Raw genomic sequence first — 251,976 nt, forward strand, 5'->3', positions numbered from 1 at the left:
GCTAAAGACTGACCAAAGGTGTGGACAGAGACATCACACATGTAGAATAAAGAGGCTGCATTTTAGAGCATAGTGCCCCCTACTGGCCCGGAGGAATGGATTTAGAGGAGGTAAGGGGATACCACCACCAAGGATTATGGAAAGGACAGGAAATCATCCACGCCCCATGTTTTTTACAGCAGTCATCCTGAAAGTGATAAAATAAATAAGGAAACACACTGCCAGTCAGCCCCTACTGTCATTTCCGTTTGTGATTAAATTAGCAGCATGTAAGTGCACATGCATTCCAAGGAATGTGTTTCCCAGGAGAGGAAGTACAGCTGACAGAAACTACCACCTCATGTCAGATTTCCCACTAATTCCCTACAGAAAAGAACAGGATAGAATTCCTTGACTGATAAGGCAGACACTGTGGCAAAGGAATTGTGTACGTGGTTTTCCTAGGTGGGGACCAGAGACCGGGACAAAACCTGCTCTACGACTAAGAGGTGAGCGGCGCCGTGCATATCAGGGCCACGCAGACTCATGGGCACGTTGGAGGCAGTCTGTGCCATCAGTACTAGGTCTTACCTGAGGATGTGCAGCACAGCCGAGCTGCTGTGTCCTGCCTCATTCAGACAGGTGCGTCCCACGCGTCGCTCTGCATCGCATCGGGAAGACGTCCATTACAGAGCGGGATTAAGCAGATGGGCATAGACAGAGGTCTGAGGCAGAGAGGGCCGTTCCCGAGAAATTCCTGAAAGGGAACACAGCCCAACCTCAAGGTCCGCTATCATGCAGAATGTCTTAAATATGACTCTTAAAAATGGGAAAAGTTAACCATAAGCCATTTGAGATTGTACCAAATTAACAGCCACAGATAACATCCGTACAGAAAGTTTATTTTTATATAGCGCCTTTCACAACAGTCTCCCCAAGGTGCCTTACATGGGTGCACTGCGATACATTATGACATCGTTAAGACAGCATCATGTGAAACATGATAGAAAGTCCCATTCTCCTAAACCAGGGGTCACTAACATGGTGCCCGCGGGCACCAGGACGCCCCCAAGCACCACACGAGTCACCCGCGGACCTGTTCTAAAAATAGCACAACTCACCAGTGAGCAACATCTAAAATTTAATTTTATCCTGCTGCTATTCTTCTTTAATCACATTTGCATTTATATAGATTTGAAAATGACAATATCTAAAAAAAAATATTTAATACATGTTTATCATACATGAAGATTAGGGTGTTTCAAACTGCCTCAGTACCTGTGAATAACTCTCAGTTTCAAAAAGGTTGGTGACCCCTGACCTAAACGCCTGCAGATATCTCGAGCCTTGGAGCCTGTCCCAGCGGCAGGGGGCATACAGTAAGGTCAGTGCTGCCAACCCCCCCCCCCCACTCGTATGGCATCCACACTTTCACAGGCATAGAGCAAACAGTGTCCCTGAAGCATGTGTTTTTGCTGCTGAAGGAAAGACCCGGAGCCCAGAAAGAATTTAAGACACTGATGCCTTCAGTTAGCTGCTATTGCACCCTCATTGGACCGATTATTATTTATACAGTGCCCCCTAAAGGCAGATGAAAGAACCTTTCATCTAGATGTAAAGTAAGACCATCAATAATCCTAGATTTCCTTAGCTGAGTCATGGCATAGTATCTCATGTGGAAATTAATTTTTATACTAATCAACTGAAAAGACTGAATAGTCCAGCGTTATCAGTGTATATACCTTAAGGAGGACCTTGAAGGAGGTCTCCAACTCTGGTCCTGGAAAGCTCAGGTAGATACCAGGAACAGGTGTGGCTCATCAGATGCTAGGTACAATAGAAACCCTACTGGATAGTACAGTTGGAGACCCCTGGAGTAGAGGCTTTACTCAAAATCACTGTAGGGCGCATTATAGACCAGAGTGCCAGGCATCTATCTCCTGGCGAGGAAGGGCTTACAACTTCTCGCTGAAGGTCCACTGGGAAGAAGAGACTCATAGTTAATGAACACATTCAGCTGGATCGCCACTCACCTACCCCAGGGGTCTGTTAGTGAGGCAGGGCTACGCAGGTGCATATACTCAACAAGCAGGCTCCAACCTCATCTTCACAATCAGTAAAAAATAGCATGTTGCTGTGACAAACACTGATAAAGAGGAGGAGAATATAGCTGCTTGCTGGAATATTAAATCATCCTTTAGAGTGAAAGAGAGGCAACATAAGAAAATGACTCCAACCAGCTGTCATCTTTCCAGGCGAGGTCTGCATAGGCCTCAGCCGGCCTTAGCGCTCACCGAGAGCTCTATGTAGGCCTCAGCCGGTCTTAGCGCTCACCGAGAGCTCTACGTAGGCCTCAGCTAGCTTTAGCGCACACTAAGAGGTCTGCATAGGCCTCAGCCGGCCTTAGCGCTCACTACGAGGTCTGCGTAGGCCTCAGCTGGCCTTAGCGCTCACCGAGAGCTCTACGTAGGCCTCAGCTAGCTTTAGCGCGCACTAAGAGGTCTGCGTAGGCCTCAGCCGGCCTTAGCGCTCACCGAGAGCTCTATGTAGGCCTCAGCCAGCTTTAGCGCTCACCAAGAGCTCTATGTAGGCCTCAGCTGGCCTTAGCGCTCACCAAGAGGTCTGCGTAGGCCTCAGCTGGCTTTAGCGCTCACCGAGAGCTCTATGTAGGCTTCAGCTAGCTTTAGCGCGCACTAAGAGGTCTGCGTAGGCCTCAGCCGGCTTTAGCGCTCACCGAGAGCTCTACGTAGGCCTCAGCTAGCTTTAGCGCACACCAAGAGCTCTATATAGGCCTCAGCCAGCCTTAGCGCACACCAAGAGCTCTATATAGGCCTCAGCCAGCCTTAGCGCTCACTACAAGGTCTGCATAGGCCTCAGCCAGCTTTAGCGCTCAGCAAGAGCTCTATGTAGGCCTCAGCCGGCCTTAGCGCTCACTAAGAAGTCTGCATAGGCCTCAGCCGGCCTTAGTGCTCACTAAGAGGTGTTTTTTTTTTTTTTTGGGGGGGGGGGGGGGAGGGGGCGGAGATATCAGCAGTTTGTTAAGTCAGTGTCCCCTGAGAATGTGGTGCCCTGAGCAGCTGTCAATGTCACCTAATTGATTGGCCAGCACTGCCCAGCCCCTATGCATGCAGTTAGAGGCAGATAATCCTTTAATCCGCCTCTCCCATGTTCTGTGGGGAAATCCTTTCATTTGCCGATAGCCTCGAATTTGTGCTGTACTTCAACATGGTCAATGCAGCTCTTCGTCAAAATAAAAACTGATTGTAAAGTCACTCCATTCCAGCGCTAGATGGGTCTGTGTAAAAATAATCTGCATTAATCTCTCAGGGTGTTTTTGGGGCGGTTTGGAGTGTCCAGGAAGCTTCACCAGCTCCTTATAGTCACTGGAATTTCGCTGCACTGGTCCGCACTGCACAGGTCAGTGTAGGGGTCACGGCCCGGGAAACAAGGTCGTCACAACTCCCCCCACCTCCCCATGACCTGATGCCTGCACTTTAATATTGCTTACATAAATAAAATGATTTTTAAGGAATATTTTTTGTTATTGACAGGGGAACTACTTTCAGATTCGGCCATGTAATTGTTTTTAGAGGGTTTAATCTGACTCATTTATTAATGATGTGCATTTTAAACATAAACGCGTGAATTCGTCACATAACTGACGTCCTTCAGTGGTACATTATGGGATAGTGGTGTTTACAAGGCAACAAGTCCCACAGCGTCTGCATTAATCTAACAGCCATCAAAGCGCTCGGCAAACACCCACACGTCTCTGTGGTTGCGTGTCTAATTTGTCATCTTATAACTTTCCCCTCACACTTTTAACCTTTATCTTTCTCTCAGTTGAAACCCTGAGGTCGGAAAATTTACATAAAATTTTATATTTTAGGTAAAATACAGACTAAACCCGTGTAGAGTTGTGTGAATGTTATATTTAGCGAAACTGACAAAGTACAGACTTAGGTGATGCCCCAGTGAATGATGCCCAACTGCACACAACTACAGAGCTTTCATGTCTAATCAGGCGAGTTAATGGACCTCAAGATCACAAGAAGTGGTTCTCTCTCTGTATCCTCCAAACCCCCCCCACCCCCCCCCCCCCCCCCACACACACACACACACACACTTTCAGTTCTCACAGCCTTATCGCCCTCTTCCTGACTCATTCCCTCACCCATTCCTGCCTCTTGTGTTATCTGCGTATCCAAGCCAGCCTCACGGGGTTTCGCTCCCGTTTTCAAGCCTCTCATCAGGACCCCGAATTGGCCCGTACCGCGCCCGCTCCTGGTGCCCCCTGCCCAGATCGAGGGCACCTGTCGGAAGGACAAGCCGCCCAGTCGACTGTGACCGCTGCCCTCTGCTCTACATGACTCATCTGGTACTTAATAATGGAAGGTCCCTCCACCAGCTGGAGGTGCTGCCCCCCTCATCCGGAGGACCACACAGACCACGCGCTGCTCTCCATCACCATCAGAGTTCTCATCACTGAACCTGCTCCCACCGCTCTCAAAATTCCAGGAGAGCCACGTTCTGGGGGGGTTTTCCACCTACTGACACTGTGCCACATTCGTGCAATATCCTTCCATATTTGGACCTCGGGTGGGTGTCACCATTTTATTGGCCGTAGATAGTATGCAGCTGCCTGAGGGGGTGGGAGATTATTGGTGAAACAGAATATGTGCAGAATAAAGGAATGTGTAACGGATGAAGGTTGGATGTAAGAGAGAGGAGAAAGAATATCCTCACTGCAAATAAGCCCAGGAAGTAAATATTTACATGTGTGGGTTGTATTTTAACTAGTCGAGCTCAACAGTCCACAAATATAAAAATGCATAATTAGTTGCTTACCTGTTTGGCTAAAACACTCAAATCACAGGTGGAACAGATCTGCCTCACTGTATCACGTCTAACAGCTCGGGTCACTTTACCATTGATTTACAAAGTTAATATTTTCTACACGGCTGCTGGGGATAAAAATAGAGAAGTTGACACATTTCTCCTGAATGAGGCGTCACTACAGTGATGTTTAAAGGGGAGTGGCTGTGTGTTTCGGGTTGGTTCAGGATACACCAATCGGGGTGAAGCCCTCCACAGTCCAGGGGCCGGCGGCGTGTGATGTCACACGATGAGTGATGGCTTCCATCGGACAGCTGCCTTAGAGGAAATGGCTTCCTCAGACCGACGGCACGTCAGATGTTATCTGTGAGGGGCAGAGAGGAGGAGCAGAGCGGCCGGCTGGGCAGCGTGTCGGCTTCTCCTTTCTCTGCCTTCTGGATCTTTCTGCATTATTCAGCACAGGAGGCAGAAAACCTACAGCCTTCAGTGGGACCTCACTCTTACTGGGTCTCACAGGGAATTTCACTGCAGTTCCCAGCAGACTGGCCACTGCAGTAATGTGTAAAGATCATTCGTAATGCCTCCATCTATTGGCCACACATGCAGCCGCCCAGAAAGCACCAGTCTTTTATTGGTTTCCTGTATTCGTATGAAATGCTACTGCATTAATATTAACACTCCAGCTTGCTCTCCGTGACACACATGTAGGTGAGAGCGAGCTTGGCAGCGAAGGCCAGCCACCAGCGGCAGTGCCCAGGAAGCTGGGGGGTTAAGGCCCTCGCTCAATGGCCCTTGAACATGACTGCTTCACTGACACTGCGCGCAAACCTGCGACCTTCCGGTCACGGGCACAGAGGCGTCACCTGCTGAGCCACGTGTTGTACTGCAAGGCCTCGGCGTGGACTCACATGCAAAACCCCCCTCAGTTCAGCTTGATTACCCTCATGGAAAGGTTACCGAATCGTGATGAATTCTTCATAATGTATTACTGTTTAATAATAACTGGACAGTCCCTGTTGACCTTCACTGCAGAGCACAACTGCAAAACTTCCTGGGGTTCGGGTCCCGTTCTGTGCCCCTCTCACATCTCAACACGCCCCCCCCAAACCTCCCCAAAAGCACGGCAATAACATGGCCGAGGCCCACAAACATCAGCCAGCTCCACCCCTAGGAAACGTTACCCGAAATATTCATGAAGTTCACTGTCTTGCCTCTCTTTCAAAAGCACCACTCCAGGTCCAACGCACGTTTTGCCAGCTTTCCTTTAATAAATTGTTTATTTGACTTTGCTGTGAGTAAACATGAATTACTGTAAGCGTAAGTGCCGAAGCCTCCTGTAACACGGGCCACTCTGGAACATTCCGTGAGCCAAAGCCGCTCACACTCTCAATACGCCACTCCTGTGGGCTCTTTCTGATGTTTACCCCACAGCCTCGAGCTTCTCTGTTCCAGCCTTGCATGGTGTCTCCGGCCACAAAAGACCCCCACTCCCCAGAAAAGAATTAAAATAGTAATGAACGTAGTTAACGATTACAATGCAGCCCTGACTTCCGAATTGATTTTATGGAAAGATGACTCTTTGGCTGATCATTTTCCCACATGAACAGGGGAGAAGATAATTAGAAAAGGCAGCTGGGGGCCACCTTGTCGGGGGCTGCCCAGGATCAGTTAGGAATCCACATTGCGCGTAAATGGGGCTACGGCCAGCTGCATTCATTAGGATTGAATTAAAATTAAGGCCAGCGCTGTAATCTCTGATTACACTTTAATCTATAATTACCACGGCAGCAGTCGGGGTGTGAGAAGGTTTGATGACATCGCTGGCTCTTCTGTGTCCTCGCCAAGGCACCTGTATCTCACCACAGCAGAGCCTGGTTTTACCACACCAGGAACCACCCAACAAGCAGACATTTCTCCCAGCTCCCCGCGGGAAATTACTACTGTGTGAATCACAGGGTAGTGGCCCCAAGTGAGCCCCGGGGGGGTGCTGCTCGAGATTTTGGGCCCCATGAGAGCACGTCACACTGGGCCCCAACCCAGACCAATCCAATTCGGGAGGAGAGACAATAAACATCAGGTGATGACATAGTATGAATGGAAATGGAGATGAATGCGTTGGGGCCCTGCTTACAGGCGTACAGGCAGGGCCTGAAAATACTACAGAGACCAGAACCCAAGGCCCTGGAAACGAGCTTTTTTAACCCATTTCACTGTTTACATCGCCTGTCATTTCATGCGCAAAATATAAGTAAGAAAATGATTAACTGGAAACTCCCAGGACTTGGGAAACCTGCAGGAGAGAATAAAACACACAGAGTGTTTTAATGTCTGCAGCACGAGTTTTAATAAGAATGGCGAGGAAGCGTGGAAGTGAGCGATCGGTCGGCCCTGGTGCCGGAGCCTCGTCGAAGCGCGGATCGAATTAGACGCCAAGTAATGCCGTATCGTCATGTAAGGGTCCTCGTCCGGCCGCTCCTCTGCTCTGCGTTAGAATAAGAGAATTAAACGGCGTTAGCAGTAACCACCGTTCGGGGCCTTTATTAGGATAATTGGATTTATATAGGAAACAGCAAGTGACTGTAATGAGGACAATTAGTCCAAAGGTCTGCTGGCGATGTATAATCAGAGAGGCTGTGCCTCCATCGCCGGAGGCCTGATTCCCGCCCAGCGGTACAGCTCCCGCTCGCCAGGCCTTAGTGATCCGCCCGTTACCCCGTCACGTTCCTGGTCCGGCCCCAGCTTCTCATTTATCTGTTAAAACAATTTACTGCTATTTAAGGAACGGCGAGGCGGCACCCACACCTCCGAGGGGCGCCATGGAAACGACCCACTTCATCAGGCATAACAGCAGCGGGGGGGGGGGGGGGGGGGGTAACTCTGTGTGAGCACGGTTCACACGCAGACGCAAGCCAGATCCCGTGCGCTCCGGCGACGCCGAAGACCGTCGCTGCAGAGCTGACATGCGTGTCCAGCAACTCCGCTGCGAATGATTCTGTAATTAATTTCATGTTTGCAGATTGCAGATATTTCGCTGATATATTCAGTTTCGGTGTCTCTTGATGAGACCACAGATCCCTGTTACAGCTTCACCTGTAAAGCATCCTGTCATATGAAAGTCCAGATGTCCACAGTGTCTGGAACCTCATTCATTGCCGAACTGACAGTCAATTTTAGGCTTTTGCTTTTTGCCTTATTTAAGTATTTCCTCACATTCTGTGCAAATCAAAATCAAAAGCTCTTCAAAATAAAAACTTAAAATAACTTTCACTCTGAGACATCATCTTCTACTCTTTTTATACATTTCTGTACACGTCAAATACATCTTTCAAGTGCGAATACATTTTTTTCAACACTTCCCCAATAACTCCTGCCAAGGAAGATTCTTCGCCTGCTGCCAGTTGGATGCTTGTCAGTCTCTGCTCACACATGTTGTTCATGCTCCTCTCAGGAGCTCAGAAGATGGTCTGAGGCTGGTGGCACTTTCTCACTGCGTGGAGATGATGTCGGATCTGCACACAACCGCAAAGGAGATGTGGTCGGATCTGCACACAACCGCAAAGGAGATGTGGTCGGACTCGACCCGTCATTCGAGGGACTTCAGGCCTGCAGTTTCTGATCGCGGGATAAACAAGTAATTATACACATCGGTGGCGCGATGGATCATTTTTCAGACTTGAAAATATTTAAGAAGCTCAGTTGACTTTGAAATGAAGATGGACCTCGTAAAATGAGCAGTGTTCGTCGTACGACATCATGCAGTTGAGATGTTTGTTCGTGTGCAAACCCTGCATCCCCACAGTGGCCAGATGAGCCGAGTCACAGCAAGCAGCACTTCGGCTGGAATGCAGATTAGCGCACGATATGGGGGCGGAGGTGAAGGGGCAGCCTTAGGAGAAGGGTTCAGGCCGGAGTCACGGAAACACGCATGTCAGTGTGAAAGGGACCAGTGACACCTCAAACGAAACGGGCGGCCGTGTGCACAGCCGTGCTGCCGTCTGTGCCGGTCCGAGGGTGCAGAGCGTGCACAAACAGTCCGGCGTCCTGTTTCAAGCCACTGTCTCTGCATGAATCAGCTAGATGTTAACAGGCTACCGGCCCTTTAAGACTGACTGATAAAACATAATTACAGGAAGCGGAAAGTCCCCATCTTCAGGAGCGTAAACACCAGTGCTGTTCTGGCTGAAAAACCTCTCTGCCTCAACAACAGCTTTCGCTCAAAATGAAAAGTAATAAAATATTAATAAATACATGGCTTATTTCCACAAAATATCCACATTTATTTGTGGGAAAAAAAATTGACGTTGACTTAAATAACACGCAGTTTGGACCCTGCTGCATCCATCCATCCATCCATCTCTGACTATGAATATAAAAGTAGTGATTCAAAGGCCTTATTCTGCCTGGTTGCTGAAAGGTTTTTAATTAATCTGTTAGTGGTCTTTATTCTGTGGGCCTTGAGCTGCTCACTGATCCAGCCCCACATGACCCTGCCAGGGCACGCCGGAGGTAACACTGCATGTCGCTCCTGCAGATGGTCTGGCCCTGGGCTTCTGGGTCAGGCAGAGTGCACCCAGCATTAAAGAACCTGGCTTTGATGGTCAGAGCGACACCCGGCTCATCACCCTAACCCTAACCCTAACCCTAACCCTAACCCTAACCCAAACCCGAATTACACTTGGGCCGGTTCTATCTGTAAGCAGCTGCATGCGGCCCCTGAATCAGCTGCTGAAATGATCCGCGGTTTTCTTGGTAGGGGGGCCGCCCAAGTAAAGCCTAGGGGCCCTGAAAAGGTAGGACTGGCCCTGCATGCACCTTTGTGTGACGCCTCATTAATTATTACGGCCAATTACAGTCCGTAGCCCTTCACTGTGCCTAATTGCTTCATTACTTTTAGAAATTGATATCGAGGAGGGCAGTCATGTCACCTGTGACATTTACAGACAGCTTTATTACACAGACAGCCAGCCAATCAGCAGACGCTATAGTCCAGCCAATCAGCAGGCTCTGTTGTGTTTGGCCCTCCCCAGTATAGTTACCCAAGCCAGCAGAACCCCATGCCACTGTGTGGTTTTAGGGGTGGCAAAGAACGCACCAGCAGACATTCCCCGCCTCTCTGTAGATGTAGCACCTCGTCCAAAATGCCTTTTGCTTGGATTTATTCTAGCAGCTGGATCGACCCGTTCAAAATCAGAGATCAGTAGACTTCTGGTTAAGAATCCCGGGTCTTAATCGCCATGGTACTTGAGGGTAAAGGGGCCCACAGGTCCATCAGCACCACACAAGGGGCAGCATTTGGCTTAGTGGGCTAAACTTCTGGGTTGGTAATCAGAATGTTGTGGGGTTGAGCCCCACCTCAGCAGGTTTGCAGGTCCTTGAGCAGGGCCCTTAACCCCTAGATCCCTGGGTGGCTGCCCTTCACAGCCAGCTTGCTCTCACCTACAGAAAGCAAGTGGGTGGAGGCACAGAGAGAATTTCCCCGCAGGGATCAATAAAGTATCATTTATTAGACTTATTCGATAACAAGCCAAAACCCATGAATCTTCATCTCTAGACCATGTCTGTGGTTCCAAGAATTCTCCCGTAAACAACTAATGTTATTTACAGCACCAACTTGCTGCATAAATTAAATACACTTTAAATTATCTTGTATCCCACTGGAATGAAAATAAATTCAAACTAAGGTTAGGCGAAGGGAGGCGCATCTAAATGACATGGATCAAAGAAACTCCAACCTCTAAAAGCCCAGACTAGATAAAGTAAAACCCACAGGATGAAACCGAAGTTTTATCTACACAAAGAAGGGAAAACAGACATAAATATCATATGAGCTTTCCATTTCTCATCGTTAGCCATGTTCACCACAGAGGTATCGGTGACACCCTTCGACGGCACGCCATATTCCCCAGAGCACCGCTTCGGTAAAATTAGCCGTCCGGAGCAGCCTGCGTGCCACTAGCAAGGATTTTACATTTTTCCAGATTGAACTTGTAGACCGGATCTCATTTGTAAGTTAGATAAATCAAATACTACCCAATAACATACACACAGAAAACAGAGCGCCTCACACTTATCAATGCCACTAAAACAATAAAGCAATACTGACAAAAATATCTCACTGTGTAGCTGTTAACAGAAGAACATTCTGGAATTCTAACTAGTCTGTCTGGTTAGCAATAAAATGTAGGTCTTATGATTAGAAAGTAAATAACACTGGGAGCGACTGAAGGATTGAGGTTAGCATGATGGTTATGGTCAGCTGAATGTGGTCCCTGTTTTGCTGGGAAGACCATCGTCGAGACAACCTGGTGGTTCCAGTGGTTCGCCTCAAATGATGTATCCCACTCCAGTCAGGCCTGAGGATTTCAGAGGTCTTGGGCTCACCTTGCACAGCTTGAACGACATACCTGCTGCTAACAGGGACAGTGCCTTTCAGCCATTGTGGCTTTCTGTTCTCCATTCTGCTCCCCTTTCCGCTCCTCTTTATGCTCCCCTTTCTGCTCTCCTTTCTGCTCCCAATTCCACTTCCCTTTCCACTCCCCTTTCCGCTTCCCTTTCTACTCCCCTTTCTACTCCACTATATGCTCCCCTTTCTGCTCCCCTTTCCACTCCCCTTTCTGCTCCCCTTTCCACTCCCCTTTCTGCTCCCCTTTCCGCACCTCTTTATGCTCCCCTTTCCGCTCCCATTTCCACTTCCCTTTCCACTCCCCTTTCCACTCCCCTTTCTACTCCACTATATGCTCCCCTTTCTGCTCCCCTTTCTGCTCTTCTTTCTGCACCTCTTTATGCTCCCCTTTCCGCTCCCATTTCCACTTCCCTTTCCACTCCCCTTTCCGCTTCCCTTTCTACTCCCCTTTCTACTCCACTATATGCTCCCCTTTCTGCTCCCCTTTCCACTCCCCTTTCCGCACCTCTTTATGCTCCCCTTTCCGCTCCCATTTCCACTTCCCTTTCCACTCCCAATTCCACTTCCCTTTCCACTCCCCTTTCTACTCCACTATATGCTCCCCTTTCTGCTCCCCTTTCCGCACCTCTTTATGCTCCCCTTTCCGCTCCCATTTCCACTTCCCTTTCCACTCCCCTTTCCGCTTCCCTTTCTACTCCCTTTTCTGCTCCCCTTTCAGCCTTTTATTTTCTCTGCCCCTGCTACTTGCACCGATATTCACATTTACACTGAGTTTTACAGATGTTTTTTTCCGCAGCTATATACAAGTGAGACAAAAGGCAAATTACAAACATACACTATATGGACAAAACTATTGGGACACACCTCTTAGTCACTGAGTTCAGGTGTTTTATGATATTATTGGTATTATTGCAAAGGGGAAATATTTAGGAACAACAGAAGCTCATGAAATAACAGACCACGTAAAGTAACGGAGCGAAGTCATCGAGTACTGATTAATGGAGATGGCTACCTGTCTATTGATGGACCTGTGAGGGTCAATAGGAAGCCAGTGGAGAGTGTCTCGGAGCTGGTCCATGTGCCCTCTGCCTACTACATTTTATTTGTTTAGCAGATGCAAATGCTGATTAAATAAAACAAAGCAGGCAGGGTCAGGCAGTCTCTAGAACAGCTGGGGATCAAGGGCCTTGCTCAGGGGCCCAATGGTCACTCTAGGATTTGAACTGATGACTTTTTGATCAGAGGCACAGTATCCTAACACTCTGAGCACTCGCCACCCCTCACATAAAATGTAACACTTGCTATAGATGCCTGTGAAATCTTTTCATACCAGTCCAGACCTTAAGGATTTGTATTTTCATCATATCTGGATGAAGTTTATTAAACCATCTAGCTGGATATATAAAGGCAAAAAAATGAATCAAAATCTATCTTCCAAACAGCAGAAACTGTACAACTTCATTCTCTAACTGCCCAATAGTGAACTTTCGGACAGAAAATGCTTCCTGGTATCTGATAGCAAAACTCCACATGAAGCAGACGCACAGATCCTTGAGGAAGCTCTTTCTGCAGGACAAAGAAAATGCACATTGATCTGCTCAAAGAGAAGCAGTGAGGGGCAGCGGGTTTAGAAGGGCAGGTCTGACCCAACTCGCCACATTTAACTGACAAAAACCGTGAACATGAATTCATGAGACCACAGAATATATGAACAATTTAGGATTATACCTAAAGTTGTATTTTCTTTTTGAATGGACCGTGGTAGCAGAAAATGCCCCAGCTTAGTGGGAGATGCTTTCCTGCAGAAGGTCTCCATGACCCTTTCATCTTACGGGTAGCACGTTTCACCATATACACAGCCAAGCCTCTTCCTGTCTGTTCAACTTCATTCAACCTAGAATGCTCATTCTGCATCTCTGCACCATCAGTGGGAATCCATCCCAGTACATGTTAGGGGTCCACCAGTCAGCTAGAGGGCAGCATCAACATTTTCTGTAATCTTCCAGAAAATCCGATTTAGCATTTGGTGGTCTTCCAGGATGTATTTAACTGCATGAGTAAGCTAATACTGTGTTCAGTCTTGAATTACACACCTTGAAGAACTGAGAATGGAGAAATTTAAAAATAATACATTTATCAGCTCTGGTACTGTATCCCAAAAGGTCAAGCGGGTGGCTGGACCCGGCACCTGCCAGAAGAATATGCAGTCACAATTTAGCAAAAAAATTTTTATCAACCCTTTTACTTGCCAATGTTATATATCACCCAGAAATAGAAGACTGCCCCCTATAGGCTGGAGGCTGTTCAACACTACAAGCAATGTGGGGAACAGACACTCTATCTGTTACATTATCTCCTGCAGCTGTCTGCAACATACCTCATGTCTGCCTGGATGCCTGGATCTGCAAGAGCTTTTACAACACCCCCGCTAGCCCCGCCCCCCCCGGTCCACCCCCTCACACCGTGGACGGTGCAGAGTCACACAGCTCGGATTGCCAGAGGAAATCTAGCATTTTCCCCAGATCGATGAAACCCTCTTTCCTCTGATGGGGGCATAAAGACATTTATGTTACATTAAAATCGCTCCGGGCTGAGATATGGGCTGCAAGGCTCTGAGCGGGCTTAGCATCTTGGGGGTTAGCATCTTTGGGGTTAGCATCTTGGGGATTAGCATGTTGGCATTAGCATCTTGGGGTTAGCATCTTGGGGATTAGCATGTTGGGATTAGCATTTTGGGATTAGCATCTTGGGGGTAACCATCTTTGGGGTTAGCATCTTGGGGATTAGCATGTTGGGATTAGCATTTTGGGGTTAGCATCTTGGGGGTAACCATCTTTGGGGTTAGCATCTTGGGGATTAGCATGTTGGGATTAGCATCTTGGGGTTAGCATCTTGGGGGTTACCATCTTTGGGGTTAGCATCTTGGGGATTAGCATGTTGGGATTAGCATCTTGGGGTTAGCATCTTGGGGGTTACCATCTTTGGGGTTAGCATCTTGGGGATTAGCATGTTGGGATTAGCATTTTGGGATTAGCATCTTGGGGTTAGCATCTTGGGGATTAGCATGTTGGGATTAGCATCTTGGGGTTAGCATCTTGGGGATTAGCATCTTGGGATTAGCATCTTGGGGTTACCATCTTTGAGGTTAGCATCTGGGGGATTAGTATCTCGACTAAGGAGCAAACAAGCAGGCGTTGGATGCAGGACAAAAGACATGGCTGATAAATTCGGCCTGCTAAGGTACCGAGAACATGCAGCCTGCTAGCCGCTAAACCACAAAGTAGCCTGACTCACCATAAACGAAAACAGTACAGGAGCCACGTGAATGAGATTTGCCTCATCCGCAGCTTTTTTATCTCCGACAAATGCATTTTGTGTTGTTTTTTATGTAGGCTTTGGTCAGTTACTTATTTATTTCTGCAAATGCTAGGAAATAAATGATTGTGGGCATAGGATTTGAGTTCTAAAAGCAATTTACTTTTATTTTTGGCTGTGACATACATTTTTCCTACAAAAACATCCAAATCAATGATGCTAAAACCAATGCAGACATCGTTACGTAATACGAGTCAAGCAATCAGCTACCAGGAGATATGGGCACAGAACAGAGCTGGATCAAGTTTTATTGTGACAATTGATCAACAGCCAGTTCAGAGTAATGAATGCCAACTGACCCTGATTATATCCGTCATCCTGCTGGGTTAAAATGGGGTCAGCTGGTTAGATTTAGCACAGATTGCATTTGGGGTGTTTACTCAGAGTAGCGTCTTTCTTTGGGATGCTTGTTATTTCCTTTACAAGGGCCAGAAATATGCTCTCCTGTGTTGCTGTATCTCCCGTGTAACAGCGGGTGTCAGGGCACCAGGCTCCTGTACTCGGACCGGGCTCCAGCTCTCAGACGCCCCACAGGATTCACCAGAAGTACCGGTTGGGGTGCGTGTGTGAGAGTTCAACGAGTTAGTCCTTAAAAAGATCAGTTGCTTACTTCCTGTTTACAATAATCAAATTGTTCTGCGATTGGTTGGCATTGGCCCAGCATTTGGGGTAGACTGAGCTTGTGATTTGGTGAGCCACACCCATGCCTCTGAACCAGCCAATGACGTGCTCAGGAAAGCTTAGTCGTTTACATACATTTAAATGTATTCTAGATATTGAGAATATTGTACAACATATTGCTCTACAAATACTATCATTACTATATTAAATAGTCACATTACCAGCCACTGAAACAGATCCCTTTGGTGAAGCGCCCAGTGGCTGTTTGAGTGGTCAGTAGAGGGATCATTTGAAAACTACACCAGTGTTTTTATTCTACAGGGAGTGCCGAGTTTCCCTGCTTGCCCTGTGGATGGAAATTCCGCAGAGGATCCTTTGAGCCCCCCCCCCCCCCCAAGAGTGGGAGCAGAACTGTCTAGAACTAAACTTTTACCAACTTTGGTCCTTTTGACTGAGTCCCACTGAAGGCAATGCTTGAGTACATGAGTTATATAATTCCAATTGCCGTAAGTGTTTCATACCTTTTGATTTATTAGATGAAAAACTTATTAAACAACTTAAATCTAGAAAATTCATATATGTGTTTTTGAACATGTTTCTAATTGTTCCGGTGCGTCTCTTACTGACTGACGCTCGTCTTGATCCTCCGCTTCTTCTTTCTTTTCTTTTTTTAAAACAGAAGTAACTTTCTCAGGAGCAAAATCAACAAACCGTGACTTAATATCATCCAGCCAGACACGTCTGGAGGTGAGGAAGCACCAGGAGATGAATGAGCGCACGGTGGAAAAGGAATCAGTTAGGAAGAGCGAGTTCCGCCAGTAACTCCGGCAGAAAGCCCAGGGCTGAGGACCTGCACCTGTATGGAAGACAAATAGAAAAACTGTGAGAAAAAGATTAGCTATAACTTTTTATATCAGAACAAGAATATAAGCAACACAAATTATTCTCATGCCTGGTGACGTGGTACTGAAGACGTGCAATTAATACTTAAAGGCAGAATATTCATCACTGATCAACTCGTGCTCCAAAAATCCTTGACTTCTGCTAATAAAATCACGCAGGCATGGTTTGGCTTGTTAGTGTCTTCCAGGGCCCAGGGTGGGAGTGTCGCTCGGCAGCAGGTGACAGGCGTCAGCATCGGTGCTGAGGACCTGGGAGTTTTGCCACACATTGACATTAGACTGACAAGGAAGCTCATCACCACAAGACAGTCAGCTGTCAGCACGTGTACCCATCTCCCGCATAATTAAACAAAGCATTTCTGTTTGAAAAGCTCATGCAACTGAGAAAAAAGCACATTTTGGACTTATACAAATTCACTTCTAAAAATAAGTTACCTTCAACCCTATAAACAATAAACTTCCTTAGATGCAAATTCATTCAAGAAGGCAAATATTTTTGAGTTTTATAAATATAGTTCTGGCTACCATTTTCTCTGGATCTACTGTCCTACATTTCAGAGTTTTACTACATTATTCCAGCCAACCAGCAAGCTTTTCAAGTAAATTATATTTATCTGTGTTCCACTCTTCCGAACAAAGGACTGAAAAGTACCGTTTGAGTGGGATAATTAATCATTATAACTTTGTGCTCTGCATCAAATGACTCTGGAGACACTCAAGCACCTACAATGAAAGTCTCTTTTGGAGCCTGTCTTACCTTTAGGAAGCCGTTTGGAAATGATTAATCACACATTACAGAGATACGGGAAATTGCAGTTTTGCGGGCGTCTCCCATAATGAACGCCCAGGTGCTCTGGCAGTGGAGAGGTTGTGTGAAGCTCAGCGCGGTTTCTGCCAGACAGTCAGTGGTCAGGGCAGCTAACGTTGGCTCAGAATGAGCAAGGAAGCTCTCCTGTAGACACACGAGGACTGAGCAGGTCACAGGGCAGCTACAGGCAGAATAGGGGTATGACGTCCCTCTACAAACCGCGAGCTCACAGTTACAGAGTAAATGGAATCTCTAAATATGAAGAGATCCCAGTGACCGAAACTCATGGATGAAACCTGCGGGAGCACCGTCCTGCTGGCAAATCTCACCCAGCACAACTCAGGAAGCTGGTGATCCAGTACAGGAAAGGTTAGCTGGGTTAGCTGGGTTAACTGTCTCAGCTTCATTAACTTTGTCAACAGGGACAGTGCTACTGATCATTCACCATTACTGCACCCCCCTCCCCCGGGATGCACAGTAGCAGAAAATCTGGTCAAATTTGGCCAATTATACTTACATTATGGAAATGACTTACAAATCACACAAGTTTAATTGCTACTACATATTGCCCCACTGAAAAGTAAGGCTGTATCAGATAGAGTGAGAGGCCCGTGGAGGAGCACAAAGGCAATTTTAAAATTCAGAAGAGGCTGCGGATGCGCAGAATGGAAATAACAGCATATAACGCTAATGGTTTATTGTGATATTTGCAAAATCTTCTGAAAGCCCTAAACAGTGAACTGAAACATTAAACATTTTCCACTTTTCGAATCTGATTGAAAAAATCAGGGCCAATCCCAAATTCCATTTTTCTGCTCTTGATAAATTGCTCACCCCCACATATCTCATCTGAGCTTCTTACCGCTGATAAATGCAGCTTTCTTCAGTGATAACACTGGGCTGTACGAGGAAGCACAGGGCGCAGTGGGAGGAACCTGAACGCTGGGCCACCACACTGTGTTGTTCAAAGCATCTGTCTGTTTTCTCCTGCCGACCTTAATTCACTAATCAAAGTTATATCACTTATAAAGGGAGGGGAGAAATGAAGGGGGAGAGAATGAGGGAGGGGAGAAATGAAGGGGGAGGAATGAGGGAGGGGAGAAATGAAGGGGGAGAGAATGAGGGAGGGCAGAAATGAAGGGGGAGAGAATGAGGGAGGGGAGAAATGAAGGGGGAGAGAATGAGGGAGGGCAGAAATGAAGGGGGAGAGAATGAGGGAGGGGAGAAATGAAGGGGGAGAGAATGAGGGAGGGGAGAAATGAAGGGGGAGAGAATGAGGGAGGGGAGAAATGAAGGGGGAGAGAATGAGGGAGGGCAGAAATGAAGGGGGAGAGAATGAGGGAGGGGAGAAATGAAGGGGGAGAGAATGAGGGAGGGGAGAAATGAAGGGGGAGAGAATGAGGGAGGGGAGAAATGAAGGGGGAGAGAATGAGGGAGGGGAGAAATGAAGGGGGAGAGAATGAGGGAGGGCAGAAATGAAGGGGGAGAGAATGAGGGAGGGGGGAGAAATGAAGGGGGAGAGAATGAGGGAGGGGAGAAATGAAGGGGGAGAGAATGAGGGAGGGGAGAAATGAAGGGGGAGAGAATGAGGGAGGGGAGAAATGAAGGGGGAGAGAATGAGGGAGGGCAGAAATGAAGGGGGAGAGAATGAGGGAGGGGAGAAATGAAGGGGGAGAGAATGAGGGAGGGGAGAAATGAAGGGGGAGAGAATGAGGGAGGGCAGAAATGAAGGGGGAGAGAATGAGGGAGGGGAGAAATGAAGGGGGAGAGAATGAGGGAGGGGAGAAATGAAGGGGGAGAGAATGAGGGAGGGGAGAAATGAAGGGGGAGAGAATGAGGGAGGGCAGAAATGAAGGGGGAGAGAATGAGGGAGGGCAGAAATGAAGGGGGAGAGAATGAGGGAGGGGGGAGAAATGAAGGGGGAGAGAATGAGGGAGGGGAGAAATGAAGGGGGAGAGAATGAGGGAGGGGAGAAATGAAGGGGGAGAGAATGAGGGAGGGGAGAAATGAAGGGGGAGAGAATGAGGGAGGGCAGAAATGAAGGGGGAGAGAATGAGGGAGGGGAGAAATGAAGGGGGAGAGAATGAGGGAGGGCAGAAATGAAGGGGGAGAGAATGAGGGAGGGGAGAAATGAAGGGGGAGAGAATGAGGGAGGGCAGAAATGAAGGGGGAGAGAATGAGGGAGGGGAGAAATGAAGGGGGAGAGAATGAGGGAGGGGAGAAATGAAGGGGGAGAGAATGAGGGAGGGGAGAAATGAAGGGGGAGAGAATGAGGGAGGGGGGAGAAATGAAGGGGGAGAGAATGAGGGAGGGGAGAAATGAAGGGGGAGAGAATGAGGGAGGGGAGAAATGAAGGGGGAGAGAATGAGGGAGGGGAGAAATGAAGGGGAGAGAATGAGGGAGGGCAGAAATGAAGGGGGAGAGAATGAGGGAGGGGAGAAATGAAGGGGGAGAGAATGAGGGAGGGCAGAAATGAAGGGGGAGAGAATGAGGGAGGGCAGAAATGAAGGGGGAGAGAATGAGGGAGGGGAGAAATGAAGGGGGAGAGAATGAGGGAGGGCAGAAATGAAGGGGGAGAGAATGAGGGAGGGCAGAAATGAAGGGGGAGAGAATGAGGGAGGGGGGAGAAATTAAGGGGGAGAGAATGAGGGAGGGGAGAAATGAAGGGGGAGAGAATGAGGGAGGGGAGAAATGAAGGGGGAGAGAATGAGGGAGGAGAGAAATGAAGGGGGAGAGAATGAGGGAGGGGAGAAATGAAGGGGGAGAGAATGAGGGAGGGCAGAAATGAAGGGGGAGAGAATGAGGGAGGGGAGAAATGAAGGGGGAGAGAATGAGGGAGGAGAGAAATGAAGGGGGAGAGAATGAGGGAGGGGAGAAATGAAGGGGGAGAGAATGAGGGAGGGGAGAAATGAAGGGGGAGAGAATGAGGGAGGGGAGAAATGAAGGGGGAGAGAATGAGGGAGGGGAGAAATGAAGGGGGAGAGAATGAGGGAGGGGAGAAATGAAGGGGGAGAGAATGAGGGAGGGGAGAAATGAAGGGGGAGAGAATGAGGGAGGGGAGAAATGAAGGGGGAGAGAATGAGGGAGGGGAGAAATGAAGGGGGAGAGAATGAGGGAGGGGAGAAATGAAGGGGAGAGAATGAGGGAGGGGGGAGAAATGAAGGGGGAGAGAATGAGGGAGGGGAGAAATGAAGGGGGAGAGAATGAGGGAGGGGAGAAATGAAGGGGGAGAGAATGAGGGAGGGCAGAAATGAAGGGGGAGAGAATGAGGGAGGGCAGAAATGAAGGGGGAGAGAATGAGGGAGGGCAGAAATGAAGGGGGAGAGAATGAGGGAGGGGAGAAATGAAGGGGGAGAGAATGAGGGAGGGCAGAAATGAAGGGGGAGAGAATGAGGGAGGGCAGAAATGAAGGGGGAGAGAATGAGGGAGGGGGGAGAAATGAAGGGGGAGAGAATGAGGGAGGGGAGAAATGAAGGGGGAGAGAATGAGGGAGGGCAGAAATGAAGGGGGAGAGAATGAGGGAGGGCAGAAATGAAGGGGGAGAGAATGAGGGAGGGGAGAAATGAAGGGGGAGAGAATGAGGGAGGGGAGAAATGAAGGGGGAGAGAATGAGGGAGGGCAGAAATGAAGGGGGAGTGAATGAGGGAGGGGAGAAATGAAGGGGGAGAGAATGAGGGAGGGCAGAAATGAAGGGGGAGAGAATGAGGGAGGGGAGAAATGAAGGGGGAGAGAATGAGGGAGGGGAGAAATGAAGGGGGAGAGAATGAGGGAGGGGAGAAATGAAGGGGGAGAGAATGAGGGAGGGGAGAAATGAAGGGGGAGAGAATGAGGGAGGGCAGAAATGAAGGGGGAGAGAATGAGGGAGGGGAGAAATGAAGGGGGAGAGAATGAGGGAGGGGAGAAATGAAGGGGGAGAGAATGAGGGAGGGGAGAAATGAAGGGGGAGAGAATGAGGGAGGGGGGAGAAATGAAGGGGGAGAGAATGAGGGAGGGGAGAAATGAAGGGGGAGAGAATGAGGGAGGGCAGAAATGAAGGGGGAGAGAATGAGGGAGGGGAGAAATGAAGGGGGAGAGAATGAGGGAGGGGAGAAATGAAGGGGGAGAGAATGAGGGAGGGCAGAAATGAAGGGGGAGAGAATGAGGGAGGGGGGAGAAATGAAGGGGGAGAGAATGAGGGAGGGGAGAAATGAAGGGGGAGAGAATGAGGGAGGGGAGAAATGAAGGGGGAGAGAATGAGGGAGGGGAGAAATGAAGGGGGAGAGAATGAGGGAGGGCAGAAATGAAGGGGGAGAGAATGAGGGAGGGGGGAGAAATGAAGGGGGAGAGAATGAGGGAGGGCAGAAATGAAGGGGGAGAGAATGAGGGAGGGGAGAAATGAAGGGGGAGAGAATGAGGGAGGGCAGAAATGAAGGGGGAGAGAATGAAGGTGAAAAAAAACATTGGGCCAGTGCAGCTGCACTAATGTGAATAAATGTATTAAATTATAACAGAATATCACCCACCCCATTCATTTCTCCCCTACTACGTTCTCTTCACCTATCCCATTCTCTTCACCTGCATTCCCCATTCCCATTGCTCACCTACCCCATCTTCCACAGCAGAGCACAGTGTCACTCAGCCCACTGAGCCACTCACCGGCCACACAGACTAAGGTCGGATCCTGGAACATAACTGGTTGGCAGTCAGTGTGGACAAAATGAGTTTGAGCCACATTTAACAAATATACTTTATTTGCACAACTACAGGCAAACTGGAACACTTCACTGCCTCCAATCACTGGGTCTAGGGCTTGAACCTACAGACATTCTGAGTAACTAACAAACAAACTTGCGTGTGTGTGTGGGGGGGGGGGGGGGGGGGTGTTACAACACAGGCAGCGCCACCCACTAAGAGCGGGGCTTGAACCAGTAACCATCAGCTTACAAGCACAGAAACTTCAACAAGCTCAGAAAACCCAGTGAGTCACACTGACACACAGGTTTGGACTCTATGTGGATTGTTACCGTACAGCAGTGGTTCTCAAACCCGGTCCTGGGGACCCACTGCCCTGCTTGTTTTCCTGCTATCTCTGCCCCACACACAAGTCCCAGCTGTCTTTCAGCTTCTGATTTACTGAACACACTTGATGCAGGTAATCGACAGTGTGTAGGACAGGGACAGCTGGAGAACAAGGGTGGTGGGCCTGAGGACCGAGTTTGAGAACCACTGCCGTAGAGCATGAGACTCTGCTGAACCGGCTGCACATCTCGGTTGGCTTCTCTTGCGCCATCTTGGGCTGGTTCAAATCACACCTAAGTGGGCGTGAATACTGTGCTGCATTTGATCATCTGGGATTGTCGGGCTGTTACATGCCGAGGCCCCTACGGCTCAGTTTTAGGCCCTAAATTATTAACTACATGCTACCACTGTCAAGTACAATAAATAAAGATAAAATTTGCTTTCATCAGAATGCAGACGAATCACAGCACTATCTGTCTCTATATCTATAGCTCAGACTCCACAGAATATACATGTAAGAGACAGAGAACAGTGCAAATGAGCTGAGAAGTATTTTAAATACAGTGTCAGTAAGTGCTAACAGCTTTTTGGTTAGGAGCACAATACAAAATAAGATTGTTTTGTGCAATATGATATCTGTGCAAATACAGTATAAATACAGTTTGATATCAGTATAATATCGGAGGGCGCAGCAACAGAGTCAGTTTAAAATGTAAAAAAAAACAGAAAGCATTGTAAAAAAAAGCAAAAGAAAAACATTGTAGGTCAGGTGGGTTAAGAGAGGGTTGAGGTAGATTGGAGGACCCTGGGGGGCAGCATGGTGTTGAGAAGCCTGACAGCCTGGGGATAAAAGCTGTCATGCAGCCTGGCCGATCTGGCTGTGATGCTGCAGAATCTCCTCCTGGATGGCAGCAGGGTAAACAGTTCCTGTGAGGGGTGTGAGGGGTCCTGCTCAATGCTGCAGGCTTTTCAAACTGTCCTTGGGGTGAATGTGTCTTGTAGTGATGGGAGAGGCACCCCGATGATATTCTCGCCTGTTCTAACTATCCTCTGCAGGTGCTTGCGATCGGAAATGTTGCTGTTTCCGTACCAGACGGTGATGCAGCTGGCTAGAACGCTCTCAATGGTGCCTCTATAGAACGTGGTGAGGATAGGAGGCTCGTTTCAGCCTCCGCAGGAAATGTAGTCTCTGCCGGGCTTTCTTGGTTAGGGAGGTGGTGTTGGTCGTCCATGTTAGTTCCTTGGTGATGTGCACCCCAAGGAACTTGGTGCTCTCTATGATCTCCACAGCTGAGCCACTGATGTTGAGTAGAGAATGTGCAGGATGTGTCTTCCTAAAGTTGTCAATCATCCCCTTTCTCTTGTCGACGTTTAGGGACAGATTGTTGTGCCTGAACCATTCGGTCAGCCGTTCCACCTCCTCTCTGTAGGCAAACTCATCATCCCTGCTTATCAGTCCCAGCACAGTCGTATCATCTGCAAGCTTGATGATGTGGTTAGTGTTCTGTGCGGCTGTGCAGTCATGAGGCAGCAGGGTGAATAGCAAAGGACTGAGTACCCTGCGGAGCTCCTGTACTCAGTGTGATGGCGTTAGAGGTGTTGCATCCCATCCGAACTGACTGGGGCCTCTCTGTCAGGAAATCCAAGATCTAGTTACAGAGACTGGTGTTCATGCCTAGCCCACCCATCTTCACAATCAGCTTTTGAGGGATGATTGTATTTAAGGCGGAGCTAAAGTCTATAAGCAGCATCCTGACATAGGTGTCCCTTTTGTGCAGATGTGCCAGGGAGACATGGAAGGCAGTTGAAATGGCATCATCAGTGGACCTGTTGGAACAGTATGCAAACTGAAGGGGGATTTGAAACCTGCTAGGACAGACGACTGGCACAATGTGTTGAAGATGTCCGTGAGGACACCAGCCAGTTGGACGGCGCATTCCCTGAGCATGTGACAGGGTATGTTATCTCCTCCTGCAGCCTTGTTTGGATTGACTCTAGACAGAGTCCTCCTCCTATCAGCTGTGGAGAGACAGAGTACCAGGTCGTCGGAGGGAGGTGTCGTTTTTCCGTAGTCCCGCTTGGCGTAGTCTCGCTTGGCGTAGTCTTGCTTGGCGTAGTCCTGCTTGCCGTAGTCCTGCTTGGTGTAGTCCTGCTTGGCATCGTCCTGCTTGCCGTAGTCCTGCTTGGCATAGTCCCGCTTGGCGTAGTCTTGCTTGGCGTAGTCCTGCTTGGCGTAGTCTTGCTTGGCGTAGTCTTGCTTGGCATCTTCCTGCTTGGCGTAGTCCTGCTTGGCATCGTCCTGCTTGCCATAGTCCCGCTTGGCGTAGTCCAGCTTGGCGTAGTCTTGCTTGGCATCTTCCTGCTTGGCGTAGTCCTGCTTGGCATCGTCCTGCTTGCCGTAGGCCCTCCTCACTGCATGAGACAGGTTAGCTCTGGCCGCCCTGAGAGCAGCCTTGTCTCCAGGTCTGAAGGCTGCCTTTCTGGTGTTGAGCAGTGTGTTCACTTCTCTCGTCATACAGGGCTTTTGGTCGGCTTCTGTGGTGATTCCCTTGGAGACAGTAACATCCTCTATGCACTTACAGATGTAACCAGTCACAGAGCCTGTATCCTCCTCCAGGTTGATGGAGTCACCATTCATTGCAGCTTCGCGAAAAAAGTCCCAGTTGGTCTTGGAAGGCCGAGATAGCAGCAGCCGGCCACACTCTGATGCTTCTCTGGGCCGGTTTGAAGCGTTTCAGCAGCGACTTGTATGCAGGAACCATGAACACACTGATATGGTCTATCAGCAGTCAAGGTAGGGGTGGGGGAAGGCCTTGTAGGCCTTCCTGCACCTGAACAAGGAAAAAACAGAGATTCTTGTTACTGTGAATGAAGTACAGAGGAAGGACTTACTGATGTACTAAGAATCAATGTCTCCAGAGGCCAAGCAACAAGTTAAAAATTCTGGAGTCTATTATGATGCTGATCTTATCTTAAACAGCCATATCAGGAACGCCTGCAAAACAGCAACCGATCACCTCAGCAATATCACCAAAGTCCGGGGTATGCTGTCTGTGAAAAACTAATGCATGCTTTTGTTTCAAGTAGAATAGATTACTGCTATGCACTCCTGCCTGGTCTAGCTAAGAAATCAATTTCAAATCAAGAACTGGTCCAAAATGACACTGCCAGAGTGTTAACATGGACCAGTCCCTGGAATCACATCACAGCTCTTAAATCCCTTCACTGGCTTCCTGTGGCTTGCAGGGCTGGTTTTAAAGAGCTCTTGCTAAGTTTTAAAGGTTTACATGGTCTTACTGCGTCCTGCCTCTGTGACATGACTGTGGAGTCTGACACGGGCAGATCGCTCAGATCGCTCACTGATTATTCCTAAAACCCGGCTGAGGAGGGAGCAGCTTTTAATCACTGTGGTCCCAAACTCTGGAAAACTCTCCCAGAAAACTTGAGAGCTACTGAATGTCTTAGTACTTGACTTAGTACATATTATATCGATTAATTATAAATTATTTTAGAATTTACCCAGTGAGGTAAGGTTTACAGTCCAAGGCGAGGTAGGGATTAGAGGTCCCTGTGAGGTAAGGTTTAGAGTCCCCAGTGAGGTAGGGATTAGAGGCCCTGTGAGGTAAGGTTTAGAGTCCCCAGTGAGGTAGGGATTAGAGGCCCTGTGAGGTAAGGTTTAGAGTCCCCATTGAGGTAGGGATTAGAGGCCCTTTGAGGTAAGGTTTAGAGTCCCCATTGAGGTAGGGATTAGAGGCCCCTGTGAGGTAAGGTTTACAGTCCAAGGCGAGGTAGGGATTAGAGGTCCCTGTGAGGTAAGGTTTAGAGTCCCCATTGAGGTAGGGATTAGAGGCCCTGTGAGGTAAGGTTTAGAGTCCCCAGTGAGGTAGGGATTAGAGGCCCTGTGAGGTAAGGTTTAGAGTCCCCAGTGAGGTAGGGATTAGAGGCCCTGTGAGGTAAGGTTTAGAGTCCCCATTGAGGTAGGGATTAGAGGCCCTGTGAGGTAAGGTTTAGAGTCCCCATTGAGGTAGGGATTAGAGGCCCTTTGAGGTAAGGTTTAGAGTCCCCATTGAGGTAGGGATTAGAGGCCCCTGTGAGGTAAGGTTTACAGTCCAAGGCGAGGTAGGGATTAGAGGTCCCTGTGAGGTAAGGTTTAGAGTCCCCAGTGAGGTAGGGATTAGAGGCCCTGTGAGGTAAGGTTTAGAGTCCCCAGTGAGGTAGGGATTAGAGGCCCTGTGAGGTAAGGTTTAGAGTCCCCATTGAGGTAGGGATTAGAGGTCCCTGTGAGGTAAGGTTTAGAGTCCCCAGTGAGGTAGGGATTAGAGGCCCTGTGAGGTAAGGTTTAGAGTCCCCAGTGAGGTAGGGATTAGAGGCCCTGTGAGGTAAGGTTTAGAGTCCCCAGTGAGGTAGGGATTAGAGGCCCTGTGAGGTAAGGTTTAGAGTCCCCAGTGAGGTAGGGATTAGAGGCCCTGTGAGGTAAGGTTTAGAGTCCCCAGTGAGGTAGGGATTAGAGGCCCCTGTGAGGTAAGGTTTAGAGTCCCCAGTGAGGTAGGGATTAGAGGCCCTGTGAGGTAAGGTTTAGAGTCCCCATTGAGGTAGGGATTAGAGGTCCCTGTGAGGTAAGGTTTAGAGTTCCCAGTGAGGTAGGGATTAGAGGCCCTGTGAGGTAAGGTTTAGAGTCCCCATTGAGGTAGGGATTAGAGGTCCCTGTGAGGTAAGGTTTAGAGTCCCCAGTGAGGTAGGGATTAGAGGCCCTGTGAGGTAAGGTTTAGAGTCCCCATTGAGGTAGGGATTAGAGGTCCCTGTGAGGTAAGGTTTAGAGTTCCCATTGAGGTAGGGATTAGAGGCCCCTGTGAGGTAAGGTTTAGAGTCCCCATTGAGGTAGGGATTAGAGGCCCCTGTGATGTAAGCTTTAGAGTATTTATGAATACCTTTTTCATTGATTCTATTTTTTCTGTGTTTACTGTTATTTCTTGTATGTATATTTTAATTCCTTTCTTTTAAATGTCTGTAAAGCACTTTGTGAACCCTGTGGTTAAAACAGTGATAAATATAAAAATGACTGATTGATGTAACAAAAGCCAGGTCCATTCATTTATTCATTTACAGTACAAAGTACGTTTTGCTAATGGTATTGTGTTGCTGGGATTTTATTTTATTACCCTGCATCTTGGATTTCAAAAATCAATGAAATACAAGACAAAAAAATGAAAAATATTAATCTGGTATAGTTATTTATCCAGGAAGTCTTAGATAAGGTGGTTTGAGAGACAGACTTGAGAGGCAGGTGTAATTAACAGATCAAAGAGGGAGAAAACGGGATGGTCAGCAGTGACCTCTGCTGGCCAAATGGGACCATGACGGACAGATCCTGACACTTATGTTACCGCGAAAGCTGACACAGGGAGCACGGACTTTCCGCACATCCATGACGAATTATCAGATTATCAGATACAATTATACAGCACAATTGAAAGATATATATATATTTTTTTTTTTTATTTAAATCGCTATACCGTGACATGCTGTAACCACACTTGTCCTTAAAATCCCCTGGCTAATCTTGGTCTTAGTGATCATAGCCGTGGGTGGGAATGAGAAGAACGGGCCACTCATGCCGAAAGGAAAGCGGTGCATTAGCACCGTCTAATTGCTGCAGGCGCTACTCACGTGAAGATCCAGTCCTGAAAACGTTCGGAAAAATTCGAGAGGGGTTCAAACTCGTTATTTTACTGTCTTGCTACGTCTCTGTTCGGGGACAAACAAATGTCGGGGGCGGGGTTCACACCTGTAATTTGGCTAGGTGGATACGTGCCTGAGTCAAAGTGCCACTGTTAAGCATTTAATCACCCGAATGCAGGTAAGAAAGTTAATGCATCCTTTGCACAGTTTTCTCGAGAAAAAAAACTGTCTGAACCCACCCTCGCAACTTGCCATGCAATGTGATTTCAGTCAGACCTGTGGGCGTGTAAAGGGGTCACTAGCCTGACTGCACCGAGCGTGATCGAAGCCCAGTATTTATTTAGATGGAAAAATGAAGTCGCGAGCGATGGGAATAAAAATAGAGATTGTATGTTAATAAAATAAATTATTTAAAAATATTATAACTCAACAAATAGCATAATGGATCCATCGGGCAGAGTGGCATATTGGATCGGGCCAGCCACGTACATAATGTAAAGAGTCGCGTGCAGCAAGCGTCTGTTGTGCCATTGTTGTGTGTGTATACCTTACCTTATGGGGACACAATGTCCCCACAACGTGATGAATACCAGTTTCCTGGTCCCCAGTAAGGAAAACTCAATTGAATACAAGTCTGTGACTGCAATGCAAAAACTAAAAATGCAAAAACCCTCCTATTTTGCTTGATTACTTATGGTTGTGGTTAGGACTGGGTAGGGGTTAAGGTCGTCATGTTGGGATTAGAGTTTCCCCCATAAAAATGAATGGAGAAACCCCATAAACATATAATTACAAACCTGTGTGTGTGTGTGTGTCTGTGTGTGTGTGCGTGCGTGTGTGTGTGTGTGTGTGTGTGTGTGCGTGTGTGTGTGTGTGGTACGAGTGCAATAAAACCACCTGCTGATTAAAATTATTCATTCATGTGCCAAACAACATGGCCCATCTGTCCTTTACAATAATTATAAACATCACTATATAATAAACATTTAATAAATACCACTTCTTCATCGTCATCCTCATCAAGAACATCATCATCATGCATGTGTTTTGCATATATACATGCACAGCCCCAGTGGCCTAATGGATAAGGCATTGGCCTCCTAAGCCAGGGATTGTGGGTTCGAGTCCCATCTGGGGTGACAAACTTTAAGGTCCCTGACCACCCAAAATGCTCCAGGGCTGCTGGATGGATGGATAACTGACCTTGTGCTTAGAGCCCAAACTTCACTCCTGTCTGTACATACACTAGATGTACAAAAGTATTGGGGCACACCTCTTAATCACTGAATTAAGGTTGATAAATGATAGTTATCACGTTATGAGGACGTTGTGTCCCTGGTTTCAGTCTATCTAATCATACATTTTCAGACTGTGGAAGCAAATCAGAGCACCTAGAGAAAAGTGGCTCACTGGGAGAACACGAAGCTACAGAATAAACCGTGTCTCACTGTGCAGTTTCTTACAGGAACAACAAATAACTAAAAGCATCTGCAGTCCAATCTTTTATTTAACGTGCACATCTATTTCTACCAGTAGATGGCAGTAAAACTCCATCAATCCGGTTATACAGACACCGACTGCAGGAGAGTCTTTGTAATCGAATTGAGCGGAAGGTTGTATCAAATGAAACCAAACTAGAGTGGTGCAGGTCTGAGATATGCTTTTAAAGTTTACTAGACAACCCAGGTAGTCAAAGAAGACTAACTTAATATGGACAGGAGTGTGAATTGCTGCATACAGCAGCACAGATATTTGGACCAACTGTAACCGCTGACATGACAACCATGACATTTGGGTAATGAATTGGCGGTCACGCATTCATCATAGCCAAGAACTACACGCAGCTCATAAAGAAATTTTGAAAATGAATATCTTTTTGTGAATCATGAATTACACAATATTCTAATGCAAAAAGTGTTTAATATATAAAAACCTGTAGCATTTGCAAGAATACTTATAAGCCAGTTACTGACTTATTGGGTTGTGCTGTTGTATGAGCCGCCGAGAGGTCTATGAATAGCGGACACGGTATTTGCGGAACGTTTCCTCTCCTTTGAGTCAGTGCAGGATTTTAACACATTTCCGCCTTTTATGCGCAGTAGGCTTATGGCAGTACCGGACTATGGCTGATTTACAGGAATCCGTACATCAGGGCATACGGCTGTCAGACAGTGATAAATGATGTAACGTGGAAAAGCCTGCGTGGAACAGGGTGGCCGCGTCGGGGTGGCAGACGCGCCGTTTTGCGGGGAGCGGCCAGGTGAGGCTCTCCGCTCCGCCCGGCATGGGCACCGGCAGGGCCGCTGCCCAGGGCCCCCAGACGCTGCAGGGGGGCACGTCTCCTCCTTTTCAGTCATTATTCACCCCCATGCAGGTACTTTGACGTCAATCATAACATAAAGGTTGAGATGGTATTATTTTAGGGGTCCGTTTCAAACTTTGAAGGCAGACCTCGGTTTGCATTCGTTGCTATTTATGTATCACTTTGTTTGTTAATTCACTTCCCCATCTTCCGTATTCGTCAAATATTTTGCAAATATTGCTGTACTATGCCGTATTATGTGGATACTGGCGCTGGGGATTAGTTTTTCCCTTTTTTCCTTAATCGAGGGAGGGAAGGAATCTCCCTCGAAAATAAGCGTTTTAAGTCACCGATCCTACAGGAAGCCACCCCGGGTAACGTGGTGAATGATTAAACACACTGCGGTGCATCTGTGCTTCGCTGTCTAGGCGTCCAGACCGGCGATATGTGCATCCCGGCAGAACAGGGGCGCCATGCCGGCAGCGTGGGTGTGTCTTTAGGACCCCGCAGATGCCGTTCTTCCCCGCCGCTTACCCGGCAATCCGGCTCGACTGACTGCGCTGCCAGGCTGGGAGCTCCGGCGATCCGCTCCTCCTGCTAGTCTCTTGCAGCCCTGGGCATAGATTCACCTGGACCTTGCATTTCTACGAGGGGAAAAATACAACAAAGAAAGAATATGCTGCGGGAATGGTGTGCCTTGGCTGAGGCTGCTGCATTCGCGGCTTAAGCAGCTGTCAGTCAATATGCGCAGCTCCTCTTTCCAAAAAAATACCTGAAGAGGCTGGAGACGATATTTAATGCGTCCGATGACGGCTGCAGCTTTTCCCGACTGATATATTAATTGTGAATTTTGAATTTGCCTCTTTTTGCAGTTTGGAGGGCTGTACTGAGGAATTTATGTTTTTTTTTTTTGTAGTTTAGGTATGAACAGGCTTCACGCTGCTCTACGCCCGGTGGATGCGTTGTATCATTAGCATGACTGGAGCATCATTCCGGCTGTTATTACCGAGGAGTAAGATGTGCATTGACGTGTGAGCGCCGATCTCCTAATGCGACGCCGTTACCCCCGATCCCGGTGATCCGTCCTTCAGACTGGACTGGTTAAGGGGGCTGTACCCACATAGCTGGGAGAAACCATTAATCAAATACTGCTCTCCCCAGTAAGCAATAATGTCAACCATAGAACTGGAGCACTTTGACGAGCGGGACAAGGCGCAGCGGGCTTCACGCCGGTCCGGCTCGGGCTCGCAGGCTGGATCCAGGGGCAGCAGCCTGGTTCCGAGTCCGGCGCACAGCGCCAACTGCAGCTTCTACCGCACACGCACCCTGCAGGCGCTCAGCTCGGAGAAAAAGGCCAAGAAAGTGCGCTTTTACCGCAATGGGGACAGGTACTTCAAGGGTCTGCCGTACGCGGTGTCCGGCGACCGCTTCAGGTCCTTCAGCGCATTGCTCATGGAGCTCACCAAGTCCCTGTCGGACAGCAGCAGCCTGCCCCAGGGCGTCCGCTGCATCTACACGCTGGACGGCACAAGCAAGATAACCAGCCTGGACGATTTCGTAGAAGGTATGAGCGCAGCCCGGCCCTCTAAGCGCATGGTCCTGATCGCACGCTCCTGTATGCATGGTCCTAAGCGGCCTGCCTGTCACTAACCCCCCCGGCTCCGTGCCTGGTGAGGGTGATGGGTCACCGTGTGCCGGTCCCATCGCTGTGACCTCCCGGCGGCGGCTTTGACTTGCCTCTCCGCTGCTCTCACATTCCTCATGTGTAACAGTCCTGCCTTTTGTGTTGCATCTGTTGGCTCATCGCATAATTTTGGCACATTTCATTTAAATGGTCCGACCCCGGTTGCGACCGTAATTAATTGTGCATTACATTAGGTTAATGTAAATTAAGCAGAATAATGGAGACGAATTTTCAGTGTGATATCTGCCATGGAAATTGTGCCAAGGGGCGGGGATAGCTGGCGATACCGCCATCGCCCTGCCTGGCCATTTCCTAATGAGGCTGCGGGTAGCTTATGCCGATTCGCCTCTCAGCACCGCTGCTCCGCTCCGTGGGATTTGTCATTCATGTCTTGTCACATGGGGGGGTGGGGTGGGGGGGGAACCTCCCTCGGAGCCTTAAATAATGAACTAACCCAAAGCCGGTGAATGAAAACCACGGTGGAGATCTTTCCTAAACCTAGAGGCGTCAGACACATGCGGAGTTTCACGCGCCCCCCCCCGCCCCTCCTGCCTTCGGGGGCTGCACAAGGGCACGTGTACAGACTGTGACTCTTCGATGGGGTGTCTTACTGCATGATGCAAATGGGACAGTTGATTACAGAAGGCTTTGTCTTGGTGTTTTTCTGCTGGCATTGACAAGGGACACTTATAAAGGAGAAAATATCAGGTACTGAAATGCCAGGAGTCCTTCAAGCAGAAAGAGTAGGATATTTTTTCATTTATTTCATTTATTATGATTATTTTTTATGTCAGATTTATTTCCCATTCTTTGTAGTTTGCAGCGTTTCATGAAAACTTAAAATGTTGTGCATATTTTGTGCTGTTCAGTGGACAAAATAAGAATTAAACTCAGCAGCAGTTAGTATAAATAATATCTGCATGTATTTATGGGGGGGATAAAATGCCGCATGGAAAAGGAGTTTAATCAGAAGTGAGTAAATCGGATTTACAGACGCAGCTATTGAGGTCTTACATCAGGGTGGGGGTCGGCTGCTGGGGGATGGAGCTTCGATATGCGGCTTTTCAGAGCAACTAGAGGCCGCAGACATTAAGTGGCAGAATCGTAGGTGCGTCTGTTACAAAAGCTGCGTGATTATTTGCCGTGTGAAGGGGACCGTTCTGAAAACCGCGTCCCCACACGCCTAAGCCGCGAGTTAGGGGTACGAAGCGGGGCCCCCAGGCAGCGGAAAGCGCTATCGAGGTTGCCGCCCTTTCTCCTGTATCTGGGTGGGTTTACATTGGGCCTGAAGGCTTCCTTGCCCTATGTCTGCTGATATTGTCAACCAGCCTCCGGAAGCCATTGAGTCTGATGGTTGCTCTCCATGGTCATATAACAGCTAAGGAATAGGAGATGTTTTCCATTGAGGCCTGATGCCCCCTGTCGTGTAGGACCCCGCGCCCTCGTCACAATGCCCCCATACTCACTGCTAAACAGATTCCGAGGGAGTTTCACCAGTCGGCCAGTCGGACATCTTCCGTGGTCTTTCCAGACGCCGGCTCCAAACAGCATTAATCCTTTATGGGAAGTTCTGAGTGCGGAGCAGATCTCCAACTTCTCCACCCGTCCTTGAACTGTAGGCTTCTCTTTTTGAAGGACGGTCCAGTGCCCCACTGCACAGGACTCTCTCCAAGAAGGACTTGTCTGAAGGCAGAGGGTGGCCCTCTCCTTTCCATGTCCTGCCAGGTGTTTTGCACATTCCCCCCCCGTATGCATTAAGTCCTCCTGTGTTCATCACGTGTTTCACAGCAACAAAAAGTTGTTCCAGTGTTTGTTCATTTCAGTCATTACCGATTGAGGCTGTCTGGATTAATTACAGTTTTACCACGATGCAGATGTTCTCGTTAGACAGCCCCCCACATGTGGTCTTCCTCACTCGCCAGATCAGGTCCTGCTCCTTCCTCTTGGAGACAGTGAGGTGTCACGTCTGTGGAATGCCTTTCTTTACTTTTATCCACTTCCCCGTGACACACCTGTTTTGAGTTGAAGCCAGGCCATTTCTCTGGAAGCTTCCGCTGCTATCTTCAGCAAGAGCTTATAAGGCAGCGTGCAGGTTCGTCCTGTGACCCTCGCAGTCCCACAGCTCTCCTTTCAGGGAGCCTGCATGCCTCTGAGATCTGTGAATCCTTCCCTCTGTGTCCAGTTAATCCTTAAACAGTTTCTTGGTGTCTCTGAGATCCGTGGGTCGTTCTCTCTGTGTCACATTAATACCTAAAAAGTCAGTTTCTTCACGGTAATGAGATGGATTAAATTGTGTATTTTAAAGCTTGCAAACTGTGAGAGACTTTGCTTTTTAATGCATTATTAAATAGACGATGAATTGAGATGTTGTTATGTGAAGGAGGAAGGGATCTGTAGAATATCATTAAATAAAATTATGCGCTTTATTCTTATTGGCTGCTTTTTCCTTGTATCATATTGGCTTTAAACTTGTGATGCGGTTCCATGAATGTGACAGAGTTAGAGTATCTATCAGTTAGAATATCTGTATTGGGCGATGTTCGTTAAAAATCGGGGCATTGGCATCGGTCCGATGAGTCAATCTCGGTCGATCTTGCTTGTCGATATTTAGACTTTAGTCAATATTCAGAGTCAGCAGCACCAGAGCTAAAGACGTAACGACTGAAATAACGGAGATGATGCCATTGGACGATCGGCCATTTTCTGCAGCGAAGGATGAAGGATCCTGTTGGCTTATTTGCTGCTCAGAAGAGGGTTACGAAGTACCAGCCCACAGGTCAGTTTCATGTGGCTCATGACGTGTTTTTAATCGATTAATAATTCTGGTCAGCGGATCGATCTTTCGTTTTTCCACCAAATAAAAAAAGATGTAACGTCATTCTGCTAATCCGCACCGGCAAGCTCGACAATTTTCATTGCTGATTATCGGTAGTATGAGACAGAAATATATCGGTTATTGGTAGCCGTCAAAATTTCCACAGCGGTGTACCGCTAGATATAGTCCGTATACTGCGGGTACACCTGTGGGTATTCAGTGCTATCAGGTTCTGAGAGTTTGCACTGAGGTGACATGGCAGCTTACATGCTTATGTTTATAGTGGTGGTTGTGCTGCTCCTCCCTCTCTCCGCAGGTGAGAGCTACGTCTGCGCCTCCAGTGAGCCATATCGCAAGGTGGAGTACACCCAGAACACCAACCCCAACTGGTCGGTGAATGTGAAGGCAGGGGGGGCAAAGCCCCGCCCCACCCCGGGCTCGCCCCGCAGCAAGCCGCGCGACACCAAGGACTTCATCAAGCCCAAGCTGGTGACAGTGATCCGCGGCGGCGTCAAGCCCCGCAAGGCCGTGCGCGTGCTGCTCAACAAGAAGACCGCCCACTCCTTCGAGCAGGTCCTGGCTGACATCACGGAGGCCATCAAGCTGGACTCGGGGCCTGTCAAGCGACTCTACACCCTGGATGGCAAACAGGTAAAAGTTGAATCTGCCTGACTGCCATGGCGATTCGACCCCTTGGTGCAATTCAAGCTTCTGCCCTAAAGGGGTCTTAAGTTAGTGATGGAAGCATCTGCAGCCAGGCAACCACGACTGCTTCCTATTGGGTGAAACGGGGCTGTGATTGATAGCTCAGCGTGGTCCCACCTACAGTGGGTCATAAACAGAGGTGGGTAGTTCAGGTCCGGAGAGTAAGAGTCCAGAGCAAAATTTTATTTCAACCAACTAGTTGAGTAGTGTGTGACTGTATACTCAGCTGGTTGGTTCAAGCAAAATCTTCGTCTAGACCTTTATTCTCTGGACCTGAAATACCCACCTCTGTTCATGAAGCTCGACTTCACTGGAGCAAAAAAATTAATGTAAGCATGAAAAAAAAACGCTGTCACTGCTGGCACCGCTGTCATTGCTGTCACCACTGTCACTGCTGGCACCGCTGTCATTGCTGTCACCACTGCCATTGCTGTCATTGCTGTCACCGCTGTCATTGCTGTCACTGCTGGCACCGCTGTCATTGCTGTCACTGCTGTCACCGCTGTCATTGCTGTCACTGCTGGCACCGCTGTCATTGCTGTCACTGCTGTCATTGCTGTCATTGCTGTCACCACTGTCACTGCTGGCACCGCTGTCACCGCTGTCACTGCTGGCACCGCTGTCATTGCTGTCACTGCTGGCACCGTTGTCATTGCTGTCACTGCTGGCACTGCTGTCATTGCTGTCACCACTGTCACTGCTGGCACCGCTGTCATTGCTGTCACCACTGTCACTGCTGGCACCGCTGTCATTGCTGTCACTGCTGGCACCGTTGTCATTGCTGTCACCGCTGTCATTGCTGGCACTGTTGTCATTGCTGTCACCGCTGTCATTGCTGTCACTGCTGGCACCGCTGTCATTGCTGTCACTGCTGTCACCGCTGTCATTGCTGTCACTGCTGGCACCACTGTCATTGCTGTCACTGCTGTCATTGCTGTCACCACTGTCACTGCTGGCACCGCTGTCATTGCTGTCACTGCTGGCACCGTTGTCATTGCTGTCACTGCTGGCACTGCTGTCATTGCTGTCACCACTGTCACTGCTGGCACCGCTGTCATTGCTGTCACCACTGTCACTGCTGGCACCGCTGTCATTGCTGTCACTGCTGGCACCGTTGTCATTGCTGTCACCGCTGTCATTGCTGGCACTGTTGTCATTGCTGTCACTGCTGTCATTGCTGTCACTGCTGTCACCGCTGTCATTGCTGTCACTGCTGTCATTGCTGTCACTGCTGTCACCACTATCACTGCTGTCATGCGTCGAGGCCGTAGCTGGATTCAGATAAACGTCCCTCCTCAGCTCCCGCAGTGTAAACGAAGGCTGCCGACATATTTTAGCTGGGTAACGTAATGCACTCTTTTGGATTGTTACCATTTCTCTGTTTAATATTAGCTTTTTTGAACGAGTTCTGCCTGATGTCTAAAGCTCACGCTAATGAGCTCTGACTCTTAAAAATCCAGACAACCCAGCGTGATCTCTGACGGCCAGAAGCGGTTCTTCAGAATCGTTCCCAGAAGCCACCAGAAGCGGTGACTCGGCACAGTGTCCCATGCGGGCTCCGGGTGTCACCTTTCCCGTTGTGACTGTGCGATTTCAGCTCATTCTCAGACACACCGCTGCTGATGGTTGCAACCTGTCAGGCCTGCGCCGTAAGTTAGAGGCGTTTTAACGGCTGACGCCCTTCGCTTGTCCGATGTCTGAGAGGCAGCCTGATGGGACCCTTAGTGATGGGGTGATGGGGCCCTTAGTGATGGGGTGATGGGGCCCTTAGTGATGGGGTGATGGGCATTTGGGGCCCTCGCTGTCCAAACAGCTGTACACTCATATAACTGCCTGCCTGTCACCTTGGTGACATTAGTGTCACCTGCCATGATCTGAGCAGGTTGCCATGTCATTGTTCCATAATTACTTTTGTCACATGGACAATGGTTAAAATGACTCTTAACTGTGCTCGTCTCGACGTGGGAGACGTTTTCTGAGCCTCTTCTGGTTCGGCTTTTTTTCAAACAGTCTAAACCGTATAGCGGTCCTGCTAGTACCTTCAGAACACAGTACATTCAGAAAACCCGTAAAACAGCGTAGCCCTGGCTGGGAGGGGGGGCCGTCATTACCCATCTGCCGGTAAGCCAGCTTTAGGCTGTGAAATCACCTTATTTCTGACTGACTGGTCCTGGGCTTTGTTCAGAGGCTGTGTGTTTGTGTGAGGACCTGTGTGAGCATGCTCTGTCTTAACCTGGCTCGCTGTATCATCTCATCCGCTTTTATTAAATTACCAGAGATTCCACATCTCAATTAGCATGAGCCCAGAGCAGGGACAGGAAATGACATCGGAGGAGATGAAGGTCACGACCTCATGTATTGTCATTTCATGGAAATGGAAGCCGCCTCTCAGGGTTAGTGTACCTTCCTGACCGGTCCAGCTTCACAGTGTCAGGCATTCTTTGTGTGATGCCGAGCCAGCCGGGGTTGTGGTGCTGTGTTAAGCTTCACTGTGTCCTCCAGGACGTCTGTGTGCTTGGGGCGGGTGGGGGGCTCAAATCTGCAGGTGGTGTTGAAACCAGCACCGCCTGTATAAGTACATCTGCAACAGATAGTTAGCAGATTTCATGTGAGTATTTAGGTGTATCTAGGAAAAAACACTAAGTGCTCATTACAAAATTATATATTTAAACAATGTTTTACTCACTCTGTCTTTGTCAGTCTTTATTCAGTCCGTTGTAGTGGGTTGGTCTTTACTCAGTCCGTTGTAGTGGGTCGGTCTTTGCTCAGTCTATCGTAGCGGGTCGGCCTTTGCTTGTCAGTCTTTATTCAGTCTGTCATAGCAGTCGGTCTGATTGAGGTTTCAGTGTGATTTTTATCAGAATGAGGCTAATTCATTGTTAATTCACACTCACGTCTCTCTACTAGCCCAGGTTGCCAGGGTAATAATTAGCAGTGAGACCCGTAATGCTGATGATAATCACACGGCTTGGTCTGTATCACTGCCCCCCCCACCCTGCCAACACACCCCCAGAACACACTCTAATTTCATGCACAGGACACCTGCGGTGCTTGTGCTGGCCTGACGAGGTTCCGGCGCAGACTGAGAGTCACACAGAGAACATGGCTGGCCGTTTCTGTCTGGCATCTCCTGACTGCGTCGAGTCAAAAGGGCTTAGTTACAATTTTTGTTTCAGGAACCATCACCATTTCCAGTTTTTCCTGGTTCTAGTCCGACATGCACGACTTTTTGTACTGAGCACAGAGACTCCTCCGCGCCTCCCTCTCTGTGCCGGACACAGAGACTCCTCCGCGCCTCCCTCTCTGTGCCGGACACAGAGACTCCTCCGCGCCTCCCTCTCTGTGCCGGGCACAGAGACTCCTCCGCGCCTCCCTCTCTGTGCCGGACACAGAGACTCCTCCGCGCCTCCCTCTCTGTGCCGGACACAGAGACTCCTCTGTGCCCCACTTCCTGTGGTGCTGTGAGAACTGAGAACTGGCCCAGCATTGACGTCCCACTGAACCTTCTGGCCCCATCCTTCTGCAGTGCAGCGGCTGCAGTGTCATTCATGCAGTGGGGTTTAATCAGCACTCGCAGGATCAGGCCACAGTCTCATGTATTAATCTGAGCTTGTGTCACTCCCATCTGGCACTTAAGACCCGTCTCATGGCCCTGAAATTGCCTTTTACTGCCCAAAGCCTCTGAAATGTGAAGTGTTCAGTGAATTGAACAGGCTGTTTCCAGCATAAGGCTTGTTCTGCAGTGACACCATGACACGGCATTGAGGTGAAAAGAAACATCAAGCGCTAGAAGAAACAAGCTCTGATCTCACTGAGGGTTTAATGACAATGGAAAAAGCACTAAATATATTTTTAAAGCCAGTGTAATCTACAGACATTTTCAGCTAGAGGACTAAGCTGGGCTGCCTGTGACAGGAATAATCATTAGGGTCTGTGGTCTGCAGCTGAACACATGTGTGTTCAGCCCTCTTCAGTCTTATCAGGAGTGCGTCCTGCGATCGGTGGCTGGCCTACAGTCTGCTCGCCTTTGAGTCCCCTCAGGTTACTGGTGGACTCTAACGCAGCGATCAAGCGACCCCTGTTTAGCTTGTAAATTGTTGTGCTGTGTAATTTTCATGAAGTGATGCGTAACAGGTGGATATGACTGAAGCCTCACACCTCCAGGACTGTAGGTTCGATTCCTGCCCTGAACGTGTTTATCTGGGATAACCCTGGATGGTCCTGCAATCCGAAAGGTACACTGCTGCGTCCAAACGGGCCCTAGGCTCTTCTTACACATAGGTCCCAACCTGTACCCCCCCCACCCCACCCCACTGCGACCCAGTACGGATTACGGCTTTAAATAAAAAGTTTTGGAAGAGTCTGACAGCCTCCCCTCGATGATTGAGCGTGATAACACACAGTCATGGGGGGAGGGGGGCACCAGGCCTACGTCCCTCCCCTCAGGAAAGCGAGCGTTGCTGTGACGATACTCCAATTTAGGAGTGCCTCTGCATGGGTAATTATCGTGACCCTCCCCCCCCCCCCCCCCCCCCGCTTACTGGCGGTTTTGCGGAGCACTGCCTGGCACCCTGCTACCATGGCAACGCCACCGCCTGCACGCATCCCCCTAAACGATCACGCAGAGAAGCGTGGCTTCATTTGTATTCCTCGTGGCTCGTACCAGAGGAAGCTCTCCCTGCCCCCCTCCCAAAAGAGGGATTTGCTCTCAGAGAAAAGAACCCCCGCCCCCCCCCCCCCCCTTTGTACATGCTGCCTGGCAGTATTTTTGGCTATTAGAGTTCCGGGTTAACCTCGCACTCTCTCTCGGCATCAGTGGTAATTGGTCAGCCCTGAAGGAACGTTCCAGGTGCCTGGTTTCAGTCTTGCTGGGGTTTCGTCCTTCAGCTCTGGTTCTTCTCAGTCTCTCCCTGGAGACACTGACCAGGATGCGCGTGACCATGCCATTCCCCGTTCCTCTAAACCAAAGCTGACCAGATCTCCGCTGCGTTCACCGGCAGAAAGTGCTGCGTTGGGGTATCTTTGCATTTAAGGACGATAGATGCATCTTCTGCCCGCATGGCGGCAGTTCTGAGGATAGCAGGTAGAGCTGCATGAAACACATCACACACAATGCTCCCAGAGTTCCCTGCAAGATGCTGATTGGTTGGGACGGTACCCCTGTGTTTAAATGGATTTGCGGGGCTGTGCAGCAGCCTCCCCTCGGTTACGATGCGTCTAATTGACTCTGCATCTGCATCACGCAGCCAATGAGTTTATAACACCGGGTATGTGACAAAAATGCCCAGAGCGGCATGTAGGGGGTGGGGTTTACACATGCTGACTAAGTGTGGCACGGTGAGAAGAGGATTATGGGTAATGTGTATGATTCCCGGCTTTCTGGGATTTAACTAGGCTAACAGCCCCCGCCCTGCGGTGGACTCGCGTCCCCTCCAGGGCGTCCCCCACCCCTGTGCCCTGCGGTGGACTCGCATCCCCTCCAGGGCGTCCCCAGCCCCGTGCCCTGTGGTGGACTCGCGTCCCCTCCAGGGCGTCCCCCAGCCCCGCGCCCTGTGGTGGACTCGCGTCCCCTCCAGGGCGTCCCCCACCCCCGTGCCCTGTGGTGGACTCGCGTCCCCTCCAGGGCGTCCCCCACCCCCGCGCCCTGTGGTGGACTCGCGTCCCCTCCAGGGCGTCCCCCACCCCCGTGCCCTGTGGTGGACTCGCGTCCCCTCCAGGGCGTCCCCCAGCCCCGCGCCCTGCGGTGGACTCGCGTCCCCTCCAGGGCGTCCCCCACCCCCGTGCCCTGTGGTGGACTCGCGTCCCCTCCAGGGCGTCCCCCACCCCCGCGCCCTGTGGTGGACTCGCGTCCCCTCCAGGGCGTCCCCCACCCCCGTGCCCTGTGGTGGACTCGCGTCCCCTCCAGGGCGTCCCCCACCCCCGTGCCCTGTGGCGGACTCGCATCCCCTCCAGGGCGTCCCCCAGCCCCGCGCCCTGTGGTGGACTCGCGTCCCCTCCAGGGCGTCCCCCACCCCCGTGCCCTGTGGCGGACTCGCATCCCCTCCAGGGCGTCCCCCAGCCCCGCGCCCTGCGGTGGACTCGCATCTCCTTCAGGTTGTACCCTAGCCCTGTGTGCCCTGTGCTACATGGGATACCATCTTGGTTTAAGTAGAGATTAGTGAGATTCTCTTCTGCTGTTACAGTTCAGATTATTCCTCTCTGCCCTCTATTTTCCAGATCACCTGTCTGCAGGACTTCTTTGGAGATGACGATGTCTTCATTGCCTGTGGTCCTGAGAAATATCGCTACGCTCAAGATGATTTCGGACTCGATCTCAGTGGCAAGGCCTCTGCTAGCTTTGTGAGCGGTACGTCTGCCGTTACTCCATCTGCATACTTCTGCATTCTCAGGTCCTGGCAAATGGCTGCCTGCTCTGTTAAAAGACTTTTGGTTGGAGGACCAAGTTCCATGCATGTTTGTTTTTCCTCAGAGCATCTTGTCCATCCATGAATTCCTCTCTCCATAACTATCCATTCATACTTTGCACTACTCTTCCTCAAAGTCCCCACCCCTCCAGTATCACTGCACCTCCCCTTCTTAAAGTCCCCACCCATCCAGTGTACTTGCACCACTTTTCCAGTGTCACTGCATTTACCCCTCCAGTGTATCGTCTGACACTTCCTATACACAAGCAGCATGTGGTATGGCAGGCAGGTGTGGATACATGGCGCCCCCCTGAGGGCGGGGCAGGTGGCTGCATTTACGTGTTCCAGTTGGGGTTGCAGCTGGTTTAGGATGTGGTCTCTGGGCAGGCCCTAGTATTCTCCAGCTCCTAAGGGGTCAATGTTAGGGTCCAGGTTCACTCTCCGCTTACGCCTTCATTCTTTATTTATCTCCATCCTTTTTGTTGGGCAAACGCCACCTGCGTGCCTAGAAGCATTTGTCCGGGTGTCAGCGGGCTGAACCGTCAGCAAGGCCCCCTGCCGTGACGAGCAGGTGAAATACCTCTTTTAAAGCCAGCTGTCAGTAACTGAAGGCCTCAGCAAGCAGGAAGGTGGTGAAGCTGCCAGCTTCCTGTGGCGTGTTTATGTTTCTGAAGACAGTCAGTTAGAAAGCTGCCATTGGATGGAGGAGTGCACAGGTGACGAGCCAATCCTGCGTCGCACCAGCAATCTGGAGTATTTACGCTGTTTACTTTTGTCAGTTTTCCTGACTGGACGAGGCTGCTGAGAGCTAAGCTGCATCTATGGCTCCACCCTTACGCTCTTTCTAGGTGCCGTAGGAACTGCTGGCTGTCATCCCATCTGCAAGGCCGCTCCGCTCTTCCTCTTCATTCTCAGTCTTCCTCCGGTGCTTTTTCTCCCTTCTTCTGGCTCCTCTCTCTCAGACCCCGTCCTGGCGTCTTTCCTCAGCTCGGTCCGGAAGCCATTCAAATGCAGAAAGCAACTCTACTGTCCGTCAAAAGCTGGGGGCTTGTCGGGCGGGCCAAAAGGAGAGTTCAGGCTGTGGGGGGAGAGAGGGGGGGTGTCAGGGGGCACAGTGAGCACGAGGTGAGCCTGGGCTTCAGGGGGAACGTGCTAGAACATGGTGCAGAGGAGACACTTCCCAGCTGGTTTGCCGGGGCTCGTATCTGCCTTGATTCTCGTCTTGCTCTTTTCCGCAGAGTGCCGAGGGCTGAAGTCTTCATCTTCTCAGGCTCCAAGGCCTTCCGGGTCCAAAAGCCCAGGTCTGCAGCGTCGTAGCAAACCCTCGGCCACAGGTACGGACCATGTGAGGAGTCGCGTTTCCTAACCTTCAATTGTCGTTTTATTTACATCACATTCCCATAAGATGCCACACTCAGACCTTCAGAGCCCTGTGCTGAGGAGCCTGAGCTGTGAGTCTGGGCTGCCTCATTCACACAAACGTCCCTCACATCTGCCACCCGCCATTCTGTTATTTTTCCTGAAAGAGGAAGATTTGTTGAGCCCAGAAGGAACACTGTTCTTCATGATGAGGTCTTGGCCAGGAGCTGGGAGATGTTCTGCTGAGACCGAACCCGAAACGAGCTCTGTTTGTTTCTCAGACGTCCTGATAAACAACTGATGGCTGAGGGAACCCTAAACCCCGAGGCGGGAGGCTGGGATATGCAGACAGTGCTTGCTAATTATGTTAAGCTTGTTTAAGGGTGAGACTTCGCAGTGTAATGGTGAGACGCTTCTCTCCTACCATAAGCGGAGGGAATGAGAGCCCAGTGGCAGGTGAAGGCGGTCGTCTCGCCTCTCCATCTTCAGCGCCGCCGAAAATAACATGCCGATCCCATGCAGACGCTGGCAGTCTTCCAGGCTTTCTCCAATCCGTTCTTTGACTTTTCCCACACAGTCTGTTAGGTCCATAAGTGCTCATGCACCGTCAGTAATTAATAGAGAAAGCTTTTATTAAGAGAGCAGATAAGTGAGTGTGATTCCTCATCCGTGCTTCATTATGTGGACAGTTTTAGGCAAACTCCTCACTGCCATGTTACCGCATCCAACTGTGCCCAGTGCTTTGCCAGAGCGAGCCAGCAGGGGGCACTGTCAAGCCGTACAAAGTACAGCCTTGTCCCTGTGGAGATGGGCGAACCTCACTGTGACCCATTAGTAACGCTCTGTTTGCTGCCCTACACACTCCCAGATGCCTGAAAACCACACAGCGCCTCCCGAAGGTTAAAACAGAAAATGTGTGGCCTGACGTGTGACAGTTGTACTCCTCTCCTAGGTTGGTGATTGGAAAGACTGAGCATGACCTCATTTCCTGCATATAGACAGACTGAACTTGACTTCGTTTCCTGTGTTCCTGTGTACAGACAGGCTGAACACGACCTCGTTTCCTGCGTTCCTGTGTACAGACAGGCTGAACACGACCTCGTTTCCTGCGTTCCTGTGTACAGACAGGCTGAACACGACCTCGTTTCCTGTGTTCCTGTGTACAGACAGGCTGAACACGACCTCGTTTCCTGCGTTCCTGTGTACAGACAGGCTGAACACGACCTCGTTTCCTGCGTTCCTGTGTACAGACAGGCTGAACACGACCTCGTTTCCTGCGTTCCTGTGTACAGACAGGCTGAACACGACCTCGTTTCCTGCGTTCCTGTGTACAGACAGGCTGAACATGACCTCGTTTCCTGCGTTCCTGTGTACAGACAGGCTGAACACGACCTCGTTTCCTGCGTTCCTGTGTACAGACAGGCTGAACACGACCTCGTTTCCTGCGTTCCTGTGTACAGACAGGCTGAACACGACCTCGTTTCCTGTGTTCCTGTGTACAGACAGGCCGAACACGACCTCGTTTCCTGTGTCCCTGCGTACAGACAGGCTGAACACGACCTGGTTTCCTGTGTTCCTGTGTACAGACAGGCTGAACACGACCTCGTTTCCTGTGTACTGAAGTGTTTTCAGGTTTCAGGGTTTCAGAGTTTACAGGGAAACAGAAACACTTCAGCATTATGATCCCTAAATTTTACGTTTTGTGTTAAGTTCCCATATAACAGTGAAATATCCTCCTTTAATTAAAATGTAACACAGCTGCTGTTCTAAAATAATTTATTCTTTTAAGAGCTATTGAGATATTGACCTACTGCCCCCCGCTCCAGCTGCCAGTCAGAGGTCTCCAACCAGGCCGACCAACTCCCCCAGCCCCAGCAGCAGCGCGCTGAGCTGCAGGGTAAGCTGGCCACCACTAGGTGGCGATTCCGTAGGTAGGAGGGTCAGGGATTGTCCAGCTCATTTGTCATTGAATGTATTGATTCAGCATCCGGACTGTTTTAGGTAAAAATGTGTTCAGATGAAACCAACAAGAGGGATTTAATGCGTCTGCTTATGGATGTGGGCACATAAATAATGTCTGCAGTACTATATTGGTGAGATACTCCATGTGGTGCCTTTTAGTGTGAGCTGCTTACAGCTGTGTCGTGCTCAGCAGTCACTCGCCCTCAGCATCATCCCTGCCTAGATCCCTCACCTTGCTTGGTCACCATGACTCAGATTCCGGCTCTGTCCATCCGGAGGTTTGCTTTCGCATCCGTCTCTCTCTTCCCAGCTCTCCCCGCATCGCGTCTCCGCCTCCAGCGTGAACAGGGCTGAGGATGAGACTGAAGACTCAAGCCCAGAAGGTAATGTCACATGACCCAGGAGCTCGGCAGACCCTGCCCATGGTCCGACTCTCACCCAGTCAGACCTGGCCTGGCCCAGGAGGCCCCCAGACCAACGGGGGCAATAAGAAAACCCCTCTGCCATGAGATGCATTTGCAAATGTAAGGGAGGGGGGCAGTCAACTGTGAGTGGCTGTATATGCATATGCCCGGCTGAGTGGCAGTGGCGAACCATGTTCTCTCGTCAGCAGTGAACGGAAACACTGTGCAGGCCTCCTCGGCCATCCTGGACAAGTACAAGGTTGGGAAGGTCATCGGAGATGGCAACTTCGCCGTGGTGAAGGAGTGCGTAGAGCGGTAGGTCCGGCGGTCACGCTGAGGTCGCGCTGAGGTCGCGCTGAGGTCGCGCTGGTCCTGCTGACGTGCGTGAGTCGTTGGCAGTGTTTGCCTGGTGATGCTCGTCTCCGGTGCCCCGCAGGCCCAACATTTTCAATCCACGTGGCCACATCAGTGCCAGCAGGAGACGTGACAGTGAAGCAGTTTGATATTTTTAACATTTCAAAGCTGTATAGAAATATTATTATGAGTCTGCAGACAGAAACACCCTTGCAGCACGTGTCTCATGCTGAGCGGAGGGCCGGCTCACGCTCAACCCTCCCCCTCCTTCCCACACGGCGTTCGGCTGACGGCCCCCCCTCCCAGCACGCAACACTCATTCATTTCTTTTTCCTGTGCTTCTTCTTTGACAGGGCCACCGGGATGGAGTTTGCCCTGAAAATCATTGACAAGGCCAAGTGCAGCGGAAAGGTGGGTGAGGTCACCCCTGGAACATGCCGGAAGCCGCGTGTGACCCGGGTGCCTGACATTGTCGATTGACAGGAGCACCTGATCGAGAACGAGGTGGCCATCCTTCGGAGGGTCAAGCATCCCAACATCATCATGCTGATCGAGGAAGTCGACACACCTGCAGAGCTCTACCTGGTCATGGAGCTGGTCAAAGTAGGGTCAGCCCCGCAGCTCACAGCCGTCCTCAGTCTCTAACGGGGGCCCTGATACACAGTGCACACGCCCCATGACATTGAGAGGGACCCTCAGTGCATGTAAAAAGGCATATTAGACAAGTGATTTAAGAGCATGACTGCCACCTGGCTTTGGGAGGGTGTACTACACTCCAAACTTCTGATGGTACCTCCCTGAGTGGCATAATGTGTGCTTTTCGTGACATGTGTGGAGTCAATAGATAGGATAACAGGGTCTAAACTAGCCATCGTACTAAATCAAGGTAAGGTCACTCCAGCAGGTCATGTAGTTATAAGGTTACAGTCTACCTGGTCGCTGGACTGACTTATGTAGGGTTTGTAGTGCTGTTGGTAGGTGGTATCGTAAGACTAGTATGGATAACGGTGTATCGTGTATCTGCACAGGGTGGAGACCTGTTTGATGCCATAACCTCCTCTACCAAGTACACAGAGCAGGATGCGAGTGCTATGGTCTACAACCTGGCCAGTGTCCTCAAGTACCTGCACAGTCTGAACATCGTGCACAGGGACATCAAGCCGGAGAACCTGCTGGTAGGCAGCGGGTCGTCACGTGCCGCTCCGGGGTCAGAGTCAGGGCCGTGCGAGAGCACATGCCAGTCTGATCGCGACTAAATGGCCTTTAGATGACAGGCGGGATTATTTGTCTGGACTCCAGCTTTTCAGTACCAAGTGGACATTTACTTAAGGCCACAGTTTGGTAAGCAGATCAGTAATGTGCATCAAATTATAATGAGATGCATATTCTGACGCCCAGAAGTTAGTCATCTGCATAAATTTGGTGTACGCTGATGGTTATTAGATTCGGCTAACGGAGCATGCAACATACGACTGCTTTGGTGAAACGCGGAAGCGATAGACACTGAAGTGGCGGTGAAGAAAGGGACAGACCAGCAGCCACAGCGTCTTTTAAAGGAGGAGGTATCGTGGGTAAACGAGGTAAAAACATGTCAGTGGTGCGGTGGCACTTTTTGCAGATCAAAGTCTAACGTTTGCTGAACATGAGGATGCGGCAAATTTATACATATTACCAACTTCTGGGCCTCACAATATGTATCTCATTAATTTCAGGCACGACTAACCTGCGTACCAAATTGTCGTTGTAAGTAAACGCCTGTATAGTACCGAAAAGTCCGCAACTGGACAGATATTTACACCCATCACTGCACATGCGCCATAGAGTCGCGGTGTGATATTGTGTGACCCTGGCCAGAGATCGCGAGGAGGATCTCCGTGTGGTTATCTGCTGGTCTGCTGAAGGCTGCCAGTAATCAGTGCCACGGCTGCTCAGGTTCCTGGTCCGGTTCTGCCTTCACTGGCTCCGTCGATCCCACAGGTCTGCGAGTACTGCGACGGCACCAAGTCTCTGAAGCTGGGAGACTTTGGCCTGGCCACCGTCGTCGAGGGGCCTCTGCACACCGTGTGTGGGACGCCCACCTATGTCGCCCCGGAAATCATTGCTGAGACTGGGTAAGGATAGGAGGGAATTGGGGGGGGGGGTTCCCTGTGATCCTGAAGCTGTGATATTTGTGTTGTAATGGAGGGGTCCTCACTCCGCCGTGTGTGGCCACAGGTATGGGCTGAAGGTGGACATCTGGGCGGCCGGTGTCATTACCTACATCCTGCTATGCGGCTTCCCCCCGTTCCGCAGGTCAGTGTCTGTGTGTCGACACGTTTCACCCGCTTACCCGCGGAGGAAATGCCATTGTTATATCTTCATTGCACATATATCATCTCCTAATTTATTATTATTACCTGTTTTAAAATATATATTATTCCTTCATCCATCCATCCATCCATCCATCCATCCATCCATCCATCCATCCATCCAGTTTCCAAACTGCTTATCCAACTGGGTCATGGGGGGTCCAGAGCCTATCCCGGAAGCAATTGGCACGAGGCAGGGAACAACCCAGGATGGGGGGCCAGCCCATCGCAGGGCACACTCACACACCATTCACTCACACATGCACACCTATGGGCAATTCAGCAACTCCAATTAGCCTCAGCATGTTTTTGGACTGTGGGGGGAAACCGGAGTACCCGGAGGAAATCCCACGACGTGGGGAGAACATGCAAACTCCTATTATTCCTTCATTTCCATAATATTTTTTGGTCTTTTGTTTGTGTGTTGTTTGCATGATTTAATCTGTACTGTCTTTGCACTGTGTCCATTTACTCTGTTTTACCCTACATGCCGATCAGTGACGTTTATCTAACCTCATTTGTCTTGTGCCTCAGTGAGAACAACCTGCAGAAGGACCTGTTTGAGCAGATCCTGGTGGGCAAGCTGGAGTTCCCGTCTCCCTACTGGGACAGCATCTCAGACTCAGCCAAAGTGAGCACACGAACCCCGTAACATGTATAATTCCCACCCAAAGTGAGCACACGAGCCCCGTAACATGTATAATTCCCAGCCAAAGTGAGCACACGAGCCCCGTAACATGTATAATTCCCAGCCAAAGTGAGCACACGAACCCCGTAACATGTATAATTCCCAACCAAAGTGAGCACACAGGCCCAGTAACATGTATAATTCCCAGCCAAAGTGAGCACACAGGCCCAGTAACATGTATAATTCCCAGCCAAAGTGAGCACACGAGCCCCGTAACATGTATAATTCCCAACCAAAGTGAGCACACAGGCCCAGTAACATGTATAATTCCCAGCCAAAGTGAGCACACGAGCCCCGTAACATGTATAATTCCCAGCCAAAGTGAGCACACAGGCCCAGTAACATGTATAATTCCCAGCCAAAGTGAGCACTGGGAGGCCAGTCCTTCACAGACAGTGTTGCATTGAGCCTGGTGCCAGTCCGGCACCCTGGGGGGGGATGCCAGTCCTTCACAGACAGTGTGGCATTGAGCCTGGTGCCAGTCCGGCACCCTGGGGGGGATGCCAGTCCTTCACAGACAGTGTTGCATTGAGCCTGGTGCCAGTTCGGCACCCTGGGGGGGATGCCAGTCCTTCACAGACAGTGTGGCATTGAGCCTGGTGCCAGTCCGGCACCCTGGGGGGGATGCCAGTCCTTCACAGACAGTGTTGCATTGAGCCTGGTGCCAGTTCGGCACCCTGGGGGGGATGCCAGTCCTTCACAGACAGTGTGGCATTGAGCCTGGTGCCAGTCCGGCACCCTGGGGGGGATGCCAGTCCTTCACAGACAGTGTTGCATTGAGCCTGGTGCCAGTCCGGCACCCTGGGGGGGGATGCCAGTCCTTCACAGACTGTGTGGCATTGAGCCTGGTGCCAGTCCTGCACCCTGGGGGGGATGCCAGTCCTTCAGAGATGAAGGTCACCCTGGTCCATCCTAACTGAGAATTCGCTGCAGGATGAGGAGGGGGGGGGGGAGTGCAGCTTGTACTCCCTTTCAGGGATTGGCTGACACTGTCTCACACCTGCAGGTACCCCTCTAAAAAGTGGGTGGGGCTGTAACTGACCATGGGGCATTTTTTGTTTCTGTTTAAGGAGCTGATTGGCCAGATGCTGCAGGTGAATGTGGAAGCCCGCTACACTGCCGAAGACGTCCTCGCCCATCCATGGGTGACGGTAAGCAGGGGTCACTGCTTTTCCATGGCGTCCTTCCTCATGCCGGCGGTCCATATCCACGGCAACTGGTTGCACTGGCATCCATGAAGTAGCATGAGCATATTAAGTAGGATCATGCAGCGTGGTGAGAAAGTCAGATGGTCTGAACTGCCGCAAGGTGAGCAGCGAGAAGTATGGGCTCGTCCCACATTGGAAAGCCCACGGTCGCGTGAAAACGATGCTTTAAATGACAATGGTAAAGTGCATCTGGAGGTAACACCTGTGTGGACAAGCAGCACTCATACCTCCTGCTGGACGGATTATCCCTCGAGTGTCATGAGGCCATGCCCTTCCTCACCAGCGGCATGGGGTGGCATCTGCTTGTCTTCCAGGATGATGTCATGGTGGAAGGCAGTGTGAGGGTGGAGTCTGCAGAGCCCAATGAAGCAGGAGAGGAGGACGAGAGCCCTGTGGGAGCATCTGTCGCCATGGTGAGGCGCTACTCTTACACTCGGACAGGACAGTGCATTCAGGGGTAACGCAAATGGGATGGAAACTCAGGGTGATTCAGGCCACCAAGATGTGGCCCCTGAACATGCCAGAAGGGTGGTGGTCGGGGGGGGGGGGTGTTTCTGTCCTCGCCACTTGAATTCACTATATTCTATAAATACCTTTTTCATTCCAACATATAGTTACTCAGAGAAACAATATTAATAATCTAATTTCACGGCACTGGATTGGTGCCCGAGTGAGAAGCCTGTTTGAATGCAGTGCAGTCAGCAGAGCAGGAAGCTCTAGGAATCTTGCATACTGGAATGCTGCCTGCGGAATATAAAACGGAATATTCCGGGCTGTGACACGGAGCGCATCGTCTGCAGGGGCCGGGGTCTGTGGCTGTCCGTCACTGGGAGTGAGCTCGCCGACTGACGGAGGCTGCCTGGACTTTCACTGTAATGCGCTGTCGGTGCTGGGCCTGAGGCAGTTTAGGGCAGCTGCAGGGAAGGACAGTGCAAACCGCCGCCTGCTGCTCTCTGCAGTTTTTTGTCCTGTAGATGGAGGGCTCGAGTCCCCAGGGAGGTGTGACTTTGTCGTACATGGCAGCGGCGACCGGCTGGTCTCCGATCCCTGTGAGTGGGCTACTCCCCGAGTGCGTGGCTGTGAGTGCCACGCTCCCCTCGGCTCCAGGGCCCCCCGAGCATGTGACTGTAGACCCCAGGGAGGCCCCTTGCTGCTCTAGCTATCGAGCTGCGCTCAGCAGACTCGTCTGATGTCCCTTTCCGTTCGGCTGCACGTGCCGCTCGCAGGAGCTCAGGACCATTCCTCCTGATGTCCTCTGCCGCTGAGCGCAGCTCTCCTACGGCGTGGCGCCTCTCAGGCACGTCTGAAACGAAGCGCTGAGGACTTGCTGTCCGCGGAGCTGCTCTTCTCATTCAGTCTCGCTTCATATGTTCAGCACCGAAACCTGGATGGCTGATGCTGCTGCTTGGTGTGGGAGATGCTCCTTTTTCATGCAGCGCCTTGTCGCTTTCGGCAGCTGCTTTTATGTAGGGGAACGAGCTGTTTTAACATTACAAATACACGCCTTTATAGTCAGCCATGTATTCACTGGACATTCTGCAGTCGTGCATCATTTTGCATATGGTGATTATTTAAATATCTATTTTTATTTAAATGTAGGTTTTAGAGTTATGCTGCAGGCCTAATTATGAATATTAATTGTATATTTTATACAAAGACAATTGAATGGAAACCTAAACACATTTGTTAGAGTTCCAGTACCATCTAGTGCTGGGAAGTGGTAAGGCTACTTTCACTGCTATGCTGCAGTATCTCGGCAAATGTAGAGAAACATGTTGCCTTATATAAACTAACCTGACCCAGTGGTCATAATGTGCCAGTAAAGCTTACTAACGTAGCCTCTAGACGTCTGCTTGAATGCTGTGCTACATTAACTGCTTTTATCCCTCTGCTCTTTTACGCCTGCCTGGTCACTCTGCTTAGCTCCAAGATGACGGTATGTACTGCCACCTGCTGGTGCCTTTAGTCAATTCACATAAGCTGAGATTTAAAACAAAAGTTCAATAATAAAGAACATCAGTTACAAATGGTAAAAGACAATCCAAGAATTGATTTTAAAAGGGAATTTTATTTTCAAAGCATGTTAACATGCCTGACTCTGACGTGTCATGTAGGAAATGTACCGTGACCTGCTCACTTGTGTATCCGTCCATCCCGGTCCCTTCCATCCCTCCATCTCATGAGCTCGCTTGTGTACCCCCCTGTCCCGGTCGCTTGCCTGTCTCCATCCTGCTCACTTGTCTCATTGTCCTTTTCTGTCCTGTCTTCCTCTGCCAGAGTGACACTTTGTCAAATGTGTTGCTGTTGTTTCTGTCATTGTGATTCAATGCGTAAAAATTCTTCTGGCCTGGTGTGCTGATGGGGGGGGGGCAGTGTCCTGTCCCCGCTTTGTGGGGGCAGTGGGCCGGGCCGGGTACCATATGACTAATAGCTGTTTCCTGCTTCTGTCCAGACGAGCACAGCTCCAGGTAAACAGCACCCTGTCCTGTCCAGAGGCCCATGGTGGGACACCTTCCAAATCCCCTCACTGCCTGTCACCCTCCTCCCAGTGCCAGTGGGGAGTTTCAGCAGGGGCCTGGCAGACCCTGGTCTGTCTCCCATGCAGGGTCTGCCGCGGCCCGTTTATACCGTGCGCCATTCTCCGCCTCCCTTCACCGGGTCAGGAGCAGGCTGTTCTCCATCTGTCCGTGATTCCGCATCCTTCTGTGTTGTAGCAAGACACCCTTAGTTTCCATTATATCGCTGAAGTCATTAGCTGTTACTATGCTTCGTATCGCTGTTCTTTTCTAGAAATCACGCCTGATCATGAAGGGATCTGTGTTTGCGTGCTCATGGCTGTGAACGTGAGCATCGGCCCCTTTAAGAAGGGGGGGCGCGTTTGACGTTTTGTTACTTGTGAGCACGTTTCTGATGAGGAGGGTATGACTTGTTTGTAGACAATTTTAGCCAAACAGGCAATAAGCGTTTAACGCTAAAGAGAAAAAAAAACCTTTTTTAATAATACAAAGATGAACGAATGGATGATGGAGATGCATGTTTATGCAGCGCATTCAGAGGAGGAAGTTAGCTAAAGCTAACAATGAAGGGATGTGGTCAGAAAAAAAAACCTCCATAAATGTGAGTAAAAGTGTTATTAATTGTACAGGAACTGGTGTTGGTGGCGTGTCTGTCTGTCTCTCTCTGTCTGTCTGTCTCTCTCTCTCTCTCTCTCCTTCTCTGGCGGGATCAGGAGTGAGGTGTCCTGCCCGCACAGATCTTGCCAGAATACGCCATTGGTTTAGGTTTTCACATCTGTAGGTCTGAGACAGTTTCAGTGTCATTTTGTAATGAAATAATAAAACATGAATGGGGCCGATGATCCCCCCCCCCCCTCCCCCCGGTCCCAGCTCTTTCTGTAAAGCTGCGTGTTTCTCCATAAAGCACAGCACATGCATGAGGTGACATGCTGCAGTTAAGGGGACATGATGGGGGTGACGTACTGTGGTTAAGGAAACACGCTTCAGTATTATGGACAAACCAAGGTCGGGGAATCAGTCCATTTCAAGGTTCCTGGAACGTGTAATAAAACCATATTCCCAAAACAGGGCGAGATTAAGACAACTTTCTATAATCCTCAGCACGACTTCAAATATATTAAAGCTAAAACCGTTTTTCTTTCAGATCATATAAAAAACTGTGTTTTTATACAATTCAACAGGATCTACAAAATACAAAATATGAGCAGTGCCTTTTAAAAGCTTGCCCCCCCCAGGTGTCCGTCAGTTAACACTCCCCACATGTTCCTGGCAGGGGGGCATCTCGCTGGCCCTTGCTGCAGCCCGCTCTGGCCTCCTGCTGAAGTCGCTGTAGAAGATCACCATACTCCCTGATGCCATTCCGGCGATGACGCACCTGGGGGGTAGGTTTGGGGCAGGGGATGCGGTCCGGTTAGTGTTTGAGGCACAGTTACTGTTTTCACTTTGTTAGTACGGTAAGCAGTGCTGCGTAAATAGCCCTGATTAGGTCATGTGACTGCGTTCTCATGGTGCCGTTCTGTATTCTCGCATTTCCCTGCCCCAAACAACCACCACTGTGATGTCATTTCCAAATGTGCTGCAGTTATGGGGCCTGAATGGTAATAGCCCAGAAACTGGGATAGCTACAGTAAACTTCAGACATCAGGATTTGTTTTAAAGCACCTTCCGCTGGTTGTATATATAAACTTACGCGGCTGACGGCCCTCAGCTCCCGGCTGCTTGTTTAAGCTCTTGTGTAAACCTGCCGTTCACTGATCTCTTTGGTGTTTATTTGAAGAACATCCATCTGCCTTTAAAGGGTTTTCAAACACGCTAATTAAAAGGCTCATGAACATGGGGTGAGGGGACCCCCAACTGAGGAGGAAGCAGGTGGGGCACTCCTCTGACATGGCAGGAGAGCCAGGCCAGCAGCAGGCTGGGGGTTGGGCTTACCTCTGGTCATGTGACATGGCCAGGGAGCAGATGCCTGCATCACAGCCAGGGTAGATGAAGAGCTGCTGGAGGTTTTGGGCTCGCCAGACCCTCAGCACACCTCCATCACCCCCAGAGAACACGCACTGCCCATCAGGGCTCAGCAGGATGGCCTGTGGGGGTCAGAGGAGGAACTGGTCAGGGGAGATCAACAGGACCTTGGCAGGGTGGACAGAGTCTGGATCTTTAGGACCATGGCGAGACAGGCGGAGTCTGGGTCTACAGGACCACGGCTGGACAAGCAGAGTCCCAGGATTACATAATCATGGCAGACCCTGCTCAGCTCCGGGGACAGAGGTTCCAGTGACGGCCCACATTTACATAATGTGAAGCAGGTGTGAATCACTGATTAGCATGGGGTCCTTTCCTAGGCCTGTCCGGCTGCTTCCCGGGAACACTGTGTCAGCACTGTGTGATTTTCCAACCCTGCCTTTGACACATGGCAAGTTAATCAAAGAGCTGGGCCCCTAGGGCCCCCCCTGACCTTTCAGGGCTGGGCTCCATCGCCTCTGGCAGGTAGGGACCCGCTTACATGCCGGCCTTTAATCAGACAGCTGCTGGTTGCGGTGATGAAGTACAGAGGTGCTCCAGGAAGCCAACTCACTTACTCACTCACTGACACACGCACATACGGGGGGGGGGTTACATCAAAAAGAGGTTCCGTAAGACCTACAAGCATCTGAGCTTCCATAACTTCACTCACAAGTACAGGAGGACCTTGACAGAAAGACAAGCTGGAAGAAGAGGTGCCAGGAGCGACATTACTACGGTCACGTCCTCTGACCCCAGCCCTCTGACCTTTGACCCCAGCCGGCTCTCCGCTCACCCTGACATCCTCGTCCAGCTCGCATCGGGCCAGCAGCTTGCCATTGATGCTGAAGGTGCAGATCTGACCCTGCTGGTAGCAGACCACGCACAGACCCTCGCCGGACAGCCGCGCTAGCAGGGGATGCTGGCAGCCTGCCGGACTCTCCAGCGTCCGCAGGAGGTCCCCAGTTATGGAGTGAATGAGGCATGGACCATCTGTGGAGCAGGGTGAGGCGTGGTCAGTGATGACGGAGGAGGTACGGGGCCCGCAGACGGAGGCCACTGGACACTCACCTGCGGAGCCACTGAGGACGAGGCCCAGCTCTGCACACACGCTGACACACGTCACCTGCTGGCCATGGCCGGTCATCATCGCCATGGGTGTTTCCCGCTCTGCCCACATATGGTTAGAATGTCAGCCGGACATATTTTGTGTCGTTTTTTTCCATTAAACTGGTAGAGTGACATATTTGAACACCTGCCTGAATTACACAGATTTCCACACCCACATGCCCTGACCTGGGATGCTGCTGCGATACTGACCCCTAGTGGCGGGGGTTAGGGTGGAGGCAGGGCAAGTTTACTTCCCTCCATCCATTTTCCAAACCGCTTATCCTACTGGAGTACCCGGAAGAAACCCCACGACGATATGGGGAGAACATGCACTCGAACCCGGGTCCCAGAGGTGTGAGGCAACAGTGCTAACCACTGCACCACCATGCCCCCCCCACCCTAACCACTGCACCACCATGCCGCCCCGCAAGTTTACTTGTGTACCATATTTCAGACACAATGGTAATTCACGGTACTTTAGGAAAACATATTAAATGAACGTGAAAGAAAAAAATCTGTGATACAACGGAATTATAATGCATTTATAGATACAAAATAATGAATTAAAAGTGGGCAGTGTTTCTGTGGGGTGACATTTGCTGGGGGTCTTGAGGAGTTTGGGGAATCTGCTGTTGCCCCTCCGCCCCCACCACCGTGGGCTGATACCATGTGACCAATCAGCAGCGCGGGCTGATACCATGTGACCAATCAGCAGCGCGGGCTGATACCATGTGACCAATCAGCAGCGCGGGCTGATACCGCGCCAGAGGAAAAACAAAGGCAGACATGCTGACACCAAGCTGTGTGTTTACAATAATGGCACTTGGATCTGGAGGCTGCGGCTGAACAGCCATGAGAGCCACGATCGACAACAAGGGCCCATGCAGTGTGTGTCAGGGCCCCCGCGTGCGGCTCGTGTCGGGGCCCCCGCGTGCAGCTCGTGTCAGACCTCTAATGTGAGGCCCTGACTGATTTCAGCTACCTAACACACAAAGGCCGCTGTTAGCCTGCTATTTAACGATCGCAAACTCACCAGCCTGAACTCACACATGTATAAATGACCGCTTCATAAACCGCTTCTCATAACATTAAACATGAAATGCACATACAGCATTCAGGATCAAGCCAGAGAAGGACAAATCCATTGCTTTGATTTCACAGAGAAGCGGACAGATGGTTACCAGCCCCTTTTTATTTTCTCTCGGGGGCAGGGGGGGACTATGAGTCTTTAAGATTCGGGGCATTTTGTTAATAGCTTATGGCCACTGGGGGTCAGTGTAGAGGCAATCACACTGCTAAACGGGCAGCTGCACTGGAACCCCTGGAAGCAGAGGGAGGGGCTGGAATCAGCCCGAGAGTGAGTTCATTAACAGTTTGTCAGAAGCCAGAGCTGCTGAGGGGGTGTCACGGCCCGAGGAGTTGGGAAAGACAGACACCAAAGAATGAAGGCTGCTGAGGGGCGGATGGCTGAGAGAAGGGGATTGGTCCTGCCCCCAAGATAGGGGTCGGCTCTCAGCAATAACAGGGCTGTGCATCAATAAGATATGCAGCTTAAACGAAACACTATACATGCAGCGGCAAGGAGACAAAGTAACTCTGTCCAAAAATGGAGCCGAAAGACCCAACCAGTGTTCTGTACAGCCATATCGCTGCTAAAGGCTGATTTATAGCGAACAACTCCTGGGATTAAAGAATGAAGACTAATTTCTTTACAAAGACACCAGTAAACTTGATATATTAGAGGATCATTTAACCTTTAGTCAGTCGCAAACATGTGGTTTTTATTAAAGCTACATCTGATCACAGTTAAGTCCAGATAATCCCCAGGAACCAAGGAAGTAAGGAATAAGAATGAGTAGGGAGAGAGAGGACTGTGTGTGTGTGACTCCCTCAGGAGGGAGAGAGGAGCGTCATTCACACAGAGGGAGAAGACTGTGTGTGTGTGTGTGACTCCCTCAGGAGGGAGAGAGGAGCGTCATTCACACAGAGGGAGAGGACTGTGTGTGTGTGTGTATGTGTGACTCCCTCAGGAGGGAGAGAGGAGCGTCATTCACGTAGAGGGAGAGGACTGTGTGTGTGTGTATGTGTGACTCCCTCAGGAGGGAGAGAGGAGCGTCATTCACAGAGAGGGAGAAGACTGTGTGTGTGTGTGTGACTCCCTCAGGAGGAAGAGAGGAGCGTCATTCACACAGAGGGAGAGGACTGTGTGTGTGTGTATGTGTGACTCCCTCAGGAGGGAGAGAGGAGCGTCATTCACAGAGAGGGAGAAGACTGTGTGTGTGTGTGTGACACCCTCAGGAGGGAGAGAGGAGCGTCATTCACAGAGAGGGAGAAGACTGTGTGTGTGTGTGTATGTGTGACTCCCTCAGGAGGGAGAGAGGAGCGTCATTCACACAGAGGGAGAAGACTGTGTGTGTGTGTGTGTGTATGTGTGACTCCCTCAGGAGGGAGAGAGGAGCGTCATTCACACAGAGGGAGAAGACTGTGTGTGTGTGTGACTCCCTCAGGAGGGAGAGAGGAGCGTCATTCACAGAGAGGGAGAGGTTTCCCACTTGAAGAACAATTAAGCATGCAGTCCTCTATTCCAACCACCAGATGGCAGTGCAGCCTTTGCAAACACTGGTTGTGGGGGCCAAGAGCAGGGCACGAGCAGGACCGGGGAGTGCTGAGAGGACAGGCACATACGCAGCCCGAGTGGGCATGGGGGGGGGAGTTAGTGGGATTGAGGCTAATCAAAGGCAGCAGGCAAGGAAAACAAACGCTAATGCTGGCTTCATCAGGATTCCTCTCGTTTGGGAAGTCATCTGTTTGAGGTCTAATAAGCACCCGGGACGTGGGCCTTGCAGTGAGCAGCTGAGCAAAGGGGTCGCTTGGAACCTGAAGAAAGGATGGGGGCCCATCTGTGGGGCCCTGCTGCGGCCCAGGGGCCTGCGGTTCATGGCAGCGCAGCAGCACCACAAGGCCCGGCTGATTAGAGTCACACCGCAGACCGGACCGGCCTGCCTTCTTCTAATCAACAAGCTGGCTGCGGCTCCTTCACTTGGTGACTTCACATATCTGTTGTGAGTCGTTTTGAGTCTTGCCTCATGATAGACTAGCATCCCATCCAAGGTGTACCCCAGTCCCCCGCCCTGTAATGGACCGGCATCCCGTCCAGGGTGTACCCCAGCCCCGTGCCCCGTGTTGGACCGGCATCCCGTCCAGGGTGTACCCCAGCCCCGTGCCCCGTGTTGGACCGGCATCCCATCCAGGGTGTACCCCAGCCCCGTGCCCCGTGTTGGACCGGCATACCATCTAGGGTGTACCCCGGCCCCGTGCCCTGTGATGGGCCGGCATCCTGTCCAGGGTGTACCCCGGCCCCGTGCCCTGTGATGGACCAAGATCCCGTCCAGGGTGTACCCCGGCCCCGTGCCCTGTGATGGGCTAGCATCCCGTCCAGGGTGTAACCAGGCCCGGTGCCCTGTGATGGACTGGTATCCCGTCCAGGGTGTGACCAGGCCCGGTGCCCTGTGATGTACTGGTATCCCGTCCAGGGTGTGACCAGGCCCGGTGCCCTGTGATGGACTGGTATCCCGTCCAGGGTGTGACCAGGCCCGGTGCCCTGTGATGGACTGGTATCCCGTCCAGGGTGTGACCAGGCCCGGTGCCCTGTGATGGACTGGTATCCCGTCCAGGGTGTGACCAGGCCCGGTGCCCTGTGATGGACTGGTATCCCATACTCATACCCCAGCCCTGTGATGACTATTGTATTAAGCTTTGAAGTATTATAACCGTTTTCAGATGCATATAAGTGTTATATGACAAAATGGTCATGTTTAAATGAATATAAATTGAATCCCCTGATGAGATCACATGTTCCACACTTACATCACCACATGGGAAGGCGTGTGCATCACTTACTGCGCTTTGGCATGAAACAGAATACAATGCAAATGCAGTGTGTCGTTAAGGACACACAGATGACCCTAACCCTGACCTCCCCACTGTCACTGCCCCTGCATATATCCCGCCTGGGCAAGGTCATAATTTGGGGAATGTTGTTTTTCTTTGTGAAGTCCCCACGTAATGGGAGATGGGATGGTACTCACGGCCGCCGTTCTTTCCGATGCCACCAGTCCTTCCGTTCCAGTACCAGAGCAGCAGAGCCGCGTCCCGGGACCCCGAGACAATGTAGCAGTCGCCATTCATGTAGGACTCAGAGCGGGTCAGACATGTGACCACATCACGATGCCCAAACACAACCTGGGACAGCTTCCCTGCAAGGGCCGATGCGGTCAGCATTCATGTGTGTTCATACACATGCAGTGCAGACTGTACACAAAACACAGCATTCATGTGTGTTCACACACATGCAGTGCAGACTGTACACAAAACACAGCATTCATGTGTGTTCATACACATGCAGTGCAGACTGTACACAAAACACAGCATTCATGTGTGTTCATACACATGCAGTGCAGACTGTACACAAAACAGCATTCATGTGTGTTCATACACATGCAGTGCAGACTGTACACAAAACACAGCGTTCCTGCATGTTCATACACATTGCAGACTGTACAGTGAATACTGTGAAAACACAGCATTCATGTGTGTTCATACACATGCAGTGCAGACTGTACACAAAACACAGCATTCATGTGTGTTCATACACATGCAGTGCAGACTGTACACAAAACACAGCATTCATGTGTGTTCATACACATGCAGTGCAGACTGTACACAAAACACAGCATTCACGTGTGTTCATACACATACAGACTGTACAGTGAATACTGTGAAAACACAGCATTCATGTGTGTTCATACACATGCAGTGCAGACTGTACACAAAACAGCATTCATGTGTGTTCATATACATGCAGTGCAGACTGTACACAAAACACAGCATTCATGCGTGTTCATACACATGCAGTGCAGACTGTATACAAAACACAGCATTCATGTGTGTTCATACACATGCAGTGCAGACTGTACACAAAACACAGCGTTGCTGCGTGTTCATACATATGCAGTGCAGAATGTACACAAAACACAGCGTTCACGTGTGTTCATACACATGCAGTGCAGACTGTACACAAAACACAGCGTTCACGTGTGTTCATACACATGCAATGCAGACTGTACACAAAACACAGCGTTCACGTGTGTTCATACACATGCAATGCAGACTGTACACAAAACACAGCGTTCACGTGTGTTCACACACATGCAGTGCAGACTGTACACAAAACACAGCATTCATGTGTGTTCATACACATGCAGTGCAGACTGTACACAAAACAGCATTCATGTGTGTTCATACACATATAGACTGTACAGTGAATACTATCAACAATTCACCAAATAGCATAAACTAGAGAAATTGCTATTAGCAATACTGCATACAACTTATATTGGAGCCGAATTATTTCTAAAAAAATAACGCTTTGGCTGCAGGCTGTTTAATATCTCTGACTAAAATGCGGAGTAAAGAATGAAGAGTGTGAATTTAATTTTACAGCAACATAAAACACATAATAAACTTCTTAAAATAAAACTGCAGAATTTCCAAACAATAAACTTGACAGCCAGCAGCTTGCTCAAGACAATAAAGAAACGACTTGAGCTCAAAGGGAATCTGTTGAAACGCACAGGCAGGAGTAAAACTGGGGTGACGAAGTTCTCCTGCTTTTCTGACATTTGCCCGCTGGCGGGACGAGTGCATAATGACACATGTGGAAAACATCAGATATATCGCACAAATAGGGGCATGTTTATAGCGCATGCGTGACGGCGGGCTGGATGTGGGTAGTTTCTCTCCGTTAGAGCAGCGAGTCGTATGGGGGGAACAGTGATTCTCAGGCTTTGCAGGGAAAAGGAAGCTAACACCTCAACCACTCTTAGGCCGCAACCCAGTCCTCAAGGACCCGCACACAGCCCCTCCCTGTCCCACCTCCACCAGGTATGTTATGTTCTGGACTGTTTTACAGATGAGGAGTAATTACAGTCAGACCGCCGGAAACAGTGCAGAACAGGTTGACTTGTGACACGACGCATGACACCGGTGATCAGACAGTCATTGTTACTGCGGGGGATGAAAGTGACGTCATGTGCGTCAGGGCAGCGGAGATCCCAAGCTCTACGGAAGCCTGTCACACATGCAGCTCACCGCAGCAGTAAGACAGACAGCAAGCAGAGGATCAGCGTGTCAATAAACACGCCATTAGGAATCTAAACAAACATGCGACACATTACCAGCCAATTTAGTGCTCAGTCTGTACAAATAACTATGTTGAGTACAGAGCTTCAGTAATGAAAACACACAGAATACACACATACATACACATACATACACACACACATACGCATACACACACGCACAGACATACACACATGCACAGAAATACATGCACAGAATACACACACACATATGCAGACATACACACACTCATGCACAGACACACACACTCATACGCACAGATATACACACACTCATATGCACAGACATACACACTGACACACACTCATACGCACAGACAGACACACTGACACACACTCATACGCACAGACAGACACACACAGACACATTCGTTTAGTGTCTGGTTGCAGGCCGGACTGCAGAGAACCTCTCTGTCTCTTCTCTGGACGGCGTATTATGGACATTTTAACAGCATGACAGGTGTTGACATTATGTCACATTTAACAGAAAGCCGCCCGGTGTCGGGGGTCTGTGGATCTCGGGACCCTGGTTGACAGGCCTGAAAGCAACCCCCCCCCCCCACCCCAACCCTTACCTGAGTCTGCGGAGTAAATGCGGAAACTGCCGTCCCAGAAGCCGCAGGCCAGGATGAAACGTGCGTCCGCCGTTACCACAACGCTGTGGGCGTGAAGGCAGACACTGCGGTCCAGCGGGTCAGCAATCTGCCGCCGGGGTGGGGGAGGGCCACTGGCTGGGAGGGAGGGGGGCGGCGCTGTCACACAAGCAAGGAGCCAGAGAGCCACTGGCGTGTATAAAGACAAACATGATCTGTGTACTGCATGATGGAGACAGCCCTGGCCATCAGTGACGCTAGACGCCCACGTGAAAATGTTTGTAGAAGTACCTTATAAAGGCACGGAATAATCAGGTCAACCGTCAGAGCAGCAACAGCTCAAGAGTAACTGAGCAGGAGGGGCATAAACTGACGGGTGATCGCCCAGTACACCTGCCCTGCCCCCCCCTCTGGATTAAGGCAGTCCTGACCCGATGGGGGACAGGATTGTAGGTGAGGGGTGTCACTGATGCCAGTGCGGCTGCAGCCTTTTGCTTTCCAAACTGCATGCCGTCAATTTACGAAGTGGTGAGGCCCCTGGAGCAGGGCGTGACGGATTACACACCGAGGAGGGGGTCCATTTCCACTGGCGGGTGGCACATCTGCCCTGGGAAGGATGTGCCAGGAGTATCTGGAGAATAGAGAGATGGAGGGAAGAAAGAGAGGTGGGCAGAAGGAGGGAAAGACACCACCATCAGCGGAAGAGAGCTACACTTCCTGGCAGACCAGAGCTACACCCCTGGTGGACTGGCTCTATACCCCCATGGTGGACCAGGGCTACACCCCCATGGTGGACCAAAGCTACACCCCAGTGGACTGGCTCTATACCCCCTGGTGGACCAGAGCTACACCCCCATGGTGGACCGGCTCTATACCCCCTAGTGGACCAAAGCTACACCCCAGTGGACTGGCTCTATACCCCCTGGTGGAACACAGGTACAACCCCCAATGGACCGGCTGTATGCCCCCTCCACCCTCCCCAAAATGCCCCAGTGCTCGCTCACTCACCTGCCACGCAGTGCCACTTGTTGATGCCAAAGATCCGGCTGGCGGTAACGGTGACGAGAGCGCCCCCTGGCGACCCCGGCTGGGTATGGGCAGACACATGGGTCACCGGCGAGTTGGTGGGAAACTTCAGCACCATGATCACGCCACTCTGCGTTTGCTTGCAGGACATCGACGGGGGCTGTGGAGAGATGGAGGAGGGGGGGGGTGTGAATGATGGACAACAGGAAGGGGAGGTGAGAGAGTGAGAGGATGAAGACATGGAGGAAGAGGATGAAGAGGGACAGAGTGAGGATGAGGATGGAACTGGTGGGAGCAGGCAGTACAGGCCGCTGGGATGGAAGCCCCTCAGGGTCTGAACCCCCTTTCAGCGGCATGACCAAGGTGGGTTAGTGCTGCTTGGTGCCCCAGTAACCCGAGTCCTCACCCCAAGCCCCCCACCGCCCAAGGGGGAGGAAGTCATTAACATTCCAGGTCGGGGGGAGGCGGGGGGGGTGGGGGGGCAGGAGAAAGCAGCAGGGGAAAGGAGACATCAGCGGGCATGCGGGCGAGGGGGGCACTGACAGGGCTGACAGTAATTACACATAATCAGGTAAACAAAGTCCCCCCGCCAGATGCAGGCCCCTGCACACACGAGGGATGGGTGGATAGGGGACAGGCTGGAGAACAGAAGCCTCTGGAATGGCATGAGATGCAGAAAAGCAGGAGCAGAGCAACTGAGGGAAGCTACAGAGATGGGTGGGTGAAGCTCTGTGAGGGGCGGGTCCCTTGCAAAGCCCCACCCACTGCACATAATGAAGCCTGGGCGCTCTCCTGGGCACAGAAAGACTGATGTGAAAGGTGTGCTGCCTGTGACCCCGTCGGAGGACATGCCTGATCCTCAAGCAGAGTCCATACCGTCAGATAAACGCTGCCACATGCTGGGCAGGCCAGCTCCTTAGCTACTATTAACCAGAGCGGAGCTGCCCGAGGACGCTCACGTCCGCTGCAAAGAAATCCCAGCCCTCCATCCCCCATCCCGCCTTTCCCAATCCCCACTGCATCGCGTCTCGAACCCATGCCCGGCCGTGCTTAATGTCAGAGGCACGTCCCCCAAATCCCTGCAGCTGACAGGTTACTAGGCACCCTGACGCTATGTCATCACCAGCAGCCCAGGAAGGGGGGGGTGGGGGTCTCATCTGCTTCTTGTTTGCGGGGGCCGCTGCAGGCCCCCCCCGGAACCCGCCTGAGACATCACACCTGGCAGAGCTGCAAAGGATACGCAATTAAAGCGTCAGGCACCTCAGCGGCCACCTTGTGGGGCCCAGCCGGACCCTGGCATCCCGCTACGAGACGCGTCCCTTAACGATCTAATGCTGATCTCGCGCCAGCCCTCAGCACCCCTCCTGTCATGTCTCTGCTGGTCTTCTTTTTTTTTTCTGTCCACCACCACCCCCCCTCCTCGGAGGACAACTTTATTTTAAATAAAAGTTAAAGTGTAAAGAGAATCAATTCCAGGGTGGCCACTCCGAACTCTCCCGCCCTACTACCGTGATTATACAAAAAATTAAGATATTTTTTAAATTAAGATTGTTTAAATTAACAACAACAACAACAATAATAATAATAATAATAATATCAGAAATAGGTATTATATATATGTAGCATACACACATGTGATCACACAAATATACACGCATAGTTAAATTCCTATATCTAGTTACTTTAAAAAGCAGTAATGATACTGATTGCTCAACCTCGTATGCGGCCATTCTTGTATGTGCAAGTGTAGGTGTGAACTGATTTGTCATTGGATGTGACGGTAATTGATGCCCCCCCCCGGGGCCAAGGCCACCCTGCTGCCCCCACGGTATGTGGGTCCACAGGCATACGTCCCCGAGACAACCACCCACCCAACCCGAGAGGAGGCCTGCAGGGACTAAGCGGGTGCCACCCCCCATACAAGGAGGCCCACAGAGGGGAAACGGGCAGCGAGCCCCCCAGTTCTGCCCGCGACCTCCCCACCGAGGTAAGCGGGTCCAGGTCCGAAGGGCCCCGCCAACCGGGAGCTCACCGCCCCCCGGCGGAGGACCCCCCAGACTTTGTTGGTCAAGTTCTCTACAGATATTTACTAGCAAAAGTAATTGATGGAATGAAATAAAAGAGTTTACAAAAGCGCACCCCTGTAAGTAAATATACAGTGAGAATATGGGATTTTGACAAATGTGTTCAGTTATTTACTTCTTCACTACTAAATTTTTGGCTTCTGTGTTTTTTACTCTAAGATGTCCTGCAGGGATGAGAGGAAGAGCAGAGTGAGAGAGCAGTTACTGTCTGGGTGCCGTGCATCGTTTGGGGGGGGGGGGGGGGGTGGAGCCCTCGAATATGATGTAGCTGTAGTCCAGAACTTACCACGGCCACAGCAGCGCCCCTCAGAGGGTGGGGCTCACTCAGCAGCTGGCTGGGCGTCTGTCCAAAGCTACGGATCTGGGCCTCAACCGCCTGGAAGCAAAGGAGACCAGCAGGAGGTATAAGGAGGAGATAAGCGGACCTGCAAAACCACAGGGGCGGGGCTAACGTGTGACAGTCCGCAAGCTCTCAGCCAAAGCTGTATGGGCCATGTGGTCGTCACAGAGCATGAGATACTGCACAGAGACGGCCTGGCGTCCCGCACACCCTGCTGCCATCTGAGACCCCATGAATGACAAGTTCAACCCTAACAAGCTCCATAAAAATGAGGTTCACTTCTCAAAGACCCACAGAAACCAGAGGCATCAGTCACAGGCCCTACAGAAAGGCCCCTCACCTAAAGAGGTCATCGTCAACAGATCCCATAAAAACCTGCTTAATCTCCCAGTCATATTTCTCTGGCAGACAGAAGGGCCAGCGAGTGATGGACACACACGGGACATGGCATGGGGCGTCCGACTGGCATGGGGTGTCCGACTGGCAGGGGGCCTCAGACTGGTCTGGAATCGCATTAATCAGCCGATCTTCAGTCCCAGTTATGAAGCGGACTGCGTTTCTTCCCTTTGATGATAAAGGGCCCCATAGCAAATATGGACGTCAGTGTCCACATTTCAGGGTGAGTCTCTAAGCACGTGGTGTCCATCTCCAATGTCATGTACTCTGCCCAGACTCCACCCCTCATACGCCATATGAGGAAGGGGAACGTCCCCTGCAGAAACAGAGAACCACTCCTGCCTGTCAACTCAGCATCATCAAGGCCCAAATCAAGGTCATGGTGATTTGCTGTTTCATTTCTTTTGGGTCAGTTTGGTTAAGCAGCCAGGGGGTAAATAACTCCTGATTAAATTTGGAGTGTTTACTGGCCATATATATGTAAATACATTATAAATGGAGCGAGTGAGAGCTGCGCCCTGGCCAGCGTGCGGCGGTGTTCTGGCGGCGCCAGTGAGAGCTCTGCCCTGACCAGTGTACGGCGGTGTTCTGGCCGCGCCAGTGAGAGCTCCGCCCTGGCCAGTGTGCGGCGGTGTTCTGGCGGCGCCAGTGAGAGCTCCGCCCTGGCCAGCGTGCGGCGGTGTTCTGGCCGCGCCAGTGAGAGCTCCGCCCTGGCCAGCGTGCGGCGGTGTTCCGGCGGCGCCAGTGAGAGCTCCGCCCTGGCCAGCGTGCGGCGGTGTTCCGGCGGCGCCAGTGAGAGCTCCGCCCTGGCCAGCATGCGGCGGTGTTCCGGCGGCGCCAGTGAGAGCTCCGCCCTGGCCAGCGTGTGGCGGTGTTCTGGCGGCGCCAGTGAGAGCTCCGCCCTGGCCAGCATGCGGCGGTGTTCTGGCCGCGCCAGTGAGAGCTGCGCCCTGACCAGCGTGCGGCGGTGTTCTGGCGGCGCCAGTGAGAGCTCCGCCCTGGCCAGCGCGTGGCGGTGTTCTGGCGGCGCCAGTGAGAGCTCCGCCCTGGCCAGCGTTCGGCGGTGTTCCAGCGGCGCCAGTGAGAGCTGCACACATCATCGTCATACGACGGCAAAGCCCACCTCTCTGACCCGTGGCTCCGTAATGGTGCTCAGGTTGACAGCGCCTTCGTAGGTCAGGTAGTAGAAGACATTGAGGGCCTTGGCTGCCTCCGGGCCCTGCTGCTTGAAGCCAAAGATGAGGTCTATCCACTGGTGGAGCTGCCTGGAGACCATCTCACTCTCCAGGGCCTGAGGAGCAAGAAGGAAAGATGGAGAGATGGGGAGGGAGAATAAAAGTAAAAAGAGGGAGAGATAGGAAGGGAGAGAAGGAAAAAATGGAAAAAGTGAAGGAGAGACCGAGGGAGAGAGGAAAGAGCAAGGAAGAGAGGGAAATGGAGGAAGAGAAGGAGAGAAAGAGAGTGAAAGAGAAGGGGAGAGAGAGGGGGCGAGAGAAAGAGAGTGAGGGAAAGAGGGGAGGGAGAGAAAGAGGGAGAAAGAGAAGGAGAGAGGGAGCAAAAGAGGAAGAAGAAGAGAGAAGGAAAGGGAGAAAGGGAAAGATGGAAAAAGAGGAGAGAAGGAGAGAGGGAGAGAAGGAGAGAGAGACAGGGAGATAGGGAGAGAGAGGGAGGGAGAGGAGGAGAAAGCATCTGCCAGTGAGGCTGAGAAACAAAGAAACAAACATTTAACACTAAATAGCTACATTTAGGAGATACAGAGCGAGTGACAAGGAGGCGCAGGGAGACGCATGTTAAATGCTACCCGGAGCAGCTGTCATGTTAATGTTGCCTCGTGTCTTTCTAATGCCATTACATTAAGTCCCGCCCCCCCCAGCTGACAGAGGTGAGAAACATTTCTACAAGAGGGACATTTGTGTTAATTAGCGCAGAGCTGCTGGCATGAAGAGGGTAAATGACTTCAAATTAAAGTCAAACACTTCATTGGCATTGTGGCCGCTTGTCACACGAGTGTATGACAAACATCAGTGCGCTTAAATGGCAATTCATATCAGTCCAATGTGTGCCGCGGCAGCCATCACTCACCTAAATGCATGTGTCTGACAGGCGATCTCAGGACGAGCCGCTTAATTAGAGGCCTCAATCGCCACGCGGCACCCCGACGGCGATGGACCCCAGCGGGAAATCAGAGAAGCTCCTTAACGAGTTTCTGAGATGAAACGGGACAACGGCGAGTTTGCAGGCCCCGGACAAAAATGCCGGGGGGAGGGGGGGGGGCGCCCTCTGTAATGCCCTCCTGTTTGATTGATGTGTGTGTGGGGGGGGAGGCTGTCTTACATAGACAGCATGTTATTAAATCAAAGTGGAATTTGTATTATATAAACGCTGAGAAAGGTGAGGCAGCCTGCAGCATGGCCCATCCTCGATGGAGCTCCGACCTCCTCAAACAGACCCTTAATGTTACTGTGCTGGAAGTGCCAAAGCAGGGCAGGCCAATGGGCTGTCTCCGGGGGCGGGGCCAATGCGGCAGGGCGAATCCCCAGCGAGATTAGCTCAATATGACAATATGAAGCAAGGCTGACCTTTGCCGGGCCGCGCTCTCAGGTATTCACACGACGGCGCACTCTGGTGAGCAGGCCCCGATGGCTGTGTCAGTCAGCCGCAGCGTGCCCTTACGCCTGGCGGCCCCCAGGGGGCGACGCAGTGGTGATCGCAATTGATAGTGGGCTGACCCTCTATACAGGGGGAGCAGGGAAGGCCATGAATCAAAGCCGTGGCTGTTCTAAGCCCAGTGGATCTGCTTAGAAGGGGGTCATTTGCATTTCTATAAGTGCCGTGTGCTCCTGTCAAAAACAAAGCAGGCTGGGAAATGGAGTCATCGGCTTGGCCCTGGAAGGCACATGAAGGGGAGGTGTTGGGGGTAGAGTTTCAGCCCTGAAAAAAGAGTGAGGGCCGAGGGTGCACCATCCTCACGGTGAGGGAGAAGGTGACACGGCCCGTGCACAGCTCACCCAGCATACTCTCCCAGAAAGGCTCACTCTGGCCCCAAAAAGAGAATCGCCATATCAGCACATGCCGTGATTATTCTCCTTTATCTCACAATCATGTCCCCCTCTCGTTGTCATAGTTAATGTTTCAGCCACGTTCCTCCGTTACCCCACGGCTCATCTTCATGCCTCCCCAGGGGTGGCGATCCTCCCCCAAACAAGTGGACATCACTGACATGGTGGAGGCCTGACACCACCAACTACTGGCCTGCGGAGGCCGACACCACCAGCCTCTGGCCTTAAATAGGCCCGACACCCCCCAGCCTCTGGCCCGAGGAAGCCTAACACCACCAGCCTCTGGCCTTAAATAGGCCCGACACCCCCCAGCCTCTGGCCCGAGGAAGCCTGACACCACCATCGACTCCACCAGCCACTGGCCTATTGGACCTCTCGGGACTGATCCACCAACTGTGTCTCCAAATCATTGCAGGCCATCTCTTCCCCATAAGACCTTTTCCATCTCACGGACACATATGGCAGGCAGCACCAATGGATTCAAACAGGCACTAAGGAGCACAGAAAACTGCGAGACGGTTACACAGGAACACGTACCCCTTCACTGGTCCCTCCGTTACCAGACAGACTGAATGAGCCGGCATTCAGCATCCGTAAATCCACATATTTGCTGTTTCCAAAATGATTGATTGATCAACCAGAAAAAAAGAGATGTCTTTGAAAGACGATACAGTCCCCACTAATGGTGAGGGATTTGTCTAATCAGCAGCCCACTGCTTAATTAGCTGTTAATCATCTCTGTGAAATCAGAACATAACAGACTTTGTGTTGGTGAGAAGCTCATGGCCCATTACCCACAGATGTAGGGTAGTGGATAGCCCATTAACTCCATACGGGAACGGCTCCAGTGTGGGGGCCAGCATCTCATCAGAAATTCCCGTTTCTCATCAGCAGCCGGCAGAACGCCTCGTAATGTCAGCTATCAGTCATCATGAGGCATCCAGTCATCAGTGACCCCCTCCAGTGCGGCACAGAGACAGTCACACGCACATGCATGCACACATGCACACCGTAGGTACGGGAATGGCAAACCCCTAAAGCAAGTACCTGAAGCACAGAGCGTAAAAAGGATGTAAAAGGATGAAAACGTGGACAGAGATGTCAACATCGCGTTCTCGAGGTGGACCCAGATCTCGTCCCTGGGCCGCCCCATGTTAGGGGTCCTCTTCATGATACATCCAAATGTTACAGCATCTTGAGCTGCTTCTGATTCAGAATAACCGCTAGTCTTCATCATCATCGCCACCGTCATCATCATAGGTTTGCATGTTGGCATTTATGCGTCTGTCTCTGTGCCCCACTGGACAAGGTAACTGATGACTGGATGCCTCATGATGACTGATAGTCATCACCAAACTGTTCCCAACAGTATGACTCGGAGATGGATGGGGAGCTGTGACAGCAGTACTGCTGTTTACTCCAATATCGCATATAGGCGCCCCCCCCCATTGTTCTCAGCGGGTTCTAGGTGTTCTGGAACCATCAGGTGCAAAGCAATGAAAAAGAGAAGCTCGGTATTCAGGCAGACGGCACATGATGGGAGATTCCTCCTGAGTTACGTCTCCTTGTCAGGCTGTATTAATGAGGAGCCGATGGTCCGGAGCCGGGGGGCGGGGGGGGGGTGGAGGGTCCACCGTATGCAAGCACCGCAGTGTAGCAGCCCTTTGATGTCTCCATTCCTTAATCTTTCCTGGAACGTTTCAAGTCTCATAACAGTCTGCGCCACTTTCAGATCATACAGCAGGAAAAAAAACACCAAAGGCGAGGAATATTGATTTAAAAACTGAAAGTGGTGCATGCAAACCTGCCTGTTATTGTTAGGTACGAGCTGGAGAATTTATATTATAAATTATATTATAACTGCACCACACAAAAAAATTTTTAAAAAACAAAAAATGAACATACTGCTCGGATTATATTAGGCAGCTGAACATTCGGGCCCAAAGCGGCAGAGGTCGGTGCATCGTATTTGCGCGCGTTGGACAAAAGGCCGGGGTTTTGATTTTTGGGGTAATATCGATATGGAGATGGCTTACACTGGAAGTAATTGAAAATGAATGGGTCACCACCATCTGGAAGTCATTCCGGCAGCCAGCAATGACAGCGGAGCTTCGGCGGCCATTCATAGTCATCCCCGAGGCAGAGGGCAAGCCGCAGCTTCTGACCTGAAACTATGGGAGGCGCTAGTCACACAAACTCGACTTACCAGCCGGTTTATGCGCACAAAGTCCTCAGGAGATTTGGCCCACGGCGGAAGCTGGACGTCCGAGACCACTGTACCATCATCCATCACGCCCAGGTTGAAGTCATTCGCATTGTAAAACATCTCTGGGAGATAATAAAACTCCGGGATCAATTCCTAAGGAACAGAGGAGAGAGCGGAGCTTTTCAGGTGAGGAAGAGGACGAACGAGTAGGAAACATCTGCTGGGGTCCGTGTGATTAGGCTGCAAGAGAATCGGAACTCCAACCAATCAGAACCAAATAGAAGCATTCTAACACGAACACGTTAGCGACACACAGCTTACAGTGAGTATACAGAGTATTACAGTGAGTATACAGAGAAAGTAAGGCAATATACTGTAACAGAGAAACCCTAACTCACCCCTCGCTGTAACAAGTGTGAAACGCCAAGGGCACTTGGTGAAGAGAACTAAACCAACCCGCCCTGCCCCTAATGAGGAAGGGAGTAATAACCCTTCAGGACTAACCAGCCTGCCCTGCCCCTAATGAGGAGGGGGACTAACCAGGCTGACCTACTGGAACACTTTTCTTTATACTGGTTCCACGGCTCTGGAAATAAGAAATTCATATATGGGGGAGGGGGTAATATCCATATATGGGGGAGGGGGTAATGGCTTTTTGTCTATAGGCATTGCTTTTTCCCCATGTCAGCCTTTTAAGAGTGAGGGCCTGCAAAGCGACTGCGTGGAGCGGGGGGCAGCCGTAACACTGATGTCATAAAGACGGGCTTTTCCACAGATTGTGTAGCTCTGCCTGTCTGCTCTCCCAGACAGCACCAATCAATCAGTGTGGCGACAACACCACAAGGCACACGTAATCCATCCACTTACAGACACAGCCCAAAGTTTCACTTACGTCTACTTGCTCCTGCCCTCTTACTCACGACAAAAACGAAAAACGAAATCCCAAGCCAGGATGTGGCCATACTCCCCACTGGACGGTACAGATCCCGGGCAGCAAAGACCTACTGCTGGCACTGTGCAGCCAAGATGGCACTTTGTCACCAGGTCAGCTGGTTTTTGACTGGGAAACAGCGATGTGGACTTTACAGTACGGTCGAGTATAGCGCAGTATACTGCAGTATAGCAATGCAAACAATGTTAATCACACTGAGTTGTATACAATTTTATCAATAACCACCAGGCACTGCCAGCCTGTTTACAGTCGTCCAGTTAGGCTTATTTGCTGTGATGGACCCGACTAGGGCCTGACTGGGACCAGAGAAGCTTCCAGTCAAGTGTTACTGGTAATTCCTGCCATATGTTTCATATTCTACAAAAAAGCAATCAGCAATATCAGTGTTAAAAAAAATCCCCGGGGCCAAATGGACCCGCTCGAGTCACTAAATATTTCAGGGGGACAAGCGGCTCTTTGAAGGGAGTAGTGGAGCGCGCCTCACTGCCATTTCCGTGGCTATCCGTGGGCTAGAGCGGGTTCACGTGCAGGCTAGGCCTCGCCGGCGGCGGGGCGCACACCAGCGTGCTGCTTTGATCAGGGCGCCGCGTGCCATCCCTGCTGCTGCGTGACGACGATTGGCTCTGACTGCACATGCGCTTCGCATTTCGGGATTTCGGACCTGTGGTGTGCTGCTCGGCGAGGCACGGCGTCCTGGCGGCTTGATGCGGCGATGGCGGTTCAACCGCACCTTCTGGATCATTCTTAGCCACGAGGAAGAGCAACCCCAGAGAAAGTGCTTACAGGTGTTTTAAATGTAGGGCAGAAGCAGAGGTACTGTTACTCTGATGTTATTCTCATGTTACTCCGTCATAATTCTGATGTCACTCTGATGTTATTCTCATGTTACTCCGTCATAATTCTGATGTTACTCTGATGTTATTCTCATGTTACTCTGTCATAATTCTGATGTTACTCTCATGTTACTCTCATGTTACCCTTTCATAATTCTCATGTTACTCTGATGTTGTTCTCATGTTACTCTGTCAAAATTCTGATGTTACTCTTATGTTATTCTCATGTTACTCTGTCATAATTCTGATGTGACTCTGATGTTATTCTCATGTTACTTTGCTGTTTCCCACTTGTCCACATAGTCTACATATTACACACCTGTCGTTGTGTGTTATCCAGAGCCTACCCACACGCTACACCCATGTACCTACTTTCACGTCAGACGTATCCTCTTGGCAGTTCCTCCAGGCCCGCCACACAGAGGAGAAGCTCCGATCGGCATGATCGAATTTCCCTCCTTGGAAGTTCAGAAAGAATGTAGTGAAGGGTTCCTGTAAACGACAGCCGAAGGGGATGAGGGAAGGAAAGAGAGAGAAGAAGACATGGAGAGTGAGGAATGAGGGTTAGGGTTAGGGTCAGGGTTAGCGCGAGAGCGGCAGAGGAGCCTGCTGAGCAGCTCACGCTGGTACTCACACTGGATGATGCTGCCTGAGGTTCTGCAGACTCACGCTAACGCTCAGGGTGTGAAATGGGAGACGCAGGAGGCTCATTACCGAGAGGAGAGAGGGAGACTCACCAGGCGGAGCAGCCACATGAGGGTGAAGCTGCAGGTGGAGTAGTGAGTGCCGTAGTGAAAGCGGGGAACCTGCTCGTCCTCCCAGGTGTCGAAGCGCTCAGAGAAGAGGGCCGCCCTCTTTGGGTTGAGGGCGCCCATGGGCTGGGGAGGCGGAGTCAGAGATCAGCTAATCACACGATGCATCAATCGTGCACTGCACACCACCCAGGGGGACAGCTGGGCGGGTGATATCCATGAATGTACCACAGCAGCACCCCACAGAGCGCAGAGAAAGCTAAGCTGGCGAATATTACAGCATCTCGGAAGACGAGCGGCCATTCAGTCAATGCTGGTGGTATTTATTTGCTCATTTAGAGAAAGTCTCTTCAGCCCATCGGATTGCTCCGCACTGGAAGCCCCGCAGCCGGCTTTGTGCTGAGTGTGGTCCTGACCCAAGGTCCCAACAGCGGGACACTGAAATATACTCGTAAATATACTCCAAATATACTTCTGGATTCATCCATCGCACTGTCCCACGGTGCCAGAGCACCAACACCGTCCGCCAACAAGAAACCAAGTAAAACAGACAAACTAAACAAACCCAAGACTGCGTTACTGAAGAATAAACACTTTACACAGTTTACACTCTGATGATCAGCACATTTTAATTGCCCTTCACACAAAACAACACTGATTAGCAGTGACATGCAGTAAACGAGGATGTTTCTGTGTGTTTACACCACTGAATGTAACATTTTACATAATGTCCCGTTTACACCATGGAAATAAGATGAAAAGACAGCAAATTGTGTGGGAGCTCTAGAGACATCAGGAACAGCCGGTGATTTTTCTAACGTTTTAAACAAACAACGCTAAACACTGTCAATAAGTGTGGTGCAGACAGATATAGCAGCACTTCCTGTCACATGTTTACCATGGACACGGCGCAGTGCTGCTCCCTCCTGCTTCACTGATCCCTGAAAAGTGTGTCACCTTCCTGGGATGTGCTGTCATTCTTGGGTGGAAGGGCATGGTGACGAGGGGTTGTACGATCGGATGTTACCATGGCAGTGACCTCGGCGGCTGTCATCATGAGCTATTACTATAGAAACAATCCGCTGAGGCGATGGTGCTGCACTGTACACCTGCGCAGACACACTCACGGTGACAGCGGACGGAGTGACTCTCGGTGATATGGGGAAGACCAGCCAACCTTAAGCGGTCTGTCAGGGAGCAGGGTCACCCCCTGCGTCTTCCTGAAGAGGTGTTATAGTCAGATGTCGCACTTACTGCTGGGCCTGTTAGTGTTTAAAGAGCACCGCTGAGGAGCTAATGTACCTGCACCATTAAACACTCCTCAACCAAGAACGTGAAGATTTTTAGCTATGAATGTCTGGGCCAGGTACCATCAATCTGCACCTCCGGCTCGGCACGGGGTCTGAGGACCACCCTGCAGGAAGGAGAGCGACGCCATTCACGCCGCTGCGAGCTGGTCCCGACCCGAAGCCCAGAGGGAGAAGCGGACACGGCCGGGACCGTCTCCGAGGGCTCTCCCCACGCCATTCACGCCGCTGCGAGCTGGCCTCGACCCGAAGCCCGGAGGGAGCAGCGGACACGGCCGGGACCGTCTCTGAGGGCTCTCCCCACGCCATTCACGCCACTGCGAGCTGGTCCCGACCCGAAGTCCGGAGGGAGCAGCGGACACGGCCGGGACCGTCTCCGAGGGCTCTCCCCACGCCATTCACGCCACTGCGAGCTGGTCCCGACCCGAAGTCCGGAGGGAGCAGCGGACACGGCCGGGTCCAGCTCCGAAGGTTCTTCCCTCCGGCTTGGTAGGGGCAACCCCTTTAGGCTGGTGATGGCCCTGTCAGATGACCCTTCCCTAGCCTCCTCCCTCACAGAGCGGCTGGGGTCGCCCCAGCCCTGCACTACGGAGGCTCCATGGCCAGATGTGGTGGTGGTGGTGGGGGGGGGGGGGGTTTACCTTGGACAGGTCCCTGAAGTTGCTAGGCAGCTCCAGGTCCAGCTCCTCACTCTCGTAATTAGCGATGACCCAGGGGAACACGGGGTACTGGTTCAGGTCATTGTACGTCCGGCCTGAAATACAAAGACCAAGTTGAAGACCATCCCCAGAGGAGGGGGGAATTACAGAATCCCAAGGCCATTGAAATGCTGGTTTCAGTGCACAGAGATCTACAAAAAAACAAGAAGTTAGAGCAAAAGTAAAAGTAAGTCTACAGTTAATGTAAGATCATATGAAATGGGTAACAAAAAAAGGTTCTGATGTATCCTGACTCTGTCGATGGAGGTTCCTGGGCCGGAGTGGGCTGGTGTACCTGAGATGGTGTTGAGGAACATGAGGTACTCGAAGTTGGAGATCTCCCCACGCTGCCAGCGCTGGGCCATGTTGGACGTCCGGAAGAGCTGCCTGGGGCTGGCCAGTGACATCCGCCTGAGGAAGCAACGGGAAGGGAACAATAACCCAGAGTGCCGAGCCCCCTTGTGGCCTGGAGGCCAAAGCTCCACAGAGGATGCCAGAGCAGGACAGAGCTCTCCAAGACATGCAGAGGTGAGGCCCTACTGTCCAATTTAGCAAATAACAATGTGCATTAAATCAGTCAAATAACTAACCAGTACACCAAACCACACCCAGTCTGCTTTAAAATTCAGAATAACATTTTCAGTAGAAAAGCAGCCTTCCAAACGGTGAACTGCCAAAATTCTGTCAACAAACAAGCAACAGTTTGGATTTAACAGAGCGACACAGGTAAGCCTAGAAGGAAAAGCCTACAATCGAATTAAAACGATGGCAAATTAAAGCATTAATCACTGTTACAGTGCACCAAACACTGCTCTCTGAAGAATAACCGTGTACCAGAAAGTCAGAATCAGAAGGAAAGAAAAGACAGGGAGAGAGAAACGACTGCAGCCCGAAAAGAGGAGTGTGACAGCTTGATGTAGTCAGATAATCACATTTCAGTCAGGATGGTTCCGATTCTCTGCTGCCAGGCCAATATGACCAAGGCTGTTATAGTCCATGGTCACACAAATAAGCATAATTAAAATTAACCGTAGGCTTGTTGTTCTGGAAGTTAAAGGTAAATAAGTCGACCAGTCTTTCTGTGAAGGCAATTAAGGACAGGAAGCTGGACATGTGCCCCCCCCCCCCCCCCCCCAGATCGTACAAACCAAACAGTGCGCCCCCTACTGTGACCCGTGACAGTGGGAGGTGTGGCTGGGGGGGTGGAATTTATAAATATAAGAGAAGTGTGAGAGAACGAGGGGCTCACGACCCAGAATGCAATGCTTCATCACCTCTATCGATGGGGTTCTAGCGTAGGACTTTCCCCATAAAAGGCTAAGCCATTGTACTCTACTGTCCTCCTTATTAAAGATCTTTTACCACGAAACTCACACCTGCACGCACTAGTGTTTAAGGGTCCAACAGCGGGGCCCTTGGCGGGGCCCGCCTGACACCCTGCCGACATTACCTGCTCTGAGGGTGTCCGTAGGTGTTGCCCACACCCACACAGGGCAGATGGCGGACAATCTTCTTCACAGTGGCTGCATCCGGGAAGTTGAACATGACGGCAGCTGTGTGAACATGGGAGTTCAAACACCTAGAGTTCCAACACTCAAACTGAAACAAAGGTGCATAACATACAAGAGCACGGAGCTGAAAGAGCTTAGGAGAGAGGTGGCATTGCAGGGCGGGAGCAAAGCATGCTGGGAAGCCACTGGCATGAGCACAGCATGGCGAGTCGATGCTCACTCTTGCAGGCCAGGAAGACCTCCAGGGCAGTGTCCTGCAGCAAGTAGCGCCTGGAAAACACGGCCCGGATCTCGGAGAAGAGCCATTTCCCGTGAAGGCCGTCTGTGTAAGCCAGGATCTGCGGGGGACGAGAACTTCATGAGGCACTAAGGAACACATGGGGGTGCAGAGGGAGACCAGCCAAACGAAAGGCACTTTGTTAGAAGCAGAGAGTCTCAGGAAAGAAGAGAGACTGTCAGATAGGGGCCTGGCAGAGCCAGCAGCGCCCCCCCCCAGCCAGGGACAGAGTGTACAAAGCTGCGCCACATCGGAGAGGCCTTGCACCGTGGTACAGAAACACCCACAGAGAGGCCAGGCTTAACAAGAGGCTTCATACCACACAGGGCAAGTGGGCTGAGGTCCAATTTGTACTGTGGAATTAACCATTTCCGCATGACTGCCTGACTCAAAGGATCAGAGGCGGGTTTTACTGTTACGACTGTGCAGCTGTGGGGGGGGTGGGGGGGGGGACCACCTCATCTACGAAATTAATGAGCATAAGAGAGAGCCAATCGATGCGGCCCAGCAGCAGATCTGAGAACTTGATGTAATTCATTGTGAAAAGCAGTGATCGTATCTGTGCCCCCACCTGACCTCAATTCTCTATCTGACGACCCCCCCCCTCCCCTCCTGAGGACTAGGTGCACATGCTCTATCTCCTACCAGCTTAGGCCCAGAATTCAAGAATAGAATTTCAGAATAGTTAGACAAGGGATGAAGAAAACAGGAAACATAACTGCAAAAAACAATCAAAACAGCACTGAAAAATCAGAGGCATGGGATGGACAAGACAGGAAACAGCACTGCGAAAACTAACAAAACGGCACTTTAAAATCAAACACAGGACTACAAAAACAAAAAGGTACTGCAGAATCAAACAAAAACGGTACTGCAGAATCAAACAAAAACGGTACTGCAGAATCAAACAAAAACGGTACTGCAGAATCAAACAAAAAAGGTACTGCAGAATCAAACAAAAACAGTATTGAAAAACAAAGCAGCATTGCAAAAACAAAAACATATTACAAAAGGAAAAAACTGCAAAAGACCGTAAAACTGCGAGTGCCATTTTAGAACATAGAGGAACTAAACACAAGAACCAGACAGAAGATCAGTGTGTGGTGAGGTGTGTGTAGTTAGGATGAGTTCCCCCCACACCCATCCACACACACCTGCACACCCATTCTCCACTTACCACTGTCTTCCCACTACTCTCCCCTGACCTTTCATCCTCCATCAATAAACAAGATCATCAGATGAATGTGGACCCAGACCAAGGTGAAGCCTAATGAGAGCTGCCATAGCAGCTAATGAGAGAGTGCAGCCCCACCCAGAGACTCAGCCCTGCCAAGATAATGCCTAGGCTCCGCCCGGAGAGACTCAGCCCTGCCCATAGAGAGTCTCAGCCCCACCCAAATAGAGCCTGAGCTCTGCCCAGAGACTCAGCCACACCCATAGAGAGTCTCAGCCCCACCCAGATAGTGCCTGATCTCCACCCAGAGACTCACCCACACCCATAGAGTCTCAGCCCCACCTAGATAGTGCCTGAGCTCCACCCAGAGACTCACCCACACCCATAGAGTCTCAGCCCCACCCAGATAGTGCCTGATCTCCACCCAGAGACTCACCCACACCCATAGAGAGTCTCAGCCCCACCCAGATAGTGCCTGATCTCCACCCAGAGACTCACCCACACCCATAGAGTCTCAGCCCCACCCAGATAGTGCCTGAGCTCCGCCCATAGAGAGTCTCAGCCCCACCCAGATAGAGCCTGAGCTCTGCCCAGAGACTCAGCCACACCCATAGAGAGTCTCAGCCCCACCCAGATAGTGCCTGATCTCCGCCCAGAGAGACTCGGCTCTGCCGGAAGCATTAGGAGGACCTGTCAGACTTATGCTAAATACAAGGAACCAAGAAAGGCCATTTTAGAAGCACAAACTCGATCCTCCCAGCTGAAAATAAATAAGTAGATCCACTGGAGAGATGGCCTACCCACACAAGGGCTGGATAATGGATCACAGTTTAATGGAAGGGTTATATCATGGGCAGTTAGAATGGCCAGCCAGCTGGGAAGGGTTAGCCCAGTTAGAAGGGTTAGCCAGCTGGGCAGGGGTGGCAGGGCTTGCTGGGTGATCAGAGGGTCATGACCCAACGCAGCTGCTAACATGAAAACAAAGTGGTACCAAAACAAGCAGAGAAGGATACGCCTGTGGATCCATCAGCATTGAGATGCAGAGGACCCTGGACCCCTGGGCTGGCCTCCTGTGGGCCCGCCATAGGCCAAAGAGACGACTGGTGGTGGGAAGAAAAGGTAACAGTAAGGAAATGGATGCCTAGGAAGGCTAGCTGGGCACGGCCAGCGTGGAGGGCATGGGGGCCAAGCTGCCTGGTGAGGGGGCTCCAGGAACCAGCCGGCAGCGAGCCCAGAGCGTCTGTGTCCAGGGAGATGGGGGGACATCTGTCACCATTAGCAGGGGCTCTGACACCAGTCTATAGCAGATCCCTGTGATGACATTAAGACCCCCCCCCATCCCCAAAGAGCCGCCCAGCTTGTCAGTGCTGATTAAGGCGGCATTTCATGTAAATACAATCTGCAGGCTTCCTAACCCATTTTACATTTCTGCCATAACAAATCACACACACACACTCACAATCACACACACACATACAATAACACACACACACACAGAGGCCTATACTCATATCGTTGTGGGGACTGTCCATTCAGTTCTATGGGGAAAACTCTAATCCCAACATGTCAGCTTTAACCTGTACCCAGACTTAACCTTAACCATAAGTAACCAAATAAAATACATGACTTTTGGCATTTTCTAGTTGTTTTTACTGGATTCATGTTTATAAAACAGAGTTTAACCTTGTGGGGACCGAGAAAATGATCCCACAAGGTTAAAAGGAACAGGTGTTTATCACATTTGGTCCCCACAATGCAAGATATGCATACCCCCCCCCAACACACACACACACACACACACACACACACAATATTTTGTGTTCTGCATAAATAAGTGTACAAAAACATATTGAAGATTAATCCTAAACTTGAACTGGACTGGACTGGAATGGACTGGGCGAATTCTATGCAGATTTAAAAAACAGGAACAGGTCCAGGATTTTGAAATACTGCAAAATTTCACATCGGATATGAACCCCCCAAAAAAAATCAATATCTGCAATGATAATGAGTCAGTCATCAGGCAAAACTCAAATTTGCCAATTTGAGACTTGAAATTTGCTCAAATTGGACGGGGGGAGAGAAGTGCCCTGTCCCCAGCACCGTGCCATGGAACTTTTTAGAATGCTCTCCTGCTGTGATGCACTGCTTCAGGCCAAGCTCCAGGTGCCCCCCGCCAGCCCCCCCGGTGATGCACTGCTTCAGGCCAAGCTCCAGGTGCCCCCCGCCAGCCCCCCCGGTGATGCACTGCTTCAGGCCAAGCTCCAGGTGCCCCCCGCCAGCTCCCCCGGTGATGCACTGCTTCAGGCCAAGCTCCAGGTGCCCCCCGCCAGCCCCCCCGGTGATGCACTGCTTCAGGCCAAGCTCCAGGTGCCCCCCGCCAGCCCCCCCCGGTGATGCACTGCTTCAGCCCAAGCTCCAGGTGCCCCCCGCCAGCCCCCCCCCCGGTGATGCACTGCTTCAGGCCAAGCTCCAGGTGCCCCCCGCCAGCCCCCCCGGTGATGCACTGCTTCAGGCCAAGCTCCAGGTGCCCCCCGCCAGCCCCCCCCCCGGTGATGCACTGCTTCAGGCCAAGCTCCAGGTGCCCCCCGCCAGCCCCCCCGGTGATGCACTGCTTCAGCCCAAGCTCCAGGTGCCCCCCGCCAGCCCCCCCCCGGTTATGCACTGCTTCAGGCCAAGCTCCAGGTGCCCCCCGCCAGCCCCCCCCCCGGTGATGCACTGCTTCAGGCCAAGCTCCAGGTGCCCCCCGCCAGCCCCCCCCCCCCGGTGATGCACTGTTCCAGAGTAAGTCGATAATTAATGTTTCTCGCAGGAACTTCCGCAAGAAGTAAGACATAGTTACAGATCAGGCCCAGCAGGAGGCAAGCAGCTTCACAGCCCCCTCCCTCCAGTACATGGTACCAGCTCATTGGGGCCATGCAGAGCCCCCCCCCCCACCGCAAAGGAGCAGACTGCCCCTGCGCGACGGGGGCAGGTGACCGAGTGTTTGTAACCGCTGAACATTTGGGTTGCTTGTCTGTGTGTGTATGGGGGGGTAGGGGGTTGGGTAAGGTGGCAGGTTGGCACGGTGAGCCCCCGTGTTTCTCCCCGGTCAGGTGTGGCGGCTCCTTATCCTCACAAAAACCAGACGCGAGATTGAAACCCTCAGCCATAGAAACCCCAGCAGCCCAGCACACTGCTGCCTGTGTCGGTGAGCCGCGGGACTCATTCCCTCTCGCTGTGAGGTATTAACCATGCAGTAATCATTTCTGCCCCGATTATTCTGTGTATGACTGACACGTTGGTGGCACGGACGCCCTTGTTAACAAGACACTTTTCAGTTTTCGTAATAATTATATTTTTAAAAATCAAACATGTTTCAACGAAACTCCTGAAAGTCAATCTCATGCACATTTCAAACCCTGTAAATTCTGCGAATTCTGCGTATTTAATTGTCAGCAATCAGACGATGAGTGAGGTTTCCCTGCACGTATCATTTATAAATCCACGGTGACCAGCGAAAGAAAATTACAAGAATAATGAACGGGGCTGTTTTTCTTTTAAACGCAGACACGGCTGGATTTTCCAAACCCTACGAAACTAGGAACCCTTTTAACTATAATTTGGATGGAAACAGAGGAAAAGCGCGCGCGCCCAGCAAATCGCTGCGCCGCAGTTACTCGGAGCTCGAGATTCATCACCGGAGCAGGAATGTATGGAAATGACAAGCAGGAACACGAGACATTTTCCCATACTACACTTCTATAAAAGGAAACTTTTTTTCCTCACTCCTCTCCTCCCTCCTGCTCTGCCCCCCTCCCCCACTTGTTCATCCACTGATCCTGAACTCTATTCAGAAATAAGGGATATAGTATTAACTGCCTTCTTACAGATAATGAGAATTTCAAAGAAAACTGAGCCCCAAGGTGATACACGAACAAGCACACATACACAGCTCGTATTTAAACCAGAAATATATCGGTTGTTCGTATTCAGGTGGCTGAAATCACCATTTTTAGATGCAAACTCAGCAACAATTACAGCTTTGGGTTTTTCCCGAGTGCAACTATACAGTATGAACTCGGTGCTATTTTCGTCCTGCCAGATTTGCTGCAGGTCTCAGGCATGAAGCTCTCTTAAGGGCTTCCTTTATTCAGCGGGATCGGAGCCAGGACTGTGACCCGAAGCGCCCCCGAGGACGCGCGCTGAATCCGGCGACGCAGAGCCGGGCTGGGGCGGCCGAAGCTGCTGTTTAGCCATAGAGCGATTCCTACTTAAAAACACGATTTGCTCTAAATAACAAACTACGACAATATGGAAAAACAGCAATAAGGGGCAAGCAGGCCTACCGGCGTTTACCAGGCACACGATAGTGCGCATTAAAGTTCGCTGAAAGACACCGCGTCTCAATAAGCATCAGGACAGTACGGTCCGTACGGAAAAGGCTCGCTTAAACCTCTGTTTAATCTAGTCCCTGAACAGTCATTATAAGGTCGTTCAGATTGGCTTCTCATTCCAGCGTAATAGTATTTTATCACAATAAGATTAATTTTCATTCAAACACCATGTTTTAGACTATGTGATAACCATTCCAGACATCCATCTGCGTTATTCACGCCTTTGAAACTGAAATGTGTCCGCTTTCGTTTGCACACATAGGGCTACCCGCGCGAAGTGTTACCATCGGTTATTTTCCCTCTCAGGGTAATAAACCCAATAAAGGCGACGCCCAAATGAACCACTAACTTTGGCTAAAATACTGAGATCCCAAAGAGAATATTAACATCGAAAAGCCATATAAACCTGATGGGCCAGAGATTAGCCATGATTACTATAATTAATTTGCAAATGAAGTTCTATAAAATACGCACATGGGTGCGTTTAGAAAAACAATATTGTTTATTTTAGTCTAATTAAGCGTCTGCAATATAAACGAAGAAAAAACAATGAACGCAGAAAAAATATTTTCGCTGTAATTACAAATGATTTTCATGGGAATATTATTTAAAGAACATTTTCTTGGTGTGCCTAAGTGTATTGAGACATTTTAATAAAAACGTTGAAACTGTACAAACGCGAAAATGGCGCATTGAAAACAATGCAAATGCGGAGGGTACGACGCAGCTAAATTGATTCAACCTTTACCCTATAATATGCATATATTTAATATATTTTTATATAAAGACTCGACATTGTAGTTAAACGAAGGTCGTATAAAATGTCGCATTCGAACAAAACTAATCCATTTTCAAAAAACATAAACGTAAAATGCATGAAAACGTTTAAGCCGAAATGTTTCCGTGGGGTAATTTCGTAAAATACTACAGAGTTCGATATGGGTCGTTTAAATATACACATGGTTAACCACAAAAAAAAGTATCAGATTAATAAAATAATACTTGTATTATTTTAATGTTTAATAATAAACAGAATAAAAATAAATGAGAGAAAATATTCAGTGCAGATTCTAACACAAAACACGAACAGAGGATTAACCACGGCACCTGAAATAGAGACGATTACAATAATCTCTTAGGCAATTTACTGCTCCAGTAATCAACAGTTTGTGCTTCGAGTTTAAGCAAGGATAATTTCTCACATAGGCTTTGCATTTCGTCGCAAATAATGAATAGAAAGGAATCAACCAAATTTTACTTACAAACGATATCTTGTCTTATCTTTGTTTCTAAAGCCACAGTTCAATTCAGAAACTCGATTATATATTAAATCGCGTCACAGAAGTACGTTTTAACATTAATTTAATACGCATCTATTAATTGTATGTTAAAGTAATATTTTTCATAAATTGTATTTGTAACCTATATTCAAAGATTCGAGTTATCAGACTTAAAGCACAGTTATGTCAATATTTGAGATTAATGGTATATATTATTCTAATAAAACGGGGGGGGGGGAGAGGGGCTATTATATATAGAATATATTTTTAATGTGGAAGGCGCATTAAAATTAAATTAATTTAAAGATTTCAAGGCAGATTGCGTAAAGTCACTTGCGAGCGGCTCTCCAAACCAGCCGCCCGCCCGACGCGGGTTCGCTTGGTCCCCGGAGCGCCGCGCTGATTGGACGCGGCGCCTTGACAGCTCTGCCTGCGATTGTAGCGCCAAAAGCCCGACCCCTTCGGCCCAGCTGGGGGGAGCGCTCATAAACCAAGTCACTCAAACGCTCCCAGCTGAGTCTGGCCATCACGGCAGACGGGGTTAAAAAAATGGGGGTGTCCTGTTAAACAGGTTGAAGATCTGAGGAATGACTGATCACCACTGGCTGTGCGTATTTCAGCGCATGCATCAGTAGAGAAAGCGAAAGATGCAGCCTCGCCTCGCAGACCTGCTTTCTGTCATTTACCACCGTCTACAGTCCAGCCGGCCGTTTTTTCTTCAGATTTCTATAATGCACTAACTTCCACCGTTTTTTTCGGAACTTTATTTACAATTAACGCAAGATTCTTTTCCCTTTTCTTTCAACACTGTGGAGCGCCTGCCTCTGGCTTAACCGTGAGCATTGGATCCGTCGGCGTATTGTGAGACCCCGGTGTACAGCCCGGACATCTGCCCCAACATGATAGCCGCGCAGGCGAAGCTTGTTTATCAGCTGAACAAATACTACAATGAAAGGTGTCAAACTCGCAAGGCAGCTATCGCCAAGACCATCAGAGAGGTCTGCAAGGTGGTGTCGGACGTCCTGAAAGAAGTCGAAGTGCAGGAGCCGAGGTTCATTAGCTCATTGAGCGAGATCGACGCTCGCTACGAGGGAATGGAGGTCATCGCTCCCACGGAGTTTGAAGTCGTACTTTATCTAAATCAAATGGGCGTTTTCAACTTCGTGGACGACGGATCATTGCCGGGGTGCGCAGTTCTGAAGCTCAGCGACGGGCGGAAGAGGAGCATGTCACTGTGGGTCGAGTTCATCACCGCTTCGGGGTACCTCTCCGCCCGAAAAATCAGATCAAGGTTTCAGACGCTGGTGGCACAAGCTGTGGACAAATGCAGCTACCGGGACGTGGTGAAGATGGTCGCCGACACCAGCGAGGTGAAGCTTAGGATCCGGGAAAGATATGTCGTTAAGATCACCCCCGCTTTCAAATGCACCGGCATCTGGCCTAGGAGCGCGGCGCAGTGGCCCATGCCTCATATTCCGTGGCCCGGTCCTAATCGGGTGGCAGAAGTCAAAGCCGAAGGATTCAACCTCCTTTCTAAAGAGTGCTACTCGTTAACCGGCAAACAGAGCTCCGCCGAGAGCGACGCCTGGGTCCTGCAGTTCAGCGAAGCCGAAAACAGGCTGCTGATGGGAGGCTGCAGGAAGAAATGCCTCTCCATCCTAAAGACTCTGCGGGACCGGCACCTGGAGCTGCCCGGACAGCCGCTGGACAACTACCACATGAAGACGCTTCTCCTGTACGAGTGTGAGAAGCACCCGCGCGAGTCCGACTGGGACGAGGCGTGCCTCGGCGACCGGCTCAACGGGATCCTGCTGCAGCTCATCTCCTGTTTGCAGTGCCGGAGGTGCCCCCATTATTTCTTACCCAACCTGGACCTGTTTCAGGGGAAACCTCACTCAGCCCTGGAAGCTGCCGCAAAGCAGACGTGGAGACTGGCACGGGAAATCCTGACGAATGCGAAAAGTCTAGACAAATTATAGACACGTTTCAATATATGCACACTAATCTGTCGTTTTTTTGTCTCGGAGATTTATGAAGAAACGGCAAATGGGATATTACGAGAAAGAAAGGTACATTTCCAAATAACGTAAAATGTTTTTGAATGTTTTCACTAAGAGTAGAAATTTGCGCATAGATCACAAACTTTGTTGAAAAATACGATGCAACGTGCCACGGTCGATTTTCTATTATGTGCCCTGAAATTTAAAGTAGCCTAACAAAAATACATCCAGATTTATCGTTTTCATTGCTCGGTGTCAGGCCTTATAGCTAGAACTTTTACTGCAAAAATTTAAGGAAACACTTTGAAAATAGCTTCAATGTTAAATAGACGGAATAAGGCTCAATAAAAAGCGTGCCCTGTTTAAAGAAAACTTTTGCGTACGTTTACATTTAGAGTAGAAATGCCAGCTAACAAAAAAAAACAAAACAAACAAAAAAATAGGCCATCTTTAAACCGCCCAGTCTGCATAAACGCAGACAACTTGCTGTAACGAGCAAGAGAGGCCAGAATTATGGAAACACGTTTATAAAATGATGCTGTGTTTTAGAATTATGTTTCACGCACATCTATGATATTGTCACGTAAATTTAGGCTTAACGTAATAAGCTACTACGTCTGTTATTGTTACGGTAATAATTCATAATTTTATTATTACCATGAGCATCATTATTGTCCGTTTATTATCACGCCAGCCCCGTGAGTGTTACCAGCTTCAGTTCACTGCAAGAACAGTGACATTTAATGATCACGCTAATTGAAAAATAAATATGCAAACACAAATGCGGTCTTGTTGCATCAGGAACATCTTCCAAAATCTTCATACCTTCTCCAGACCGCCAAAACCAAATGTTGCCATCAATGCACAACTACTGACTGATAATTACGAGCACTTCAGTCGTTTGCTGAACATAGGCCTATACACACAACCTAAACGACACTAAATCAAATTCAGTTGTTGAACGTCAAACATCACAAACAGGAACAGTATTCAGAGAAGACGGGGCCTAACCGTAAGAATCATTTTAAGGACTGTCGCCAATTCGATGTGCATTAGGCATATTTTTTCTTGTATTGCGTGGACAAAACGCTTCTGAATAATAATAATGATAATAATAATAATAATAATAATAATAATAATACATCCGGCATGTGTATTGCGTAATACATGACATATTGACATTCATTGAAGTAAAACGTAAAAGTTAAACATTTTACATCTTTTTAAGGTTATTTAAAAATGAAGCGAATCTAATATAATTAATAGAGATACGAATAACATTTATAAATAAATCTTTTGTTAATTCACACACATGGTGCACGTATTTGACACATTTACTTACATTATTTTTATTTATTTATTATGCAAAAAATGTAACGTTACATGTGCGATGAAAATAATTTTTCTTACGTTCAGATTTAAAAGTTTGAATTAGACTAACAAAAAACAAATACAAAATGATACAAAATTTACCAAAAAAAGCGCAAATATTTGTGTTGCCTATCCTTTTCAGTCAGGATTAAGGAATTTGTGTGTACGTAGGCTACAGTACGTATTATCCCATAAATATTTACTTCATCGTAATGTTAAAATAAACACTAATAAATTAAACGCATCCCTGTAATAACAAATGATCGGACGAATTAACTCTGCGTCGGTAAACTGCGGTGTTTTAGGCCCGCACGACCTGGGGTCCTTCTGACTGTGCGAGCCCACGTGAGGGGGAGGCGTTTAAAATAAGCGCAGCGATTTTTACGTCGCTTGAGGACAAATCAGCATTCATGCCGACTGAGGGAAGTTCAGGTCTGCTATTCGGGCTTAGATGTGGGGTCTGTTTTTTAATCATTTCCACGTTTTTTCTAAATACCTAACTTTTTGTTCTGCATTGAATAAATGGATTTTAACAACCTCTTACCTTTGGATCGGTTTTCTTGAAACTAGGCTCTTCTTCATCCACTTCAAAGTAGAGTTCTGAGGCCGTGACTGACAGGGTGCCTTGAAATACTCCCGCGGGGCAGACCAGCTGAGCGTCCGCGCTAAAGAGCACCGTGCCTGGTAGAGAGAGCACGAGTACCACCGGTCAGCAGCGAGCCCGGCTGCCGCATCGCAGAACTGCGCAGAGGTGACAGTGAAGAGCTCGCCGGGATCAGGCTTTCACATTTACACAGTCCCCTTCCGCAGTCTTATTTCACATTTGTAAATATAAATCTGGCCGTTTGTCTAGCAGACTATCGGTGTAAAATTCCTATGTATGTTCCCCTAAAAAATAATAGGCCTATTATTATTATGAAGAAGAAGAAGAAGAAGAGGGAGGAGATAGATAGATAGATAGATAGATAGATAGATAGATAGATAGATAGATAGATAGATAGATAGATAGATAGACAGACAGACAGACAGACAGACAGACAGAGCTGGGCTAGTAGTAGTGATAGTATTTTTATTACTGTGGAAAAGGAAGTAACGGTACGCTGCCGTTTTATTAGCACTACTGCAAAGAGGAAGTGAACTGACTTGTAGGACTAAAAAGACATCAAGCTGTCTGTCGGGAGCAGCAGGGCACGCGCACGCAGTGCTCCGTGCGTCGGCTTCTACCTCAATCAATGCGCAGGATCAGGCGCGCTCTCATTTGCATTGATTGCGGTACGAGGCTCCGCCGCTTAATCTCTCATCAATCTTGATGTGTCCCGGAGTGACAAAGACAGGCCGCTGTGGACCCCGCGACCGCCTTTGTTGTCATACCCAAATGCACGGCTACATTGTACTGCCAGATGGTTATCACGGTGGTATGGAAGCGATCTGATTTCCCCAAGCACTCGCGAATCTGTACCCAGCAAATGACCGTATTTATTTGTTCACTCTCACATTAACCTCCTGTGCATTAGCCTGGGGTCCGTAGGTGATTTCCTCTCCTTTCCCCCAGTTTCTTGCAGACATTCAATTACGTTACGCAGGCACCGTCAAATCGCTGGAACACTGCGGTCCCGCTAGACGCCCCAGGGCAATTTCCCGGACTTCGGAGGCCACGGCGCCGCATCGTTCCTTATGTCTTTGTAATCCTGGTCTTAGAAGGGCCGTCCACGCGTCTCATTACAGAGTTTATACAGGCGTGTATGTGTGTCAAAAATTAGATTATCATTCAACACAAAGACAAAATACATATGCAAAAAAATAGCGAAGTTGATTTCAAATACAGTGCTTTGCTTCAGCCAAGCAAGGCAAAAGTAAACAGCTTTTCGATTTTTTAAACGTACAAACTAAGTCTGTTCATTCAGAATCGAGAGAGCCGTCGATGGGAAAAAAACCTTAATTCGCCAACAGCAGGTTCAAGGCCGATTTCATTTAAATCCTGCACAAGCCACTATGGGAATAACTCGGAAAAGCTGGGAGGACTGTTATTAAACACGAGTAACCATGAAGAGCGTGTGCGTGTTTATACAAAAAATTACCATTATTTAACTTAAGGTTTTTCATTGTAAGTTTTCTGCATTAATTTACAGTTAAATTTACGAGCATTTTTACACTAATCTATGGGATTATTATTATTAGTAGTATTGTTAGTATTATTATTACTTCTACTATTACCAGAAACGGTTTGGAAATAATGCTTATACAATTTAAAAGTAAAAAAATACAGAAGTGTACATAGTTAAATAGGGTGAAATTATACCTACAAACTCGCCCTTCCAATGACATAATCTTAAATACGCTTAAAATACTAATGTTTTATGTAGGCCTAGAGTTGCAGCACTTTTTACAATTGTCCACAGAAAAACATTAACTGTAGGCCTATAAATGAATGATGTGAACACACGTGTATAAACATAAATAGGTACAATTATAAAAGAGAAGCAAAGAAGAAATGCGTGCAAACTGAAAGGTTAGATCCACGGATTTAGATTAATATCCTTTACATTAGTGCTACTCCAGGCGGCCGTATGAAGCTCACTCAAGTATTTAAAATTAGAAATTACCATACATGATGTGACCTTCTCCATAAACAGGCAGGGCGTGGCCGAATCGGCCCAAACCCGCCATTTCGAGCATAAGAGGCCAATCTGGTGTAGCGCATCAATAAAATAAAGTGACTTGCTCGCGCCTGGAAAATGAAGGTTTAACGAGGAATTAACATACAAATAAGCGATGTTAGGACCGCGACCCTGCGCTGATTTGGGGCTTGGAAGACGCATGGATGGATGGATGTTACCTGTTAGGCTTGCCGGGTCCTTCTCCTCCAGAGATGACAGGGCATCTTCGCCTCCGTCTCCCACCCCGTCAGTCGGCCTGCTGTGTTGTCTTACGGTTTGTCTCCTTATAGACTCTCCGCCTTTCAGAGCATCTTCCTCTGCAGATAGTAAATCATTGTATCGTGTCTGTCTCTTCGCTACCTTTTACTTTACGGTATTCTATTGTTTGCAAACACATCGCAAAACGAAAGAATCGAAGCCTAATACCTAAAAAGCAATATCGTGTCAACCAAATGCGAGACAATTAGTCTATTTAACAAATCTCCGCTATTTGTGGAAAATGCAAATAATGAATATAGTCAGTAACTGAATAAGGAACAGAAATTGTCTCTTTTTGAATTTAATGTGAACATTTTTGCGGCACCTCCGTTGCAGAGCCGATTTCCTGTGAGATCTATCATGTTACCTTTCGCTGATGAAAACACGCCGGGAGCAGCGCAAAGGGTTAAGCTTACAATCAAATTACACAGCTAATTTCAGGGAAATTCACTCTGTAACAAGCAGGATGTCCATCAATACCTCTTCAAAAGGGCGGATAAAGTGCAGACGATGAACAAAGTCGCGGCGCCTAGTGCGAACAATCAGAGAGGCTCATTATTAATCAACAGTTTAACTCCAGCAACTTTGTACCGGCATGTGAACGTAAAAAGCATCTCGAAAACGAAACTCCAGTTCGAAGCAAAGAGAGGCTTTAGTACCTTTCAAATATGAAAATAAATTTCATTCAATAAACTCTGGCGTCAACGCCCTGGGACAAACGTCAAACAAATCACAGCAACACGGGATTAATTAATAACATTTTTATTTTTCAGCTGTTCCGTACAAAATTTGATCTATCAAAGGGATTATTTTAAAAGAGTCCTAATCCATAAACATTTATATAATTTGCCGTCACTACTGGGACACAGGGGGATATAAAAGCAGCAAGCGGCTTTTTCCCATTTTAAATAATTTTTGTATTTAAATAAGGCGCGGGGGGAAGAAGTAGGGGGACAAAGGCACGGTTCTGCTCCAGCATGGAAAGCGCCGCGGACACCGACACGGCGGAAAAGCCGAGTCTGGGAAATACACTGTCCACTTATATTTAGACGGGTCTTCCTGTAATTAAGTCTCCCCCGAGGATTTTTTTGTTACTGGTGATGAAATTACTACCAGCTTCCCGGTGCCACCCGCACGCCTCGGTATTCTCATGCGGCAGAAAACGCACTGACTTTACTCACACGGCGTCATTAATGAACATGTAGTTAATTAAGATACGAAAGGCACAGCCCGACTGTACGCTCTGCGATAACGCGATGCGGTGTGTTCTAATCATATTTGCTGGGTATTCTGTTTAGAGATTACAAGGTAAATCATTAGATCAATGCGATGATCATTTTTACTCATCGGTGATTTTATTTGGCCGCGTACGTTCAAATTTAGAGATGGTCAAAGTACCTCAGCCAGGGACAGAACCTTACATTTGATCATAACCTATATTTTCACAGTCATCATAGGTAGATGAACAATCCTTCAGTGTTTCACTGCTACCCGGAAGACACTTTGCACAGCGGCTTTCTGTGGTGTTCCTGTTGAGGTCTGATCGAGACTGACACTAAGTCAGCGCTAATATGTCTCACAGAGTCACCAGCCTACTACAGAGAAATGGTTTGGACTGTAACGAGTGCGACTACACAGCATTATGGGTAATGAGTAACTTCACCTAAGTCAGGAGTATGTTACATTGTTTATGATAAAGTATCACAAATTCACATATCATTACCAAAAATATATCATGACGATCTTTGTGTGTGTGCCTGCGTGTGTGTGAAATTACCCACTACTATAATCTTGGGGTTTTTTAATATAAACAAAACTGACAGGACATTCTGACGGTATATTTTACATGAAATAGTCCCAAAAAGCGAAGCAGATTTCAGGATTCCTGCAAACTGAATATCCATATCAGAAGTCCAGAGTAAAGAGCAAGAGGGCGCGGGTCCACTGCAGCGGGCAGCTTGAAGCCATTTACATTCTGCTACAGGCCGGCTCCGCCGCCCAATTAAACTGTCAGAATTAACAGATTTGTTCTGGGAGGGAGTGCAGCCGTCAGTGAGGGCAGGGGGCGACACTGCTGACCCAGGCAGCTCCCGGGTATTAATCTCCAGGCATTTAGCCCAGACCCTAACTCCACGAATCCCCGCAGAGGGCTGAGACGTGCGGCCATGTAAGTACCCCATACCTTAACTCCGCGAATCCCCGCAGAGGGCTGAGACGTGCGGCCATGAATGTACCCCATACCCTAACTCCACGAATCCCCGCAGAGGGCTGAGACGTGCGGCCATGTAAGTACCCCATACCTTAACTCCGCGAATCCCCGCAGAGGGCTGAGATGTGCGGCCATGAATGTACCCCATACCCTAACTCCACGAATCCCCGCAGAGGGCTGAGACGTGCGGCCATGTATGTACCCCATACCCTAACTCCATGAGCCCCCGCAGAGGGCTGAGACGTGCGGCCATGAATGTACCCCACAACCTAACTCCGCGAATCCCCGCAGAGGGCTGAGACGTGCGGCCATGAATGTACCCCATACCTTAACTCCGCGAACCCCCACAGAGGGCTGAGATGCGCGGCCGGGTATTTGCCCCATACCCTAACTCCGCTACCCCCCACGCGGGCCTGAGATGCGCGGCCATGTATTTACCCCAGACCCTAACTCAGCGAACCCCCACGCAGGCCTGAGATGCGCGGCCGGGTATTGACCCCATACCCTAACTCCGTGAACCCCCACGCAGGCCTGAGATGCGCGGCCATGTATTTACCCCAGACCCTAACTCAGCGAACCCCCACGCAGGCCTGAGATGCGCGGCCGGGTATTTACCCCATACCCTAACTCCGCTACCCCCCACGCGGGCCTGAGATGCGTGGCCGGGTATTTACTCCAGACCCTAACTCCGCGAGCCCCCACGGAGGCCTGAGATGCGCGGCCGGGTATTTACCCCATACCCTAACTCCGCGAGCCCCCACGGAGGCCTGAGATGCGTGGCCGGGTATTTACCCCAGACCCTAACTCTGCGAGCCCCCACGGAGGCCTGAGATGCGCGGCCGGGTATTTACCCCAGACCCTAACTCCGCGAGCCGCCACGCAGTCCTGAGATGCGCAGCCGGGTATTTACCCCATACCCTAACTCCGCAACCCCCCGCGCGGGCCTGAGATGCGCGGCCGGGTATTTACCCCAGACCCTAACTCCGCGAGCCCCCACAGAGGCCTGAGATGCGCGGCCGGGTATTTACCCCAGACCCTAACTCCGCTACCCCCCACGCGGGCCTGAGATGCGCGGCCGGGTATTTACCCCAGACCCTAACTCCGCGAGCCGCCACGGAGGCCTGAGATGCGCGGCCGGGTATTTACCCCATACCCTAACTCCGCGAGCCCCCACGGAGGCCTGAGATGCGCGGCCGGGTATTTACCCCATACCCTAACTCAGCGAACCCCCACGCAGGCCTGAGAAGCGCGGCCGGGTATTTACCCCATACCCTAACTCCGCTACCCCCCACGCGGGCCTGAGATGCGCGGCCGGGTATTTACTCCAGACCAGGCCGGGGGCTCTAGATATTCCTGAGCATGACCTCCTGTCGTGGACCCTCACGCCGTCACCCCAGGAGCTCGGTCGCTATTGTTCGCATCTCCCCATGTCCCCATTGTCCCTGTGTCCTCATCTCGGAATTGTCCCCATCTCCCCATTGTCCCTGTGTCCCCATCTTCCCATTGTCTGCGTGTCCTAATTGTCCCCATCATCCCATTGTCCCCGTGTCCCCATCTCCCCATTGTCCCCGTGTCCCCATCTTCCCATTGTCTGCGTGTCCTAATTGTCCCCATCATCCCATTGTCCCCGTGTCCCCATCTCCCCATTGTCCCCGTGTCCCCATCTCCCCATTGTCCCCGTGTCTTCATCTCGGAATTGTCCCCATCTCCCCATTGTCCCTGTGTCCCCATCTTCCCATTGTCTGCGTGTCCTAATTGTCCCCATCATCCCATTGTCCCCGTGTCCCCATTGTCCCCGTGTCCCCATCTCCCCATTGTCTGCGTGTCCCCATCTTCCCATTGTCCCCGTGTCCAGACCTCCCCTCCCTGCCACCTGGAGGTGCTTTTGTCCCTAAGCATTTTTTTTGGCCACATTCTTATTGATCTCCTGCACGCTGGTCACTGATCGGGATGTTTGGAGTGACGTTTGTGGCTCGTCTGGCGTCAGGCTTCTCCGATTGAGCAGAAAATGGAAACAAAACCCAGGACTTACAAGTGAGACTTTCAGAAAAGTCCCAGTAGGACTGAAGCTGGTGAAGCTCATACTTATTTTAGGGTGACCAGCCATGCGGCCCCCGTCTAAAGGCACCGTCTAAAATGCTCTTTCAGGAAAACCTAAGAAACAAAGATGAGATTTCCTGTGTTTGTCTGTATAAACTACCCACAACAAACTGATAAAGAAAAAAATAAAACAATCTAGTGAAATTTCTGCGAAATTTATTTTATGATGGCATTTAAGGCAGGAATTAAATGGTGAGGTTCTCGAGTAAATGAAAAATGCCCATTTGAAAGAAACAGATGTAAAAATACATGTTTATGGTATCAATCCAACCTTCTTTCCCAAATTTTAATCAAGAAATATAATATACTATAATATAATAATACAGCAGGGGCAGATACTTCGGAAACGAATCTAACAAACGCCATGGCAGTAAAGGGAACAGCGGTTCTCTGCTTGTACTTTGCAATAATGAAATATTTCTTTAAGAAATACATCAGAAAAATGTAATGCGGCCGACTTTCCCGAGGTCAAAGGTTACAGGGAATTCGAAAGACTCCTGTAAGAGCGAGATTCCCAGGCCGGGTTCTATTGGCGGGACGCACCATCGAGGACTGGAGGCAACGGCGGGGGAATGTTAAACACTGGAGCCGCGCCCCGTCGGCAAACTCCAGATTCCCCTGAAGCAGGAAGCCTGCCATTCCGCTGGCTGTGCATCACGCTGTTCACATTAAAATAGCTATTCCAATAACGGAATAATACCTGGAGTGAAAAACACATTTTTTATGTTTTCCGTCGAAATGTGCTTTGTCATCCGCCCTTAATAGTGAAGCACTTGATCCCCTTTAAAGCCGTTTGCCTGTGTGTGACTGGTGTGCAACTGGGGCTACGAGGAAATACCATATTGACATTATCATCTGGGTGAAAGGCAGCACACAGCCTATGGAGCGAGAGAGAGAGAGCAACAGGCTGCCTGGAATGGGGAATCAAGAGAGACCATGGAGAGACCATGGAGAGACCATGGAGAGACCATGGAGAGACTCAGGGGTTTAAAGCTGCAGGACAGCAGCAGAGTCAGTAATCGAACGGCCCTCTGACGTTGAGTCACTGAGTCTGAGCAGTCGCTAATCGAAAGGCCCACAGACATCTGGAGTCACTGATATCTGACTCCGGCCATGTTTCCCCAGATTCCATATGAATCCAAATGCGGAGGTGGGGTGGAGGGTTTATAAACATTCACAGGCTCAGAAAGCCCCCCCGCACAGGCCAGCAGCACGTCATTAACACTCTGCGTGGAAAGCAGGATTCCTGCCTTGTGAAAAGGAGGACCTGCTAAGGCTGAGACTCTCTAAAGGACTGCAGACGACACTCATATTCACTCTCGCTTCCTGAATGACCTTTAACCTCACAGACGCAGCGCTGACCCTAAAGGGAAGAGAGCTGGCTGGCCTGGTGACACGCGGGACGTGGCGATGCTTATCCAGAGCCCCCAGCGGAGCTACACCAGGAGAGCTGATGGGGGTAATGACTTTCTGCTGGCGGAGCAAGCGGAGTAAACGGAGATGGCCGCGGAGATGGCCCTATCAGCTCGGCCGCAGGGTCTGACCTGGGAGCCCCTGGCACCTAGAGGTTTGCTTCTCTGCTACTAGAAAATGTTTTATGGCTGCTGTAGTGGGGGTGTTTACCGTCGCCCCCCACAAAGGGACTCACCGTCCTCGGCGGTGGCCTTGAGCACCGCCTCAGGGTGCGTCGATCCCAGGGGGTTCCACACCAGGCGTCTCCTACGCCGCAGGTCGTCCTCCCAGGGGTCTAGGCGCCAGAAGTGGCGGGATTGGCTGCGGGGAGATGGGGTGACCCACGTGTTAGCCGTTAGTGAGCGGCTCATCAACTGCACTAGCCAGCTCCACATAAAGCCGCCCTTGTTAAAGTCCTGCAGAAATCCCCGGTTTCACCCCCGGCCCCCGGTTGAGGTAAAATGGGTGCTTAATGAATCACCGTAAAAGCATCTGCTGACAGAGATCAGACACCCCCCCCCCCACCCCGGTTCTGTAGGCCACTGGTGCTCTGGTGCCGTTCCCTTAGCCCGGGAAGCGGCCGTTAAATCTGACAGAACAGCGTGGCCTGGTTCCTCCGGATTGGGGGCTTTCCCAGCGTCATCCACCAATCAGATGCTGTGCAGAAAGAGGCAGCACAGAGTCAGCGGGAAACGCAGACATACGCAGAGGACTTCAATCTCACGTATCGAGGCTTCATCTCCGGAAACATTCGCTATATTTAGCATAAATCAGTGAGCTGCCCCCCCCCCCCCCCCGGGTAGGAATGCAGCGATCAGACTCCCGTCGCAGACGGCGTTGACGTTCCGGCCTTCGTGCCGTCGCCGTTGCACGGCGGGAAGCAGAGAGGCCTGCGAGACGCTTCCTGACACATGTTTACGTATCGTTCCCAAATGGCCCGGCTCCGAGATCGAGCCCCTCGGCCCTCGGACACACGATCCCACATCCCGGGGACACGGGCCCCGAACCTGCTGTACACAGGGCCCCCGCAGGGCATCGGTGAGCCTCTCTGATGGAACATTACAGCCCGAATGGCTTTAGCAGGCTGCCCGCACGCTGATTAATAAACGCCTGCAGAGACCCCCCCCCCCGTGGGCCCTGCTCGTCCCCTTAGCACAAGGTTTACAGTGAACAGCTCTAAACTCTCAAAATATATAAATCACCATAATGGGCCTTTAAGCGCCATTCGAGAACTGCCCTCCCGTTTTTACGCCTGCATATTTCATACAACATCCAGAGAGTATCAGCCCTGCAGTTAAAAACAGTGAAAAGGCACCAGGTTTCTGAGGCCAGCAGCCCAGCGATATTCACCAGCACCACGAGGAACCGAAAGTTACACCACATGGGCGATCTTGCTACTCGAGGTCAGAGGTCAGGGCCTGAGGGAGGGAATTAGCGTAACGGACGTCAGCAGAAGGTGCTGCAGATTAATCATCAATTTAATTAGGCAAAATTTATGCACAGTACAGCTCACTGTGGTCGGAAATCAAGGAGTGATTCACCGTAACTTCAAAGAGACATGGAAATGCAACTGTTGCAAATTGCAACTGAGTATCCACCAGTCTGCATGTTGGAAAGTGCAGTGTGACAGCTGCGAGTTGCCCCTCTGCCCCACACAGCCCCAAGTTGCCCCCCTGCCCCACACAGTTGCGAGCTGTCCCAGTGCCCCACACAGCCCCGAGTTGCCCCCCTGCCCCACACAGTTGCGAGCTGTCCCAGTGCCCCACACAGCCCCGAGTTGCCCCCCTGCCCCACACAGTTACGAGCTGTCCCAGTGCCCCACACAGCCCCGAGTTGCCCCCCTGCCCCACACAGTTACGAGCTGTCCCAGTGCCCCACACAGCCCCGAGTTGCCCCCCTGCCCCACACAGTTACGAGCTGTCCCAGTGCCCCACACAGCCCCGAGTTGCCCCCCTGCCCCACACAGTTGCGAGCTGTACCAGTGCCCCACACAGCCCCGAGTTGCCCCCCTGCCCCACACAGTTACGAGCTGTCCCAGTGCCCCACACAGCCCCGAGTTGCCCCCCTGCCCCACACAGTTACGAGCTGTCCCAGTGCCCCACACAGCCCCGAGTTGGCCCCCTGCCCCACACAGTTGTGAGCTGTACCAGTGCCCCATACAGCCCCGAGTTGCCCCCCTGCCCCACACAGTTGTGAACTGTCCCAGTGCCCCACACAGCCCCGAGTTGCCCCCCTGCCCCACATAGTTGCAAGCTGTCCCAGTGCCCCACACAGCCCTGAGTTGCCCCCCTGCCCCACACAGTTGTGAACTGTCCCAGTGCCCCACACAGCCCCGAGTTACCCCCCTGCCCCAAATAGTTGCGAACTGTCCCAGTGCCCCACACAGCCCCGAGTTACCCCCCTGCCCCAAATAGTTGCGAACTGTCCCAGTGCCCCACACAGCCCCGAGATGCCCCCCTGCCCCACACAGTTGCGAGTTGCCCCCCTGCCCCACACAGTTGTGAACTGTCCCAGTGCCCCACACAGCCCCGAGATGCCCCCCTGCCCCACACAGTTGCGAGTTGCCCCCCTGCCCCACACAGTTGTGAACTGTCCCAGTGCCCCACACAGCCCCGAGTTGCCCCCCTGCCCCACACAGTTGCGAGCTGTTCCAGTGCCCCACACAGCCCCGAGTTGGCCCCCTGCCCCACACAGTTGTGAGCTGTCCCAGTGCCCCACACAGCCGCGAGTTGCCCCCCTGCCCCACACAGTTGTGAGCTGTCCCAGTGCCCCACACAGCCCCGAGTTGGCCCCCTGCCCCACACAGTTGTGAGCTGTCCCAGTGCCCCACACAGCCGCGAGTTGCCCCCCTGCCCCACACAGTTGCGAGCTGTCCCAGTGCCCCACACAGTTGCGAGTTGCCCCCCTGCCCCACACAGTTGTGAGCTGTCCCAGTGCCCCACACAGCCCCGAGATGCCCCCCTGCCCCACACAGTTGCGAGCTGTCCCAGTGCCCCACACAGTTGCGAGTTGCCCCCCTGCCCCACACAGTTACGAGCTGTCCCAGTGCCCCACACAGCCCCGAGTTGCCCCCCTGCCCCACACAGTTGCGAGCTGTTCCAGTGCCCCACACAGCCCCGAGTTGGCCCCCTGCCCCACACAGTTGTGAGCTGTCCCAGTGCCCCACACAGCCGCGAGTTGCCCCCCTGCCCCACACAGTTGCGAGCTGTCCCAGGGCCCCACACAGCCCTGAGATGCCCCCCTGCCCCACACAATTGCGAGTTGCCCCAGTGCCCCACACAGTCGTGACCAGTGCTTTTCAAAGGGAGAAAAGAATATATATATATATATAGATTATAAGGACAGTTTTAGGCGTCTATATTATCATTTCAAAAGAAGGCTCTCGAAGCAGAAGAAAGCAGCTACCTTGTAAATAATAACATACAGGCTTCACTAGACCCTTGTTCTGATGTTGTGCTGCTGCTACTTCCACACAGCTAACAGTCACGAAATAACTAATACTTTGTAATAATATATCGGAAATTAACACCGGTCATTTCTGCAGATTAATACATATTTAAAGAAGTGCTTGATGTGATTATTTTTTGTACATAGTTATTAAAATTATTATATTCCTTATTAGTTTTCCCAGATTCCAGGACAAATGAATGTGATTAATGAATACTAATCAAGAATGATCATACAAAACAAAAAAATAATCAGACAGTGAATATAAAAAAAAAACTCGCTCGCTCGTTCCTTTCATGTTCCTTCAAAAATCCAGATTTAAAATGTCCATCCTTAATATTTTGAAAAGAGCAATTTACAGGTTTCTGCAAATACTGAATCCCGTTGTACTTGTGCAGTGATAATATATTCTATTCTAAACATCCATTCATCAATCCATCCACCCAGAACTGCTCATCTAGCACAGGGTCCCAGAAAGACTGAAGTTCACAAATATTTTTTTTTCCTTTTTCTGTCCTGTTAATTCATTCATCCTTTGTTTTTTCAGGTAAGTACCGTCGAGGATAATGAAAGCGCAGTCCAAACGATCCAGTAACTTTACAGTACAGACAAGCTCGTTCGTGTCGTAAAAAGCGCGGAACTGCAGTTTAGGCGAGTAACGCTCACATACGGGAGCACAGATGGCCTTAAGTCAATTATTTCAACTTCATGCGTTTAACTCTAATTTATATGCGAGAACGAATTATTCCATTCATCACAGACCACAGGGGACTGGTTTGGTTTTTCATTTTTATTTTTCTCTTATTTGTGGAGCTGCTAGTCGTTCTTTTTTCCAGACACAGGCCTATCTGTAAGTTAGAAAGGGTCGTTTAATGTACACGTTAATCTAACGAAAAAATAATTAATGTGTTAATATGTCCGATATACGGGAGGTACCGCCAGACCGTTCATTTTCCCCTTGAAAAATATATAAATGGAGCTGCGTAACCTTCGTTATTATATGGGGGGCATGCAGCCTGCGCGCGGCTTCATACGTCACGGTCAGGTAAAGACATTCATAACGCGGCGGCGGCTGATAGATGCGGGTTATATTCCTCTTATCACTCTTTTTTAAATGCCACAGTTAGTACTCGGATTCTTGCGGATTTTTATAAAGCATAAAGGCCAACTAAGCGAACGTAGCATTTTTCACCGCAGATGCAGTAGTCGCTTTCTCCGAAATGAAAATCACCATATTTAATTTCATTCAATCCGACCGAAATGAAACGTTAGTATTATATTGGTAATATTAGAGTGGCATTAGGTGATATGCTTTAAACAGCTCAAACTCCTAAGTCCATTTAACTTAAAATGCAGTCCGTTTAACGTGTTTTAAAGAAAACAGTAATTTTCATGTGATTCTGAAATAGGCCCATAATAATGTTTTTTTTTTTTTTTTTTTTAATAAAATAAAATGCGGTCTTCACATAATGTATTTGAATTGTTTTCGTGTCCTTTACGTAGAACCGTATTCCATTTGTTTTCTTATAACATTTTTTTAAATCCACCTTTCAGACCCCGTGACCCGAGAAGCGCCACTAAAATCGCTCCGGTTTGAAGCTGACACCGCAGTTCGATGGCAGACGGTTATACGTCTCCCTGAGCCGGGTTAGGTGGCGTCTAGCGTTCGCCAGACCTGTTTTTAAGAGAAAAACGCTCCGTAAACCCTGCTGTCAAAACGCAGGCTTCCGACCTGAATTTAATCTGAATATACATATACAGCTTTGATCATATCAGGACTTAACTTTGAAATCATCTTCAAAGGCGCGGTGCTCTGAAAAACACACAATTTATACCTAATGGCTGTCTAATGGCTAATGTCAAAGTCAAGGGCGCAGACTTAATGCGTGACGCTCTGTAAACACAGTTTATTACCAGGGATCTCGCCTGGACACGCTAAAGCCCGAGGCCCGGAGCCAGGGTGCAGGCCAGCCGCTGGCAAGTGTAAATGACCTGCTTACAAGAAGCAGACGCGTGTGACCTGGCCTGCTGCAGCTTTGATCCAAGCCCAGTTCTGTGCGGGATCACCGGGAGCTGCGTTACGCGCCAAGGGCGCGTTCTGTTTCGGTCCGGTTCTGTGCTGGATCACAGGAAGGGGCAGTTCACAGCAAGGGCGTGTTCCGTTTAGGTCCGGTTCTGTGCTGGATCACAGGAAGGGGCAGTTCACAGCGAGGGCGCGTTCTGTTTCGGTCCGGTTCTGTGCTGGATCACAGGAAGGGGCAGTTCACGGCGAGGGCGTGTTCCGTTTCGGTCCGGTTCTGTGCTGGATCACAGGACGGGGTAGTACACGACGAGGGCGTGTTCTGTTTCGGTCCGGTTCTGTGCTGGATCACAGGAAGGGGCAGTTCACAGCGAGGGCGCGTTCTGTTTCGGTCCGGTTCTGTGCTGGATCACAGGAAGGGGCAGTTCACAGCGAGGGCGCGTTCTGTTTCGGTCCGGTTCTGTGCTGGATCACAGGAAGGGGCAGTTCACAGCAAGGGCGTGTTCCGTTTCGGTCTGGTTCTGTGCTGGATCACAGGAAGGGGCAGTTCACAGCAAGGGCGTGTTCCGTTTCGGTCTGGTTCTGTGCTGGATCACAGGAAGGGGCAGTTCACAGCGAGGGCGCGTTCTGTTTCGGTCCGGTTCTGTGCTGGATCACAGGAAGGGGCAGTACATGGCGAGGGCGTGTTCCGTTTCGGTCCGGTTCTGTGCTGGATCACAGGAAGGGGCAGTTCACGGCGAGGGCGTGTTCTGTTTCGATCCGGTTCTGTGCTGGATCATAGGTCAGTTTGTTACACACTGAGGGCAGATTCCATTTCAGTCGGCTTCAGTGTAGGATTATAGGGTTCTGTTCCATTGGTCGGGATCGCTGCCTCAAAAGGAGCTTGTTCTGTTATGGCATCAGCTTGCAGACACTGTGCTGTGAATTACGGAACGTTCCAGAATACCTTCCCGGGATACTCTGGAGAAATCCCGAGTGTGCCAGTGAGCCAGCGGAAGCTCGGAGCCTGCCGACCATGGGTGGCTTTGATGGATCATGCACTGACATAACCGCTGCTTTTCCAGTGTCTCACCATTGTTTTTGCACATGATGTAAATGTTTTTATTTATATTACAATGCCCCCCTGCAGCCCCCAGCGCAGCACAGGGAGGGCAGGAGCCTCACTCTGCACATAAGTTGTCAGTGTCTCAGTGATGCTAACACGGTGCCCCCCTCCCCCGCCGTCTACATATCCGTCGCTGTTTAGGAGACACCGCGGATGAAGGATAGCATAGAAAATCCCAGTGACACGGCACTTGAAATTCCCGCAATAATGCAGAGTCATTTACAAAGATGACGTGCAGTGAAAAAGCCCTGAAATGATGAGACGTTTAGATAAGGAGGGCCAGCGTGTGCCCCCCCTGTAACCAGGGTCTCCGGCGATTAATTCCCTTCAGAATGGCAGAACTGGTGGGCGGGAGTGCTGGGGCTGGGCCCGATGGGGCCGACGGTGCCGGTTCTGGGATAGTGCGGCCCATCTGTGGATTTATGGGGAAAGCGAAGGTACTGAGCACTCTGCAAGTCTGAAGATCCAAGCAGACCCGGGGAAAGTGGAATAAAAGCACAGCTTTGCTATTAAACAAGCCAGAGCTTTTAAAGGAACCCTTGGAAATGTTAGGAAACGTGAGGCAAGCAGCCAGGCAAACGCAGAGCACTTCCTATAGTCATATTTATCCATCATTATTCATTTAAACTATAGAAAATATCAGAAAATACTCTGTACGCGACTGATAAATCAAACCGAAATCAAGGCAGTTATGCATGCTTACCGTTACTGTGTGTGGAGCATTGCTCCTTTGCAGAGTATGAACAGTAATCTCTGCTTGGGGCAGTTATGCATGCTTCCCGTTACTGTGTGTGAAGCATTGCTCCTTTGCAGAGTATGAACAGTAATCTCTGCTTGGGGCAGTTATGCATGCTTCCCGTTACTGTGTGTGAAGCATTGCTCCTTTGCAGAGTATGAACAGTAATCTCTGCTTAGGGCAGTTATGCATGCTTACCATTACTGTGTGTGGAGCATTGCTCCTTTGCAGAGTATGAACAGTAATCTCTGCTTAGGGCAGTTATGCATGCTTACCATTACTGTGTGTGGAGCATTGCTCCTTTGCAGAGTATGAACAGTAATCTCTGCTTGGGGCAGTTATGCATGCTTCATATATGCATGCATTGCTTCACAGAAGGTGACATTTTTGGAGCCATGCAGCAGCCTGTCATCACAGGCATGACCTCCCGATTCTCCCTGAGGCATGCCCTCCCGATTCTCCCTGAGGCATGCCCTCCCGATTCTCCCTGAGGCATGCCCTCCCGATTCTCCCTGAGGCATGCCCTCCCGATTCTCCCTGAGGCATGCCCTCCCGATTCTCCCTGAGGCATGCCCTCCCGAATTCACTGAGGCATACCCTCCCGATTCTCCCATTATTGATCCTTTGTTTATAACCACCCTCAGCCTTCCTTCTCTGTGAGAGCGAAGATTTGATGTCCTGACTAAAAACTGAGGAGAATATCACAAAGATTCTTGCTATTTCAAGCACAGCTGAGATCCAAGAAAGAAGATGAATGACTCTGCAGACCCACCAGCCCAGGGGGAAGTCCATTACAGCAAAGGGGTGGGGGGGTAGCAGAGCACTTAAAGGCAGGGGCCCCCAGCTCCGGCAGCAGGACCGAGAGCTCAGAGCAGAGTGTCTGAGGCCTGTCTGATGATGCTCTCCATTACACTGGCAGTCTGGGGGTCTCCACAGCATGTCAATCAGCCGACTGGATGGAGGCCCCCTCAGAAACCTCTGACAGTAGCGTCCCTAATCCTGTTCTCAGACTGTCCCACACCCAATGCTGGTCCATCAGTGGAGTGAAAATGACGCCCCCTCCAGGCTACTTACACAGAAACATCTCCTTCGTTGGAGGAATAAGCTCATGACCCTTCAAAGCCAAGTGTGATCTCTCTGGGGGATACCCACCTCTCAGAAATATCTATCTGGGGGATACCCGCCTCTCAGAAATACCTGTATCTGGGGGATACCCGCCTCTCAGAAATACCTGTATCTGGGGGATACCCGCCTCTCAGAAATACCTGTATCTGGGGGATACCCGCCTCTCAGAAATACCTGTATCTGGGGGATACCCGCCTCTCAGAAATATCCGTCTCTGGGGGATACCCGCCTCTCAGAAATATCCGTCTCTGGGGGATACCTGCCTCTGAGCAGTACCTGCCTCTCAGAAATACCTGTATCTGGGGGATACCCGCCTCTTACAAATATCCGTCTCTGGGGGAAACCCACCTCTGAGCAGTACCCGCCTCTCAGGGATACTTGCCTATCAGCGGTACCTGCCTTTGAGAGATACCAGTCTCTGAGGGATATCTGTCTGTGGGGGATACCCGCCTCGGGGGGTACCCACTGTGAAGCTGCAAATTTCATCAGCAGTTGAAGAATATTAAAAATTCTTTTAAGCAACAGAGATATTTCCTGTTACTGAGAAAACACTTTGGGGACATTTTCCCAATAAATCTGACACCAGCAGTTGGTCTTCTGTGTGTCTGTGTGTGTCTGTGTGTGTGTGTCTGAGTGCATGCGTGTATATGTGAGCGTGTGTATGTACATGCCCACATTCCCAGCCCCCCCTCCCATCCATCCAGATGTTTCTAATGACACACACAGGGGCGCTGCAGTGCTGCACCTCACCATCCCGCTAGCAGACGCCGAGCCTGTGGCACTGCAGCTGATGAAAATGATGCCCCCCCACACCCAGAGACGTTAGGAAAGCTGCCCCCCTTCCAGGGCCATCAATATGAAAATCTAACAGACACACTCATATAATGAGCTCATACTTCAGGCCTACAGCTCCATTTCCAAGCTTAATGATCCAACCTGATACCAGCGCATATGCATACAGACTGGGGGGGGTTGTGGGGAGCCGCAGCTTGCGCGTGTGGGTCTCTGGGGGCATTACTCAGAATAACAGGAACACGGTGCCGGAGGGCGCCCTCCCCCATACATCTTGGACACCTGGCCAGAGCCCTGAGCAGATCCATCAAAGCGTCCATTCTGCACCTCTGCCTCAGAGCTCTTAATGTTCCTGTAATTAAAAGCTAATTACAGCTTTCGTTCGCTGACGTTTTGAAGAGTGACGCATGTCGTACCCGCGTCCGTCACAGTGGGAGCTGGGGCACCGGGGCGGACACTCCAGCAGACGAGTCGAGAGAGGGTACAGAGCACCAGCTGACGGGACGCGGGTTTAACGCGAGACTGACGTGGGCAAAGTGATCCGGGTGACATAGGAGCGCGTGACAGTGGTAAGAGCTAGGCGGGGGCAGCAGCGAGCCGAGCCGGGACCCCCCTTCCCGGTCAGGACGGCACGTCCCACCTGAGCGAGGAGCCACTCCGGGCCGAGCTCTGCTCCGTCAAGACGCGTGTGATCTTCTGGACCAGCTGTGCGGCCAAGGCTTGGTCCCGGTGCCTTGCTGCTGCGATCAGGCCATGGCGTGCGCTTGCCTCAGCGCGCCTCTCCGCGGAGTGCTGTGCACACTGTGCCTGCAGGGGGCGACAGAGATCAGCATGGTATTAGCTGCCCGGCTGGCATTGTGTCACAGTGCATGTGTAAAGAAAATCACAGGGTAAAGGCGACTCCAGGCTGGGGGGGGGTTGTAATGTAAATGAATGTCAGAATTAAAATACATCAACGTCTAAGGTGAGACCTTATTATAAACTGCTGTTTCCGATGACCCAATAAGGGGAGGAAATCGATTCTGCTCATTACTACAGACTGCAGACCGTATCAAACGTACCTAGATCACCAATCAGACCATATTAAACGTACCTAGATCACCAATCAGACCATATCAAACGTACCCAGATCACCAAACAGACCATATCAAACGTACCTAGATCACCAATCAGACCATATCAAACGTACCTAGATCACCAAGCAGACCATATCAAACGTACCCAGATCACCAATCAGACCATATGAAACGTACCTAGATCACCAATCAGACCATATCAAACCTACCTGGATCACCAAGCAGACCATATCAAACCTACCTAGATCACCACGCTCTCAGCACCATTGTGAAAACACGTACAGTTCTGCCTCTTGTGCAGAAATTCGAGCAAGCGTAACTGCGGGGTCAGTGCTGTCCTGCAACCAGGGTGATTAATCACTGCGGACGCATAGCTGCCACAGCCCCCAGGCCAAAATGAGAGCCTAGCAGCATGTGGTCCTTTTTCTCTGTGCTGCAGCCCCCAGGCCAAAATGAGAGCCTAGCAGCATGCGGTCCTTTTTCTCTGTGCTGCAGCCCCCAGGCCAAAATGAGAGCCTAGCCGCATGCGGACCCTGTTTCTCTCTGCTGCAGCCCCCAGGCCAAAATGAGAGCCTAGCCGCATGCGGACCCTGTTTCTCTCTGCTGCAGCCCCCAGGCCAAAATGAGAGCCTAGCCGCATGCGGACCCTGTTTCTCTCTGCTGCAGCCCCCAGGCCAAAATGAGAGCCTAGCCGCATGCGGACCCTGTTTCTCTCTGCTGCAGCCCCCAGGCCAAAATGAGAGCCTAGCCGCATGCGGACCCTGTTTCTCTCTGCTGCAGCCCCCAGGTCAAAATGAGAGCCTAGCCGCATGCGGACCCTGTTTCTCTCTGCTGCAGCCCCCAGGCCAAAATGAGAGCCTAGCCGCATGCGGACCCTGTTTCTCTCTGCTGCAGCCCCCAGGTCAAAATGAGAGCCTAGCCGCATGCGGACCCTGTTTCTCTCTGCTGCAGCCCCCAGGCCAAAATGAGAGCCTAGCCGCATGCGGACCCTGTTTCTCTCTGCTGCAGCCCCCAGGCCAAAATGAGAGCCTAGCCGCATGCGGACCCTGTTTCTCTCTGCTGCAGCCCCCAGGCCAAAATGAGAGCCTAGCCGCATGCGGACCCTGTTTCTCTCTGCTGCAGCCCCCAGGTCAAAATGAGAGCCTAGCCGCATGCGGACCCTGTTTCTCTCTGCTGCAGCCCCCAGGCCAAAATGAGAGCCTAGCAGCATGCAGTCCTTTTTCTCTGTGCTGCAGACCCCAGGTCAAAATGACCCACTTTAGATAAATGTGTCAGGTAAATAAATAAAATTGGTGTAAAGATCTCTGTCCCTGCTCTTGTGTTTACGAGGATGCAGACTCCATTTCTGCTCTGCACAAACCGTGAATAAATGTGAGCCAGAGGCCTGAATAGCAAACCCTGTCCTAAGAACGGCACAAAGGATACCTGTCCAGCTCCAAGCAGTAAACACTGCAAAGTGCTTTATAATGGACCTGTCTCCCCGATGCGAGCTGCTGATCTTTAAGTCCGACGGGAAAAATCAATACACATAACTCGCCTTAGAAGGCGACGACCCATTTATAAAACTAGTTGTGGAGCTTTAGAGCCAAATCTGGTTTAAAAGCATGACCCAGCAGCTATAAACAGAACGATACTGTAAGGCAGGGGAGGGCAATCCACAAAGGGCCGGTGTGTGTGCAGGTTTCTGGGTAACCTTTAAGTCAGCTGTTCAAACCCAGGTGTGAGGACTCTTCAGCCCATCAATCCTCTGATTAGTGATCTAATTAGGGAGTTGCAGTGGACACCCGCACACACAGCGACCCTTTTGGTGTAAGACTGCCCACCCCTGCTGTAAGGAAATGGACCAGGAAGCCTGTAACCCCAGGCACAGCTATTATAAGGATTACGGCACCACGACTCCTCACTGGTGAAATCTAGTGCCTTTAAGCAGGTGGATGGGGAGGGACATTCAGGAGTAGCAGTGGCTCCTGAGGGTTTTAAAGTACTCTGATATGTTTGTTCACTGTTGGTCAAGCATTATTAAACAATTTCTGATATAAATGTTGTTCATATTTCTTTCATTCCATTGATGTTCACCAGAGGGGCGGCATGGTGGTGCAGTGGTTAGCACTGTTGCCTCACACCTCTGGGACCCGGGTTCGAGTCTCCGCCTGGGTCACATGTGTGTGGAGTTTGCATGTTCTCCCCATGTCGTCGTGGGGTTTCCTCCGGATACTCCGGTTTCCCCCCACAGTCCAAAAACACGCTGGGGTTAATTGGACTTGCTAAATTGCCCACAGGAGTGTGTGTGAGAGTGAATGGTTTGTGAGTGTGCCCTGGCCTCCCTCCTGGGTTGTTCCTTGCCTCGTGCCCATTGCTTCCGGGATAGGCTCCAGACCCCCCGCTACCCAATATGATAAGCGATGTTCACCAGTGCAATGGCAGGTTCAGTCATATTCAATGGTGCCTATTTTCCCAGTGAAGACACTCCACTTTATCACCCTCTGAAGTCACTCAATCTCATTTTAAAATGTCAAACCCTTTTTAATGTGTATGTAAAAAGCTTCAATCAAGTAGCAGGCATCGTGTGACTAGGCACCCTGTGATTGGAAGGTTGTTGGTTTGAATCCCAGAGTTATTTCACTGTAGCGTCCATGAGCAACTACAGTTCCTAATTTCTCTAAAATGTACATTTCTTAAAAAAGGTAATACTCTGAGAGACACACAGACTTTCCTGTAGACAGTATGATCTGTCAGACAAGACCCTGTGTGTGAGCTGAAAGGCTGTTTGCGTGGGACTACTTACATATATACAATATATATAGGGAAACAGCCATTAAAAGACACGTTAATTGAAATTTCGGAAAAGCCGTTCGATGAGGCTTTCAGACGAATCCATTAATAATGCAAATCGATGTGTTGAGACTTCCCACCAGCCCGGAGATGCAGATCGATTACTGTCAATACAGAAGCCAAACGTGTCAGGCCGTGACACGTTTCCACACGTCAGCTTGCCCCAATGCAGCCCTAATGCAGGCTAATGCCAAAGCCAGACGCGACAGGCCGTGCCACGCTTCCACATGCCAATCTGCACCAATGCAGCCCTAATGCAGGCTAACGCCAAAGCCAGAGTTGGTGACAAACGTCTGGCTTTAAGTGAACTCCAGCCTGGTCTTCCTCACCACGATAACGGTGACGCCTTAGTGTGTGGACAAGGGAGGTGCATCTCCTTAAATCATCCTTATCAGGCCTCCTTACCGACATCTGCTCTGTCAGAGATGAAGCATAAACACACGTCTTATCTATTTAATAATTCATCTTCTGAAACCTCCCGTTTGTTGAAGGGTCCTTACAGTCGAGACCCCGTTTCCGCATTTTCAGTGAGAATGAGTGCAGGAAGGCAGGGCTAAGATCAATTATCCCGGATTACCAAGGGCAAATGATTCCCCTGACTGAACACCTCCCCCCTCCCCTGGAGGGGCTATTAAAAAAACATGCTCCCAACACAGCCTCAGGGGGAAGCTGCACATGCGCCCCCCCCCGAAGGCGAAGCTACACTTCACACTCCCTGCGTGCAGCGTGACACCCGGAGCGAGAGCCACACTCCACACTCCCTGCGTGCAGCGTGACGCCCGGAGCGAGAGCCACACTCCACACTCCCTGCGTGCAGCGTGACGCCCGGAGCGAGAGCCACACTCCACACTCCCTGCGTGCAGCGTGACGCCCGGAGCGAGAGCCACACTCCACACTCCCTGCGTGCAGCGTGACGCCCGGAGCGAGAGCCACACTCCACACTCCCTGCGTGCAGCGTGACGCCCGGAGCGAGAGCCACACTCCACACTCCCTGCGTGCAGCGTGACGCCCGGAGCGAGAGCCACACTCCACACTCCCTGCGTGCAGCGTGACGCCCGGAGCGAGAGCCACACTCCACACTCCCTGCGTGCAGCGTGACGCCCGGAGCGAGAGCCACACTCCACACTCCCTGCGTGCAGCGTGACGCCCGGAGCGAGAGCCACACTCCACACTCCCTGCGTGCAGCGTGACGCCCGGAGCGAGAGCCACACTCCACACTCCCTGCGTGCAGCGTGACACCCGGAGCGAGAGCCACACTCCACACTCCCTGCGTGCAGCGTGACACCCGGAGCGAGAGCCACACTCCACACTCCCTGCGTGCAGCGTGACACCCGGAGCGAGAGCCACACTCCACACTCCCTGCGTGCAGCGTGACACCCGGCGCGAGAGCCACACTCCACACTCCCTGCGTGCAGCGTGACACCCGGAGCGAGAGCCACACTCCATACTCCATGCGTGCAGCGTGACACCCGGAGCGAGAGCCACACTCCACACTCCCTGCGTGCAGCGTGACACCCGGAACGAGAGCCACACTCCACACTCCCTGCGTGCAGCGTGACACTGAGAAGGGATGTGAAACCCCCTGTTATCAGCCTGTAGTAGCTCTCACCTCGAAGTCAGCATGCTTGCGAACGTCGTTGTCCTGCTGGTGGCTCAAGATGACCTCAGCCTCGCTGGCCACCCGCAGGAGGTGCTCGTTAATGGTGTCGTTTAGCAGTCTAGGGTGTGGGGTGGGAGGGGCAATCAGATATCACGATATTAAGAGATTTTGAAATACTTATTAACCAAGTGCCCCAAAATGCAGACCAGTTAAAACCATCAATCGATTCCAGCAAGCAGGGGAAAGCTGCAGGTTCACTAAAGCAACATCCAAAGAAAACCACTGGTGGCTGTGGGAGCATTAGCTGGCCTGTGACAGAGCAGAAAGGGGGTTCAGTACCACGGTACCACGGGAGCATTAGCTGGCCTGTTATGGAGCAGAAAGGGGGTTCAGTACCACGGTACCACGGGAGCATTAGCTGGCCTGTTATGGAGCAGAAAGGGGGTTCAGTACCACGGTACCACGGGAGCATTAGCTGGCCTGTTATAGAGCAGAAAGGGGGTTCAGTGCCACGGTACCACTGGAGCATTAGCTGGCCTGTTATGGGGCAGAAAGGGGGTTCAGTACCATGGTACCACGGGAGCATTAGCTGGCCTGTTATGGAGCAGAAAGGGGGTTCAGTACCACGGTACCACGGGAGCATTAGCTGGCCTGTTATGGAGCAGAAAGGGGGTTCAGTGCCACGGTACCACTGGAGCATTAGCTGGCCTGTTATGGGGCAGAAAGGGGGTTCAGTACCATGGTACCACGGGAGCATTAGCTGGCCTGTGACAGAGCAGAAAGGGGGTTCAGTACCACGGTACCACGGGAGCATTAGCTGGCCTGTTATGGAGCAGAAAGGGGGTTCAGTACCACGGTACCACGGGAGCATTAGCTGGCCTGTTATGGAGCAGAAAGGGGGTTCAGTACCACGGTACCACTGGAGCATTAGCTGGCCTGTTATGGGGCAGAAAGGGGGTTCAGTACCACGGTACCACGGGAACATTAGCTGGTCTGTTATGGAGCAGAAAGGGGGTTCAGTGCCACGGTACCACTGGAGCATTAGCTGGCCTGTTATGGGGCAGAAAGGGGGTTCAGTACCATGGTACCACGGGAGCATTAGCTGGCCTGTGACAGAGCAGAAAGGGGGTTCAGTACCACGGTACCACGGGAGCATTAGCTGGCCTGTTATGGAGCAGAAAGTGGGTTCAGTACCACGGTACCACGGGAGCATTAGCTGGCCTGTGACAGAGCAGAAAGGGGGTTCAGTACCACGGTACCACGGGAGCATTAGCTGGCCTGTGACAGAGCAAGTCACAGAGGAGTAAGGTCACATGGAGCCTGATTGTTCATCACCTGACCTAAAGCTGAGTCATTAAGGGCTAAACCTCCCACCACATTATTTACATACAAGTACAGAACCTATTGACAAAATGATAAATCCTGGGAATTACAGTAAATATGTGAGCGTGAAGAACCAGCGGGCTGTCAGCAGGAGTGACAGATCGTGGGCCTGTCATTTGGCCCAAGTCCCAGACTGGTCTAATACAGGTGCACATCCAGAACCCAGAACGGACCGGCACTGGGAGGTGGCCGGGGCTTAATAAAGGTGACAGCGACAGCAGAATTCAGAACCCAGAACGGACCGGCACCGGGAGGTGGCCGGGGCTTAATAAAGGTGACAGCGACAGCAGAATTCAGAACCCAGAACGGATCGGCACCGGGAGGTGGCCGGGGATTAATAAAGGTGACAGCGACAGCAGAATTCAGAACGGGCCGGCACCAGCAGGTGGCCGGGGCTTAATAAAGGTGATAGCGATAGCAGAATTCAGAAGCCAGAACGGACCGGCACCGGGAGGTGGCCGGGGCTTAATAAAGGTGACAGCGACAGCAGAATTCAGAACCCAGAACGGGCCGGCACCAGCAGGTGGCCGGGGCTTAATAAAGGTGATAGCGACAGCAGAATTCAGAAGCCAGAACGGACCGGCACCAGGAGGTGACCGGGGCTTAATTTAGGTGACAGCGACAGCAGAATTCAGAACCCAGAACGGGCCGGCACCAGGAGGTGGCCGGGGATTAATAAAGGTGACAGCGACAGCAGAATTCAGACCCCAGAACGGACCGGCGCCGGGAGGTGGCCGGGGCTTAATTAAGGTGACAGCGACAGCAGAACCCAGAACGGGCCGGCACCAGCAGGTGGCCGGGGCTTAATTAAGGTGACAGCGACAGCAGAACCCAGAACGGGCCGGCACCAGCAGGTGGCCGGGGCTTAATAAAGGTGATAGCGACAGCAGAATTCAGAAGCCAGAACGGACCGGCACCAGGAGGTGGCTGGGGCTTAATAAAGGTGACAGCAACAGCAGAATTCAGACCCCAGAACGGACCGGCACCAGGAGGTGGCCGGGGATTAATAAAGGTGACAGCGACAGCAGAATTCAGACCCCAGAACGGGCCGGCGCCGGGAGGTGGCCGGGGCTTAATAAAGGTGACAGCGACAGCAGAATTCAGACCCCAGAACGGACCGGCGCCGGGAGGTGGCCGGGGCTTAATAAAGGTGACAGCGACAGCAGAATTCAGACCCCAGAACGGACCGGCACTGGGAGGTGGCCGGGGCTTAATAAAGGTGACAGCGACAGCAGAATTCAGACCCCAGAACGGACCGGCACCGGGAGGTGGCCGGGGCTTAATAAAGGTGATAGCGACAGCAGAATTCAGAAGCCAGAACGGACCGGCACCAGGAGGTGACCGGGGCTTAATTTAGGTGACAGCGACAGCAGAATTCAGACCCCAGAACGGACCGGCACCGGGAGGTGGCCGGGGCTTAATAAAGGTGACAGCGACAGCAGAATTCAGACCCCAGAACGGACCGGCACCGGGAGGTGGCCGGGGCTTAATAAAGGTGACAGCGACAGCAGAATTCAGACCCCAGAACGGACCGGCACCGGGAGGTGGCCGGGGCTTAATAAAGGTGACAGCGACAGCAGAATTCAGACCCCAGAACGGACCGGCACCGGGAGGTGGCCGGGGCTTAATAAAGGTGACAGCGACAGCAGAATTCAGACCCCAGAACGGACCGGCACCGGGAGGTGGCCGGGGCTTAATAAAGGTGACAGCGACAGCAGAATTCAGACCCCAGAACGGACCGGCGCCGGGAGGTGGCCGGGGCTTAATAAAGGTGACAGCGACAGCAGAATTCAGACCCCAGAACGGACCGGCGCCGGGAGGTGGCCGGGGCTTAATAAAGGTGACAGCGACAGCAGAATTCAGACCCCAGAACGGACCGGCACCGGGAGGTGGCCGGGCTTAATAAAGGTGATGTGGTGAGCTGACATCGGGGCTCCGTGTCACAGCTACCTGCCCTCGCTGACAAGCTCGGCGAAAGCAGGCCCGGCGTTCCTCTCGATGGATGTCTGCCATTCCTGAAATACACACAGCACACAGCTCCATGTCGGAGGTTCGGGAACATCAGCGACCATATGGGGGGAGTCGGCTAAGGGGGTTGGGGAGAGCAGGCCTGTAACATTACCGGCAAGCAAAAAGAGCAGGGAAAAAAAGACACACTGCGAATGCCTGAAGGAGGTCAGTGACCCAGTGTGACCCGGTACAGAGTCCTACCCGTCTCCTCCCTAAGGTGAAACAGCAAAAAAAGAAAATAATAATAAAAGCATAAAAGTTTAAAAACTTCATGTCAGATTTAATGCAAGTTGAGTAAAAAGAGGCATTACACATAATTAGCAGCAGGGGGCAGGACCACAGAAAACAGAACAAGCAGGAAGAGTCAATCATTTCGTAAGTGGAGTGACTGCAGTTACTCTGGGCCATCGGGGGGGGGGGGAGCGGGGGGCTGCAGAAAGCCAAGGCTAAATGTCTCACGTAACCCTGATGGAGATGTTTGACATGGATTTCAGGCTTGGGGGCCGGGGGGGGGCAAAGCAGGGAACGTAAACCAAAATAAATACGGGCCGACTTCTGCTGACATGAGACACAGTGGGAACATAGCAGTCCTGCTAGTGGGGGGGGGGGGGCAGTGGGGAACCACAACCAATCAAAAGATGGTGTTTAGGCAGGGTGGGGGAGTTGGCCCCACCCCCACAGCGGGGCAGGGGGTGTAACTGTGATGCAATTACATGCTTTATTATATTATTTTGTATTAATTTAAAAAATTATAATTTCAATTTAACCAGTTAAAAAGTCACCATGGAAACGTCAATAACCTCTTGCTGATATTATGTGGTAAATAACTAAAAGACAAATGTGAAACTAATATGCTCTTTCAGTAGGTCACAGCCTCACAAACAAGATGGGACCCTGTTATTGTCACATGTCAAAAGTACTGAGTAGCTCTTATTTGACATTGTTTGGTAATTTTTTATGTTTAAGTTTGGGGTCAGGATTTCATAACTAAATTCCCCAAGAAGCTGGTCCTTGAATGTAATTGTGTTACAATGTATAATTGCTCATTCTGGCAGTACACGCGAAATCAGATTGCAGGAAGTGAGGCTGAGAGAACCTCATCTCACAAGGAGGTCATGTTGAATTTGGCCTCATTGGTGCTGACTGTGTTTACCTCACAATCAGCGGATGGGCACACAGGAGGCCGGCTCATGGCCATCCCATGACGGGCAGGGGGCACGCAGCTCAGGGACGCGAACCCCACAGGAGGCCGGCTCATGGCCATCCCATGACGGGCAGGGGGCACGCAGCTTAGGGACGCGAACCCCACAGGAGGCCGGCTCATGGCCATCCCATGACGGGCAGGGGGCACGCAGCTCAGGGACGCGAACCCCACAGGAGGCCGGCTCATGGCCATCCCATGACGGGCAGGGGGCACGCAGCTCAGGGACGCGAACCCCACAGGAGGCCGGCTCATGGCCATCCCATGACGGGCAGGGGGCACGCAGCTTAGGGACGCGAACCCCACAGGAGGCCGGCTCATGGCCATCCCATGACGGGCAGGGGGCACGCAGCTCAGGGACGCGAACCCCACAGGAGGCCGGCTCATGGCCATCCCATGACGGGCAGGGGGCACGCAGCTCAGGGACGCGAACCCCACAGGAGGCCGGCTCATGGCCATCCCATGACGGGCAGGGGGCACGCAGCTTAGGGACGCGAACCCCACAGGAGGCCGGCTCATGGCCATCCCATGACGGGCAGGGGGCACGCAGCTTAGGGACGCGAACCCCACAGGAGGCCGGCTCATGGACGAGGTTGGCACTCCGTAAATGCCGCAAGAGGGGAAAACTGCAACTAGCCCACTGTGATCGAAGAAGCAATGAACCTGTTTGAGCATCATCATCCATGAGCATCAAAACTTTCCTTTTTCAGAAATACCCGAAGTAGTACTCTGTATTCTTACTCAGCTCTTTTCCGTGTGTGTGTCTGTATGTGTACAAAAAAGAAAAAAAAAATTGTTGCACTTTCTCAACAGAGTGTTCAGATAGATGGTATTCAGATAGATGGTATTCATAGCCTGGGTCCTTATTGAGCTAGTATCGGAAAAATTCATCGCAGCGTCTTACAGCACTTATGTAAGTCGCTCTGGATAAAGGCGTCTGCCAAATACTGTAAATGTAAATGTAAGTCATCCCAGGATGAGTGCAGAGCACCGATTAAAATACCAATTAAAATTTCAACAAGCACATTCCAACTAACTTATCTGCTTACAGCAAAACTCTACTACAACAGAGCACCAAAGACTGAACAGAGCTCCAGGCTCAACCTCATAATAAAGACAGACTAGTAGAGTGGCAAAAAAAATCTACTTTTTGCTTTAACTGCAATTGCAGTGCCTCAGAACTGCAAAGCTTACAGTTCTGAGGCCTTCAAACCCCAGCCAATCACTATAGGGTGGGGGGTCATTTCTCTCCCTCTCTGCAGCTGTGCAGTGATGGATGGATGCATGGATATTATGAAAGCTCCCCCCACGGTGTGTGTGTGTACGCGCATGTGCGTGCCCCCCCCACCAGCACACCTGCATGAGCTGTAGCACGATGGGCATGAGGTGAGGGCTTCACACTGTCCCCCCCCATGTAGGAAACACTAACATTCTCCAGTCGCAGACAGCACAGACGACATATACGTCTTTGGCCTCTTTTTCTGACTGTCCTGCAACTACCGATGTAACAGGCACAGAACAGCACAGCGATTCTTACACACAAACCCGGTCCCACGCCCTCCCACCCGCCGGTGGCCTCATTACGCCCACAGATCCACCTGGCTGAATGTGCAGTGCAGCCCTCAGCTGGGCATCCAGTTTAAAAGTCTTGGTGACAGTTCTAACTGCCGCGACACTGCAGTGTAAACTCTACGTAAACTGCTGGACATATCCATGTACCATCCATACTGGCAGGGAGGACCAGTCCAGTGCACGGCAGTGTGGGTAACCCTGTAGCCTCACACACACACAAGGTTGGGGGTCCGATACCCCCCCCCCCACTATGAACAGAGTGACTCTGGCCAGGATAGGAAGATGGATGAAAAAATAAAATGTGAATCGTCTTAGGAATCGCACAGGTTTAGAGTATTTCAGTAAGTAAGCTTATTGACCTTTCCAGAGTGTTAACAGGACTGTACCTGTTAGTCTGTTTCTTACCTTTTATGGAGTCAAACAGAAAACTATCCGGACAAAAAACACACAAACTGTGGAATATAACACTACACAGTGTAACATACACTTCAGTGCGCAAGGGCTGGAGGGGGCGATACAGCCAAATTCCAAGCCTTGTTTTCAGACGAGGGGGACGGCTCCTTTATTAATGGCGACCGTCAGCCGCTCAGCGTGCGCAGTGTGCAAACACCCAGACTCTGGCTTTTGGGCCCCGCGCCCCGCGGATGGCTTCCTGTCCGAAAGGGCTCGCTCTCACGCCGGGGGGGCGGGACTGCGGAGCAGCCGTCGCCATCCCCGTGTTTCAGATTTGGCACAGCAGGGGGGGGCATTCGCAGGCCTGCCAGACCCCAGCTTGACGCCGTTCTCCTGAGCAGATCTCAAACTCTGCGTGTGTGTTTTCGCAAGCAGTGGGGTGACAATGGCTTGGCGGGACCGTGGGCCCCCTCCCTCCACATTCCTGGTCCTTCTTCTTTCTTTCTTCCTAATAACGTTATGGGGTCCGAGGCCCCCCCACCTGAAAAGTGCCCCCTGCGCCACACACCAGCCAGTTAGCGACGTGTGATATCGGATCAGCGGTACTTGGCAGCAGGGCCAGTCCTGGGTGTTCTGGGGCAGCAGAAAACAACTTCTGTCAATTAATTTATATAAAAACATTTCAGGAACATGGTGTATTTGGCTGCTAACTAGTAGCTCGCATCTTCACAAGAAAAGTAATGAAATATTAAAACATGTAAATCACTGAAATGTCACCAAAGGTATTTCTTGTGATTTTTTCAATTGTTCTTTTGTGCCCCCAATGAAACAGCACCCTAGGCGACTGCCGATCCCGCCTACAGGGCAGGCCGGCCTGCCTCAGCGGAGCTCAGGCTGTACACAGATCTGCGCGTCCATGACGACCCAACAACAGGCTGCAGCGTCCAGGTATGAAGTATCTGGCACATTAATCTGACAGGCCGTTAACTGCCTGAAATCCAGCCGGCCCCCTCAGGAAGAAACAGGCCAGGCCCCCACCAAGCTTACTGTTTATTGTTTATTCGGGGGACTTTTAAACAAAGTCAAACAGGAATCAAGTTAAATACGGAGTGGAGGCAGCCGTCCTGCAGGAAACATCAAACTGTATTTGAGCCACCGTGGGGGTCGGGGGCTGTTTCATAAACTGTCATGGCGCGACACTGGAGTGACTCTCAAAGCCGGGCCTGGGCCAGCTAAGCGGGCCTGACGGATGGAACAAACCCGCGCCGGGTTAAGTGCATGTGAGACAAAACATGGAGGAATGAAGCGCTTCTGGATAATCTCCGTGACGGTTCCCTCAAAGCGTCATGGCAGGCTCCGATCTCACAGACGCGGCCAGGGGGAGTTTGGAGCACCGCGCACAGGCATGACGCTGTACACAGGTGCCCCCTGATGCCCCTGCAGCTTGGATGATATACAGCACAACTTCTAGCTACAGTCACAAAAATAATTCTAAAAAAATATTAATGATGTGGTGGAATTATTTAAGGTGTTCAGTACTGTGAAAAACGCTGCATCAGTAGACATATTTAAACCCTGTAGAGTTTGCGCTGTTCACCACCCGACGGGCTGGATTGCATTCAAAAGGAGACTGTCACAGGCACCTAGAACTGCTTCAAGCAAAATCATTATTTTCTCAAAAAAAAGGTCATGCAGTTATGGGGAGTGATCAAGAGAAATTTCCAGGTTTGTGCTGGAAGTGTGGCGAGCAGGATTTATGCTCTCCAACATGGCCGGTGATTTTCTGCTGCAGCTTCTCCAGATGCCAGCAAATCCCAGCTACTATAAAAGGTTAGAAATGGATGAAGCAGCCAGATTTAGGTGAAACTCACACTGCTAACTGCCTGAAACTGCCAACTGCTCGATCCACATGCCAGAAATCAAAACAGGGAAAAAGTTATTTTATTATCCTGTAACACTCAATGAGAATCGTTTAGGGAGGGATCCTAACTGCACAAACAAAAGCAGCTGTGATTTATGTGACAGCAGCCTTGCTAAGGAGCGGCAGAAGCATCACACCTATCAGAAAAGAGCACGTCCCAGTTCCTGTGCTGGCACAGCAGCCATGCAGAAACCATGCAGAAGCATCACACCTATCAGAAAAGAGCATGTCCCAGTTCCTGTGCTGGCACAGCAGCCATGCAGAAACCATGCAGAAGCATCACACCTATCAGAAAAGAGCATGTCCCAGTTCCTGTGCTGGCACAACAGCCATGCAGAAACCATGCAGAAGCATCACACCTATCAGAAAAGAGCACGTCCCAGTTCCTGTGCTGGCACAGCAGCCATGCAGAAACCATGCAGAAGCATCACACCTATCAGAAAAGAGCACGTCCCAGTTCCTGTGCTGGCACAGCAGCCATGCAGAAACCATGCAGAAGCATCACACCTATCAGAAAAGAGCACGTCCCAGTTCCTGTGCTGGCACAACAGCCATGCAGAAACCAAACCAACAGCCGTCCAGTTTATTTCCAATTTAATTCTCAGGATGACCGAGAAACTTCTTCGTGTTTCCATGGCCAAACTGCTGCTCCTCAGCAATGAACACTATCCCTGGTCCAGAAAAATAAAAAATGTAATCAGGAAAATCAGGGAGTCAGCGCCCCCCCCCCCCCCCCCGAGCCGTGTCTGGTGGGCGGGAACGCTGATTTATTAATGTAATAAGCTTGCCATGTTACCTCTCCGTTTGGGGGGGGAGGGGGGTGGCACAGCAGGCAGTGGGGGCCCAGCACATATGACAAATAGCTGCATTAGCCTGTATCGCTCAGTCCTTTCCGCCCCCCTCCAGTGCTGGGATCCTCCGGATACACACTGCGCAGGACCCGGACGAGGTGCCATCTGCCTGTGCCATATCTATGAGAGGGGGTCACGGCAGCGGGGGGCCAGGGACTGCTCAGGTTCGTTTTAAGGATCTAAACACAGCTGAACAAATGTCATTGCACCCGGGGTGGAGTTTACCAGGCGTCATGACAGCGCCAACATCTCCATGTTTATACCCATGAGGATCGGTCACGTGCAGTCAGCTGTCTCTCAGAGCGTTGGGGGCCACAACACCTTCATCGATAGGAGCCATCAATCGGCCACACCGGGACTGCTCGGTCATTTGTATTCATGAGGTGTCAATCAGAGGCACTGGACCGATGGAACCATTGAGAGCAGGTAGATGGAGCCAGGGAGTGGATGGATGGAGACAGGGGGAATGTGGAGTGGACAGATGGAGCCAGGGGGAACAGGGAGCAGAATGGGGAGCGGGCAGATGGAGCCAGGTGGAATGGGGAGCAGAATTGGGAGTGGGCAAGTGGAGAATGGAATGGGGAGCAGTTGGATGGAGCCAAGGGGAAGGGGGAGTGGACAGATGGAGTCAGGGGGAACGGGGAGTGGGCACATGGAGCCAGGGGGAAAGGGGAGCGGAACAGGGAACAGATGTATGGAGCCAGGGGGAACAGGGAACAGAATGGGGAGCAGGCAAATGGAGCCTAGGGGAACAGGGAGCGGACAGATGGAGTCAGTGGGAACGGGAAGGGACGGATGGAGTCAGTGGGAACAGGGAGCGGACGGATGGAGTCAGGGGGAACGGGGAGTGGGCACATGGAGCCAGGGGGAATGGGGAGCGGACGGATGGAGTCAGTGGGAACAGGGAGCGGACGGATGGAGTCAGGGGGAACGGGGAGTGGGCACATGGAGCCAGGGGGAATGGGGAGCGGACGGATGGAGTCAGTGGGAACAGGGAGCGGACGGATGGAGTCAGGGGGAATGGGGAGCGGACGGATGGAGTCAGGAGGAACGGGGAGTGGGCACATGGAGCCAGGGGGAATGGGGAGCGGACAGATGGAGTCAGGAGGAACGGGGAGTGGGCACATGGAGCCAGGGGGAATGGGGAGCGGACGGATGGAGTCAGGAGGAACGGGGAGTGGGCACATGGAGCCAGGGGGAAAGGGGAGCGGACGGATGGAGTTGGGGCGATTGATCATGGCTGGTATTAATTTATTGCTAACATTCATCACAGCCTGACAGGGCGGTCAGAGGGCTGTGACTGACACCCCCCACTGCCACACGGACATATTAAACACCATCCATTCACACTTTATTGTTCTGATGGGTGGGGGTGGTGCATGGGTGGGTGGTGGATGACTTGCCTGAGAGCACAGCAGCATGACGAGTTCGACCACAGAGCCGTGAGGCTGCAGAAACACCAGGCCTGGGGGGGAGAGGACAGACATCAGAGTCATGGCCTCAGTTACGGACGCACATGAGCACTCAATATGCTGGGCCCACACAGAGGGTGGATCATGGGAGCCAATCAGGAGCTGGATGATATGATAATCATATAACTATAATCTATAAATAATTATAAGGACAAACTATATATCTCAGACCACTGACTCCTGTTATAATTGGGGCATGATCTCAGTTTAGGGACAGATTGGGTTCTATAGAGGTCAGACCTGCCTAATAGTTTACATTAATATTACATTAAGCACCAGTCATAAAGTGCTCCGTAAATACATGACTGCACCATGAGCTGCATCACCTGCAACTTTATATTCCAGTGCAGGTTTAGGTGGGGAGATGTGTCCCATATGTGCTGTACCCGAGTGCTCAGTGAGTTTCACACACACACACACACACACACACACACACACACACACACACACACAGACACAGACAGTCAGACACACACACGGACAGACACAGAGACAGAAACAGACAGACAGACAGACACAAACAGACAGACAGACAGACAGACACAGACAGACAGACACAGACAGACAAACACAGACAGACAGACACAGACAGACAGACAGACAGAAACAGACAGACAGACAGAGACAGACAGACAGACAGACACAGACAGACAGACACAAACAGACAGACACAGACAGACAGACAGAAACAGACAGACAGACAGACACAGACAGACAGACAGACAGACAGACAGACAGACACAGACAGACACAAACAGACAGACAGACAGACACAAACAGAAACACACACACAAAGGCGCTGGAAACGTAAGCCCCCTCAGGCATCTCCGCATCTTGGCCTGGGACCCCTCAGAAATGCCTTGGTGACCCCCCCCACCCCAAGGCCCCCTGGTTATCAATCATGTCGGCTGGGGTCTGTGGCAGGAGACATCACCAGCACTCGTCTCAGCGCTGTGACCTCTGACCCCCACAGACACTTGGCCTCCCAAACCCACCACATTTCTTAGTGGCGCAACGGCACAGGAGGAAATGGAGCCCCCCCCCCCCCCCCCCCCCCGGAACTACACCCCCCCAGCCCCATCCTGGGACAGCTCCCCCCACCCCAACGAGACTCACTAGTTCCCTCGGCCAGTAGCTCCTGACCGTGGCTGCCCAGCAGAGTGCGAGATAGGAAGGGCGCGAAGTCCACGAAGATCTCCCTCAGCAGGGTGGCGGGCCTCCGCAGGACCAGCTCCAGCCTCCTGGAGACACTGAGGAGATAAGATAAGATAAGATAAGATAAGATAAGAAAAAACTTTATTTATCCCGAGGGAAATTCTTTTGTCCTTTACATGCTCAGTGCAACAATAGGAGTAAAGGTAAGGTGAAGAAAATAATAGTGCAAAGTAGCTATGAGTGATACTGTATTGTAACTATATAAATACACATAAATACTCATACTCTGTAAAAAGTTAAAAAAGAGAAAACTATAACTAAGCTATAACAAACATAATAAAATAACAGATTATTAGTGCATGTGTAATGAAAAGTGACTAAGTGTTTGTGCCTTGAATAATTGCAATAGCAGCATGTGATCATGGATAAAACACACATTCGATACCAAACAGAGGAGTAATATTGCACAATCCGAATGAGTCTTAATGACAGATTCTGAGAAGGTCATCTACAGAATGAGGAAGAGTTATACAGCCTTATTGCCACCGGTAGAAAGGATTTCCTGTGGCGTTCGGTTCTGCATTTGGAGGCAGTTAGTCTTTTGCTGTGGGAGCTCTGATGACCCATCATGTCTGTGTGCATGGGGTGGGAGGGGTTGTCCATGATGCTGAGAAGCTTTTTCAGATGGGAGGACGCAGGCACACATGGTGAGGGGCGGGACCGGACGTGAAGGCAAGGACAGCCCATGTGAGAGTCATGCACAATGGAAACCAAAGGTATTTTCCCATAATTCAACTTCCTGTCTCGGAAAGTCCCCGTGGCGTGGCGACGGGTTATGCTGACCCCAGCAGCGTTTCATTTCCTGTCTGCAAGGGATCTTTACATTCATGCCCCCAGTGACCACTGTCTTTGAGAGCGGATACTGCGGACGGAGGGGCGAGGGAGCCCTCACCTCATACCGAAGGCCGAGTCTTGGGTAGCGGTCGGAGTTGCTGGGGAAGTGGGCGGTGGCTTTGTGCTGGGACACCCGCCCTCTGAAAGAGAGTGCAGATGACAGACCTGTCAGCATTTATGTGCTGGTAATGCGAGTGATGGAGTGTTTCTGACGGTTATCACTGGTGGAGAAGAGATGTGGTTAAAAATGCAGGAAAGCGCATCCAAACACACAGAACACAAATAAAACAATCTGCAGCAGTAATAATACATATGCTAACAATCTCTACTAAGCACTGGTTTCTTCACCTGTATTGAGCTAGAACCATCGCTGAGACCTCGTGAGTTAAATACAAACTGGGTCTGTTCTGAACATCACACACATAACACAGCATTTCTGGAAAACTTCCCCCAAATGCCTGCTGCTGGAATCTGCTCCACATCCTTCTGCTCTGCAAACTGCAAGGCAGGACCTTGAGGGCCCCAGCTAGCATTAAAGGGCCTGTAACCCCGAAATATACGACTCGGGTACGCAGAACTGCACATAAAATTCCAGATTCCTTAAATGCTTTAAGCTGCCTCCGTCTGAACTCCTCAGTGAAGCGGATCACATGACACAGGAAAGACACCCATAAATCCCCCATCTTCAGGGAGCCACCGGGACGCAATCCGACAGGCTGGGGAGACACTTACAGCCCAGACCCTAGACGCATAGAGAGTTACCGTTACTGACCAGCACTGTGTGAATTTTACCACGTCCTCTGCCACACCATCTCCCTGCTACACCTTTCTGTCTGCCACACCATCTCCCTGCTACACCTTTCTGTCTGCCAAACCCTCTGCTTGCTACACCCTTCTGTCTGTCACACCCTCTACTTGCTACACCAATCTGTCTGCCACACCCTCTACTTGCTACACCATTCTGTCTGCCACACCCTCTCCTTGCTACACCATTCTGTCTGTCACACCCTCTACTTGCTACATCTTTCTGTCTGCCACACCATCTCCCTGCTACACCTTTCTGTCTGCCAAACCCTCTGCTTGCTACACCCTTCTGTCTGTCACACCCTCTACTTGCTACACCAATCTGTCTGCCACACCCTCTACTTGCTACACCATTCTGTCTGCCACACCCTCTCCTTGCTACACCAATCTGTCTGCCACACCCTCTCCTTGCTACACCATTCTGTCTGCCACACCATCTCCCTGCTACACCATTCTGTCTGCCACACCCTCTCCTTGCTACACCATTCTGTCTGCCACACCCTCTCCTTGCTACACTCCCTCTGCTGCATCCTTCTGTCTGCCACACTGTCACCCTGCTACACCCTTCTGTCTGCCACACCCTCTTCCTGCTACACCCTCTCCTTGCCACACCCTCCCCCTGCTACACCCTTCTGTCTGCAACACCCTCACCCTGCTACACCTTCACTCTCACTGGCCAGGCACTCTGAATCCTTTCTGATAAGTGGTTAACTATTGACCTGTAATGACGTCTGGTTTGAACATAAAGCTTTGAGTGTGACACAGTGACCTCATACCTCCTGGGTAGGGGCTTCAAATGCCGGGTCTGTGTGCAAGTGTGGAGTTTGCAAACTCTTTCCATGTTGCACATACTAAGTCAGGTGCAGAGCTTCTCCAGGTTATACACCATTTATGAGATCAGACAGACTGCAGCTTCACTCTGACTCACCAATAGGCTCCGCGTCTCCCATAGGCTTCACAGCGGCACTGCCAATATGGGGGGGTCCGAGGAAGTTTTCAGAAGAAGCAGAGGTGGGACCAAAGGGGGGCAGGGTCTTTCTGGGCTGCACTGAGCCACTCCTGAGGAGTAGAACACTTACATCATGTAAAAGCACGGCCTTCAAACACCAAGCCAGCGTGGTGAGGCTGATTCAGCCATCTGTGAAAGGTGTGTTTCGCTCACAGCATCTTACACCTTCTCGTGGTTCCTGTATATGGTGCCTGACTCTCTCACACCCTGTACTGGATGAGCGATTTTTGACATGAAGAATCTAGGCCTGATTTCAACTCCAGTTTGGCGTTCCACCACACTGCCCCTCAGGATGCTGGCATCTGGGGCAGCTGGGGGGGGGGGGGGGGGGGGCAGGACATGGCGGAGCTGATTTATAGAGGAGTAATCCTTAACGATTGGCAGGAATCAGACACCACAGCAAGGGGTGCAGAGAGGGTCTGCTTAGTGTGCCTCTCCACCTCTGTTTGTCTGTCCTCCATACCCACCCCCACAAAAAGCTGGTGAGTATCCACTCCACAGCACCCAGAGACCCTGCTGGGGATCCCCCCAGGACAGGAGACTGGAAGGTAAGAGCCGGACAGATCAGCTGCTTGCATGTCACATATGTAGCCTGGATAAACACATGAAATTCAGGCAAGCAGCTTCTATGGCGTGATGGTGACTGCGTGACTTATCCTGTTATCCTGAGCGTGCCCCCCCCCCCCCCATGTTGTCCTGAGCGTGCCCCCCCCCGCCGTGTTGTCCTGAGCGTGCCCCCCCCCCCACTGTGTTGTCCTGAGCGCGACCCACCCTGCCTTGCTGTCCTGAGCGCGACCCAACCTGCCTTGTCGTCCTGATCGCGCCCCCCCCCCGTGTTGTTCTGAGTGCGCCCCCCCCCCCGCCATGTTGTCCTGAGCGTGCCCCCCCCCGCCGTGTTGTCCTGAGTGCGCCCCCCCCCCCCGCCATGTTGTCCTGAGCGTGCCCCACCCTGCCGTGTTGTCCTGAGCGCGCCCCCCCCCCCCCCGTGTTGTCCTGAGCGTGCCCCCCCCGCCGTGTTGTCCTGAGCGCGACCCACCCTGCCTTGTCGTCCTGATCGCGCCCCCCCCCGTGTTGTTCTGAGCGTGCCCCCCCCGCCGTGTTGTCCTGAGTGCGCCCCCCCCCCCGCCATGTTGTCCTGAGCGTGCCCCACCCTGCCGTGTTGTCCTGAGCGCGCCCCCCCCCCCCCCCCCGTGTTGTCCTGAGCGCGACCCAACCTGCGGTATAAGAGGCTGCCTGTCTCACACGGGCCTTGGCCCTGCTGAAGTTTTTTGCCAGGCAGAGACCAACGAGGATGATCAGTCGAGCCTCTGATCACTGCAGCCTATAAGATAGACATTATCAACCGCAGAGCCCCCACCCCACTCCCAGGGCAACAGCAAGGAGGGAAGCTGTGAACATGTAAATCAACATTCAAATCCCTGCGATCAGTTACTACAGTTCAGCGGTTTAGAGATCTGTGCATGTGTCTCGAAGACTAAGCCTGAATCCCTTGGCAGGCAGAGCAAACATATCAGCACTGGGCCCTTGAGTAAGACCCTTGAGCCAAAGATATGGAGACCCACCTCTCCAAGGAGCAGGTGCCCCTTTGGGGTGCGTGTCCCATGGCCTCCAGGAAGGAGAGGGAAGGCAGGCTGGGGTCCACCAAGATGTCCTGCGTCGAGGACCCAACCAGGCTGCGCAGGATCTCCTTCACATTGGAGCACCTTCCCCCATGAGAGGAAGAAGAGCGAGGTGAGGAGGAAGATGAACAGGCAGCCATCTCTCTCTGCTGCTTCACCTCAGAGGAAAGAGAGCCCAGGACTTTCCTGACAGCGTCCAACTCCTCGGCATGACCCCCCGTGGGGGAAGCCCTCTCCTGCCCCAAGCTAGACTCCGTCCGTGTGATGGGGGGACAACTGGGTGCTATTCCCACATCTGTGAAAAACAGGCAGACGCTCACCTCAGCTTCAGGGTTCGTTATGGGGGGGTGGGGGGTGGAGTCTCTCAGGGTAGGCACAGTAATGTCACTGAGCAAGACTCTTAGCCCCATTCTCCCCCAGGACTGTCTAACCCTGATCCAGCTGTACATCGCTCTGGATTAAAGTATCCGCAAAATAAAGGAATTGTAAGTGGATCCCACCACTGTCCAGGGCCGCCTGCTCCATCACCTCCACCTCAGCCACGGTTATGGGGTCAGAGCCCGCAGTGTGAGGACGTGGCCCAAATCGGACTATATCACAGCATGATGATGAGAAGCACGGTACCTCTGCCCTTCCCGCCCTTGTGCGGTTCCAGGAGGTCCTTGTACTTGGACACCATCAGGACAGAGATGAAGTGGACCACGGCCAGCGCCAAGAACTGCGCCTGCTGACTGTCATCCTGGAGAGGGCAGATGTTCATCACCGTGGTTAGAGTCCAAATCCTGACCACTGCTCTCCACTCCCGTCCACATTCTGCGATTCCCATGGCCCACTCCTGAGGACCCAACACCCACCCGACTCCCGTCTATGGTCTGTGATTCCCATGGCCCGCTCCTGTGGACCTGACACCCACCTGACTCTCATCTACGGTCTGCGATTCCCATGGCCCGCTCCTGTGGACCAGACACCCACCTGACTCTCATCTACGGTCTGAGATTCCCATGGCCCGCTCCTGTGGACCAGACACCCACCCATCGGTCTGAGATTCCCATGGCCCTCTTCTTTGGACCTGACACCCACCTGACTCTCATCTACGGTCTGCGATTCCCATGGCCCGCTCCTGTGGACCTGACACCCACCTGACTCTCATCTACGGTCTGCGATTCCCATGGCCCTCTTCTTTGGACCTGACACCCACCTGACTCTCATCTACGGTCTGTGATTCCCATGGCCCTCTTCTTTGGACCTGACACCCACCTGACTCTCATCTACGGTCTGTGATTCCCATGGCCCGCTCCTGTGGACCCGACACCCACCTGATTCTCATCTACGGTCTGCGATTCCCATGGCCCGCTCCTGTGGACCTGACACCCACCCGACTCCCGTCTACAGTCTGTGATTCCCATGGCCCGCTCCTGTGGACCCGACACCCACCCATCGGTCTGCGATTCCCATGGCCCGCTCTTGTGGACCCGACACCCACCCGACTCCCGTCTACAGTCTAGGATTCCCAGGGCCCGCTCCTGTGTACCTGACACCCACCCGACTGGACGGAGCAACACAAGACAATCACTGGTTTTTGTTATCAACCAAAGCAAACAAAACCAGTTTCCTGAGTCAGACTGAGATCACCATTCCTTCTAAATGTTAAGCAGACCGGGAGAATGAGGGCTGCAGACGCCCTCTCTGGACAGTATATGCTACAGCAGGTGTCAAGTCAAGTCAGTTGATTTATAAAGCACATTTAAAACAACAAAAGTTGACCAAAGTGCTTTGCAGACCACAATGTAACACAATAAGTATTCTTAGATAAAATAAATGAAAAGGAGGAAAAAGGAGATGAAGCAAACAACAAATTAATTAAAGTTACAAAAATAATCATAAAAAAAATATATAAAATATAAATATATATATATATATATATATATATATATATATATATATATATATATATGCTCAGGCCTACTCCAGTAGGGGCAGATCCGGTGGCAAGTGGAAGACTATCCACAGCCTTGGAACAGCAACTGAGAAGCCCAAAGCAATATTCCACAAAGGAACATGAACACTCATGGGGTTTCTAACACCCAGCCGGCAGATACCCACAAAGTTCCTGAAGACCACGGAGCGAAGGCGCTCCAAATCCACATCCCGTAACAGGCCGTTCTGCTCGTCGCCAGGTAGGTCAGAGTCCTGCAGTGCACCGGGCCAGGCGCCACACGTGGGTTCAAGCAGGCCGAGCAGAGAGAAAACGCAGATTTCAAAACGAATTTCAAACACTTCTTTCATTTCATGCCTAAGTGAGATCCAAATGCTGGATTTCAACATCGGAAAGGAAACGGCAATCTGTGAATCCGTTGGATTTCCCCTTATTTGTGTGTTTGATTTACATCCAGTTTCCTCTCCAGCTCTTAGACAATCACTGCATATTCATTAGAAATGCCCCCCAAGGCAGTTTATTTCTGGGACTTTAAATCAAATCCGACAAAAAAAATTGGTCCTGATTACAAAAGACAAACATTTAGCCTGCATGCAGGATGGCTGCCATGTTTTCTGGAAAAAGATTTAGCAGCAGAGGCAGCATAACATGAGGGGAAAAACAGCAGATAACTCAGTCATCATGCTACCATTAAAGGAGATCTAGACCATCGCTCTTACTTTAGGGTGTAGCAGTGTGCCCCCTGCAGCCTGCAGGAAGGCACTGCAGCGTGCACCTTGGAGCATGCAAGGATACAGAAATGATACCCCACAGTAGACATCTAAACATCATGCGCCCATCCCCTGCCCCCCAATGAATTCTGCGTAGCGTGGAGAAACATACAAGTATCCCTCAGACGGCCACCAAGAACCGAGCCATACCTGACCAGTACGGTGAACTGGCATATTTCCATTGCAAAGTATGTGAGCCATACAAGAGCCATAACTGTGCTGAAGCGTCGCTGCTTAGTACCAGGACCAAAAGCGTGACCAAGCCAAGCTGGTTGTGTCATCACCCTCTGATTGGTGAAAATGCCAGTGAGATCCCAGTGTTTGCCACATGGATTATCTGAAGGAAAGAGTGTATATTCTACATATCTATTCATTGTTTGCCGTGTCGCACATGGCGATGGATGCCTGAAAAATCAGAACCTGAAAATTTTCAATCTCCTACTTGGAAAAGTAGTACAGAACAGCTGAACAGAATGGATTGGTAATGTAAATTGACGCAAGCAGATGCGATGGCGATTCTCACAGACATACAAGCGGAAAGTAACACACAGTAAATAATAATAATAATAATAATAATAGCTCGTAAGAATGCATGTGAGAGTGAATGGTGTGTGAGTGTGCCCTGTGATGGGCTGGCCCCCCATCCAGGGTTGTTCCCTGCCTCATGCCCATTGCTTCCGGGATAGGCTCAGGACCCCCTGCGACCCAGTAGGATAAGCGGTTTGGAAAATGGATGGATGGATGGATAATAATAATAATAATAATAATAATGATAATTGCACATGGTAAATCATGATGTCCCCCATGTGAACAGTAAATAAGCGTCTCTTCGGTTTTACGTCACTGTCCCTCTGCCCACAATGCTTTTACTGAGCTAAAACCTTCTGCAGTGGAAAACCACAGCGAGCTGGAACCGTGCTGTAACTGGTCTATATTCACGGTACGGCTCGGTTCCTGTATGCCAGTGGAAAGGCACCAATGGCATCACCATAAAAGTGGGGACGCCGCAGCAGGCGTCCCCCCCAGGTTGCTGCCAGACAGTCTGTGACGGGGGGGTCATAGGGCACTAGGCCCCGCAGGTCTGCCTCACAGCTGCCACTTGCCTGAGGGAGATGGGCTCCCGGTGGGCCCACGGCTCCAGCGAGGAGCTTCGGGCTGCTGCTGTCACTGCAGGAGACCTGCTGGCGCTCCAGGTATCTCCAGACGGCCACAGTGCACACTGGGGGAGAAGTGAACAGAGAGCAGAGCCTCAGCCCTGGATCTCCCTCCCGGCGGAGTGGAGCAGGCCGGTTCTCCCTCCCGGCGGAGTGGAGCGGGCCGGTTCTCCCTCCATTAGAAACTCTAGGTGCCCATTAACGCAGGGAGCTCGTTACGGGCTGGGAGTCGGGCCATGCAGCAGGAGGGAGCGAGAGCGGCACCTCATTAAACATTCATTCCGTAAAAGCCAGTGCCCTTTGCCTAAAAGCTTTGAAACATGGAGTATCTCCAATCAGCTGGTCATTAATAATGGTGCGGCCCGCCGGTCGTGGGGGTGAGCATGGCTGTGTGAAGGGGTGCCACCATGACTGTGAGGAGCATGCTGGTCTCCTGCATTGCCACTGTGCAGAAAATTACCATCACAGTAGCGGATAGGGGGGTGGCTCACCTAGGCGCAGGCTCTGCCTCAGTGCGGCCCCTGGAGACAACCTCCTCTCGGCCTCGAGCTCGGCCAGGCTCAGCGAGCTGGAGAGCAGCAGCACGTCTGCCAAGCTCAGCAGGCGCTGTAGGAAGGCCACTGTGGCAGCATCAGACATGCCCTGCAACGGCTCCACGCTCTCCGGACCGGCCTTGGGGGGACGACAGCATGAAAAGAGACAGAAGTCAGCAGGAGGAGGAAGCCACAGGTTACAGTACAGAAAAGTGAATATGAGCAGGTCAGGTGGCATGTCTACTGTCAGAAACGAAGGTGGGTGGAGCCTCAGAGGAAAGGGTGGGGTCTAAGACAGGGGGTGTGGTCTAAGACAGGGGGTGTGCCTATATGAGGGCTCTGAGGGAGGGACAGTCTCTGAGAAAGGGGGTATAGTCTGAGGGAGGGGCCAGAGCCTCCTAGGGGGCCCCGCACTTTACTCACAGTGGCGAAGGTGGCAGCTGAGAGCAGGGCCTGAATGTGGCCGCATCCCACCACCATGGTGTCCACCACCTGCAGCAGGACATGGATGGAGTTGCGCACAAAGACCAGGTTCTCAGGGTCCAACAGCGACCTGGTGGAGTGGCTGGAGGTGGCAGAGAAATATGGCAGTTCACCGGGTGTCAGGGTGTTTCCCAATACCATGAACGCAAAGATCATACTTGTGCTCTTGGCAAGAGCGTTCTTGCTAACTTGCCTCCCAAAAACAAACTTCAAGCACAATGAATCAAGGGATTGGTCTCATTTGTCAGGATACAGCTGATGTATCCTTGATATTTGGAGCAGTGAGAACAACACACAGGGATTTTTACTGTCCTCCGTACTTCTGTTCTTAGTACTGGAACTGGACGTCGGCAATGTGTGTATACAAGTGTGGTCAAGTACGAATACTGAGAAACACCTATTGTTTACACGACAGCTCCAGTGTGGACGGGTTTCACGTTTAACGGGATGGAATCATGTAAGAGATCAGGTTCAGTTTAGAGGACGGCGGGGCTCCGGATTTGTGTGGCTCCCAGAAGATGACGGCGATTTCAGCTGCTCAGCATAATAACAATTCACTGCTTCACAAAACACCAAAGAGCAAAACCCCCACGGAGTATTTGTACAGCCTGCAGTGCAATCTGATCACGGCTATAACATGCAGCTTCCTGTCCGCATTTCCCAGCATCCCTTAGACATACACAGCACTTCCAGTTAGACAAACATAGTACTTCCTATTAGACAGTGCTTTGTTAGACATACACAGCGCTTCCTATTAGACACACACTGCACATGTTAGATATGCACTGCACTCCCTGTTAGACAGACAGCGCTTCCTGTTAGACAAACACAGCGCTCTCCATTAGACAAACGCAGGGCTCCCCATTAGACAAACACAGCACTTCCTATTAGACATACGCAGCACTTCCTGTCAGACAGACACAGCACTTCCTGTCAGACAGACACAGTACTTCTTATTAGATACACACTGCACTTCATGTTAGAGGTGCACAGCACTTCCTGTCAGACAGACACAGTACTTCTTATTAGACACACACTGCACTTCATGTTAGAGATGCACAGAACTTCCTGTCAGACAGACACAGTACTTCTTATTAGACACACACTGCATGTCATGTTAGAGGTGCACAGCACTTCCTGTCAGACAGACACAGTACTTCTTATTAGACACACACTGCACTTCATGTTAGAGATGCACAGAACTTCCTGTCAGACAGACACGGCACTTCCTGTCAGACAGACACTGCACTTCCTGTCAGACAGACACTGCACTTCCTGTCAGACAGACACGGCCCTTCCTGTTTGACATGGACAGTGCTTCTTGTTAGCACCCAGGCTGAAGAGTGGAGACAGCAAAGTGACTCATCAGGTTTCACCCAGCGCCTTAACACCCACCTCCTCCAGGCCTGCACCTCTGTCTCGATAGAGGACAGCAGGTCAGACAGCAGCCTCTGGTGCATGTGGGACCACTGCAGCTCCGGGACACCTGTGGTTCTGCCTTCAGAACTTTGACTGGCTTCCTCCTCGTGACCCAAGGCAGAGTCCTGGGATTAAACGAAGAGTGAAGTCACCAGCAAGAATGAGAGGGGGTCCGAAATGACATCGTGGAGCACAGAGAGCCACGCACCGCCGAAGCCAGCCCCTTCAGTCGCGCCGAGTCAGAGGCCACACCGGACACCTCCGGCCTGGTCACTCGGGCTGCCCAAGGTGTCCCCAAACGTCGCCTCTCCTCTTCACCCCCATCTCCCTCCTCTGAACTTTCACGGCTGACCTTAGTCTGAGCAGAGATGCTCCCCAGGTCTTCAGTTTCAGTTCCGTTATTCTCAGTGACACCTGCTCGCTTGACATCCGTAATCATCTCAGCATCTGCGGGTACGGCCGGCTTTCCCTGAAGTCCTTCTCCATGATGGGAGACATCTGGTGAGGACAGCCCAGAACGCATAGCCCCGCATGCACCTTCATTGACAAGTGGGCGCTGCTCTGCAGCCTTATCAATAGGCTTCAGATCTGGGGTGCTGGCCATATTGAGTGGCTTCGCCACCTCTGCCTGCATGGTGCCAGATGGGCCAGGACCTGTTGGGGCCCCAGTAGAGGGGACGCGGCCCTCAGAGATGATGCTGGTTTCACTGGATCCGCGTTCGCCCCCCGCCATCCTCTGGCACTCATGGAACGTGATGTCTGGCTTCTCAGAAGCTACCTAGATAGGTAGGATGAGAGAAACAAGGCAGTAGTTATGATACACAGTGAGTCGTACACTGACAGATATCAGTATGACCCACGCAGGGAGGGTGTGAGCACTCCACATGGGCCGTGACGTGACCCACGCAGGGAGGGTGTGAGCACTCCACATGGGCCGTGACGTGACCCACGCAGGGAGGGTGTGAGCACTCCACATGAGCCGTGACGTGACCCACGCAGGGAGGGTGTGAGCACTCCGCATGGGCCGTGACGTGACCCACGCAGGGAGGGTGTGAGCACTCCGCATGGGCCGTGACGTGACCCACGCAGGGAGGGTGTGAGCACTCCACATGGGCCGTGACGTGACCCACGCAGGCCACAGCAGAGCTGGAGCAGAGAGACCCGAGCGAGTCCAGCCCGTTTATTGGGAGAAGCAGAACGTGACCAGGTTGCAGAATCACACGTGGGTACTGGGTTAACTCACCCAGCAAGGATTATCTTTCTCCTGTAACTGCCAAGTTGTGCGTGACTCCCAAAGAGCTGCTTCCAGGATGAAAGGGAGCAATTACACTTTTTAAAATAGGAGCTATTGGATGTTTACAGAATGAAGTCACAGCACAGGAGGTCTGCGACGGCGCACATGTGTGTAATTATCTGTGCCGTACAGTAATGCCGTTATAACTTCCGTGCTCAGCTACTGCAGTAATTACAGTAACTTCAAACCCACGCTGGGAAACGCAGGCCCTGTAGCACATGACATTTCCATTTTCACTCGGTCCGGGGGTATCTGTGGCTGCATTGTGTGCTTTTTGATGGTACACTGGTATTCCAAGGCCTGATTTGAGCGGATGCTGGGTCAGAGCCAAGCACAGACGTGTAACAAGCTCTCCCTCGAACCCACCTGGCAGCTCGGAAGCAGCACTCAAAGCCTCGGAGAGTAAGCGATTGATTGCGTTACCCACAGGCTGCTTAACACGGCCGTACTCAACTGTTTACTTTACTACGGTAGAATGAAGTTCAACTTGAAGGTGGACTTCAGTGATGTTTGTTCTGGAGATCGTGGTGGGGGGGGGGGGGGGTGACTGAACTACCCAGATAATGTTCTAGAAGGGCTGCGTTGCCCCCTGCTGGTCAGTGGCACAGAACACGGTGCTTTGTAGCATGCTGGGTGGGTCAGGTTTAAAAACCCAGACCACAATCTGACACTAATGCAGTTACTTCACTGGCCCAGAACAAGGAATGTAATAAAGGGTTAACAACAGAATAAAGAGAAAAGCTTTTAAATAACCACAGCTGAAAGCTCAAGTTAAATGGGTAAACTGGGAGCTGGGTGGCTGACCTTGGTGTGGGTGATGGACAGGGTGTCCACCCACACCCGCCAGCCCCCCAACTCGTGCTTGATGGCGTGGCCCAGTAAGATGCGGAAGACGGTGTAGACCATCTCAGAGATCTTCTGCTCCTCGCTGCTCTGGGGTTGGACACGGCAGAGGGACAGCAGCCATTTCTGCCAGAGGGAACACTGCAGGAGACTCCTGGAGGTGGACGGGGGGGGGGTTTGGTCAGCCCTGATGTAAAAGCAACCCCCCCTGCAATAGCCCCCTACCTCACCTCCGGTTCTCCCAGCTGGTACCAAACAGCTTGATCATGTCGGACAGGAAGAGCCGGCGCACCTCAAAGGCAGCGGGGCACGGTGGCGACCCGTCCAGCAGCTCAGTGATGACCTTCAGAACCTCTGTGGGGACAGCAGGGTGTGAGCGGGAGGTTCTCGGGATGCCGCATGGCCTTCACGTGAACTCAGGGGGGGCGAGCGACTCTCACGCGGGTTCACGATCCTCACGGAGGAGTTGGAGTCCGGGTGCGGTGTGTGGATCACCTGAGTGCAGATCTGCTCCGTGAGGATCTGCGAACACGGCAGGAGGTGAGGAGGTTAACTGCATAGGTGTGATACTTTTCTGATACACGGTCCACATAAATACCTCATAGAGGGCGTTGTACGTGGTCATGGTCACGCGGTCTGCGTGCAGCATCAGTCGCTGCGACAGCAGAGAGAAGAGGTTGTGAGCGACCATCACCTCCGCCTTCCTCCTGCAAGCACAGCACAGGCGTGTCCATGCACGGGTCCCCACTTAACAGGTACAGAGGCCTCACAGAGGCCTCACAGCGGCCTCACAGCGTCCTCACAGAGGCCTCACAGCGGCCTCACAGAGGCCTCACAGCGTCCTCACAGAGGCCTCACAGCGTCCTCACAGCGGCCTCACAGAGGCCTCACAGCGTCCTCACAGCGGCCTCACAGCGTCCTCACAGCGTCCTCACAGCGGCCTCACAGAGGCCTCACAGCGTCCTCACAGCGGCCTCACAGCGTCCTCACAGCGGCCTCACACAGGCCTCACAGCGGCCTCACACAGGCCTCACAGCGTCCTCACAGCGGCCTCACACAGGCCTCACAGCGTCCTCACAGCGGCCTCACAGCCTTGGGGGGGCACCATGCTCAGCCACAGCAAACAGCAGAAATACTGAGGGAGGCTCACAAACGGTCACTCAGTCCTAGAGGAGAGCTATTCCTGTCTGCTGTGCTTACAGCAGTGCTCCGCAACCGTACAATGACATGCATTTTTTAAAAAGCATTTACTCTATCAAGGCAGTGAACATCCACAGCAACAATAATAAAAATATTGCAATTTTTTATGACATTTTTACTATTATACCATTATATAATATTCTATAACACAATAAAGAATATGTCATTATTATTATGATGCTTGTAAATGATCTTCCGCCGACTCTAGTGACGCCCGCAGACCGGCATCCACAAGCCGAGTCAGCGTCCCAGCAGTCAGTCTCAGCTGTGCAAAGGCTGCAATTCCACCGATTCGGGTCGAAGCGGAGGAGCCCGTGTCAGTAGCGAGCTTCACCACCACCCGTGCCGTGGGACTTACCTATGGTCCAGATTCTGCAGGAAGTAGCCGAGCGCTTTCAGGGCCTGAACTCGGACAGCGTCGCTGTCGGAGGCGAGCAGCTTATACACCACTCTGAAAACGGCAAACAGAAAATAAAATGCTATCATACGCAATAACAGCTCCTAAAGAGCAGAAACAATAATTCCGATACATATTTGCTGGCTTAAATGTTGCTGTGCATCATGTGATTCGTTAATAAATTGCAGTGTTGCCTTACGATAAAAACCTATCAATCAACTTCTCATAGAGAGTAAAAGTGACCTGTATTAACTGTCAGCTTGCACAGCATTTAAAAAATGGGAGCCTCCGACATGCGGCTCCCCCAGTGCACCGGAGACCCGCCCCCCCTCCCCGGCATTCCTGCCCAGCAGCTCATGTCTCCGCAGGGGGCTCCCATTAGTTACTACATCAGGATCGGGTTCCCCTTTCGCGCTGCAGGGGTTAAGCCGGGCCGCACAAGCGCAGCAGGGGCAGACAGACCAGCTGCTGGATTTACAGCGCGGGTTTCGGCAGCTTGGTAACTTGTTGCAAGCCGTCTGTCGGGTCGGGTCGGGTCCGGTCTGATGTCAGCCGTACCGGATTCCGCTCTGCCGCTGGAAGGCCGGGACCATGTGGGCCGGGTGCTCGGCCATGAGAGCCACCAACAGCTGCAGCACGTCCATTAAGTTATCCTCCTGTGACAGGGGCGTGAGTCCAGAGCCGTCAGCTTAATAACTGATAACGAAAAGTGTGGATCGGTCTGATCAAACTGGCTCGCAAAACAGCGGATGCGGTAGAAACGCGACGAGCCGCGTGTTTCGATTTTACTGCCTCCTGGTGTTTTTTTGTACCCCTGAATGCTGAGGCCTTTACATCGTACCGATGGCTTTAACTGCAATAGGCTTACAAATCACAGCTTCATCGAATCACAGCTTCATCGAATCACAGCTTCATCGAATCACAGCTTCATCGAACCACAGCTTCATCGAATCACAGCTTCCATTCAGGGGCTCAGTACAGACTGAGAACCTTTTATTTGAAGTACTTAATTAAAAACTTGAATTCATAATTAAATAAGAGTGTTAGTATGTTTGACAATTGAGTCAGAACCAAATATTTTTCATTTTGTTTTCATAGAGACAATTTACATTAACGATGAAGGGAAAATACTTAAGCGTGTGTTTATTCCAATACAGTGCCTCTGTGTAACTGTGCAAGGGCACAAATTATAAACAAACTTGAAGGAAAAGACCCTTCCTGCAGCAATCGGCTTAGCTCTGTTTCGTTTTAGGGCATCATTCTTTCCCTGAGTGAAAAAGTGTTTCCTTACAAGCCGTGCAGCACTTGGCGGCGGCCCAGAACAGGCATTTCCCATAGAGGAGTCATTTTCTGGTACAACACGAAGGCCCCACTTTTTCATTCTATTCTGTGTAATGTACTGCCGCGGATGTTGGGCTAGACTCCCATCTAGTGGCAAAAAGTAAGCATCGCAACCTGAAGATTGAAAAGCGGAAATAAATTTTCCGGGAGACTACTTTAAGATGTAAACTGATGTTAAATGTGTCTTAGTAATTAATGTTTTTTTTTTTATTAATGTACCTTTGGAAATGAAAAATAAAAGGTGAATTTAAGTCTTTTAAAGTGCCGACTGAAGTCTGTCAACAGCGCTGGTGTTACCTCGTGCAGGGTGAGGAGGTGACTGAGGATGCTGTCCAGCACTTCATCCACCGTCCCAAAGTCCTGCCATGAAAGGAAAATGCTGTAAGTGTCAAGGGCGCCCTAGTGACACGCAGGAACACACGAAGGACCACACGCAGGAACACACGAAGGACCACACGCAGGAACACACGAAGGAACACACGAAGGACCACACGAAGGACCACACGCAGGAACACACGAAGGACCACACGCAGGAACACACGAAGGACCACATGCAGGAACACACGCAGGAACACACGAAGGACCACACGAAGGACCACACGAAGGACCACACGCAGGAACACACGAAGGACCACACGCAGGAACACACGAAGGACCACACGCAGGAACACACGAAGGACCACATGCAGGAACACACGCAGGACTACACGCAGGAACACACGAAGGACCACACGCAGGAACACACGAAGGACCACATGCAGGACCACACGCAGGAACACACGAAGGACCACACGCAGGAACACACGCAGGAACACACGCAGGAACACACGAAGGACCACACGCAGGAACACACGAAGGACCACATACAGGACCACACGCAGGAACACACGAAGGACCACACGCAGGAACACACGCAGGAACACACGCAGGAACACACGAAGGACCACACGCAGGAACACACGAAGGACCACACGCAGGAACACACGCAGGACCACACGCAGGAACACACGAAGGACCACACGCAGGAACACACGAAGGAACACACGAAGGACCACACGCAGGAACACACGAAGGACCACACGCAGGAACACACGAAGGACCACACGCAGGAACACACGAAGGACCACACGCAGGAACACACGAAGGACCACACGCAGGAACACACGCAGGAACACACGAAGGACCACATACAGGACCACACGCAGGAACACACGAAGGACCACACGCAGGAACACACGCAGGAACACACACAGGAACACACGAAGGACCACACGCAGGAACACACGAAGGACCACATGCAGGAACACACGCAGGACTACACGCAGGAACACACGAAGGACCACACGCAGGAACACATGAAGGACCACACGCAGGACCACACGCAGGAACACACGAAGGACCACACGCAGGAACACACGCAGGAACACACGAAGGACCACACGCAGGAACACACGAAGGACCACACGCAGGAACACACGAAGGACCACATGCAGGACCACACGCAGGAACACACGAAGGACCACATGCAGGACCACACGCAGGAACACACGAAGGACCACACGCAGGAACACACGCAGGAACACACGAAGGACCACACGCAGGAACACATGAAGGACCACATGCAGGACCACACGCAGGAACACACGAAGGACCACATGCAGGAACACACGAAGGAACACACGCAGGAACACACGAAGGACCACACGCAGGAACACACGCAGGAACACACGAAGGACCACACGCAGGACCACACGCAGGAACACACGAAGGACCACACGCAGGAACACACGCAGCACAGAGGCGACACTGTGGATGGGACCTCCCCCCTCACACTGTGGATGGTCGGTCCTAACCCAGTCCTGGGGAACCCCCCACCCCCGCCGACTTTGCTATGGACTATGCCCCCCACGCGCCAGTGGATGGTCTCTGAGTCCCCCAGTTATGGTGTGGATGGTCTTTGGGAGGTTCTGATACCTGAAATGATCTTGAAGAACATTACTCACCTTTAGTATGAATTGTTTGATGAAGAGCAAGAGAAAAGCCCTCAAGGACAGCATCTCCTTCCTGCTGGGACGGGGACCATCTGAACACAAGGTGGTGCAGTGATTAGCCCACTGGAGATGGACTGAGTCCACACAGTGTCTCCAGGTCAGTGCCAGCTGACGACTGACGCACTCACTCTTACACACTGTACCATACAGCTTCTGAAGCGTTTCACCCGCTTATTCTAGGCACAGTCTGATATTCCCTTTCACTGGACAGCCTCAAAAGCTTAATGGCTAATGGACGCAGACACTGTTGGTGACCTGGTCTGACGGTTAACGGGGGGGGGCTCACCGAGGCCTCTGGGCATGACCCCACTCCGGTCCTCCGGGTTAACCACCCAGTAGAAGTACTTGATTGTGTGCATAACCTGCAGTGCAGTCCCCATCTTGCGGGTGCCGCTGTATATGGTCTCGGTGCTGATGAACTCGGTGGACAGGTAGGCGTAGAGGTTTCTCTGTACCTGTGAATGTCCGGGGGGGTGGGAGAGTGGGCCAGGCATGGGACACATCATGAAAGTCAATTTCTTGCTGCATTCCTCAAACTAGACCGGCATTTGCATAAACCTCGTATCGTAGTAGGACAGCAGCGAAACAAAATAAGCCCGGTGAGTGACTACAGGGGACAGTGCCGGGCTAACAGGACCGATCACAAGCCAAAAAACGGGCTAACAGGACCGATCACAAGCCAAAAAACATTTACTGACATAAGAGTTTCATCTCTGCATCAGCACTGAAAGCCCTCAGAGGCTGCGTGAAATATCAGCTGTGAGTATCGAAGATTAAAACTCTGCACTTGCAGCATGTCTGAGATAACACTAGACTTCCCATATATGCATATATTCCATTTCAGGTTTGTTTTTGTCACACATGTTATGGCTGAGCCATGGGGCGCGTGCTCGCCCCCTGTGGCAGACCTTGGCCGGTGCATGGATCCAGATGGCGGGACTGAACAGGATGTGGTCGCACAGCTGCCTGAGCAGGAGCTGGCCGCCCTGCAGGCCGCTCAGGTAGCGGGAGAAGGCCAGGAACAGGTCCAGCACAGCCAAGGTCACATGCTCCTTGGAGGACTTGGGAGAAGATCAGAGAAGCAGGAAGTTACACGCTGAAGGGGGAGGCACCCGGGGCCGCGATGCCAGTGTTTCACTGCTGCTCCCTTCAGGTACCAACTGGCACGCAGCTGATGAAGCCTCACAAGCATGTCATGGCCTCCTGATGAGAGTCCCGCTCGCTTTCATGACAGACAGTGATGCAGGGCGGGGGCAGGTGCGTTAATGAGGGGGCACGCCCTATCAGGACCTTAGAGCAGTGTTTCCTAACCCAGTCCTGGGGAACCCCAGACAGTCCACGTTTTTGCTTCCTCTCAGCTCCCAGGTACCAGGTGTTCCTGATTGGCTGGGAGCTGGGAGGGAGCAAAAACGTGGACTGTCTGGGGTTCCCCGAGGACTGGGTTGGAAAATACTCCTGCCCACTGTACAACCCTGGCACTAATAACACTCACATTTACATGTTTAGTACATGCGCATGTACAATCAGTGCGCAGACAGTCCCTACAGCATATGCACCGTAACCACAGCAGATCAATCATGTACCACATTACCACTGAACCAGCGAACAGCCACTGAACTTCCAAAGCTCTCCATCTGACCCAGGGTCATTCCTGAAGCGCACGCTCCCCCCGACTCAGCTGCCGCTCACCTTCTCCAGAGCGTAGCCGATCACCAGGAAGCCCTTGGAGGCCAGCATCTGCTCCTGCATGGCCACGGAGCTCCTCAACAGCTCCATGAGGAAGGCCAGCAGGCTGCAGCTGAGATGGGGGAGCCAGGAGACCAGTCAGGAAATGACCTTTGACCTTTCAGACACATCCTCAGAAGAGCAACATTTGGAGAAAGCAGAACTGGGAGAATAAGCCAGTTTTAATACCCATCTTGCATGGTGCCATGGACTGAAAGCTTCTGCATTGCGAGTGCAGATTTCTTTCAGAAAATTAGCCCTTTTCCACAGTGTTAGCAAAAAGGTAAACTTAATGAAACGTCAGCCCCCACCAGACGGAGGTGTCCGTCATATCGCTGGGGTCCTGCAGGTAGTCCAGCTGCATGAAGAGAGGGAAGAGGGCCTGCACGCCCCCCAGGGAGTGGATGGCACTCTGCACAGAGTGGCTCACCATCGCTCTGGTGTTCTGCAGGAGACAGAGGGCAGCAGTGAGCCCATTGCAGTGAGCCCATTGCAGTGAAGCAGTGCATTCAGCTGAAGCAGCGGTGTGTACAGCACTCACACCATGCGTCTGTGTGGCCCGCAGGATCTGGGGACCCCATGCAGGCTACAAACAATCACTATACTAAATATTAAATAAAGGCGTTCCTTACTGAGAGGTGCTGAAACAGCACGTTCTGCTAACCAGCTAGTTAGCTACCATCTTCTCGGCTCTCTAGTTATTTATTTGGGGCTCAAAGTGACTTTTGCAATGGGGACCCGAAACAATAATGCCCCCCCCCCCCCCCCGCTGGTTAATGTTTGCCCATAAGCAGCAGCTAGATCAAGACAAGCGGGAACCGGCCCAGTTAGTACACAATAAAACATGACAACTTCAGCTTGGTGAGCAGAGAGGGACCGACGTACGGGGAGACCGACCTGCAGCATGAGGGCGTGAGGGGGATGGAGGAACAGAGAGGGCCGGTCCCGGCCTGAGCACTCCAGGCAGAGCTGCCCATCAGTGGCCCGTGGGTTGTAGGTGAAAGCGATGCAGCCGTACAGCCGCCCGTCGTACAGCAGCGCCCTCTGCTGCTCGCTGATGACCAGGTCACTCTCGCACTTGTATTTAAATGCTCCCTGTGATAAGGAGGCAGAAGTGCATCCCCCCTCCATACACTTAACTTAAAGCTATCAAAGACCAGGACAACAGCACAAATGAATCTGGGCCAATTTAGCGCCTCTGATGTAAAACATGTAGCAAGGGGCGCCATAGCCGCCCCCCCCATGTCACCTACCTTGTATGAGGGCCCCAGCTGGTAAATGGCAAGGATCTGCGTCGCATTAAGAGCTTCGCTGAAGAGATAAACCGCCCCCATCTGGCCGCAGAGCACCTGGTTAGCGTCCAGCGTCTCCGCGGAGCCCAGGAAACACTTATCGAAGGTCTGTGGTGGGGGGGCAGGGGGGGGAGGGATTATGTCAAAACCACACAAGCATCCCAAGGGAGGGCCTAGCAACACAGCCAGGGTCTGGGAGCTATCTGCAGCCATCAGAAGGAGAACCTCAAGGGCAGCTCCAGGCTAATGCGAAAAAACTACGGGCACAGGACACAAAAACCACATTAAGAGTGAAACTGGTCATTGACGTCTGTGGGGAACCGCGTTGTGAGCTTGGGCAGGACTGGCAAACGAAGCCTCCAAACCGGGAGTAATCGACTGAGGGAAACGTGCAACAAAAATGAGACCCACAGTACACGTGGATTTGATGACACCCCCCTCACCCCCCAGTGCTTAAAATGAAGTCCTCCAGGACGCCATGCTGGCCCACAGCACATGGGGACACACTCACATCACTGGTGCTGAGTGGCCAGGCCATCTCCCCGCAGGACACCATTTCCCCGTCCACGTAGCAGCAGATCTCGCTGTTCCTCCAGCGGTTGTAGATGTGCACAATCGTGAGCATGTACCACTGAAACACAGTGCCCAGGTGGGATGTCACACGGAACATGAGCAACAGTAAAATGGGCCCAAGACTGAGCCATGAGGCAAGCAACAGAGTGTATCTGCATGGAGAGAATGAGGTCTGGAAGCACAGACACGCCGCTTTCATCTCAAACATCACTTCTGAGCTCGTGCCGCGCAGTCGTGCGATGCCTCGTCATCATACGCTTCCCATCACTGTGCTGGAACTTTCCCCGAGCCAAGCTCACCTTCTGCGGCTTGAAGTTGTACTTCATGCAGTGCTGGGAGCTCTGCCCCTTGGCCTTGAGCGAGGTGACGATCAGGCCTTGCCCCTCAAAGTGGGCAGCGTAGCCCTGCCCCCGGCTGGAGCGGAAGCTGAAAAGAGAAGCACCCAAGCGTCACTGAACTGCCTGCACCTTTTAAAACGACGGAAGATATCTGTCTGCAAAGTGTTTCCATACCCATACATCAGAAATGATTTATTATCTAGACATGGGGCAGCCAGGCACAACCTACCATGCCAAAGGAAAAGCCACTGTGCAGAATGACACAATGTATGTGTATGAAAAGAGGAGACCAATGCAATGTAATCGGAGGCATCGTTCACAAAGGGGACCTACCAGTAGAGGTGAAGCTTGTCCTGATGGACACTGACGCTGGGCGCTGGGTGCAGGCACAGCCAGGTGTGGAAGGTGAAGCCAGTCTGGTAAGGCCACTTGGCGATGGGGGGCAGAGCTATGGCCTGGGCGGGTCGCAAATCAGGGTCACCAGGGCCGGATTAACGCATAGCCTATCCGAGGCCCTGGATACACACAGGCTCCGCCCACCTCGGGGAACGTGGAACGGCCAGTTAAACGGGCGACACCCGAGTGTCCATGCTGATGTCAGCGCAGGGCCCCCAAAACCTGCACCAGGTTCCCGCTCTACCGATGTGGCCAAACGGCAGATTACTGTGTATAAGGCAGAGCTACAGTAGAGACTCTCCCTTTGATTAATCCTGCAGAATCAGCTCCTCCACTGACTTAGCAAAAGCCTTTTTACAACAGAAACCTTATGGGCAGAGAGCATCAACCAACCAAGCTTGCCGCTTGTACAGGAACGGGCAGCCGTCTCCTAACCCGGCGAGCAGCCTATGCCATTTGAGAGGAACACTGTCAGGCATCAATCTGACCACCTGTCTCGCTCATCGTCTGTGAAACATTCAAACCAGGACCTTATAGTGATGCTTGAGGTGGCGTTTCATTGGTAGTGAAAGAGAGGACGCCCACCCACCGAGACACTTTTTCCAGGGAAGCTGAAGGAGGAGTCTGGCCCACTCCGGCAGGGCATGCTCTTCAGGACGGACAGGAGCCGCAGCGCATGTGGTGGCTGCACAAGGGGGCGACACACAGCAGAGTCGTCAACAAACACATGCAGCCAGTCCCATCTGGTTGCCATGTCGACTGCCTTCTGCCTTTTACATTACAAGGCTATTGATGCCACTATTAATCAACACATTTGAACGGCAACAAACATTCAATGCAAGTCATACAAGACCCATTTTGTAGTTAACATCATACGATCTGCACACACTTCCCAAGCAGTGAGACTCAGGTGCGACTGGCCTCATCCCAGCAGACATACCCACATGCCGTCCTCTCCCTGCAGTTTGCTGAAAAGTAGCTTCAGCTCCTTCACAGTGATGCTGTATCGGGTCAGGACTGCCAGCACATCAATCAACGGCTCTGTAAATCAAACATCAAAGGAAGACACCTGGCATGAACAGTCCGCCAGGCCTGAGGACGCGTCACAGAGTAACAAACCAGGCTGGGAGAATGGGAGACTCGTCACAGAGTAACAAACCAGGCTGGGAGAACGGGAGACTCGTCACAGAGTAACAAACCAGGCTGAGAGAACGGGAGACTCGTCACAGAGTAACAAACCAGGCTGAGAGAACGGGAGACTCGTCACAGAGTAACAAACTAGGCCGAGAGAACGGGAGACTCGTCACAGAGTAACAAACCAGGCTGAGAGAACGGGAGACTCGTCACAGAGTAACAAACCAGGCTGAGAGAACGGGAGACTCGTCACAGAGTAACAAACTAGGCCGAGAGAACGGGAGACTCGTCACAGAGTAACAAACCAGGCTGAGAGAACGGGAGACTTGTCACAGAGTAACAAACTAGGCCGAGAGAACGGGAGACTCGTCACAGAGTAACAAACCAGGCTGAGAGAACGGGAGACTCGTCACAGAGTAACAAACAAGGCCGAGAGAACGGGAGACTCGTCACAGAGTAACAAACCAGGCTGAGAGAACGGGAGACTCGTCACAGAGTAACAAACCAGGCTGAGACAACGGGAGACTCGTCACAGAGTAACAAACTATGGCCGAGAGAACGGGAGACTCGTCACAGAGTAATAAACCAGGCTGGGAGAACGGGAGACTCGTCACAGAGTAACAAACCAGGCTGAGAGAACGGGAGACTCGTCCCGGAGGGCCAAACCAGCCCGGGAGACTCATAAAAGAGTGACAAAGCAGGCCAGGGGACTCGTCACAGAGTAACCTGTAGCCAGTTAAATATGTTGGAGTGTGAAGTGGGTGAAACATCTACATCCAGAAAACAAATAAAGACCCCTGGCAACTTACAGCAGCTGTGTAGTGTGCGGACAGAAGGGTAACTACCGAGAGAGGAAGGACAAGCAACACCACCAATCCAATTTCAAACTGACGGATAACTAAATAACCAGCTAACCAGCTAGTGTTCTCTGAAATGCAATCTACTGGGCAAGATCATGTGAGAAGGAAAGACGAGCCGACCTCGAGCACCTCGAGCCGACCTCCATGGCTGGACTCTTCTCACAGAAGATGGGCTCAGCCTTGCTAAGAAGGTACCTCACTATCTGAAGCCGGCCCACTACGGTAATGCTCAAGCAGGGTTTCAGGGTCTCACGAGGACCATCCTGGCCTCAGGTCCACAATCAGGTGTGGGTGAAGAACTACATACCGACGACAGCGGAGTTGGCCTGTGCGAGGCGAGCCAGCAGCAGCTCCGTCAGACCCGCGGTGGCACACACATGCAAGTTGAGGGCGCTCTTCTTCAGCATGGCCGTCACAGTGCTCCACAGCTCTGCCTGGCAGGCAGGCTCACATCTGTCCAGCAGGTCCACCATACAGGACACGCCATCCGGCTCCTGGATGGTGAAGTTCATCTCCAGGTCAAACTGTCCGCCAACCAGCTAGGGGAACAACGGAGTGATCGTGAACATCACAGACCCCATACAGGCCATAAGGAGAGCACCGGCTGGCCCTCACGTCACATCCCGTATGGAACTGAGAGATCCTTACGCTGATGGGGACACATTCACACATTCGTTCTAAAAGGTGCCACCAAGGGAAGGAAAGAACATTTTCAGCCAATAGAGCGTTACACATCCTGACAGTACAGCATCGTGCAGATTACAATCCGATGCTAGACCAAGGTATTCCTGCTGTCATCCTGTACTTGATAAGCAGTCGTGGAAGATACCCTTAACATTTTCCTCTGTCCACATCAAAAAAAGCTTGGGTGACTCGCATCAAGGATGTAGATTTAGTTTCAGCATTGGTAGCGACCAAATCATTCCTGAATACACTCCCACAGTAATAGTAGTGACACGCCCCTACTCTCCAAACCCAAATCCTAAACCCTTCATGTTCATCCTCCTGGATTAAAGGACCAAAGGTACAAGAAAGGGACAAACAATGGGGACAAAACGTTGCTCTTTCTGAAGCAAAAGAGGTGTCAGTTACACTGGCTTCCCCTCCAAAGCTGGAGAAAGGTCACCCTCTTCCATGGTGTCACACAAGCAGAACATGACAGGCTGCAGGACGCGGCAGCAGAAGAAAAACATGCAAAATCATGTGCAACCAACCGATAATCAGAGGCACAGCACGATTAACGGATGAACTGCAGTTTATAGGTAAACTAGGGGTGCAACGTATTCAGTATATTATCAGATTGTTCGGTACACCCCCCACGGTTCAATACGCACACATGAACCACGGTAGTACAGTATGCCTGTCATATTCCATTTTTCTATATGTACTGGTGCAAATATAAGACAGTGTTTTCCCCAAAAAATACATCTAAAACACTGGGATCATCACATTTTTGACAGCTAGAAATTAAATGTCATTATCGCACAGTGACATACTTAACTTCATATATGTTCTTGTCAAATAAAAATATTTTTCTTTATAAAAAATAAGATTTGTTATTCAAATCGTTTTCTTCCAAAAAATTTATTTTATGTTACCTATATAGGTCCTGCACATACTAGGTACTCTGTTATTTTAAGATAGAACAGGCAAAACACTGACAGATTATCAAATTTAACAAGCACCTTTTCGCCTTCATTTCACACAGTAGAGACATAAATTAGGCTTAGTTTGTCGTGCTGCCATTTTTATGAATGTACATTTGTTATATGGAAAAATAAATTGTTTAATTAAAGGGTGATGTGTTTTTATTTTGTTCTTAAAAATACTGAAACTGTACCATTACACTCGCTTTTGGAGTTTTACTTACACAAATATGTTCTGAGGGCAGAAGGAACAATGATTGGTTCAGTGAGATAACCAATCAGATTGCGTAAGAGGTGGGTCCAAGGAAGTACATGGGGTGGGCCCAACCAGAGTCTTGGACCCACCTCCTGTATAATCTGATTGGTTCAGATAGATAAATCATTTTTCATTCTGCCCTCAGAACACATTTGTGTAAGTAAAACCCCCACGAGCATGAGAATTTAAAAATGGGTACATAATAAACAGCCCCCCCCCCCCCCCCCCCCACAAAAAAAAAATAAAACACTCCACTGAAACTAAGAGTTAAATTCAGCTCAACAGTGGGGGGCAGGGCTCACAGATGCCATGATTGTGCAGCTGGGAGCCAGAAACCGGCAGTGGAGGCCGAGAGATACACACTGGGCTGGGAGTGACGGCAGGACTGTGTGACTCGGAGTCCTGTGATGTTAAACACGAACCAAAAAGCCCTGTGAATTCGGGGTCCTACAGCCTGCGCAGCCACAGACAGAGGTGTCCTCAGGAAATACACTCCTGCTTTTCCTGCCAGCTTTCTAACCATGCAGGAACCTCTGAGAACCAGCCACCACAGACTCATTCGTAAACTGCTAACTTTACAATCCAGAGAATCACATCAAATGCACTCGATCACCCACGGCTGGAGAAGCAGAGTGGCTCCACTTTTTCTACAGGTGGATGAACTTAGTGTTGTCCAATCCATCCATCCATCCATCCATCCTCTGTACCCGCTTGTCACACTCAGGGTCGCTGGGGGCCCACAGCCTATCCTTTAGAGTACAATGGGAAGGCACCTAGTGTTGTCACAAAACCAAAATTTCAAGCTTTGATACGATACCAAGAAAAGTATTTCAATTTGATACCATTTTCGATACTCAACACAGTATATAATGTGACTCAATCTAAAATTATTTACGCTGCAGTTCTCTTGTGCAGGAAAAACTTTACAACCTTTTGTAAACTCATGTCACTATATCTAAAAAAGACCTTTGCGTTGCACTGTCAGTCAAAGCATAAGTGCAGGTAGCTATTGTAATTGTGCGTTAATCACGTTCATATTCATCAGCAGTAAATAAACGCTACTAAAAATACATGTTACTTCATATTATTGCAATGCATAAGAGAACAGATATTATCTTGTGTCTCAAACCACAAACACTTCTAACAATGGCATGACTCTATGAGTTTGTATCTGAATGATCAGCAGTAATCAAAGCGATCTCACGAAGCTGAATACAACTAACAGGTAAAAATAACTGCAGACCATTGTCTTAATGTGCAAATGTTTGACAGACTACAAAAAAATGTACAAAAAACGTCATATCTCTACTTCAACCATAACATCCATCCATCCATCCATTTTCCAAACCGCTTATCCTACTGGGTCGCGGGGGGTCCGGAGCCTATCCCGGAAGCAATGGGCATGAGGCAGGGAACAACCCAGGATGGGCACACTCACACACCAGTCACTCACACATGCACACCTATGGACAATTTAGAAACTCCAATTAGCATGTTTTTGGACTGTGGGGGGAAACCGGAGTACCCGGAGGAAACCCCACGACGACATGGGGAGAACATGCAAACTCCGCACACATATGACCCAGGCGGAGACTCGAACCCGGGCCGCAGAGGTGTGAGGCAACAGTGCTAACCACTGCACCACCATAATATGCAGATCAAAATTTCATCCATTCAGAAATAAGAGACTTATCCCTCTAAACTGTGTACACTACGTCGCGTGTCAGTCCTTTAAGCGTTTAGCTAAATTCACGGTGTTTGCTTGCTTTGTCAGTAATGTGCGATGGCACGACTTGCATACAGGCTTGCATGTCCTGTGGTTCACCTCCTTCATTTGGCACAAACTCAAAGCATTTCCACAAGCCGCCCGGCTGCACTCCAGTGGCGGAAGCTCTGACGCGTCTGAACCAGTCATCTCAGTAGCACCCCTTGCGCGAGACTGCCGCGCATACGCGCTGCTAGCCCACAAGTCAGCCGGAAGCGCGGGCTGTAGAATCGATACCATGGAAAACGAGTACTGAAACCGTTTTACACATCACATAATCCATACTTTTGAGAGCAGTAGATGAAGCCGATTGATCAGGGATTGATCAAAATTACACCAAGATTACGCAAAGACGCATGAGAGGAAAAAGAAATTGTGGATCATTTTTGAGTTATTGCGGTGTGCAATAGTCACATCATGGATGAATGCATTGTAAGAAAGATTTTTTTAAATAATTAAAAAATAATTCAGTTTTCATCATATAAAGTAAGACCAATACTGTTTACTAAACATGAAGGCAATAACTGATACACATGACAAAAATATTGCCTGATATAGGACTACAATGTTCATTAGGAACGTTACATTCATAATAAAAGATAAGGAACATCCTCTTAATTATTTAATTTCGTGGAAGACAAGGAGGGGAGGGGGTCCGCTGACATTGCCCCCCCCCCCCATTTATGATGCCCCTGACCACAGTTACTGAGGTAAACTAAGCAATTACTACATACTTGTGGCTGGAAGCAGCTCTTGGGATTAAAGATAATTACTTTTGCTGATTCCAGTCACTTCCTCCAGCTGAAATAAGACAGGGCCCCTGTGGGCCCCCAGAGAAGACAGGGCCCCCGGGCCCCCCCCCCCCCAGAGGCTTGGCAAACAGGCTCCACTAGCGCAGGCTAATAGGAGGGTGGGTTGAGGCGGCGCCACAATAATACTCCCTCTGCAGAGGGACGTCAGGCACGTTTCCATGACTCCATCTCTTACTGCTCCCACCACCTATGAACGTTCTGGACCGAGCTGCTTTAGAGGTAAACATGGACAGCGAAGAGGTCTTCAGGGACACTGCACTCCTCATGGCTAATTCGCATAAGTGAACTACACACACGAGAACACCCTTTATTATTCCGCGTCCCTTCCTGGACACTTACACTGATGGAACCAGCTTCTTTCACTTTCATTGCTTCAACAACAGAAATCAAATGAATCTCATTTGTAAGGCTTCATATATGAAATAAGAAAAAACACACACAAGCCCTCGTCATCCCTGGCAGATGTTTTTTTTTCTCTGATGTTCACGTCTTCAGTAGAAGCAGCTTTTTATTTTCTAGGTCACACCGGATAGACGGCACAATGAATTGTTTTTTTTTCTCTCATAGCAAAGGAACAATGAGTTTGGGAAAAAGCCAAGAGACTGAAAGCAGAATGTTCTGCTCCAAGAAGCCGGCCAGACATGAGCTGGTTCCTACACCTTCAGGATGTTATCGGAGGAAGAGATCACATCAGTCACGCTCTACGGCCCGTCGGAGACGGAAGGGTGGCCGGCTGGCGGGAAACAGAGCCAGCCTCATTAGGGACATTTCAGGAACTCCGTTTACCTCCTTTGGGAAGTCTAACCTGGTACAGCTGACACTTATTTGATAGTCTGCAAGTAGTCTATTCAAGAGAGAATTTCACTGCACTTTCCGTTGTAAGCCTTTGCGTCTGTGATCAGAAGGTCACTGGTTTAAGCCTGGCTTTGGAAGAATAGTCACATGTCAGTGAGCCCTTGAGCGAGGCCCTTAACCCCCAGCTCCCTGGGCGCCGCTGAAGGTGGCTGCCCTTCGCTGGCAAGCTTGCTGTCACCTACGCATGTATCCGTGCATCATGGAAAGCAAGATGAGTAAGTAAAAAGGGATTACAGGAATCAATAGAGTCTTTTTTATCAGTAGTAGCAGTAACATTATTACGCTGTAATCTGTGCAATATGACAATAGCACATTCGTCTTGGATCTTGATCATTCAACCACAGCGGGGGCACAGAATGCATCGGCAAATCTTCAGCTCTGTACTGCACCTAAACGTGGCCAGTGCCTCTGTCCAGATACCATCCAATCAGCTATGTTCTCTTGCTGTGCAGAAAGGCAAGAAAACAGCCCCGATGGCTAAAGCCTGGCAGCGAGAGCAGTTAGAAAAAAAAAATCGGGGCTTAAAAAAGACCAGGCCCCTCGCTCTGGTGTGACTTCACTTCCTTGTTTCTTCATTACCCTTCATCTGCACTTCTACCCTCGGGCAGAGAGCCACGTCCAGCACAGCGACGGGGCCGCTGGTACAGAACTTTTCAGCAGCATCCATGCGAAATGAGAGTGACGCCCAAAGACATACCGACTCCATCAGCTCGCTCAAAACATATCAGCGCAACCAAGAGGGATCGACACGGCTGTATGTTTGACATGAAATAATCTGGGGAACCCATGTTTGCTAGGGTGGTTAGAGAGCTCAAATCAAAGCCACGCACCCCTCCCCCCCCAATCTACAGCTACATGCTCATTCAAGGGAGGGGTCTAATCCATCCCGGGCTGGGAACGGACCAGTAGACAAAATCGACAGTCCATTGTGCCCCTCTTTCGCTTCCTTCGATTCAGTAACGGAGCTGCCAGCGTTCTCATCGACCTCCACATGCAGGCCTCTTGCTCCACTGTTCCGTGTCGCATTTTCATGCTTCATTACGGCCTGAGTGTTAGATACGCCGACTCCTTAATGCATTCAGCTTCGGTGCCTGAAGACAAACGGCATACAGATCAGGCCAGGTGGTTTCCGTGCAAAACTGGATGAAGCGGATGCTGGTTATGTGGCTGTAAGGCATTTAATGAGAGTAATGGTCTCATTCATGTAGGAGGGATGGACTGACTCATTCACTCACAAACAGACAAACTCTGACCAGAAGGTCGCTGGTTCACATCCCAGGGCTGGCAGGGTGACGTTACCATCGGGCACTAAAACCCCAATTGGACAAAAATACGTCTTTGGATATAAAATAATCTCCTAATAAGAAAATATAAAAAGTGGTTTACATTTCTGCTAGTGATCACTCATGTCATAAATCTGCAACTGGCCTTCTGTCACATGACCTCTTACTAATACAGTAGGTTTGTAACTATTTCCACACTTTTCTGTCACAAAGTGTGCATGCATTTCCTGAGGCCCGAGTTTAAAAGAGAGCTGTTTATGCAGAATTACTTGTGGTTTGACGAGCGCAGCCCTGTCTCGCCTCGATCGCTTCCTGCACTTGCATTCTTATGCATTAACAGAGCCGCTCCACTCTCTGTTCGTATGACAGCACAGACTGTCTGCTAACCTGCTAACCATCTCGCACTGCACTGGGGGGCAAGTAAACCACACCGGCTGTGGCACGGGCCTCCTGGGACTCGCCCAACACTGTCGGCTGAGAAAAAGAGCATATTTTAAATCACACTAACAGCCAATGACAAAAACACCAATCCACTCTGCTGGCAAGCTCTCAGATCTGTACCATCCCGACACCATGGAAAGATCAGATTGTTGTAGTGGTCTAAAGTGCTTCTACTGCTGCTGAAGACCTGCTGCTACAGAAACACACACCGCATCTGCTGCTAGGCGGTACACTGACTCCATCGACAGGGAGAGCCGCTTGGGCAAGGCGTCGCCACAGAAAATGATGGCCGTGCGGTTTAATAGCCCAGCGACCCTCTGTATGGTGTGTCACCCGGGGGGAACCAGCATAGCGCCCCTCTGTATGGTGTGTCACCCGGGGGGAAGCAGCACAGCGACCCTCTGTATGGTGTGTCACCCGGGGGGAAGCAGCACAGCGACCCTCTGTATGGTGTGTCACCCGGGGGGAAGCAGCACAGCGCCCCTCTGTATGGTGTGTCACCCGGGGGGAAGCAGCACAGCGACCCTCTGTATGGTGTGTCACCCGGGGGGAAGCAGCACAGCGCCCCTCTGTATGGTGTGTCACCCGGGGGGAAGCAGCACAGCGACCCTCTGTATGGTGTGTCACCCGGGGGGAAGCAGCACAGCGACCCTCTGTATGGTGTGTCACCCGGGGGGAAGCAGCACAGCGACCCTCTGTATGGTGTGTCACCCGGGGGGAAGCAGCACAGCGACCCTCTGTATGGTGTGTCACCCGGGGGGAAGCAGCACAGCGACCCTCTGTATGGTGTGTCACCCGGGGGGAAGCAGCACAGCGCCCTTCTGTATGGTGTGTCACCCGGGGGGAAGCAGCACAGCGCCCCTCTGTATGGTGTGTCACCCGGGGGGAAGCAGCACAGCGCCCCTCTGTATGGTGTGTCACCCGGGGGGAAGCAGCACAGCGCCTCCTAGCACATCAGAGAGAAATGTCTGCTTTGCGGCTCACCTGCCACGATAATAAATTTTTCAAAACAGCGTCATCAGGTGATCGTCATGTTAGCCACGGACTGTTTAATACTCTTAAAAATACCCTACGGGAGAGAGAAGCTAAGGCAAAGATTTTACCATGAGGATGGGGAAAGAGAAGCTTTGCTGGACAAGGCCCAGAGAGCAGCCCTGTAGCATAAGGAGGGAGCACCAAAAATAGTCAAAGTAGATCTGAAATCTACGTGCTGCTGAAGCGCTCTCCTTCCCCGCTGATGGAATGTGGATCGTCATGTCGAAGCTTCAGCACAAAGTGGCAGCCTGGTCCCACAGCTTGAGGCGTAGCCCCTTCCTCAGTGAGTCTCTGTGCACGGAGAATCTCGCAATGACCTCACAGCTGGTGGCAGAGGTAGACACACCGGGTGTGCATCACGGCTGTGACAGCAGTCCTCGGCACTGCGCCCGGCTCAGGTGAAACACGCGAGTCTCTCCGCATGGGGATGCTCTCTGCACTGTGTCACACAAGGGACAGGGGACACCTGGGTCCATCACAGTGCATGAGACAGGGGCACATCCTGGACGGGATGCCAGTCCATCATATGGCATGTGGCAGGGGACACCCACATCCATCATCCGAGGCTGGCACACATATGCAAAGGATAATCTTGAGATTCCATTTCACCTAAACTAAGTGAGTTTTGACTTTTGGACCGTGAGAGCATTTCTCACTACGCAGTTCAACAAGGAATCGATGTGCATGTGGCAAATAAAAACTTGAACTTGGAACTTGAGAAGAAACTTAGAAACCAATGCAAATACAAGAGAGCATGCAAACTCACACACAGAGCACAGACGGAGTTTAAACCTCCTTGATGAATCAGAAAAGATGTTTATTACAAAAAGCAGCTGTAAGTCCTTCAGACAGAAGGAAACTCAATCCTGTAGAGGCATCATCTGATCCCCTCCTGCTAAATAGCCTCCCAGTAAAAGCAGAAGACAGACACCCAAACGCCTGCCATCAGCCTCCAGAGAGAGTCAAGAATGCATTCTGGCTGGCGGGAGGAAAAAGGGGTCCAGGCCCAGCGATGGCCGGTTCAGGGTCCAGGCCCAGCGGCAGTTGGTTCAGGGTCCAGGCCCAGCGATGGCCGGTTCAGGGTCCAGGCCCAGCGGCGGTTGGTTCAGGGTCCAGGCCCAGTGGCGGTTGGTTCAGGGTCCAGGCCCAGCGGCAGTTGGTTCAGGGTCCAGGCAGCAGAGTGTTTGCCGCGAATGGACCCAGACCTTCAGTGAGGCCAGACCCACAACACCAGAGCCATAAAGAGCTGAACAGACGCTCCTACTTGGTGCCGTTGAAAAACTGCCGTACATCTACAGCTCAAGGTACAGCCCTGGTAATTAGTCCACCCCGTTAACACAGGTGACACAGTGACCCAGAGATCAATTCAGCCACGGTTCAGTTACCCAGGGAGGCCCAGTACAGAGTGACTTGCTGCTGTTTGTGAGTAATGAGCTGAACACCATGCAATTGGACTTTTAAAGATTTAATCTAAATATCTGACACACTGCCGTCCTGAATATGCTCAGGCCAAAGACCACAGCTAACCCCTGTGACGTTCAATGGCTGAAAATGCCGATATCTGAACGCGATTTTTAAAATCTGTATTAGGTTAAACACACTTATTCATCTCATTTACTGCACTGCATGTTTCAGGATATTAGGGTTTAAACAAACCATGCATCCCTCCATCTTCCATCCAATCATCCCATCATCCCTCCATCCATCCCTCCCTCCAATCATCCCTCCATCCATCCCTGCTTACTCAGAACATGTTGAACATAAACGCTGTACAGATTTACATAGGTGTTTAGTGTAATGCTACTTATTTTTAAATATCACAAATATTGTTAAGAAACACAAGGATCTGAATGTTCCAGCTACACCTAAACCTTCAAAATGAGTCTCCTACAAAGTTCTCTGTTTGTGGGACTGAAACCTAAAAATCCCCCAGTCCATCCTCCTCAGTACGCAGAGATGTTCTGGTGTGGATTACCCAGCGACAGTGCCAGTGTGGAGGACAGCACAGGTATGACTGGGACCACGAGAACGTCATGGAGGAGCCCAGGACCCTGTGAAAAGCAGGAGACTACCTCCCCTGCCCCGCGACCTCGTGTCACGGTCTCACCCTGCCTGCTTCCTCTTGCCAGAAATGCATGTAATGGGTGGCTCTCAAAGCAGGACATCACTACATCTAACGAAACACCATGCATTGTTTCCATGAAATAATTCCACAGGGCAGATGCCATTTTCACTTTACGGGTGAAACACCAGAATGCATGCACGAGTTCATGCAACACCGCTGTTGACTCATTCAGTTCAGAACCGTAACCCCACAAAAGTCGCATGCGTGGTCACGTGACCCGCGCTTCGCCTTCACAGAAATCAAACTTCTGTCATGAAATTGGTAATCTGATTTTGTGCCTTACATGATTAATTAAACTAATTTAGTCTGGTATCTGAAACATTAAAAGACCATTCAACTGCAGTTTCGGTGGCGTCTAACAGTCTTCCCCGATCGAGATTCAACACCAATTAACCATTTAATTAAGCGCAGAGCCGTCATTGATTCATGACATTCATGGCTGATTGAAACTGAACATACATTAAATAAATGGTCCGGAACATAGAATGTAGAACCTAAACAGCTGGCAATAAATTTAAGTGTCGCATGGAAAAGTTAAAAAGTACGTCTTACCAGATTAAGGACAGTTTCCACAATGTCCCTGTTAGAAACCTGTCCAGCTTCCACTAAACTATACAAGAGGGCAAATTTCATCCTGATTCCTCGGATTGCGACTCGGGAGTTGCGGCTCAGAGCCGCCGCTTCATGGAGGGGCTCCGTCCGGCCGGCCATCGCCATGCAAATACGACAGAAAGGCTGAGAAGGACCTTGGAGCGAGCTGTCCGAAATTAGGACACTAAATATCCGAATCACTCAAAAAGTATATGCGTTTCTCGGTTACTTATGCGACTTAATACAACCAGACCTTTTAAGCGCTGTTAACATGCCGACAGTATAAATGTAGCTAATGACAAATTCCCTAAGATATCGCGGCTTAAAAAAAAAGTTGCCTAGAAATGGGAAAAGCAAAAAAAAAACGCGAAAAAAGCCAAAGGGAGACGGTTTCGGGTTTCTATGTTCTTCTTTTCCCAGTCGAAGTCGTCAAACAATAAAACTATGTATTTTTTCTTCTGCAGTAAGAGCACTCCTGTTGGACCGCTACTGCAGCATCTCTCTCATAATGAAAGCAAACAGACGGAGATCCGAGTCACTGCGAATGCATGAGCGCACGCATACAGTGCGCGCAAAAGTTTATACCTAATGATAACAAAATAAAACGGCGTTGAGACGTAGTTTGCTGCTATTTTGCTAACAAGAAAAGACCTACTGTTTTGTAAAGTTTACTGTTTTGCTGCCGAACTAGCAAAAAACTCACTTTAAACCGCGCTTAACAGCAGTTCCCACCCGCTTCACATCCTGCTCTAGACAGGGTCCCATGAAGGGCGGCGCCTGCGCACTGAGCCGGCACCGGCCGTGGGAGGGTGACAGGTGTCCCCAGGGCTGGGGTGGCATTAAAAATCGGCCCTGAACTTTGAGATCACCCCTCATGGTAACTTTTGCGAAGCGGGTGGGTCTCCTATGATACATTTTACCTAGAGTGGGGACGTCAACTACGATAACATTGTTAACATTATTACTATTATTATTATTATTATTATTATTATTCATAACAACAATAATAATGTTATTGTTGTTGTTATTATTATTAATAATAATACATTTCCTTTTTTTTTCAAACTAAGATACTTTAAAAAATGAAGTATTATTTCAAGCCAAACATAGGCCTACATGTAAACTACGGTTTCCCAGTATTGAAAAATAAAACAAAATCTCATAGTACATACATCAAGCTATTAAAACCCATTAACAAAGAAAAACACATGACCATTAAGGACAATGCGCTTGAGGATTCAGTATTTCTGTTCCGGACTTCAGAAACACTAGCTAACTACCTAAAAGGGTCAAACGAGAACTAGGGACCATTGTCGAAATAGGTAAATTACTTTGACATTATGCATCTTCCGTAAGCACTTATACAGAACAGGGCTGTAATAGTGATCAGAAGACGACACTCCGGACAGCGTGTCTGTACATCGTGCGGCGTACACAGTGCGCACTAAGGGCAGCTGGGAGATGCTTACGGACTGAAGGATCCACTTTCATCCTGCTTCTCCTGGTAAGGAATAGCGCGCCTCCTTCTGGCCACTGGCGGTATCACACCTAGCAGGCCAGTGCAGACGTCTCCTTCACGCGCATCTGCAGCTCAGTTCTGACGTGCCAGTTTCTGGGTCCAATCTGTCATCAATCTGTACACAATGTCGACTTCAGCGCTTAGAGATAAAACCCCATTTTAATTTCCCAGCTGGTTTTTGTCAGGGACAAAGATGCCATTGCGCAAATGTGTGGTATTTTTGTTTGCCTGTAATGGACGGCAGTCAGATATTGTATCGGTGATATAAAATAATTGAAATATTTCACACACGTGCCCTAATCATTCTTTCACATACATTAAGGCAAACTTAAGGTAAGACATGGATAAGAGCAGTGTCGCTACGGTTATTAATATTTTCGTTTGCTGGGGTAACTGTGGGTTACGGATTATCTACTTAACCTGATGACAAAAACGTTCGTGAACTACTTCAGGCAGAAATTCATTAATGATTAAAAATATACATATTTTTACGACAAAATTATTCACAATCGAATAGAAATTTCAGTCAGGTAAAGTGTTCAATAGATGGGTCCTTTCGGATAAATTAAATAAATGACTTCCACAAAAAGCAGACACACCCTCTAAAGCTGCAGCCTATAATACCGACCGCAAAGTGGCGCCGTCACTGCAAGCTCGCGAGACGTCAGCACTTCTCGGCCGAAACACAAATCTCGCGATACTACGACTCCTCTTCCTTTTCCGCTTCCTAAAGTCACCATGGCGGTCGGCAAGAATAAGAGACTGACCAAAGGCGGCAAGAAAGGTGCCAAGAAGAAGATGTAAGTTATCAGATTTTAAGACTGGGGAAGATACTATGCTTTCTTTGTCTTCTGCTCATTCCGCTGGCTTTTCGGATGAAGGATGGTGTTGATACTCGTTAGATTACTTTGCCCCCTCCCGTGCGATCGCCGTGCCGCACCCGGCACATACACTGTACAAATGGCTACCGAAGTTTTGAGCAGAATCTGTTTGTAGTCTGTTTGCCTGCTTGGGACCAAAATTGAGGCAGCATTTAATGTTAAATTGTCCTGTGACTGCTGACTACGCGGAGGGCCAGCCTGGTTGTGCGTGGGCCTTCGTTTTGCCCCTTCATTCATAGCTTTAGTTGTTAGCTGCGGCTTCGCCATAGGATTTAAAACATTGAATGTCATTTATTCGGTCAATCTGTAGTCTTACTTAGAAGGTAATCGAATCTTCTTTACTTTTTTGGTGCTCAGGAAGCGAGTATTGGTTACTGGTGTAATTGATCTACTCTGCAACTTGTTCGGAGAAAACTAGTTACTGCTGAATAGAGTGATTAAGGTTAGGTGTGAGTATATGAATATCCGTCAGCTGACTTATAAACAATAGTTCGACACATTTTCAAAACCAAGTTTACAAAGTCTGGTTGCTTGTATTACGTGTGCAGCTTGTGAGAGACCTGGTTTATAATTCTTATTCCTGACGTTCAACGTAACATCTTTCCCCCCCCCCCCCATTCAGTGTGGACCCTTTCTCCAAGAAGGACTGGTATGATGTCAAGGCACCAGCCATGTTCAACATCCGCAACCTGGGAAAGACTCTGGTCACCAGGACACAGGGAACTAGTATGTTTGCTTTTCTACCCAGAGTTCAGGTGTATCTGGAGACCGTGGTTGCTCTGCACCCTGCATTGTGTTGAAATGTCGTTGATGAATGCCCTGGGAACACATGATGACGACAGTTTCGGTCCCAAATGAACACAGTGATTACTTTGAGATCTTCTGATGTTTCCAGTATAGGCGCTGAGTACAGAATGCCAGCCTGCAGCGTGTCAGGAAGACTAACTCTCTCTCTCTCTCTCTCCTGCCAGAAATCGCCTCAGATGGCCTGAAGGGCCGCGTGTTTGAGGTGAGCCTGGCTGACCTGCAGAACGATGAGGTGGCCTTCCGCAAGTTTAAGCTGATCACAGAGGACGTCCAGGGCAAGAACTGTCTGACCAACTTCCACGGAATGGACCTCACTCGTGATAAGATGTGCTCCATGGTCAAGAAATGGCAGGTGGGTCCTCACCTTTCTACCCTGCTGGGTGCTTTCAGCAAAGGGAAATTGGCTGCTTCGCACAGCTGTGTGAGAGCCAACTTGCTTGGGATTTAATAGCAGCTCTAACTGGAGTCTGGACCAAGACCTCAGCCTACGTTTAGTACCTTAAGCAATCTTGCTGTGGCTTTTTTTAAACCCCTTCGCCTGGGAGCGTGTGATGACAATAGTTTCGGTCCCAAATGAACATGTGATTACTGTAATGAGATCTTCCGATGTTCCCAGTTAGAGTAATTCAAGGTTTCACGCTTTGGATAGTAGCAAAGTCTGCTTAAGTTCTGTAAATGTGCAGTGTGTTATGAATTGGGCTTGGTCAACCTGCGCTAAAGTGTTTCCAAAACACCCACTTTTGTAGACCATGATTGAAGCACACGTGGACGTGAAGACCACCGACGGCTACCTCCTCCGCCTTTTCTGCGTTGGCTTTACCAAGAAACGCACCAACCAGATCAGGAAGACCTCCTATGCTCAGCACCAGCAGGTGCGTCAGATTCGCAAGAAGATGGTGGAGATCATGACCCGTGAGGTGCAGACCAATGACCTGAAGGAAGTCGTCAACAAGCTGTAAGTGCCTCGTTTGCTCGCTTTTGCATCTTGCCAAATTTTTCTGGTTGTTGTAATGGAAAGATGTCCGACTTGCTGCAGGCTGACATGTGAAATGTCACCCTGATGACTACCGGTGTCTACGTGATCCAGCCACTACTGCGAGTGACGTAGACCTCTGCTTGGTTTTGCAGGATCCCAGACAGTGTTGGCAAAGACATTGAGAAGGCCTGTCAGTCCATCTACCCTCTGCATGACGTCTTCGTCAGGAAGGTCAAGATGCTGAAGAGACCCAAATTCGAATGTGAGTTCCCTCAGCCGGAAGTACGACATTTAGTTAGTCTTTGCAAGCACTGGTTCACTGACCAACCATTGTATGTCGTCTTATTTATCACTAGTCAGAATGACTAACTTGGTAAGCACAGCTGACCTTGCATTGTTCACGTTGACGGTCAGCCATTAACGAGTGGGATTTTGAGTTCTGTAACCGGAGGTGTATTGAATGGGGCGGAATGTTGGTTTGCAGTGGGCAAACTGATGGAGCTACATGGTGAAGGAGCGAGTAGCAGCACGAGCAAGACCACCGGGGATGACACTGGTGCCAAGGTGGAGAGAGCCGACGGCTACGAGCCCCCTGTGCAGGAGACGGTCTGAGCTCCAGTCACCAAGCGATCAATAAAGCGTGTGAATCCCGAAACACTGTTTCCGCGTGTGTATGTGAGCTCCCTACAGGACATGGGGGCGTTTTCCTGGGGCTGTAACTGAATGTGATCAGGATAAGTTATGTAACTTGCTCTTGGTCTGAAAGCTGTTAGCCATCCAGTCTGGCTTAGTTGTAGGTTTGACTGCTTCTGGTGCACAGTACTGGCAGTGAATCTGATATTTGCTGAAATTGAGTAAAATGTTAAAGTCCAGCACAACTGCTTCGATAGATATAAGGGTTCCTACACCGTCTGAAGAGTGTCGTCCTAAACCTAGGAGTGGGAGTGTGTGTGTGCACTTAACTCACCTCCAGCGATTTACTACACTCAAATGGGAAATGCACTTTGTCACCCCACATGCCTTAATTGGTCGGGTAACTATCCCAAATGTGAACGGAAATGTTTAACGTGTGTAGTCGTTTAACGTGTGTAGTCATTCAACTCCTACAGCTCACCCTGTGTAAAAATCTGCAATTTTAAAATAGGACCCCAGGATGCACAATGTATGTGTATATATGTAAAATATATATAAAATAAAGGAGCAAAGCATTAAATAATGAGGCCAGTATGGTTTGATAAAGATTTTACTGTGTTAATCCACCAGGTGGCAGTATACTGTAGACATTTTGGTAATGCTGAAATAGCATAGAAAATGGGCAAGTGTAACTTTGCAACAGGGAGAGTAAAACCTATGTTAACATTCACTGTCAATACAAGTATCCTAGAACATCAGCATGAAATCACACAAACATCGAAAGTCCATTTAAAACAATTTCATTAAAAATTCTATAACGGCTTCCAGTTTTTCCTGAAACCAGAGCTACATTTTTGGTCAGCACGAAACCCCACCCCCCACTTTAAGGCCTCAGGTTACCTCGCCTCAGGAAATACTGTCATTCCGCCTCTGGCCTGCTGAGATCTCAGCTTGAGGTTAAAAACCTTCGCTTCAACAGGCCATGAATTCAAACTTGTACATCCCCACACTTAACCTGTAGAAAAAAAAACCCAATATTAGTCCTTAACCAAAAACGGAAGCCTTTGATATACATCAGCACGCAGCGACACCAGTGGCCTGTACTACAAAGAGGGGTTACTGGCTTATCGGGGTAACTTGTCGGATTTAAGGTACCACAGTTTAAATGGACTTCATATTCGTTCACTTACATTTTGCCCAGACTACCTTAAATCCGACAAGTTACCCCGGTAAGCCAGTAACCCCGCTTCGTAGTACAGGCCCCAGCCTGGTGTGCTCCCGTAACACCTGAGCTTGCTATATAGTTGTGGTTAGTGGTTCCGTGTTGGTAGTTTTATTACAGTATGATCAATGCAATTTTATACAAGTAACGCTGACTTCATAATCCAAATTTTCAAGACCTCTCACAATTGGATTTATGACATTTTATTCCCCAAAATTTGGATGATTGAATTTTAGTCTTTTTAAAGACCCACAAAAACCTAGATTTTGTGGTCAGTTCCCCAAGATTCTGTACGGAGGCGTTCACCTGTACGGATCTGGACGAATGCCTTGGGGAACAGACCTTCCTTGTCGTTGAGCCGCCCACAGCACCAGTCTGCGTCGACGTGTCGCGTGATCAGGATGTGCTCGCCCTGCTGGAAGGGCAGGTCTTCGTCCGTCTGGCCGGTGAAGCTGTAGAGGGCCACGGCCCACTCTGTCCCAGCAGGTCCCGCCTGGGACCACAAATGGTGCAAGTTGCAGGCAAGGGGAGCAAAACATAACCGCAGAGCCCTGCTGCGATGTCACTCTTTACGCGATATGCTAAAAAGCAGTCAGGGGGACCCATGTCGTGGGCAGATTCCCGAGCAGCCGCTTGGCTGGCTTACACCTTGGGCGGGCCCTGCCCGTATCACCTGTGATATGTGTTTAATTCACTTTCATTTATCTTTAGCCCATAAACACGGCCGCTGGAGACGCATGGTCGCATGCACAGCTTTGACCTTTGACCCAGACCTGCCTGCACACCCTAATCCAAATGACTCAGTACCACGGCAGCTGAGGTGAAACCGGGAGCATTACCTGATTGGGGTCAGCGACGTCCTTGTTCCTGAGCAGTGAACTCGTGTCTGTGGAAGCAATCAACCGACAGACAGACAGACATCAGTGGCCGCACGTCACAATCAAGAGTCAAATTCTAGTCAATTCAAGAGTAACAAATTCTGCTGCTGCACTGTAATGTGCAAGGCGTCTTTGTTGGGTTACACAAACACATGGGTGTATTAACTGGTAACTGCAACACCTGACAACGTGAAATGTTTTAGAAACGTGACACTTTGACAAACAAAATCAAAATCAGTTTTCTTTGACGGCCTTATACATTAGCACAGAATTGTATGTTTTCAAAAAGGTCATTTTGGCATGATGTTCTGGTGTAGTTTTTGGGCTCCTACCTGGCTTAGTCTGTCCATCCGGCTGCAGCGTTGCACCCGGAAGGTCTTCCACAATTTCCACGAAGTTGAGGGGGAAAACGCCGACGCGGCCATTGAGGTCTCCACGGGCCCATTGCTGGTCCACAAACTCCATCAGCTTGATAACATCACCCTCACACAGAGACAGCTCATCACTGTGCTTCCCTTCAAAGCCAAAGCGTGCCACACACCTCGGACCACTGGAATCAGAAAGAAGCCAGTCATTAAGTCCAGCCCCATCAAACGACCATGAAACAAAATTCATGAAGGACCTGAAACAGCCCATACTTCAGTACAGAGCACATCTCAGAAGAGCAGAGCACACCTGAGCATGTAAGCTTTCATTTGTAAGCTCACCTCACTGTTGCAACAGTTTGCTTTGTAGTAGTTCCACTGGATGGAGCCGGGAGACATGACTGATGGGGGATGGGGAAGAGAGAGAGAGAGAGAGAGAGACCCCAACTTTAAGTCCAACGAGAATCACATTTTCCAGGTTGGTACATCCATAGCAATGTCGTGACTCACCAGCACTCTAACATGATTGACAGGGAAAATGCCAGAAAGACCCCCACAAGTTCCACGGTACCAGTCGCCGTCCACCTTGTCCACGTTCGAAACCACATCACCCATCTTTAGGGCGAGTTCCCCGGGACCCGCTGTGTTTGTGGGACAGGAATACGCCATGATAACTATGGTTAGAGCAGCAGGCTGTGTGCTGTACACCATGCAGGATCTGTCTACCTAGAGAGACAGGACTCCGCGATGATTACACACAACTGCCATTATTGATTCAGGAGGACCAGATAGACCATCTCTTACAATTAGCTTTGGTTACCTAATTGATACCCGTGAGTCTTAGGACAAACGCTGATGCCACTTGCCTGTCGAGAAATCGTGCAGCACCTCCACCTGCAGACCAGGTCTGGCTTTCTGAACGTGTTCTGGATCAGGAACCTGAATGCAGGACCATCATCACAAGAATGATACACAGCTCTAAGGCTTCAGAGTTAGCAGGCGAACTGCAGGAGCAGCTGATTCACTGCAAGAAGCGACTGACAACCATGTAAGGAATAAAATCCACAGTCTGAAGTGAATTTTGACTCTCTGGATACTGAAATGAGACGCTTCATACAAAAATGGATGACAGGAAACAATAGTGATTCTTGGGAGCAGCATATCATTCAGCGGGCTAAGCCTCTGTGCCTGTGATTGGCTGCCCTTTGAGGCCTGCTTCACCTACAGAGAACAAGTTGGGGTAGGAATAAAGAAACTTTCCTCACGGGATCAATAAAGTATAAATCATAATTTTAATAATCCCTTTGACTTCCGCATCCTGTTCTTCATGAGACACAGAGGTGAGAGTAAACCCGGGTTCACAGCACAGGGCCAGCCAGCCTGCGATGCCCTCGGAGCTGGGAGTTAGGGGCCTTGCTCAAAGGGCTCGTGGGAAAAGGAGCGCACTGTGAGCAGGACACATCAGCCTGCTCATCAGCCGGCAGCCCTTACCTGCACGCCTGGCCTGCTGGCAGCCACAGGGGCGGCGACAGTCTTCATGGCAGGGGGTGGCTCCCTAGCTGTGCTGTCTGCCGACCTGCACTCAGCGCTGACAGCATTGTCTGGCTCGAAATGTATCAAAACCTCATCTTTCTTCAGGAGACACAGAACAGTTCTTTCATCCCTTCATCCATCAAAAAAAAGGGGTTTAGAAATGAGCAGCGAGGTTAAACGGAGACAGAGTAACAGCTGCCTACCCCCTGCCTTCCTGGGAGTAGGGGCCCGGAGCTGGGCCGGGGGGGCAGGGCGGGCCCCTTCCTCTGGGAGCCCTGGCCTCGTGCCTGATTGGGTCCCCCCTCAGAGATGGAGCGGCAGAGGCCGGGCTTGGGGGGCGGCGGCCTGATGGGGACACTTTTGGCTGTGGGGGGGCGAGGTGGCGGCACTTTCACACCAGCGGGACTGTGGTCAGCGGGGGGGGGGGGGGGGGGTTAGGAGTTTGGACACCAGTGACACAAACGTCATACACTTAACCAGAGGCATCCTTGGATTTAATGGACCAGCATGGTTCTCTGGTAGGACAGACTCATTTTAAAGCAACGCTAACAACCGCTAAAATGCTGCTCACATCCACCTTTACGCTTATTTTTTATCATAATACTTCATAATTCAAGAGCCAGAAATCATGATATATTGCAGAACTTTATATAAGCTCTGGCAGGAGTGTTATAAACCATGAAGTCAGTGACAAAACCAAGTGTTGGGGTGCCGAGGTCAATGTACAACCCTGTACACCGTTAGCTTTGGTCCAGGGTTCCCTCAGCGAGGACCGGCTGAGCGCTCACCGAGGGGGGGCGGACTTCTCAGTCAGGGGGCCGCCGGGGGACTCTGCTATGTCCTGAAAAGCGGGCAAAACATCTTGAGAAGAGAGACATGCGTTTTGTTCGACATTGTGTGGCCTCATTGTGCATTGATGACACTTATAATTAAGTGACTGACTCAACAGAAACACTGTGGTCAGGGAGTGGCTAAAAAAAGAATTAAAACACAACAAACGTCACCTAAAATAACAGAAATATCCATGTCAATGAGCGCTATGTTTGCTGAGAAAGGCACTGCTGCCTTCTCAATACGTCCAAAAAAACAAGTGCGGACATGGGCCCTGCAGCCCCAGCTGCATTATGGGAGTTCAGGGCAGCCAATGGAATCTTACTGGTGCTCGAGGTGCGGCCTGGGCTTTGCTGGCGGCACTTGGCTTCTGGGACACGGTGTGGGTGGGACCACTGACTGGCCTCTCTGCTGGAAGAGGCGGGGGGCTCTCTGCGGACTCGCCTTCCGACGCTGAGGGATGTGGGGAAGCCACCATGTTCACATCCAGCCAGGCAGGTGAGCATAACGTTACCCAGTTTTGCTTTTGGGAGTGATTTTCTGAAAGTACACCATGCTTGTGTACTTGGGTATAGGTCACAGGCAGTGTTACTCACGTCTGCCGGGAATCCTGATGAATGAGGGCTTCCTGGGAACGGCTGGCCGACTCGCGTCCTGCCTCACAGCTATGTGAAAACAGGAACCTTGAGAAATGTTCACCAGCCAGCAAAGAAACAGCAAGAAGGAACATAAAGGAATGAAAGGGCTTCACTCACGGGCACTTCCAGCGTGCTTGTCGTCAGGGCCGGGCGGCTGGGGCTGAGAGCTGCTGGAGGGGGGGTCAAAGTTTATCAGGTCCGGAGAGGACGCTGCTTGGCCGTCAGTATTGCCTGCTTTACTTTGGGCTGTGCAGCTCCTGGACCTGGGGGCCACAGGGGGGCGAGATGGGCGCCTCTCAGACACCGGCATGTCCTGCAGCTTCACGTCCGTGGAGGACGCACCAGGGACTGGGGGCTTTGGCCCAGAATTCGGAGGAGACTCCTTCCCACTGTCTGATCCAGCTGGCGATCCTGCTGACAAGCTGTCATCCCTGCACTTCTGGCTGGGGGGCTTAGGAGCAAGAGATGGTTTAGGGGCCACTGCTGGCGGTCTGGGCTGCTGAATGCGAGGCCTTGGCTCTGGTTTCTGAGGCTCGGTAAAGACGCTGCCGCCATCGTTCTGCTTCTCGAAGGCCTGGATCTTCGCACGCAAGGCACTCATGTCTAGTTCACTTTCTGTTCCCTGCTCACAGGAACCGCTTGGGAAACTCCGCTCTTCTGGACCGAAGATTTCTAAAAGTTCTTGGAAATACTTACTGGTGGAATCCTCCCCACCTCTAAGGATCAGCTGAGCATTCTCCCCATCGTCTTTCAGTCTGACAAGAGTCTGAACTTTGACCTCTTTGGTGACTGGCTGCCGCAAACGAGGCCGTGGCACTGGACACCTGGCTTGTTCCGTAGCGGGGCAGTCTGCCGAGGAATCCGAAAGACGACGCCTGCTGGGATCAAGGAGAGAGTCCAAGGAGATCAAGCATAGCTCAGAACTGTCTGTGTCCACTGCAGTGGCGTCTGTGCAAGGTTTGCAGCTGAAATCAAGGAGGCAGTCTAAAGCTTCTACTCTGTGGGTATCAGGGTCAGAATGTTCATCAGATGTCTCTCCTTGAGAAGTGGCAGGGATGTCTGTGGCTCTGCTCAGCTCGGGCAGCAGATGGGTTGGGAGCAAAGGTCTTGGCGGTCTGGGGGGTCTTCTCACTGCAAGCAAAGCAGAGCGTCAGTAAAACATGTGAAAAGTGACACATTTGGAGGCAATGAGCCAGAAACGAAGGCCGCCCCCCCAGGACGCTCCCCCGGGCCGCCCCCCCAGGACGCTCCCCCGGGCCGCCCCCCCAGGACGCTCCCCCGGGCCGCCAGGCAGGACGCTCCCCCGGGCCGCCCCCCCAGGACGCTCCCCCGGGCCGCCCCCCCAGGACGCTCCCCCGGGCCGCCTGTACGACACAGCTGCCCACTTACACTTGGACAGCTGGATTGGAGGGGAACTGACTGACATCACATTGGATTCTGGGTCTGGAGTGACAGCCACTGATGGCAGTTCGGTCTGTGTGGCGATGGTGGACGTGCTGTGGCGGCTGCGGGAGTCAGGCGACTGGACCCGCTCCTGCGTCTTCTCCTTAATCACCTGGTCGTAGGACGGTGGAGCCTGCAGGCAGCATCAGGCAGCTTTAAGTGTGGCCTCCAGGGATAGGAAGATGTGATGGGCCTGGTCTACACCTCTGCACATGTAATTCTCAGGCTCAGGATAAAATTACCCCCCCAACCAAGGCCTAGGACAAAAATAACTGCAAACAGCCCCACCCCCCTAACAAGGCCCAGGACAGAATTACTGAACACCACCCCCCCTCATCTCAGGTCAAGTTCCCAAGTTGTTCCCCCAAGATAGTGGGCCTGAGATAGACAGTAGAACTCTATCCATTTTACACAATCATACAGCTAGGGACCCAGCAACCTTCCGGATCACAAAACCTCGCCTTTAAGAACTGGGCTGTCTGCTGCTCCTACCTGGCCAGCTGCAGGGACACTGGCACCCCAGACAGGCGGGGCTGGAGGAGGGGCTGCCAGAAAGCCCCCGTGGGGCCCCAAGAACCAGGAGTTCCTGGCAAGGGGCTCTGCCGACAGGATGGTGATCTCCGGCCTGGAACACAGGACCCCCCCCGGCTTCTCTGAAGCTTTATTTTGATTTGACACTTTGATTAAAACGAAGCTATCTGAATATTTGAACACAGAATGGTTTCTTATGACTAAATTATTTGAAAAAAAAATTCAGTAATGTAATTTAAAAAAATAATTCATAACCAATGTAATCAACTACTAAAAAAGACTCACCTCCTGTCTCTTGGAGTGTCGTTGTGGGGATTCGCCCTGGTGGAGGTTGCTAGATAAAGCACAAAGAAAAACTCAGCAGGCTGCTGTTGGGCTGCGTGGTTACAGCCCACAGCGTGCGGGCGGAACAACTCCAGTGGCCACAGGAGCTAATTAAACTTAGTTAGCTTTGTCTTACAAACCGTGCAACTATTTACAATATGCAGTGATAACGTACAAAACAATTAACTGGCCACTTCACCAAGCAAATAAGCTCTAAAACCAGCCGGAATCACTTATATAAAATAAGCATGAAATATGAGTGTGGCATATTACTCGTTAAAAGATGAATGGGGCAGTGACATCACCGTGTATTTTACAGAACCGGAGAGACTTTAAGGTAAAATTTGACAGTGTAAATGAGACGTGGAAATGCTCACTTCTCTTGATAACAGCTCGCAGGGATGAGAGCGGACCAGGGCTGAAACGAGGAGGAGGGTGAGGTCAGAGCTGAGTTTTCACTGCTCATTTTCCAGGGCGGAGGTGGTGCCGTTGCTTTGCGTCTCCACGTCAACCTGGGCCGAGCCTTGGCAGAGCCCGGCAGACCGCGGGAAGCAGGACGCCAGGCCCCCCGGCCCCCCGGCCCCCCGACCTCAATGACATGGCCTCTTTGTAGTATACAGCCTTCAGCAAATGTGTAATATCTGTGTTTGCAGTCACAGCATTGCTAATTTTAACAGCCTGACTCAGTTTTTATAACTGAAATGCTGTTTGTTTCCCCCCCCCCCCCCCCCCAAAGAAGTGCACCAATGAGAAACAGCACAGCGTTTTAAAGCCTTTTTCCGCATCTACAATCAGAAACATGTTCGCATGACAGTCGGGGGCACAGGGACCATCACACACATCACCAGTCCCGCATCGGCAAAGCATTCCTAGAGAAAGCTCCTCCCAACTGGCCTACAGCTCAGTATCAGTTTAAAAATGTACAGTAGTGTATTAAACGGCACCCCAAATCACCCCAATATATAAAAACTCCCTTTTGCTGAGCACAAGTCTTCCATGAAGAGGAAAACATTCAAAGCAGATGGAAATAATTATGTATTACAGCCTTTGAAAAGAATGTGTTTTGCAATAATTTCTTCTGGACCGAGAGAGACACGGCACTTTTTTTTTTTAAACCTGCGACGAACTATATTCTTTAGAATTTAACACATTTTAAAGCAGTGAGGTAGTTCTGCAGCTTATTTTAAATGCTCTCATGAGTGAATCAAATGCAGATAGACGTGGGTGACACAGCTACTTGTAGTTATGACTTACGTGGCTGTGAAGATCCAAAGAGCGAGCGACGATGTCCAGCACCAAACCACCAAAAGACAAAGACCTCGATTCCAGGAGTGTCTTATTCTAAGATAAAGAGCTGCACTAATTTTAATGACCCCCCACCTCTCGACAGCGGAGCTCAGGCAAGGCAGCCACCAACCTGGGCCGTCAAAAAAAAAAAAAAAAAAACTTTCAGAGCACAGAGAGCGAGCATGGGGGGGGCAGCAGGGGAGAGAGAGTGCGCGAGGCGGAGAGGGAGAGTGAGCAAGGCGAGGGAGGAGGGGAGAGTGAGCAAGGGGAGAAGAGAGATTTCCGCAGCTCGCAGCAGAGCAGAGTCTCCATCCCGATGGCTGCAGCTCGGCAGGAGTCCAAGAGCTAAGCCCCTCCTCCCGTAAAAGCTGCTTCCTAAGAATTTGAAAAAGTGAAACCAGGGAAAAACCCCCAGGGGGGCTCTCCAGTGACAACGGTGCCGTCCAGTCAAAATGGCAAGTTTGTGGTAAGGGTGGGGGGGCATTAAAATAGTTGCTGAGCTGGCAAGGCCGGCTTCCTGGCTGGGCTGTGCAGGCTCAGGGTTCCAAAGACTGCTGTGTCTCTCACAGGAAACATCCACAGCAACCCGTGGTGCCTCGTTACCAGCCCAGATGTGAAACATCTGGAAAAGAGCAGCTCCATCTCCCTGCCCCTCCCCCGGGTTGCCTGTGTCATCACCCTGCGGCAAGAACTGGCAGAGTCCAAATGGACCTGGAGCTGACAAAACCGGCATGAGGACTACAGCTCATGGCACTTAACACGCATCCGGTTTCTGCAGCAGGACAGAGGCACGGGGCCTAGAGGAGAGATCACCTTCAACACCGTACCGGCCCAGAATTCCGGTTCTATAAACGCCCGCTCAGTCCGTACCGGCCCAGCATTCCGGTTCTATAAACGCCCGCTCACGTCGTACCGGCCCAGCATTCCGGTTCTATAAACGCCCGCTCACGTCGTACCGGCCCAGCATTCCGGTTCTATAAACGCCCGCTCACGTCGTACCGGCCCAGCATTCCGGTTCTATAAACGTCTCCTCATGTCGTACCGGCCCAGCATTCCGGTTCTATAAACGCCCGCTCACTTCGTATCGGGCCAGAATTCCGGTTCTATAAACGCCCGCTCACTTCGTATCGGGCCAGAATTCCGGTTCTATAAACGCCCGCTCACGTCGTACCGGCCCAGCATTCCGGTTCTATAAACGCCCGCTCACTTCGTACCGGGCCAGCATTCCGGTTCTATAAACGCCCGCTCACTTCGTACCGGGCCAGAATTCCGGTTCTATAAACGCCCGCTGTTTTTATATACATTGACAGCAGTCACTACGTCAGCAGCATCAGAACTTCAATACAGGCAAGCAGGAATCATTGAGGTCTCACCTGGGTTGGTGCTGATCCGGCTTGTGTCTCCCAGAACGATCTGTGGAGAGAGAGAGCTGCCATGGACCATGGACTCTGTGAGAGGAGAATGCCCACTCCCCCAAGGGCTGGGCCCAGGCCCGGTTTGGGGACAGGCCCATACTCACACTGCCCTGGCTGAATAAGGGAGAGCAGGATACATGCAGTGGCCAGAGAGGGAACTGCCAGTTACAGTGGAAACTGTGATGACAGACGCCAGGTTCTGTGTGTTACCCCGGCTGAACCTACTGCATTTACTCCTCCAAAGCAGTGTGTCTGAACTGCGTCCCCAGTGGCTGTTTGCGTCAGGGGTCACTGGGTTGAGGAACACTGCTGTGAAGTTACCGTTATTTCCCGTTGGCTCGCCCGACTCACCAGCAGGCCGGCGCCTGAAAGGCCCACTTTGTGCCCCCGGAAAGCTCCGGAAAGCTCCGGAAAGCTCGAGAAAGTTCCAACTTCTTCATATCTGTCACGTTTCTTTTTTAAAAGTGTCGAGTACCTTTCAAATGTTAAGATGTTTTATTCTACATACACCAACAAAGAAATGCTTGCCAGCAAACTGGACCCCAAAGAAACAAATACCGCTGCCATTTCGGGGCAAATAAAGCGGACGGACCATGAGAACATGGGGTCCTTCTTCTCGGCCCGAACATAATATACTTTGGCACAAGGGGAAATCTCCAATCAAAAATATGGAGAGAGAGCATGGGCTGAAAGGCGGCAAAGTATTATGGGAGTACCTTTGCTGGGGGGTAACTGGTAACCCGTGAGTGCAAGAGAACTGCGAACTGGGGGGGGGGGGTTGTTTCCAGTGAGGGCGGCCTGAAGCACGTCCCATCCTGGGAGGGGGCATAAACGTCATAGCACTTCCTAATACACAATGGGAGTAGCTCTGTGGGGTGGGAGTACAAACAGGTCCGCCCCCCAAACAGAATGGAATCACCCATCTCAGTCTTCCCTTCAGAAAGGGAGAGCTGAAAGTGAGGCTCGGGGGGGTTGGCATCAAACAGCTGCATCCGCATATCTGGCATTGCTGTGCCTCAGCAGCAGCTGACCGCAGTCCATACTCGCAGTGAACAGTGCAGCTGGCAGGAACGAGCCACCTGCGAGACCATGTGCTCCCCCCATACAGGGCGGGGGCAACCTGCACACTATGCCAGCTTAGCTTAAGCTAATCTTTGGTTTTTGGTCTTTGCTCTTATTTTCATACAATGCGCCTAAAAATAGCCCGGACAGAACAAAGAGTCGGTACAAAACAGAACCTCTTCTGGCTCAGCGAGAGGGAAACAGCAACGATAAATCACACGTCACGTGGCAAATCACAGAAACACAGAGTGCTGGCCAAGGCTGCAGCAAGTTGGAAGTCACGATACGACGAAAACGAGACAACTTTTGGAAATATCCATGGCGAGCGGGACCTGCTGATGGGGGCAGCGGGTGAGGAAGACCCTCAGGGCGCAGAGTTAAGCATCACGCTTAGATCACCCCAGCAAGACGGAGCCCCCACCGCAGAGCGAGCTGGCACTGTAATGACGGGGCATTTACCTCCCATTGGCACCGGTACCCAGCACGATGGTGTGGAACCTGGCAGGCAAAAAGGCCGACCTCACCCCCTTCCTTAGTCTGCCCCAGCATCTGCCGGAAGCCGGAACGCAGTGTACAGACGTTCTCCGTTCTGCCAGAGCACGCAGGGTTTATAAGTTGACGGTTTAAAACACTCAACCCTTTGCGTGCCAGACAAGCCAAGCGGCTTCTCCCTCTCCTCTCCTCTCTTCTCCTATCTTCTCCTCACATTGTTTTCCACATTCCCAAAACAGAGACACGTACATAAGGTAACGTGTTCCAGCACCTGGCAAAACATTTCCCAGACCACAACGGTGGATACGGGACTGAAGAATCCGCGGGACGGATCAGATTAGGCCAGACTCCCCACCATCACCATACGGCAGCGTGAAGCTGATCTAGGCCTAAACACGCGTAATCTGAAGGTGACTCAGAGCTTGAAGTTCAGACAGACATGAGTTTTGATCACACTTTACAGAAACTAACACAGAACCAGACAGTCAGCCTTCCAGAAAAAAATCCGCCTTAAATTATAGCTCTGGGGGGACGGCAGTCGCTGATGTCAGCATGAGTAAATGTACATAAACAATACATCCAATTAAGCACGCCAGACACTGCCAGCTTTCACGTTTTAGCAATAGTCTCACCCTGTTGCTGAACTGCTGCTTCATCACCAATCTCGCTTTTCCAAAACGCATTTTAACAAACTTCCAACCACTACTTTCTTTAACGACCTCCTAACCCACACATATATACAAGCTAGTTTTGCAGCGAATAGCACAGTTAGTCTGCATAGCGGTTATCAATACTGACCAATAGGGACACTCACGTTGCCGGCAGGACTTCTCACGACCGGACATTAAATCTGACAGGAAAGTGTGACCGCAGATGCCTTAGCACCCAGCCGAAAGACGCCAAGTCAGGCAGAATGCCACAAAAGCATAACAGACACCATCCGCTCCGATTCTACTCGGGGCGGCCCGTCTTGGGTTACAGCACCTGTTCGGCCATCTCCAGGAGAACAGCCTTTAAGCTGTCATGAGCAGTAATTTTCCTGAAACGCTCTGAACTTGTGGTTAGCCTTTTAAACCCAGAACACCACTCATGCTTTTCACAGAGAAGCGGCTGAGTTGGGTCATCTGCCACGTGGATTATGGTATCATCTGATGTCTGATTGGGCCTCAAAAATGCAGTAGACAATCTTTTATTTAAAATTATTCATGAAGAACAACCAACTTTGCTTAATATACCACAGTTAATGGTTTGAGTGCAACTGATCATATTTTTGCAAAATAAATAAATAAATAAATAAATGTACAGAGATATTAAAACATTTCCACTGACTTCCCACTTAATAGGCTCATGGTGTAGTCATCACGATCGAGCCTGCTTTTCAATACAAACTTATTGTATTTTCCTTTGTGCGTGAAATACACACAATTCTACAGGGTCATCACCAGCCCATTTTAGTACATAGGATAAAAACAATTATAAGATTGCGATAAAGCACTTTACAAAAACTAAACACTTCAAATCGCAGTGTAAAGACAGTTCTGTATTACGGCAGGCGCCCTAAATGACTTATTTTAAAAGACGAATAAAAACGGTACCATCAAAAAAACGCGTCTGTAAGATTTAGAGCTGCGCTATATGCGGAAAAGAGTCGAATCACAGGGCTGACAAAGTAAGCGGGCGACTTTCGAGGTATGTCTGCGAAAAATGCGTCAAAGGGGGGCTTGACGTCGTTACAGAAAACCGTGTAGAAAGATCAAATCAACACAACATTTAAGAAGAAAGTGCCGACGGGAGCTCAGTATCCGGACTGAACACTTCTGGTTCCGATTCGGCTTTTTTCTCTTTCCTCTTTACCTGAATCTGGGTTTGATCGCCGCTGGTTGTGTGTCATGCCAGCTTCCCTCTGCTCCTTCAGCTCCTCCTCATCCTCTTCCACCCTAGCTTCGGCCATCGGCTGGCAAAACGCTGCAGACAAACTGCAAAGCCCGAAAAACAATCACCCACATCCAGCTTTTATCGCCAAGTCCCGCCGCAGGAAAAACACTGAATCCGGGAGTGAAAGCGCTACAACAAATGCACAAAACACACACTGAGAATCGGCACCCTTTACATTTCCATGCTATATAACCGCATGTTAAGTTTCACAATAGTAAAAAGCAGCATGAGAGCGGTACCTTACAGCGAGGTCCGATCCGAACGCCGCGGAATGACAGGAAGCCCGGAGTCACTCCGAGACGCAACTTAATAAAAGGGGAACGCGGACCTTTAACACTAAGCTGCGACTGTTTAATGTAGCTCCCCACGGCCTCCCAAAAGCATTTTAGCCCTGGCAAGACATCCTGTTTGAAAGCGTGAATTAAGAGTCACATTGCGTGTTTGACTCCTTTATTTGCAGAAGGACGGAGCAATAAATGCATTTCGACTCCAAAAGGCGTATTTCTGCCAAGCAGCCCGTAAAGTCCGAGGTTAGCAAGACGCCCATTTAAACCTGAAGGTTTAGCGTCCCCCCAGCAAGCAAAAGGACAGACTGAAGCTGCCCAAAGCACCACCCAGATACTTGACTGTCATTTTTAACATGTTTAAACTCGTAAGGAAATGCAGAAAAAAGCGGAGCGATCATACCAAAGTACAGCGGCACGATTATGCAAAATGCTGTGAAAGTAGTTTAAATGCAGATACCGAAACAGGGGGTCGTGTTTGTTAAAAGGGAGGGGGGGGTGTTACTGATTTAATCACTTGGGATAATGTAAAGGGTTTTGAGATAATGCAATATTGTGAAAATGCGCAATACAAATAAAATTGAATTCCGTTATTATGAAAAAAACAGAGTCTTTAACATACATGTCATCTGTGTGGATCCAAGTGTACCTTGTAATGACGTTTTGTAATTGTCGATAGGACCTAATTTATCACAATATCAGTACAAATTAAATTATTTTAAATCATCACAGTTCCAACACGTATTTCACGCAGCCACTTGCGCCGCTGCTTCGCCCGTCCGGAGTGTCGTTAGGAGCACCGGCGACATTAGGGCGATACTAATTTATTTCGCATTATTTATGGGTTGGCTTTACCCTAAACAGATGGTTTTTAATCAGACTGTAATTTAGTTCTTAACGATTGTTTCCTTATTTTCACTTAACAGCATAACTGGATCAGTCACGATGATCTAGTCTCTTGTTACTCAGTGATTTACAATCTATATAAAAACACACACACACACACACCTAACACTGCGTAATGCTCATGGGCAATATAAGACAGTTTAAAGCTGGGAGTGAATGAATTTTAAAGTGGAGTTTAGCAGGTCAGCGATCGTGGTGTTTGCCTAACAAACAGATAATAAATCGGGCTGCAGTGGACCGTGTGATCTTGCGATTTTTAAAAAGGACGAAAATTAGCAGAAGCTCTGCTGCGGTCGGTTTAGTAAAGACGGTCAATGTGTTGCCAGTTTTACACTATGCGCTTGTTAATTGGTGAAAAGGGAAAAGGGAACGCTTCTGCTTTTCGTGCTTAATCCCCTCTGTACAAAGCAGTAAAATATATCAATTATCCCCCCCAAAAAACCAAGCTGGACATTGGCTGGATTTACACATGTACACCATATGGACAAAGCTATAGGGACACCTGGCCATTACACCCACAGGAACTTTTATGACATCCCATTCTAAATCCATAGGCATCAGTATGGAGTCGGTCCTCCCTTTACAGCTATAACAGCTGCCAGTCTTCTGGGAAGGCTGTCCACAGGATTATGGAGTGTGACTGTGGGATTTTTTGCCCATTCATCCAGAAGAGCATTTGTGAGGTCAGGCACTGATGTTGGACATGAAGGCCTGGCTTGCAGTCTCCGTTCTAATTCATCCCAAAGGTGTTACATGGGGTTGAGGTCAGGGCTCTGTGCGGGCCAGTCAAGTTCTTTCACACCAAACTCACCCTTTGTGCACTGGGGCACAGTCATGCTGGAACAGAAAAGGTCCTTCCCCAAACTGTTCCCATAAAGTCCCATTGTCCAAAATGTCTTGGTATGCTGAAGCATTAAGGGATCCCTTCCCTGGAACTAAGGGGCCCAACCCAGCCCCTGACAAACAGCCCCAGGCCATTATCCTTCCCCCACCAAACTTTACATCTGGCACAATGCAGTCAGACAGGTAACATTCTCCTGGCATCTGCCAAACCCAGACTCATCCGTTATTGCCAGACAGAGAAGTGTGATTCGTCACTCCGCAGAACACATTTCCAGTAGCAGTGTGCTTTACACCATTAAAATCGACACTTGGCATCGCTCTTGGTGATGAGAGGCTTACATGCAGCTGCTCGGCCATGGAAGCCCATTCCACGAAGCTTCCAGTGCACAGGTTTTGTGCTGCAGCTAATGCCAGAGGACTTAAGGAATTCTGCAGATACTGAATCAACAGATTGTTGAAGACGTCTACACACTGAGCCCCTCAGCAGTGACCCCGATCTTAATTTACCTGGTCTGACACTGGCTGAGATTCTGTTGTTCCTAAATGCTTCCACTTTGCAATAATACCACTTACAGCTGACTATGGAATATTGAGCAGGGAAGGAATTTCACAAACTGACTTATTGCAAAGGTGGCACCCTTTGACAGTACCACACTTGAATTCTCTGAGATCTTCAAAATGACCCATTATTTCACAAATGTTTGTAAAGCTGACCGCATGGCTTGGTGCTTGATTTAATACACCTGTGGCATTGGGTCTGAATGAAACACCTTAATTCAGTGATTAAGAGGTGTGCCCCAGTACTTTTGTCTATCTAGTGTATATACAGACAGGAGTGAAGTTTTGGCTTTAAGCACAGGGTCAGTCATCCATCCAGCAGCTCTGGAGCATTTTGGGTGGTTAGGGATCATAAAGTTCATCACCCCAGATGGGACTCGAACCCACAATCCCTGGCTTAGGAGGCCAATGCCTTATCCATTAGGCCACTGGGGCTGCAGGTTTTGAGTTCCACTTTGCAATAATACCACTTAGAGCTGACTATGGAATATTGAGCAGGGAAGGAATTTCACAAACTGACTTATTGCAAAGGTGGCACCCTTTGACGGTACCACACTTGAATTCTCTGAGGTCTTCAAAATGACCCATAATTTCACAAATGTTTGTAAAGCTGACCGCATGGCTTGGTGCTTGATTTTATACACCTGTGGCATTGGGTCTGAATGAAACACCTTAATTCAGTGATTAAGAGGTGTGCCCCAGTACTTTTGTCTATCTAGTGTATGTACAGACAGGAGTGAAGTTTGGGCTCTAAGCACAGGGTCAGTCATCCATCCATCCAGCATCTCTGGAGAATTTTGGGTGGTTAGGGATCATAAAGTTCAACACCCCAGATGGGACTCGAACCCACAATCCCTGGCTTAGGAGGCCAATGCCTTATCCATTAGGCCACTGGGGCTGCAGGTTTTGAGTTCCACTTTGCAATAATACCACTTAGAGCTGACTATGAAATATTGAGCAGGGAAGGAATTTCACAAACTGACTTATTGCAAAGGTGGCACCCTTTGACGGTACCACACTTGAATTCTCTGAGGTCTTCAAAATGACCCATAATTTCACAAATGTTTGTAAAGCTGACCGCATGGCTTGGTGCTTGATTTTATACACCTGTGGCAGTGGGTCTGAATGAAACACCTTAATTCAGTGATTAAGAGGTGTGCCCCAGTACTTTTGTCTATCTAGTGTATGTACAGACAGGAGTGAAGTTTGGGCTCTAAGCACAGGGTCATCCATCCATCCAGCAGCTCTGGAGCATTTTGGGTGGTTAGGGATCATAAAGTTCATCACCCCAGATGGGACTCGAACCCACAATCTCTGGCTTAGGAGGCCAATGCCTTATCCATTAGGCCACTGGGGCTGCAGGTTTTGAGTTCCACTTTGCAATAATACCACTTAGAGCTGACTATGGAATATTGAGCAGGGAAGGAATTTCACAAACTGACTTATTGCAAAGGTGGCACCCTTTGACGGTACCACACTTGAATTCTCTGAGGTCTTCAAAATGACCCATAATTCCACAAATGTTTGTAAAGCTGACCGCATGGCTTGGTGCTTGATTTTATACACCTGTGGCATTGGGTCTGAATGAAACACCTTAATTCAGTGATTAAGAGGTGCGCCCCAGTACTTTTGTCTATCTAGTGTATGTACAGACAGGAGTGAAGTTTGGGCTCTAAGCACAGGGTCATCCATCCATCCAGCAGCTCTGGAGCATTTTGGGTGGTTAGGGATCATAAAGTTCAACACCCCAGATGGGACTCGAACCCACAATCCCTGGCTTAGGAGGCCAATGCCTTATCCATTAGGCCACTGGGGCTGCAGGTTTTGAGTTCCACTTTGCAATAATACCACTTAGAGCTGACTATGGAATATTGAGCAGGGAAGGAATTTCATAAACTGACTTATTGCAAAGGTGGCACCCTTTGACGGTACCACACTTGAATTCTCTGAGGTCTTCAAAATGACCCATAATTTCACAAATGTTTGTAAAGCTGACCGCATGGCTTGGTGCTTGATTTAATTCACCTGTGGCATTGGGTCTGAATGAAACACCTTAATTCAGTGATTAAGAGGTGTGCCCCAGTACTTTTGTCTATCTAGTGTATGTACAGACAGGAGTGAAGTTTGGGCTCTAAGCACAGGGTCAGTCATCCATCCATCCAGCAGCCCTGGAGCATTTTGGGTGGTTAGGGATCATAAAGTTCATCACCCCAGATGGGACTCGAACCCACAATCCCTGGCTTAGGAGGCCAATGCCTTATCCATTAGGCCACTGGGGCTGCAGGTTTTGAGTTCCACTTTGCAATAATACCACTTAGAGCTGACTATGGAATATTGAGCAGGGAAGGAATTTCACAAACTGACTTATTGCAAAGGTGGCACCCTTTGACGGTACCACACTTGAATTCTCTGAGGTCTTCAAAATGACCCATAATTTCACAAATGTTTGTAAAGCTGACCGCATGGCTTGGTGCTTGATTTAATACACCTGTGGCATTGGGTCTGAATGAAACACCTTAATTCAGTGATTAAGAGGTGTGCCCCAGTACTTTTGTCTATCTAGTGTATGTACAGACAGGAGTGAAGTTTGGGCTCTAAGCACAGGGTCAGTCATCCATCCATCCAGCAGCTCTGGAGCATTTTGGGTGGTTAGGGATCATAAAGTTCAACACCCCAGATGGGACTCGAACCCACAATCCCTGGCTTAGGAGGCCAATGCCTTATCCATTAGGCCACTGGGGCTGCAGGTTTTGAGTTCCACTTTGCAATAATACCACTTAGAGCTGACTATGGAATATTGAGCAGGGAAGGAATTTCACAAACTGACTTATTGCAAAGGTGGCACCCTTTGACAGTACCACACTTGAATTCTCTGAGGTCTTCAAAATGACCCATAATTTCACAAATGTTTGTAAAGCTGACCGCATGGCTTGGTGCTTGATTTAATACACCTGTGGCATTGGGTCTGAATGAAACACCTTAATTCAGTGATTAAGAGGTGTGCCCCAGTACTTTTGTCTATCTAGTGTATGTACAGACAGGAGTGAAGTTTGGGCTCTAAGCACAGGGTCAGTCATCCATCCATCCAGCAGCTCTGGAGCATTTTGGGTGGTTAGGGATCATAAAGTTCAACACCCCAGATGGGACTCGAACCCACAATCCCTGGCTTAGGAGGCCAATGCCTTATCCATTAGGCCACTGGGGCTGCAGGTTTTGAGTTCCACTTTGCAATAATACCACTTAGAGCTGACTATGGAATATTGAGCAGGGAAGGAATTTCACAAACTGACTTATTGCAAAGGTGGCACCCTTTGACGGTACCACACTTGAATTCTCTGAGGTCTTCAAAATGACCCATAATTTCACAAATGTTTGTAAAGCTGACCGCATGGCTTGGTGCTTGATTTTATACACCTGTGGCATTGGGTCTGAATGAAACACCTTAATTCAGTGATTAAGAGGTGCGCCCCAGTACTTTTGTCTATCTAGTGTATGTACAGACAGGAGTGAAGTTTGGGCTCTAAGCACAGGGTCATCCATCCATCCAGCAGCTCTGGAGCATTTTGGGTGGTTAGGGATCATAAAGTTCAACACCCCAGATGGGACTCGAACCCACAATCCCTGGCTTAGGAGGCCAATGCCTCATCCATTAGGCCACTGGGGCTGGAGGTTTTGAGTTCCACTTTGCAATAATACCACTTAGAGCTGACTATGGAATATTGAGAAGGGAAGGAATTTCACAAACTGACTTATTGCAAAGGTGGCACCCTTTGACGGTACCACACTTGAATTCTCTGAGGTCTTCAAAATGACCCATAATTTCACAAATGTTTATAAAGCTGACCGCATGGCTTGGTGCTTGATTTTATACACCTGTGGCAGTGGGTCTGAATGAAACACCTTAATTCAGTGATTAAGAGGTGTGCCCCAGTACTTTTGTCTATCTAGTGTATGTACAGACAGGAGTGAAGTTTGGGCTCTAAGCACAGGGTCATCCATCCATCCAGCAGCTCTGGAGCATTTTGGGTGGTTAGGGATCATAAAGTTCAACACCCCAGATGGGACTCGAACCCACAATCTCTGGCTTAGGAGGCCAATGCCTTATCCATTAGGCCACTGGGGCTGCAGGTTTTGAGTTCCACTTTGCAATAATACCACTTAGAGCTGACTATGGAATATTGAGCAGGGAAGGAATTTCACAAACTGACTTATTGCAAAGGTGGCACCCTTTGACGGTACCACACTTGAATTCTCTGAGGTCTTCAAAATGACCCATAATTTCACAAATGTTTATAAAGCTGACCGCATGGCTTGGTGCTTGATTTTATACACCTGTGGCATTGGGTCTGAATGAAACACCTTAATTCAGTGATTAAGAGGTGTGCCCCAGTACTTTTGTCTATCTAGTGTATATACAGACAGGAGTGAAGTTTTGGCTTTAAGCACAGGGTCAGTCATCCATCCATCCAGCAGCCCTGGAGCATTTTGGGTGGTTAGGGATCATAAAGTTCATCACCCCAGATGGGACTCGAACCCACAATCTCTGGCTTAGGAGGCCAATGCCTTATCCATTAGGCCACTGGGGCTGCAGGTTTTGAGTTCCACTTTGCAATAATACCACTTAGAGCTGACTATGGAATATTGAGCAGGGAAGGAATTTCACAAACTGACTTATTGCAAAGGTGGCACCCTTTGACGGTACCACACTTGAATTCTCTGAGGTCTTCAAAATGACCCATAATTTCACAAATGTTTGTAAAGCTGACCGCATGGCTTGGTGCTTGATTTTATACACCTGTGGCATTGGGTCTGAATGAAACACCTTAATTCAGTGATTAAGAGGTGCGCCCCAGTACTTTTGTCTATCTAGTGTATGTACAGACAGGAATGAAGTTTGGGCTCTAAGCACAGGGTCATCCATCCATCCAGCAGCTCTGGAGCATTTTGGGTGGTTAGGGATCATAAAGTTCAACACCCCAGATGGGACTCGAACCCACAATCCCTGGCTTAGGAGGCCAATGCCTCATCCATTAGGCCACTGGGGCTGCAGGTTTTGAGTTCCACTTTGCAATAATACCACTTAGAGCTGACTATGGAATATTGAGCAGGGAAGGAATTTCACAAACTGACTTATTGCAAAGGTGGCACCCTTTGACGGTACCACACTTGAATTCTCTGAGGTCTTCAAAATGACCCATAATTTCACAAATGTTTATAAAGCTGACTGCATGGCTTGGTGCTTGATTTTATACACCTGTGGCAGTGGGTCTGAATGAAACACCTTAATTCAGTGATTAAGAGGTGCGCCCCAGTACTTTTGTCTATCTAGTGTATGTACAGACAGGAGTGAAGTTTGGGCTCTAAGCACAGGGTCATCCATCCATCCAGCAGCTCTGGAGCATTTTGGGTGGTTAGGGATCATAAAGTTCAACACCCCAGATGGGACTCGAACCCACAATCCCTGGCTTAGGAGGCCAATGCCTTATCCATTAGGCCACTGGGGCTGCAGGTTTTGAGTTCCACTTTGTAATAATACCACTTAGAGCTGACTATGGAATATTGAGCAGGGAAGGAATTTCATAAACTGACTTATTGCAAAGGTGGCACCCTTTGACAGTACCACACTTGAATTCTCTGAGGTCTTCAAAATGACCCATAATTTCACAAATGTTTGTAAAGCTGACCGCATGGCTTGGTGCTTGATTTTATACACCTGTGGCATTGGGTCTGAATGAAACACCTTAATTCAGTGATTAAGAGGTGTGCCCCAGTACTTTTGTCTATCTAGTGTATATACAGACAGGAGTGAAGTTTTGGCTTTAAGCACAGGGTCAGTCATCCATCCATCCAGCAGCCCTGGAGCATTTTGGGTGGTTAGGGATCATAAAGTTCATCACCCCAGATGGGACTCGAACCCACAATCTCTGGCTTAGGAGGCCAATGCCTTATCCATTAGGCCACTGGGGCTGCAGGTTTTGAGTTCCACTTTGCAATAATACCACTTAGAGCTGACTATGGAATATTGAGCAGGGAAGGAATTTCACAAACTGACTTATTGCAAAGGTGGCACCCTTTGACAGTACCACACTTGAATTCTCTGAGGTCTTCAAAATGACCCATAATTTCACAAATGTTTGTAAAGCTGACCGCATGGCTTGGTGCTTGATTTTATACACCTGTGGCATTGGGTCTGAATGAAACACCTTAATTCAGTGATTAAGAGGTGCGCCCCAGTACTTTTGTCTATCTAGTGTATGTACAGACAGGAGTGAAGTTTGGGCTCTAAGCACAGGGTCATCCATCCATCCAGCAGCTCTGTAGCATTTTGGGTGGTTAGGGATCATAAAGTTCAACACCCCAGATGGGACTCGAACCCACAATCCCTGGCTTAGGAGGCCAATGCCTTATCCATTAGGCCACTGGGGCTGCAGGTTTTGAGTTCCACTTTGTAATAATACCACTTAGAGCTGACTATGGAATATTGAGCAGGGAAGGAATTTCATAAACTGACTTATTGCAAAGGTGGCACCCTTTGACAGTACCACACTTGAATTCTCTGAGGTCTTCAAAATGACCCATAATTTCACAAATGTTTGTAAAGCTGACCGCATGGCTTGGTGCTTGATTTTATACACCTGTGGCATTGGGTCTGAATGAAACACCTTAATTCAGTGATTAAGAGGTGTGCCCCAGTACTTTTGTCTATCTAGTGTATATAGAGACAGGAGTGAAGTTTTGGCTTTAAGCACAGGGTCAGTCATCCATCCATCCAGCAGCCCTGGAGCATTTTGGGTGGTTAGGGATCATAAAGTTCATCACCCCAGATGGGACTCGAACCCACAATCTCTGGCTTAGGAGGCCAATGCCTTATCCATTAGGCCACTGGGGCTGCAGGTTTTGAGTTCCACTTTGCAATAATACCACTTAGAGCTGACTATGGAATATTGAGCAGGGAAGGAATTTCACAAACTGACTTATTGCAAAGGTGGCACCCTTTGACGGTACCACACTTGAATTCTCTGAGGTCTTCAAAATGACCCATAATTCCACAAATGTTTGTAAAGCTGACCGCATGGCTTGGTGCTTGATTTTATACACCTGTGGCATTGGGTCTGAATGAAACACCTTAATTCAGTGATTAAGAGGTGCGCCCCAGTACTTTTGTCTATCTAGTGTATGTACAGACAGGAGTGAAGTTTGGGCTCTAAGCACAGGGTCATCCATCCATCCAGCAGCTCTGGAGCATTTTGGGTGGTTAGGGATCATAAAGTCCAACACCCCAGATGGGACTCGAACCCACAATCCCTGGCTTAGGAGGCCAATGCCTTATCCATTAGGCCACTGGGGCTGCAGGTTTTGAGTTCCACTTTGCAATAATACCACTTAGAGCTGACTATGGAATATTGAGCAGGGAAGGAATTTCACAAACTGACTTATTGCAAAGGTGGCACCCTTTGACGGTACCACACTTGAATTCTCTGAGGTCTTCAAAATGACCCATAATTTCACAAATGTTTATAAAGCTGACCGCATGGCTTGGTGCTTGATTTTATACACCTGTGGCAGTGGGTCTGAATGAAACACCTTAATTCAGTGATTAAGAGGTGTGCCCCAGTACTTCTGTCTATCTAGTGTATGTACAGACAGGAGTGAAGTTTGGGCTCTAAGCACAGGGTCATCCATCCATCCAGCAGCTCTGGAGCATTTTGGGTGGTTAGGGATCATAAAGTTCAACACCCCAGATGGGACTCGAACCCACAATCCCTGGCTTAGGAGGCCAATGCCTTATCCATTAGGCCACTGGGGCTGCAGGTTTTGAGTTCCACTTTGCAATAATACCACTTAGAGCTGACTATGGAATATTGAGCAGGGAAGGAATTTCACAAACTGACTTATTGCAAAGGTGGCACCCTTTGACGGTACCACACTTGAATTCTCTGAGGTCTTCAAAATGACCCATAATTTCACAAATGTTTGTAAAGCTGACCGCATGGCTTGGTGCTTGATTTTATACACCTGTGGCAGTGGGTCTGAATGAAACACCTTAATTCAGTGATTAATAGGTGTGCCCCAGTACTTTTGTCTATCTAGTGTATATACAGACAGGAGTGAAGTTTGGGCTCTAAGCACAGGGTCATCCATCCATCCAGCAGCCCTGGAGCATTTTGGGTGGTTAGGGATCATAAAGTTCATCACCCCAGATGGGACTCGAACCCACAATCCCTGGCTTAGGAGGCCAATGCCTTATCCATTAGGCCACTGGGGCTGCAGGTTTTGAGTTCCACTTTACAATAATACCACTTAGAGCTGACTATGGAATATTGAGCAGGGAAGGAATTTCACAAACTGACTTATTGCAAAGGTGGCACCCTTTGACAGTACCACACTTGAATTCTCTGAGGTCTTCAAAATGACCCATAATTTCACAAATGTTTCTAAAGCTGACCGCATGGCTTGGTGCTTGATTTAATACACCTGTGGCATTGGGTCTGAATGAAACACCTTAATTCAGTGATTAAGAGGTGTGCCCCAGTACTTTTGTCTATCTAGTGTATGTACAGACAGGAGTGAAGTTTGGGCTCTAAGCACAGGGTCAGTCATCCATCCATCCAGCAGACATGGAGCATTTTGGGTGGTTAGGGATCATAAAGTTCATCACCCCAGATGGGATGTGGGTCTGAATGAAACACATTCAATGATAAAGAATTGTGTCCCAAGACTTTTGTCCACACACATACATATATACATACACACATACAGAAACATATATACTGTACACACATGCATGCACATATCATATACATACATATATACATACACACACATACATACAGACATGCACACATACATACAGACATACATACATACATACAGACTACAGACATGCACACACAAACCTTTTTTCTTATGAGTAGATTAGGTAAAGGGTGCTTTGGGAGTTTCGGAACGCATTGTGGATATTTCAGTTATTTCTTGTGGGAAAAATAGTCTTGACTTATGACCAACTTGAGTTACGACATACATACTTATCTATGCATACATACATATATACACACTGTACATATATACATAAATACACATTGTACATACCTACATACATACATACATACCTACATGCACACTGTACATAAATACATACATATATAAATACACATTGTATGTACATACACACTGTACATACATACATACACACATACATACATCCATAAATACACACTGTACATACATACATACATACATACATACATACTTACTTTATTAATACTAAAGGAAATTGTAGGTCTACAATAGCACAGCACACACACACACACACACACACACACATATTTAAACAGTAATAAACAGTAATAATAATTGAGAACAATTACATATTTACATGGGGGTCTATTTCTGCAGGAGCAGGTACAGATAAAGAAGTCAGACTGGGAGGTAATTTATCTGCCAAAATCATGCATGTTGATTCTCCAATAGCGATATTCTGCTGTTCTGCTCACAGACCAGGACAGAATATCTCTTTGAAACCATCATCTTAGATTAACCCCATGAATTTAGTTTGACGCGTGTGTGAGTGACGGTAGAGTGAATGTGGGGATCTGATCAGATAAGAAAGAAACAAAATGGTTGAATAACATGTTTTCTTTATTTCAGCTGAAGTATTCCTCCCAAATAAATCTTTAAACTGCATAAAGGAATTTTTATGTACTAAGCCAATGTGGTACCATAGATGGACAGAAATTTGCCTGGGTGAGGACAGCTAATCTGCTCTTAGAAAACCTCATCAATTAAAAGGATTTTTCCTGGTAAAACATACAGTTTATCAGAGGACCCCAACCGCACACGCCAGTGGATAAAACTCCGCGCTGAATTCGGATGCGGTCTGGCTTCTCAGCACTAGGTGTCGCTGTATTCCACATGCCCGTGTGTTCGCGATGAACTGATCTGGGCTATAGTCTGATTTGATATGCGTGATATGCGTGAAGATGCACTGGGCACTCGTCCTGCTTTAGGACTCTGGGGCAGCACTGTGCTTTCCCCTTCATTCTATTTGCTTGTCCCGTCTGGTAAGATCTCTTTCAACAGATAAAACAAATATAGCTGCCCCCATTTGTGCCATATATGTACCCAGGTTACGCACTTTATGTTTATGACTAGAAGGAAAATGACTTATTTTCAGCTTCTGTTTTCTAGGTCGTCGGTAGCTTCAGAAATTAATGGTGCAGCTTTGAAAGGTGACAAAACTCTCCCACATGGAGCTAAACCTCGCAGATGCTGCCGGCCAGTTAACATCTGCCTGGGACTGATGTGTGTGACGCCATGTGCTGGGATCTGCATGGCAGACGTTTAAACGACCTTCCTCTGACCTTGGTGGTTCACAGACAGGAGGTCGACCCTCTGAGACTGACAGCTGCTCGCGCTAACGCCTGACATTACACGGCCCGCTCTTAGGACAGTATCCTGATCCACAATGCGTCTGATTCTGACAGGCGATGAACAGAGCGCTGCGCTCGAGCTGACGGCTGCCTTTGTCAGGTGAACGGGCTTTACGCTGCACCGCTGCCCGCTAATCTTTGCTGCTTATTAGAGGTGCGGTGTGATGGGAGTCCTTCTGCGGAGGGAGGGGGAGGTATTAACGCCCATAGGTTATCTTCCACTCTTCTACAGAATTTAACAGGTGCTTGACGCAAGCCCTTTTTAAATTATTAATTTAAACATGTGGTTGGTTGGCTAGCTTCTCAGAACAAGAGAAAATGTTATTCAAGGCCTTAAAATTCATATTAAAGCAATTATGGACTGTAAATTTGCAATTATTCATGGTAATATATTATAATTCAGTGTATTGAAGAAATTTCATGATTTAAGTTATTACAATCAAATGATTTTGCGCATGGATATAACTGCCCCGGGTGCTTTGTGGTCAGTACGCCACCTTGTGGCCCGATTACTGTCCCTGCTGGGATAAGTCCAAGCTGGATGGATGGATGGAGTAGCTCAGGATTGCTTTATTTTTATTCCACTATTTTTTCCGTCATATCGAAAATATTTAGGAGCATTTTTAGTTAAATTTATAGAAAAAAACGAAATATACATTTACTGATGTAGTACAACGATAAATCAGATATCACACGTAACGTTTACACTTTGATATTGTGGGTTTTGCAGTTAAAAGGTTTTTTTGCTTACGTTTTCTTAAATTCTTGTGAAGATTTATAAGAGGAATAATGAGCGTTGTGTGTTTAGTGCGGTGAATCTGAGAAATCGATGAAGGTCAAGTAATTCGCTCAAAATATATTTAAAAATGAACAAGTAAACAGATCGGATAGAGACCTACGCCGGAGAGTTTTAGCACGTTAATCCGCAGATAGTTGTCTCTCTCTGTGTGTGTGTGTGTGTGTGTGCGTGTGTGTGCGTGTGTGTGCGTGTGTGTGTGCGTGTGTGTGTGTGTGTGTACAGGGTGGGGAGGAGTCGATCGGATCTAACTCACCTTTCGGTCGGTAGCGCAGGTTGCAGTTAAGCTGGTGGCTGATGCCAGCCGTTTAAAAACAAGTTATCACAGTGTGTGAGCTTATATCGTTCAAAGTGTCCTTTGGGGGAATACAACCTTACAGACGGATTTAACGAAGAAAAAATGGAGTAAAGCCTGCAGTAATGTATTCCCAAAGAAGCGTAACATCACTTTCCGCAAATTCACAGTAAGACTTTGGGTGTCTGTTTTTATTTGTTAATAATTATTTTAATTTTAAGTATGCGATCGCGTGTTTATTTGTGCTTGTTATAAATAATCGCCACATAAGTATTTGTGGTAATATAAGCTATTTTCAATCTTCTAACCTTTTATATGATGATATCCCATCTCATAGTTTACAATTTGTCCGCGTGTTACTGGAATTAGCACGTCAAAAATAAGTCGGGAAAGTCTTACTTGTCGTCTGTAAAAACTCTTTGGGGCTGAAAAAAAGTTTGCTGAGCTTCAGAATTTGAACTTTAATGAATGTACAGCTACTGTTCCCGATGGGGGAAGGTCTGTCTGCATGTGGGTCAGGTTTTGATGCTCTGAAATAGCTGAAGCAGTAAATGGTTGTTCGGAGATTAAAATACTAAAAATATAAATATACCACTCATTACTAAGTGCAGCTCTTTGTTAAATCAAACACCAGCAGCTCACATAAAACCTGCTCTTTCTTGTTTACAACCACAATAACAACAACAACAATAATAATAATAATAATAATAATAATAATTATTATTATTATTATTATTATTATTATTGAATGCTTTAGAATGTTCTCTGTGACCCTGTACTACTGAAGATGGATTCTCACAAGACAGCTGATTAACAGAGAAAGTTTTCTGAAAGCGGCCTCTTGACCGGCAGACATGCCCGCACTGGAGTCTCGCCTTTCAGCAGCTATTTGGTTCCACGGCGGACAGCGTGTGCGTCGGGTTACAGATCACAGTGCTGGTCGCCAGCTTCTACCGACTCACCGTTTAAAGACCCACGACTTCATGTGTGGTGGGTCGCGACTGTAAAGAGAACAGAGAAAGATTCTGAAATGGGGAAGCAGGCACCTGCAGTGTTTTTTGTTTGAAGTTGTTTTTTCCACGTTAAATTATTGATGTGTATCATACTCGGTTATCCTGGACGAGGTAGGGGGGCTTTTCAGACAGAAGTGTATTTTTGGGATAAAGAGCTGACGATGTTCCTCTCCTGGAACTGGGGGGTGTTTATGACAGAGGAGGACTATGTTCCTGCCTATGAGTTATGTGCAGGAATTCCCCTGTGTAACGCAGATGTAATATTTGTATTACATATGCAATGAGCAGAGTATCTACAAGTGGCCCTTACAGTTTGCATGCTTTAGCTTTGAATTTAACTGTATCATTGACTTGATAACTAAGAAAGTCCAATTGGTAGAACTCAATTAACAGTGCCAGTCAACAAATTAGGTGACATAGGCAGCCGGGTGGGCAGGGAAGAATAGAGACCGCTAAGTCCTGTCGCCAACACCTGGGGAGGATACAGAGAACAGGCGTGGGCTCACACAACATTCTTTGCAAGCATGAGAAGGGAAACTGCTTTGGCCCTGTGGATTTAATCCCTCACTTAGCCCGCCGGCGGTAAAGCTGGCCTAGGGCACCATCTTCTGAGGGGGCGCTGACTTAGCCAGCCGACTTCACTTTGTCTCAGACAGGGGGCGCCGACGGTGAAGCTGGCCTAGGGCGCCATCTTCTGAGGGGGCGCTGACTTAGCCAACCGATTTCACTTTGTCTCAGACAGGGGGCACCGGCGGTGAAGCTGGTCTAGGGCGCCACATGTGCTTTGACAGGTCCCTAACAATGTCGTAGCCAAACCTGATACTGTCAATTAACCCTAGGGTTTCCCTCTTGAACACATACATTAACCCCAAAACCTATTTTTCATTTTGTACAGTTCACACAGTACACAGTATAGTTTCATATAAATAAGAATTATTGCTGCTGTACAGAAGCAGTGCATTTGGATGGTGCCCTGCCTGTGCTGTGCAGATTATGGAGAGGGAAATCCCTTTAGTGCTATTAAGAGCACTCCAGATGGTACTCTGACACATGAGGTAGAGTGGCCAGCAGAGCCCCAGCCCCCTCCCACGCACAAGGGGGAGTGGCCTGAACAGTCCAGCCCACACAAGGGGAGTGTCCAGCAGAGCATTAGCCCCTCCCACACAGAAGGGGGAGTGGCCAGCAGAGCGGCAGCCAATCCCACACAAGGGGGGTGGCCAGGAGAGGCCCTGACCCTCCCACACACAAGAGGGAGTGTCCAGCAGAGCATTAGCCCCTCCCACATAGAAGGGGGAGTGGCCAGCAGAGCGGCAGCCAATCCCACACAAGGGGGGTGGCCAGGAGAGTCCCAGCCCCTCTCACACTTTTCAGGGGAATGAGAACCCAAAGCGGTGTCAAGGCACAGGCTACATGATTGGATGGGCTTGTCACATGGCCTTTCTGCTGCTGCGTTCTACCGAGCAATACATCAGTAGTACATTTCAAATTTGAATACAGATATTACCTATTTGCTTAGTGGCCCCACAGTGACCCTCTCTAGGACACATCCACTGAAGCTGAAGGATACGTCCACTGAAGCTGAAGGATACATCCACTGAAGCTAAAGGACACACCCACTGAAGCTGAAGGACATGTCCACTGAAGCTGTCTCTCAGGTGATGTCACTGCTCAGTCAGCCGTCACCTTTACTATCCTACTTCTCCACTGACCCACTTCACAGACGACATTGTCCTTCTGAGAACCTTGTGTGGATGCGAGGGTGATCTCAGGTGGATATTCAGGGAATCCACCATCACTGAAAGCCGGGAGGTGGTGGATTGCCCTCAGTGTCTGTCTCCTCTCAGTTGTAGCATAGTGCACGGAAAGATGCAGGGGCTGACAGGTGACTGGAGAAACTCACAAAAGGAAGCAAAACGAACGGCAGGGTTCTTGTAGAGTTCCTGCAGGGTTTGTGTAGGGTTCTTGCAGGGTTCTTGTAGAGTTCCTGCAGTGTTTGTGTAGGGTTCTTGCAGGGTTCTTGTAGAGTTCCTGCAGGGTTTGTGTAGGGTTCTTGCAGGGTTTTTGCAGAGTTTCTGCAGGGTTTGTGTAGGGTTCTTGCAGGGCTCCATTTGGTGCAGAAGGCAGTTGTCAGAGCTGTAAGCAGAGGTCTGAGGCTATTCTCTCTGTACACCCAGACACAGAAGACTTCCTAGTACCGGTTTTCTGAATGGGAAAATAAAAGGCCCTCTTCCAGCCCTGTACGATCCCAGTGCCCATCCCTGGCTTCCTGAAAGCTCTAATGATGAAATCTGAACACCACTTTTCACCAGACAGCATAATCTCTCTGTTCCTCTACAGATTCTCTTCACTATGCCCAAAATGTCCTACTGAATAAAGAATTCCTTCCTGAAGCCATCCATGATCCATGAGAGGTGAGAATTTTAAGCACATATACTACAGGATGGACCTGTTCCCATGCATGTTTGTTACACAGCAGGGGCTTCTGTCCAAAGCAGGACCAGGCAGCTGCCAGAGTGATTCGGGGTTAAAGGCCTTGATCAGATGGCCAGAGTTAAATTCCACTGCTGACCCTAGGATTTGAACCAGTAACCTTCTGCTCACAAGCACAGCACTGAGTCACATCCCACCTCCCTCGCATGGTGTGTTCTTCTAATGCAACTCCACACCGTTAATTACTTATTAGTCGACGGGACATGATGTCACAGCGTGTGCAATTAGCCGTGTGTAATGGAGCACATGCCCTGGACACACACACCTCATGTCCTGGTGCAGGACAGCTGGGGGGCATCACAGAGGACTGGCAGGACAGCTGGGGGGCATCACAGAGGACTGGCAGGACAGCTGGGGGGCATCACAGAGGACTGGCAGGACAGCTGGAGTTTATCCAGCTGCAGAGGACACTGTTCTATCCATCCATCCCTCTTCTAACGGCTTTTGCAGGTGCACGCTGCGATGCAGTAGAGGTCTGTAAGGTTTCAGTCTGGTTCTGACTACGGCCCGATCCAGTCCCCAGTCCCGTACCTCTCCATGCATTCCCGCAGGCAGCCCAGGCTCGGACACACCGTGGCGGCGACTCCCATGCCCACCTGGGGGTGCCGCTTAGCATTGCTCCTGCTCTTTGCCATGGCGTAGGCAGTGAAGGGGGGCAGCTGAGATGATGGTCGCCACTGGTAACCGGGAACAGCAGCCCCTGAGCCTGACGGGGCTGGATCCAGAAACATGCATGATGGTGTTTCAGAACCACTGGGCTCAGGTGCGTGTCAGTCAGAAACCCCCCTCCCCACCCGCACACACACACACACACACACACACAGACACACACACACACACAGACACAGACAAACACACAGACAAACACACACACACACAGACACACACACACACACACACAGACACACACAGACAAACACACAGACAAACACACACACACACACACACACACAGACACACACACAGACACACACACACACACAGACACGCACACACACAAACACACACACACACACACACACACACACACACACACACACACACACACACACACAGACATACTGCTCATTGATGCAGATTAAGGTTGTATAGCCCAGGTTTATAGGGTTCTGGGTCGGTCTGGCTGCCTCTGAATGTTCTACTTCCACCTCATAATGGCTGCCAGCGGCTCCTGCTCCGATTTAGTGGCTGTAGGAGGGATACAGGCCTCCCCACCCAGGCGCCCCCTCCCTGGTACCGGACGAGGGCTCAGCACACACACACACGTACGCACACAGAGTTCTGTTTCTTCCTCTCTGGAGCAGACAATTGAGCCGAAACCTGAAATTAATCCGCACAATTACGTTCAGTTTCTGAAGCACTGACCCGGAAACTGACACACTGGAGAGACAGCGCTAAGATGCTGGCAGGAGTTTGCCCTGTAGGATTCTGGGTAATTCACAGGAATTCATTACCGGGGAAGTATTAATGTTCATGGGATTATGATACCGATCCCGTCATTACGACAGATATTGTACTGCTTTAGTCTAGCAGGCAGCAGTTATGTGTTTATGTGTTTATTGCTATATTTCCTGTGAGACTGATAAGTTTTCGGCGTTATGCTTAAAAGTCATAATCACATTATATCACAGGTCCGATTTTCTGTGTACAAACCAGGGAACAATGGGGCTGTGCAGCCTATTTACGCTACAATCAATATGAATTGTTTCCCATGAATTGTGTCTTTGAATATCGTTATTTCAAATGTAAAGTTTGCAGGTTGGTATTTGGCCAAAACAGGTAATTAAGAAGCATATTGTGGGGCAGCTTTTATTTACGGAACATTATGAATCTAATGAATAAATTTGCCCTGGAGACAAGTTTATTAACAGCTCCAATATTTTGAAATTTTATTTTTATCTTGCTGTTTTGGAAAAGGATGAGCAAACTCACAGACCACCCACAGTGTTTGGTCATGTATTTCTGCATCATTAAGTTGCTGGTTATTTTTGATACCCTTTAAAGTGTGTCAGGTGCTCAGTGAGATGCAGGTTTTTAGGGTTACAGATGGGGCTCATAGCGGCTGTGAGTGTAATCTGCTCTGTTACAGATATGTATTCACTGGTCACTCTGTGGTCAGGCTGTGGTTACTCTGAGGTTGCTCTGTGGTCAGTCTGTGGTCTCTCTCTGTGGTCAGTAGGTAGTCACTTTTTGGTCACTTTACGGTTAGGCTGTGGTTGCTTTGTGGTCAGTCTGGTTGCTGTGTGGTCACCCTGTGGTCAGTAGGTGGCCGCTTTTTGGTCACTGTGTGGTTAGTCTGCGGTCAGTAAGTAGTCACTTTCTGGTCAGTCTGTGGTTGCTTTGTGGTCAGTAAGTGGTCGCTCTGTGGTCTGTCTGTGGTCGCTCGGGTCAGTCTGTGCTCACCCTGTGGTCAGTCTGTACTCGCTCTGTGCTTGCTCTGTGGTCTGTCTGTGCTTGCTCTGTGGTCTGTCTGTGGTCAGTATGTGGTTGCTCTGTGGTCTGTCTGTGCTTGCTCTGTGGTCTGTCTGTGGTCAGTCTGTGCTTGCTCTGTGGTCAGTCTGCTCGCTCTGTGGTCAGTCTGTGCTTGCTCTGCGGTTGCTCTGTGCTTGCTCTGTGGTCTGTCTGTGGTCAGTCTGTGCTTGCTCTGCGGTTGCTCTGTGCTTGCTCTGTGGTCTGTCTGTGGTCAGTCTGTGGTTGCTCTGCGGTTGCTCTGTGCGGTCGTTCCCCACATTCTCCCTCAGTGGTCCAGCTCAGGCCTCATGTCCTGCTCTTCTCTCAGGTGGAGAAAATCCTGGAGAAGCACGACCCACTTCGTGTGGCCAGGATGCAGCACCTGGGGTCCATCCCAGGGGACGAGGCCAGTGCAGTGCAGAACTACGTGGAGCACATGCTGTTCCTGCTGATGGAGGAGGGCGGCGGGCCCGGCGGCGCCATGGGCCCCATCCTGGAGCTCGTGGTGACAGAGAATGTGATGGAGCGCCTTTTCATATGGAGCCTGCAGTGCGAGTTCACCGACGACATGAAGTTGGAGCATCTGCGCATGTACGAGATGCTGGTGCGGCGCTGCCGACAGCCGCTGCTCCGCCACAAGCCGGTGCGGCGGCCCCTCATGATGCTGCTCGCCGCCTGCTCTGGGCCGGGAGCTGCCGCCGAGGTGGAGGCCCAGCTGCTGCTCCTCCTGGGCTGCCTCTGCTCCATCCTGGCCCGCGAGCCCTCCATCCTGGAGCTGTTCTTCCACGCCAGCGAGGACCAAGGTGCTGCCAACTTCCTCATCTTCTCCCTACTCATCCCCTTCACCCACCGCGAAGGCGCCGTGGGCCGCCAGGCACGTGAGGCCCTCCTGTTCATCCTGGCGCTGTCTGCTGAGAACCGGCTCGTGGCCCGGTACATAGCAGAGAACACCTACTTCTGCCCGGTGAGTGTCCCATACTGACTTGTTGCTACAGCTGGTCTTTTTACAGGAGGATTCAGGTTTCAAGCTCAGCAGCCCAAGCACTCCTTGCTCTTAAACTGCTTCCCGGTAACTGGACAGGGCAGTGTGTCCCACCTTCTCATGCCAAGGCCTGCGTGTTCTGACCACTGTTGCCGCTTAGCAACAACCTACCCATTTAGGTAGGTGGGTATTTTCTCCAGATTACGTACCTCTGGGATGTGAACCTGACTCCCTTCCGGCTACCTGCCCGCCCAGCTTCTCCCTCTCTTCCTGCTCTGTCTTACCACGTTCTCCTTGCCTGAGTCCAGCTGATGTCCGTACCTCTTGCGGGGGGTCTGATCCACAGTACTGGCTCCCATTTCTCTTCTACGATACGTCTGGATCACAGATGACATGCTTTTTAGTTCCCATCCAAACCAGTTATTAACACATAACCAAGGTGAACACATCATGATCGCCCTCACTTCGCCACACGGTTTACCTCACGGTTACCATGGTCCCCCGCCAAGGCAGCCCCCACTTTACCACCACGGCTCTATCATTAAAAACGCTCTGCTTAGGGCTAATTTACTTTCCAATAGCTGGGTTCATTTTGCAGTCCCGTCGTGCTTTGACATGAAAGCTGAGTGATGCAGAATATTGTGAAAATATCGCAGAGATGGAAGGGCAGTGAAGCACCAGCCTGGGTTTGGGAGGTTAGAGTAGGCTGAGAGAGGCTGGCTGATGGCAGTAATATGATCCATCTTCATCTGCATCTGAGTGGTAGCTGTGCTGAGGGTTAATGGAGCACATGGGTACCGCCATCGAAGTCTCAAATATACTGCGTATCTATCATTATACATGGCAGAAGAGATAATCACCACACATATTTTTATTATAATATAACATATATTATATGTTATATTATATATATAACATATATCACAATGCGTGAGACTCTCTTGAAATGCGTGAGACTCCGTCGAAATGCATGAGACTTGGCAGGTCTGAAATAACCCAAAATAAATAGAACCAACTATCAAAGTAGAGGGTAATGTACAAAAATATGGATAGTTTATGATATGCCTGGATGTAAAATCAAAACTTGTCTTCATAGAGTAGTAAGCCAGATATTCCTTTTTTTCTTAATTGTTTTTCGGCCTTTTTCACGCAGACAAACAGGGGATTGTGGAAATGGTTCTTACCTTGTTTTTAAGGCTAAAGGTCTCCCTTAGCCAATCACTGATGAGTCTGTGTATAACACTGTTGCTCTGGTAACGTCACTCCATTGGATTGTGTGATTGTTTCATCCCCTGAAATCCTCTTACATCACAGCCCATGACAGCTGTGGCAAGGTAATCCTGGAAAGGATGTTCACTGGCGCTGCTCCGTTGTCAGTGAAGCCCTCTGTAGAATGCAGAATATCATCAGTAGGGGGCGCTGGAGCAACGTTTTCTCTTCTGGAAACCTGAACTGCCAACAAAGTATTTTTTGCACCTTTGAAGTGTCGATTTCCGTTTGTTGCAACTGTCTGAGGCGAAGTGAAATCGCCTGGGTAAGTCAGCGCCCCCTCAGAAGATGGTGCCCTAGGCCAGCTTCACCGCCGGCGCCCCCTGTCTGAGACAAAGTGAAATTGGCTGGCTAAGTCAGCGCCCCCTCAGAAGATGGTGCCCTAGGCCAGCTTCACCGCCGGCGCCCCCTGTCTGAGACAAAGTGAAATCGGCTGGCTAAGTCAGCGCCCCCTCAGAAGATGGTGCCCTAGGCCAGCTTCACCGCCGGCGGCCCCTGTCTGAGACAAAGTGAAATCGGCTGGCTAAGTCAGCGCCCCCTCAGAAGATGGTGCCCTAGGCCAGCTTCACCGCCGGCGCCCCCTGTCTGAGACAAAATGAAATCAGCTGGCTAAGTCAGCGCCCCCTCAGAAGATGGTGCCCTAGGCCAGCTTCACCGCCGGCGCCCCCTGTCTGAGACAAAGTGAAATTGACGGCTAAGTCAGCACCCCCTCAGAAGATGGTGCCCTAGGCCAGATTCACCGCCGGCGCCCCCTGTCTGAGACAGAGTGAAATCGGCTGGCTAAGTCAGCGCCCCCTCAGAAGATGGCGCCTTAGGCCAGTTGCACTGTCGGCGCCCCCTGTCTCAGACAAAGTGAAGTCGGCTGGCTAAGTCAGCAACCCCTCAGAAGATGGCGCCCTAGGCCAGCTTCACCACCGGCGCCCCCTGTCTGAGACAAAGTGAAGTCGGCTGGCTAAGTCAGCGCCCCCTCAGAAGATGGTGCCCTAGGCCAGCTTTACCGCCGGCGGGCTAAGTGAGGGATTAAATCCACAGGGCCAAAGCAGTTTCCCTTCTCATGCTTGCAAAGAATGTTGTGTGAGCCCACGCCTGTTCTCTGTATCCTCCCCAGGTGTTGGCGACAGGGCTTAGCGGTCTCTATTCTTCCCTGCCCACCCGGCTGGAGCTGTGCACTGAAGACTGGCACCGGCTAGAGCCCCAGGACTGCTTCGCATTGCCCGCACTGGTCCAGTTCCTGAACTCGCTGCAGTTCTGCGACTCTGTGATCCAGGTGGGCCTCAGCAGCCCCACACGCTCCCTCCAGTGGCTCCCCCTGCTGGTCAAAATCAGGCACTGCTCCTCACTACTCTCCGCTGACCCCTGCTGTGCTTCCAGGTTGCCCATCCTTTGATCAGGGGCCAGCTGGTCAGCTACATCTACAATGGCTTTCTCGTCCCTGTGGTGGCACCAGCTCTGCACAAGGTCAGGACACGTTTCTTATGTGAGAAACCTGGAGCTTTGTGCCCCGTAGCGCCCAGCACCACCTCACAGCTCTCTGCCGTGGCTGCAGCCAACCCTGGAGGAGGTGGTGACCACCACAGGCTACCTAGAGCTCTTCCTGCGGCAGGCCAAGCAGCCGGCGCTGCTGCGGACCTTCCTGCGCTTCATCCTGCTGCACAGGCATGAGGGCGTACAGGTCCTGGACACGCTGGTCTGCCGCATCAATACCCCCTTCCAGGTCAGTGCTTGGGGCTCGAGACCGGGGAAAGGGAGAGGCCGGGGACACAGTGAGGTCTGGGACAGGAAGAGGCCGGGGACATGGAGAGGCCGGGGACAGGGAGAGGCCGGGGACAGGGAGAGACCAGGGACAGGGAGAGGCCGGGGACACGGTGAGGTCTGGGACAGGAAGAGGCCGGGGACATTGAGAGGCCGGGGACAGGGAGAGACCAGGGACACGGTGAGGTCTGGGACAGGAAGAGGCCGGGGACATGGCGAGGCCGGGGACAGGGAGAGGCCGGGGAAAGGGAGAGACCAGGGACACGGTGAGGTCTGGGACAGGAAGAGGCCGGGGACATTGAGAGGCCAGGGACAGGGAGAAGCCGGGGAAAGGGAGAGACCAGGGACACGGTGAGGTCTGGGACAGGAAGAGGCCGGGGACATGGCGAGGCCGGGGACAGGGAGAGGCCGGGGAAAGGGAGAGACCAGGGACACGGTGAGGTCTGGGACAGGGAGAGGCCGGGGACAGGGAGAGACCAGGGACACGGTGAGGTCTGGGACAGGAAGAGGCCGGGGACATGGCGAGGCCGGGGACAGGGAGAGGCCGGGGAAAGGGAGAGACCAGGGACACGGTGAGGTCTGGGACAGGAAGAGGCCGGGGACATTGAGAGGCCAGGGACAGGGAGAAGCCGGGGAAAGGGAGAGACCAGGGACACGGTGAGGTCTGGGACAGGAAGAGGCCGGGGACATGGCGAGGCCGGGGACAGGGAGAGGCCGGGGAAAGGGAGAGACCAGGGACACGGTGAGGTCTGGGACAGGGAGAGGCCGGGGACATGGCGAGGCCGGGGACAGGGAGAGGCCAAGGACATGGAGAGGCCGGGGAAAGGGAGAGACCAGGGACACGGTGAGGTCTGGGACAGGGAGAGGCCGGGGACATGGCGAGGCCGGGGACAGGGAGAGGCCGGGGACATGGAGAGGCCGAGGACATGGAGAGGCCGGGGAAAGGGAGAGACCAGGGACACGGTGAGGTCTGGGACAGGAAGAGGCCGGGGACAGGGAGAGACCAGGGACACGGTGAGGTCTGGGACAGGAAGAGGCCGGGGACAGGGAGAGGCCGGGGACAGGGAGAGACCAGGGACACGGTGAGGTCTGGGACAGGAAGAGGCCGGGGACAGGGAGAGGCCGGGGACAGGGAGAGGCCGGGGAAAGGGAGAGACCAGGGACACGGTGAGGTCTGGGACAGGAAGAGGCCGGGGACATGGCGAGGCCGGGGACAGGGAGAGGCCGGGGACAGGGAGAGGCCGGGGAAAGGGAGAGACCAGGGACACGGTGAGGTCTGGGACAGGAAGAGGCCGGGGAAAGGGAGAGGCTGAGGACAGGGAGAGGCCGGGGACACGGTGAGGTCTGGGACAGGGAGAGGCCGGGGACATGGCGAGGCCGAGGACAGGGAGAGGCCCGGGACATGGAGAGGCCGAGGACATGGAGAGGCCAGGGAAAGGGAGAGACCAGGGACACGGTGAGATCTGGGACAGGGAGAGGCCGGGGACATGGCGAGGCCGGGGACAGGGAGAGGCCGAGGACATGGAGAGGCCGGGGAAAGGGAGAGACCAGGGACACGGTGAGGTCTGGGACAGGAAGAGGCCGGGGACAGGGAGAGACCAGGGACATGGTGAGGTCTGGGACAGGAAGAGGCCGGGGACAGGGAGAGGCCGGGGACAGGGAGAGACCAGGGACACGGTGAGGTCTGGGACAGGAAGAGGCCGGGGACAGGGAGAGGCCGGGGACAGGGAGAGACCAGGGACACGGTGAGGTCTGGGACAGGAAGAGGCCGGGGACAGGGAGAGACCAGGGACACGGTGAGGTCTGGGACAGGAAGAGGCCGGGGACAGGGAGAGGCCGGGGACAGGGAGAGACCAGGGACACGGTGAGGTCTGGGACAGGGAGAGGCCGGGGACAGGGAGAGGCCGGGGACATGGAGAGGCCGAGGACATGGAGAGGCCGGGGAAAGGGAGAGACCAGGGACACGGTGAGGTCTGGGACAGGAAGAGGCCGGGGACATTGAGAGGCCGAGGACATGGAGAGGCCGGGGAAAGGGAGAGACCAGGGACACGGTGAGGTCTGGGACATTGAGAGGCCGGGGACAGCAAGAGGCCGTGGACAGGGTGAGGCTATGATGTTTGCTGGGGCGCTGGGCTGTAGCCTGGGATAGTCTACGCATGAATCTGACCCAGCGTATAACATACATGTCTGTGAACGGGTGTCCTGAGGGGCTCCCTGTTCCGCCTGGGTCACCCCCCCGTTACGTTCCAGCTGGGCACGGTGTCGCTGGCCTTGTTTCACACCCTCCTCGGATTACACTGTGAGGACGTCATGCTACAGCTTGTTCTGAGGTAAGTACCCCTCTACCCCCTTCGGGAAGTTGGTCTTTCACAGTCACGTGTGTGTGTGTTCTGAGAGGGTCACGGACAGAGTTATATCTACGGCAACTTATGTCTTATACTTTAGTTTACTGGCCACGTTTCTGCTCTGTTGCTCAGAAAGCAAATATCTAATCAGCCAATCACATGTCAGCAGCACAATGTATAAAATCATGCAGATACATTCCATTCAGATCAGGACCCTCAGTCAATGTTCACATCAAACACTAGAATGGCGATGACAGGTGATTTAAGTGACTTTGAATGTGGTTTGGCTCTTGGTGTCATGTGGGCTGCAATGAGCATTTCAGAAACAACCATCTCTATAGGATTTACAGAGAATTCTCAGACTGGTTTCTTGAAGGTGACGATGAGCACACTGTACACAAACGGCCTCCAGAGTCACCAGATCTCAGTCCAATAGTGCAGCTGTGGGATGTGGTGGACGGGAGATTCGCGTCATGAAGGTGCAGCCAAAGAATCTGCAGGAACTGCGTGACGCTCTCATGTCAACATAGACCAGAGTCTCTGAGGAATGTTTCAAGCACCTCTGCTGAATCTATGGCACAGAGAATTAAGGCAGGGCTTAAGATAAAAGGGGGTCCAACTTGATACTAGCAAGATGTACTTAATAAAGTGGCCAGCGAGTGTATGTCCAAAGAGACATATGATTTTGACAAAGCGGGATTAGCCAGTCTATGGAGCAGTAAGTAGTTAAGGGCCTTGCTCAGGGGCCTGAGAGTGACTGGCTTCCTGCTGGTCCTGGGATTTGAACCAGCAACATTCTAACTACAAGCACAGCATTTTAACCGGCTGTGCCGCACACTGAACAAACTGTACACACCAATGCATTTCAGTGCAGCTGAAAGTGAAGCAGTTCATTCCAACGTGGCTGGACGCAAACACAATATGCCCCTTGCAGGTACTTGATCCCCTGCAGTCACATCACCCTGAACCAGCGGGGGGCACTGAAGGAGAGGGACTGCTACTCTGTGTCTGCTGCTCGCTTCCTGGCACTCACCCCCAGCTGCTGCTTCCCTGAGCCCAGCGCCCCCTGGTGTGCTGGAGGCCCTGGTAAGAGAGGGCACAGACAGCTGGGTAGCCGCCCAGAGACCTAAGGGTTGCCTGGTTACAGGGAGCTATGCAGTGTTCTTATCCTGTCTTTTACATATTTATGTTCCACGTCTTCAGTGAACAATTTAAATAAATATATAAGCTGATGTAACACCAAGCTGCGCCTTTCTACCAAAGTGCTGTGTTCCAAACCGGGAACCTTTTCTGCTCCTTGGGCCTTGATGCTTTTCAGCGTGTTTCTTCACTGCATATCCCCTGTCTTCCAGAGGAACGTGAGGGTCTCTATGAAGAACACCACCATGCCGACGCTGGCTTCAACGGGGCAGAGATTCTCACGGTCGCCAGTTACTTGCAGTACCTGCACGATGCACATGATGGCGTCAGACGCTGCGTGGAGGCGTGTCACACGTGGTCAGCGCCATACGATGGGGAGGATCCACCCCCTGAGCTCTGTGGGTCCAGTTTAATGGAGGAGACCGATGGCGGCCGGCCGGGAACGAGCCACGAGCTGCCGAATCCCCTGGAGCAGGCCGAGCAGCTGGAACTAGAGTGGGATGACAGCTTCGATGCTGTCCCGTGCCCCGTCTGCACGGAGGTCCCCCGAAGCGGCAGGCCTGCCCTCACCGAGCCACCCAAGCACATCCAGGAGATGAGGAGGAGCGCCATCATGCTTGTCAGGGGCTCCTACGTCGAGGAGTCCGAGTTTCAGGACGATGTCATGGTGTACAGCCTGGTGGCGCAGAAGGACACGCAGGAAGCCACAGACGGAGGCGTCCTAAAGGCTGGATGGGCAGAACGGACATCACCTGGTGAAGGGCGGGAGCGAGAACAGCCAGCTCAGTCGCTCACCAATGGATGGAGCCCCCTGCTGGACACACAGGAGGCTGCGGAGCAGGAAAACTGCCCCCCGGGCCAGAAGTCGGGCCAAGCAGCTACAGCGAGGCGACCGGCAGATGAGCTGGCATCCCAGTATGAACAGCTGATCCGTGAGCTGGGGGCAGAGCTGGGAAGCCTGGAGGGACCCCGGAGGGGGTCGCTGACACGTGGCATCCTTACCGATGAGGAAGAGGTGGATTTCAGCTCCTTTAGTACCAACGATCTGGAATCGGAAAACACCCCCTCGCCTGACGGATCAAAGGAGCAGGCGGTGAGCCAACCAGCGCCTTTCACAGGTGAGCGGATCCTGTCTCTCGTTCCGCTGACGATTTCTCTGCTGGCCTTTATCATCATTTAGATCATGGGTTCCCAAACTATCCAGCCTCCAATCCCCAAAATCCAGTGCCCCCACTGGACTGGAGACCCCACTTGGTGGTTAAAGCAGGCAAACATATTACTTTCATTTTTTGGCACTTAAGGTTAAAATGGGATATTTCTTAATGTTTTACATTTTATTCACATATCATGGAGGTTATTTGGCAGCCCCCAGTTTGGTTAGCACTGCTTTTGGTGCCCTTCCCGCTAAGTAACCTACAGCGTCGCCCACGCCCCCCCCCCCCGCCCCTGCAGGGCCTTTCGTCAGCGTGCTGCTGTCCCGCCTGGAGAACATGTTGGAGAACTCGCTCCACACCAACCTGCTGCTGACAGGCCTCCTGGCCCAGCTGGCCTCGCACCCCCAGCCGCTGCTGCGTCGCTTCCTGCTGGACACTGGCCCCTCGTTCCAGCCCACCGCCCACTCCCTCTACCAGGTAAGACCACACCGTCCATCCCGGGGGCCACGTTGCTGTTGCTGGGGCCCGTTGTACAGAGTCGGGAGGTGGTGGCTGCTTCAACACCTCCTAAATAAGGAATATTTAGTGTGGTGACTCTGTGTGGCCCAAACCTCGGGGTCCCTGTGGTTTTAGTGAAGATAAACATCGTCACTGGCTACTACATAAGTTTAAGTTTAATTTATTTATAAAACACATTTCACACATACATCCAAGGGGCATCTGTGTTCGTGGAGTTTGTTGCATCATTTTCAGGCATTTCACTGGCCTTTGATCTACTTCTTTTCTGATGCCACTGGGACACCATCGCTTCATGGCAGCATGTAACGTCAGCATTAATAGTGAATGGTGTGTGAGTGACTGGTGTGTGAGTGACTGGTGTGTGAGTGACTGGTGTGTGAGTGACTGGTGTGTGAGTGAATGGTGTGTGAGTGAATGGTGTGTGAGTGACTGGTGTGTGAGTGAATGGTGTGAGAGTGAATGGTGTGTGAGTGACTGGTGTGAGAGTGAATGGTGTGTGAGTGACTGGTGTGTGAGTGAATGGTGTGAGAGTGAATGGTGTGTGAGTGAATGGTGTGTGAGTGACTGGTGTGAGAGTGACTGGTGTGTGAGTGACTGGTGTGAGAGTGAATGGTGTGTGAGTGACTGGTGTGTGAGTGACTGGTGTGTGAGTGAATGGTGTGTGAGTGAATGGTGCATGAGTGACTGGTGCGTGAGTGAATGGTGTGTGAGTGAATGGTGTGTGAGTGACTGGTGTGTGAGTGACTGGTGTGTGAGTGAATGGTGTGAGAGTGAATGGTGTGTGAGTGACTGGTGAGAGAGTGAATGGTGTGTGAGTGAATGGTGTGTGAGTGACTGGTGTGTGAGTGACTGGTGTGTGAGTGACTGGTGTGAGAGTGACTGGTGTGTGAGTGACTGGTGTGAGAGTGAATGGTGTGTGAGTGAATGGTGTGTGAGTGAATGGTGTGAGAGTGAATGGTGTGAGAGTGAATGGTGTGTGAGTGACTGGTGTGTGAGTAGCTGATGTGAGAGTGAATGGTGTGTGAGTGAATGGTGTGTGAGTGACTGGTGTGAGAGTGAATGGTGTGTGAGTGACTGGTGTGTGAGTGACTGATGTGAGAGTGAATGGTGTGTGAGTGAATGGTGTGTGAGTGACTGGTGTTTGAGTGAATGGTGTGTGAGTGAATGGTGTGTGAGTGACTGGTGTGTGAGTGACTGGTGTGTGAGTGTGCCCTGCGATGGGCTGGCCCCCCATCCAGGGCTGTTCCCTGCCTCGTGCCCATTGCTTCCGGGATAGGCTCCGGACCCCCCACGACCCAGTAGGATAAGCGGTTTGGAAAATAGATGGATGGATGGACTGTTTGTGGCCCTTCAGGGGTGTGTAACTCGTGGCAAGCCTTGCTGCATACACTCTCCTTCATTCTCCTTAGAGTCTGCACGCTCAGCGTTTCTCAGGACCGTCTTACAGCGCTGACATGACTCTCGCCATTCCCAGATGCGGAAAATGTGACACGCTCAAATATTCGTGCAGAAAATGGGTTAGCGATTAGCGGAGGCCTTAAGTCAGAGTACAGCCTCAAAGTGTCGCACAGATCACACGGCTGTGTCACCTGACCTGCATGTATGAGGAAAGCAGAGTAAAACCTGAGTAATGTCAGGGTGAGCTCGCCTCCTCAGCGGCATCCTTAGCGCCGGAAGTCTGCGGTGACTTTACCAAACACTGGGTCACTGTGGAACTTTTTAGCTAAAATTAAAATCACATCCCAGCAGGCGGCCTTCACAACCTGCCATGGCCTAATTATGGGGAAAGATTGAAATGTCACAGTAGGTGTGAAAATGCTGTCATTTGACATTGCAGTACCTGGGACCTCACAGGACTGCATCACGAGGAGCTATAAACAATACTGACTGTTTTAGTTAGGGTAAAAGGCAGCTGTAGGTCTTTCAATGAGTCAGTAAGTGAGTTCTTCTTTTAACGAGTGTGTGAGTCCATGTTTTTGCAAGAGCATAAATGAGTCTCTGTTTTAACGAGAGCGTAAGTGAGTCCACGTTTTAGCCAGAGCGTAAGTGAGTCCATGTTTTAGCAAGAGTATGAGTTCATGTTTTAGCGCAAGCATGTGTGAGTCTGTGTTTTAGCGAGTGTGAGTTCATGTTTTAGTGAGAGTCAGAGTCTGTGTTTTAGTGTGAGCATAAGTGAGTCCAACTTTTAGTGAGAGTGTAAGTGAATCTGTGTTTCAGCAAGAGAGTGAGTCTGAGTCTTCGTGACAGCGTGAGTCCTTTTTTAACAACACACCTTAACACTCTTCTTTACAGAGACATACACACACACAGGGACTGTCTTTGAAAAGCTCTATCTCTCAGCCAACAATCCCTAAAGGATTACAAACATCGGTAAGAAAAGATGATGTAATGCGATGTAATTCCATATATCTAGGATGTGTGCGTGGTATGAATTTTCAGAAGTGATTACATACCCTTGTCTGTGGCAGCATAGACAAGAGCCCACGTCCTGCAGAGATGCTGCCATGTAGCGCTTATCGTCCTTGGGGTTAGGGCTGGGATACCGTGCCGCGAGTGCAACGGGCTGTGGGGTCAGTGAAATTTAATTCAGTTTATTTTTATATAGCGCCTTTCCCAACAGAATTGCCCCGAGGTCCTTTACATGGGTGCCTTGTGATACAGTGCAACAGACAAAAACAGGGAAATGAAAAGACAAAGAAATTAAAGAAAACCAGACGAAAAGTAGGGAGAAAAAAAGGAAACATTGTGTTTCCTCATTATGTTTCCTACTGGCAGCATGCAGAGAGGACACAATAAAGGACCAAGCACTGGTCCCTGTGGTCCCCCGTATCTGACCAGTGACTGAAGATGCAGTACAATTGTTTGGCACTTGAATATATTGATAACGATTTGTCAAATAGGATTTAAACCACTTCAATACCATTCCACACAACCCAAGATCAAATTTAAGTCATTGTAATAGAGCAAAATGGTCAACTGTGTCAACAGCAGCACTAAGGTCCAGAAGTATTAGTGTCTCTCTCTCTCTGTCTCTCTCTCTCTTGCTCCTCGTCTCTCTCTCTCTTTTCTGTCTCTCTCTCTGTCTCTCTCTCTGTATCTCTGTCTCTCTCTGTATCTCTGTCTCTCTCTGTCTCTCTCTGTCTCTCCTTGTATCTCTGTCTGTCTCTGTGCATTGTAGGTTCTGGCTTCCATTAAAAGTCAGATAGAGCATCAGGCTTCTATGAAGCAGAATTTCCGGGAGGAGGTGAGAGAGGCACTGAAGTACCTCCTGGCCAGGGAGGAGGTCCCTGGGGGCCGAGGTGAGCCCATCACCATCTGGCAGACAATGACGTCAGATGCTTTGATGTGACATCACTTCCTGTGCCTGTTGCCATCACTGACCCATTTTTACATATAATGAATAACTAGCAGATTCAGCGGGTTATGGAGGACTCAGTGAAACTTCTCTCATGCTGCTCTTTTCTTGTCTTGATGCAGGCACCCTGCTGAAATCTCACGCTGGGCAGAGAGGACTGTGGCCCCCCAGAAGAAATGCCCCAGCCCTGGCCCCCCAGCCGAGAATCCCGCTGCAGGCCCAAAACGCCACGTTGGCCACGGTGATCTACGCAGAGTTCCTCAAAGAGCTGGCGGCCATTGCACAGGAGCATAGCGTGCTTGCACCGCTGCCGAGTGATCACTAGGGGGCTGTCCATGGCCATGTCCACAGCGAACTGCATCCGTGAAGGTGTTACAGCTTTTTATGTGTCAATATTAAAAAGCATATATTTTTATGGCATTTTTGTGATGATACTTGACAGAAAAGAATTCTCTGGGGGGTGGAGATTTAATGTTTTATGTGCATTTTAATGTTATTTCTTACTACGGCATATTTATATGACATTTTGTACAGGGTCTAGTCATAACATTTTGGGTTCCTTTTGAAATTCTATGCAGTAGAATCATGTACAACAACAGAATTTTTCTTTCTGAAATCACACTGACCAGGGCTCCAGTTGTGATTACAGAAATCAGGAACGCTGAGTTTGTTTTTTTGGGGAATGGTGTCCTGCCAAGTGAGTCAACCGTAGAGGGCTAAGAACCCATGATTATGGCCAGAGAACTTGACTGATGTATAAGCCGATGTAGAAACTGCACACTTCTGCAATGTGACTGTCATTATGGTCTTTGCTGAGGCCTTATCACAGCGGCGTTTCCGTAAACATTACAGGAAAAATAAAGTAGGGAAATCTATGCAAACTGTCAGAAGAACATTCCCAGCTCTCATGTAGAGGAGGCGGGATTTTCTCGTTCAGATCCTTTGTGTTTGTCTTCCTCTGGAATGACGGAATGAGTCACCTTCTGATTTCCACTGGTGACACATCAGCACCACTTTATTCTACAAAGGTCACATTAGCATCCCTTTGAAGGAAAATACCAAGAAATCGGCATGATAAAAAAAAAAACACCCAATACGGGACTTTCTGTGTGAGTGAAATATAAATTACTTTGGGAGAGTTTGTTTGATGTTCAGGGTGATAATACTCTGCTCCTGAACACGTCTGAAGGACTTCCATGGATACGAAAGAAAAAAGCACAAAGACACTGTGGAATTCCTGTCTGCTGGGATTTGCTGTCTGGGCAACATCAGAAGGGGGAAAAGGGAGACGTATTATTTCAATTATCCCAAACAGGGCTGTTATTTCTGGGGAATGTCTTTGAGGCGCGCATGTTGTTATTTTGCAGCAATGATTAAAAGGCCTGACACTTATTAAAGATGCCATTTTGGGTGTGAAATGTTTTTCAGACTTGTGTACCTCTCATTTTCTCAAAATAATTTGTTGTCACAGTACACTAGATGAAAAAAGGTGATATGTTGTCTGGAATCTAGGGAGGTGGAGGATGCTTCCTCTTCCATTTTCCCCTGTTCCTCTTCCCCCTTGTTCCCGAGGATGTTCCCCCTTTAGTTTTCCCTATTCCTCTTGCCATCATTCCCTGGAGTTATTTGAAGGATGCAGATTTTCCCGCCACTTCGGTGGAGTGTGGATTCGCCCAGGCGGCCTTGTGCACCAGCTACACAGAGACAAGCACATCCTGCCCTTTCCCTTAACATTTTAATAGGAGGAGAATTTGGAAGAATCACGCGTCGATAAACGGCTCGGGCCATAAGCGGCGATTAGGCCACGTGTTGACACTTCATTTGCATCCCAACCGAAATAGATCTCACTTCGAGGACACAAGCTGTCATCGGCACTGCATTTGCACAGCAACATGCAGGATGACGGCAGCAAGACAGTGAAAAAGGACAGTGAAAGCATTCGCCTTTCACCAGGGACGTCTCTTCATCTCAGCTTCGTTCTCTCACACGATATATTTTCCTCAGAAGCTTTACATTCTATTTATTTCGCAGGTGCTTTTACCCAAAACGATGTACGGTTTTGAGAAAATGGGGCTAGAGCAGGAGTAGGGAACCTGATCCATGGAGAGCCGGTGCGGGTTTTTGGGATGGCCTCTCAGTCAGCCAATAACAGTGGATTCCAAGGACTGGAGTAGAGAATCGCTGCTTTATTATTGGCTGACTGAGAGGCCATCCCAAAAACCCACACCGGCTCTCCATGGATCAGGTTCCCTAGCCCTGGGATAGACTATCCCTGGAGAAATTGGGACTCGAGGGTCCAATGCTGAAATCACACTACTAAGTCTTGGATTTGGACCCGTGACAGACAACATCCCAACTATACTTACAGTTGGAGCATCTTCTACATGCTCCAACTTTGTTTATCCACATGTCGCATTAATGTTGTCTTAGAGGCCTTACTTCCTCTGTTGATAATAACGAAAATGTCTTCACTGTCCACATGCTGACTGCCTTTGGACTGCACTGTAAAACTACTGAAGTCCATCAAGCTTTTAATGCCGCCATAATGTTCACTTTCCAAGCTATGGGGAGGATGACGTTTGTATTTAAATTCTGAGTGCAGAATATCGATGATCGTTCATTAAATACTGGACACAATTATTGTTTCTAACATCCTGAAATACCTGATCAAAACGTGAGAGAATGTGCAGGGAGAGTGCTTTGTATGCCAGCTCAGCTGACACTGTATGTGTAACCCTGTAAGCGCATCCCCTGGCTCAGCCCACTGCACTTTTTTGTTTATCCAGTTTATCCAGTTTTTTCAGGCCGCTGCAGTCCAACCAGGTCACATCAGGTTACATCATGTCATGTCACATCACTGTTCTAGAAGAAGCAAAAAAGACGTTCTCCGCCCCCCCCCCCTCCCAAAACAGGCCGTTTCCCTGTGTCACTTGTACATTAGTAACTGTCAGGCTGGAGTTACACATTCAAACCAAAAGGTGGCACTCTCTGCTAAGCTGAAATCAATGCTCCATTTAACTGGTTAAATAACATTATTCACTGGTTAGAATAAATGTCCAAGTGAAACTAATGGTACAGCTGAGCAATCTGACCTGCTGCGGGGCGACTCTCCGCACAGGACGGGGGTGTGATTAAGTGTGCTTCACGCTCCTTACAGCACGTCCGTCCCAGCTGAGGGGTTCCAGTGGCTTCCCCTGCTGCTCGCTGGAGGTGGGAAGGGACAGACGGAAACCCAGCAAACCTCTTTTCACCGGACCCAGACGCTCTCATTCATTCATTTACTCATTTTATTCATTTAGCAGACACTTTTATTAAAAGCCATGTACCTATCTGAGACAGCAGCCAGTCCCGAAAGCAGTTAGAGTTTAAGGGCCTTCCTCAAGGCCCAGTGGTGACATCACTCCACTGCCAGTCATGGGGTTTGACCTGGCGACCTTCCAGTCTCAGACACACTATCATTACTGAGCCACACATACCTGTGGAACTGGCCGCGGGTTCTGCCGTTGGCCCGGTCTCAAAACTCCTGGTCCTGGAAACCCACCATGTTCGTGCTCATCGGCCCTGGTGTTTGAGGGGAAATGCTGACTCTCTGGCTGGCGACCCTGCCGAAAAGGGGGTTTCACAGTGTTGTAGGGGCTGGGGGGTCTCCCTGTCACCTTCAGCAAATGTGACCTCCAGGGGGCAGTGTGGGGGTGTCTCCCTGTCAGCTACAGGCACAGAGACCTCCAGGGGCAGTGTGTGGGCTTTGTGGCGAGGGGAGGGTGTGTTTTCTTCATCACAGACATGCAGGAGATCACCCTCCCCCCGTGAGACTGTTTATTTAGTGACATCTCCCGCCACTGCGGCTTCCCAGGACAGCTGTTTAATCCGTCAGTTTGACCCCCCCAGACATATATACCTCCTCATCCAGCCTCATCCACAGTGACCCCCCCACCCCCACCTCCCCCCAGATGAACGTGTATAATACGGTCCATTCATCCATCCATCCATCCATCCATAAATCCATCACAGGGTCAGGAAGAGCCTGCAGCAGGACGAAGAGTAACACCTTAAATTTCAGCACAGGACACTCGGCTCCTGGAAGAAGCACAGAATTTCCCTGCCGACTCCAAGGTTTATCTCTGAAGCGCAGTTAAACCGGAGCGGATGCATTAGCATGGCAGACGGCACTATTTCTATAGCGACAGATACGGCAGCACATTATGGTCTGTGAAGAGTCTCAGAGCTGTTTATTCAGTGGTGAAAAAGCCCTCCAAATCGCCTCGAGAAAAACCTATAAACACTGTATTCTTCTTCCAATTAAGTCCAAAAAGGCATTATCACTAAATGAGTGCAGGAGGACGTGCCACACGGAAGAGGCAGACAGCGATGGCGGAAAGCAGCAGTTCACCCGCAAAATAACGGCACTTCGAGCTCAAAGGTGTACAGGGGAACAGATGAATTATTTAATGCATTCGAAGATGTTGTGCTTCCATAGAACTGAAAAACAAATGCTCTGGTCGCAGCGGAAATAGCGGCGTAACGAAAAGCATAATTAACCTTTGAAATGTATGCAGTGCATCTGATCCCTGCATTACTGAGCAGGTTGCGTTTCCATCGTATCACAGAGCTCAGCCAGCTGCCGCCCTGGCGACATGGAGGGACCTGCACACTGCACACTGCACACTGCACACGACTGTGACACACCGTGGATAATAATAACAAATTTTGTTAATTAATTCAAATCAGCTTTGCTGGTGGGGGGGCGGGTATTCTGTGTATACAAGTGCAGAGTTCAGTATATAGGCCATGCAGTGCTGTAGCCTGCTGTATGTCTGCAGTGCGAGACCACGCTGTGTTAAATAATACTGCTGAGCTGCATCAGTCAATGCAAGTTGGAGACCTTTGGCTGCCCCCCATGACCGCAGCACTGCGGTTGATTACAGCCCTGGGGGGGGCTTCTCCGGGCCGCTGAGCCCCACGTGGATCGGGCAGATTAGCCACATTAGTTTCAGATATTCACATTCGCTCAGTGTGACGTCTTTAGATAGCACTGGGCTTTGAGAGCTAATAGATTCCACAGCGGGGGGGGGGGGGGGTCTGGGAATTGCTAAGTGTATCTGCTGAGGCTTCCGCTGGAGATATCTTCTCATGCCCAATGCTGGATACTTCCAGAGCAACAAGCAGCCGTAGGAGCTGAAGGAGGGAGATCCAGCCGGAAGGGAGGAGATCAGAATTGGAAGAGCCGATCCGGGGGGGGGGGGGGGGGGGGGGGCTCTGAGGGCCCCAGGAAGGCCATAACATGCTGGAAAAGTAAATGCATGAGGGAGAGATGGAGTGAGATTGGACTTGTGATTGTGCTGTTGTACTTCTGAATTGCTCTCTGGGGGCTGTGCTGTTGGACTTTTGAATGTGTGTCACAAAATTTTTAGCTGTGTGGCTCTAATGTGAAGACTGACATAAAAGGTAGAAAACAAAATTTAAGAGCTGGGGGATTTGCCAACAAACAGCGGCTGGCACTTCCATTTTCTGAGCAACTCCTACGCTCTTCAGTGGTAGCATGCCCCAGATACAGCAGGGACACGGCAGGCAGTAATGGCAAAGATAGCTCCGTCCCAAATGTGCGTAAGCGTCCCGCGTGGCTGTTTATCGGGAGCTGAGCCCTGTGACAAACGGGTCCTGGCTGGAGCAGCAGGAAGCCGCACGATGACCACAGAGAGCTATGTGTGGAGATGCGTGCTAACAGGCTGTGGGATGCGTGTGGGAGCTGAGCAGCTAGCAACACGTGCTAACGGCCTATGGGATGTGTGTGGGAGCTGAGTGGGCTAGCGACGTGTGCTAACGGCCTATGGGATGTGTGTATGTCGCTATGACAGAGGGCACCCAACTCTAGTTAGGATCCAGAACTTAAATGAATCTGAATGAACTATCAACAGAACAATGGCATTATGAAGTCCTTTAAAACAACATTGCCAGGAAATGTAAATTATTAATGGCATGAATGAAGTAGGTCTGTTTAACAAAACAATGAAGGCTTTAGCGCCCAGATGCTGTAATGTGCCTCTGGAATCGCTCCAAACGTGTGTATAAAGGCATTATTACTGGAAGGGCTGTTGGCCCTTTTGTTGTATTTACCTCAGTTAGGTTCCATGTGGCCGCTGTGAAGCCTGCCTGCTACCTCAAGGTCTGAGCAGAAACAGCCGCATCTCTGACTGCTACCAGCAGACTCTCCAAAAAATACCCAAATCGTGAGGCAGGGTATATATCACTTTGAATGGGAAAAGTTCCTGGTGGTTTACAGCCTGTAATCATGGCTGTACGGCCCACAGGTCCCCAAAATGTTAAACCTGTGCTGCCTGGTTTTAAGGATCCTCACGGAAGCAGCAGTGATCTACTGTCTCCTCCTCAGCCAATAGCTGGAAGCGGAGGATATAAACGCAGATAGATTTTGTGTTACCCAGCATCCTGCCGGACATGAGGAAGGAGGCGGTGTCTCCTCAGAGGGGGGTTGGCGGAGTGGCCAATCAAAACCCACAGAGGAAAAATGGGAGATCTTTTCATTTATCCCCGTTATCGTTTAATAACTATGATAATGACATTTCTCTCAGCCATTTGTGCGGTTTGATTGAAGGTGAGAGTGGAGCAGAGGAACAGCCACTTATCCTGCACTCCTGGGGCAGCCTTCATTACTGGGGGGTGAAAGGCCATGCTTAAGGGGTCCAACGGTGACATGATTGCTCTTAAACTGATTTCCTGTGTGAGCACAGGATTGGAACCTCGGCCTGTGTGATGTGAATGACTTCAGGGCACCATTGACACTCGTTGATCATACATCATATGGAAGAGAGGAGCTTCATTCCTGTTACTCTTTCCAAATGAGGTTCATCTTGTGATCACATCTTCCTGCCAGAGAGGGCAGTAGAGAGTGAGGTATACATTCACTGAAGGATGGTGCTGCTTGCCGATGGCCCGTGCCTGCATGGGATTCTGGGAAATCAGCTGGTGCTCCCACAATGCTGACTCTGCCCCTAATTATTCCTCCATGTTGAGTCAGCGCTCCACTTTCCTGAGGCCTAGCTGTGACAGTCCTGCCTTCCCGACAAATCGGGCAGCAGTGCCACTTCTACCTGCTGCCCCGGGGGCTCTCCGGGGCGATTAGGGCCTGGTTTGTGTATATGATTTGGACGGCACGGCAAGGATGGAAAGGTCCCGGCTGGAGCATGAATTATTCAACACCCCTACAGTGACGTGTTCTGGGGGAGTCACGACCACATCTACAGCTACTCACTGTGTTGCGTGTTTAATGTTTTATGTTCATGTGGCAGACCTGAAATCTGTAAAGACTGGAGGGACTTGTCAATACAGGAAGAGACCAACTGCATGTTAACGCCCTAGCAGTGCTGTATCGCCATGACCTGAAAACAGAGAACCTTGGTGATCTGTCGGCATGGCAACGCTGTATCGCTGTAACCTGAAAACAAAGCCTGTCAGTCTGTTAGCATGGCAACACTGTATCACTGTAACCGAAAACAGAGCCTGTCAGTCTGTTAGCGTGGCAACAATATATCACCATAACCTGGAAAACGGAGAGCCCAGCAATTTTTTTGCGGGTGACAACACTGTTTCACTGTAACCTGGAAACAGAGAGCCCAGTGGTCTATCGGCGTGGCAGCACTGTATTACCGTAACCTGAAAACAGAAAAACCCCAGTGATCTGTCAGTGTGGCAACACTGTATCACTGTAACCTGAAAACAGAGAGTCTAGCGATCTGTTGGCTGTTAAAATTGGACAACATTTGAATATGGTCTCGAGAAACAGCTAAGTGAGACTCTATTCATTTGGAAACAAATAGTGCCCCCCGAGGGTGGTCATAAAGAGTGTGATACGATTCCGGCCTGGTTACGGGCAAAGGAGCAGATGGGGCGGGGGGTGGATAAACAAGCAGCCTGTCCCGTCCGCCAGAGATCTGCCTGTGGGGGCCTTTTACAAACACAGGCAGTTCACCAGGATCAGTTCCAACAGTGCTTTGTGACAAACTAGTGCTGTGACACAGCAGGGTATCTTCCCCTCTGTGATGAGCGTGACCTCTGACCCTGTGAACTAAGGGTGACGAGTGTGACCTCTGACCCTGTGAACCAAGGGTGACGAGTGTGACCTCTGACCCTGTGAACCAAAGGTCAAACAGTCTCTGCTGGTTCAGCAGTAGAAGGAAGCAGAGATATGGGACTCGAGGACTTGCTTAGATAGATTAAAATGGCAAAAATCAGGGGTGTTTCTGCATGGTTCAGCACCCCCAACTGCACAGGTCTCCAAACAGACGGCTTCGGCTGAACAACAGACCACTGGCTGGATCTCATTTCTCCCTTGGTGCAGGAGGGTTTCGAAGTCTTGGAAACTTTACCTCCCTGAAATCTTCACTGGGAATCAAGAAGGAATCAAGCGAATCTTCATCCATCGGGCCTGGCTTTGGTGCTCGGTGGTGATGTGAATAGTACATGGAGGAGCTAACAGGAGCTGAATGGACGACTCTCGTAGACGCCATCAAACGGAAAGGGGGACATTCTGAGATGGGCTCAGTAAGCACCGTGTCATTTAGATGCGTAACCTGGGTCCTTATTATACCACGTGGCATTTTTATTCATGCACTTTCAGTGCAAGTGGGTTATGATGGATTGGAGTAGAATGAATAAGGAAGTTATAACAACACAACTGAGGATAATAACTTATTGACTTATCATTTAATTTGGGGTTGCATGCTTAAGCTATTACGGGGAGCAGAAGAGTGCTGTCCACAGCCCAGGAACCGGAGAGACAAATTAACATCACATATCAAAGAGGAATAAGATTCAGGCCCGTCTTCAGCCTAGTACCATTGCCATGGAAACCGTGTCGATGAAGACAGTGTAGGTTTCAAGGTTTCCATAAGGGGGAGCCCATTCTCTCTGCAAATCCTGCGGTCTGTGTACGAAAACTCTTCCTTACAGGACAATTAGCAAGTTCCTCTGGCAGACATGGAAGCAGTTCTGATGCCTGAAAGGTATCTCAGCACAAATCCATTTGGGGATTTAATTACATTTTTAAAAGTCATTTTTAATGAAAAATATTCTGTCTTTGTTTTCCTGCCTGCAGACACAGCACACGTGTGACTCATGGTAAGACACATGATGAAGAGCAGCAAGAACTGGGGCAGGTGGGAAGGGAACCTTTTCCCGCTTTTAGGAAGAAGCAAGATGGAGGGGGAGAGCTCTGCCGTTTGACTGCCCTGCCTCTGGTGCTGAGACCCGAATGCAACACGGCTGCCTCCATCACCGCGATTCCGCTCACACCCTTACCGTTTAGAGAGGGGGGGGGGGCCCGCCGTGTGTCTTGAGTGTGGAGGGTTCCGGACCGCGTCTTTTAGTCCCCCTTGGAGTCAATGGATGCCCCTTTCTTGCGAGACTGGCTGCTAAAATTTGCTACAAATATCTGTTATATCTGTTTCACCAAGTGACCTTACTGTCCACCTGTGCAGAGGTTCTGGAACTTTCTACATAAAATCCCCACTGGCAGTGAATCTAAAACCTCAAAACCGAAAGCTAAAGAGCTAAAATGCGTAGCTGAAACTACAGGAGCTACAACATTAAAAAATGGTGCAAAAGTACCTAAGCATGAGCTGGAAGCTGTGCCTGGTGACAGGCTGAAGGAGAAGCAGCTTAGACCTTCTGGAGCTTTCCGAGAAGCCGGAGATGTGAACCAGGAGATGTGAACCAGCTGAGGTGTGGGATGGGGTTTCGTGTCGGGCAAGATCAAGACACGACTCAGTGGCCAAAAACGTAAGCAGCACGCGTGACGTACACTTACCGCTGCCCGTGCGGCAGAAAGCAAACAGCTCTGCTGTGAGCGTGTAGCACAGGGACGCTCCTCATGGGACGCTCCTCATCGGCGGGACCTGGGAGCTGCCGTAGGTCTGGAGGAAACGTGGATGGAGCCGCAATGCCTCCAGACCCCTGCTTTCAGGAGGAGAGTAACCCCCAAGAAATGGGACAGAGCTACATCCTGATGGATGCGCAGTGAAGAGGTCACTGCCACGGCCGCAGGATGCTTTCGGTTCCGGCTCACTGGGGTCAGACATGATCGATACAGTCTAACAGGGCAGAAGGAAATGCGAATTCACTACTCCAACGGGGACTAGGGTTAGGAAGCAGTGCTGCTTTCTCAAGCAGCTTGAAATAACTCATGATAGCAGGTTATTATGGTGTTTATGCCGTGTGCAGGATAAGGAAGCACTCTGCCTATGTGAGCGACTTCCGGCTTCACCCTGATCCTGCTGACTGTACGCCGTGTTCATGTGAACATGTGCCTCTGCCTGGCAGACCCTGTCCTGTTAGACCCCCGCCTGGCGGCCCCGTCCCACTAGACCTCTGCCTGACGGCCCCTGTCCCATTAGACCCCCGCCTGGCGGCCCCTGTCCCGTTAGACCCCCGCCTGGCGGCCCCTGTCCCACTAGACCTCTGCCTGGCGGCCCCTGTCCCGTTAGACCCCCGCCTGGCGGCCCCTGTCCCACTAGACCTCTGCCTGATGGCTCCTGTCCCATTAGACCCCCGCCTGGCGGCCCCTGTCCCACTAGACCTCTGCCTGATGGCTCCTGTCCTGTTAGACCTCTGCCTGATGGCTCCTGTCCTGTTAGACCTCTGCCTGATGGCTCCTGTCCTGTTAGACCCCCGCTTGGCGGCCCCTGTCCTGTTAGACCTCTGCCTGGTGGCCCCTGTCCTGTTAGACTCCCACCTGACGGCCCCTGTCCTGTTAGACCCCCGCCTGGCGGCCCCTGTCCCATTAGACCCCCGCCTGGCGGCCCCTGGTCCCACTAGACCTCTGCCTGACGGCCCCTGTCCCCACTAGACCTCTGCCTGATGGCTCCTGTCTTGTTAGACCTCTGCCTGATGGCTCCTGTCCTGTTAGACCCCCACCTGATGGCCCCTGTCCCACTAGACCTCTGCCTGACGGCCCCTGTCCCATTAAGACCCCCGCCTGGCGGCCCCTGTCCCATTAGACCCCCGCCTGGCGGCCCCTGTCCCACTAGACCTCTGCCTGATGGCTCCTGTCCTGTTAGACCTCTGCCTGATGGCTCCTGTCCTGTTAGACCCCCGCTTGGCGGCCCCTGTCCTGTTAGACCTCTGCCTGGTGGCCCCTGTCCTGTTAGACCCCCACCTGACGGCCCCTGTCCTGTTAGACCTCTGCCTGGCAGCCCCTGTCCCATTAGACCCCCGCCTGGCGGCCCCTGTCCCACTAGACCCCCGCCTGGCGGCCCCTGTCCCACTAGACCTCTGCCTGACGGCCCCTGTCCCATTAGACCCCCGCCTGGCGGCCCCTGTCCAACTAGACCTCTAGACCTTGAGTCCGATATCAAGTATTTCAGAGTCTGGTATACAGTTCAATACTTCCCAAGGTGCTGGGGGGTCCCACTCTGCCTGTCCCACAGCAACCATTACTCTCCCTCTCAGTACTAAGGAAATCTGAACCCGAAACCGTGCCGGATCTCACACCCACACTCAGAGGGCAAAGAAATGAGCCTCAGTCATGGTCGGGGTCCCACTCTGCCCCTGCCACTGATGAAACATCAAAACAGGCATGACAGGTACAGAACAAGCACAGGGGTGCAGCTACCGAAGTCAAGGTGCAAATGGAAAATGCAAAATGTGAAAACGCACAGCAAAGACCTGACAGGAGCCCGGCGGGCGGCCGATCTTCACACCTGCGCCTTTTAGTCTGACGCTGGTCCTAAGCAGCATATTTAGGAACCTAAATACCGGTGCACTGTGGAAAAAATGTATCTGAAGATGCTTGAAATGCAAAAAATTCATCATAAGTTTCAACAAGAAATAATACAAAGGTAAAGATAAAACAATTTTTATTTCAATGATAAGAAAATGAGTCTCAGGTTCTGCTCCGATTGTGATAATAAGATAATGAGATACAGGCCCGCTGACCTCGACTCTGATCTGACCACGGCCGTGGTTGCAGATCGAAATGACATTTCTTTTGAAACCTTGCCCTGGATCATATTCAGAATGACTCTATGACAGAGTTTGCTGAGGGCTTCGGAAATCTCTTCTATTTGTCTACGAATCAGTATCAGTTCAAACTGAGATGATGCTGTATTTACCATTAGTACAGGTACAGGCACACAGGAATGCATTCACTTTCACCCCATCATGCTCTCCTTTTTAAGATGCTCACCTATATATATTTGAGAGCAAAGGGCTCTACTCAAGGGCCCATAAATGTTTCAGATGTATAGACAGGGTATATGGGGGCTCTTCACATAACCATCCCCAAAACAAGTGGTTTCACCTCACGACAGCACAGCTACACACATCCAATTAGAAGCAGAATAGGCCATATTTCCCAGGCGATTGGCTGCTCCTGAGAGAGCAGCAAGGTACAGGAGGTCAAAGGTCAGAGCTGAAGAGGCATGCAGATGCTGTAACTGGCAAATTCATCTACCAGAGGGAAGAGGAGCATGAGGAGTGGGGGGAGGCGCAGTGACAAGATGGGGGCAGTGGCAGGACGGGTGGTCACACTCCGCAGAGCAAAGGCCTGACTTCTCCCACAGAGGCGCTGCCATGAGTAATTATCTACACTTTTTGTGCGTGTTTTTCTGCTAACGTGAAATCCATTCCGCATCCGACTTTCTCAGCAGTACCTCAAGATGTGTTTTGAAACAATGGAGTTACAGCTTTCACTTTGACAACTGACGATGTGTTTTGATACAAAAGCATGTTTGAAATATCTGTCTGATTTTCATGAACGCAGTCAGGTAGCAGCGATCCGAAGCCTTCAGCCGCTGTAAGGGGGGCTCTTTCAGTACTCAGCCTTTTTAAGCGCGTCTGTCGAAGACCTCCCAGGGCAGAAATGCTTTGGGGGGGTTCGCATAGCAGCCCCTGCTGCTTGCTCGGCAAGAAAAACCAGGCGAGATCACGCCATGCTGGCTGCAGATACTGCGAAAGTCGCAATATGTGGCCACTGCAATGTTTCCGAAGTGTTAGAAGCTGCTTCACATGGGCATCACTCAGCGCAAACAAAACGCATCATTTTCCTTGAGTGTTCCTGTCTGTGACAGGACGCAGTAAACGGGAAAGGCATCCACTGGCGATTTCCCATCACCACGACAGACGTGGGGCACGCTTTCCCATCACCACGACAGACGTGGAGACCCTGACATGGGGTGGGCACTGCCCTGTTTCAGGAACTTCCCTCTGGGTTCACTATATATAATATAATACATACAAAATGTGTGTGAGCCTCAGCAGGTTCGGACACCAGAAGGTCGCTGGTTCAGACCCCACAGTGAGGGCTGAGGTAGCCTTGCGAAGGGCAAAGGGAATCAGAGGACAGAAGGCCTCCCAGGCTACCTCCATAGCAACAAATACCACAGCCTTTTATGTGACTCCTTTCTAACTCCTGCTTTTGAGGCGAAAGAGCAGAGAGTGGCGTCCCCCAGAGGCTCCTGTGCCTCTTTTATAATTATTTTATTTTATCTTATTTCATTTCTTATTTTGTTATGAGGAAAACAGGCTGTTCGTCTGAATACTAAGAGCAGCATTTACATAACAATAAAATTCTGGGGAAACTACAATGTGATTGATAAGCTCCACCCAGAGATGGATTTTCACATCGAAAGAAAGGAGCATTTCTTTATTTTAAAGTAATCTACCAAGAGTTTGGTTCTGGGGACTAGATGGATCTTTGTGCAATGCAGGGAAAAGGACTGAACTGAAAATGAAGGACGAGGGGGAAACATCGCTCTCGTTCCTGCTCGGAACGGGGGCCGTATTCCCTCCATGAGACGTGCAGCATGACCCAATTCCTCCTCAGCTCGGCCCTCAGTACACAACACCCTGAAAAGCTCCGCAGCATGTGCCTCTCCACAGAAGAGGGCCTGAACCCTCCTTGCAGTGGTTCATGGGGGGAGTTAGAGTATCGAGTAGAGCCTTACAAATGGCCGCAGTGACCATTTAAACTCTTCAGAGGCGGATCAGGTAATAACAGGCCAGTTAAGCGGCGCAGAGAGGATTTAAAATGCTGTGTCAACCTAATAATCCTTAAGCGCGTTTTAATGGGTCTTCATGGGTCGCGCATGAACGCTGATGTTAAAAGCATTGCACATGTGTTATTATATATATACTTTGTGTGTGTGTGCGTGTGTGTGTGTGTATATATATATATGCATTCCTGCATGTCTGATCTGCATCTGTGCTGCCCAGTGTAGCAGACTGACATGCTGGTTAGACGTCTCGTTTGGGGGGGGTGACAGTAGGCACACACTCGTGACCTTAACTCTCCAATCCCTGCTTTTTTACTTGAATGTAATCCCACCCCTGACATGATTGTGTTCCCTCATCCTCTCGTGTCTGAGGATTTCTCTGCCTGAACAAATGAACAAATATGTCGGTACTATATTTTCACTGGAGACCATTACACTGAAACACCCTCATCATCACACATCGCTGACGGCGTCATCCAATTAGCATTTCTGGGAGACTCCTCCAGAAACAGCGAGTGTGACTTCATGCACCAACAGCAAGGCAAAAGCAGCTTATAAATAAAGTTCGCAGCTCCTCAGGGTAGGGATGTTGGAACAAAAGAGGTAAACAGACAGGAAATGATGACATTGCATTATCGTGTTGCGTTGTGAAGTTGGCATGACTCACGATGGAACACTGGTACACAGAATGATGCCAGTTTTCTTTCTTTTAGTTCCCAAGAACCATGTTCAGCTCCGCTGAGCTGCTTGAAATATTCCGCAAATTCACACTGTTGGGTGCTGGTAAGACAGTTTAGCTGAGTATGGGGTCACAGGGGACCCCACAGGGTTTCGGAGATTAATCATGAGTATTATAATCAGACGTATTATTCCAAACAGGTGCATATTTTTTTGTGAAGTCATTATGAAATAACAAGACAAAGCAGAAAATGGAATTAGCAGCAAACACGTCCCAGCACATTTTAAAGGAACGGAAATGTTTGCATGACAAAAATCCCCGTAACTCGAGGGCAGAGACAGACAGACAGACAGACAGACAGACAACAAGGGGTCAGCTGACTGGCAGTATATTCAGTTCTATATGAATCTATTTTGCAATATAACAATTCTGGAATTTTAATAGATTTATAACAGGGTTAGGGTTAGGGTTAGGGTTATAATAACCCTAACCCTAACCCTATGAATTCACTGGGGTTTAATGAAAACAATCAGAAAACATGAGCCTACAGGAATCCATGCGTCCTCAAGACGCTGTCTGAAGGGCCCCGAAAGAGCACAGCGGGGAAACTGATCCACATTCCGCACTCATTCCCAGAGGAAGATCCCAAAATACGATAACACATGACTAAACGCTTGGGACTTTTTCATTGGTGTGCCTCGACGGACCTTATGTTCTGTTAGAGCACCGAGGGCCGACAGACGTGACATCGCTTCTCGGATGACATCATTCAGGAGCTCAGTCTCACACACTGGACGCCTCTTTAAAGTCCAGGGTAGCGCAGATCCAGGCCTGACCACGGCTGCTACTCCCCATGATGAAACACAGCACTGGTGCTTTCAAATGCAGATATGGGCAGGATACATTCTTCTGTGGTGAGACAGGCCCCCACCTACATTATCGCACTTTTAATCCTCTGGGGTCTAGGGGTAGGGAACACACTTACACTGGCTGGGGAATGGTCACATATTTCATTCAATATCATAAACTGAATTTATGGCAAAAAAATAATTTCTTATATATTTGATTTGGCATTAAAATCATCTTATTCGTAGTGTACTTTGTAAATATGTCAGATTTATGTGACGTGTGTAATTTTACATCAAAGTATAGACATTGCAAGTGTTCCAAACTGCATTTTGCAGAAATATTATACAAGTACATAGTAAGCAATGGTGGAAGTTTGTTTTGATCCCAGATCACCAAAGTCTTTGTTACATGAAGATGACTAAATGGTGTAGTTCAGTTTTATTAATAAATAAGAATAACTTAACTCATGTCACTATTTCTGGGCTCCTTTCATTGAATATGTAGGAGCTCTCATGTGTATGAATGAGCTATTAACATCTGGCCACCCCCCCCCCTTTATGGAGCTGATAGGGATGTATCTGGTTCGCTTTTCATCACGTTGCGTTGTTCATCAAATTACCATACGAATGCGATTTGAATACGTGGAAATGCGGCTATTTATAATGTGAATAGCGATCTTCAGGTGAGGGCGGTACTACACGCCCCCCATGCAGGGAAAACAAAGATAGATGACATGGTTTACTTTTTTGCTGATTTAACCTAATTTTAAAAACTTAAAAACATGAACAACTATTTCCAACAATTGCTGCTTTGAAAAGAAGACTTTTTTTACGGACTTAGTCAGCGTTTTTTTTTTCTTCATGTTTTAACAATAAGATTTCAGCGAGTTATGAACTGAATTACACGAGAAAGATACGCGGCATCGCCGACGTTGCCGTCGACTCCACAGGGTTAGTCTAACCCTAAGTCTAAGCCTAACCCTAAGTCTAAGCCTAAATGTAACCCTAACCCTAAGACTAACCCTAAATCTAAGCCTAAACCTAAGCCTAAGCCTAAGCCTAACCTCACTACAAACGCCTTAGTCATTAGCCGTCTCCCTTGGATTTCACTTCACTTTCAGCTCCAAGATAAAGACCTCATGTTAATGCATTCCACTTCCTAAAGGACCACACGTCATCTTCACTCAGCTAGCAGGCCTGACAGACACCAAACTCATGTCAATACTTTCAGCTGCAGCTGTTCCATTACAGCTCAAATTAAAACAAAACATATTTGGTTTATGACCTTATTTAAATACTGAGGAACAATACTTTATTAATTTAACTACAAACAAAATAGACTAGCATACCTGTATATCTGGATTTTGGAGTTGCTGAAAGGGCATCCTTTTACACATCCATTCTAACCATTTATCATGCTCTGGGTCACGGGGGAACTGGAGCTGATCCCCGGACGGGATGCCGGTCCATCACGGGGCACGGGGCCGGAATACACCCTGGACGGGATGCCGGTCCATCACGGGGCACGGGGCCGAGGTACACCCTGGACGGGATGCCGGCCCATCACTGGACACGGGGCCGGGGTACACCCTGGACGGGATGCCGGTCCATCACAGGGCACGGGGCCGGGGTACACCCTGGACGGGATGCCGGTCCATCACAGGGCACGGGGCCGGGGTACACCCTGGACGGGATGCCGGTCCATCACAGGGCACGGGGCCGGGGTACACCCTGGACGGGATGCCGGTCCATCACAGGGCACGGGGCCGGGGTACACCCTGGACGGGATGCCGGTCCATCACTGGACACGGGGCCGGGGTACACCCTGGACGGGATGCCGGTCCATCACAGGGCACGGGGCCGGGGTACACCCTGGACGGGATGCCGGTCCATCACAGGGCACGGGGCCGGGGTACACCCTGGACGGGATGCCGGTCCATCACAGGGCACGGGGCCGGGGTACACCCTGGACGGGATGCCGGTCCATCACAGGGCACGGGGCTGGGGTACACCCTGGACGGGATGCCGGTCCATCACAGGGCACGGGGCTGGGGTACACCCCGGACGGGATGCCGGCCCATCACTGGGCACGGGGATAATCAAACAGTGAAACATTGACGGTGTGACAATTTGAAATGGTGACAATAAGTGTAATTGGTACATGCATATGTTTGTCTGGATAACAGAAACACAGTGAACCCACAGTTTTTTACTTTAAAAGAGGAATTCTGAGGTAAAAATCTGAGTTTGAATCCACAGACTCAAATGTAATTCCTTGGAAATTAAAATCACCACAGATACCTGCTTAATAAATCACTCCCCTGGTTTGCTTCACCTATTCATTAAGTATGCAGTTTAATCAAAGGTATTGTGGAATATGCCTTCTGGTGCATAATGCTGTTCCACTCCCACTGCATCCCATTGCACTGCATGCAGTGAAATTACATACGTCTGTTTCATTTCTTTCTGATTTTTCACTATATCGTATTTGTACAGTATCTCTTTCTGTCCTTCACCAGGACTGTGTTTCTGGCTGCCTGACAAATAAACACATTTGCCAGACCTTAGTCCTCAGTCCTGCAGCTGCCGGGGCCTGTGATGGAGATACACACACAGGGGTAATTACACCAGAGTGTCTGCTGGGGCTCAGGGGACACACGGGTCTCAGAGCCACATGACAGGAGCGCTAATGGTCCGGTGCCGCTACGCAGAGCTAATCGCCGTCAGCGGCGTCGATTCGGATCTCACCTCTCCAACGTCTCTTGTTTACAGAAGGTTAGCGATGTCTCATTAGCGCTAAGCAATGTGGTGAAGGATCTGCTTCATGGAGCTGAAGACTGACTGAAGTTATCTAAGGGTCTCACGCCTCAAAACCCCTCTGCTGTAGCAGCACACAGGCCAGTTGCTCTAGGAAGCGATGCACGGCTAGGAACTCAACACCACGATGCTTCGAGATGTCATTTTTAGCTGTTTCAGGAGACAGGGTGGCTGGACCTGGCCTGTTTGATCAGTGTGACCATCCCGGTGGCAGATGTGCATTTCTGTCACTTGACATCATCACCTGTTCTATCCATCTGGAACTGCAGATGAGCAGTCAAAGGGCACCAGCAGTTATTTAGCACCTGTTTCATTGGGTTTCAGCTGGTGGGCGGGGCCTGCAGACAGCTCTGCGCACTGACCAATCAGAAAGCAGCGACCACCGAGTAGGGTTTGTTAATCAGGTCTGGAAAGTGTCCACCTCATTTTAACGGATCGGAGATCGACACACTGGGCTGCTTAGGTTTTCTGGCAGTTGGTGACAGTCAGGTGGTAACTGGCGTGATATTGTGCAGTAAGAATCACATAAGAGAGTCTCAGGGGAAGAATCATCCTGCAGGACTTGGGAGACACCAAGCGGGAACATTCACCTCCGTCCTCCTCGTCCCCTTTAATCTGTGCCTTTCGGCTGCTTCCACACTCTTGTAATCGTATTTATCCTGCTTTTCTTTGCAATTTAATGCTCGGCAGCGGCTATAAAAGGCATTCAGCCATGTTTCTAAAGTAATTACAAATAAAAAGCAGAGATTAATGGAATGTTTTGCTAATCACTCTCATCCCTATGAAATGTATGAATAATCCCCAGTGCCACCTTGTTTGCTGGTCACATGACAGTTTAAACGTGTCTCGTCGGTCTGTAGGAGGTTCTCACGGCCGATCAGGCGAAAATCACACGGGAGACCCTACGGACATGTGGGACGAGGATCATGCTTGGGGGAGGATGTAACGGTCATTGCTATGCTGCACAAATCTCAGAGAAATGCATGTTTATTCTACATGGGAGCTGGATGTAATCGATAAATCAAATAGAGCACGGCAGCCCACACTGTGTGTGTGTGTGTGTGTGTGTGTGTGTGTGTGTGTGTGTGTGTGTGTGCAGAGACCTGGAGACGGGGGGCTGGTCACTAAGGTGATAGATCAGCTGTATCCCACTGACTTCACTGCTGGGCTGCAGGGTAGAGAGGCAGTAAAGTGACCCCATGAAACTGTAGGGGGCGCTATAAAGTACAGCACTGAGCACCCTTAAACTGCAATCGGAGCCACAGTCTGCCCTGCCATAAATCTTTAGCAGATGCAAAGGTGGCATGCAATTGAGAGAGCAGGGTCAGCTGGAACCTGGAGCAATCCGAGGTTGTGGGCCTTGGTGACATCACTCTGCCAGTGATGGGATGTGAACCAGTGACCTTCTTATCACAGGAACAGACTCCTAGCCTGCTGAGCCACATCACCCCACTTAGGGACATTTAAAGCTACTCGAAGAGCAAAAGATCTGAAAACACCCTCCCACCATTCCCGACTGCTGGATGGAATTCCGGAATTCCCATGCCCTGGAACAGCCTCCCTCCATGTCCGTACTCTGCTTATCAGAACTGTAGGTTAAAGCAGGACACAAGACACCTAGTCAAGGCCGCTGAGGAACCCTTTTTATGTGGCTGCTGCCTTCCAAGGATAATATAGAGGCTTGTAGGTTGGAGGGAGCATAGGGGGCACAACCTTTGGCCCTGTCATGGTGGGGGGGTGGGGGGGGGCAGGTGAGTGGGTTGCTTGCATTGATTAGTTCCAGCTGGCCCTGGTTCATTATAAAGGAAATCGCCATAATAAAGCTGCCCCCCCCATTCCCACTTGGTCCTTCTGCTCTGCCCTGATGGGGGCCGTGTCACGTGAGCAGCCATAAATTTTGTTGGATTTTATCGAAGCTTTATGGGTCTGAGGACATCCCTGCTCACAGCGCCTCAGAGGAGCTTTGAATGCGGAGCCCGGAAAGCAGGCAGGGTTTGGCCGTAAATCCAGTTACCGAGGATGGAGCTCATTGCAGGAAACTCATTTCAGGAGGACGTGAGAGCAGAGAGGCAGCCTGAAATGAAAGGTAGAATGTAGAATGCGATTACTATAAACAAATACTATAATTCCCCTAAAAATCTGTCATTCTGGGGACAGCACACAGAATAATCATCTTTGTGACTGATTCCCACAAGCAGGGACACTGTGGGGGGGGGGGGCACTTAGGATAATTCCAAGGGATCCTGAGCGATAGGAGTCAATGTGATTTGTGTTCTGGGTTGGGGGGCCAATATGTTAAGCTTTCATGGGGCCCAAAATCTCAGACACCCCTACCCACAAGATTGGGGAAAAACGGTGGTTAGCTATATAACGGTGGTTAGCTATATAAATTTGATATATTTTATAATAATGTGATATCAAAACATGACCTGAACGGAACCACAGAACATTATCATCCTACGTCCGTCTATCCAGCCCCTCCTGGCACCGAACGGCACAGTTGCATGTCTTTGGAAACCCACATGACCTAAGGAGAGCACGCACACTCCACACGGACCCCCCCCGTTAGCGTCTGACTCCTGTCACGGACCTTCTGAAGTACAAAGTACACACTAAAATGTTCACGGTATTTTAAATCACCGATGCAGTAATTAGTACCTGTACAGCAAATAAGAATAATTATGATGTCAGGTGTGACTTTAACGCCGCGTGAGAATCTCGTCGTGGTGTCTCACTGCAATCAGCACCAAACCGGAGTCACTCTGGATTGAACACACTGCATGTGACCTCATTGGGCACCACAGGCAGCATCCGATTGCCTGTTTTTCATGAATAAAACACTCTTATCAAAATGATGCTAAAATCAAGCTCATTAACCCTTTATACCCCATTAGGTAGGGTAACTGAAGTGAAGCGTCTAGTATTTATTGTGGTACCACCATAAAGCGGGCTCGTCTGTACTCTGCATTCTCTGAACTGTCTCCTGACCAAAGACATTTACTCAAAACTGTCCAGGAACTGGCAGTTTTTTGGACAGTGTTTCCGACCAGCCAGGGAACCTGAGGAAGATGGGGGACAGGAACATTTCAGGGTCATTTAGAGTAGTCTGCAGTGTGTCACTCTGCATCCGTCTGTAACATCGCAAGCGGGCCAGACGAGAGACAGGAAGGACAGACACTACGTTACACATGACAGCAATGACATGCTGGGAGCCTGAAGCCTGATGGATTTACAGCATAATCTCCATGACGCTTGTACAGTGTGAGTGAGTGGGCCTGTTGGCCCTACACCTCCGGCGATGGGGCCCCGCCCGATGCCTACTGTCTCTACACCTCCGGCGATGGGGCCCCGTCTGACGCCTGCACAGTGAGTAAGTGAGCCTGCTGCCCCTGCACCTCTGGTGATGGGGCCCCATCTGACGCCTGCACAGTGAGTAAGTGAGCCTGCTGCCCCTACACCTCTGGCGATGGGGCCCCGTCTGACGCCTGCACAGTGAGTAAGTGAGCCTGTTGCCCCTACACCTCTGGCGATGGGGCCCCGTCTGACGCCTGCACAGTGAGTCAGTGGGCCTGCTGGGAGCCTGAAGGTATTATACAGCTATTAGGAGCCGGTAAAGCCTGTTAGCCTTTAGCACATTGTCTGGGATGAACGGCAGAGCTTCCCCCGGCCGGCTGCCTTTCCGACGCTCTTTAACTGTTCCATCATGGATAGATATATACTGCCCAGGGCACAGGTCATTGGCCGGTTATTATCTCGGAGCAGCAGGTGGCCTGGTGTGGGAATATGCCCACACTGCGCTACATGGCATGAAAGTTACATTTCCGCTCCTAGGAAGGTTAGGTGCGTCTGGAGGGGGGAGTAAATCTAAGCAGCCATTTGCCAGCTAGGAGTTTCAGTAGTAACAACAAGGATGGCTGTGTTTTATTACATAGGACATGAACTTTGGTGGGGGGTCACAATGGAGGGGGGGGGGGGGGGTGTTGAGGGGATGTGCTGTGATCTACCCCCACAGCTTACTTAGTTATCCATCCATCCATTTTCCAAATCACTTATCCTACTGGGTTGCGGGGAGTCTGGAGCCTATCCCGGAAGCAATGGGCATGAGGCAGGGAACAACCCAGGATGGGGGGCCAGCCCATCGCAGGGCACACTCACACACCATTCACTCACACACCATTCACTCACACACCAGTCACTCACACATGCACACCTATGGGCAATTTTGCAACTCCAACTCGCCTCAGCCTGTTTTTGGACTGTGGGGGGAAACCGGAGTACCCGGAGGAAACCCCACGACGACATGGGGAGAACATGCAAACTCCACACACATGTGACCCAGGCGGAGACTCGAACCCAGGTCCCAGAGGTATGAGGCAACAGTGCTAACAACTGCACCACCATGCCGCCTCCGAAAAAAATTATTCTTCCAAATAATGTTTTCAGCCTGAAAGAGGCCAGAAATGTGATGATACTTGGTGGTGGGACTCGGGTTCGATGTGTCCTCAATAAATTGGGATCGTCGACACAGGTTGATTAATTCATGATGACTCCCTACGTTGGTCTGAAAGGCAGAATGAAGGCAGCAGTTCTTTGGGAAAAAGCCATTTACGGAAAATGTCGGTGTCCTCTGGGGGATAATCTAAGGCGTATTTCACAGTGTACTGCAGTCCGTCTTCCCGCCCTTCTGTCGGAGCCATCCCAGGGGGCTCGGGGGGGTATGGGGGGGTGGAGAGCGGGAATAACTTTATCGTGGTGCGAAGATCCAGGGTGACACCTCCCTGCTGCTGACCCATTGCGGGGTCAAAGGTTACTGTGGCACAGCCCTGGAGAAGGGCGGGGGAGTGCTACGATGTGGAGAGACTGGGGGGTGTCAGCGGGTCCCTTAAAACCTTTAGGAGGTCAGAGCTCCTCTTTCAATCCCAAATCAGTCAGGTGAGGTTTGCTCACAGCTGTCAGTCTCAGGGCATCTCATCAGACACCCTCCCCGACCATGATCATGGTCATGCCTGCCTCCAGGTACCACACACCCACAGTGCCTCACTCCTGGGAGCCAGAGGGTCGCCGAAATGCTGGCTGGTCTCGGTGCTGTGAAGATGAAGAGCCCCCTGATGCCAGGATTAGCCACGTTAACGACAGCTGGATTATCCACGTTAACAATGGTCAGAATAGCCACGTTAACAGCTGTCAGATTAGCCATGTTAACGATGGTCAGATTAGCCACGTTAACAGCGGTCAGATTAGCTACGTTAACAGTGGTCAGATTAGCCATGTTAACAGCGGTCAGATTAGCCATGTTAACGATGGTCAGATTAGCCACGTTAACAGCGGTCAGATTAGCCATGTTAACGATGGTCAGATTAGCCATGTTAACGATGGTCAGATTAGCCACGTTAACAGCGGTCAGATTAGTCATGTTAACGATGGTCAGATTAGCCACATTAAAGGCAGTCAGATTAGTCATGTTAACGACAGATGGATTAGCCACGTTAACAGCGGTCAGATTAGCCACATTAAAGGCGATCAGATTAGTCACGTTAACGACGGTCAGATAAACCACGTTAACGAAAGATGTATTAGCCACGTTAATGGCGGTCGGATTAGCCACGTTAATGGCGGTCGGATTAGCCACGTTAATGGCGGTCGGATTAGCCACGTTAATGGCGGTCGGATCAGCCACGTTTACCATGTTAATCTTGGCAGCGGCGAAGCAGCCATGCAGCCTAATGCCAACCTACCATTTAGGGTTTAAATATTTCATGAGCTGAAAATAGTAATGGGACCCAAACAGTGTTTCACTATGTTTAAGATGGTTATTACCCTGCAGGACGGGGGGGACTGGATATCCTGGGGGGTTTGATAATGAGTATATCCATTTTCAGCCCTGAGAGATTTATCATGGCGTTGTGGCTCTCCCCCAGCCCCCGAAAGCCTGGAGCCTTACCCTGCAGCCAATCGCCGGCCCTTCCAGAACCATCCGTCTTCCTGTGTGTCGCCCTTGTACTGACACTGAAGCCCCTGTCTTTTGTATCTGTCCCGTTATGCTGTTTCCCGGAAGCCCCTCACCCCTCCCTTACCCATAAGTCCACCTTCTCCCCCCCCAAAGCTCCATGCCAAGCGGGTGCTAACATGCTCCCCCCAATGCGGCAACAGGACACAGAAAGGGGGGGGGCTTTACATGCCTAGTGAAACAGAATGTGCCAGACTGCACACATCTGCATGGCCAGATCATCAGCCTGATTAATAATCTAATTAAGGAGCTGCACGGAAAACAGTGGCCCTTTCCACATAAGATCAGCCACCCTTGGTCTAGAAGTCTTGTGATTTTCTCTGGGAGCTGACATGTCACTTGACTGTCACATCACTCATAGCATCCATCCATCTATCCATCCATCCATCTCTCTCTCTCTCTGGTGTTCCCAGCAAAACGTGTTATCGAGAAAGTTTTAATCTCTTGAGAGATTTGTGGATCAAAATTACATGAAATGACACCACTAATAGGAAAACATTGGCCTGACACTCGAAATTGGGACCCGGCAGTCGGATTATCGGGAGAGAGCTAAATAAATGCAGAAATTAATGAAGGAGACACCGAATCCCTGTGAAGCTTCAACCTTAATGACACGTCTGTCCCTTGTGCAGGAATAAACACATCAGCAGCCACGCCTTTAACTGTGTGATTTACGCTCATTTGCACACCCCATACCTGCGTTTAATGAAATGCGCTTGTTTGTCTTGGGGAGCTTAACTCTCAAACATTTTTATTAACCTTTTTACCGCATTTGTTTCCCAGTCGCATTCCCTATAGCTGATAGCTTAACCATGCATCACCATCAGCGCAGCTACAACCATAACAGTATTCACAGTGTTACTCTCGATGGCACTTCTGGACGGCTGCTGTATGCCTGTGGTCAGAAGGTCGCCAGTTCAAGTCCCATGACAGCGGAGTAGCCCCATCTCCATTAACCCCCCTGAGAAAGGTCTCAGGGACCCTGGCATCAGACCCCAAGCGTCACTCTCATGTCTGTATGGATGGTTTTCAAAAATGGAGAGCAGGACAGCCTGTGGGAGCCAAAAACACCCACCAGAGTCCTGCTTCTTGTACAAAAGGCAAATGATATTTTTTATTTCATGAAACAGAACCGCAGTAATATTATTAACCAGATTAAAGCAGCAAGCCGCGGCCGTCTCCGATTCGCGCTGATGAATGGGAATGAACTCCATTAGCACTGTCTTGGGAATGGAGTGACATTATTGGGTAGCATTCATTAACACCTGGCTGCTTAATGCACCTATCGCACGGGTCTGGGGAGAGGTGACATCATTCCATCCCAGCCATTCGCCTGGCAAACACGTGGCAGCCGTGGGGGCTGGGGCCGGCAATGGGCCCCGTTCCGGTGATCAGTGACTGAGCTAAAACGACAGGCACATGAAACCTCGCGCCACATGGGGCCCAAGCTCACCGTCCTGCGGGCATCCGGGCAGTCGGGGTGGCACGAGATGGACGGGGACAAAGACATGGCCAACCTGAGCCTGACATTTGCCAGTCTGGTGACGCTGTGACCACGTCGATACATGGACAAGGTTTGGTTTTGCTCCAGTATCATTAGAACTTAAAAATAAATCCACGAAGTGATTTAACCCAAATTCGTCACGCCCGGCTCGTCCGATCCTCGGGTGTGCCACTCCCCCCTGATCATCCTCGTGTGTGCCACGCCCCCCTGATCATCCTCGTGTGTGCCACGCCCCCCTGATCATCCTCGTGTGTGCCACGCCCCCCTGATCATCCTCGTGTGTGCCACGCCCCCCTGATCATCCTCGTGTGTGCCACGCCCCCCTGATCATCCTCGTGTGTGCCACGCCCCCCTGATCATCCTCGTGTGTGCCACGCCCCCCTGATCATCCACGTGTGCTTCCCTGATTGTACCCAGCTGTACCCTGTTGTTTTGTCATGTCTTGCCTATTTCAGTCCACGTCTTGCCCCGGTTTTTCGTCCGTCATTGATATTAGTTCTGTTATTATGTCCCGTTCTACCCGTAGTCTTCCTGCCCTAAATAAATCCCCAGTTTTCCCCGCTTTCTGCCTCCCTGCCTCGTCCTGCCCGGTATCCTTCCTGCCCGCCTGCCTGTACACTTACCCCGACCCTGACAAAATTGATATGATTGTAATAATTCTTTGCACATATTCACATTCAAGAAGCATTATGTTTATTGTATTATCGAATGACTGGGCAGAAGACTGACTGGACCCCAGTCAAAGCCACATTCTGAACTGGCCAAAAGCTTGTTACATCCCAGTGTCCATTTGGCTGTTTGGAATAAGCATCGGGAACCTTTCCCTCGGTCAGTGAGGAAAGCAGCCGCCTGCAGCTGGGAGCCACGCTCACAGACCCGCACTGGGATCCGGACACCACGCTCACAGACCCGCACTGGGATCCGGACACCACGCTCACAGACCCGCACTGGGATCCGGACACCACGCTCACAGACCCGCACTGGGATTCGGACACCACGCTCACAGACCCGCACTGGGATTCGGACACCACGCTCACAGACCCGCACTGGGATCCGGACACCACGCTCACAGACCCGCACTGGGATCCGGACTCACAGGGCTGTTTCACCCACGTTACAGCAGCATTTCATCTAGTATTCCGTGTGTCACGCGTGAGTCAGGCAGAGCTTTCCGCAAACCTAAATTATGAAGGTACCAAAAAACATGCAGCGGGGAAATCTTACACTCTAGATAGCAGCATGCTAATACGTCACCGGACTGAACACAGACGTGTGTGTCACCTCTCAGCCTGTCACATGTGGGGACTGAACACAGACGTGTGTGTCACCTCTCAGCCTGTCGCATGCGGGGACTGAACGCAGATGCATGTGTCTGTGTGTCACCATGATGGCACACAGACTCTCAGTTCACCAGCACTCCCAGTAACTCCCATGTAAACTATACTAGTGGAAATGTTGAGAGTTTGCTGTTGCAACAAAACTATAAACATGCATCCATAAAATTATTAATCATCCTTAAATGATCACTTAGGTAAGAGTCCTTTTAAAGAGGAATATCATGAAATTCCAATTCTGCTGAAAATAATATGCAAGCAGAAGTCACTTCAGGTGTGTGTATGCATGGAAACGCTTTCTTGGTTTGATGAAACTCTTACCAATTCATTCAAGTCTAGAATATTGTAACTCACTTTAACATACAAACATGAAATGTATCTAAAGACAGCAGGTTGGTAACGTGGATAATCCAACCGGTAGGTTGCCCTGGAAACCGCTACCCCACCCCACCCCCAACCCCCCCACCCGCTGTAAGGCTGGCCGCCATTTACGGGGCTGGAATGTCACCCGACGTGTCCAACGCTCTCACAAGAAACCTCCCTTGCTGCCACGTGAAGCGTGTGAAGCACTTCCTGTCTATCATGAACCTTTGGTGAAGGAACTCATTTTTACAGCCTTTAGCAATTGCTTCCATAGGGGCCGTAAAAGTCCTTATGATCTTAAGCATAAAGTATGTGAACTTTCATTTATACAGCTCAGATTCTTCTGTTCTTTTACAGAAAAGGATTCATCTTGTTTCAATCTATGAACGTTTTAGCACATTAAATTCGCAGAAGTAAAATCCTCGTGGCTGCTGTGCTATAAATAAAAAGTGACTATATGAACTGGGTACTTTTCTGTAATCCGTGATCTACTTCCCAGATAATGAACTGGGTACTTTTCTGTAATCGGTGATCTACTTATTTACCTGCCTGGCACTGGTGTGCCTGAAGGATGACTCCCTTTCCTTCCTGTTTCTTGAATCTGTTGCTGCTGTGTGTGGTGTCATTTGATGCATTTTGCTTGGTTGTCCCTACTAAAGGCCATCTGTGTTAGGGTCGTTAACAGGGGCACTGGCCCTCGTTAAATACCGATTGGCCTCCAGAGGGCCTGATTCCTGTCACTCACCATTTCTGCTCTGTATAAATTGTGGCTCCTCTTATGCCTCTCATGTTAGGGAAGGCCAGTCACCCCCTCCCTCAGTCCAACACTCTCTGGTGTCTGGCCGGGGCTGGTTATCAGGCCATGCAAGATTTATTTAGCTTGTTAATTGGTGGGTAATATGAGCAAAAGGGAAGTCAGTCACTAGGAAAGTGAAATTATGTGCTAATGAGCTGAAAACCAGCTAAACATTCCATGCTCTCATTAAAGGGTCTTTAGTGGTATTAGTGCCTTCAGAGTCTCCCTGACAAGGTATTCGGGCCCCTAGGGGCCCGGGGCCCAGCAGATCTGCTGCTCTGTTATTGAGCCCAAAATAACAGTGAATCTAAGGAGCTGTGTGTGTATTTAGTGCATCTGGCCAATTCAGAGTCACACAGGCTACTGACCGTCCTCCTCCAGGCCCTAATGATAAGGAGCAGAGGTAGCGCATGTGTTTTCTTTCTTCCTGGAACAGAGAACACTTCCAGATGGTTCTGTGAGGCGGCAGGAGAGGAACCCAGAGGCACGCAGCTGCGTCTTCCTGGGCTGTGGTTCCTCTTCACACTGAGAGCGCCACTTATTGGTGGGAAAGAGTAATGCAGGTGTCCCTCTTCAGTGGTGTGTTTGCAATGTCCCTGGCAGAGATACACAAAGTGGTGATCTCTCGGCATTCAATACCAAGTAAGTTAATGTAAGTGTTTTGTTCAGTACTACCTGCAGGCTACAAAATGACTTAAATAAGCAGTTGTATTACTATGTAATTTACCAGTTATATTACTGCACTGAAAATCACTTCAACATATTCAATTTAAAGTTCTATAAATTACCTCCGGGGGGAGTTAATGACAGCTTCCTCAGGAAACATGACACCTTCGTCCGCTTGAGGCTGAAGATCCACAGTAAACAATATACTGTGATGGAAAGATGACTGAAAGTGGGACATTAGCGGGCGTTGGCCGCCAAATAGCACACAGTTACATGTATATATGACGGACAGCTACAATATCGAGATATGACCAAATTTACTTGGGTCTAGTGGTTCTGGTCCCAGATGTGAACGCAAAGCTGTAATTCTTTTAAACAGCAGTAAACCCTGCAGACAGACAGAGATGGACAGACGGAGGACCTGAGAGGTACACAATCTTGTAGAAACACAGTATTACTTTGGTAACATCTTCTTGTACCAAGAAGGATGCCACCTCAGAAAGCTCTGGACACTCCAAAAAGGTTCATCTAATTTAAGATATACATGTCAGTGAACGAATGTTTTTCTGTGCGAAAGTACGTGGTTGTCAAGTCATGCCTGTCTGAAGGTCAGTGAAGCGCCTCACAGCGCCAATGGCAGCACTGCCGTTGCCGAGACCAGCATCACGTCCCGGCTTCTCCATGACAACAGCATCCCTGCGCAAATGCGGTGACTTGCCAATCTGCAGAGTTTTTAATTAGCAGCTAAATAGCACTCAATTACAGTGCACTAAGTACCAAAGCAGGAATCAGCACACAGTCATTTTCAGCATCACATGACACTGAATTTGGCAACATTTCAAGATGTTTTAAATAAGAAATGGGCTTAATTTGGATTAACATTCAATACTTAATTAGGGTCTGTTTTTCTACATTAAAACTCGATCATCCCCTGGTCCTCAACCAAGGAAAATTAATTTGATAATTGGTGTTTATGTAAACATAATATGAATGTTATGAAACAGCATGAGTGGAAGGAATTAAAGAGTTAAATGCATGTGAGGCAGTAACATGTTTTCCTTCCAGAATGATCTGCAGTATGACTCTCTGCACAGCCAGTTTGTGTCATCGCATTACCTGTGACACTCACCAACATGCTCCCTTAGCCACATTGTGTCATCGCATTACCTGCGACACTCACCAACATGCTCCCTTAGCCACATTGTGTCATTGCATTACCTGCAACATTCACCAACATGCTCCCTTAGCCACATTGTGTCATTGCATTACCTGCAACATTGACCAACATGCTCCCTTAGCCACATTGTGTCATTGCATTACCTGCGACATTCACCAATATGCTCCCCCAGCCAGTTTGTTTCATTGCATTACCTGCAACATTCACTGACGTGCTCCCTCAGCCACATTGTGTTATTGCATTACCTGCAACATTCACCAACATGCTCCCTTAGTCACACTGTGTCATTGCATTACTTGCGACATTCATCAACATGCTCCCTCACCTAGATTGTGTCATTGCATTACCCTCAGCATTCACTGACATGTTCCCCCTTTGCAGGACTGCGAGCCCCCAGTGCTTGTCAGATTCTCTCTGATTGTTCTTATTCAGCAGCGTGAGATCTCTGGTTTACGAAACTCCAGAACAGGATGAGCGGATCAGCAGGAGGACGGTTCCCCTGAGACTCTTATTTTGACATGGCAGCATTTCTCTGCTCCATTGCTACACCTCGAAAAGATAAAAGCTCTACATTCCTGTTTTTTTTTTGTGAAATATATACTTTGCGCACTTGTTCAACATCACGTCTAAAGGAATGTCGGAGTTGTACTGCAGGTTGGGTTTTAATCGGCATCGGGGGCAGGAGAAGAGTTGAGTGCGTCACGACACCCTCTGGACATCCCACACATTTGCCAACACAGAGACCCTCTCAAACTCCCCACAAATCATGGAAAATGGCTGCAGCTTTGCATTGCTGCTGCATGTGTTTTGCTGACTGATTCTCCAGCACACAAGCTCCTCACAGGCTCAGCATTAGTGTTTCTGCTCCCGACTGGGACACAGGGACACAGCTTCCTCGTGAGGCTTACTGAGCCACCCGGTCCTGCGGCCGCACTGCAGTCCCCTGTAATATCACAGAAGTTAATTATCCATGACAGATTCTGCTGTCTGAGTAAAATACTGCAAACTGGACTGCCAGGAAAGTCACCGGGAGCTGAAGATAAGACCTAAGAATACCTACCAATAGACACAGGGTAATGAATATAATTATGAGAACCAAAATGTTCATGCATTTGAAAGTCTTCGGTGTAGATCAGCTAGGGAAAGTGAAGGAACCCTAACCTGAGCCCCAATTGGTACCTGAACACACATCCTAACCCTAACCGGAACCCCAATGCACCCTAACCCTAAGCTGAACCCAAACTGGTACCCTAACACGCATCCTAACCCAAACCTGAACCGTTATCCTAACACACATCCTAACCCTGACCAGTACCCTAACATGCATCCTAATCCTAACCTGAACCGGTACCTTAACATGCATCCTAACCCGAACCGGTACCTTAACATGCATCCTAACCCTAACCTGAACCCGAACCCTAATACGCACCCTAACCCTGACCCGAACCGTTATCCTAACACACATCCTAACCCTGACCTGTACCCTAATATGCATCCTAACCTGAACCCTGAGCCCTAATCAGAAGCCTAACTAGCATCTCAAGCCTATCCTGAACCCTGATGCCAAATCTAACCCTAACCAAACCTCAACTTGAATGCTCACCCTAAATATAACCCTAATCTAAAGCTGACCTGTAACCCTAACCCAAAATAAAGCAAGGAAGGGAAAACCAGCAAACCACAGAGGAGGAGAGAAGGGGTCACAAACCAGAGTGAATGCCAGTACCTTCCCCTGATCCAAGGAATTCCAAACCAATTATTTTGGGGGATTATTGGCGAAGCGGTCTTCTCCCTCCTTTAAACCTGACCCCCAGCCCCAGCTGTGAGAGCCGCTGGACACTGTCCCAATGTCTCAGCGGTTACTGAATCAGACCAAATGTCCAGGATGAGGTGAGAATATGCACTCAGCTGCAAATTCCCACAAGCAAGGCTTCAGTCTAAACATGTCACAGGCTGCTGTGTTTGTCACTTTCCCAAAGTCATATTACATAAACAGAAGACACATTACAACACAGCTGCATTATTCATGATTTCACCAAGTCTGTCTCTGCTAAACTTTACTGCGCAACACATAATGCCTGAGATTCAAGACAGCAAACAGGCACCATCCATTCTGTCTACCCATGTGTCCTATGCAAGGTCGGGTGGGGGGGGGGGGGGGGGTGCAAAGCAGGGGACAACACAGGATGGGGTGCGAACCCATAACATGGCCCAACCACGGACACATGTTCACCTACTGACAATTTGGTGATGCCAATAAACCTAAGCATGTTTTTGGACTGTGGGGGGGGGGGGGGGGGGGCGGGGGAACCAGAGTACCTAGAGGAAACCCTATTATGACAGTGGAGACTCGAACCCAGATCCCAGAGGTGCGAGGGAACAGCACCAACCACCGCACCACCATGCCGCCCCTCCCAGAAGTCCATCTTGAATTATTCCTTCTTTATTAGCATTTTGTAAATGATCAGAAGGAAAAGGTTCCTGAGGGCAGCGGGAGGCGGCTGAGGTTTTGCTCAGCAGATAACTGGGTGGCGTCACACTTACAGATTCACTGCAGCTGCCACAAGTGTCTGCAAAGCGCAAAAAATGACGTTCAGCTGCAAGCTTATTCCCCAAAAAAGTGCATTGCAATCACTAATTGTTCTACTTATATTTAATGTTAAAAGGTATATCAGTAAAATACTACACAAATGTACAGAACAGTGTCTGCTGTGGGATATGCGCACGGGAGAGTAATAAAAGCACATAAACACATTTACTATGCAGCTAAAACTGATGACATTCCATGCAGACTGAAGACTTTGATTCTCTAGACTCATACCTTCATTTCCTTACTCCAGTATTTTTTTACCTGCAGTAAAACTAAATCAATATTGATTTTAGAAAGATCTAAAATGAAAACATTTATGAACAGCAAGGTCAGCATATTGTAAATTAAGCAAAATTGCCACAAACATATCATTAAAAATTAAACTTTGTAATTATGAGCTTAGCTGACATGAATGGTCTTCAAATTTATAGGGTGAGCACATTTTAAATTTCCTATGGAATAATCTATCACATAATGCTCTTTTGGAAATGTAATGAAATGCATGTTTGCTTGGCAAATGAACATTTTTCTGCAAGGCTGCTTTTAGCGTTAACCTTTAAGTATTTAGGAGCATTATAAATGGCTTTGAGATGTGTATGTTTTTTCACTTTTTTGAATTGATGTCATGAGTCAAGTTACTAAAATACAGAGAGTCGTAGATCAATGGATAACACAGTCGAGCTTAACAAGTTCATTTGTTTAATTTGACTGAGACAAAATTAAAAGGGCTTAAAGCCCATGAACAGTTACAAAAAAAACCCTCCGGGAGATACAGGAAACAGCATTTCCAGCCTTCGAGATCACGATGCAAGCCTGTGCGATCAAGACCACAACCTGTACAATCAGGAAGAAATCCTGTGCGATCATGATGCAAACCTGCGCTGCCCCCATTGGGGATCTGTAAGTCAGGTTTAAAGATTTCTGGTCTGACTCAGAGAGCAGCTTAGCTTAAATTTTCAATGAAACAAGCCGTGCTTCAGGAAACAAGAATTTAGTGATTAATTGTCATTGTTGACACACCACAGCACACAGTGCACAACAATGAAATGTGTCCTCTGCATTTACCCCATATGTGACAATGTAACATAGCAGGGGGGCAGCTAATTCAGCGCCCAGGGAGCAGTGCTTGGGGGCGGCACCTTGCTCAGGGTACCTCAGTGGTGCCTTGCTGGTCAAGGATTTGAACCAGCAATCTTTTAATTACGAGTCTGCTTCCCTAACCATTAAGCCACCACTGGCGACAGCCGATGAAGCTGAACATGGCCAATGGAGCAGGAAGCCGTAATTTCCAACAAAGCGTAGCAACCATATATGCACAGGATGGCCATTGCACCTGAAATAGGACAAAATGCAGAAGCGATGGATTTGGCAGGACAAACGGCACATGCAGAGATCTAACACGAATCCCATTTCGGGAATTAAGCATAAAGAAACATAAAAACAACATGCATAACACTCAGGCCACAAAGTAAAAAGCTTCAAAATAGTGTTTCAAAAATCTACGGAGTAGATTTAACACCTTTCTGTGTGTGGAAGTTATAAGCTGTGGGTCACCTCACCGTTACGTTATTCCACTTTTAAACGTACTTTTTTATTTGGCCGGGGGTATCATTGTGAGATTTGGAAACCTGTTTCGGACATACAGCTGTACGGCAAATCTCTCATTTAAAAGCAATTATTTGGAACTGAATGACTGCGTTACACAGACAGGGTCAGGTTGCACTGCCCCAAACCCTGTCCAAGCGACGGGGCCGTGAACCAAAAAGACCTCATCTGTAAGGCTCCTGCAGCTGCTGTCCTACCGTCACCCCGGCAACGGGATCCGCAGGCGGTTGCCTTGGCTGCATGTAGAGGATGGACAGAAAGATCAGCTGGAGGGCTGGTGTGTCGATGGAGGCAGAGCGCAGTGTGGGGCTGGGTGTCACCCCGTGCTCGTGGCGACTCTGCGTTCTTCTCATCTCCTGCAGTACCCTTCTTGGAAGACCTCCCAAAAAACTGCAAATGATGGAAAAATCAAATGAAGATTCGACATCAGGGGATTTTGGTGCCTCACTGGAATCCAGTGGCAGTGTGCTTATTGCTATCACCAAGCTTATGTTTACTTTTTTAGCAAATGCTTTTGTTTAAACCAACGTACAAATGAGAAACGTTTGGGGTCACAGACAGAGTCAGCCAGCATGCAGCACTCAGGGAGCAGATGGGGTTAAGGCCCTTAGGGAACACCACTGATATGATCACTCAGCCAGCACTGGGACCAGAACCCACAACCTTCCGGTCAGAGATCCTTAAGACACAGAGCTACATCTACACTAATAAACCTCACTGAGTGGCAGTGTAAGGGAGTCACCATCACATTAGGGCTTAACTAGCAGCTCATTCTCAGAAAGCCTCTCGTTCTGTAGACACTAGACCTCATAACACACCTGCTGAAATCACCAGAGCTGCACTTCCAACATGGCGTCAGTCTCCACCGCGAATCTCTGTGTTTGTGTACTAGAGAGCCAGCATGATGGATGAGCGTTTGAGCATCACTGGGGGCAAAAAACAGAAAAACACAGAAGAGGAAATGGCTGCACGTGTTACAGTTACAGTGAGTAATGGAAAGATACCTGCAATCCCTTATCTCAAACGCACTGTCCACTCCAAAGATTTCTGGGTAATAAATAACAAATGAAATAATTTAAAGCAGAGCTTGGCCAGCAACATTACTCTTGCTAAGAAATCCCTCATCCTGCGATTTGTGCTCCGCACGCAAAAAGGTGGCTATTATTAGCTGGTGGAACTAAGCGAAAGAGAGACGCCGGCAAAGACTGACCTTGGCGCGGGGAAACGATTCTGAACGGACCATTCTGTTTAAGTGAGAACTGTAAGGGCCGACTGCAATCAAACACCACTGTGCAATATTAATGTCAAGCGTAATTTAAATGATGTTACTACAAGAGGAAAATCATGTGGAATAGAGGGTACCTCAGACGCCGAGCTAGAGAATCCATCCATCCATAGATCCATCCATCTGTCCATCCATCCATCCATCATCCATCCATCCACCCCCTCCTCTGAGGTCTGGGTCATGAGGGGCAGCACAGGGATGGGATGCCAATTTAATCCATGACTTTTTTTCAGTAAAAAAATCCAATAAACCTGACTAGACAGCCTCTTATAATCGTACGAGCTCGTAATGCTGTCATCGACTGATTAATTACAAATCCATTCTTATAAATATCACATAAAGCCTAAATACAGCAGTCTTTACAGCAAATGTACAATAAAAGCACAGGCCGTCAAAAATCATAGTGGATTATTATTAAGCATCTACTTACGTAATACTGTTAATTACAAGATGTGATCAAATTTACCCTTCTGGGGCTATGGGTCTGTGTATATCTTCATTTAGAATGAGTCTATGATGTGGATGATTGCAGCAGCACCCAGGTGAATGAACAAAGATGATCTTCATTTTAGACATTTAAATCCCTGAATGTTTGGTCCAAAAACTCCCCCTCCCATTCTCATCACCAAACATTCTGCATTAGGCTTTTCGACTTCTCTGCCACTTTTATAGTAATTACACACTTCAGTTTAGTTCAGTTACAGTAATTACAGTTCAGTTAATTTATACCATAAAAAGTGGCAGAAACCTGGAAGAATCCAGGTTTCAGAAGAACATCTTTGTTTGGGTAGAAGCAAATCTGCCCTGTCTGACGCCGGCACGCTTGTGTGGTGTGGCAATCCTCCTGTGCTACTCACTCCAGTAAACAGTGAGGATCTCGCTGCAGTTAATCCACAAAGAAATTCAGAGGTTAAGCAGGGAGCTCAAAACAGGACTGAGACACTAGGGACCCTTCTCTGCTTTTCGGCTCCAACAGAGCAAACGTGAGCTGGTAAAGCCTACGGGTATCGATGATGCAGGGTCAGTATGGGACAAATAAAACTAAATCACTTAATTAGGATAAACCATTATGTTAGGCTAATATAGTCACTTTTGGGGTCTTTTAGATGTAGAACATTTAGACTGAAGATTTTCTGAGATTTGGATGCAAGTTGGAGACCATCGGATTGGCCCTGCCTTTTATGTGAGACCGTGGGCACAATGGCCCCGTCCCTTGTGTAAGACAGATGAATGGCCCCGCCCTTTGCGTGAGACCGTCAGAATGGCCCCGCCCTTTGTGTGAGACCGTCGGAATAGCCCCGCCCTTTGTGTGAAACCGTCGAAAGGCTCCACCCTTTCTGTGAGACCATTGAATGGCCCCTCCCTTTGTGTGAGACCGTCGGAATAGACCCGCCCTTTCTGTGAGACCGTCAGAATGGCCCCGCCCTTTTTGTGAGACCGTCGGAATGGCCCCGCCCTTTTTGTGAGACCGTCGGAATGGCCCCGCCCTTTTTGTGAGACCATCGGAATGGCCCCGCCCTTTGCATAAGACTGCCAAAATGGCCCCGCCCTTTGCATGAGACTGCCAAAATGGCCCCGCCCTTTGCATGAGACTGCCAAAATGGCCCCGCCCTTTGCATGAGACTGCCAAAATGGCCCCGCCCTTTGCGTTGACCCTGCCTCTTCACAAGACCCCAGTATGGTGATGCCTGTTCAATGCAGCCCCATTTCGCCTGTGCCTTTTAGAACATGTGACCTTGAAGAAGCTGGCAGGTCTGCTAGGCGATGATGCCCTCATCACCTACCCATAATGCACCACTCTGCAGGGAGGCACAGATGAGTCTCCATTCAGTTTGGATGCAATATGCTGAACATGAATATATACTGCATACACTGTCAACTTGTATTGTTCTTTTAGAAAGCAATTTAGATGCCTTTTTTTTCTACCGCTATCTACCGGCTTTATAAGCACAAGAGGGAGTCTCCAGTGGAACAGGACGGCCCACCCGGACTATTCCAGAAATGCGCCTCATGCCGTCTCAGCACGCCACTGGCTCTCCCACACCCTAACGACTGCGCTTGCCGCAGCAAAGCGCAGCTCCTCGCCGTCTGGGCCCTTCCTGAATGCGCGCTGTACCAGCATTCCCACAGCGTCTTTGATCACGCTGGCAGCTTGCTAGTGTTTGAAGCAGCGCTTAGGACTGGGCGACACAGTCTCCATAATGGGCTTTCATGATGTAATAGGAGTGATTTCCATCAGCGCCTGTCGCTCATCATTCATGTCAGTGAGGATATCAAACGGCAGTGAGGAATTGGGCCAGGGGCACACGTCAACACTGCGAGCCGTCCAGTGCACCCAGCATCTCCAGCGTCTTTCTGAGATCTGACAGAGTGTATGGAGAAGGTTCCCCCTCATTGGATCGGGACTGACCTCAGCTCAGGGCTTGGGGATCTGCACGTGAGGGAACTGGATCATAAAACTGCACAGATAGGTCATAAGGACCAAACGGTATGACAGCCTGAACACCTTCATTCTTACAGGGGATGAAAGAGAAGCAACGTGTGGGGGGGGGGGTAACTCAGCTGGACACTGGGCCCAATAATCAAGCTGTAAAGCTGGTGTCAAGCTGTCACACAGCAAAGATATGAGAGAGTCAGGGAGGGGGGGCCTGCAGGGTGCCGGGGGGGGGGGTGTAGGGCTTTCCCTGGTTACACAGCATCTCCTGACATCAAACAGCCCAGCTGGCCCCTGTCCTGCCAGTCTAACATCGTGTGCCCCCCCCCGCGCCCCCACATCCTCCTGGGCTTTGGCCGCCTCTCTACTCCAGCCTGCTGAGGTCTCAAACACTGCCAGCTCTCTGGGACAGAAAGGTCACACTGGCTCACGGCCAGGACCCCCTCCCCCCATGGCGATGCTGTCTGGCAGGCACGGAATCCCAGGGCGATCAAAGGGGCATCCCTCATCCTGCCCTGACGCGGTCCCCCCCCCACACCGTCGTGGGCCGCAATTTAATCATTGAAAATGCCAGTAACCTACTTCTGGGCTCCAGTGTACATGCAGCTCTCCTTCCAGCTCAGAATTCCGGGGATGAAACTTCTGCTTGGCTGGTCTGTTATTAATTTGCCAGAAGGCCGAATTCATCTCTGCAGCTTTTAGCACAGTGGTAGAATAAAAAGGAGAGGTAGCGACAGTGAGCTGCCTTCTGCTCTCTGAGCTCACATTCCTTTGCAGGGCTAGGACAGAAAAACAGCCCCTTATGAGATTTTCCTCCGTTTCCTGGTCCAAGCTGCTGTGTCTCCTGAAGGTGGGGGTGTGGTGGGACTGCAGGGATTGTCATATGGGACACGTCCATTCTCAGAGCAGACAAACGCTCCTCACCTGCATATATAAACAGAGACAGATGTCGGGGGGGGCGATCCGCGGACAGTGGTGAGGCAGACGTGGGGGTGTAAGTGGGGAGAGGCCATGTCTTTCGTCCACCTGTGCCTTCAAGGCCTGGGGCTTGGTTGTGGTGGGGGGGTGGGGGGTGGTGGGAAAATCAAAGATGTGACAGGTGACAGGTGACAGGTGGTGACGCTGTTACTCCAAGACAGATGGCAAAACTCGGATTAGTGCCTGAGAAATTCAGCAAATCACTGTACAGTGAGATATCAGATCACAACCAATATCACTTTAATATATATATATATATATATACTGTATGACATCATCATAAGACATTCCTATTCCAGTTTGTGTTTAGGAACTTTTCTGCAAATTACCCACAAGAACTTCAAAACCATTTTTAAAGTCTCTCGTAAAACAATTACCTAATGCACACACCTAGATATTAAACAGGAAAATTGAGATATATACAGTATATATGTACACACACACACACACACACACACACACACACACACACACACACACACCATATCATCTACATTTCAAATTTAACATTAAGGTCCCTCTTATACATGAACATCTCCTATGGAGACTCATTATCATTAAAGTCAAAAAACCCGACAGCAGATAAGGCAGAATCTCCAGAAGTGTGAGATCTGTGCTTCATCACGGACATGGCCACCTCCCTCTCTCACTCCTATTTCCTTTTGAATCGTGATTTATCATCATTCTGTTTGGAGATCGACAGGAAAGCACCCACTGCTTCCCGCAGGAGAATAACAGCTCCCAGCTCGCTCAGCATCGACACCAGTCTAATCCGCTACTTGGAGAGGCTGTTGCAAAGGGATGCGTCTCACCCAAGGACGTTCCTCAAGGTCGTCCCAGAGCTGCATGTCACATATCATCTCCACGTAGATCCCCCAGTGAAATTCCGCTTCATGCTTGTATCCTGCTCTCACACCCTGACGTGTATCCAGTCATTCACCCTCTGCGTTTGAAGACGCTCATGGTCTTCTGCTCTCTGTTCACCAGCACCTCCACATGCCCTGTAACCCCACCGCAGCAGACCGGGGGCCTCCTATGGGCCCCGTTTACAGACATTCTGGATACATGCGACCCTGAGATTCTACATCCAATAGCCAGAGAATCGGCAACATAAAAAGGCCACTTTATTGGATTTATTTAGCAGGCTGCTTGACCAAAGGGACAGAAGTATTTTTGAGGAAGCAAAGCAAAGCAGCCCTTGGAGCAATTGAGGTTCTTCAAGGACCCAACGGTCGAATATTCCTGATGAACGCTATAAATGTAAGCAGGAGAAGGGCACCTTATTTCACCGTTTTTGGGAATGTACTAAAGTTAATGGTTTTTGGGTTAAAATATTGAACATTGTAAGTAAAATCATTGGTAAAGTAATTCCTTTTGATCCCAAGCTGTGTATATTACATATTTGTCCTTTGGATCTTAAAATAACCAAACATGAAAGATTGTTACTGATTCTTTGTTTGTTGGAAGCCAAACGTATAATTGCATGCTTTTGGAAAAAAGAATAAAGTCCTGATGTATCTCAGTGGATAAAAGGAATGACCTCATGTCTTGCTTTAGAAAAGATTACCTGCTCCTTGAGGAACAGACTGCATGTGTTTTGGTCCATCTGGAAGGTGTTCTGTGTTTTTCTGCAGAGTCTGGATGGTGACTCTTTTGTGCAACTGATGGACATTAAAAGTATATAGACATGTATCTTATAGCTGTAGTCTTTTTTTCTATTTTGTTTTGTTTTTTCCTTTGATATTTGGTTATATTGGAAAACTTGAATGTGATATTAATCTGTATGACATTGTTTGAAAATAAAAATTGTTGTTGGATAAAAAAAAAAAAAGGCCCCAACGGTGACATCACTATGCTGACCGAGAGAGTTGAACCCACAACCTTCTGATCACAAGACCAACAGCCTAACCAGCTGAGGTACACATTACCCACATGTCCTATCTCTCCATGCACCTCAGTGCCAACTTAGGGTGAAAGTCAGACCGTGACAGAACATTCCAGACAAATTTGATTAATTTGACGATTCTGTGTAATTATTAATTGCAGAACAGCCCCATGAATAAAGCCAGGAAGTAGATGTTGGACATGCCCCTCCTGGACACCCCACCTGAGGTCAGAGCACACGTCAGGCCCTGCGACCCGTCCCACCCCCATCACTGCACTGCGTCGTGGAACATTCTGGGTCTTTACCTGCTATACCACTCAAACAAGACTCTGATCAATGACCCCCCCCAGTGCTGCGCTTCTCAGAAGGCTCCAGAGGCATCAGCTGAAGGTCAATACCACCAAAGAAATGAAGTCAAAACACTGAAGATTCTAGGATGTGCAAATAACAGGATTTCTCATAACTGCCTTCTATTATCGAATACAAAAGCCGCAAAATTCAAAAAGGAACATTTAAAGGGGTTTTTTTTTCATCAGAGGATTCACAACTTAAACAAGCGTTTTTAGCTTGTGAACATTTTGTCCACCAGTTCTTCAGCAAGTATTAAGGGTTAAAAGTGTAAAAGTGGCGGCTGGCAAACAATGCAAAGATTAATTACCGGGGAAAATCGGCAGCTTCCCGGACCCACTGATAGGCATCCGGCTGCAAGGCGGCAGAAACAGCGTGAGGTCGGCTGACGTCTCCTGCCGCGGCTCGACACAGTGAATGAGCGACACTGTCAGCTTGCCGACTAGCCACTGTGGCCTCTGCAAGGCACACCGGACATTCACTATCCACATCTTCTGGAAGCCTGCGTACCCCCCCACAGCAGCCCACCTGTCTGTTGCTTAGGGTCATATTCGTAGATTTCGCCTCATCGCTCCTGAACCATGACATCAGTCCATCCTGGCTCCTTTCAGAAGGTGCCCTTCGTCCCGCTCTGTGCTTAAGGGTCTGACGGAACAAGTTCCTGCCTTAATTTATAGGAACTGATCAGAACTGCCACTCACTTCGCCGGTGTAATAACATCCTGCAGATAATTACGCTGCCATTTCACCAGTGACATCATCACGGATGTCTGCAAACGATCCTGGAAGATAGAGTATAATTACCGCGGCTTCTGCGAGTTCCGGACCGCTACCACTGAGAGGCTTAACCACCCGGGTCGTGAAGGCAAGGAGAGACTCGTCCGAAGAGGCTTCGGTCAGAAGCCTTAATGGTGTCATTATGCATTTTTAAACACATGCAGTTATTGCAGTGATTCTCGCTGTCAGAACCTGAATGGAAGGAAGGGACAAAATTTGGATGAGACATCGAGTTTGATTTGACTGATCCATTGAGTTTACACTCTATTACCCATTAACCATCCATTTAAAGGAGGGTGACTATATTTAAATGTAAATCAGCCTTTACCTTAATTCCTTGTGTCATGCAGAGATCCAATACACAAAGCTTGCATCATCCTATTTTTGACC

The 251,976-nt window shown here is 50.2% G+C and overlaps 6 protein-coding genes and 21 non-coding genes across 41 annotated transcripts; 7 read left to right on the top strand and 20 right to left on the bottom strand.

Moving 5' to 3' along the window:
- Nucleotides 1-28,667: 28,667 nt before the first annotated feature.
- On the top strand, nt 28,668-28,740 carry trnar-ccu (transfer RNA arginine (anticodon CCU)). The gene has a single exon. It is a non-coding gene; the product is annotated as a tRNA-Arg (tRNA).
- Nucleotides 28,741-30,444: 1,704 nt separating this feature from the next.
- Nucleotides 30,445-52,385, top strand: LOC125704776 (serine/threonine-protein kinase DCLK2-like). The gene is made up of 17 exons (XM_048970786.1): nt 30,445-31,467; nt 34,719-35,053; nt 41,324-41,453; nt 42,750-42,845; nt 44,697-44,767; nt 45,143-45,215; nt 45,443-45,551; nt 45,944-46,001; nt 46,074-46,193; nt 46,619-46,765; nt 47,568-47,701; nt 47,805-47,882; nt 48,473-48,569; nt 49,697-49,777; nt 50,149-50,247; nt 51,758-51,770; nt 52,287-52,385. The coding sequence occupies exons 1-17, from the start codon at nt 31,074-31,076 to the stop codon at nt 52,304-52,306; spliced, it is 2,055 nt and encodes a 684-aa protein (XP_048826743.1). The 5' UTR covers nt 30,445-31,073; the 3' UTR covers nt 52,307-52,385.
- A 45-nt stretch (nt 52,386-52,430) lies between these two features.
- Nucleotides 52,431-158,895, bottom strand: LOC125704775 (lipopolysaccharide-responsive and beige-like anchor protein). Its single transcript, XM_048970785.1, has 56 exons — nt 158,099-158,895; nt 147,636-147,867; nt 146,275-146,375; nt 145,924-146,019; nt 145,272-145,393; nt 144,900-145,026; nt 144,539-144,658; nt 143,989-144,135; nt 143,633-143,830; nt 143,047-143,180; nt 142,700-142,808; nt 141,919-142,071; nt 141,297-141,465; nt 140,963-141,042; nt 139,257-139,319; nt 138,177-138,274; nt 137,580-137,672; nt 136,620-136,728; nt 136,462-136,543; nt 136,252-136,375; nt 135,983-136,175; nt 134,093-134,662; nt 133,861-134,009; nt 132,406-132,547; nt 131,941-132,121; nt 131,404-131,514; nt 129,693-129,784; nt 128,214-128,328; nt 127,533-127,884; nt 125,890-126,020; nt 124,216-124,297; nt 123,225-123,358; nt 122,040-122,101; nt 114,639-114,703; nt 111,315-111,423; nt 106,438-106,604; nt 96,769-96,893; nt 90,733-90,870; nt 88,441-88,577; nt 77,639-77,756; nt 77,358-77,460; nt 76,203-76,318; nt 75,851-75,963; nt 73,888-74,028; nt 73,523-73,642; nt 71,366-71,518; nt 67,224-67,391; nt 65,651-65,740; nt 63,263-63,440; nt 62,820-62,885; nt 62,237-62,392; nt 59,550-59,717; nt 55,423-55,521; nt 55,148-55,344; nt 54,283-54,434; nt 52,431-53,725 (listed from the first exon to the last, which is right to left on the bottom strand). The coding sequence occupies exons 1-56, from the start codon at nt 158,261-158,263 to the stop codon at nt 53,593-53,595; spliced, it is 7,848 nt and encodes a 2,615-aa protein (XP_048826742.1). The 5' UTR covers nt 158,264-158,895; the 3' UTR covers nt 52,431-53,592.
- On the top strand, nt 85,054-88,439 carry LOC125704777 (protein mab-21-like 2). The gene has a single exon (XM_048970787.1). The coding sequence runs from the start codon at nt 85,425-85,427 to the stop codon at nt 86,502-86,504; it is 1,080 nt and encodes a 359-aa protein (XP_048826744.1). The 5' UTR covers nt 85,054-85,424; the 3' UTR covers nt 86,505-88,439.
- A 1,400-nt stretch (nt 158,896-160,295) lies between the features above and the next one.
- Nucleotides 160,296-162,975, top strand: LOC125704498 (40S ribosomal protein S3a). Its single transcript, XM_048970110.1, has 6 exons — nt 160,296-160,456; nt 161,160-161,263; nt 161,509-161,696; nt 162,091-162,299; nt 162,473-162,582; nt 162,805-162,975. The coding sequence occupies exons 1-6, from the start codon at nt 160,395-160,397 to the stop codon at nt 162,930-162,932; spliced, it is 801 nt and encodes a 266-aa protein (XP_048826067.1). The 5' UTR covers nt 160,296-160,394; the 3' UTR covers nt 162,933-162,975.
- LOC125705528 (small nucleolar RNA SNORD73) lies at nt 161,362-161,427 on the top strand. The gene has a single exon (XR_007381641.1). It is a non-coding gene; the product is annotated as a small nucleolar RNA SNORD73 (small nucleolar RNA).
- Nucleotides 161,888-161,955, top strand: LOC125705529 (small nucleolar RNA SNORD73). Its single transcript, XR_007381642.1, has one exon. It is a non-coding gene; the product is annotated as a small nucleolar RNA SNORD73 (small nucleolar RNA).
- A 572-nt stretch (nt 162,976-163,547) lies between the features above and the next one.
- On the bottom strand, nt 163,548-191,091 carry LOC125704495 (SH3 domain-containing protein 19-like). Of its 7 annotated transcripts, none has more exons than XM_048970099.1 (20): nt 190,983-191,091; nt 176,829-176,950; nt 173,379-173,418; nt 171,096-171,136; nt 170,680-170,728; nt 170,356-170,488; nt 169,810-169,996; nt 168,538-169,551; nt 168,379-168,447; nt 168,108-168,235; nt 167,740-167,792; nt 167,155-167,356; nt 166,910-167,050; nt 166,285-166,357; nt 165,929-166,059; nt 165,761-165,819; nt 165,386-165,603; nt 165,015-165,061; nt 164,482-164,668; nt 163,548-163,968 (listed from the first exon to the last, which is right to left on the bottom strand). In XM_048970099.1, exons 2-20 carry the CDS (start codon nt 176,923-176,925, stop codon nt 163,964-163,966), a joined length of 2,874 nt encoding a protein of 957 aa, XP_048826056.1. In that variant the 5' UTR covers nt 176,926-176,950; nt 190,983-191,091; the 3' UTR covers nt 163,548-163,963. The 7 variants fall into 7 exon arrangements, with proteins under 7 accessions (XP_048826056.1, XP_048826055.1, XP_048826057.1 ...); XM_048970098.1 differs by lacking the exon at nt 190,983-191,091 and adding an exon at nt 177,843-177,987; XM_048970100.1 differs by lacking the exon at nt 190,983-191,091 and adding an exon at nt 177,816-177,987.
- On the bottom strand, nt 179,863-179,935 carry trnar-ccu (transfer RNA arginine (anticodon CCU)). The gene has a single exon. It is a non-coding gene; the product is annotated as a tRNA-Arg (tRNA).
- On the bottom strand, nt 180,326-180,398 carry trnar-ccu (transfer RNA arginine (anticodon CCU)). Its single transcript has one exon. It is a non-coding gene; the product is annotated as a tRNA-Arg (tRNA).
- trnar-ccu (transfer RNA arginine (anticodon CCU)) lies at nt 180,785-180,857 on the bottom strand. Its single transcript has one exon. It is a non-coding gene; the product is annotated as a tRNA-Arg (tRNA).
- Nucleotides 181,244-181,316, bottom strand: trnar-ccu (transfer RNA arginine (anticodon CCU)). Its single transcript has one exon. It is a non-coding gene; the product is annotated as a tRNA-Arg (tRNA).
- Nucleotides 181,707-181,779, bottom strand: trnar-ccu (transfer RNA arginine (anticodon CCU)). Its single transcript has one exon. It is a non-coding gene; the product is annotated as a tRNA-Arg (tRNA).
- trnar-ccu (transfer RNA arginine (anticodon CCU)) lies at nt 182,170-182,242 on the bottom strand. Its single transcript has one exon. It is a non-coding gene; the product is annotated as a tRNA-Arg (tRNA).
- Nucleotides 182,633-182,705, bottom strand: trnar-ccu (transfer RNA arginine (anticodon CCU)). The gene has a single exon. It is a non-coding gene; the product is annotated as a tRNA-Arg (tRNA).
- trnar-ccu (transfer RNA arginine (anticodon CCU)) lies at nt 183,092-183,164 on the bottom strand. The gene has a single exon. It is a non-coding gene; the product is annotated as a tRNA-Arg (tRNA).
- trnar-ccu (transfer RNA arginine (anticodon CCU)) lies at nt 183,551-183,623 on the bottom strand. Its single transcript has one exon. It is a non-coding gene; the product is annotated as a tRNA-Arg (tRNA).
- On the bottom strand, nt 184,014-184,086 carry trnar-ccu (transfer RNA arginine (anticodon CCU)). Its single transcript has one exon. It is a non-coding gene; the product is annotated as a tRNA-Arg (tRNA).
- Nucleotides 184,473-184,545, bottom strand: trnar-ccu (transfer RNA arginine (anticodon CCU)). Its single transcript has one exon. It is a non-coding gene; the product is annotated as a tRNA-Arg (tRNA).
- Nucleotides 184,932-185,004, bottom strand: trnar-ccu (transfer RNA arginine (anticodon CCU)). Its single transcript has one exon. It is a non-coding gene; the product is annotated as a tRNA-Arg (tRNA).
- Nucleotides 185,395-185,467, bottom strand: trnar-ccu (transfer RNA arginine (anticodon CCU)). Its single transcript has one exon. It is a non-coding gene; the product is annotated as a tRNA-Arg (tRNA).
- Nucleotides 185,854-185,926, bottom strand: trnar-ccu (transfer RNA arginine (anticodon CCU)). The gene has a single exon. It is a non-coding gene; the product is annotated as a tRNA-Arg (tRNA).
- Nucleotides 186,317-186,389, bottom strand: trnar-ccu (transfer RNA arginine (anticodon CCU)). The gene has a single exon. It is a non-coding gene; the product is annotated as a tRNA-Arg (tRNA).
- On the bottom strand, nt 186,776-186,848 carry trnar-ccu (transfer RNA arginine (anticodon CCU)). The gene has a single exon. It is a non-coding gene; the product is annotated as a tRNA-Arg (tRNA).
- Nucleotides 187,235-187,307, bottom strand: trnar-ccu (transfer RNA arginine (anticodon CCU)). Its single transcript has one exon. It is a non-coding gene; the product is annotated as a tRNA-Arg (tRNA).
- trnar-ccu (transfer RNA arginine (anticodon CCU)) lies at nt 187,694-187,766 on the bottom strand. The gene has a single exon. It is a non-coding gene; the product is annotated as a tRNA-Arg (tRNA).
- On the top strand, nt 191,050-210,913 carry LOC125704496 (FHF complex subunit HOOK interacting protein 1A-like). 9 transcript variants are annotated; one of them, XM_048970101.1, is made up of 15 exons: nt 191,050-191,190; nt 193,551-193,689; nt 194,372-194,445; nt 194,807-194,997; nt 195,076-195,287; nt 197,304-197,939; nt 200,335-200,493; nt 200,598-200,684; nt 200,773-200,940; nt 203,229-203,308; nt 204,258-204,409; nt 204,676-205,581; nt 205,916-206,094; nt 209,315-209,435; nt 209,614-210,913. In XM_048970101.1, exons 5-15 carry the CDS (start codon nt 195,189-195,191, stop codon nt 209,814-209,816), a joined length of 2,790 nt encoding a protein of 929 aa, XP_048826058.1. In that variant the 5' UTR covers nt 191,050-191,190; nt 193,551-193,689; nt 194,372-194,445; nt 194,807-194,997; nt 195,076-195,188; the 3' UTR covers nt 209,817-210,913. The 9 variants fall into 9 exon arrangements, with proteins under 9 accessions (XP_048826058.1, XP_048826059.1, XP_048826062.1 ...); XM_048970102.1 differs by having other exon boundaries at nt 194,807-194,974; XM_048970105.1 differs by having other exon boundaries at nt 194,807-194,974; nt 195,167-195,287.
- The last annotated feature ends 41,063 nt before the right edge of the window (nt 210,914-251,976 follow it).

The sequence above is a fragment of the Brienomyrus brachyistius genome, chromosome 12 (assembly GCF_023856365.1).
Source record: "Brienomyrus brachyistius isolate T26 chromosome 12, BBRACH_0.4, whole genome shotgun sequence".
Lineage (NCBI taxonomy): Eukaryota > Metazoa > Chordata > Actinopteri > Osteoglossiformes > Mormyridae > Brienomyrus > Brienomyrus brachyistius.

Bases quoted from the DNA above. Each gene is read 5' to 3' on its own strand.
- LOC125704777 (XM_048970787.1), top strand. From the start codon at position 85,425: ATGATAGCCGCGCAGGCGAAGCTTGTTTATCAGCTGAACAAATACTAC.
- LOC125704775 (XM_048970785.1), bottom strand. From the start codon at position 158,263: ATGGCGATGGCCGGCCGGACGGAGCCCCTCCATGAAGCGGCGGCTCTG. The intron at 127,885-128,213 runs GTACCGTGCTTC...TGTTTTTCACAG, and splicing joins CAAGGGCGGGAAGGGCAGAG to ATGTGGGAATAGCACCCAGT. The intron at 55,522-59,549 runs GTGAGTACCATC...ATATGTGGGCAG, and splicing joins CATCGGAAAGAACGGCGGCC to AGCGGGAAACACCCATGGCG.
- LOC125704776 (XM_048970786.1), top strand. From the start codon at position 31,074: ATGTCAACCATAGAACTGGAGCACTTTGACGAGCGGGACAAGGCGCAG. The intron at 46,766-47,567 runs GTAGGCAGCGGG...TCGATCCCACAG, and splicing joins TCAAGCCGGAGAACCTGCTG to GTCTGCGAGTACTGCGACGG. The intron at 48,570-49,696 runs GTGAGCACACGA...TTTCTGTTTAAG, and splicing joins GCATCTCAGACTCAGCCAAA to GAGCTGATTGGCCAGATGCT.
- LOC125704496 (XM_048970101.1), top strand. From the start codon at position 195,189: ATGATGGTCGCCACTGGTAACCGGGAACAGCAGCCCCTGAGCCTGACG. The intron at 195,288-197,303 runs GTGCGTGTCAGT...CTCTTCTCTCAG, and splicing joins TTCAGAACCACTGGGCTCAG to GTGGAGAAAATCCTGGAGAA. The intron at 200,685-200,772 runs GTCAGGACACGT...CCGTGGCTGCAG, and splicing joins TGGCACCAGCTCTGCACAAG to CCAACCCTGGAGGAGGTGGT.
- LOC125704498 (XM_048970110.1), top strand. From the start codon at position 160,395: ATGGCGGTCGGCAAGAATAAGAGACTGACCAAAGGCGGCAAGAAAGGT. The intron at 161,697-162,090 runs GTGGGTCCTCAC...CCACTTTTGTAG, and splicing joins CCATGGTCAAGAAATGGCAG to ACCATGATTGAAGCACACGT. The intron at 162,583-162,804 runs GTGAGTTCCCTC...GTTGGTTTGCAG, and splicing joins GAAGAGACCCAAATTCGAAT to TGGGCAAACTGATGGAGCTA.
- LOC125704495 (XM_048970099.1), bottom strand. From the start codon at position 176,925: ATGGCCGAAGCTAGGGTGGAAGAGGATGAGGAGGAGCTGAAGGAGCAG. The intron at 169,552-169,809 runs GTAAGTGGGCAG...CTTTGCTTGCAG, and splicing joins TCCAATCCAGCTGTCCAAGT to TGAGAAGACCCCCCAGACCG. The intron at 167,793-168,107 runs GTAAGATTCCAT...CCCGCTTTTCAG, and splicing joins AGGCCGCACCTCGAGCACCA to GACATAGCAGAGTCCCCCGG.